The sequence below is a fragment of the Ahaetulla prasina genome, chromosome 2, assembly GCF_028640845.1.
Source record: "Ahaetulla prasina isolate Xishuangbanna chromosome 2, ASM2864084v1, whole genome shotgun sequence".
Taxonomy (NCBI): Eukaryota; Metazoa; Chordata; class Lepidosauria; order Squamata; family Colubridae; genus Ahaetulla; species Ahaetulla prasina.
In genome coordinates, this window is record NC_080540.1 from 267914784 (window position 1) to 268200457 (window position 285674).

At 38.1% G+C, this 285674-nt stretch overlaps 3 protein-coding genes and 1 long non-coding RNA gene across 6 annotated transcripts in view; 3 read left to right on the forward strand and 1 right to left on the reverse strand.

The window, feature by feature from the left end:
- The first annotated feature begins 1177 nt into the window (after positions 1 to 1177).
- On the forward strand, positions 1178 to 80482 carry BDP1 (B double prime 1, subunit of RNA polymerase III transcription initiation factor IIIB). The gene is made up of 41 exons (XM_058168917.1): positions 1178 to 1650; positions 7463 to 8021; positions 9081 to 9190; positions 9678 to 9737; positions 11112 to 11273; positions 19498 to 19631; positions 21568 to 21662; positions 22610 to 22664; positions 23249 to 23407; positions 24564 to 24845; positions 25563 to 25722; positions 26390 to 26501; positions 27060 to 27133; positions 27391 to 27615; positions 27874 to 28021; positions 28872 to 28954; positions 29099 to 29360; positions 35577 to 35773; positions 37302 to 37494; positions 38225 to 38397; positions 39886 to 40084; positions 40255 to 40370; positions 41314 to 41521; positions 43962 to 44143; positions 44415 to 44631; positions 49848 to 50062; positions 63761 to 64136; positions 65645 to 65752; positions 67466 to 67499; positions 67807 to 67890; positions 68361 to 68589; positions 69303 to 69466; positions 69868 to 70024; positions 70487 to 70658; positions 71771 to 71822; positions 72308 to 72506; positions 75607 to 75826; positions 76275 to 76317; positions 76847 to 77063; positions 77829 to 78060; positions 78432 to 80482. The coding sequence occupies exons 1-41, from the start codon at positions 1373 to 1375 to the stop codon at positions 78540 to 78542; spliced, it is 7056 nt and encodes a 2351-aa protein (XP_058024900.1). The 5' UTR covers positions 1178 to 1372; the 3' UTR covers positions 78543 to 80482.
- On the reverse strand, positions 39593 to 83169 carry LOC131191113 (uncharacterized). The gene is made up of 3 exons (XR_009153422.1): positions 82903 to 83169; positions 40464 to 40874; positions 39593 to 39745 (listed from the first exon to the last, which is right to left on the reverse strand). It is a non-coding gene; the product is annotated as an uncharacterized LOC131191113 (long non-coding RNA).
- MCCC2 (methylcrotonyl-CoA carboxylase subunit 2) lies at positions 83168 to 116916 on the forward strand. Of its 3 annotated transcripts, none has more exons than XM_058168913.1 (16): positions 83185 to 83306; positions 88325 to 88391; positions 89418 to 89502; positions 89854 to 89955; positions 91106 to 91233; positions 92603 to 92715; positions 95886 to 95999; positions 97711 to 97775; positions 98064 to 98163; positions 101161 to 101256; positions 103576 to 103648; positions 106172 to 106248; positions 110598 to 110664; positions 111369 to 111525; positions 112183 to 112297; positions 116298 to 116916. In XM_058168913.1, exons 1-16 carry the CDS (start codon positions 83214 to 83216, stop codon positions 116385 to 116387), a joined length of 1542 nt encoding a protein of 513 aa, XP_058024896.1. In that variant the 5' UTR covers positions 83185 to 83213; the 3' UTR covers positions 116388 to 116916. The 3 variants fall into 3 exon arrangements, with proteins under 3 accessions (XP_058024899.1, XP_058024896.1, XP_058024897.1); XM_058168914.1 differs by having other exon boundaries at positions 83214 to 83345; positions 116298 to 116685; XM_058168916.1 differs by lacking the exon at positions 88325 to 88391 and having other exon boundaries at positions 83168 to 83345.
- A 134991-nt stretch (positions 116917 to 251907) lies between these two features.
- The window catches only part of MAP1B (microtubule associated protein 1B), a 79993-nt gene continuing 46226 nt past the window's right edge, over positions 251908 to 285674 (forward strand). The window contains exons 1-2 of the mRNA XM_058168951.1: positions 251908 to 252289; positions 262006 to 262107. Of these exons, the coding sequence (XP_058024934.1) occupies positions 252112 to 252289; positions 262006 to 262107 (280 nt within the window). The 5' untranslated portion in view covers positions 251908 to 252111. The remainder of the gene's footprint in view (positions 252290 to 262005; positions 262108 to 285674) is intronic.

Genomic DNA, 285674 nt, shown 5'->3' on the forward strand with positions numbered 1-285674 from the left:
CTTTTGAAAATCCTTGGACTCAAGAGGCACATGTTCTTATCTCAAACAATTTCTATAATAATGGTGCTGTTGGAAGAAATATCCATCTGGGTTCAGTTCCAAGTGGGGACAAAGACACTGGAAACATGGAGGCTGCTTGGAAAGATGGTTTAATGGTGGTCAGGATCACATGGCTTGAGATCCTGAACAGAAAAGGGGCTGAGATCCTGTGTGCTCCCTGGCTTTATGCTTTTTCTGAGCTTTGACCTTTCTGGGGCACAGGAAGAGTATCCTGATTGGTTGTCAGACTCCCAGGGGGTGGGAGTCTTAGCTAACATTGTAGGTTGTCCCTCAAGCTTGCCTGAGTCTTGCTGGCTGATGTAATCTTCCCAGGTGCCATGTGGTGAAATGGGTAGAGGCTAATCCTATCATGTCCTGAGGGCCATGTCTTAATCCCATCACCCTGGAGCTGAAGGTCTTCTGTGTTGTAGATAAGATGTCTTTTGTCTTTCTGGGGCTATTAACAAAGGTGGGGGCCGCTTTCCAAGAGCATGTTTCTCCTTTTCTCATCCAGGAAGGTATAATATTCTGCTTTTTAAAATATTTCCTAGAATATTTCATTCTTCTAGGAGGGGGGTGGGTGCTAAATTCCTACAGTGCTTTACAGGTTTTTTTTCTAATCTTGTGTCTCAGTGTAAAATTCTGGAAATTACAGTCCCTCGTTCCCTAATTAAAGGCTAAAGCATTCTTTCTTACTGAAAATAAACAGAAGAGTGATACAGAATTGCGCAAATGGGGGTGGGGGGAAGAGAACAAGACGTTAAATGGGAATGAAATACAGAATTATGGCATAGGGCATAAGCTTTACTACATGGACTAGACCTGGGGTCTCCAACCTTGGAAACTTTAAGACTTGTGGACAACTCCCAGAATCCCTCAGCCAGAAAAGCTGACTGAGGAATTCTGGGAGTTGAAGTCCACAAGTCTTAAAGTTACTAAGGTTGGAGACCCCTGGATTAGACTAGAAGACCTCCAAGGTCCCTTCCGACCATGTTATTATTATGGGATTTATTTAGAAAATTTATTTGCCCCCCATCCCCTATCCAACGATGAATTAACAAACCACCCCTCCTTTCTTCGGTACAAATCCGAAACGCAAAACTCTTATTTCTGCATTGCAGGAGGTTCGCTAACGTTAATAAGAGCCAAACCTTTCGCCTTGCTTTGTCGCAGGATGATGACGCGACCAACGCCATCTAGGAGCAGCTGATTTTTAAGTCCTCTCCCAGAAAGGAAGGGCGGGGAGCCGGACAGAGCCAGGCCGATGACATGAGGCGGCCTCGCCGGCGACGCTGGACTTTAGCCGGTGCCGGACCTTCCGCCTCACGACACCATGTTCCGCCGCGCCAGGTTTAGCGTGAAGCCCAATGTCCGGCCGAATGCGGCAGGGAGAGGCGGCAATAGTGGAGGCACCACGAGCTCAGTTGTCCCGGAGGTTGTCACCGACACCGCCGCCTCCGCCACCATCACCACAGATGCCGACGGTCAACATGACTCGGCGCCGACCACCTGGTCTTCTACGGGCGAGGACAGCTCGATGCCCCATCCCGGTGACGCTGCCGCCTCTGGAGATCTTCACCTGAGCGGGGACAGTAGTAACAACAGTAGCAGGTAACCGAGGTTTGCTTTTTTTAGCCTCTCGTTGATGCTTTTGGGTTGGTCGCCTTCTCAGAAACCTTCTGCTTCCCCGCTTCCTTTTTGAGATGACATTGGACGTTAGATCTGTGACGCTCGCTTACTACGGTATTTGAGGACCCGGCTTTGACAAAAGCTGCTCTTAGTAGAGGTTCATAATCTTCTGAGTCAGCAAAACTTCCATCTCAAAGAGATGTGTGAGAGAACTTTAGGTTTGTGTTGTAATAACTAAGCTGTTTGGACTTGATTCTGTAGTGTGAACATTGCAGAGGAATAATTGGCATTAAATAGACGGTAGAAATTCTACCAACTTGCTGTTCTCCTATAAAGAAATTTTCCAGGTATAGTGATGATGATGATGATGCAGAAGCATTGCATTGGCCAAACTTTGATCCAATTATAGCGTAGTATCTAAACTGTATTATCAGGTCACCTGTACAATGAATAATGCCTGTATAGTGAATATATTCATAAACTTGAGCTGTGTTGTTTAAGTCCCTGCCAATGTTGCAAGTGTTTAATATCAGCTACTTATAGTTAATTAGATAATATAGAATAGGATAGAATAGAATTTTTATTGGCCAAGTGTGATTGGACACACAAGGAATTTGACTTGGTGCATATGCTCTCAGTGTACATAAAAGAAAAGATACGTTCATTAAGGTACAACATTTACAACAGAATTGATGGTCAATATATCAATATAAATCATAAGGATTGCCAGCAACAAAGTTACAGTCATACAGTCATAAGTGGAAAGAGATTGGTGATAGGAACTATGAGAAGATTAATAGTAGTGCAGATTTAGTAAATAGTTTGACAGTGTTGAGGGAATTATTTGTTTAGCAGAGTGATGGCCTTCGGGAAAAAACTGTTCTTGTGTCTAGTTGTTCTGTTGTGCAGTGCTCTATAGAGTCGTTTTGAGGGTAGGAGTTGAAACAGTTTATGTCCTGGATGTGAGGGATCTGTAAATATTTTCACGGCCCTCTTCTTGATTCGTGCAGTATACAGGTCCTCAATGGAAGGCAGGTTTGTAGCAATTATTTTTTCTGCAGTTCTAATTATCCTCTGAAGTCTGTCTTTCTTGTTGGGTTGCAGAACCGAACCAGACAGTTATATAACATGTAGTCCTTGACTTACAACAGTTCCTTTAGTGACTGTTTGAAGTTACAACAGCACTGAAAAAAGTGATGACATATAATTTTAATAAGTAAAATAAACAGAACAATAAAAGAAACTGCCATTACTGCAATTTAGGGGTCCTTTGGATTGTTGCAGCCTTGATGTCGATATTATACATAAATTAATAAAGTAATGTCTTTAATTTGAAACTTGATTGTTGTGTGAGCTCTCCCATTAAATGATATCATATGAATAAATTACAAATAGGTAGAATTGTTCTGTCCTCTTTCGCCTCTCTCCGAGTGATGGCTTAATTAGCTGGCACTATCAGCTCTGGCAGCAAAATAGCGAGCGTATGCCAAGTGTCTCTGTTATCTCCCTCGACACCGATGAGTCACCCAGGAACGAACAGTACTTCAGCTCTCAGTTAGCAGTTAATTTGCCTGCTACGAAGAGGCACAGCAGGTCTTGCTGCCTTTATATCCTGTGGGGTGTGGCTCCATGACTCAGCACTTCCTAGGCCTGCCCCACCCCTGGTTCTGTTGTTCCCTCCTCTCCTGCCTACGAAACCTAGGGTCCAGCCAGACCTGATTGCCATCAGCTGGGTCTGGAGGCGTGGCCTGGGTGGGGAAAGAGTCAGGGGATGGAGGCCTCGTTATCTCTTCCACCTGGCCTGCCTCTGGCTCCTGGAGCTGAGCCAGGGAAGCCGGTGCTCCCGAGGTAAGTCCTGATGGTCCTTCCCTCTCACTTTCCAAGTCACTTTCTGGCAGGAGGCCTGGTTCAGGGGGCGCAGACACAACAAGAATTGTTCTTTTGATTTGTTTAAAATGCTTGGTCTTTCTACTGTTCCTCTGAGGCTGCAGTGCCACACACACACACACACACACACACACACATCTGCTGCAGTAGTGGGTTCCACTTACCTTCGCTAGCGGTTTGGAATTGGGAGCCTGTGTGTGCGCACGCTTCCTTCGCTCACTTGTGGCGCTTCTGCATATGCACAGAACCTTCTGCGCATGCGCAGAGAGTCCACGATGACGTCCGGGTGGGTGGGCAGAGCCTCCTGCCACCGCTACTGGTTCGCCTGAACTGGGGCTAACTGGTAGAAACCTACCACTGGTCTGCTACCTTAAGAAATTTCAAAACGTTCTTAAAGATCTATGTCATCCTGGGCACCCTTTTTTTGAACTATTACCATCTGGCAGATGGTACAGGATAATAAAAACAAGGACAAATAGGCTGAAAAACAGCTTCTATCCCAGGTGAGTAACTATATTGAATTCTACTGTATAGTGCAATATTAATGCAATATCAGCAGTTTTCAATTCAATTTTATAGAATGTGGTGTTTTATTTTTATAGTTATAATGTACACTGAAGATAGCATTTAGTTTCGTTGTATGAGGTACAATGGCAATAAAGTAAACTAAACTAAATGGGGGGGAGGGAGAGAGACGTGAACACTCATATATACATCTGGAGTATATCCCAGTTAATAAGTTTTACCCTTGTCTTCAGACTCAACTTGAGACTCATTATCTAGCCCCATTTAATTTTTGATTAGTATTGGGATTCCTGTTAGTGTATCAGTTTGACTATCATTTAATTGCAATTAATTTTTTAAATTCAAAATTATTGCATTTAATATATATGTGTGTGTGTGCATTAGTTTTTTTCGGAGTTAAAACAATTTGATTTACGTCAAGGATCTTTTTGGCACAATATTCAATTAATACTTAGGTTATTTGATCCAAATACAACTGCTGCTTCTGAAGCTCCCCAGAAGTTAGAGGTGGTGGCTGTTAAGACTGTAACTCTTTTAGCAAGTTGATGAAATTGATTTTAGTTATCTATGTATTCATATATAAAATATGAAGAATGGTTGCAGGAACTCGGTATGTCTAGTTTAATGAAAAGAAGGACTAGGGAAGACATGATAGCAGTGTTTCAATATCTCAGGGGTTGCCACAAAGGAAGAGGGAGTCAACCTATTCTCCAAAGCACCTGAGGGTAGAACAAGAAGCAATGGGTGGAAACTAATCAAGGAGAGAGGCAACTTAGAACTAAGGAAAAATTTCCTGACAGTTAGAACAATTAATCAGTGGAACAACTTGCCTGCAGAAGTTGTGAATGCTCCAACACTGGAAATTTTTAAGAAAATGTTGGATAGCCATTTGTCTGAAATGGTATAGGGTTTCCTGCCTGGGCAGGGGGTTGGACTCAAAGACCTCCAAGGTCCCTTCCAACTCTGTTATTATGTTATTTTATGTAACCATTAGCATGGTGAGAATGATAATCATTGAAAGGTTGCATTAAACAATGATAATTTTGTTTCCTATGATCATAAAATGAAATTAATATGATTTAAACGTTTACTGATGCTTCAGATAATGTTAAATGAAGTTTGATTACAATCACCCTGCCATTGGAGATGTAAGTTAGGACTTGGTCCGTATGGTTGGGTCATTCCCTATGATTGTTGGGTTTGGGGCTGACATCAACAAGATTGTTAAATTCTAGATCAATTTCTGAATGTTCTTCTTGGCTATATCCCCAGTATTTGAAATTCACCAAGATACCAAGAAATGTGCTTTTTCAAGCATAGGATTGACTCAGATAATACGTCTGTAACATTAAAAGGAGAAATCAAACTAGCCACAAGATTTTTGATAATGTGTTGCTTGTAACCTAGTTTATCAGTTTTCAGTACACATTTAAAGATATGATCAAAATTATTGAAATTCTGATTATTAACATTTTTCTTTTTTATTAATCTTGTCATAATGATACCATACTTTAATGTTTTTAAAAGTACTTCTGGCTTTCAAAATCAGATCACAAAAGACAAATAAAATAGATTGATTAGTTTATTAACAGATATGTGCAGGATTGAATTATTGCATTTTATTTATTTATTTATTTTATTTATTGTTTGAATTTATATACCGCCCTATCTCCCAAAGGACTCAGGGCGGTTCACAGGCATATAAAACATCAATATACAAATTAAAATAATCATTAAAAAACTTATTCTACTGCCCAATTAACTAAAAATAAAAATATAAATATTAAAATCAATTTAAAAACCCCTCTAAATTTAAAATCTAAAAAACTAAGCCAGTCCTGCACAGATGAATAAATGTGTCTTGAGCTCGCGACGGAAGGTTCGAAGGTCCGGAAGTTGACGGAGTCCTGGGGGGAGTTCGTTCCAGAGGGCGGGAGCCCCCACAGAGAAGGCCCTTCCTGGGCGTCGCCAGACGACACTGCCTAGCTGACGGCACCTGAGAGTCCCTCTCTGTGAGAGCGCACGGGTCGGTGAGAGGTATCTGGTCGCAGTAGGCGGTCCCGTAGATAACCCGGCCCTATGCCATGGAGCGCTTTAAAGGTGGTCACCAAAACCTTGAAGCGCACCCGGAAAGCCACAGGTAGCCAGTGCAGACTGCGCAGGATAGGTGTTATACGGGAGCCACGAGGGGCTCCATCTATCACCCGCGCAGCCGCGTTCTGGACTAACTGTAGCCTCCGGATGCCCTTCAAGGGAAGCCCCATGTAGAGAGCGTTGCAGTAATCCAGGCGAGACGTCACGAGGGCGTGAGTGACCGGGCATTAGATATATTTTATATATTTACATGGAAGTTAATCTCATTGATCTCAGTAGTAGTTATATCTGAGTTGGTATGCATAAAGTTAGGTTGAAGAAACTCAAAACATTTTCAGGACAATTTATTACATAACTATCCTTCTGAATTCACGAACCTGCATTGTAACGTTGTACTATTTTGCTCTGTTTATTGTGTTACTTTTCTACTAGTCATGGCATAAATATATCAAATAAATATTTGTTGATAATACAAGTTATCTTCAATTTACGACCACAATTGAGCCCCAAATTTCTATTGCTAAGTGAGACATTAGTTGAGTGAGTTTTGCCCCATTTTAAGACCTTTCTTGCCACAGTTGTTAAGTGAATCTGGCTTCTCCATTGAATTTGCTTGTCAGAAGGTTAGAAAAGATGAGCACATGACACCGGGTTACTGCAACCGTCATAAATATGAATCAGTTGTCAAGCATCTGAATTTTGATCACGTGTCTGTGAGGATGCTCAAGTCTGAAAAATGGTCGTCACTTTTTTCAAAGTTGTTGTTGTAACTTTGAATAGTCACTAAATGAACTGTTGTGCGTTGAGAACTACCTGTAAACTTGTGTTTCTGGGGAAATTGATTTATTGATCTATATTCATTTTGCTATAGTCCTAATATATTTGTTTAGGTCTCAAGTTTAATCTAAGAGCATCAGTGTTTTCCATAAGAATTAACTATAATCTAGTATAATTATATAAATTATGGCATACCCATATTTTCCCAAAAATAAGACCAGGTCTTATATTAATTTTTGCTCCAAAAGATGCATTAGGGTTTACTTTCTGATTAGGTGTTATTTTTTTGGAGAAATATGGTAAATGCGCTTGTCTGGCTGACAATCTTAACTGGGGCTTATTTTGGAGGTAGGGCTTATATTACAAGAATCCTGAAAAATCATGCTAGGGCTTATTTTCCAGTTAGGTTTTATTTTCATGGAAACATGGTAATCACTGTATTATCTTTCAAAAAAAATTCTGTCATTATGTTATTCTATTCTATTAACTAATATTTCTCTTAATTTTCCAGAAATGAAAAGACCAGTGATAAAAGTAGAAATGGAGACTGCAGGAAAAATGCCGAAGGATTTCCACAGAGAAGAAAACGGATATCCACTATGCCTAACCTTATAAAACCAAAAATTGTACCTCCACCTCCTCCCACGGTTGATTCATCATCAAAATGTTCTCAAAAACAAGGACCTCACTCTCCTGCTCTTAGTAACTCTCTGTTTCAAAAAGAAACACCTTTACCTGAAAAGATTGATGTGGAAAGTTCTCCCAAGTCTTCCATATTGCCTGAAAAGAAAACTTCTGCTCCTCAAGTGCCACAGTTGTCTCCATTTAAAAAATTTGCTAGTAAAGAACCCAGCCTGTGTATGCCAGCTCAAAGAAGTGATGAAGCCCTTCCGAAGAACATAAGCTCGCCCCTCAAAGAAAGACCCACCCAGGAAACATTGATGGAAGAGGAAACAACACAGACAAAATCTGCTTCAGCAGATAAGAAAAAGATTTGTTCAGATCGTGTGAAAATTATCAAATCTCAGAAGCTAAGGAAGATGCTGAAAGAAGAATTGAATAAAGAGAAAGTACAGTATTTTTGTAATTTTAATCTGAAGTATCAGGGAAGGAAATAGAAAGACTTCTGGCTTGTTTTTTGGGATGAAGTATCCTATAGTGAATCAGATCATTGATTTTTCCATCCTGATATTTTTTCAGTACTGAATGGCAACATTTCTTAATTCTAGAGGGTGATTAGGCACTAAGTTGTTGTTGACTCCTAGTGACCACATGGGTAGATCTTCTCCATGATGATCTGTCTTTAACCAGGTCTTATGGAGAGAAGATTTTTTTAAAATCATTATCTGGAAATAATAGATATCATCCTGTGACCTCTTGCATGTAGATCTTGGGCCCTACTGTTGAACTAAGGTAGTCTTCACTTATGAGAAGTGAAGAATCTTTTGTTACAATATGGAAGTATTACAGAAAGTATCACTGTAAACTAGTGAGATCTTTGGCAGCTTGTACTATACCAAGCTATTCTAGGTAGGCGCTTAGTTTTGGACTTCAGTTTCTGCCATGAACTCTGGCTGACATGGTCAGTAGCAAAAACTCTGAGAGTTCTAATTCTAAAATATATTAAGGTGCCAGTTAAACTCTCCAATGCTTCTTAATTTCTATCTGATCCTTCTGGTAAATAATGGGAATGTAAGTCAATGTGTGATCAGTAGGCTGTGACCAATTGGTTGATCTCACCCATTCTAATTCTGTCGTCCATCTAAATTAGGTGAGGGAGTGCAGAAGGTGAATTGGTGTCTGAATATGATAGCGTAAATTGTATGATAAATTTTCATGTAATGGTAATTGGTTATGATTTCATTATACATTCACATACATTTTTAAAATTTAAACTTATATTGTATTTTTCTGCTTCTATCTTTCAACATTATAAAATGTATTAAAATAATTAAAATAATAATAACAGACAAAGTTGCAGCAGCAAAAAAGTAAAAATAAAATAAAACAAGCTAGCAACTGAATATGGCAAGTAGAAAACTCTTAAATATATACAAATGATAAAATTTGAAACAAGATTTAAATAAAAATCTGTGGAATGATAAAACTATATTAATTTATCTTTCTAGAAACAACGGAAATTTAAATATCCTATAATCGAAAAAAATATGCCGGAAGATCGCTCCAAAATGACTATGAGAGATTTTATTTATTATTTGCCTGAAAATAATCCTATGAAGTAAGTGCATATATTCTTTTGTCATGTTGGTACAAATTGTTTTTATTAAGTCATTGGATCTATACCTGTGATGGCGAACTTATGGCATGCATGCCACAGGTGGCACGCATAGCCATATCAGTGGGCACATGAGTTTAGCTCCGCTTTGTTGAAAATTTGGCATTCCTAAATAAGTGGATTTAAATCATCTTGTTAACTGTTGTTTTCAGGAAATTATAGTTATATTGTGAAATCTGAAGGGATAGTTGTGCTTTATTATATTGATTCACTAATTGAGAACCATGTAGATTTACCTTAGTTCAATCTTACTGAACTTTTTATGAATAAATTCAATTCCATTTTTGTGTCTAAAAATGTATACTGTAGCATGCTAGCAATTAGCACAGTTAAATACACAATTTAATTGTATTTGGACTATGCACTATGAAATTTAGAATTTTGCTGGATTAAATGAATAATTAAGTATGCACTTTTCAATATTTAATAGGTCTTCATTCATTGAAGAGAAGAAAACAGACAAGACTTCTACAATGACCCAAGCAAAAGAGTAATTTGTTTCTTTTTTGAAATAGTATTAATGAAACATACGATCAGTAATACATTTGTAAAAAATAAATGTGTTTGCTTAATATTGATGAAATTAAATTATTGGTTTAAAACATAATCTTAATAATCAGTTGCAGATTAATTATGTTGGCCTTTTGATGAAATCCTGGTTTTATTAATTATAATTAAAAATCAGAGGCATGTAGCATGAATGAATGAAGCTCAGCTTTATAATCTTTCCTTTTGCTCGCTCTTTCTTTCTTTCCTTCCTTCCTTCCTTCCTTCCTTCCTTCCTTCCTTCCTTCCTTCCTTCCTTCCTTCCTTCCTTCTATCTCTCTCTCCCCTCCCTCCCTCCATCTCTCTTTCTTTCTTTGCCTTTATTACTTTATATTAAGATGGCAAATATACATACGTAAATATACATATACACTCCCACAGAGTGGGCCTGCTCAGGGTGCCGTTGACCAAACAATGTCGGTTGGCGGCCCCAGAGGGAGAGCCTTCTCTGTGGCAGCACCGGCTCTTTGGAACGAGTTTCCTCCGGGGTTATGCCAACTCCCCGACCTCCGAACCTTCAAGTGGAAATTAAAAACTTTATTATTTAATCGTGCGGGACTAGCCTAAATGTATTTTAAATGTATTTTAATTTTAGCTTTTAAATTTTAAAGGGTTTTATGTAGGCTTTGACCGTTTTAGCAATCTGGCCAATTAATATATTTGTTTTAAATGTTTTTTAAATCTGTTATTTATATTATGTGTATTTTTGTATTTTAATATGGCTGTCCTTCGGGAGAAGGGCGGTATAGAAATTGGATTAATAAATAAATAAAATAAATAAATAAATAAAACTCCTTCCCCCTATTATTATTTTACTACTTTAAGCATGTAACCATTATTTTTATACTGTGTAATTTAAGCAAGTTTAATTTAATTCTGAGGTAGCATTCCTAACCCAACTTTTAAGTGCTGATTTTCAGTGCTGTATTAGAAGTACCTGAGGATTAATGCATAATAATTCCATAATTCCATTTAATGGAGGAAAGAAACATTTGCAATCAAGAGGAGATCAGCTAAAGAATAAAACCTATCACCCATTCTCATATCCAGTGCCTAGGCCATAATTTACAGCTGGTGGTATTAAATTTGTGTTTGTTTAAATATGCAATTATTAAGTAAGGTTCTGATGTAATCTTTTAGGTATAGGTTTGTTAGTTAGGGTAAAGAATATGAACATACACCCCGAGGAAAGTTATACTCCAGCTAAAAAAATGACATAGATGTAATGATTCTTGTAATGATACTTTTTTTTTAAAAAAAGGAAATATGAAAAGAGTTTAGTGCTATCAATTTATTACGTTACTTCTCCAAATTTCAGGCCTGAAGAAAGAATAGTTGCTGATCATGAAGATGAAAATGAAGAAGATGATGATGAAGAACAGGGAGGAGGAGGAGGAGGAGGAGGGGAAGATGATGGCTCTCTTTTAGTCCCTCGAGTAAAAGTTGCAGAAGATGGGTCAATTATTCTGGATGAAGAAAGGTTAGGTTTTGCTATCAGTCAATTTGTGTTATAAAATTGGTGTCCATTTATAGAAGTGCTTAATATTGGTCAAGATATATTGGTACTTGAGATAAGACTTCCCTCATTAGAATTGACAGTGTATAAATAAAAGCAGATATTAATTCCAGACTTCAATTTATCCCCTTTTTCTGCTTTTCTTTTTAAGATTTATATCCTGTGATTTATATTGTAAATCCCATTGGAGTTTTGGTACTTAATTTGGAAAGATGTTCAATAGGACAAATATGTATTTCCCCCCAAAAATATTTCTTATACATGTAATCATTGTCCTGTGTCTGGAGGAAAAGTTTCATAATCATCTAATTTATTCATCATGGAAAGATAATGCAAAGTGAAACTAAATATTAAAGAGCTGCTTTAGCAATACTGAGGGCAAAAATAATCTTTCATCGATTTCTCGGTCTTTCTTGGACATTTATCTACATTTGCTGTACCTACCTGAGTCCTCGACTTACAACCACAATTGAGCCCAAAATTTATGTTGTTAAGTGAAAAATGTTTTGCCCCATTTTACAACTTTTCTTGTCACATTAGTTAAGTGAATCTGGCTTCCCCATTGACTTTGCTTGTCAGGAAGTTGCAAAAGGGGATCGATTACATGACCCCAGGACACTGCAACCATCATAAATATGAAGCAGCATCCAATTGTAAATCACATGACCATGGGGATGACTGCAATGGTCATAAGTGGCTTTTTTGAAGTTGTAGTTGGGAGTACTGTTGTTATGACGATTTAAGTATGGACGTATATTGAGACGAAAATCAATCATGCAGTGGTCACTGTTGGAAAAAGGTTCTTTAATTTGTAGTCCGTAAATTGAGTTTGAATTGTTGCAGAAGATGAGATCAAGGCAGTTGTTGAGTCTTGTATTGTTAGTTACAAGTTGTTCAAGACCTAGGTTTGTAACAGCGTTGTATAGTGTAGTATGGATTGGGTCAGTTGAACATTCATTAGTTGTCCAGTTAATGAGAGGTAGATTTAGGTCACCCAGGAAGATGAGAGGATATGGGCAAGAGGTAGCCCATGTTAGCATTGAGGTTAGCATATTTGCATGGGTAATGTCATAGTCAGGGGCTCTGTAGCATAGTAAGAATCAAAGAGTAGTGTCAAGGGATAGGTCGCATACTACAGTTTCAGGAAGAGAGAGATTATGTGCTACTTGGATATTTTTTAGATTCAGTGACTTTTTGTAAAAGATAGCCACTCCACCATCTCTTCGTTTTCACGATCTGATTGATAGACTTGATATTCTTTGTTTGAGATAATGGAGTCAGGAAGGGATGAGTTCAGCCATGTTTCACAAACAAAAATGATATCAAATGTGCCACTGTTTAATAAGAGGATAAGTTCAGGTAATTTGTTGACTATGCTTCTTGCATTTATCAATTTGCATTTGAGATCTGAAGTGATTGGTGTTGAAGAGGTAAGGGGCGTGCATACCTAGTTTTGGATGTTAGTAGGTTGGGGGTTGTGTACAACAGATGGTTGCATAGATGGTTGGATGGTAGTTTGGTTGTTTGGATGGATGGTTGTTTGGGTGGCTGGTTGGGTGGCTGTTTGGATGGCTGGTTGGATGGCTGGTTGGATGGCTGGTTGGATGGCTGGTTGGATGGCTGCTTGGATGGCTGTTTGGATGGCTGTTTGGATGGCTGTTTGGATTGTTGGTTGAATGGCTGTTTGGATGGCTGGTAAGATGGTTGGTTGAATGGGTGGTAGGGTGATGGGTGCTTGATTGAACACTGGGATGGCTGGTTGATTGTTATGGGTGATGGGGGGTTTGGAGGTGACTTTATGATTGTAGGTTTTATTTTTTATGCAATCGGCACGGTAGTCGATGTATAGGTTGGATTCGCCATTGTCTTGTCTTCTTTTAAGTTCTGTGCGAAGTTCACGAGAACGTATCCATTGTAGAAAGGATAGATCAGGGCGTGATCTAAGTTTACTGTAGGTAGGGTTGGTTTTAGCAATTGAGTTCATAGTATAAATGAATTTATGTTTACAGTCCTCGTTTATGCATGTGACCCTACAAAATCTTGGTGCTGTTGACCCATCGCTGTTTTTATATTCTGGTCCATCTCTGGAGATAGCAATTATTTCATTTGGGAATATGGTTGATGCGTTATAATTTCCAATGATGTTGTGAATCTTATTGATATCTGGTTCGTTAGTGTTTTCAAGTCCAAATAATATTGCATTATTTATTTTTTGACCTCTCTCCATTGCATCTCTGATTAGTTGGTTTGTAGTTATTTGTTGCTTAGATCAGTGATTCCCAAAGTGTGAGCCGCGGCTCCCCAGGGAGCCGCGCTATCGTCATAAGGGCGCCGCGAAATATTCAATTAATATCTGCGCCCGCTGGGTCTAACGCTGATGCGCCATTTCTGAAACGTCTAGTGCGCATGCGCAGTTACAAGTCAGATTTCTATTCGTTTGTTATCACCTTCTCAGTGCTCGCATAAGTTTTTGTTTGTTGGGCTAACTTAATAGTGTGGTGGTTAAGTTACTTTTCAAAAGCTATTTTTCTGATCACCCTAAAATGGACAAATTCTTATTAAACTTGAATAATCAAGATAGTGCTAAATCTATAGACGAAGTTCCACAAACTAGTGGCAAGGGTTCCGAGAAGCGAAAACGTCGTAAATATCACGACAGTTACTTGGATTTTGGCTTTACATCAATAAACGAAAATGATAAAGAGAGACCAGTGTGTATTGTGCATGAAAGTTTTGGCACCGGAATGTATGCTTCCAAGTAAGTTAAAACGATATTTAGAAACCAACCATTCTAACTTTGTTGGTAAACCTCACAACTTTTTTAAAAGAAAGTTAATGGAATTAAAACAACAAAAAGGCAGCATTTATAAACATATGTCAATACCAAATAATGCTTTGCTAGCATCATACAAAGTTGCATATAGAGTTGCTAAGTGTAAAAAGCCCCATACTATTGCTGAGCAACTCATTCTACCGGCTGCTGTAGATTTAGTGAACATTATGATTGGTGAGTCGGAGGGGAAACTACTTTCAAATGTCCCTTTGTCTAACAATACAATCAGTCGCAGAATTCAGCACATGGGGGAGGATCTCAATGCACAATTAATTGAAAAATTAAAAGGAAGTGAATATGGACTGCAACTCGATGAGGCCACAGACAATAATAAGGACGCACACTTGATTTGTTACGTACGGTTCTTAAATGGTAATTCAATCATTGAGGACCTTCTCTTTTGTAAAAGTATTACTGGAAGTACAAAGGCTCAGGATTTGTTCGAGATCCTGAATATATTTATGGTTGAAAATAATTTAGACTGGACAAAGTGCGTTGGCGTCTGTACTGACGGTGGTCGTTCGATGTCCGGCTCTTATGGAGGATTGCAGGCGCTTATTCGAAACAAAGCTCCAGATTCAGTTTGGACCCATTGCATCATTCACAAAGAAGCACTTGCATCAAAGTATATAAGTCCTCCACTAAATATAGTTTTAGAACGTGTGGTAAATATAGTGAACTATATAAAAACACGGCCACTAAAAGCAAGATTTTTTAAAAGAATGTGTGAAGATATGGGAGGTGAATACACATCTTTGTTGTACTACTGCCACTCACGATGGCTTTCTCGGGGGTGTATTGTCTCGTCACGTTCCAATTACGGCAAGAAATATACACTTTCCTTGAAGAAGAAAAACATGAGTATGCCAAACACTTTGTAGAAACAGACTTTTTGATTAAACTCGCATACCTATGTGATATCTTTGAAAAGTTGAATGTGTTGAATCTCTCTTTACAAGGAGGCAATATGCACATTTTAAAGTTAACAGAAAAGATTTCAGCTTTCAGAAAAAAATTACAGCTATGGAAACTAAAATTAATGAAGATGATCTTAATGATTGCTTTCCTTGTTGCACCAGTTTTAACCTCCAATGAAATCAGTTTGTCTTGCAATTTAAAATCTCTTTTTGAAGATCATTTATCTCAGCTTATCAAATGGTTTCAAAAATACTTTGAAGCAGATAACATTGAAAAATTTACTTGGATTCAAGACCCATTTAGAGCCAAAGCTCCATCAGAATTTACCTCTACAGAAGAAGAATCTCTTATTGAGTTGTCTTGCGACACAACATTGAAGTTAAAATTTGTTAGCATGGAACTTTCTGATTTTTGGATATCAGTAAAAGAGGAATACCCACTGCTTAGTTGCAAAGCCCTAAGAATATTAATTCCTTTTGCAACGTCCTATTTGTGCGAAGCTGGGTTTTCGGCAGTCGCGGTAATAAAAAGTAAATATCGCTCAAAAATTAACGTCGAGCAAGAAATGAGAGTCGCTATTTCCAATTTTATTCCAAGATTTGAGAAGTTGTGCAGCGAACAACAAGCCCATCCATCCCATTAATAATTTTAAATCATTAAACGATGTTCAATAAATTGTGAATTTAAAGCTCGTATTTAATTTATTTTTCAATTAACCTAACCTTAACGATCTAAAAAGTAGATTTCCAAATCCTTAAAAAGACAAAAATTTTTAAAAAAATCGGATGTACCTATTAAGGGAGCCGCGGAAAAAATCCGAAGTGTTATGGGAGCCATAAACCGAAAAAGATTGGGAACCTCTGGCTTAGATTGTGTTGTATTAATTTGTTGTCTGGGTAGAGTTGAAGGTTGTGCATTAGGTTGTGTATTTTGTGATGATAGATGAGTTTGGAAGAGATTTAGGTCATTTGAGTTTTCATTTTTTAGTGTTGAAATTTGTTTTATCAAGTTTGTGAAGCTTTGTTCAATAACTGTTAAAAATTTTTTTTCTACGTTTTGTTCAATATTTTGTATTCTTTTTTCTAGATTTTGTTCAATAGCTTGTAATCTTTTATCTAAGTTTTGTTCAATAGTTATTAATCTTGTTTCTAAGATTTTATCAGCGTTGGATTTTCTGGCTGGCATAATGATAATATTTCTTATTCCTTTGTTTTATTTCACACTCTTTCCAATTTTAGTAATGATTAAGTATCTGTCACTTAATCAAGTATCTTTAATTTTATGTCTCTCTCTTTAACTTTAAATGGTAATCAATTTGGCAATTGCTATGGTAATGGGGAGTCACTATGGTAACAGTGAGATTTGGCGGGAAATTTAAAATGGAGAGATTGGGTGGTTGAAGAAGCTTCTTTAAGGGTGGCCGTAATGGCGGGAGTTTCAAAAAGTCAGTAGAGGCTGGGAGACTGGAGTCTCCTAGGAACTCACCAGGGTCCTGCAGCAGTCCTATGGGGGATAGGTGGTTTTTAATCCTTTTAATTCTAGTTTTTGAGTTGATGAAAATGCTGCTGGGCTTACAAAATTAGAAGCGGTGAGGGAGGGCGATGGTGGAGGGCGGCGATGGCAGCGGTGCGACTCACGGCAGTGGCAGCGGCAGTCCTGGGTCTGGCGCGGTGGCTCTGGCGGCAGCGGGCGTCCGAAGCCGCTTTCAATCGGCGGCTCGTATCAGCGGCAGTCTCGGCAGTCTCAGCAGTCGTGCCGCTCACGGCAGCGGCAGCCCCGGGTCTGGCGTGGTGGCTCTGGTGGCAGCGGGCGTCTCCAGCCGCCCTCAATCGGCAGCCCACGGCAGCGGCAGTCCCGGTGGCCCACGGCAGCGGCAATCCCGGCTCTGGCGGTTTCGGCCACCCCGATTCCTCGCCCACAGCCGTCTCAATCCCCAGCAGCCTGGAAAATTCCTCGGCAGCCTCAGTCCACGGCAGCCTGGAAAATACTCGGCTCTGGAGGATCGTTGGTAAAGAATCTTCGGGGAAACTGTTCTCCTCAAGAGCCCAAAAGAGCTCCTTTACAGAGAGCGTTTCACCGGGGCATCCTTGCTGGTCGTCATCTTCAGTGGCCTTCCTTCCTTCCTTCCTTCCTTCTATCTCTCTCTCCCCTCCCTCCCTCCATCTCTCTTTCTTTCTTTGCCTTTATTACTTTATATTAAGATGGCAAATATACATACGTAAATATACATATACACTCCCACAGAGTGGGCCTGCTCAGGGTGCCGTCGACCAAACAATGTCGGTTGGCGGCCCCCAGAGGGAGAGCCTTCTCTGTGGCAGCACCGGCTCTTTGGAACGAGTTACCTCCAGGGTTACGCCAACTCCCCTCCCTCCGAACCTTCAAGCGGGAATTAAAAACTTTATTATTTAATCGTGCGGGACTAGCCTAAATGTATTTTAAATGTATTTTAATTTTAGCTTTTAAATTTTAAAGGGTTTTATGTAGCCTTTGACCATTTTAGCAATCTGGCCAATTAATATATTTGTTTTAAATGTTTTTTAAATCTGTTATTTATATTATGTATATTTTTGTATTTTAATATGGCTGTACACCGCCCTGAGTCCTTTGGGAGAAGGGCAGTATAGAAATTGGATTAATAAATAAAATAAATAAATAAATAAATAAATAAAACTCCTTCCCCCTATTATTATTTTACTACTTTAAGCATGTAACCATTATTTTTATACTGTGTAATTTAAGCAAGTTTAATTTAATTCTGAGGTTGCATTCCTAACCCAACTTTTAAGTGCTGATTTTCAGTGCTATGTTAGAAGTACCTGAGGATTAATGCATAAGAATTCCATAATTCCATTTAATGGAGGAAAGAAACATTTGCAATCAAGAGGAGATCAGTTAAAGAATAAAACCTATCACCCATTCTCATATCCAGTGCCTAGGCCATAATTTACAGCTGGTGGTATTAAATTTGTGTTTGTTTAAATATGCAATTATTAAGTAAGGTTCTGATGTAATCTTTTAGGTATAGGTTTGTTAGTTAGGGTAAAGAATATGAACATACACCCCGAGGAAAGTTATACTCCAGCTAAAAAAATGACATCGATGTAATGATTCTTGTAATGATACTTTTTTTTTTTAAAAAAAGGAAATATGAAAAGAGTTTAGTGCTATCAATTTATTATGTTACTTCTCCAAATTTCAGGCCTGAAGAAAGAATAGTTGCTGATCATGAAGATGAAAATGAAGAAGAAGATGATGAAGAACAGGGAGGAGGAGGAGGAGGAGGAGGAGGGGAAGATGATGGCTCTCTTTTAGTCCCTCGAGTAAAAGTTGCAGAAGATGGGTCAATTATTCTGGATGAAGAAAGGTTAGGTTTTGCTATCAGTCAATTTGTGTTATAAAATTGGTGTCCATTTATAGAAGTGCTTAATATTGGTCAAGATATATTGGTACTTGAGATAAGACTTCCCTTATTAGAATTGACAGTGTATAAATAAAAGCAGATATTAATTCCAGACTTCAATTTATCCCCTTTTTCTGCTTTTCTTTTTAAGATTTATATCCTGTGATTTATATTGTAAATCCCATTGGAGTTTTGGTACTTAATTTGGAAAGATGTTCAATAGGACAAATATGTATTTCCCCCCAAAAATATTTCTTATACATGTAATCATTGTCCTGTGTCTGGAGGAAAAGTTTCATAATCATCTAATTTATTCATCATGGAAAGATAATGCAAAGTGAAACTAAATATTAAAGAGCTGCTTTAGCAATACTGAGGGCAAAAATAATCTTTCATCAATTTCTCGGTCTTTCTTGGACATTTATCTATTTTGCTGTACAGGTAGTCCTCGACTTACAACCACAATTGAGCCCAAAATTTATGTTGTTAAGTGAAAAATGTTTTGCCCCATTTTACAACTTTTCTTGTCACATTAGTTAAGTGAATCTGGCTTCCCCATTGACTTTGCTTGTCAGGAAGTTGCAAAAGGGGATCGATCACATGACCCCAGGACACTGCAACCATCATAAATATGAAGCAGCATCCAATTGTAAATCACATGACCATGGGGATGACTGCAATGGTCATAAGTGTGAAAAATGGCTGTAAGTCACTTTTTTCAGTGCTGCTGTAATTTTGAATGGTCACTAAATGATCTATTGTAAATTGAGGACAATCTTTTTTATTTTATTTTATTATTTATTTATTTGTCAAACACAACAATATATATAAGTATAAGCATGAAATAACCATACGAATTGGATACAACCAAAGGGAACATTAGGACAGGAACTGTAGGCACGCTGGTACTCTTACGCATGCCCCTTAAGAAATCTGTATTTCAACACAGGTTGCAAATTTTCTCCATTATTAGTAAGACAATTGTTCCTAAGATGACATTGCTTCTTATGGCATTTCTTTTTGTTCCTATTTAGTTTAACTGTAGAGGTTTTAAGGACAAAAGGACAATGTGTAGTGGAAGAAAATGATCCCATCTTTGAGCGTGGTTCTACAACAACATATTCAAGCTTCAGGAAAAGCTATTATACTAGACCATGGTCAGAAAAAGGTGTGTATAATTTAATGCTATAGGCACAGAAGCATATTAAGGTATATAATATGCATCTTTCAGTGTGCATCAGTGAAGGATATATGCAGTTTAATAGATAGTTATAGATTGCAAGAATATACATGAATTATATGTACTGCCAAAAAATCAGATATCAATAGAAGAATACATTCTTTCAATATTTGAGGGACTTCCACAGAGAGGAGGGGGTCAAGCTATTTTGCAAAGCATCCGAAGGCCAGCAAGGAATAATGGATGGAAACTGATCAAGGAGAGATTCAACCTAGAAATAAGGAGAAATTTTCTGACAGTGAGAACAATCAACCAATGGAACAGCTTGCTTTCGGAAGTTGTGGGAGCTTCATCACTGGAGCCTTTCAAGGGGTGATTGGACTACCATTGGTTGGGGATGGTATAGGGTCTCCTGCTTGGGCAGAGGGTTGGGCTAGATGACCTACAAGGTCCCTTCCAACTCTGTTTATCTATCTATCTATCTATCTATCTATCTATCTATCTATCTATCTATCTATCTATCTATCTATCTATCATCTATCTATCTATAACATGTAGCTAAGGTTTGAATTTTGGACTTGGTGCTCTCTGAGTTTGGTTGCTATCCTGCAGATATTTCATTACCCGAGTAAGTAACATCATCAGTGCTATTAACTATGCAATTTTCTTCCTCTTTAAATATAATAGCTTGCTCTGTCAATGTTGGTGGGTGGGTGGTTTTTCTCAGTGGTAGTTCCTTGTTTAGGGCATTTATTTTGATTGTTGTCAGTCCCTGCTTATATGGGGGTTGGCCCCTAGAGCCCCTAGAGGGGATGTCTTCTGGTTTTTTTGTTTCCTTCTTATCTTTTGTCTCTTTTGAATGGTGTGTACATATGTCTTATTGATACATGTTGATGACTGATTTGTCTGAATGCCAAGGTTCCAGGAATCGCCCAATACAACCACCTGACCTACATTGAAACACCTGGAATCATTGACCTCATCAATTGCTGCATCACTGCCTACTTTCAGTTTGATTGATGCTGTATATTGACAAATCAGAGGCACACCCATGGAATCACCACTCATAGGAGAAACTGCAATGTAGCATCCAGAAACTATACCCTAGGAACTACCAAGAAGAAAACCATACCCACATGAATATTGGCAGGCAAGCTTCTGAATATAAACATGGAGCAAACCCCACACTCACTAGCATTAATGTTGTAATGTAGCTGGACCAAAAAAATGTCTGCAAGCAAACAACCAGTTCAAAGAGCACCAAAGACTCCTCAATATCTCAGACTGGCAATTTCCTGTATTTTTAATGAGTTATACAGGCTTAGAAATAATGTTGAAATAATTCATCAGGTGATTTACACATGGTAAACAATCGGGCAATTTTTCATAGATCAATATTAGGATTAGTGTCTGACTTTCCAGCTCTAATTGGTGAATTTGGAAGTATATAGGTCATTTGCAAAGATGAACATGTGAAGTGAATAACTTTAAAAAATCCTTTGTGTTTAGGATATTTTAAAAGTTCAGTTATTCTTCAATTAGCTGAAACCTTGAGGAATGACCAAAGTAAGGGTCTCTTCAATTCTTACTAAAATGTACTAGTCATGTAACAGATATAGATAGTGGCTTAAAAATAGGAGATAATTCAACAGTACATTATTTACTTTGTATGCAAAAAAGCCTCAGATGCCTGGATATGTCACCTTTTCTGTAGTACTTGAAAGTGACAGCCCGACTCTGGATGAAGTTCTAAGTAAGGCAGATCACATAGTCTCTCAGTGTGAAATACAGAACATTTTTGATGATTATGAAAAAATGATACTTTGATGTTTAGATTAATCTATAATCTGTTTATTTAAGATTGACACTGATATGTTAAAATGACAATTGCTTTAACCATATTTTATCTTTTTTTAAATTACAGAAACAGACATGTTTTTCTTAGCCATAAGTATGGTAGGAACTGACTTTTCGATGATTAGTCAGCTTTTTCCTCACAGAGCAAGAACAGAAATCAAGGTAAACATTTTCAAGAAAAAAATTAACAGGATCAAACAAGATATTCTTTAGCTTGTGTATTTAATGTCTTAAAATTAATTTACCTCATTTCAATTTTATCTGCCTCTGGCGATATCAGAGAATATACCAGGCAGCCTTTTTTATTATTAATTACATGTCTTAGTGCTTAATATACATCGTATTGTCTGGGTATTTAGTTTGCTTAACAATACATATTACATTCTTAATCTCCACCCCTTTTTTTCAACCACTAATAAAATAGATTCCATGTTTGATAATATTCTGTATCTTCTTTCGGTTTCATTTGTAATGTCAGTCTGTCCATTTCTGCACACTCTAGTAACTTCTTAATTATTTTTTCATCTTGTGGTGTTTCTTCATTTTTCCAGCATTACGCAAATACAATCCTCGCTGCTGTCAAGTTGTGCAATATTAAATACATACTTTTCTTATCAAGTTTACCTGATTTTGTATCTAATAAAAATAGTTCAGGTTTAAAATCTACATGCTTTCCAATCATCCTTTCTAGCCATTTGTGTATTTTTTCCCAAAAAATGTTTTGCCAGGCAGTCTTTTGGTGTAGATTAATTAGTTCTTGTTCTGTTTTTAGCTTCTTATTTTTACTTATCATACTATCTTCCTTATTATTATGGCTATTATTTCTAATAGGACTTATGTCTACTTATCAGTATGTTTCATTGGATTGCAGTTTTATTCATGAAGAGAGTTTTTTTTTCCTGATATGAATTCAAAGTATTAATTTTTCTTTTGTTAAGGGTAAACTTGCTTTATGGATACTAAAAATTCTATCTCTTACCTAGAAAACATACAGGAGAATAAAAACATACAACCCTCTGCTTTCATTCTCTGAGTAGGATTAAGTATGGATTTAAACCAATATAATTTCTCAATAAAGTAATTATCATGTTACAACATTCTGTTTTCAGAATAAATTTAAACGGGAAGAAAAAGTCAATGGATGGAGAATAGATAAAGCATTTAGTAAGTATTGGTATTTTCCCCCTTTGAAAACATTTTATATGTGCGTTAGTAAAAATTCATTGGACTGCATCTTCACAATATGAATCTCAAGGTGAAGGGCTTATTTCATTTCTTGAAATTAATGAATATAGTGTGAGTAGAATTCTGATCATTGAGGGGGAATTTTTTTAATTCTTGTTGCAATTTTTCATGTTCCCTCAGAATCAGTCCCTTGACCTTGTAGTATGAGGACTTCAGGATGAAAATGAGACCATTTTTTTCTAGTCTATTAGCAGGAATGGCCTCCAACGTACCACTGGATTTTGCCCTTAACATTTCTCAGACAGATATGCATCTAAGTACTTCTGCACAATCTTCCTTAATTGTAATATTTACAAAACATTTTAATTAATTTTAAATAGTTCAAATGTTTTCTAAATCCTGACACACTAAAAGTCACACATTCACTGTTACATGTTTTTTTTAAACAAGCAAAGACTTATTTTAATAAACAGAACTAAAGTTAATGCTATAGCTACTTCACTTATTCCATTTAATAAAGTATATTTTGTGTTCAGTAACCTATCATTTTTTGGGGGGGACAGAAGAAAAAAGGCCTTTTGACTTCAGCTTTTTTACGAAACTCCTTGAGAAGGTCCTGGAAAATGAGAGGAAGAAGAAAGGTAAAGATGCTGCAAGTCAGCAACAAAAAGAAAAAAAATCCAATAAGAGAAATACACCAAGATCTCAGAAAAAGCGAAAAGGTAATTTAATAATACTTAAAATGCTTGGCAAAGTCATGAATAGCTCCTTTTTGCCATTCTGTTCTTTCTATACAAGGACAGTAGTTGTAGGACACTTGAACATAGAACATACTCTGATTTTTGTGTGTCTGTGTACCTTTGAGTCGGTCTTGATTCTTGGCAATTGCCTAGATAAGTCCTTGCATTTTTATTGATCAAAGCAGAATAGTTTAATTCTACTTCAACAATCCTGATAATTTTTGATGAAATATTTTGTATATAATACCAGACAACCTGTTATTACCAGGTTATCATTTCAAAGATATCCTTTCACCTAAACAGAAAAACAGATTGACCATGGTTGGGCAAAAATATCAGTGGGAGTGGGAATGACTTTTGATTTCCTATTGGCTTACCCATTGAGTTTCCTAGGGTGAAGCTGGCAGCCAGTGTCAAAAACCTTCCTTCCTTCCATTTCTCCTCCCTCCCTTCTTTTTCCTTTCCTTTCCCAACAGGCAGGTAATTAGCTGCTGCCAGGTGGAGAAGGGAGTGAGGAAGTAAATGAGTGGTTGGCATGGTACAAGTGCAGAGGGACTGGATGATTTCGTCATTGTCTTTCTTCCTGCAATTTTCCCACAGGCAAAACTTTTGCTAATGAGATGGCAAGGAGCGTAGTAGTGTCAGCAATCATATAAATTCCTCCATCATATGAGACAGTTTGTGGGAAACTATCAGGGAATGTTCAAAATGAGGATCACTTGACTGATACTGACAGCATGGTGGTAGTGTTAAAGTGGCCAAAAAAAATAATAATCCCCAAATTTAATTCCCTCCAGAGTGATGAGTTCTGGCATTCAGTAAGTTAGTCCATTTGGGGAATCTTTGTTGACAGAGTTTTGTTCTATGATGCAACATTTTACCCAAATAAAAATTGCAATATCAATCACACACACAAAGACTTTTAGTACTATATAAATATATAACTTTGAGAAAAATGAAGGAAATTTCTGTATAATTAAAACAATTAGCAATTCTGTGATTGACATTAGGAGAGCAGAAGATGCTGTGAGTCTATAAGGAGCAGCAAATGGAATGTCTCCATACTGTTCATGATGTTTGAACAAGTTTATTTTTCATTATTTGGAATACCTTTGCTTAATATTGTATACTTTGATAGATAAAGTTGTAAATGGACAGAACATCCATGGTCCGGATGAACATCAGGATGGTAGAAGTTCTGACATGGAAATAGAAGTAGATGCTGAAACAGCTGAAAAGGAGAATGAAGAATCTCCTAGCATTTTGGAACAGGCAAAAGAGCAAACAGTTATTGAATCAGCAGTGACCAAAAAGAAAAGGAAAAGAAAGAAAAAAGATTCTGAACAGGAGACAGACAATCTTCTTGAAGAAAGAAATATTCCAACAGAAATGATGGAAGAAAAAATGACTAGAAAGAAAAGTAAGCTTTTGAAATGCTATTGTTATACCACTGAGATATTTTGTTTTGATTTTTGCAAATTTCTGAACTTTAATTCAATTTACCTTTTATTCCACTGGTACAAATCCTTCCTGGACAGATTTTTACTTGGAATGTGCCATTAGTGGAAAGCACCTAATTTCTTCCCTCACCCCCATTTTTGTACACCATCCCGTGTGCCATTTTCCCTCGTAGTGCACAGGCCCTCTAGAAGTCTCCTAAATATTTGGGAAGAAGACATGAGAGGGAAATGTTCTGTTCTGCTATCAGCATTTACTCTTTTACTTTTATCTGGAAGATGATTCATACTGAATCCAACCCATTACTTGTGAAAAATTAAAAAAAAGGGAAAATTACAAACGGAAATGGAAATTTACTATAAACATTCTATTGAGACTTAGTTTATTTACGTGGGAAGAGCCTGGCACAAGCAGAAAGTTTTGGTTTTGTACTGGAGGGAACTAAACATCTATGGCTTGATTGGCCTACAGTACTAAACCATAATTTTATTGATTTTTGTGTGTGTAAAGTTTTATGTGAGAAAGCAGGACAATGCACAACAAAGCAGTCTTCAATTTCAGAGAAAATGATTATAGTACTGTGAATGTAACTCTGGCCTCAGCTTCTATTTAAGTATGGATAGGTTTAACAGTTATGGCCAGTTTGAAGGATTTTTAATGCATGACAATCTGTTCTTAGGGAAAAATATATCGACTAATGATGAGATAAGTGGCATTCGAGAAGTTGGTGATGAACTGGAAGTCCCAAACAGAACAATCCCTGATGAAACTCTTATCATGGATAAAGAAGAACCACCATGCTGTATCAGGTTAAATGAAGAAGTGGGAAAAGACCATAGGTATAAATTATATATACATTTTATACTGTATCAAAGCAATCTTGCAAAGCACAGCACATTTTTATAACTTTCTTTATAAGACTCTCTCCTGTGTGGCTTAATTTTAAATGTTTCTTGTGTAATTTAAGAAACAATATATTCAAATTTAGTTTAGTAAATTATGCTGTTTTCAACATGTTGATGAAGCTGTATAGGAACTTCAATCTTGCTAGAACTTAGGGATGTTGAAAACTACATTTTATTTGGGTAAGGAGAAATCTGCTGTGCCTCTAATAAATGATGAATCGACTATTGTGCACTATGAAAAAATTTTCCTCTGATAACTTTTTCTCTAATTTTGACAATCCGATTATCTTCGATAAAGGGTTTTTTCCCTGTGAGTTTTGATTTTTACCTATACTATGAAAAGTAATGACATTTTCTTTTCCCATTGTTACTATGAATATATAGAACTGGTTTGTACATTAGTAAGGACTTAAAATGGGAGTATCGCTCACTGAACAATATAGTGCCACTTTGCTTGCTTATATAATTTATAAGTTAAGTCTGTTTTGTAGCTTACACATTATATGAAGAGAAAAATGCCATTAGTTCTTCATAAGTTAGAGAAAAAAAACAAAAAATATATATTGCCTGCATATTATAATATTTTCAATATTCAAAAAAGTAAACCAGGACAAGAAGATGTTTCATCAGTAACTTCTGAAGACCATGTTGAGCAGCATTTGGTATCTCAAATGACTCCAAAAGAAGATTTTGAAAGGTCCACTGAAGCCCAGGTAAAATATTTATTAGCTTTTCTCTGTTAAAGCTTGCTAATTCTCTTTATTTGAGGAATATCTGTATTAAATCTATAGTACAAATATGTCATTTTAAAGACTTGTGCTCCATTCCAGCAAAGTCAGTGAGCCCAAATATTTGAATATTGATATTGGTTCTGACAAGGGCTCTTTGTGTTCGGAGTTAGAAAGTGGGAAAGCTCTGGACCTGCATTTACTGTATAGATACTGTATATTGCCAAATATTTGGTATTATTGGCTGCAATATGATTGGACTAGGATTAATTAAAAACGTCCCATCGCTAATTTGATAGTACATGCTCCAGTTATTATTGTCATTATTTCACTTTCTTTCAACCTTTCATTTTTCTTTTTACTCTTTTTTTCATACATGGACCTGGTTCATACATTGTATCATACTTGTTCATTTGTTATTTAGTGTATGTTAGTGAATGAGTCCTTGTGGTTGATGAATCAAAGTTGATTGTTAAATGCAAGATATAAATAAATAAATTGTGTATTTCATAATGAGATCATGCTACTTTGATTGCTTTGCAGAATGAAGTAGCTATAAGAGATAAACTGGATAAAAATCAGAACGTGGCATCACAAAAATGTAGTGAAGAAATCATGTGAGTAAAAGTTGTTCTTCCTCCCAGAATTTCCCCCCAACATGAAGTGGGATAGAATGGCTTCCCAACAAGTTTGAAGTGCTTTGTTTTCTATATGACAGTTTAAGAATTAGGGCAATTTGTGATATGGCAAAAGGGTGGGATCGGTTATTTGAAGAAAACTGTGTATGTAGGGACTTTCCTAATACCTCTTTTTTTATCCTGGTTTCAGAGACTGTGTTTTATGTGCAAAATGGATATTTCCAATTTATTTGCAGGGAAACGGATAGGGAAATTCCTGAAAAGCCCACACAGGAGGCACAGCTGCAGAACTTTGAATCAGACATAAGAGGAGCATCTGAAAAAATAGAACCTGTAGCATCTAACACATTAATTGTTAAAGTTTCTTCTGAGGCACTTGTAGAAAATAAAGCTGCTTCCAATTCTGAATCTGCTACAGAGGAAACATGCAATGCAAGCAGTGACGTCATAAGAGTAATAGAGTAAGTAATTTATTAGGATTTGTTGCAGTCAGCAATTAGCATTTAGATTAGATTTGGCATTTTTATCCACATTTTGAATCCTTACCAAGGACTTAGGATAGGCAGATGTTTGATGTAGTAACGATATTGTTGCAGGTTGTAAGCTATTCTAAGTAATGCTGCCTTTTGAAATTGATTGATGGTGATTTATCTAAATGTTCCATTTCATCTAAGTCACTCTAGGTTTCAACCCAAGTTTTTTTACTCTTTTTTCTGTAGAGAGAGTCAGAAAGCTTTTGTGGGAAAGATGGGAGTGAGAGGTCGATGGACAAGACCTAAACCTAATATTGGTAAAGTGTCTGGCAGAAAAGAAGCATCTGCTCAAGGCGAGCTCAAGAAGTCTGGATCTGATGGTGCAGGCGAGAAGGTATTCATTTGGATTTATGTGTGTTACCTGAGGAACTGAAGGCTTTCAATTATCTCTCTTGCATAAAAATATTCTATAACCGACCATATCATTTCATAGCACACTGCACAGGAATGTACCGTTAAATTTGAATCAGTGTAGAGTATGGTGATCAACAATTTTTGCTTGAATGTTTGTGAATGTTCAGTTGGGATCCTCCAGGGTGTGTTACTAAAGCAGAAATAATTATTGCAATTATTATTTTCTCTGGAATGATGTACAGTGCAATAACAGGACTAAAAAAGGACACAGCATGTTTTCTAAATTGTTTTTCAGCGGTTTTGTAAAATTCTTATTTCTTTAAAAGAGAAGAAATATATTTTACATAATCCTGCTTCTACAATCTGGCTGATTAAGAAAAACAGAATAGAAACTGTAAAAATAACTAGTCTCTAATTAAGGTCTGGAACATATTTTCAATTTCTTTTGGGAAGGGAAGATGTATAATAATCAAAATATGTTGGTTAATATTTTTACTTTTGGTACATTTTTATGTCCTTCTTCCCATTTAGTATATTTCTTTCTTTTGGCAAGAATAGTAATAAAACATGAGGAATAGGAAATTATGGAATGCTTTGAAAAGTCTCAGCTGCCAATGTCATGTTTGTTTGTTTTGTGAATGCTCAGTAGTCATTTTTCCAAAATGTATGACATGTATTTGAAATGAGTGAAAATTAATATTCTTAAGATGCCAGCTAATTAGAATATAAACTTGAAATCTGGTAAAAGAAAGTGTTTCTAAATTTTATATGATGAGAGTGATTTGTTTTGAAAAGATACAATTGTTCATTTTTTAATGATTAATTCTCAGGAGATTGAGGAGAATGATGCACCCAGCATCATCACAGCTGAGATTACTGAAACACATTGCCAGGGCTTGGATGCAGAATCTGCGTAAGTATGGGGAGAAGAACTCAGAATTTGGGCAAGGATTTTCTTCCTTATTCACTAATAATAATAGGAGTAGAAATGATTGCTATCTTTAGAAATTACTTCATTTTATTATTGCCTTTTCATGGTTCATTTTTTTTTTTTTAGGAATAAGAACCAATCCACCTCACAAGAAAGTAGCAAGCAAACTGTTCTCAAACCTGCACCATTAGCAAGGGGACGATTTCAGAGACCAAAACCAAATTTAGGAAGAGTTGCTAGAAGGCAAGAACTACCTGGAAGAAGCACTGAGGTAGAAAAAAAACCAAGCGAAGCAGCAAGTGAATTAGCAAGTGAAGCAGTAATCACTGAAAAGACTGTGATGCAGACTGAATGTAATGATTGTCAACTTCTAAATAAGAATAACACTGTAAGTATGCTGTATGTGAAACAATAACTAACTGTCAAAGACTGAATGAATTAGGTATCAACCTATACAAATTTCCTTCTGTGAAATGTGTATTGTTTAAGATACCAGTGCCTTCACTGAAGTAATTTGAATTTCTTCTTAAACCATGGTATGGTTTCTCTGTATTTAAGGCATGTGCTATACAATGATAGAGTCTACTTTAATAGATCAGTCTGTTTTACTTATGTACCAGGGTGGGTTACTACTGGTTTGCAACAGGATTGCGCTCGCACGCTTGCTTTGCTTCTGTGCAGATAGTCTATGACAACATCCAGGTGGGTGGGCGGAGCTTACCCCCAGTTTTACTATCAGTTCGCAAGAACTGGGGGCAACCCACCACTGTTATGTATCTATTACAGGTATTCCTTGACTTATGACCACAATTGAACCAAGTTTTTCCATTGTTAAGCAAGGCAGTTGTTAAATGAGTTTTGCCCCATTTTACAACCTTTTTGCCATAGTTGTTAAGTGAATCAGTGTTGATGTTAGGTGAATCATGCAGTCATTAAGCAAATCTGGGTTCCCACATTGACTTTGCTTGTTGGAAGCCGGATAGGATGGTTACAAATAGAGTGATCACAATTATCCTGGGACAGTACAACTGTCATAAATAGATGCCAGTTGCAAGTGCTCCAATTTTGGTTGTGTGACCATGGGGATGCTGCAAGGCTCTAGACAACTCGCCACAGCCAACATACCATGGCCAATTCTCCATGGCCAACTCACTGTGGGACAATCGCCGCAGGACAATTCAACACTGTATTAATCATTTTATTCAATTATTATTATTATTATTATTATTTATTCGATTTTTATACCGCCCTTCTCCCGAAGGACTCAGGGCGGTGTACAGCCAAAAGTAAAAACAGACAATACAATATACAATTAAAATACAAATTAAAAAACTTATTTTATAATTGGCCTAAAAAGCTTTAAAATATATAAAACTAAAACCCCTTAAAATTAATAATAGAAAATTTAAAATCAATAAAATTTAAGCCAGCCCCGCGCGAATGAAAAGATGTGTCTTCAGTTCGCGGCGGAAGGTCCGAAGGTCAGGTATTTGGCGTAAACCCGGGGGAAGCTCGTTCCAGAGTGTGGGAGCCCCCACAGAGAAGGACCTTCCCCTGGGGGCCGCCAGCCGACATTGCTTGGCGGACGGCACCCTGAGAAGTCCCTCTCTGAGAGCGTACAGGTCGGTGGGAGGCATGTGGTAACAGCAGGCGGTCCCGTAAGTACCCAGGCCCTAAGCCATGGGCGCTTTAAAGGTAGTGACCAAAACCTTAAAGTGCACCGAAGGCCACAGGTAGCCAGTGCAGTCTGCGCAGGAGGCGGTGTTGCGCGGGCTACGCTGACTCCATCACCCGCGCAGCTGCATTCTGGACTAACTGAAGCCTCCGAGTGCACCTCAAGGGGAGCCCCATGTAGAGAGCATTACAATAATCCAAGCGAGAGGTAACGAGCACATGAGTGACTGTGCACAAGGCATCCCGATCAAGGAAGGCGCAACTGCGAACCAGGCGAACCTGGTGGAAGGCCCTCCTGGAGACGGCCGTCAAATGATCTTCAAGCGACAGCCGTTCATCCAGGAGAACACCTAAGTTAGCACCCTATCCTTTGGGGCCAATAACTCGCCTCCAACAGTCAGCTGCGGCTGCAGCTGACTGAATCGGGGTGCCGGCATCCACAGCCACTCCGTCTTGGAGGGATTAAGCTTGAGCCTGTTTCTCCCCATCCAGACCCGTACGGCTTCCAAACACCGGGACAGCACTTCAACAGCTTCATTGGGGTGGCCCGGGGTGGAAAAGTACAGCTGGGTGTCATCAGCGTACAGCTGGTATCTCACCCCAAAGCCACTGATGATCTCACCCAACGGCTTCATATAGATGTTGAACAGAAGGGGCGAGAGGATCGACCCCTGCGGCACCCCACAAGTGAGGCACCTCGCAGTCGACCTCTACCCCCCTGTCAACACCGTCTGCGACCGGTCAGAGAGATAGGAGGAGAACCACCGATACACGATGCCTCCCACTCCCAATCCTCCCAACCGCGCACCAAGATACCATGGTCGATGGTATCAAAAGCCGCTGAGAGGTCTAATAGGACCAGGGCAGAGGAGTAACCCCTGTCCCTGGCCTTCCAGAGATCATCCACCAATGCGACCAAAGCTGTCTCCGTGCTGTATCCGGGTCGGAAGCCGGATTGGAACGGGTCTAGATATTACTTTTACTTTATTGGCAATCACATATTCATCAAAATTATTGTAACTCTTGTATTTCTGGATTGATTTCTTTATTTTATTATTATTGGCCAAGGTGCCATTGAAATTAATTTAACTTTTGTATTTGTTCAATTCTCCTGTGGCAAATTGTGGCAAGTTGGTCTCAGTGAGTTGGCTGTGGTGAATTAGCATGGTGAATTGTCCCATTACAGCAGCAGTATTCATAAGTGTGAAAAACAGTCATAGGTCACTTTTTTCAGTGCCATTGTGACTTCAAATGGTCACTAAATGAATGGTTATAAGTCAAGGACTACCTGTTTGTGAAGCATATGCTGATATACTAAAAGCAACTCCTATAGATTGACCCAACTCTTGATTTCTGCAACCTGGAATTTAGAATCCTGGAGAACAGGTTAAACTGAATAGAAAATGGCCTATATATATATGCTGACAATCCTACTCTCTACTTTTGCAGTGGATATAAAAACTTAATTCGTATATGTTGGATTTGTTTCTCTTACATCAGCATTACTATGGCTGTGCTATATGTTTTTGAACTGCATTAAATTCATAAGTTCGCCTTGCAGTCCAAGGGACTCCTGCGAGTCCCTTGGACTGCAAGGCAAACAAACAAGTCAGTCCTAGAGGAGATCAACCCTGACTGCTCTTTAGAAGGCCAGATCCTGAAGATGAAACTGAAATACTTTGGCCACCTAATGAGAAGGAAGGACTCACTGGAGAAGAGCCTAATGCTGGGAATGATTGAGGGCAAAAGAAGAATAGGACGGCAGAGAACGAGGTGGCTGGATGGAGTCACTGAAGCAGTAGGTGTGAGCTTAAATGGACTCCAGAGGATGGTAGAGGATAGGAAGGCCTGGAGGAATGTTGTCCATGGCGTTGCGATGGGTCGGACACAACTTCGCAACTAACTAAGTGGACCAGAGGAATGCTGTCGATATAATTTACTTGGACTTCAGTAAAGCATTTGATAAAGTAGACCATAACCTACTACTAGATAAAGTAGAAAAATGCGGGTTAGACAGCACCACCACCAGATGGATTCGTAACTGGCTGACCAACTGCACTCAATGTGTAGTCCTCAACGGAACTACATCCACATGGAGGGAAGTATGCAGTGGAGTACCCCAAGGCTCTGTTTTAGGCCCAGTACTCTTCAACATCTTCATCAATGACTTGGGCGAGAGGATCGACCCCTGCGGCACCCCACAAGTGAGGCACCTCGCAGTCGACCTCTGCCCCCCTGTCAACACCGTCTGCGACCGGTCAGAGAGATAGGAGGAGAACCACCGATACACGATGCCTCCCACTCCCAATCCTCCCAACTGCGCACCAAGATACCATGGTCGATGGTATCAAAAGCTGCTGAGAGGTCTAATAGGACCAGGGCAGAGGAGTAACCCCTGTCCCTGGCCTTCCAGAGATCATCCACCAATGCGACCAAAGCTGTCTCCGTGCTGTATCCGGGTCGGAAGCCGGACTGGAACGGGTCTAGATATTACTTTTACTTTATTGGCAATCACATATTCATCAAAATTATTGTAACTCTTGTATTTCTGGATTGATTTCTTTATTTTATTATTATTGGCCAAGGTGCCATTGAAATTAATTTAACTTTTGTATTTGTTCAATTCTCCTGTGGCAAGTTGTGGCAAGTTGGTCTCAGTGAGTTGGCTGTGGTGAATTAGCATGGTGAATTGTCCCATTACAGCAGCAGTATTCATAAGTGTGAAAAACAGTCATAGGTCACTTTTTTCAGTGCCATTGTGACTTCAAATGGTCACTAAATGAATGGTTATAAGTCAAGGACTACCTGTTTGTGAAGCATATGCTGATATACTAAAAGCAACTCCTATAGATTGACCCAACTCTTGATTTCTGCAACCTGGAATTTAGAATCCTGGAGAACAGGTTAAACTGAATAGAAAATGGCCTATATATATATGCTGACAATCCTACTCTCTACTTTTGCAGTGGATATAAAAACTTAATTCGTATATGTTGGATTTCTTTCTCTTACATCAGCATTACTATGGTTGTGCTATATGTTTTTGAACTGCATTAAATTCATAAGTTAGCCTTGCAGTCCAAGGGACTCCTGCGAGTCCCTTGGACTGCAAGGCAAACAAACAAGTCAGTCCTAGAGGAGATCAACCCTGACTGCTCTTTAGAAGGCCAGATCCTGAAGATGAAACTGAAATACTTTGGCCACCTAATGAGAAGGAAGGACTCACTGGAGAAGAGCCTAATGCTGGGAATGATTGAGGGCAAAAGAAGAATAGGACGGCAGAGAACGAGGTGGCTGGATGGAGTCACTGAAGCAGTAGGTGTGAGCTTAAATGGACTCCAGAGGATGGTAGAGGATAGGAAGGCCTGGAGGAATGTTGTCCATGGCGTTGCGATGGGTCGGACACAACTTCGCAACTAACTAAGTGGACCAGAGGAATGCTGTCGATATAATTTACTTGGACTTCAGTAAAGCATTTGATAAAGTAGACCATAACCTACTACTAGATAAAGTAGAAAAATGCGGGTTAGACAGCACCACCACCAGATGGATTCGTAACTGGCTGACCAACTGCACTCAATGTGTAGTCCTCAACGGAACTACATCCACATGGAGGGAAGTATACAGTGGAGTACCCCAAGGCTCTGTTTTAGGCCCAGTATTCTTCAACATCTTCATCAATGACTTGGACGAGAGGATAGATGGGGAACTCATCAAATTTGCAGATGACACCAAGCTGGCAGGAATAGCCAACACTCCTGAAGATAGCCTCAAGATACAGAAAGATCTTGACAGACTTGAACATTGGGCGCTATCTAACAAAAATGAAATTCAACAGTGAAAAAAGTAAGGTTCTACATTTAGGCAAAAAAACCAAAATCCACAGGTACTGTATATGTGGTACCTTGCTCAATAGTAGTATCTGTGAGAGGGATCTTGGAATCCTAGTGGACAACCATTTAGATATGAGCCAGCAGTATGCAGCAGCTGCCAAAAAAGCCAACACAGTTCTGGGCTGTATAAACAGAGGGATAGAATCAAGATCACGTGAAGTGTTAGCGCCATTTTATAATGCCTTGGTAAGGCCACACTTGGAATACTGCATTCAGTTTTGGTCGCCACGATGTAAAAAAGATGTTGAGGCTCTAGAAAGAGTGCAGAGAAGAGCAACAAAGATGATTAGGGGACTGAAGGCTAAAACATATGAAGAACAGTTGCAAGAACTGGGTATGCCTAGTTTAATGAAAAGAAGGACTAGGGGAGACATGATAGCAGTGTTCCAATATCTCAGGGGTTGCCACAAAGAAGAGGGAGTCAAACTATTCTCCAAAGCACCTGAGAGTAGAACAAGAAGCAATGGGTGGAAACTAATCAAGGAGAGATGCAACTTAGAACTAAGGAGAAATTTCCTGACGGTTAGAACAATTAATCAGTGGAACAACTTGCCTGCAGAAGTTGTGAATGTTCCAACACTGGAAATTTTTGAGAAAATGTTGGATAGCCATTTGTCTGAAATGGTGTAGGGTTTCCTGCCTGGGCAGGGGGCTGGACTAGAAGACCTCCAAAGTCCCTTCCAACTCTGATATTATTATTATTATTATTATTATTATTATTATTATTATTATTATTATTATTATTATTATTATTATTATTATAACAACAACAACGAACAACAAAGTTTATAATAGAAGAATTCCTTACCACCAGCAGTTCAGTACGACAATAATCTGAACACCACTGATAAAGAGTTTTTCTTTTGTTACTATTTCATTGTCCTGTTTAAAAAATAAAATACAGTACTTGTATTATCTAATATGTAAATTAATGACTTTTAAAAACTTTGCATTCTCCTCTGGGCAAACTAGCCTTATTCCAGCTGATCATTTTTCTCTGTAAACTTTTATACCTCAGAGATTTAATCTTTTTTTAGGATGCAATACCTCATGAAGCTGACATACCACAGTTTGAGGCATTAGAAAAAAGACTAGTTGTCAGCCATGAGAAAGTAGGTGGAGCACATTCAAGCCAATCTCCTGTGAAGAAGCCAATCGAATCTGAAAGTTCTCCACTACGAAATGCCTCTTTGTCACTTGATATTACAAAGGATGTGGTAAATCCTGCCAGCAGGTAGGCGTATTTTATTTTAAAAATAGAGAACAAACACATAAAACTCCTTTTTCATAGGGAAATGCATAATAACTATCTTTATGACATAGCCTATATATAGCACAGGGCTGGGAACCAGGGGCTCTCTGTATCAGCTTCACACTGAGGCTCAGACCTCTATACGCATCAATCGTTATCCTGTCTTTGGCTTAATTTTGTGGAAGACTACATGACTCAGCTAGCTACATGTTTCATTGCCTCAAGAAAATATCTTTAACCTATATTATCTATGCTAGCAGAGAGAAATCTACAGCAGGGAGGTCAAAACAGTTAATGATAGGTGCAATCATGCAATCAAAAGCCTGCCCCTTTTTAATGAGTACAATGTTGCCTACTTATAAAAGAGGCCTGGATTCTACCATGTATTTGCACTTGCCATTTTGATTTTACCACTGATTCTGCTGTAGTTTAATTTCTCAGTATTTTCTTCCTGCCCAGCTGAGTTAATGGATACATGACTGGCCTCTTAATGGCATTAGGATACAGCTGTGATACAATTACGTAATATTTCTTTCTAGAGCAGGACCTGCTGGTTCCCACTTGTGATTCTCAGTTCTTAACAAGCTCTCAATGTTGTATTTCAGCTCCCATCAACCTCACATAATGGTAAATGGGAATTGCAACCCAACAAAAAATGAGGCCTGCCCTTGTTATAGTGCATGAATTATTTATCCATGTTGGCTATATAATGTCTAATGATGAGCTTAAATAATGGAAATGCTCTACATAATCTTTCAGGTACCAAAAGATTCAGACTGGATAAAATTACTAACAATTCCCTATTCCTGCAACAAAGGAAAGTTTAGAACCTCTCTTATACCAATTCAAATCCAATTATATTTCTAAGCTAGGATAAATGTTATTCTAAGTAGCAGAAGCTTCAAGGCAGGAGTTCCTCTAGACTTACCTGAAGAGCATATTGTTTTTTGTCATCTGAAGGCTACAGTTAACTTTGAGTGGCTTATTGAGAGACACACTCTAAAAGTGTTACAGAGGATCAGTAATAAGTACTGGAATCTGTCAGAATGAAAACTACATTTGATTTATATGTAATATTAAGAAATTTGTTCATTCTCCAATTACAAATACAATTACTCATTTTTGTTGCATTCAAAAGTACAGTTTGATGTAACTTTGAATCAAAAGCTGAACCCCCATGCAATTCTAAGCTTCAAGTTGGATATTTTTTAAATCAAATATGCATTAGTAGTGTTTTGCCTCCAGAGTCTTCTCAGTATTAGTTACAAGCTGTATAGAAACATTTTGTAGATTTATTAGAATCTTAACAAATTAATTGCAACTTTTGTCTGTCTGAAAATCATCATAATTCTTTTTAATAAATTAGATATTATTATAGTGGGCATTCCTATCTAAATGTTAATTTCTATAATTTTTAAAATGCCAAAGTCTAAAATCTCCATGAACACACAAATTGTGTTTTTCTAAATTATAGTAGTCATAGGTTGATTTTTTCCCCTTTGTTAATCAGAGATTCCAGTTTTCAGGAAGAAAAAAAAGATAATACTGTTGAAATAGAGCATTCATTGGAGAGTTCGCAATCAAGATGTAAGAAGAACTCAGAAAATGCATCAGACAGAGAGGAATTGTTAAACACAGTACAACCCCAATTGGATACTGCAGAAAAGAGTGAAAATGAACGTAGTGTTACCTCTAATCTAAGTGTAAGATTAACTTTGTATTTTGTTGCTAGTAATTAATGCGACTTGTTTTATTTTCTTAAATTTATAAGCCACCCATTTGGAACAATTTAAGGATACGTAAGGGCATTTAAATTTATGGATTTGTAATTGTGTATGTGTATTTGTGTATTTGTGTACATTTCACAAAGTATTCTGGCTCAGAAGTGCCAGTTTTTTTAAAGCTTTCTTACAAGATAGCAGATTGGGATTAGGTAAACCTCGGAGAGAATGTCCCAAAGATCAGAACCAGCAGCAGAAGACACATGGTTCTGAGGACCCATAGCATACATTGCTTAGTTGATTGGACATAGAGCATGCAATCCTGCCAGTTCATATAAGAAAATCAGAAATGATCAAAGAATGGCAATTTTGTTAGTAACTAGGCCCTAACTCGTGAAGGGCTTTATAGATGACAGCCTCTTGAAGTGCAATTGGAAGCCAACTGGTAACTAGAACATTTTGTAAAATGTTGATGAGGGACAAACTTTTGCCCAACATGGATCTGTGCAAAGTCCCCCCTATCTATGACTTTGGTGTCAGCTAGGGTTTTTTTAATGTCAAATGTCACATTAGTCAGGGTCTGGAGAACTGAAAATTATTTTCTAATTGCTTTTCCTGAAATTTGTTTCTTTTGTGTTGCACTATTTTGCAATTTCAGAATTTTAAGTGTTTGCATCATGCATTAATTCTTGAATAATTTGATATATTCTAGGAAGCAGTAAAATCTCAAACCTTACCAACTTCAGAGGAATGTACTACCAATGCTCAAGAGGAGGTTGCAACAAATGAAACCCATTTGTCTCTCCAGAATCTTCCAGGATTTAAGAATGATGCATCAAATGAGATTTCACTGGAACCTGATAACCAGAAAAAGGAATTAGTTGGGTAAGGACACTGTGGTTATTAAGACTCTTTATATGAATTTCTTTTGTAAGCAATTTAGGCTTACAACTTACTTGCAGCCAGGACTATAAAGGGGATAGTTAGAACATTGTTAGAAAGGGCAAGGCATAACCCTAACCTATTTTTTTGAAGGTGACTGAAATTGATAAGATTAAAAGGGAAAATGTAAGCCATTACATAACCCCATATTTACCTTTTTGTGTGTTTCTGACTGCTTTAACAGTTGATCCAAGAGCCTTACATTTAAAAAAGTAGCTAAAATGTTTGTGTTGCCCACAGGGAATAGTGGGGAGTGGGGGGAAGGAACATGCTGGGAGCTGTCAAAAGATTGTTGATTTTTTTTCCCTGTTTTTGAATGATTGTGATGTATTATTTTTTATTGTTTTCGGGGGAAGTTAGGAATTGATGATTGTAGGGGTATAATTAAGTTGGGACGAAATTTTTTTTAGCATATGTTTGTTTTATTTTTAACTATACCTTGTCCTCGTTTGGGAAAGTCGGAAGGTTGTTAAAAAAGGGGGAAAAAAAAATTTCTGTAAAACTTTTTGAATTAAAAAAAAAAGATTGTTGATTTTTTTCTGCTATTGGAAGCTTGAAGGCAGCATAGCAATAACACAATGATGTTACTAAAAAGTATTTTCAGCACTTCGTTTGGATATGGGTAATGTTTTTACAATTTAAAATAAATGGGTGAGGCAATCATAGATAGAAAATGATCTATCCTTATTGGCCTTTTGCCACAAAAGTTTCGGAAATGTAACCATGGCTATGCCCAAGCTGCCACAAAAAAAGAGATGTAGAGACAAAGCACCACTGTTTTATAAGTTATGCCCCTTTGATATTTTTATGTGATGTCTATGATGTGCATACAAAAGGAAGATGCTACTTTCATTGTTTACTGTCCTTTCTCCCGCCTTCTGTGTAAGTAGTGAATTCATTAAAATCAATATGACTCGTAATGCATGAAGAATGGTGTTTTATGGTTAGAGACAGGTTTGGCTTCTGTGAGTGCCAGAGCCTGGTTCTCCTTAATTTCTGGTTGAAGTTGATTTTTCAGGCACCTTATTAAATCAACCTGGCTAACAAAAACTAATAGCAAGCTCTACTTCTTTGGATTTTCTTTGGAAAGTCTTGCCCTTTAGGATTTCAAAACACTGAGAAATAACAACATACCTGGGATAATGATTTTCAGATGGGTTTAAGCTTACTATCCAAACCTACAATATATGGATTCTTCTCAAATGGGCATGTGCCATCATTATATCTCTCTTGAATTCTAATTTGGAAAGTTTGTGGGCTTTCACCTTGGCCAAGATTGATGTCTACGGTTCTGTAGGGGCAATATAAAAACATCCATTTCCTTACATTTCCTTATCCTGTTTAGTGATCATATGGATATTATCTGTTAGAAATTCTGTCAGTAATACTTTTGGTTAATTGGCATGTCTGCTCATTTTGATTTTCCTTTAGCAAACAGAGGTCACAGGAAGAAAGAAAGCATAGTGATACTCGATCAACACCATTTCTTAGAGGCAGGTTCCAGAGACCCAAACCTAACATAGGTGCAATAATTGGAAGGAAAGAAAAGAGATCCCTGGAAGGAAATGGATTAACAACCGCTGGAAATCTGGAACTACAAAAATCTGAGCCTACCAAAACTCCATCAACGGTATTAAGTCAAAGAAAATTTGGATTGTTGTTTTTATTTTATGTAGAAATCTTGAATGTTTGGAATTCAATATAAATGGGGTTTCTGTATTGCCACAATTATTCCTTGATATTCAGCATATCACTGCTGAAACTATTTCTCAGTTTAAGATTGAAACTTTTAACTTTCAGACTCAGATCAACGATAAAATTTTATCTGATGAAAATTTGGAGAGTAGACTAGAAAACTCCGAGAAAGACTCTCTAGTGCCTAGTACTTGTCAGAATAGCTCCGATCTACATCTCAGGTATGTTCTTAAATGTGACTTTTATTTTATGATCTATGCTAGTAAACCTAAATAAATAATTAAAATAATTAGATGTTGCTTTTATGAACTTACACTTTTTAAAAATATGACACTCTTCCCCTTGCTTCTCTATCTTGTGGTGTTTTCATGTGCAGATTTTTTTCTTTCCTTTACTGACCTTCACAAACAATTTACAGGAGCACTGAAGTGGAATAGAAAGTGATAGAAACCCTTTAGCGATTAGAAACAAACTCATGGAGAAGGAAAAAGGGGCATATTTTAAGAGATGGGGCTGTGGAACTATACATATGAATCATATACCAGACCGATAAAGTTTTAGAATTTGTTAATTTCTTACATTCTTACACATATGCTAGTTTGAAAATTTAAAATTTGCCTTTTAGTTTTGGAAGTTGGTTGGATCAGCTATTTTCTTTCTCTTTGAGAAAGGCAAGCAGGGAATAGTTGCTGGTGGACCTTATTTAATCTTCCCCAGGATAATAGCTGAAGAGAAAACATATTTTATTATTTCAGAATAAAATACTGAAGGCAAGTGTTCATAATTAATTGTTCCTTAACAATAAAACCTCGCCTTGTTTTTAGCATCTAGTGATCATATCCTGTATTCACATAGCATGCTGTAAAGTAATGATTTATTTATCAAGCTACTATCCTGCTACAGTCATAGTACTCTTGATAACTCACACAATGAGAATATACAATAAAATATAACAAATACAGTGAATATCACTGGATCCCAAAATCCCATGGAAAAGCAGAAATACAGTTCAACTTCAGTTATTTTGAAGGAGAGTTTCTAATTAACATTTGACAAGCAGGCAAGCAGAAGAAAGAATACTTAAGAATTAATTTCATATCAACATACAAATGCTGTTTAAATTTCTGTTAACTCAATTTGGTACTTTCCATCTTTGGTTGATAGAGAGAAATCCAATTTCCAAGGAGATAAGTCACCTATAATCAAGCCTGCTCAGTTGGTAAGAGGGCGATTCCAGAGAGCCAAATTTAATATTGGAACGACCAACTGCAAAAAGGAAGTACCTGTGTCAGAAGATATTAGTGTTCCAATTGTGGAAGAAGTAAAAGAGATGGAGATTAGCAAGAAAGATGATCTATATCTAAATTCAGAGGTTAGCTACCTACTCAATTTATTGAAACTTTTTCGGCACTATTTAACAAATATTTATTTATATCATGTCCTATGCTTTCGTTTTTCCATCTTATCTGATGAAGAAGCAGGTATATTGAAAAGACAGCTGCTAGAGTTTTAATAGTATGTGTGTGTGTGTGTGTGTGTATAATGTATATATGTATGTATGTATATGTATATATATATATAAATAAAAACATGATTTTTATTTCTTTTATTTTTAATCTTTAAAATATTTTTATTTATTTTTAATAAATAAAAACATGATTTTACTTCTTTTATTTTTAATCTTTATTAAATATTTTATATATTTAAGATATTTTTATTTATTATTTATTATAAAATAAAATAAAATATAAAGCATGGATTAAAGTGGTACATTTGAAATTAACTATTGTAAAGATTTGAAAATCTTCCCTGGTTCAGCAAATAGTGCTAAATGTAGTTCATCAGAAGATGAGATGAAAGCTTTAATGCTCCTCGTAGCTATGGGATAGTGGAATTGTGAGCCTGTATGGAGGCCACAGTTGTTTAAGTCTCACTAAACCATAAAAAAAGAAATCATGCAGATGTTTGAGTTTCAATTAAAATATTCTTACATTTTAGTAAAATAAAATTAGACATCACTAAGTACATCACTGTTGTAACAACATCTTACCAATTTACATAGGATATGAACTGCAAAGCTGGAGAAATCATGTCAACTATCAAAATAGGAAACAACAATATTCTAAATTCTGAATTTTAACGTGAAAGTGTTTTAGCTGTACTCTGATAAATAATTGTCATGCACAAATTTTCTTCAACATCAAGGATGAAGTCATTGTCCAGGCATCTCCAGATAATTTAAGTAGAAAGGAAGGATCAGAATCTATTGAAAGCTCATCAAAAAGATGGACTGATCAGAAGAAATATCCTTCTGAGAAATCACTGGAATGTGGTCTTCTGAAAAACCAAGATGATGTTAAAAGAAAAAATTGGATTCTCATGGAAGGTAAAACAGTTTTCAATAAATAAATGAAAACTTTCCTGAGATCCTAGTTACATCTTTACTTCAGTGACATCATGACAAACATGTCACATTTTACATTTTATATAAGTGCCTTGATTAACATGGCGTGTGTTTCTACTCTTTCCAGGGCAGCCCAGTACATTTGATGGAATCTGCATCAACCTCTGAATCAAGGAAAGAAAAAATGTACAGAAAGCATCGAATTAGTATCCTCAACGAAGTAGGCAGTCTGGGAAACATGGTTCATCAGACCAGCCTTGAGAACGAAACTCAAATTAAAAAAGAAATCCCTAAGCTGCTTTCTGCCCAAGAGAAAGAAGTAGAAAACTTAAAAGGGTAAAAGTACACATTGAGTAGTGTTATGTCTTGTATGGGGATGAGAGGGCTCTAAAGCATTCAGGATCAGATTCTAAGGAAGGTGTCCTATAGTCAGAAAGACTGTAAGAAGAACAATAGAAAATTCAAAACAAGTCCTATAAAAGCTGAAAAAGAGCAAAAGTCGACCCAGGAAATATAGACACATACACATCAGAGAGTTTTCAAAGCACTACAGTCTGCTGTTTGTTTCAAGACAAACAGCAGACACTGCTTTCAAGTGTCAGAGTCCTCTCAGAGTTTTATACTGGGGTTATAATGCATCTGCTCTTACTCAGCTGATTCTTATCAAACCTGATCAAAGCAAGTCTATGTTTAGCAAGGGCTTAATTCAGTTATTATTCATTGTGGTTATTCATCAAATGCTTGCAAACAAACACCTAAATATATCTCCATCTTAAGAACATAAGAATAGCTCTTCTGGATCAAAAGCCCATCTTAGTCCAGGACAAGTATCTGTATTTATTTTTAATAAATAAAAACATGATTTTACTTCTTTTATTTTTAATCTTTATTAAATATTTTATATATTTAAGATATTTTATTATTATTTATTATAAAATAAAATAAAATATAAAGCATGGATTAAAGTGGTACATTTGAAATTAACTATTGTAAAGATTTGAAAATCTTCCCTGGTTCAGCAAATAGTGCTAAATGTAGTTCATCAGAAGATGAGATGAAAGCTTTAATGCTCCTCGTAGCTATGGGATAGTGGAATTGTGGGCCTGTATGGAGGCCACAGTTGTTTAAGTCTCACTAAACCATAAAAAAAGAAATCATGCAGATGTTTGAGTTTCAATTAAAATATTCTTACATTTTTAGTAAAATAAAAATTAGACATCACTAAGTACATCACTGTTGTAACAACATCTTACCAATTTACATAGGATATGAACTGCAAAGCTGGAGAAATCATGTCAACTATCAAAATAGGAAACAACAATATTCTAAATTCTGAATTTTAACGTGAAAGTGTTTTAGCTGTACTCTGATAAATAATTGTCATGCACAAATTTTCTTCAACATCAAGGATGAAGTCATTGTCCAGGCATCTCCAGATAATTTAAGTAGAAAGGAAGGATCAGAATCTATTGAAAGCTCATCAAAAAGATGGACTGATCAGAAGAAATATCCTTCTGAGAAATCACTGGAATGTGGTCTTCTGAAAAACCAAGATGATGTTAAAAGAAAAAAATTGGATTCTCATGGAAGGTAAAACAGTTTTCAATAAATAAATGAAAACTTTCCTGAGATCCTAGTGTAATCTTTATTTTCTATATAATATGGCCTAATACTTTCATTAATTTTCAATTCCAAATTTTTCTTGCTTTTTCCTCGTCTGTTTTTTTGGAATCAACTGAATTAACTTGACTGGTTTTTGGTTTTTGAAAAAAAAGTATGATTTACGCAACAAATCTTTGCAAATATGTTTTCAGCTTCAAAACTGGTATGATCTCAATAATTTTGGTTATTTTTATTTTAGTGATACTTTTGACCCTCAAGAAATAAATCATTCAGAAAACAAAAAGCCAGCCCTGCTTGTGACAGATCATCTGCAGAAGGTAAAGCCAAATGTGGCACAAGTTCCTAAAAACACAGAATCCTCCTTAGAAAGAGAAAATAGCAAAGGAGATACAGGAAGAGACGCAGAATGTGATACCTCGTATGGCAGCAAATTTGGAAAAACAGCTCAATTAATGGTAAGCATAGATTAATCATCCTAAATCATCACTTGATTAATGTTTTTATGAGTACTGCATATGCCAATACAAAATACTTGCTGAATCTTTTTTATTTCCATAGAAACTTAGAGCAGCTCATGAGCAGATTTCAAAAAAGAAATATTATAAAATGTATTTAAATACCATACATATGATTATGTGCGTGGAGTATATTTAAGTAAAATACATATTGGATTATACTGATTTTCTGGTGTTAGTGGAAAGCACTTCTATTTTTCTGATTTTCTTTTACAAATAAAAATACAGATGCAGCCTTCCTTACCGCAATTTTTTTTATTTTTTTATTATTATTTATTAGATTTCTATACCGCCCTTTTCCCGAAGGACTCAGGGCGGTTTACAGCCAAATAAAACACAGACAATATACAATTAAGAACAAAATAAAAAACATATTATACAGTCGGCCGAAATTTATAAAAAAGTTTAAAATCTAAAAACCATTAAAATTCATCTAAAAATGTAGAAATTAAAAAAATTTAACAAAAAACTTAGGCCAGCCCCGCACGAGTAAATAAATACGTTTTCAACTCGCGGCGAAAGGTCCGAAGATCATGTATTTGGCGCAAGCCAGGGGGAAGTTCGTTCCAGAGGGTAGGAGCCCCCACAGAGAAGGGGGCCACCAGCCGGCATTGTTTGGCCGACGGCACCCTGAGAAGTCCCTCTCTGTGTGAGCGTACGGGTCGGTGGGAGGCATAAGGTAGCAGTAGGCGGTCCCGTAAGTACCCAGGCCCCAAGCCAATTGATTTTAAGGGCTGTAAAGTTGTAGAGGAAGGCAGCAGGAAGAAATACGCTGTGCAATGCAGCCCACTTTAAAGGTTCCAATGATGCTCCTTAAAAATATTTGGAAAAATAAGTATATGTAGGTAGTCCTCGACTTACAACCATAATTGAACCCAAAACCTATGTTGCTGAGTGAGATGTTTGTTAAGTGAGTTTTGTCCCATTTTACAACTTTTCTTGTCACAGTTGTTAAGTGAATCACTGCAGTTATTAAATTAGTAATACAGTTGTTAAGTGAATCTGGCTTCCCCATTGACTTTGCTTGTCAGAAGCTCGCAAAAGGTGTTCGCATGATCAGGAGTCACTGCAACTATCATAAATATGAACCAGTTGCCAAGCATCCAAATCTTGGTCACGTGACCATGAGGATGGTGTAATGGTCAAAAGTGTGAAAAATGGTCATAAGTCACTTTTTCCTGTGCTGATGTAACTGAACAGTCACTAAATGAATTTCCACTGCTGATGTAACTGAACAGTCACTGTGAGTTGAGGACTACCTATGGATAGTCTGATAGTAATTTCTACCTTATTAAGATCTTTTGGTGGGAACTTTATCCATAGGTTTAACCATGGAGGCTGTCGGTCTACCTGTTTTTGGTTTTATCATCTTTATCATTTAGTTCCAGCTTTTATTCGTCCTACTTGTCAACTGGACACCCATTGGAGGTTTTATCATCTACTAACGTCCTACCACCTGGGACTGTGTCATCTTAGCATCCTTCACCGATTCATACTTTTTCTATGTGTTACGCTGCACATGAACTTTTGCGCCTGCGAGGTGCCCCCGCCTCGCAGGAATGGCCCGCTTCGTTACCGAGGGCCGGCCTCAATGACGGGTCTTGGGACCCACAGAGGTGGCATGCGAAGAGGAAGAGCCTTTGGGGTTTTTTAGATAGGGCATTTTTAAGGGGTGGGAGGGAAAGGGCGGGTGTTGGGGGAAACCTGTCGGGTGGGGGTCCAGTTCCTGCGTATGCTCGTGGTGGTAAGTTAATAGGTCCGAGGGTCATGGGGGGAGTTTGTGTTCCATCGGTAGAGGTGGTCCTATTTCCACGGTAAGGGGAGGGGCAGATATGGCGGGAGTGGGGCTCATATCGTTCTATGGGGCGCGTCCTCGATGCTTGCAGGCGATCACGCGCCCGAGCCCTCAGACTCCTCCCGTTCCCGGATGGTCAAGACCCTCAGAGCCGGGCCTTGGCTGATGCTGTGCAACGCACGGTCCGTGGCCAATAAGGCCCCTAATTTATGACCTTATTCAGGGGTGCAGCGGACTTTATGGGCGCCACGGAGACCTGGTTGGGCGCAGAAGGGGCGTGCCCTTGTTCAAATGTGCCCACCGGGTTTCCGAGCATTCCATCAGCCAAGGGCCCAGGGTAGGGGTGGAGGGTGGCGGTTGTGATTAGAGAGCCTGGAGCCGAGGGAGACCACTGTACCTCAGATTGCGGTGTGAATCCCTCTTTGTGAGGTGGGGTCATAGATGTCAGATGGGCTTGTTTGTCACGCACCTGGCTCCTTGCGGCGTGGCAGCAGCCCTGCCCGAGCTCCTGGAGGTGTTGGCTGGAGTGGCGGTGGAGACCCCAGACTTATTGTCATGGGGACTTTAACTTGCCATCGACCGGCCTGTCATCTTCAGTTGCTCGGGAGTTCATGGCTTCCATGGCCTTGGACCTGACTCAAGTAGTTGATGGCCCTACTCACAGTGGGGTGGCACTCTGGATTTGATTTTCATCTCTGGACAGTGGTTGAAGGATCTGGACTTGAGGATTTAGTCATTGAGCCTTTGTCATGGTCAGATCACTTCCTCCTTCGCCTAGACTTTCTGACCGCCACTCAACACCGCAGGGAGACGGAACCAATTGCTGGTTCCGTCCCAGGCGCCTGATGGACCCGGAGAGGTTCAGGCGGAGCTTGGGCCGTTTCCTGAGGTCTGGCTCACGGCACGACCGAGGAACTTGTCGTGGCTTGGGAGCGAGCAGCGGCGGGGCCTTGGATCGTGTCGTGCCTTTGCGGCCTCTGACCCGGCGTAGGTCTCAACCAGCTCCCTGGTATTCAGAGGAGCTGAGGAGATGAAACGCCGGAGAAGACGCCTAGAGAGTTCTTGGAGGTCCAGTCGTTCGAGGCTGATCGGACACTAGTTAGGTCCTATACTAGGACTTACCTAGTGGCAATGGGGGAAGCGAGACGTTGCTACGTCTCCTCCCTCATTGCGTCGGCAGATAACCGCCCGGCCGCCCTGTTTCGGGTAACTCGCTCCCTCCTTCAACAGGGGGGGCGGGGTGACCCGGTGCAGGGACGTGCTGAGGAGTTTAGTGGTTATCTATACGGCAAAATCGTTCAGCTCGGGACGGTCTGGACCAAAATTGGGTAGATCCGGTGGGATGTCTGAGAGCCGTCTTGTTGAGATTGTTTGGGATGAGTTTGACCCTGTGGCTCCCGAGGACATGGACAGGTTGCTGGGTAGGCTGAATGCCACCACATGTTTACTGGACCCGTGTCCCTCCTGGTTGGTGCTGGCCGCACAGGATGTGACACGAGGCTGGCTCCAGGGGCTTACAAATGCTTCTTTGTTGGAGGGGGTCTTTCCGGCCGCCTTGAAAGAGGCGGTGGTGAGGCCTCTCCTCAAGAGGCCTTCCCTGGACCCAGCTGTGTTAGGTAATTATCGTCCGGTCTCCAACCTTCCCTTCGCCGCGAAGGGTGTAGAGAGTGGGGTGGCAGGTCAGTTGTCCCGGTACCTGGAGGAAACCGTCTATCTATACCCGTTCCAGTCCGGCTTCTGGCCCGGTTACAGCACTGAGACGGCTTTGGTCGCGTTGGTGGATGATCTCTGGAGGGCCAGGGACAGGGGTTATTCCTCTGCCTTGGTCCTATTAGACCTCTCAGCGGCTTTTGATACCATCGACTATGGTATCTTGCTGCACCGGTTAGAGGGACTGGGGATGGGAGGCACCGTTTATCAGTGGTTCTCCTCCTATCTCTCTGATCGGTCGCAGACAGTGTTGACAGGGGGGCAGAAGTTGGCCCCGAGGCGCCTCACTTGTGGGATGCCGCAGGGGTCGATTCTTTCGCCCCTCCTGTTCAACATCTATATGAAGCCGCTGGGTGAGATCATCAGTGGTTTCGGTGTGAGGTACCAACTGTACGCTGACGACACTCAGCTGTACTTTTCCACACCGGACCACCCCAATGAAGCTATCGAGGTGTTGTCCCGGTGTCTGGAGGCCGTACGGGTCTGGATGGGGAGAAACAGGCTCAAGCTCAATCCCTCCAAGACGGAGTGGCTGTGGATGCCGGCATCCCGGTACAGTCAGCTGCAGCCGCGGCTGACTGTTGGGGGCGAGTCATTGGGCCCAATGGAAATCTGGGCGTTCTCCTGGATGGACGGCTGTCTTTTGAAGACCATTTGACGGCCGTCTCCAGGAGAGCCTTCCACCAGGTTCGCCTGGTGCGCCAGTTGCGCCCCTTTCTAGACCGGGATGCCTTGTGCACGGTCACTCATGCTCTCGTGACATCTCGCCTGGACTACTGCAATGCTCTCTACATGGGGCTCCCCTTGAGGAGCACCCGGAGACTCCAGGTAGTTCAGAATGCAGCTGCGCGGGTGATAGAGGGAGCCCCTCGTGGCTCCCATGTAACACCTCTCCTGCGCAGACTGCACTGGCTGCCTGTGGTTTTCCGGGTGCGCTTCAAGGTTTTGGTAATGATCTTCAAAGCGCTCCATGGCATAGGGCCGGGTTACTTACGGGACCGTCTGCTGCCACCGAATGCCTCCCACCGACCCGTGCGCTCTCACAGAGGGACTCCTCAGGGTGCCGTCGGCTAGGCAGTGCCGACTGGCGACACCCAGGGAAGGGCCTTTTCTGTGGGGCTCCCACCCTCTGGAACGAGCTTCCCCAGGACTTCGTCAACTTCCTGACCTTGGACCTTCCGCGAGCTTAAGACACATCTATTCATTTGCAGGACTGGACTAGGGTTTTAAATTTTAAATGATTAAATTTTAGCTTGGGTTTTAAATTGGGTTTTATTATTTATATCTTATTTTAAATATTTGGCCTTTATAATAAGTTTTTAGTTGAATGTTTTTATTCTGTACATTTGTGTGTTTTTATATGGCTGTACACCGCCCTGAGTCCTTAGGGAGATAGGGCGGTATAGAAATACGAATAAATAAATAAATAAATAAATAAATAAATAAATACCTGCATTGAATTTATAGGTGTTCACAAGGTAAAATAATGGTATACATGTGTGGACATCCCACATGACTTATGTGCTTATCTCCAATCTTAGGACATCATAGTTACATCTTTACTTCAGTGACATCATGACAAACATGTCACATTTTTACATTTTTATATAAGTGCCTTGATTAACATGGCGTGTGTTTCTACTCTTTCCAGGGCAGCCCAGTACATTTGATGGAATCTGCATCAACCTCTGAATCAAGGAAAGAAAAAAAATGTACAGAAAGCATCGAATTAGTATCCTCAACGAGAAGTAGGCAGTCTGGGAAACATGGTTCATCAGACCAGCCTTCGGAGAACGAAACTCAAATTAAAAAAGAAATCCCTAAGCTGCTTTCTGCCCAAGAGAAAGAAGTAGAAAACTTAAAAGGGTAAAAGTACACATTGAGTAGTGTTATGTCTTGTATGGGGATGAGAGGGCTCTAAAGCATTCAGGATCAGATTCTGAGGAAGGTGTCCTATAGTCAGAAAGACTGTAAGAAGAACAATAGAAAATTCAAAACAAGTCCTATAAAAGCTGAAAAAGAGCAAAAGTCGACCCAGGAAATATAGACACATACACATCAGAGAGTTTTCAAAGCACTACAGTCTGCTGTTTGTTTCAAGACAAACAGCAGACACTGCTTTCAAGTGTCAGAGTCCTCTCAGAGTTTTATACTGGGGTTATAATGCATCTGCTCTTACTCAGCTGATTCTTATCAAACCTGATCAAAGCAAGTCTATGTATAGCAAGGGCTTAATTCAGTTATTATTCATTGTGGTTATTCATCAACTGCTTGCAAACAAACACCTAAATATATCTCCATCTTAAGAACATAAGAATAGCTCTTCTGGATCAAAAGCCCATCTTAGTCCAGGACAAGTATCTGTATTTATTTTTAGTTATGTATTCATTGAATTTGATTTTGATGTCTACTGACTTCAGAATGACAATGGATGCTTCCATTCAGGATGACTGTGAATGCTTCTGTGGTACTTGCAAGCTGGAGATGGAGGCATACTCCTGCCATTATTTTTCTGCAACTGGTATATATAGGCATTTTCCCCTCAACCCAAACATTGCATTGAAATTTCAAGACAGATAGTACTCGATACCCCTGACCTCCATAAATGTATCAAATATCTTGCAAAATCATCCAAATTAGTGGCCACCCCCACAACCTATCATAACAAATGTTACAGGTTAATTATGTGAAGGTTGGACCATAAGAAAGGCTGAGCGCCAAAGAATTGAGGCCTTTGAACTCTGGTGCTGGAGAAGACTCCTGCGAGTCCCTTGGACTGCAAGGCGAACAAACAAGTCAGTTCTAGAGGAGATCAACCCTGACTGCTCTTTAGAAGGCCAGATCCTGAAGATGAAACTGAAATACTTTGGCCACCTAATGAGAAAGAAGGACTTACTGGAGAAGAGCCTAATGCTGGGAAAGATTGAGGGCAAAAGAAGAAAGGGACAACAGAGAACGAGGTGGCTGGATGGAGTCACTGAAGCAGTAGGCATGAGTTTAAATGGACTCCAGAGGATGGTAGAGGACAGGAATGCCTGGAGGAATGTTGTCCATGGGGTCGCGATGGGTCGGATACGACTTCACAACTAACAACAAATGGGTTTAAAAAATAGCCTGGTCTAAATACTCTCCTTATCCACTTCCTCTGTGCCAGATATTTTAATATGTTTTGATTATGTCCCGCATCTTCTAGTTACCTTTCCTTTGAGCTAAGCAGTTCCATATATTTTAACTCTCCCCCCAGAAGGTTGGCACTTGAAACCCCACCCCCAAATGTTTTGGTTGTTCTCTTCTGTACTTTTTTTCAGATCTATTGTATTGCTTTTCAAATGTGGCCAGAACTGTACCTAGTATTCCAACTGCTGGAGTAACATACAGGACATACTACATTAGCAGTTTCTTAACAATCCTTATGCCCTTGTCAGAGTTGCTACTCACGGAGAACATCTTCATCTAGTTTAACATAGGGACTGCACTGTGTTTTCCACAGTTGGATTCAGAGAGCTCAGACTATTAAATTATGTGTGAAGTTAGAAATTTTTGCTCCAGTGTGCATCACTTACACCTTCAAATATTTAACCTGTGCCTGTTCATGTCAATTGGGTGGTTGCATTTGTCAGTCCAGACCAGAGTTTTTGGTAGGCAGTCCCAGGCCAATGAATTCATAGGGCCTGGTTCAGATTGATCAGCAAGGGCATAAGACTTGGTAGAATGGTTTGAGTGTATTTTTATATGGGAGCATGGCCTACAATATTTATTTGAAATACCAGAATATAAACACATTTATACATAAGAATTCTTAAAAATCTATTTTAGTAACTCAAATGCCTAAAAGAAAACCAAGGTATCTATTATCTTGTATTTTTGATGTTTTAAAAATTATTTTAGAACTATTTGCTTTTGTTCTTTTTTGGTCAGTCCTATTAATTAAAGCATCTATTTATGATCTAGAAAGCAACCAGGAAGAACATTAAAGCAGAGGAACAAAAACTATGATTCAAAAACATCTGCCACTTCTGAATGTGAAAATGACCATGGTAGAAAAACGAAGCACCAACAAAAAGTTAAACAACATGTCATCAAAGGCAGAAATATAAAACCAGCTCCTCGTAAAAATCAAGAAAGCGGAAATTCTAAAGTTAATTTGGTAACCCTTAGAGCTTCTTCACAAGAGGAGGATGATGATGAGGAGGAGGATGAACTTGAATCAGAATATGAAGTTGAAATTTTTTCACCAGAAGAAGTAAATAAAGCTCCTGTGTTTGTTCCTAAAGGGCTTCGATCTCCAAATCCTGTTCCTATGCACATTGAAGAAACAATGGAAGAGGTATATCAGAAATACCAATCAAAAATGTTCAATTAATGCATCTCATTAGTCTTTTTGTGCCATAGATTCCTTTTAGAGTCAGGTGAAACCTGGTAAGACCTTTCTCAGCTAAATGTTTGTTAAAAGCTGGTGAAGAAAAGTTGAGCCTGTAATTTTGGTTGTAAGTTGTTATGGTTATTAAGTGAGACATCCACCCAACTGCCTCAGTCACAACAACAATCTCAAATCTGTCCATTGTGGTCATTAAGTGACCACAATGCAGGAATGCTTTTGGGGGGAGAGGTCTCCACTCACCACCAACAAACATGCAGAAACTTGCTGTAGGTTGTAAGACAGCATGTGGGCTTCCTCTATTCCCCCTTCTCTCCTCCCACCCATGCCCAGAAGGCCCAGCAGTGCGCAGGCCTCCTCCCTCTCTTCCTACTTCTAAGAGGCCTAGCCTTCTTCCTGCCTTGCCAAACCTAGCTTTCCCTTTCCCTGCACCTGCTGATAGACATGTCCAGCTAATATGAAACTCAGCTAGAAAGTTGGGAAGGCAATCTTCCTCAAGGCTAGAGAGCCAATCTTCCCTAAGGCCAGCCAGGAACTGCTGGCTGACTTCCTACCAATGATCCCTTTAAAAACAAGATTATTAGAGCTACTTAAAGTACATAAAAGTTGTAAATCTGTCTGTGAAGACCAGTGGTTTGGTCATTACCATTAGAACATTAGTAACTGCTCTATGTACTTCTTTCCCCTGTTCATTATTTGTGTCATTATGTGGGTCATACAAGAATGTTAAAACTGCCTTTTAGATAGCGTGTTCACTTTTATATGCTCAGATAGAGACACATGCTTTTTCAAACTGAGACCTAATAGAATAATATGTAGAGGCAAGGCAAGTCCCCAAATGATAATTTTGTATATTCCAGTATAAGTAAATACAATAATGGGGACAAAAAAAGATCTTAGAAACATCTTTGTATGAACTTTCTACATGCATAGTTTAATTTATTTATTTTTATTTACTAAACTTATTTGCTACCCATCTCATGGTTCAAGACAACTTTACTTTGCCTTTACAATGAACGAACAAGTCAGATACAGAATGGAGGAGAGTTAATGAATAGAACAGAGTTTTTTCCTAAGAAAAGGGAGAGATGTATGAAGGAACGTCACACTTTTGAAGAATTGCCTTTCTCTCCCAGACTATTGGTTAAACAAATTATCTCTTTTAAGAACATAAGTGAACAAAAGGAAAATAAAACTTGTGCAAGTGATTAAAGGATAATTGTTGCCCTGTAAAATTATTATAATTGCCAATGCATTGTAATGTGGAAGCAGCCTTAACATGAATAATTAACCTGGGAAATGTAATTGTCAGCGTAAGTGTATTTTGAGTAAACTTGGATTTTATATTTTATAGTTTGCACTTTTATTTCAATGTATAACATTATAGCATATACAAAGAGAATCATCTAGATTCTTTTGGACAATTAAAATAATTGTTGTGTTTTTCTCCATGACAGTTGGAGATATATGAGAACGTTGCAGATGAGCCATGTATCTCTCATGATCTAAATCTGTCTATTCAGCCTGTGATGCAAGATGATAGCAAATTGTACATCCCAGCAGTTGTAAGTATGCAAATTTTTCTTTTATGATGAAACATAAATATGTCTAAGGCAGAATGAGCATTACTGTTGTCCTTGCTTACTGACCACTTATTCAGCAACTGTTAGAAGCTGCAGTGGCACTGAATGAGTAGTCCTCAAAGTTCTGGCCATCACAATGCCCTCATGACCATGTGATTGTGATTTCAGCAGTTGGCAATACCTTGCGTTTATGATTATTTCAGTCTCCCACAGTCACATGTCATTTATCTTCCTGCTGGCTTCCCACAAGCAAAGTCAGTGGGAAAACCAACAGGAAGATTGCAAGGCACTCTGATAAATAATTGTCATGCACAAATTTTTCTTCAACATCAAGGATGAAGTCATTGTCCAGGCATCTCCAGATAATTTAAGTAGAAAGGAAGGATCAGAATCTATTGAAAGCTCATCAAAAGATGGACTGATCAGAAGAAATATTCTTCTGAGAAATCACTGGAATGTGGTCTTCTGAAAACCAAGATGATGTTAAAAGAAAAAATTGGATTCTCATGGAAGGTAAAACAGTTTTCAATAAATAAATGACAACTTTCCTGAGATCCTAGTGTAATCTTTATTAAATATTTTATTTATTTATATCATGTCCTATGCTTTCGTTTTCCATCTTATCTGATGAAGAAGCAGGTATATTGAAAAGACAGCTGCTAGAGTTTTAATAGTGTGTGTGTGTATAATGTATATATGTATGTATATATATATAAATAAAAACATGATTTTTATTTCTTTTATTTTATGATCTATGCTAGTAAACCTAAATAAAATAAATGACAACTTTCCTGAGATCCTAGTGTAATCTTTAAAATATTTTTATTTATTTTTAATAAATAAAAACATGATTTTTATTTCTTTTATTTTTAATCTTTATTAAATATTTTATATATTTAAGATATTTTTATTTATTATTTATTATAAAATAAAATAAAATATAAAGCATGGATTAAAGTGGTACATTTGAAATTAACTATTGTAAAGATTTGAAAATCTTCCCTGGTTCAGCAAATAGTGCTAAATGTAGTTCATCAGAAGATGAGATGAAAGCTTTAATGCTCCTCGTAGCTATGGGATAGTGGAATTGTGAGCCTGTATGGAGGCCACAGTTGTTTAAGTCTCACTAAACCATAAAAAAAGAAATCATGCAGATGTTTGAGTTTCAATTAAAATATTCTTACATTTTTAGTAAAATAAAAATTAGACATCACTAAGTACATCACTGTTGTAACAACATCTTACCAATTTACATAGGATATGAACTGCAAAGCTGGAGAAATCATGTCAACTATCAAAATAGGAAACAACAATATTCTAAATTCTGAATTTTGACGTGAAAGTGTTTTAGCTGTACTCTGATAAATAATTGTCATGCACAAATTTTCTTCAACATCAAGGATGAAGTCATTGTCCAGGCATCTCCAGATAATTTAAGTAGAAAGGAAGGATCAGAATCTATTGAAAGCTCATCAAAAAGATGGACTGATCAGAAGAAATATTCTTCTGAGAAATCACTGGAATGTGGTCTTCTGAAAAACCAAGATGATGTTAAAAGAAAAAAATTGGATTCTCATGGAAGGTAAAACAGTTTTCAATAAATAAATGACAACTTTCCTGAGATCCTAGTGTAATCTTTATTTTCTATATAATATGGCATAATACTTTCATTAATTTTCAATTCCAAATTTTTCTTGCTTTTTCCTCGTCTGTCTTTTTGGAATCAACTGAATTAACTTGACTGGTTTTTGGTTTTTGAAAAAAAAGTATGATTTACGCAACAAATCTTTGCAAATATGTTTTCAGCTTCAAAACTGGTATGATCTCAATAATTTTGGTTATTTTTATTTTAGTGATACTTTTGACCCTCAAGAAATAAATCATTCAGAAAACAAAAAGCCAGCCCTGCTTGTGACAGATCATCTGCAGAAGGTAAAGCCAAATGTGGCACAAGTTCCTAAAAACACAGAATCCTCCTTAGAAAGAGAAAATAGCAAAGGAGATACAGGAAGAGATGCAGAATGTGATACCTCGTATGGCAGCAAATTTGGAAAAACAGCTCAATTAATGGTAAGCATAGATTAATCATCCTAAATCATCACTTGATCAATGTTTTTATGAGTACTGCATATGCCAATACAAAATACTCGCTGAATCTTTTTTATTTCCATAGAAACTTAGAGCAGCTCATGAGCAGATTCCAAAAAAGAAATATTATAAAATATATTTAAATACCATACATATGATTATGTGCGTGGAGTATATTTAAGTAAAATACATATTGGATTATACTGATTTTCTGGTGTTAGTGGAAAGCACTTCTATTTTTCTGATTTTCTTTTACAAATAAAAATACAGATGCAGCCTTCCTTACCGCAATTTTTTTTATTTTTTTATTATTATTTATTAGATTTCTATACCGCCCTTTTCCCGAAGGACTCAGGGCGGTTTACAGCCAAATAAAACACAGACAATATACAATTAAGAACAAAATAAAAAACATATTATACAGTCGGCCGAAATTTATAAAAAAGTTTAAAATCTAAAAACCATTAAAATTCATCTAAAAATGTAGAAATTTAAAAAATTTAACAAAAAACTTAGGCCAGCCCCGTGCGAGTAAATAAATACGTTTTCAACTCGCGGCGAAAGGTCCGAAGATCAGGTATTTGGCGCAAGCCAGGGGGAAGTTCGTTCCAGAGGGTAGGAGCCCCCACAGAGAAGGGGGCCACCAGCCGGCATTGTTTGGCGGATGGCACCCTGAGAAGTCCCTCTCTGTGTGAGCGTACGGGTCGGTGGGAGGCATAAGGTAACAGTAGGCGGTCCCGTAAGTACCCAGGCCCCAAGCCAATTGATTTTAAGGGCTGTAAAGTTGTAGAGGAAGGCAGCAGGAAGAAATACGTTGTGCAATGCAGCCCACTTTAAAGGTTCCAATGATGCTCCTTAAAAATATTTGGAAAAATAAGTATATGTAGGTAGTCCTCGACTTACAACCATAATTGAACCCAAAACCTATGTTGCTGAGTGAGATGTTTGTTAAGTGAGTTTTGTCCCATTTTACAACTTTTCTTGTCACAGTTGTTAAGTGAATCACTGCAGTTATTAAATTAGTAATACAGTTGTTAAGTGAATCTGGCTTCCCCATTGACTTTGCTTGTCAGAAGCTCGCAAAAGGTGTTCGCATGATCAGGAGTCACTGCAACTATCATAAATATGAACCAGTTGCCAAGCATCCAAATCTTGGTCACGTGACCATGAGGATGGTGTAATGGTCAAAAGTGTGAAAAATGGTCATAAGTCACTTTTTCCTGTGCTGATGTAACTGAACAGTCACTAAATGAATTTCCACTGCTGATGTAACTGAACAGTCACTGTGAGTTGAGGACTACCTATGGATAGTCTGATAGTAATTTCTACCTTATTAAGATCTTTTGGTGGGAACTTTATCCATAGGTTTAACCATGGAGGCTGTCGGTCTACCTGTTTTTGGTTTTATCATCTTTATCATTTAGTTCCAGCTTTTATTCGTCCTACTTGTCAACTGGACACCCATTGGAGGTTTTATCATCTACTAACGTCCTACCACCTGGGACTGTGTCATCTTAGCATCCTTCACCGATTCATACTTTTTCTATGTGTTACGCTGCACATGAACTTTTGCGCCTGCAGTGCCCCGCCTGCAGGAATGGCCCGCTTCGTTACTGAGGGCCGGCCACAATGACGGGTCTTGGGACCCACAGAGGTGGCATGCGAAGAGGAAGAGCCTTTGGGGTTTTTTAGATAGGGCATTTTTAAGGGGTGGGAGGGAAAGGGCGGGTGTTGGGGGAAACCTGTCGGGTGGGGGTCCAGTTCCTGCGTATGCTCGTGGTGGTAAGTTAATAGGTCCGAGGGTCATGGGGGGAGTTTGTGTTCCATCGGTGAGGTGGTCCTATTTCCACGGTAAGGGGAGGGCAGATATGGCGGGAGTGGGGGCTCATATCGTTCTATGGGGCGCGTCCTCGATGCTTGCAGGCGATCATGCGCCCGAGCCTCAGACTCCTCCCGTTCCCCGGATGGTCAAGACCCTCAGAGCCCGGGCCTTTGGCTGATGCTGTGCAACGCACGGTCCATGGCCAATAAGGCCCCCCTAATTTATGACCTTATTCAGGGGGGTGCCGCAGACTTTATGGGCGTCACGGAGACCTGGTTGGGCGCAGAAGGGGGCGTGCCCCTTGTTCAAATGTGCCCACCGGGTTTCCGAGCATTCCATCAGCCAAGGGCCCAGGGTAGGGGTGGAGGGGTGGCGGTTGTGATTAGAGAGAGCCTGGAGCCGAGGGAGACCACTGTACCTCAGATTGCCGGGTGTGAATCCCTCTTTGTGAGGTGGGGTCATAGATGTCAGGTGGGCTTGTTTGTCACGTACCTGGCTCCTTGCGGCGTGGCAGCAGCCCTGCCCGAGCTCCTGGAGGTGTTGGCTGGAGTGGCGGTGGAGACCCCCAGACTTATTGTCATGGGGGACTTTAACTTGCCATCGACCGGCCTGTCATCTTCAGTTGCTCGGGAGTTCATGGCTTCCATGACGGCCTTGGACCTGACTCAAGTAGTTGATGGCCCTACTCACAGTGGGGGTGGCACTCTGGATTTGATTTTCATCTCTGGACAGTGGTTGAAGGATCTGGACTTGAGGGATTTAGTCATTGAGCCTTTGTCATGGTCAGATCACTTCCTCCTTCGCCTAGACTTTCTGACCGCCACTCAACACCGCAGGGAGACGGAACCAATTCGCTGGTTCCGTCCCAGGCGCCGGATGGACCCGGAGAGGTTCCAGACGGAGCTTGGGCCATTTCTTGAGGGTCTGGCTCACGGCACGACCGAGGAACTTGTCGTGGCTTGGGAACGAGCCGCGGCGGGGGCCTTGGATCGTGTTGTTCCTTTGCGGCCTCTGACCCGGCGTAGGTCTCAACCAGCTCCCTGGTATTCAGAGGAGCTGAGGGAGATGAAACGCCGGAGAAGACGCCTAGAGAGTTCTTGGAGGTCCAGTCGTTCGGAGGCTGATCGGACACTAGTTAGGTCCTATACTAGGACTTACCTAGTGGCAATGGGGGAAGCGAGACGTTGCTACGTCTCCTCCCTCATTGCGTCGGCAGATAACCGCCCGGCCGCCCTGTTTCGGGTAACTCGCTCCCTCCTTCAACAGGGGGAGCGGGATGACCCGTTGCAGGGACGTGCTGAGGAGTTTAGTGGTTATCTATACGACAAAATCGTTCAGCTTCGGGACGGTCTGGACCAAAATTGGGTAGATCCGGGTGGGATGTCTGAGAGCCGTCTTGTTGAGATTGTTTGGGATGAGTTTGACCCTGTGGCTCCCGAGGACATGGACAGGTTGCTGGGTAGGCTGAATGCCACCACATGTTTACTGGACCCGTGTCCCTCCTGGTTGGTGCTGGCCGCACAGGATGTGACACGAGGCTGGCTCCAGGGGCTTACAAATGCTTCTTTGTTGGAGGGGGTCTTTCCGGCCGCCTTGAAAGAGGCAGTGGTGAGGCCTCTCCTCAAGAGGCCTTCCCTGGACCCAGCTGTGTTAGGTAATTATCGTCCGGTCTCCAACCCGCCGGGCGAAGGTTGTAGAGAGTGTGGTGGCATGTCAGCTGCCCCGGTACCTGGAGGAAACCGTCTATCTAGACCCGTTCCAGTCCGGCTTCCGGCCCGGTTACAGCACTGAGACGGCTTTGGTCGCGTTGGTGGATGATCTCTGGAGGGCCAGGGACAGGGGTTATTCCTCTGCCTTGGTCCTATTAGACCTCTCAGCGGCTTTTGATACCATCGACCATGGTATCCTGCTGCACCGGTTGGAGGGATTGGGAGTGGGAGGCACCGTTTATCGGTGGTTCTCCTCCTATCTCTCCGATCGGTCGCAGACGGTGTTGACGGGGGGGCAGAGGTCGGCCCCGAGACGCCTCACTTGTGGGGTGCCTCAGGGGTCGATTCTCTCGCCCCTCTTGTTCAACATCTATATGAAGCCGCTGGGTGAGATCATCAGTGGTTTCGGTGTGAGGTACCAACTGTACGCTGACGACACTCAGCTGTACTTTTCCACACCGGACCACCCCAATGAAGCTATCGAGGTGTTGTCCCGGTGTCTGGAGGCCGTCGGGTCTGGATGGGGAGAAACAGGCTCAAGCTCAATCCCTCCAAGGCGGAGTGGCTGTGGATGCCGGCATCCCGGTACAGTCAGCTGCAGCCGCGGCTGACTGTTGGGGCAGTCATTGGCCCCAATGGAGAGTGCGCAATCTGGGCGTTCTCCTGGATGGATGGCTGTCTTTTGAAGATCATTTGACGGCCGTCTCCAGGAGCCTTCCACCAGGTTCGCCTGGTGCGCCAGTTGCGCCTTTCTGACCGGGATGCCTTGTGCACGGTCACTCATGCTCTCGTGACATCTCGCCTGGACTACTGCAATGCTCTCTACATGGGGCTCCCCTTGAGGAGCACCCGGAGACTCCAGGTAGTTCAGAATGCAGCTGCGCGGGTGATAGAGGGAGCCCCTCGTGGCTCCCATGTAACACCTCTCCTGCGCAGACTGCACTGGCTGCCTGTGGTTTTCCGGGTGCGCTTCAAGGTTTTGGTAATGATCTTCAAAGCGCTCCATGGCATAGGGCCGGGTTACTTACGGGACCGTCTGCTGCCACCGAATGCCTCCCACCGACCCGTGCGCTCTCACAGAGAGGGACTCCTCAGGGTGCCGTCGGCTAGGCAGTGCCGACTGGCGACACCCAGGGGAATTGCCTTTTCTGTGGGGGCTCCCACCCTCTGGAACGAGCTTCCCCCAGGACTTCGTCAATTTCCTGACCTTCCGCCGCGAGCTTAAGACACATCTATTCATTTGCGCAGGACTGGACTAGGGTTTTAAATTTTTAAATGATTAAATTTTAGCTTGGGTTTTAAATTGGGTTTTATTAGTTATATCTTATTTTAAATATTTGGCCTTTATAATAAGTTTTTTAGTTGAATGTTTTTATTCTGTACATTTGTGTGTTTTTATATGGCTGTACACCGCCCTGAGTCCTTAGGGAGATAGGGCGGTATAGAAATACGAATAAATAAATAAATAAATAAATAAATAAATAAATACCTGCATTGAATTTATAGGTGTTCACAAGGTAAAATAATGGTATACATGTGTGGACATCCCACATGGCTTATGTGCTTATCTCCAATCTTAGGACATCATAGTTACATCTTTACTTCAGTGACATCATGACAAACATGTCACATTTTTACATTTTATATAAGTGCCTTGATTAACATGGCGTGTGTTTCTACTCTTTCCAGGGCAGCCCAGTACATTTGATGGAATCTGCATCAACCTCTGAATCAAGGAAAGAAAAAAAATGTACAGAAAGCATCGAATTAGTATCCTCAACGAGAAGTAGGCAGTCTGGGAAACATGGTTCATCAGACCAGCCTTCGGAGAACGAAACTCAAATTAAAAAGAAATCCTAAGCTGCTTTCTGCCCAAGAGAAAGAAGTAGAAAACTTAAAAGGGTAAAAGTACACATTGAGTAGTGTTATGTCTTGTATGGGGATGAGAGGGCTCTAAAGCATTCAGGATCAGATTCTGAGGAAGGTGTCCTATAGTCAGAAAGACTGTAAGAAGAACAATAGAAAATTCAAAACAAGTCCTATAAAAGCTGAAAAAGAGCAAAAGTCGACCCAGGAAATATAGACACATACACATCAGAGAGTTTTCAAAGCACTACAGTCTGCTGTTTGTTTCAAGACAAACAGCAGACACTGCTTTCAAGTGTCAGAGTCCTCTCAGAGTTTTATACTGGGGTTATAATGCATCTGCTCTTACTCAGCTGATTCTTATCAAACCTGATCAAAGCAAGTCTATGTATAGCAAGGGCTTAATTCAGTTATTATTCATTGTGGTTATTCATCAACTGCTTGCAAACAAACACCTAAATATATCTCCATCTTAAGAACATAAGAATAGCTCTTCTGGATCAAAAGCCCATCTTAGTCCAGGACAAGTATCTGTATTTATTTTTAGTTATGTATTCATTGAATTTGATTTTGATGTCTACTGACTTCAGAATGACAATGGATGCTTCCATTCAGGATGACTGTGAATGCTTCTGTGGTACTTGCAAACTGGAGATGGAGGCATATCCTGCCATTATTTTTCTGCAACTGGTATATATAGGCATTTTCCCCTCAACCCAAACATTGCATTGAAATTTCAAGACAAATAGTACTCGATACCCCTGACCTCCATAAATGTATCAAATATCTTGCAAAATCATCCAAATTAGTGGCCACCACCACAACCTATCATAACAAATGTTACAGGTTAATTATGTGAAGGTTGGACCATAAGAAAGGCTGAGCGCCAAAGAATTGAAGCCTTTGAACTCTGGTGCTGGAGAAGACTCCTGCGAGTCCCTTGGACTGCAAGGCGAACAAACAAGTCAGTTCTAGAGGAGATCAACCCTGACTGCTCTTTAGAAGGCCAGATCCTGAAGATGAAACTGAAATACTTTGGCCACCTAATGAGAAAGAAGGACTTACTGGAGAAGAGCCTAATGCTGGGAAAGATTGAGGGCAAAAGAAGAAAGGGACAACAGAGAACGAGGTGGCTGGATGGAATCACTGAAGCAGTAGGCATGAGTTTAAATGGACTCCAGAGGATGGTAGAGGACAGGAAAGCCTGGAGGAATGTTGTCCATGGGGTCGCGATGGGTCGGATACGACTTCGCAACTAACAACAAATGGGTTTAAAAAATAGCCTGCTCTAAATACTCTCCTTATCCACTTCCTCTGTGCCAGATATTTTAATGTTTTGATTATGCCCCGCATCTTCTAGTTACCTTTCCTTTGAGCTAAGCAGTTCCATATATTTTAACTCTCCCCCCAGAAGGTTGGCACTTGAAACCCCACCCCCAAATGTTTTGGTTGTTCTCTTCTGTACTTTTTTTCAGATCTATTGTATTGCTTTTCAAATGTGACCAGAACTGTACCTAGTATTCCAACTGCTGGAGTAACATACAGGACATACTACATTAGCAGTTTCTTAACAATCCTTATGCCCTTGTCAGAGTTGCTACTCACGGAGAACATCTTCATCTAGTTTAACATAGGGACTGCACTGTGTTTTCCACAGTTGGATTCAGAGAGCTCAGACTATTAAATTATGTGTGAAGTTAGAAATTTTTGCTCCAGTGTGCATCACTTACACCTTCAAATATTTAACCTGTGCCTGTTCATGTCAATTGGGTGGTTGCATTTGTCAGTCCAGACCAGAGTTTTTGGTAGGCAGTCCCAGGCCAATGAATTCATAGGCCCTGGTTCAGATTGATCAGCAAGGGCATAAGACTTGGTAGAATGGTTTGAGTGTATTTTTATATGGGAGCATGGCCTACAATATTTATTTGAAATACCAGAATATAAACACATTTATACATAAGAATTCTTAAAAATCTATTTTAGTAACTCAAATGCCTAAAAGAAAACCAAGGTATCTATTATCTTGTATTTTTGATGTTTTAAAAATTATTTTAGAACTATTTGCTTTTGTTCTTTTTTGGTCAGTCCTATTAATTAAAGCATCTATTTATGATCTAGAAAGCAACCAGGAAGAACATTAAAGCAGAGGAACAAAAACTATGATTCAAAAACATCTGCCACTTCTGAATGTGAAAATGACCATGGTAGAAAAACGAAGCACCAACAAAAAGTTAAACAACATGTCATCAAAGGCAGAAATATAAAACCAGCTCCTCGTAAAAAATCAAGAAACGGAAATTCTAAAGTTAATTTGGTAACCCTTAGAGCTTCTTCACAAGAGGATGATGATGATGAGGAGGAGGATGAACTTGAATCAGAATATGAAGTTGAAATTTTTTCACCAGAAGAAGTAAATAAAGCTCCTGTGTTTGTTCCTAAAGGGCTTCGATCTCCAAATCCTGTTCCTATGCACATTGAAGAAACAATGGAAGAGGTATATCAGAAATACCAATCAAAAATGTTCAATTAATGCATCTCATTAGTCTTTTTGTGCCATAGATTCCTTTTAGAGTCAGGTGAAACCTGGTAAGACCTTTCTCAGCTAAATGTTTGTTAAAAGCTGGTGAAGAAAAGTTGAGCCTGTAATTTTGGTTGTAAGTTGTTATGGTTATGAAGTGAGACATCCACCCAACTGCCTCAGTCACAACAACAATCTCAAATCTGTCCATTGTGATCATTAAGTGACCACAATGCAGGAATGCTTTTGGGGGGAGAGGTCTCCACTCACCACCAACAAACATGCAGAAACTTGCTGTAGGTTGTAAGACAGCATGTGGGCTTCCTCTATTCCCCCTTCTCTCCTCCCACCCATGCCCAGAAGGCCCAGCAGTGCGCAGGCCTCCTCCCTCTCTTCCTACTTCTAAGAGGCCTAGCCTTCTTCCTGCCTTGCCAAACCTAGCTTTCCCTTTCCCTGCACCTGCTGATAGACATGTCCAGCTAATATGAAACTCAGCTAGAAAGTTGGGAAGGCAATCTTCCTCAAGGCTAGAGAGCCAGTCTTCCCTAAGGCCAGCCAGGAACTGCTGGCTGACTTCCTACCAATGATCCCTTTAAAAACAAGATTATTAGAGCTACTTAAAGTACATAAAAGTTGTAAATCTGTCTGTGAAGACCAGTGGTTTGGTCATTACCATTAGAACGTTAGTAACTGCTCTATGTACTTCTTTCCCCTGTTCATTATTTGTGTCATTATGTGGGTCATACAAGAATGTTAAAACTGCCTTTTAGATAGCGTGTTCACTTTTATATGCTCAGATAGAGACACATGCTTTTTCAAACTGAGACCTAATAGAATAATATATAGAGGCAAGGCAAGTCTTCAAATGATAATTTTGTATATTCCAGTATAAGTAAATACAATAATGGGGACAAAAAAAGATCTTAGAAACATCTTTGTATGAACTTTCTACATGCATAGTTTAATTTATTTATTTTTATTTACTAAATTTATTTGCTACCCATCTCATGGTTCAAGACAACTTTACTTTGCCTTTACAATGAACGAACAAGTCAGATACAGAATGGAGGAGAGTTAATGAATAGAACAGAGTTTTTTCCTAAGAAAAGGGAGAGATGTATGAAGGAACGTCACACTTTTGAAGAATTGCCTTTCTCTCCCAGACTATTGGTTAAACAAATTATCTCTTTTAAGAACATAAGTGAACAAAAGGAAAATAAAACTTGTGCAAGTGATTAAAGGATAATTGTTGCCCTGTAAAATTATTATAATTGCCAATGCATTGTAATGTGGAAGCAGCCTTAACATGAATAATTAACCTGGGAAATGTAATTGTCAGCGTAAGTGTATTTTGAGTAAACTTGGATTTTATATTTTATAGTTTGCACTTTTATTTCAATGTATAACATTATAGCATATACAAAGAGAATCATCTAGATTCTTTTGGACAATTAAAATAATTGTTGTGTTTTTCTCCATGACAGTTGGAGATATATGAGAACGTTGCAGATGAGCCATGTATCTCTCATGATCTAAATCTGTCTATTCAGCCTGTGATGCAAGATGATAGCAAATTGTACATCCCAGCAGTTGTAAGTATGCAAATTTTTCTTTTATGATGAAACATAAATATGTCTAAGGCAGAATGAGCATTACTGTTGTCCTTGCTTACTGACCACTCATTCAGCAACTGTTAGAAGCTGCAGTGGCACTGAATGAGTAGTCCTCAAAGTTCTGGCCATCACAATGCCCTCATGATCATGTGATTGTGATTTCAGCAGCTGGCAATACCTTGCGTTTATGATTATTTCAGTCTCCCACAGTCACATGTCATTTGCGACCTTCCCTGCTGGCTTCCCACAAGCAAAGTCAGTGGGAAAACCAACAGGGAAGATTGCAAGGCACTCTGATAAAATCCCCTGGCCTTCCTGTACTCACGCCACAGGACCCACTTCCCCAACTTCACATAGACCAGGGGTCTCTGACCTTTCCAGCTTTGTCAACTGGTGGGGTGGGAGAGGGGATGCATGCGCAGATCCATTTACAGAACCGATGAGTGTGTGCGCCTACCACTCATGCAAATGGAATTGCGTGCACTCGCACACTTGCCCACCACTTGTGTGGCCTTGTTCCAAACAGGCTGTGGCTTGTTACCAGGCTGCGGCCTGGGGATTGGAGATCTTTGACATAGACCATATTTGTACTCCCTCCCCCAGCCTCCCCATCCCCCTTAGGCACTTCCCTATTCCCCTATGGCACCCTCGAGTTCTTTACCTGAGGCTTCTGACACTTTCCACTTAACAGCCTGCACATCTTTGGGTTACAATTGCAACCAATCCCAATTGCCATTGTAAACTGAGGACCACCCACAAAAGAGTTGATCCACCGATATCTTTGTAACAATTTATTATCGTAAGCAGATTATCTACTTTCCTGTTTAACTTCTCATCTTGCAATTGCTGCTGGGATTTACTTGCTGTTATTGATTGATTGATTGACCAAGACTGATTGATTGATCGATTGAACAAGGTTCAATTACACAGAAAGCAGAACTTTCATTCTCTTTCCTAACATTAGTTATAATGTACTTAAAAGAAAAAAAGGAATTGTGGTCCGTTACTACTATTATTAAAAAGGTGCTAGGGTTGTATTGGATTCATTCAAAATATCCCATTCTAGATAAACCTTGATAGCATTATTCTTTGTAATAAAACTATTGATGGAAAAATAATGAGATTTTATTAGCTTTACTTCTTACCAATGTATTATCATAGTTTGCAATTGACCCCCAACATGTATCTCTGATTAATCCAGTTATTAATACCTGGATATTAGGCAAAGTGGTATAAAATTTACAAAACAATGTGCTTTAATTATAAAATTGTTTAATTGTTTAATATATTCTCTGGATAAAGATATCCAGAGTTAAAATTAAAACTTCTTTCTTGTCAATTATAACTGATTTTTTAAATATGTGAGATAGTAAGAGTTTTTATTGATGATGGAATTGATTGCTTATCAAGATTGTTGTTGAGTATTCTTCAGTAAATAGTCTTGAACACGGTGTGGTTAGAAATACTGGGAAGGATGTAACTGAATTTATGGTAAACTGAGTCCATTGTCACTATTATATTATTTGATAGTAATACCACAAAATAAATCTGTTAGCAACTGTTTTTAGTATAAAGATTTAGAATTATATCCATTCATGTAAGTGAAAAATCAAAGTTGGTTCATCTAATTTATTTTAAAATGTAGTCCAGAAATGTAGTAGTTGATTTCTTTTTCTCTCTCTCTTTCAAAAGGGTATTACACAAGAAGAACAAACAAAAGAAACAGGTACATTGTCCAAAATATTCATGAACAAGTTAATGGAGATTTGTTAAATTAAAAGTATAGCTTTTAGTTTACATGGTGTGTGTGTGTGTGTGTGTGTGTGTGTGTGTGTGTGTGTGTGTGTGTAGAGAGGAGGTTCCTAAATCCTCCTTCCAATGAATCAAGCATTAACCACTAAGGTTGTAATTCTATATCTACTTATCTGAGAGTAAATTCCATTGAAAATATAATTAGATTTTCAATAATATAATATAAAGAAATGTGGTAAGTTTGTTGATTTGTAAGCTTATATATTTGGAAACTTTTTTAGGAATTAATGATGGAAGTACTGAAGCAGCCATGACTTTACTTGCCATGAGAGATCCAGTGTTTCAGTTACATACTGATATCCAAGGTATAGTCAATATTATCACATACAATGAGTGGATAGCCTATAGTAGTAATAGCACTTACATTTATATACCACTTCATAGAGCTTTTACAGTCCTCTCTAAGCGGTTTACAGAGTCAGCATATTGCCCCCAACAACCTGAGTCCTCATTTTATCAACCTCTGAAGGATGGAAGGCTTTTTAAAATCTCCATAGCCCAGTCTGGTCTCATTGAATCACAGCAAAGTTTCTTGCTATTTTGACACTGGAGACAAAATAATTATACAAAGCCTAAGTTATTAGCACTTTTCAAAACCTGAAAAAAAGTTATGCTTTTTTCTGCTGTGTCTCTCATTTCTTCCTGCTGTTGTGCAAGCAGAACTATGCTTTTGAATAGTCAAGTAACATTTTAATGATTTCATTTGATTTGCTTTAAATGCAAGAATGTCTCAATAAAGATAAAGTGAATCTACCTGTTATCTTTTTATATTCAGGAAATGAAATACAAATAGCAGTCCCTTCAGCAAATGAACCTATTCATTCAAGTAATACAAATAATACAGAAGGTAACAACAGTAAACCATCATATTCTGAAGAATGTTTGGAAGAAAAGACAGTTGTGTTATTTCCAGACTCTTTAAAAACTGCCCTGGTTTCACCACACAAGACAAATAAAACTACCACAGATTTGGAAAAATCTTCACAGGAAACTAGAGTCTGCAGGTTTGTTCTGTTACATTACCCCAAACATTTTTAAAATTAGGAATTCTACCCATTTTTAAATTCATAGGTATTATTTTGATGACATGGTTAATTGTATAAAAACAATTTCCCCATCTCAAATTAATTTTTTTCTGCTATATTGTCTAACTTTTGGTGCACATGCAATGAAAATCCAGAAGTCTGCATTATGAATATTTTTATTTTAAAGATTTTATAAGTTGCTCATCTATTAAAATGTGACTGTAAGACAACAGTATGGCATTATGGGAACTTAATTATCAGCATAGTGAACTGCCAACAAACTGGGATTGCCACACAAAATGGAGGACCGTAATCTGTCTTAATTATTAATATTATCAGGATAATTAAATTCTAATGTTAATTTTCATGTTCATGTTATATTCAGTGATAAACAGCTAAGAATCCAGCTTTTGTCCAGTTAGTATTCGAAGCTATCGTATAATATGCTTACATTAACATTTCATGTGGAGCTTGAAAACAGTTCCTGAGTGTCTTTCCTAAATTCCTCCTTTAGTGATAAATCCAGATTATATCTAGATGGCAATGATGGGATATATTAAATTCTTTACTCTGGGATTCCGTAGCACAGATTTAGTAGTCCTAAAGTTGTTTGCTAACTTTTCTACCTAACAATATATTAAGAGCTGAGAACATGAGTGATCCAATTAATGACATTTTACTTTTGTCTGCAGTACTGTATCTTTGTGTAAAAGAAATAAAACACCCAGGCCAGCAAGATACAGACTCCCAAAGCCTAAACCAAATCTTAACAGTGGCTTGGTATCTACCAGGAATGTTTCTCAAAAACCTCTGAATCTAGGTTCAGATATGAAGGAATGTAAAGAAATCCAAAACGGTAGGTTTTTGAAGTTTATACCATAGAAAATTTTGAAATAAAATCTTATTGTTTGTGCAGCTTGCATATTTATAGCTATCAGCACAATTGAGAGAGGGTGTTATTTTTTTAAATCTATGGGCTAGGTGTAGTTCATTAATTTTTGTATTGTTGAAATATTTGGACATTTGTTTCTTGATTGGTACCTGTAGTAGATTAATGACGAAGTCTAAGTGGCTTATAAAATTTCAGATCAGTCTATACTTTAAGTAACAGTCATATCTCACAACTAAGCAAAATGTATTTTTGTCCATCTCATCTATGTATTTTGTTCATCACTTCTAATACAAAATGTATTTTTGTCCACCTTATCTAAATAGTAATAGCTTACAAGTTTTTCCTGTGTATTCTAATATCTAAAGTAACAGATGACAAAATGTCAGAAAAACCTAGAGAAGAGCAGAAAGTTGAAATGAATCTCGAAATGGATGAGCAGCTTGCTAAAATCAGCACTATGGGACAGTATGATGTACATTCTGTAAGTGCTGGCCCCATCATGCAGGAAAATAATATGGAAAGGTAGACATCCCACTAAAGTTGTATTTTTATTATTTCTCAAGTGTTTAGGGTGATGTTTCATAATACGTAGTAAATTGTTTTGTAAAACATAGACGTCTGCATGGTGAAGTTCTTAAAAATTACTGGGAATATAGTTATAAATGATGTTTTGCGTTTTCTAAAAAAAGCAGTCTTCAGTCTTAATATTTAAATATAAATGCTCTTAATTTATTTCAAATAAGTTTAGATACATAAGAGTAATGAAGTGTCTTCTTAAGAGAATTGGAATTCATTTCTCTTTATAAAGCACCATGTTCCTTACTATCAACATTTCTTAAATTGTGTGGTGTCATTGTTTATACATAATGATTGTAAACCACATGCCATTAATTTTAAGTTGGTATGGTATAAAAATGTTCTGGAACAATTTATTGATAAACAGCATCTAGATTAAAACTATTTTCATTTTTTTTTTTGCAAAAGTGGAAACCCAATACAAGAGATTTGTGAAATTTCATCTGAGTTAACATCTCCAAAATGCTCTCAAGAAGCAACAACTTGTTTATCTGAACCACCAGATAATCTCAACATACAGAGTAATATTCACACTTTTGGGTCCGCTGAACACCAGTTTTCTACAGCTGAAGTTTCACAAGTAAGAAGTGTTAATTAACCAAAATAGCTACATTTTGGAATGTAGTATAAAAGGAAAACTGTTGCTAAATAACTGCATATAAGTTTACAACATTCATCATATTTAACTGTATTCTAGTTAAATTCACCATAGTATATTCTGGTTAATCCTGTTGAGAGTTGTATGTGTGTTTGTATAAATTGGATAGGTTGCTAATATTAAATTGTGAATTGTACACTTTTATTGCTTTTTCTTTTTATGCTTCCTTTCCAGTAAACTATGCCTTTTTAGTAAGCATTACTTTAGCATTGATTTAAGATTGTAGTTACATTCACTTTGAAAGGACTTGTCACTGTTCTTCCAAAAAGGTTTGACTTTCCATTAATGAACAAAGTGTTAGTGGAAAAAAGACATTTGGGTTTAGATGAAGCTACTGTAATTATTAATTACTGTAATAAATGAAGGTGGCTCAGGGGCTAGGATGTTGAGCTTGTTGATCGAAAGGTCGGCAGCTCAGCGGTTCTAATCCCTAGTGCTGCCGTGTAACGGGGTGAGCTCTCATTACTTGTCCTAGCTTCTGCCAACCTAGCAGTTTTGAAAGCACGTAAAAATGCAAGTAGAAAAAATAGGGACCACCTCTGGCGTTGAGTCATGCCGGCCATGTGACCACGGAGACATCTTCGGACAGCGCTGGCTCTTCGCCTTTGAAACGGTGATGAGCACCGCCCCCTAGAGTTGGCAGACGACTAGCACGTATGTGCGAGGGGAACCTTTACCTTACTGTAATTACAATTGTTGAAGGAATATTGTTTTTAAATTATTGCATATTATTTTTCTGAGAAACTACTATGCTATAGTTGTTTCTAAATACTGTAAATGAAAGGCAAATATGCTGTATTCCATTCTTGATTAATAATATTATATGTATTTTCATTTACAAATGATTTAAATTGTGTTTGTTCATAGTTTTATTTATTAGGGGCTTTACTCTGCTTTCTTTCCTTTGAATTCCTGGCACAAGAAGAACTTTATGTGATTTCTGACAGCATATGCAATTGCTTTAGAGCTATAATTCTGGGAACTAGAATTATTTGACAAGCTGGATATATTCATTGTGATATTTTTATTCTTAGACTGAAGGAAACAAGAATGCCATCATTTCAGCAATGACAGAGATGAGTACAGGTATGATTAATATTTATTTTTTTTATCTGAACACAACCTTTATTTATAATTTAATTTTTCTTAGAGGACATTTTTGGGATTTAAAATAAAGTATTCTTGCATTTATCCTATTTGCATATTTCCTTTATACTACCATTATCTGATGGAAGGGGGAAAGAATAATTATTGAGAAGAAGGAGTAAAGTGAGACTTAAGTACAAGAAATAGAGTAATGAGAATGATCAGGGGACTTGAATGGCAAGAGAGAAAAAAGAGCAGAGGGACAGAGAATGTTTTAAGCAGGTTAATATCTCTAGGAGTGGTAAGCATATTTGCTTACCAGAATAAGTTGGGTTATCTGGCTAAGCATGCCTACTTTTCCTTACAGCAAAAGAAATGCAAACACATGGTGATATAGAAGTAAATAATAAGTATATAAGAAAAATTGAATGTTTATGTTCTCAAGGGTTTACCTTTTCTGTTGTTTTTATTGATACTCTTAATAGTAAGAGGTGACATTACAGATTTCGTAGATGCAGAGGAAGAGCCAGAGTTCATTTTAACACTGGTGGAAATCTCACCTGATTCTGTGGAATGTAATAGTATCCCTGCTACGCTTTCACATGGTTCTGGGGAATTGCTTCCTCCACCGATACTTTTCACCTCAGAAAACATGGACTCATTAGAACTGACAAGAGATGAAAGGTAAATGTTAAATATTAATGTAATATTTAGCACTCAGGTGCTAACTTTTGGAACTTCAGACTAGAGACTGGATTTTGAGCTGAAAACTTCTCTTGATATTGCCTGCCTGGCCTAAAATTCTACTTATTTCTTGGAGAGTAACAATCCTTGGTTTTCTTGTCCTGTCAAGTGACTTTTGATCATGGTATCCTTCTCAGGGAGTGGGCAGCACTGTGTTATGCTGATTTCCCTTTTCTCAGAGGCTGGTTGCAGTCGGTGTTTCTATTTATCCAATCTGGCCCAGCATGCTTTGGGTTCTGTTGGCTAAAGAATGCTAATTGTCAGGGTCTAGAAGACATGCTTTTTTGCTCCAAACACCTGTACTATGAAATATTCTCCCTCCAGTGATTAGGATGACCCTGAGTCTGCTGGCCTGCCACAAGATACTAAAGACTTGACTCTGTGCCCTGGCCTGGGGCCCTAAGGGTGGAAGGGTCCCATCTCCTGATTGTGTTAACAGCCATTAACAGTGATATAGCTGCTGTATATATATATTTATATATATATATTTATTTCTGAAGAGAATTTGTTTTTAATTTATTTTAAGATTGGTTGCCACCCAGAGTCACTTGTGGAAATGGGCAGCCATGTAAATGGAATAAATAAATAAGAAAGTCCATATTTCAAGGTCAACTCAATAAAGAGTTCTTTGTTTGCATGAGAGCACCTTAACCTTGGGAAACAAACATGAAACATTTTTTAGTTTAACATGTTGCCAAGCCCAAGGCCTGATTCCAATTTAATCTTGGTAGATACTTTTCTGGGGACAAACTAAAAATAGAAAGGAGACTGCCTCTAAGCCATAGGCACGTGTTAAATTTAATATTCTTTCTCTTGAAAAGAGATGTAACAATGTACAGATAGTTCTTGACTTACAACCACAATTGAGCCCAACATTTTCATTGCTAAGCAAGATAGTTGTTAAATGAATCACTTCAGTTGTCAAGTCAGTAACATGGTTGTTAAATGAATCTGTCTTCCCCATTAATTTTGTTTCTCAGAAGGTCTCAAAATGTGAGCATATGACCATGGGATACTGTAGCCATCATAAATACATACTAATTGCCAAGCGTCTTAATTTTGATCACATGACCACAGGGATGCTGCAAGGGTTGTATGGGAAATGGCCATAAGCTACTTTTTTTCAGCACTGTTGTAACTTCAAACAGTCACTAAATGTAGTCAAGAACTACCTGTATTTCAGTATATTCTGCATCAGCATTTTTTTTTTTAAATTTACATTTATATCCCGCCCTTCTCTGAAGACTCAGGGCTGCTTACATTGTGTAAGGCAATAGTCTCATCCTATTTGTATATTTATATACAAAGTCAACTTACTGCCCCCCCACAACAATCTAGGTCCTCATTTTACCTACCTTATAAAGGATGGAAGGCTGAGTCAACCTTGGGCCTGGTGGGACTCGAGCCTGCAGTAATTGCAGGCAGCTGTGTTTAATAAAAGGCTTCTTACAGCCTGAGCCACACCGTCTTTCAAACTTGATAACTTTTAAGATATCTGAGCTTCAACTCCCAGAATTCTCCAGGCAATATACTAGTTGGAAATTCTGGGAATTAAAAGTTCACACATCCTAAAAGTTGCCAAGTTTGAAAACCAGCATTCAGAATAAATGAGTACATACATGTTTAAAAGTGAAATTTTGGGAAAGAACTGGCTTGTGTGACTTTTGAAAATATTGGGGGATATTCTTTGTAGAAATGAGTGCAGAATTACATACTTCTATTTGTGGCCATGTAAGCTTGAGGCATGCAAGTTAGCAAAATACATTAGAACTATAAATTATTAATTAGAAAAAAAATGTTTATTTGGAAAATTTATATGGCTGCCTACTTGCTCACAGCAACTCTAACGGCTTACAAACAGCAAAAACACAGTATTGAAAATAAAATAAAAAATGACCCCACCTACTCCTTATAAATATATTAAAGATTTACTGCAAAAAATATTAAAATAACTTTCTAGGGGAATAGCACCTGTGGGAAGCAGGGCTCACGACCATCAATGTGCTTGTAGTTACTTCTCTTGATCCCTGCCTAGTTTCCTATCTTTAAGAGGTTTTTTTTTTAGATTCTTTTCAATCAATAATAACCTGCAGTACTGAAAAATGCCAGTATTTACAGTCTTTATTTCTAAGAATTCTAAGAATGCATTTCTGTGCATGTGGTATGCATAGATATTCTTGGGAAATGGATATCTGCAGTTTCATGCTTTGTTTGAGAGAGGCCCTACTAGCCTACTGTATAAAATGAAAAAGATATTGTAGAGGCCATTCTGCGAGTGTAAGAGTGTAGCAGGAAGCAGCCTTGCTAGTTTAGTTCTGCATAACTAAATGGTCATTTTATTATCATACCTGCTATAGCAGCAATTTTGTGAAAGCATCCGTAAGACGGTAACAACATTTGACCTCCAAAGATTGTTTATTGCTATAAGCTCATAAGCTCATAACAAAGCAATTTCTTTGTTCATATGTTCTTCTAAAACATATGAAGAACGGTTGCAGGAACTGGGTATGTCTAGTTTAATGAAAAGAAGGACTAGGGGAGACATGATGACAGTGTTCCAATATCTCAGGGGCTGCCACAAAGAAGAGGGAGTCAAGCTATTCTCCAAAGCACTTGAAGGCAGGACAAGAAGCAATGGCTGGAAACTAATCAAGGAGAGAAGCAACTTAGAACTAAGGAGAAAATTTCCTGACAGTTAGAACAATCAATAAGTGGAACAACTTGCCTGCAGAAGTTGTGAATGCTCCAACACTGGAAATTTTTAAGAAAATGTTGGATAGCCATTTGTCTGAAATGGTGTAGGGTTTCCTGCCTGGGCAGAGGGGTTGGATTAGAAGACCTCCAAGGTCCCTTCCAACTCTGTTATTATTATGTTATTATTATTATGTTAATTCAAACACAGCCATAACTTACAATAAAATTACATTGGTTCAGTGAAATTACTTCTGAGGTTAATATTTTATTAAGGCTTTGAATGTAAAGGAAGCTTTAAATCCCAATAATATCTGAGATTCACACACACATGTATATATCCATACAGTGTTGGATCCATTCAAGCTTCAGTTGAAGAAAGTGCTGCTTCTGTCACGGACCCTACAGAGAGAGAATTGCATCCATCTTCATCAGAACAATTAGTAGATTTGGGTTTGAACTCTTGGAAGAATTGGAAAAGGTCTTCAGTATCTATAGAAGGAAGTAGTGTTTCTGAGAAGATAAGCCATACTGTTCCTATAGAAGACCACCTGGAAAGCTCTGATAAGGTTAGATTCAAGGATTCACAAAATATTTATTTCAGAATCCATTATCTGATAGTTACCACTGGATCCAGAAAATTGTGGATACCACGAGAAAAGTATAGCAAGATCCTGTTCTAGTCTTTCATTCTATTGATAACTACAGATACTCTATGGAGATTCTCAGTCACCCAGGTCACTGCTGTCCCAAAGGTGCTTTTTCAAGAGACAACTGGACTTTCTTTGTTTTTCCTTGAATACTTTTCGCTTCTCATCCAAGAAGCTTCTTGGAACTGGTGGATTCTGCTGAAGGGGTGGGCCAGCTCTTGTCCCCACTTTGATTTCATTAGGCAGCTTAAACTCCAAACCATCATTTCACAAACTGAAGCATATTAAAATACCTTATTGTATTGTGCTTTTTAATCATGTGCTTAAAAGAAATTATTTACCAAAATTCAAATTTTTTTTAATGCAGGGGACCTCTCTTAAATTACAGTATTTATCAAGAAAAGACGCTGGTAGGTGAAGTTCCTTTTGTTTTCGCATGCAGGATCATGACACATATGCACGTTTATATAAGCAATTGCTTATATCAATCATATTATATATAGATGTGATGGAGCTCATTCAAAGAACAGGACCTTTTGAAACACACCCTTTTATTCCATCCCTTTCAGAGCAGTTTTAACTTAGCACAGATTTGTGGGGATGGTGTTTGGAAAATGTATGAAAAGCCACCTTTGGAATCACAGAACTAGTGGGACTTGGGGCATTGATGAATGCTAATGATTACATTGTTTGAAAAATATCTATATATGAACAAAAGAGACATAGCTTGCTTGCAAATAGTAAAATGAAGTTAATTTGCAAGAGTTCCAAATTAGTCTCCATTTCTTTGTGTGTGTGTATATGTGTGTGTAAAAATAAGAAAATGGAGACTACTTAGGGATCTCTTGCAAATTAATTTTACTTTACTATTTGCAAGTAAGCCATTTCTCTTTTATATTACATCAGAAAAATGTAATTTTTCAATAATGTCACTTACAGAGCTACAAGTGGAAGAAAAAGAGCATCCTCAGTCTTCTCTGAATGTGGGGACTGCATTGCTTGGTGAAACAGATAGTGAGGTTGAACTCATGTCAAGAATGCCTGGTGCAGGAAAAACAGAAACAAACAAAGAACAAAGACTCTGTGTAGCTTACAGTTCTGAACAATCAGACCAAGTTAGAAATACAGAAGCCCTTCCAAAAACTTCATTACCCAGGTATGATTCAAGCATCATTTTTACTTTGTTATATTTATTTCCTGATCCTATAAACTTTTATTTAATATTTGTAATGAAGGAAGAAATCTAGAACCATTAAATTACAACTGCTCAGCCTAAATTAACCACTGTTTTATTTAAAGGAACAATCTTGTATCAATTATAAAATGTCCTATTTTGGCAACCAAATTTATTAATTAAAACTTTCACTAAGATGTTTGCTTCCTTACTGTTGCTCCATCAAAGCAATAATACTGCATACATTCATTTACTTATACATAAGTAAATGAATGTTTTAATGTTTTAACATTTAACATTTAATGTTTTAACAATGTTTTAATGTTTTAATGTTTTAACATTCTATAATTCAGGGTTTTATTTTAAATGTTTTAATTCGGCCATTTGTATAATAAGTTTTTTAATTATGGTTTTATGTGTATATTGCTGTTGTTTTTTATTATGGCTGTAAACCGTCCTGAGTCCTTCGGGAGAAGGGCGGTATAAAAATTTAATAAATAAATAAATAAATAAATTTATCTATGTTGCTAAAGAACCTCTAAATTTGCTATATCTCTACTAATGAGCATAAATAGCACAATAATTCCAGACCTTTGGAAAATAAAATTATTTATTAAACAATCTATTTCAGGGAATTTCAAATCAATAATCAAATTCAGGGGATTTCTGGGACTACTTTTATAATTTTATTAATTCACTACGTTTTGTTACATTAATTTTAATTGTTTTTAATACATCATATCAAAGATCGCTGGGATTTCTACCTTTAATCTGTAAAATTAATACTGATGAAGAGGTAGCTGCTAAAGAAAACAACAAACCTCCCCAGAAAACCTGTACGTTGATTTCTGAAAATATCGCCGAATGTCCAGCTTCAACTTCCAAAGACGACAACACAGAGATTCAGGAATACAGTTCACTACCAACAACCATGCTGTCACCTTCAAAATATGAGAGTGGAGGCTGTTCTTCTGTTCAGGTATAGATGAATATCTTTATAACAAACATGATCTGTTAATGGTACCAGAAAGTTGGGAACCAGTTCTTGCCAATTTTCTCATTCTACTGTATCGTAATTATCTGCATCAGATTCTTCAGAAGACTTTAGAGAGAATGGTTTCAGCCCTCAGGGAAATATTTCACTGGTGACCAGAAAGATACTTCTGGATTCAGATCTTTGATTAATTTTATAAGATAGATATTGCAGGATGATTTGTATAGAAAATCATATTGTAAAACTTAAACAAAATTCCCTGTACCTCTGCATGACTAATTCAAACACCCTGCATATGGTGCTTTTACATAATTATTAAACAGGCATCAGATTGTAAAATGTTTATTCTTTTTTAGGTTTTACCTGAGGAAGAGGGTTCTGTTAAGGAGCAAGAAAAAGAAGAGCCGATAAGGATTTCAGAATATTTCTTTAGTGATATTTTTATGGAGGTGGATGATTCAGAATAACCATGAAGATTATGGGATGCTTGGTTTCTAATAATCCTAGAAGCAATGTAATATCTTAATTAAACAAATGATTTAAGTTTAATATATTAATATTAATATATTAAGAGGAAACTTGCTGAATGAGAAAAATATTTTCTTTTATTCTGAGCAGTCTGATATTTTTGAAACATTGATGAAAATGTATGTTAAATGTTAAGATGTACATGATCAGAAAAGCTGTGTTTTTGTTTGAATTATGTTACATTTTTCTAAACATGCATATTTAGATAGGTTTAGAAATGCAATGAGGAATAGCAGAATGATCATATGCCACTTCAATACAATATTTATGTAAATAATATTTGCTTCTTTTTATGAAGTAAATCTTTATGGAAAGGAGAATATTATCTCTAATATAAACAAATTCTGGACATTTCAACGTAATAAGTACGTTGTAGGTTACGAAAACTGAAGTCAACTTATTTTTATGTATTTTTATAATGAATATATGTGAATTGTTTCAAAAATAATGTTTAATGACTTTAAATGTACAGACATAAATGTGAAAAAATATTTAAGTTGAATGTACAGAAAGATAATTATTCTGTGTTAATTCTGTTCATCCTGAAATTTTATTTAGTGCTAAAGTGCTAAATTTATGAAGCGATGAGCTGTCATTTTAAAACTCAATTATACCTCTGAAGAGAATTAAAATCAAATGTATTAGAGAGTAAGAGTTGCCCCAACATCAGAAATACAATTCTTTTCTGCTTTATATAATTTATTTTTTTGTTTTGTTTTTCTTATTGCTCTGAGTTTAATAACTCAAGCTATAAACATATTCCATTTCTCATTGGGTTTTTTTCTTTTTGATCTGTAGTATGATTCGGACTGAAAAAAGGAACCCTATAAAACAATTTTTAAATTAGCTATTGGATCTTAAATTCTAGTTGTCTTTTTCACTGCAATTAGTGATTGGAGAAAATTTTTTCTCTATATATTTCTTAATCTATGCAATATCTATGAAAATAATTGTCTGCATTTACCATTGTTCATGTATACCATTTTGAATAATTAAGAAGCTATTTCTATTTCCTAGATTTATATTGTGCAAATATTACTGTAGGCAGACATTACATTATTACTGGATTTCATATGAAAGGTATTAGCATTTTTAAAAATTCAGACAGACAATTGGTTGGATCCAGACTTTTAAAAAAATTACAGTAGATTCATTTGTCATGACTAAAGATCAATTTATTTCAGTGCCTCTTCTCTAAAGATATCCAAGTCAGTATTCTAGTTATTAGTAACAAACTCAGTACTCTACGAGACGTAACAATTCTATATTGACTGATCTGAATTTTGGTTTCCTATTTTAATTTTACAGTGTTGCAAGGAAATTATATAAAACAAGAATCTTACTTATTTATATCAAATTTATATATATATCAAATATTCAGTGGTAACAATTAACCCAAATAGTTCCACCATAGAGCAGCGTGGGTTCATATTAATACATGGAAGAATATATCCTCAAAAATCCACCATAATCTGCTGTAATAATTTTAAATTTCAATGAAAAAAGTGTAGCACAAAAATCTTATTAAAGAAACCAAGCTATAAGGTGCCTTACGTTTCCTTGCTAAGAGGAAAGGACAAGAAGATCCTGTTAATTTTTATTAATAGTATAGTATGTTTTCTTGACAATGTTTGCAAAATTATTTAAAATATACAGGTTCCTTTATAGCAAAATCAATATATTTACTGATGACAAAGACAAATAACTTTGGTTAATTGGCAGAATATCTCCTTTTAAATTAATCTGCAAAAAGGGTTCCTTTTGTGAAAAGTTTGATACATATTTTCAGTGGTATGTAATGTTCATGTGAAAGCTTTCTGTTTCAAAGAAAGCAGGCATATTATATATGTAAATTATGTGAATAAATTTTTATATGAATTATATGTCAAAGTTTTTCTTTAATAGTTGATGGAAGTAGAAAATTCAACAAAACTAATTATATATATTTCATTGTTAAACTATTCCATTTTTAAACATTTAATTTACTTATCAGTGAGAAACAGATTGAAAATTAAATATTTAAACTATTACATACTGTATAGTTTAATTTACAGGTTCATTATTGTATTTGAAACTAGTTCATCAATCAACTTTACCTCTTACATTATTTTGTAGAACTGGAATTGGCAATCTTATAAATATGTACTAATTTAAAATAATGACTCCTTAGCTTATGAAACTATAAATTAACGTGAATATTTTAAAAAAAGTAAGCCTGATCTATTCATTCACATTAAGTGGTGGTTTGGTACGACTCTCAGCAAAATTGAGTCACAGGATCTTTTGAATTCAGAAGCAGTGACCACATAATCTCAGTATTTAGGGCTTTATTCTAAAGTAGTAAACATAAGACAATAGTTAACAAATATTCATGAATACTGAAGAATATAACTAAGGTAGCAATCAAATTGTAGGCAGAAATGAAAGAATATTCCAGAATATTGAAGAATACGACAAAGAAAAAAAGACCTTCCGTCCCTTGTGTCAGTGAGAGAACCCCAAAGAGATGATGGTGGGCAGACCACTTCAAAGCCAGCAAACATACATGCATCACCATCCCATGGGTCTGCCTTTCATGTTTTTTTGACTAGCCTATACTGAAGTTGCATTCCATGCTTTAATAGCCTATACAAACTATGAATCACCATAATTTCCACCCATTTTAGATGGTCTCATTTCACTGGAGTTTGCAGAATACAAATTAATCAACTCTTGCACTTAGAATGCTTTATCTACTTCTGCAAAACTGAGACCATCAAGGTTAAAAAGGATTTGTTTATATCACGTGATGAGACCATCTGAAAGTTAAGAAGTATGTTTCTCAAAATTTTTGGATTGATGAGAAATCATTGTTAATCATCCCAATTTACACAGATGACCCACTAAGGACAGGACAAAACAAAATTATTTGTGGTAGCTATGTTCTACAAAAATGTGAATGCTAAATTAGTGAATACCAAACCACTGCTCTTAGGGGAAATGCAGGACACTTATTAGTAGAATAGAAACGAAGGAAAAGCATTGCCTTGTTTGACCTTAACTGGGAAATTGCACATGGGGCAATTCAAATTTTTGCTGCTTGTCACGTGTCTGCAAATATCTGCAAAAATGGTTTTGGAGCTACAAATAAATGTTAGAAAATTCACACATATTGAATCTGTGAATAATGAGTCTTAATTGTATCATCCAAATATAACACTTCAGTGACTAAAATGAATGCTTATTTCTGTAATATATATTCAACCATTACACTGAATAGGTTTTGTGTAGCATGCACTAAGGGACAGTGGTACATATCACTATTCAATTCCTCCTGGCCAATCTTCCACTAAGATCACTAGCATTACATTTTATCAAGTAAAAACAGTGTTTATTGTTTATTGAAACTACTAGGTGATCAGAAGCTAAGAATTTCATTAACTCTGTTACATTCTGCAGAGATTTGTTCAAATATCTCTATGGTAGAATCTTTCGTGTTTCTTGGGAAAAGTTTTTAAAGACAGCAGTAATTCCATAGCATTGCCAAAAAACTATATATAGAGCAAGACTTAAAGGCATTTTCTCTATACAGCTTGGGACTAAATAAAGTTTATATTGTTATTGAAACCCCAGGCTTTATTGTGCCTATACATTTTATTAATAATTTATTTATCAGGTACTACAAGTTTTGTAATAGAACAGCACAATTCAGCTGAAACAGTAATCTTATGTAGGATTACCAAAGCTTTCTTGTGAAGAATAATCATAGATTACCTGACTCTGTGGTCTCTTCCCATAATCCTAAAAGTTTTATCCAAAAACTTTCTATTATTGATCTCACCCCATTCCTAAAAGGACCATAAGGGGCGTACATAAGCGCACAAACGTGCCTACCGTTCCTGTCCTATTGTTTTTTCGTTTTTTCTTCCTATATATATATGCTTATACCTCCTTATATTTACCCATATATGTTTATATATTATATAATCTTTTGTATGATTCCTACATATATTGTTGTGACAAATAAATAAATAAATAGATTGAGGATTTCTAGTAGTTTGATTAAATCGTGGTAAGAGGTGATGATGGTTAACTTAGATTAATGCTATTTGAAATGAGGATCACGTTGACTAAATATAGAAAATTCTGCCATTTGCTGGTCACCCTAATTTTACAGCCCAGGTACAACAGTCCTAGTTTAGATAGCAGGTATCAACCACACTGTAATTTACTTTCCCATTCCTTTTCATCACAACTCCTAGGCCTATGTGACAGTTTACGTTTTCTTAAAACCAAATGCGGTGGCCAAAAGAGCTCAACCTCTCTCCATTCTGCCAGCCAGCGTTTCTCGAACCGGAGACCGGGAGACTAATCCGGCAGCAGCCCATAGTTCCCTCTTCACGTTAACTCGGGATGCCTCGGCCCGCCGTCTCAAGAGGAAAGGAGCCACTGCCCGCTTCCAGGGTTCCCTCGGCTGGCCCTTTAAAAAGGCTGAGATGGAAAAAGGAAACAGGCGGCGCTGCCCGGCTCGTCCGCTTTTCGCCGCCTCCTTCCATTGGCTCCGGCGTGGGAGGGGCCGCGTGCTTACTTCCAGGCCCGGGAAGTCGTGCCTTTGGCGCCCCCGAGCAGCGATGTTACCGGGCCTAAGATGCCGTCTCTTTGGCTGTCCGCGGGCGGCTGCAGCGGCTCTCGGCCGTGCTTATCACGGCGACAAAGTGGCCACGGTGGGTTCTCAGCCCGACGCCGCCTCCCCACTCTATCAGGTAGGCCAAGGAAGAGGAGTGCGGTGAAGACTTCCAGCGCGCTTTGGAGATCACCCGCTGCTGGCTGTGGGTGGGCTTCCAGCCTTTTATTTATTTATTTATTTATTTATTTAGTTCTTTTGTAAGACCTCTGTTTTTATGTGGGGGCCGATGGATAATAGTCATAAGTCCACAGAAGAACGGGTTTCTCGATGAAAGGAAAATCTGAACCAAAGTTGGGCAGCTCTTCTTTGGCCAACCAAAGTGTACCCTGTAGAAAGGCAGTGGCAATTGTAGAGATCGCCGACTTGTTGATCTAATCTTAAAGCAGGGGTCTCCAACCTTGGCAACTTTAAGACTTGTGGACTTCAACTTCCAGAATTCCTCAGCCAGCTTTGCTGGAATTTGAGAAATTCTGGGAGTTGAAGTCCACAAATCTTAAAGTTGCCAAGGTTAGAGACCCCTGTCTTAAAGCACTGGTCCCCTGCCTGCCCCATTGCTTTGTCAACTCTCTCCTCCTTGCACTGGAATGAAGGTCAGCAGGTAATGACTTATGCAGGAGGCTGGACCTGATTTCCTTTGAATTCATTTCCTTTCTATGATTTATGTTGACACCAAAATACACTTGTAAAAAGTTCCTTGAAAGATTAAAGGTTCCCCTTGCACATATGTGCTCATCATTCCAGATCAGATCAGATTAGATTAGATTAGAGCAATTGTATTTCTCAGTAGTTTGTTCTTCTCATTTAAGGCTCCCTTGGCTCCAGAAATATTCCCAGTCCTCAACCTAGATTACGTTCCCCTCAGCCGCCAGCCTCTTTTTCTCCTTGAGTGTTGTCATAGGCAGGTAATTGACAATATAGTAAATGAAGTCAAAAAGGAAACTGTAGGCTACTGTTGCTAGATGATGGTGATACTGCTTTTGCTTTTGAAAAAAAAAAGGACAGGTTCATAATTCAATTTTGACTTCAGTAAGCAATCTACTTTATTGAGAGCAGAATAGATTTTTTTTTGCCTTCAAAAGTGCTTACTTTGCTGTGACCCTCAACTACTCAACAAATTGTTCTATGTTGCCTAAATTGACCCAGTTCCAACCCAAATTCTGCTATATAATACAAGGATCTTATACCTTATAAGTGGGCTTAAAACTCAGGTTTTAACTCAGGATTTTTGTGTGAGTGGGTGTGTCTTCAAGTCTGTTTTTTCCACTCCTAGTGACTACCTGGATAAGTCCCTGCAGGGTTTTTTTGGCAAGGTTTTTCAGAAATGATTTACCATTGCCTGCTTCCTAGAGCTGATAGAAAGGGGATGACTCAAATTCACCCAGCTGGCTTTGTGCCCGAGAAAAGCCTAGAACTCTTAGTCTTCTGATTTCTAGCTGGATATCTTAATTGCCATAGCAAACTAACTTTCCAGGTGCTCCTTTCTCCTTCTATTTTCCCCACAGCAACAACTTTGTGAGGTGAGTTAGGCTGAGAGAAAGGTCACCCAGTTGTCTTAATGCCTAAGGTGGGACTAGAACTCACGGTCTTCTGGTTTGCTTATAGTTAGTCTGCCTGTCTTGGAATCAATCCAAAATTTATTTAGTTTTAGAATTTATTCAAGTGGTCCTACTTGCGAGCATGTATGCTTAAATTCGTGTGCCTTGTTCCTTGTTCATGTGCCTTGACAGAACCTGCAGGCTAATGACTGAAGATCATATCTAGTCTTCTGAGCAGCACATGGTTGTCAAATTAAAGATAGGAGTGATGTGGCTGTCGCAATTAAATTGTCTGGAAGGCTGTGTTAGAGAATGGGAAGGCTAATAATTTTCACTTGATTTCTGTAGGATCTAATGATAGGTGCTGTCTGGGTATATAGTCTTTAAAATGGTTAGGAAGAAGATTTGGGGAAGAGATCAAATGGAACAAATTCCTTGTGTGTCCAATCACACTTGGCCAATAAAAAATTCTATTCTATTCTACTCTATTCTATTTAAGTATCAATCTACATGACTTCATTTGTACATCATTCAGGAAAAAAGACGATCTTGTTTCTCAACTGTTGCTCATTTACAGCAGCTCAGAAGAATGGGCCAACATGAAAATTCTCTGGTCAGAGCAACTGTATGGTGCAAACTTGGAGAAAGTGCAGGGGGGAAAAAGATGATGTTTGCCTTATTTGCCCTTTGTTGTTTGTCTTCCTCTGCAAATTTAAGAGATGGTGAAAGATAAACCTCTGAGATAGAATAGATATAAATGTACTTTGGTGGAATAGTAAGTGTGTATTTAATTTCTGAAATCCTAAGACGTATTGAATACACAGAACTTGCATCAGACTTCTAGCATATGTTCTTTGTGTGATCAGTAATTAAATTGTTAACACTCTGTTTCTATTGTCAAACTGAAATAGAAGCAGTTATGTTTGCTGTGACCATGTGACATTAAGAAACATTTAAGAATCCAATTTCTTCATATGATTCATCTAAATTTAAAGATCTAGTTTATATAGACTGCCCATTCATGTTTGGCCTTTGCACAGATAAGCTTGAATTTAGTTATTCAAATTTTCTTAATTTTTGGTTTTGGGTTGATCATTATTTAGTGTTGCATCCAAAATGGCATGCCAGTTTCAGACTATGATTTCAGTTCTGATTTGTAATTTGCCAAGTTGAACAGTAGCCTATTGTACTTTGCTGATTCAGATGTAAATTAGAGAGCTGAATACATGAAGGAAGGGCCAGAAATTGTGTAACTGAAGCTTATTTATACAATCTTGTATCAAAGAAGCCTTGTATCTCTACACCTGTGTATCTTCCAAGCAGACATCTTTAACTTTGCTGTAAATAGAAATCTACGTTTGAGATTGTTGGGGATTTTTTAATGCTAAAAAACCCTCAAATGTTTTTGCTTGTTCAAGGATTTTAAAACAAATATTCCCTTGAATCCTGATTATAATGCATAAGCCTTTTTTTATTTGCCTGGATAAAGTTATAATTTGTATTTGATTATACAAAATATAGTCTTAAGTTCATTATGCCTTATGTTATTTTATACAGTATTTAGTTCCTCATCCTGTCCTTGGTTTAATCATGAACAAAAGTTTTGCTTATATAGCTATAATAACTGGTAATAAGTTACAAGTTTCAAGTGGTACAGAATGCAGCGGTATAGGTAGTATGTGTGCTCCCAGAACAGCGCATGCCTCTATTCTGGTTTGTTTCCAGGTCAAATTCAAGGTACTGTTTTTTTATATCAATACCATCAATCTCAAGAGATTAGAAGCTCTTCCTCTATGTCGGGGGTGTCAAAGTGGCGGCCCATGGGCCAGATGCGTCACATGCAAACCACACCCACCCCAGCTCTGTGAAGGGAAAAAATGTCACGAAAAGTCATGTGATGGCAACGTGTTGTTGAGAGTTTGACACCCGTGCTCCAGTGGTGAAATCTAAAAATTTCCCTACTGGTTCTGTGGGCATGGCTTAATTGGTGGGTGTGGCTTGGTGGTCAGGTGACTGAATGGGCATGGTCAATAATAATAAATAATAAAAATAATAAAGTATACAAAACTTGGGAAGCACCAGTCTATCTTCTTTAAAATGGAGGCCCCAGTCTATCAATTGCGTTTTACTGAGAGGCACCGGTCTACCTTCTTTAAAAATAGAGGCCTCGGTCTACCAATTGCCTTTTATTGAGAGGCACCGGTCTACCTTCTTTAAAAATAAAGGCCTCAGTCTACCAATTGCCTTTTATTGAGAGGCACCGGTCTACCTTCTTTAAAAATAGAGACCCCGATCTACCAATTGCCTTTTACTGAGAGGCCCTGGTCTACCAAGTGCCTTTTTTTGGCAGGCCCCGGTCTACCTTATTTAAAAATAGAGGCACCAGTCTACTAGCTGCCTACAGCGCTGATCAGCTATAGTGCAGCCCTTTGAAGTGGCGCAGCAGTCATTTAAGGCCGTTTGCAGCTATATCACCACCGAGCGCTTCAGAGACAGAAAAGAGGAACAGCGAGGCGTGGGCAGGGGTGGGGTGGGGGGCCGCAGGGATTTTTGCTACCGGTTCTCCGAACTACTTGCCCCCATTGCTACCGATCACGCGATCCAGTCCAAACCGGGAGCATTTCACCCCTGCCGTGCTCTATTTCATATTTGCCATATATGCTGTAATACCCCTTTGGATTTTAAGTGGGAAAAACAGACCAAATTTTGTGCAGAAAAATTAATGGACATAAGTTTGACATCACCAGGACTCAAAACAAGCAACTTCTGAGCATTTTATCTTTCCAAGATACTCTGTTATAGAACTCAAAGTAGCCATCCTGGAATAAATACATTTAAGCTGCATAATTGAGTGAGCAATTGCTGAACTCACATACATCAAAAAATTTCAGGCTACTTCTGAAGATCTTGACAAACACAATATATATTTAAAACATTACAGTTGTTAAAAGGCTTGAATCTTCATTTGTGGCCATTAAGTTTTCCTGGAGGCAAACTTAATTTACTTGGAAGTAAATTAGGATTCTCAGCCTAGGAAAATGTATAAAATGAAAAAGAGTGGATCTATTATTTTATATCCAGTTGTAATTATTTAGTAATTATGTTTAAATTATATGTTTTGAAATTGTAGTTTATATATTGTAGTTTATAAGCTTAAATACATATAGGACAGGAGAACAAAAATATTTGTTGTTGTTAGTTGTGAAGTCGTGTCCGACCCATTGCAACCCCATGGACAATGTTCCTTCAGGCCTTCCTGTCCTCTACCATATTCCGGAGTCCATTTAAGCTCACACCTATTACTTCAGTGACTCCATCCAGCCACCTTGTTCTCTGTTGTCCCATTCTTCTTTTGCCCTCAGTCTTTCCCAGCATTAGGCTCTTCTCCAGTGAGTCCTTCCTTCTCATTAGGTGGCCAAAGTATTTGAGAAAAAAAGTATACCTTCAATTAAATATTTTTCTAACTAACTCATCTTGGATAGTGTGTACATTTCCTTAACATATGATTATTTCTCAACAGGAAAATTATGAGCGAATGAAAGCTTTAGTAACAGACTTGAAAAGACAATCTGAAAAAATTAGATTAGGTATGTATGAATGAATTTTTTTCTTGTTACAGTATCTTGTATTAGAGTCTGATTGGTTGATTCCCAAAACTAACAGTGTTTCTTCTCTCTGGGCCATTAGACCTGAATAAACATCTAGGAGAGATAGAGAGTTAAAGTGAGGGGCAAGGTTGATTTGAGAAAACTCTAATGATAATACTAGTATGGATAAGTTAGCAGAGTTCAGGAAGATCTTACTAAAAGAAAAGAGAAATGAGAAGTATATATAAAAAGATTAGCACAAAAAAATAAAGAGTTCAGGAGCTGCAACAATTATCTTACCAATAGTTATATTCTGTAGCCACTGAGTATTCTTGGTAGTGGTCCCACTGTAGAATTTCATCGTCTTCCATTTTTGGTCTTTCTTTCAATTTTGTGTTTTCTGGGTATAGATACATATTTAATATTCCAATCTATGATGTCTTCATTGATTGCGATCATATATTTCAATTTCTGTTACAGAGACATCTAAAATTAATTTCGAACAAGAAGGTGATCTGTCAATAAATATGCTGGCTATTTCTATAGGATTTTTTTCTAAATTGCCCCCAAACAATAGGAATAACTCAAATATAAGAATAAAGAAAACTAATTTTTTTACTCAAAATCTTCCATGTCAAAGGCACACTGTAATGCCAATAGGGCAGAAGCTGTACATACCTGTGGGACAGCATCTTCACCTATACTGGGGCTGCTATAGAAGATGTCATTATATATCTACATATGTTTAGATACTTGATTCTTTTTCTCTCCAACTTCTTTGCTAGAGTTTCTTTCTACCGTTCAAATCTCACACCTGAGATATTTGGTGTTCTTTTTGTGTTTTGCCAAAAATCTTCTTGTGTGAGAGGAGTGGTATTGATTGCATTTGCACAATAACAGGAAAGATTGGATTGGTATTACAAGAAGTGAAATTAAGCATTCATGAAATAATCAGAGAATAATATAAGATGCATATTGTTTACATACATGGCAAACATTGAAATGATCAAAGACCTTTCCTGATAGGTGGTGGAGAGAAATCACGGAACCTGCACACATCAAGAGGCAAATTGTTACCTAGAGAGAGAGTTGACAGACTTATAGATCCTGGGTAGGTATTTGCTGATTCATTGTAACTGTTTTAACGTAAGATGCATACGTTTCCAGTTTTTCTGTTTTACTATTAGATGCTTTCAAATTAGCCGAGATGCTTATAATTTTGGAATCAGTTAAAATTATCATTTACATATACTGTGCATTTTTAGTAATAATGTGTGTAGTGGTCACTGTGACTATTCCCTGGTCAGAATTAGAAAGGTGGGCTAAAATTCCAAAATAAGTCAATGTTCTTTTAGAGTTAGGTTATTGTACTACAAACTTAAACAGTAGATACCTGCCAATAATAATCAGGTAAGAATGCTTCATGTGACTAACTTACAAAATGTTCTTCTTTTTCTTCTAGATCGCCATTCCTGGAGTTCTCCCAGTTTGCAGGTTATCAGCTCTACGGTAATGAAGAAGTGCCAGCAGGAGGTATCATTACAGGCATTGGGAGAGTATCAGGGTGAGAACAGCTACTGCTATATTGTTGGTTCCATTTCTGCTTTTTACTGTGGTATTTTAATTTCCTTTCCTTTCTAGTATGAGTCATTGATATTCAGAAGTATTGTATCACCATTATATATTGGCAGTTCTACTGAGCAGTTTATATTGTTGAGAAATTATCAAGCCTTTATGGCGCTTCATGGTTGGATAGTCCAGTCCCACCTTGTCCTTTCTGCCAATGGCTGTTAAAAAGATGTAGTTGAACAAGATACCTAGAAAGCCAGAAAACTTCATCTCTACATTAAGCCATCACTCCATATCAGACAAGAAGAAATGATTCAAACAAGGCTGGTTTTATTAATCACATCTGAAGAAGTTATAATTTAATATGTAGATGATTGTGGCCCATCTGACTTGGTAAACTACAAGTTTTAGTAGCCCAGCCAGGGTTCTACCAGGCAACCAGGATGACTAAAGGTGAAGGATGCTAGGAGTAGTACTCCAGTAACAGCAAGAATGCCACACAATATCTGTCATGGCTGTATAGTAATATGTCTGCATAGTAATATGTCTGCATAAAACACTGACAGATAATTTTGTTGCTGTTAGAACAAGCAAGGTGTTAAAATAATGATTTGTTTTATTGTACATCCGCCCAGAGTCCCTCTCTGTGGGACATGGGTAGTTCAAAAATGTGAAAAGTAATTAATATATAAATAACATTGGTAGGATTATAGTGTTTAGAAGGGTAGTGATAGTTGTCATTCAACGTTTTAGCTTTACTAAACCTTTCTTTCTTAACCTTTTTCTGTGTCTGGAATTGTCAGTTGCTCTGCTGGCTGGAAATGCTTCTCACTTATTTCATATGAGTTATAACAGAGCCTTTTCAGCAATGTCTGATATCTTTTATATTTAAATGTTACAGAATGTATAAAATGGATGATTCATAAAGATTCTTCTAAGGAAAAGAAGAATCCTCTGTTTGTTACAGTAGATGTAGTAAGCAGCTTGGTAAGAACCTGTTTAAGAGTTGTAATATATAATAAGAGAATCTTTTCATACATTTGGAACTAACAATATACGCTCACATTTTAAAGAAAGTTTCATTAATTTTAATCACACAATTAATATTCAATGTTCTCAATTAATTAATAAAAACTGAATTTCAGAGTGGAGTGTTTGATTATTGCCAATGATGCTACTGTCAAAGGTGGAACCTATTATCCAATTACTGTAAAGAAGCATCTCCGTGCTCAAGAAATTGCAATGCAAAATCATCTTCCTTGTGTATACTTAGGTAAGCATTAAGTTTTGAGGCAGGTTTTATTTTGTAAGAGGCTATCGTTATGACACACAGTGTTTGCTGTACCCATAATAATGGCTGTAAAGCCATAATATTTTCTAATTCAGGGGCAGAATATATAATAAAGTAATTAACACCCGTATCTTTGAGTTGACAAAAACATGATTTATAATTGAGTGGAAGCCAATATAGGAAATTGGGTTGAACTGATTTTGAAAATCTGGAGTTGCAAGGATAATGGTTTGTTATAATGTCTGACTGGTTTGTTAATTTACTTATGATGGAAAACTATACTCAGCCTGATGTGCTAAGGGTGGTGGGAATGATTTTTAAAGCCAAGTGCTCAGTATTTTTAAAAAAAAAACAGAATAATGAATAATAATATAATAATAGCTATAAATTATAGACTCGTACATAGAACATACTGTAGATCAATATTTCTCAACCTTGGCAACTTTAAGATATGTAGACTTCATATGCTGGCTTGGAAATTCCAGGAATTTAAATTCACTTGTCTTAGATTTGTCAAGGTTGAGAAACTCTGACCTAGGTTGTTGGATAAGCACCCCTAAACATTGACCATATTTCCTGGAGCTGTGTTAGAATCAACACTTCTGGTTTGAAAGTTTAAACAATGTTGTTGGACAATAAACAAGGTTTACTTCATTCATTATTTAGTATAACTTCAAAAAAATAACGGGTAGAATAAAGATGCAGAAGTTGAATTTAGTATATATTGTCTTGTAGTTTGTTAAACAGTACAGTATTACATCTCCATTGTAATAGTATCTTCTAACTGTGTTTCAATATTTTGTTTCACTGTTCAATAAAAAAATGGCAGCCACATCTAATGACCAGCTGAAAGGAATGAAAAGGAATGGCCCTAAGAAATCCATGATTGCACTAAAACTGGCTAGCTGTTCCACCTTCCACCTGGGGTTTTTCTCTTTTTGTCTTTGTAGGATTCGGAGGTGGTTTAGATCAGGGGTCTCCAACCTTGGCAACTTTAAGACTTGTGGACTTGAACTCCCAGAATTCCTCAACCAGCTTTGCTGGCTGAGGGAGTCTGGGAGTTGAAGTCCACAAGTTTTAAAGTTGCCAAGGTTGGAGACCCCTGGTTTAGATAAAGGATTATGGATTGGTGGTGAGGGGATTCTTTCATCCAAGTAACGGCCTCCCAACAGTACCTGTTTGCATTGTAGCAATGACAATGGCAGATTATAACTGTTGGGCAGAGAAACAAATCTGCTTTTTAATTTCCTTCTCCAGATCTGTCTATGGTATTGCTTCCTCTAAGGAATAATTTTAAATAAGATTTAACTGAAATGCCAATTATTAATGCTCAATTTTTATTTGATCTTAGTTGATTCAGGAGGCGCCAACTTGCCTCGTCAGGCAGAAGTGTTTCCTGACCGTGATCACTTTGGTAGGATTTTCTATAATCAAGCAGTCATGTCCTCCCAAAGAATTCCACAGGTAATTTTATTTAAGAACAAAAGCAGAAAAGTATTGGGGTCAAATATGAAGTTTATGAATACTAGTGGAGGGCATGTGGATCATTTGGAACTGAGAACTGTGTAAATGGGTTCCAATAGTCATCTGTGCGGTAAGACTGCAAAGTTAAGGCTCCTGATATCTTCAAAGCAAATATTTGTTAAGAATTCTTGATTCTTTTGAACTATTAAAACCAATACAGATGGTCTTTGTTTAGCAACCACAATTGAGACCAGCAATTGCTCATTAAGCATAGTAGTCACTAACTGAAATTTTAACTGTGCTTATTATCTTATTTCAGCTGTCCTTTGCAAAGGTCATAAATGTAAATTAAATAAATCAGTTGCTAAACAAAGACTTTCTGTAATTTATATCACTTTGGCATTACCAATCCCATTTGGAAATCTAAGTGCCAATGTTTCTCAGAAACAGTGATGGGGTGATATCTAGGAATGCACTTTGGCAATGGATAGGTAGAAAGACTGAGACTCAATATAGTCTATTATCAGAATTGAATTTCCAATATAAGTGGCCAAATTACAGCAAAAAAAGAAAAATCAATTGGGATATTTAATTTTGGAAAAAATACTCAAATATGGATTATATGGCTATGTGAATAGTGCTGAATATGTGGTAGATATAATAGAAAAAGATACAATTATAGTTCTAAATAAGACATGAAATAGCAGGTTTCTCTGTGTGAAAAGTAAACATATTTATTGACTTTTTAAAAGATGAATGAATGAAGAAGGGACAACAGATAGGATAAAAAAATCAAGATGGGGGTCTGCAATTGCATAATTGAAGTCTGTCCCTTTTTTCACCTGCATAATAGTATATAAAAAGGAGGATTGAGCAATTGTCATCTTGCTTTTTTTTATCCCTCTATCCCCCGACAGAATAATGCATTGATCATAAATTATTTCCCAGATTTATTTGGGAAGAATCGTTAGGAAAAATTAAACTAATGGGAAAAAAACCGCCACAGCTAATGAAGGAACACAGATCTAAGTGTAAATAATTAATTTAAATTCTACTAGGAACATCCAAATATTGCAGGAAGAGATAATCTGTATCTCTTGAATCTCTATTTTGCCAGTTTAATAGAAATTAAACTGGCAAAATAGAGCAGGCTTAGATCATAGTAGAAAGAAAGACCTGACCAGTCACTTTGATGTTAGAACACAATTGAAGGGGGAAAAAAAATTCCATCTATTATAAAGGTCAGAAGAATAGACATGCTCTTTCCACTTACGTAGGAGAGAAAAAATAGAGAAATTTCAGGTAGAAAAATGTGTCACCGGGTATTTTAATTAGGCATTGTTTTGAAATAATGACTAATTTAGAGACAGTAGCAAACAAAAGACTAAGTTGATTACTGAGGTCAAGAAGAATGGCATTTTAAAAAGAGAGATCAGGAGCAAGCAATCTCAATTCCCTTGCTAAAACTGTCCCTCTGGTAGGCTAGAGATGGATTTTGTTTGTTTGTTTGTTTGTTAATTTATATCCCACCTTTATTATTTTTACAAATAAAGCTAAAAACATATCCAACACATCCTCCTCCTATTTTCCCCACAACAACAACCTTGTGAAGTGAGTTGGGCTGAGAGAAAGTGACTGGCTCAGTGTCACCAAACTGGCTTTCATGGCTAAGGTGGAGCTTGAACTCGCAGTCTGTTGCTTTCTAACCTTGGATTAGTTTAAACAGAGGTGTCCTTATTGTGGCAACCCATGGTGTACTTGTGAAAGGTTGTGCAGTTGGAACTGTACCTGGCAGGAAGTTTGTGGTCTGTGCTCTGAAAATCATTGTTGTTCAACCTGGCAGCTTTAAGATGTGTGGCCTTCAAATCCCAGAATTCCCTTCCACTAACTGGAGAATTCTGGGAATTGAAATCTACACATCTTAAAGTTGCCAGGTTAAAAATACTGGCCCAAATGATCCCTTTCAGCTCTATGATTTTGTGCACAAAGCAATGAAACATAACCCACTAATGTCTTGAACTAAATACGAAATCATTCAATCAGAGCTTGAAGATGCGTTTTTGTTACATACTTTGCCATTTGTTTTTCCCCTTCACTGATGTGTTAAATTTCGTTATCTAGCAGATACACAATAAGAATGGAAAGCTCATTAACAAGAAAAGTGATTAGGATCAGCACATCTAAAAGAATGAAGGTTGATTAAGTAATTCAAGTGTGTACGTAGATGGTATTGATGACATGATTAAAGGTACATGAAAAGAACAAAAACATCTGATCAAAAAAGAAATAACCAAAGTAAAAGAATTCACAAGAGAGGTAGAATAATTCATAGAATAAGAAATATAAAGGAAACAATAATAATTTAGATTTTAACCATGAAGTAGCTTAAAGGTAAAAGTAAAAGTTTCCCCTTCTCCAGTTGTGTCTGACTCTTGGGGGGTTGCTGATCATCTAAGAATCTCCATTTCTTAGCTGAGGGAGCCAGAGTTGTCCAAAGATGTTGGTGAGCAAGACATCTGCCGCAGTGCAGAGCATGTGGCGAAACATGGAATACTGTTACCTTCATGCTGCTGGTAGGCAGAAGCTGGCGCAAAAATGGGACCTCGCCCTGACGTGGCACTTGTGTCTCAAATCCAGACTGTCAGCCTTCTAGTCACAACTACTTCTTAACTACTGAGCCATCGCGCCCCCTTTGAAGTAGCTTAGAAGAAGTCAAATTCATTGCAACAATATGATCTAAGATGAGTGGCTGTGATGTAGAGACCAAAAGAAACATAGTTCATACTCCACTGTGCTGCTTTCCTGGAGTTAAAGATGACTTTCCAAAGAAATTTGGTGCCTAAAGGAATGTTGAAAAGTTAATTGTGAACTTTTTAAAATGATCTTGGAATGGGAATCTGAGACACTCGCAGGCATTTTAGCTGCTGAGAGTTGCTGATTCTTGGTTCTGAAGCAGAGATTCCACAGTCTTGTTCTAGCTGAAGGTTGACGCTACCCCACTTGTACAATGGAGTTACCACAGGATAAATGTTGCTTTCCAGAGTAGTCAATAATTTTGGTTTGTATACACAAGGGAAGAATTAGGTTTGTTATGCGCTAGATTCTTAGACTGAAAACACAAGGTGATACATGGATTTGATTTCTTATAAATCATCTTTTCTTTTTTCCAGATTGCAGTAGTTATGGGCTCATGCACAGCTGGAGGGGCTTACGTCCCAGCAATGGCCGATGAAAGTATAATCGTTGGAAAGCAGGGAACAATATTTTTGGGTGGACCTCCATTGGTGAGTGAAGTATTTTTCAAAGGATTAGCAAAGGCTTCCTTGTTAAAAACAGATAAATATCAAATAACTGTATTGTAGGTTTCAATATAACAACTAGGTGTTGCAAAAATGAATATTTTGTTAAATACCAAAATATTTTATATATTGTGGTTGTTTAGCATCCGGCTGATTCAGTAAAACACACCAAGTAAAACTCAACAAGGCCAGACCAAGTTACTACTTAGAGTCTTAGATTACAAGAAATGCCAGGACTGAAAAGTAGGCTGAGAAATTAAAAAAAAAAAAATCAGTCTTAGAAGGAGACAGTGACAAACCACTTCCCAATTGCTTTGTGAAAAATTTATGGAGGTGTCCATAAAGTCACTAGGATTTAAACATAATTTTATTATGTTTAAAATATTATTATTATTATTACTTCTATTTTCTTGCTACTTCAACAGCAGAGCTGGGCTGATTTAAAAAAAACAACAACCACATTTTTTGTCAGCTATTATGGATTTGGATGTCTTCTGCATTTCTTGTAAATAGGGAAAAATCCTGGTAGTTTTTATTAGGAAAAAACATCTTGTAGTATCCAAGGAATCATAGATAAGCTGCATTTTAACTGAACATAAACTTGTCATTTAAGTGGTCTGCATGAAATACTGCTTTAATTTTATGTATAGAATGTCATTTTTACTTAAAGACATACAAAATAACAAATAGGGGAAAAATCTCAGCGTGTGGCCCCTCAGAGCTGACACACTAGCCCATATAAATCACAGATAAGTAATTATTTTTGTCCTTATTTGTTTGATCAATTAATATTTTTTGCCATTTTGCAATGATTTGCTTTTTTTGGTCAGAAATACAGTTAAGTACTTTGTAATAATTAGTTATTTTAATTATAAATATTATTTCTAGATTTTGGGGAGGGGAAATTCTATTGAAATATACTGTATTTGAATGTCATTTTTGCCCAAAATATATTGGCAGTGGAGGTAAAACATGTATTTTGCATTGGTTGCCTTGCAAAAATAGTTGCTTGATGTGGAAAGGGATAGTTTTCCTGTGCAAAGTAATCAGCAAAAGCAGACTTAGAAAATCAATAACAGTTCTTGGATAATTAAGCTCTATAATTTAGCACTTAATTAATCTGTTATTTAATTTCCTGTTGAATTTTTAAGCACTAATTATGTCAGTTTAGAAAAATGGGAAAGAACCAGAGTTACTGATTAAATCTCAACATTTTTTTCAGAATCAGGGCTTTTCATGTGGGGATATTATCAATGAACAATAATGAAAAAAAAGGGCAAACAGCTAACAATAATTGCATTTATATCTCCTTACAGATAGATAGCAATAGAAGAAAATAGGTGTAGCTCAAGGTTGAAGTATTGAGTCCTTGGTGCTTTCTAAGCTTGGTTATTTGCTTACAGACATTTCGTTACCTGATTAGGTAATATCATCAGTGCTAGAAGGGAGTTTGGTTTATTCCCTATTTATATACAGTAATTTGCTCTGCCGGTGTTGAGTGAAGGTGTGGTTGATAGTTCCTTAATTTGGATATTGTTTTCTGCTTGATTGTTTGTCTGGTGTTATCGGGGTGTTGGCTTCTGGAGATGATTTGTTCTGGTCTTTTTCTTTCCTTCTTAGCTTTAAAACAGAGTGCGTGTCCAACACAACAGCACAAGTACATTTGGGAGTGCTCAGCTTTAGTTTTCATTTTTAGGTAAAAGCAGCAACTGGGGAACAGGTATCAGCAGAGGATCTTGGAGGTGCTGATCTTCACTGCAGGTAAAATAAGCACTTCTTTCCACCAACAGTTTGGATTGTAATAGCTTTTGGTCATGCTAGCTCGTATCCTGTTTTAAATGGTAGTGGAATCGTCTGCTACCACTCTCCTGGTGAGATACTGGTTGTCCTTGGGTTATGAACACTTGTTCGTTGAAGTTCAAAGTTATGACAGTATGGAATAAGAGGGACTTACAACCTTAGTCTTCAGAGTTCTGGCTATTGCAGTTTTCCTGAGATCGTGTACACACAATTTCTGATGTACTATAGTTTTATATTTTAAATCTGCAGGAAATCCGGTGTAACCGATCACTATGCTTTGGATGATAATCATGCACTCCACTTGGCGAGAAAAATAGTGAGAAGTTTGAATTACAAAAAGAAAGTTGACGTGAGTGTATATTTTTCTTTTATTAGGAATGTATCAGAACTTATATAAAGATGCTACGCTGCATTATGTGTTTACTGGGGTAGTTCAGAGAAAAGTATGAATTTAAAGTCGTTTCACTTCCAGCATGATTCAGCTGATTTCTTAAAGGTAGTTAAAAGTGCATTGCAGACTCCTGTGCACTTTCTTCTGTCTTTTTTTTTCCTTCCACCCCTTGAGTGATCCATTTCTGTTTTCAACTCTGCCAATAACACAGTCCCATTATATTAGGGATCTGCTGCACTTTGAGAGATATATAATAGATAATAACGGAGTTGGAAGGGACCTTGGAGGTCTTCTAGTCCAACCCCCTGCTTAGGCAGGAAACCCTATAATATTTCAGACAAATGGTTATTCAACATCATCTTTAAAAGTTTCAGTGTTGGAACATTCACAACTTCTGGAGGCAAGTTTTTCCACTGATTAATTGTTCTAACTGTCAGGAAATTTCTCCTTAGTTCTAAGTTGCTTCTCTCCCTGATTAGTTTGCACCCATTGCTTCTTGCCCTACCCTCAGGAGCTTTGGAGGATAGTTTGGCTCCCTCTTTTTGGCAGCCCCTGAGATATTGGAACACTGCTATCATGTCTCCCCTAGTCTTTCTTTTCATTAAACTAGACATACCCAGTTCCTGCAACCGTTCTTCATACGTTTTAGCCTCCAGCCCCCTAATCATCCCTGTTGCTCTTCTCTGCACTCTTTCTAGAGTCTCCACATCTTTTTTACATCGTGGAGATCAAAACTGAATGTAGCAATATCTGAATGCAGATATTATAAGTATTTGCTACAAGATGGGTGGCATATAAATTTAATAATAAGGGCCGCGGTGTGGCTCAGGCTGTAAGAAGCCTGTTATTAAAACACAGCTGCCTGCAATTACTGCAGGTTCTAGTCCCACCAGGTCCAAGGTTGACTCAGCCTTCCATCCTTTATAAGGTAGGTAAAATGAGGACCCAGATTGTTGGGGGGGCAATAAGTTGACTTTGTAAATATACAAATAGAATGAGACTATTGCCTTACACACTGTAAGCCGCCTTGAGTCTTCGGAGAAGGGCGGGATATAAATGTAAATAAATAAATAAATAAATAATAAATAAATAATAATACATTAATACATAAATCCTCCTAAAAGGTATTTTTCCAGGGCTTGAATGATATCCATGTGATCCTGAGAATATATGAGTTTGCGTTAACAAGATACTCATACCCAGCCCCCCCAAATCATATTGCATGCTGGCAGAGACTGCTTAACTCACAAGATGTATTTTTTTAATTATGTAATTGCGGGCTAAACCACAGGAAACATGACCAAACTAATAAATTTATCTGACTGTTCCCTTGGCTACACTTCTTTGCCTTGTCTCCCAAGGTCATTCCCACATACCATTACAGCTGCTGTGCAAGCCAGAAAAAGCTGTCAACCTAACCAAAGGATTTTTTTGAGTTGGGATATGAAGAGCAACTTGCCTTTATATTATGCAAGGGAATAGAAGAGAAAACGTGCACTGGTAGATAGGAAGCAAGTAGAAAAAGGTAGTGGTAGAAACAGAAGTGGAAGTAGCAAATGGAAATATGGAAAGTGAAGGAAAGTACAGTACAGCTAGTTCTTGTTTATTTACTGCTCCTTCAGGAACCATTTGAGATTACTATTGTGCTGAAAAAGGAGATTTATGACTGATTCTCAAACTTGTAGCTATCACATTATCTTGTGATTACCATTTGTGATCTTCACCCCTGGTTTCTGACAGACAAAGTCAGTGGGGAAGTTGGCAGGAAGTCACCAATTATGGCTGGGAGGTGTCATGCTTAATGACCACAGGTGATTCGCTGTAGAATAGAATAGAATAGAATAGAATAGAATAGAATAGAATAGAATAGAATAGAATAGAATAGAATAGAATTCTTTATTGGCCAAGTGTGATTGGACACACAAGGAATTTGTCTTGGTGCATACACTCTCAGTGTACATAAAAGACAAGATACATTTGTCAAGAATCATAAGGTACAACACTTAATGATAGTCCTAGGGAACAAATAAGCAATCTCAGCTGGAACTGACATGTTAAGTCAGATAAAACCACATGATGTTTCATTATACAGCTGCCTTGCTTAGTGATGGAGTTGCCATCCCAATTGGTTACCTATAGGTGTGGGAAGGGGCATTGTAGGTCACCCGCCACCTTCCTGAAGGATGCAAGTGGCCTAAAAACTGCACATTTTGCTCTTAGTGTAATGGTTACACCAAGTAGCTCTGACTGAATGTTAGATTATTTCAAATTCAAATCAATAATGAAGCTTGGTTTATAAACCAGATAATGGTCAACATGAATCAGTTCAAAAATTGAAGCTTTGGTGCTTGTAGATACTAGATTTTGGCTTCTTGGCTTTTTAAAAAATAAATAAAAGTAACCACAGATTGAGATCCTGAGATAATGTACATAAAACCTGGTTACATTTTGGGTCATTTTAAAATATTTTAATTATGAAGTTTTAAAAAGAATATTTTCATTTTTTGGAATGATTGTGAATTGTGTGATGAAAATATGTGCCTGCTAATCGCTACTATAGCCTCTTACCTCCATATCCCACTTGTTTCAAACATTATCCCACCTTCCACTCTTATTTGCTGAGGATGTAATTCTTGTGAAGTCATGTATTCCTTGAATTGTGGGTGGTGATAAAACCTGTGAGATAAAATACATATATAATCAAGAACCCCATTTTTACTCCTCTAATTTGGGTCTGATTGAATCAATAAACTTGATTCAATACTGTATTGGAGGTATCTGGAGGAGAACGGCAATCTAAAATTTAGAGTATCTTTAAATTTCGTACTGAATATTGTCATTTTTTTAAACTGGGCTTGTAGAAAAAGAGAACTTGTAGTCAGTGTGCAAAACTGATATATGCCTGAGTTCTCTTGTAATTCTTGTCTTATTTTTTGGTACTTTCAATTATCTCAGATAACAGTAGAACCCTCAGAAGAACCTTTGTTTCCTCCAGATGAATTGTATGGCATAGTTGGAGAACAGCTTAAAAGAAATTTTGATGTCAAAGAGGTAAACATCTCTAAAAATGATTTTAAAAGATTGTGCCTAGCCAGATCCTCACACACACGTATGGCTGCATGCAGGATATCCATGGGAATGCTTAATGTTGTCGATATGGGAGGCTAATCTCAAGAAAATCATATGAATTATGGAAGTTTGCTTTATCCTTTTTTGATCACTTTGAGAATGTGAGAGCCCAAGGTAACACAACATGGTATAAAACTGTTTGTTTTAAGTGTGGTTTATGAAACAAAGCCAGATTCACACTTGTGGATGAACAAATTAATCATGCCTTTTGGCAGTTCTTATATTTTACTTCTTTTTAAGTGGTTCTTTTGCCTTAAACATTCATGTCTTGATCTGAAAAGACTTGGATGAAGTATAAAACCAAACAAGCAATTAGCCAGGAAACAAACATCCATCCTGGTTTATATATCACTTAAACTATCACCAGTAAGCCAAGAAACCTTAGCTTCAAATTATGTTTACTGAACCAAAAACAATCCATCAAAATTATGGAATTTAGATAGTGTAAAATGGAATTCTACTTACGATTGTGTCAGTAACTAAGTGCTACATCTGACTTTTGTCATTATTGTATTTCTAGCTCAGTTTTTTCATTTAGGAATAATGATAAATAGGATTGAGAACAGAAGTACTGCCATATGTGTTCATCTATCTTTAACAGGCCTCTGCTGCTCCTGTTCTTTTTCAAGAGGCCAAGTTCACAACTCTTTACTACCAATTCTTGTCAAATCTGTTGACACAATTAATCAAGTCTTGAAGTGGCAGGTAATACGATTAGATACACATTTCAGCTTCAATTTTCCAAAGGCCAAATTAAACAAACCGCTGCTCATGGTCACAGAGCAATCTTGACAGAGTGGTCCAAGGTCTTTAGGTGCGCAAGCCTAATACTTAGTCATTGATTGTAACTGTAGGCTAGGAATATTGCTATATCTGGGGATAGTAGCAGCTCCAGAATATTAATGTAGTCTTTGCTTGCTTCCAAGGACATATGTTTTGAGTAATGCTTTTAGGTTACAATGAGTTTTAATTTAATGGATATATACTGTAGTTTATTAGAATAATCAAGAATATTTTTCTTAAAATGAGAAGTGAGGAAATTGGCAGATCAACAGCAATGTTTGTTATACTGCAGTCATACTTTTTTAAGAAAATAATTTAGCAGACTCTTTAGCATTGTAGTTCTTTGAAAGCAATTAAAATTTTAATGGAAAATAAAATGTTCTCATTTTTAAAAAGCATTGCTAAGAAGGGCAAGACTAGGCTACTATTATTGTTTCTGTAATACTTGAATTTCCTACTACAACAGTTTTTTCAGTTGTACAAGAGACAAATCACCTGAATTTTTATAACCATGTTTAATTACAAACATCTATGAATTTAATTTATATAATTTCTGTATAGTTTTGTTAAATCTTTGCAGTTGAAATTGAAATGTGAAAACTATTCTAAGCCAGCAATATTAAGCATAGGACAGATAAAAAGACAAGGGCACTACATGTACAATAATATAGTAGTTGTATCAAAATCTTGCAGCCAGTTTCACTAATTGTATAAGTAAAATAACCCAAGATTGAGTCCTTAGTTATCTCATATTAGGCTTTACATACAATGCACAATGCGCAGGTGGTATATTTCACCTTTTTTTATCAGTACAAGTAAGTTATACTGAACTCATTCATTCCTTAATCCTAAATAAGGAGCCATTTCAGACTACAGATTAAGACTACATATGGCTTGGTAGCAAATGAGCACCACATACAAAGACTTGCTGTCCTTGACCTGCCCTACCAATATTAGAATTACAACTGATTCCACCTTGATTTGTTAGCCTGACACGGGAATCACATGATTCAGAGCAGGATCACTTATTTGCACAGTATATTGTGAGTGGAGCCATATGCATATTATGTAATCTGAGCCATATGCAATAATGTACTCTTGCTAACACAATTGTTTTATAATTGAGCAGGTCAACTGAACATAAAAAAATTGACATTTCTTACAAACTGTTTTAAGATAATTGCATTTTTCCCTTAATTTTATAATGACACAGAAATGAAATGTGTGATATGAGTAATTATGAGCAAATATGTACTTTGCAAAAGAGCTTCTTATTAATGTCATTGTCCAGTCCATTTTACTGAGCTAGTTGGACTTGGACATGAACTATACTGTTTGGAACATGGATACAGTTTAAAATGTTATGAAAAACATCTCACTTTACATATTAGGTTGATATTTATTACAATAAAATGAGCTGCTAATGATAAATGTAACTCTCTTTTCTTTTTATTTAAGGTCATTGCTAGAATTGTTGATGGAAGCAAATTTGATGAATTTAAGGCCTTATATGGGGATACATTAGTCACAGGTAGTATTTTTAAATTAAAAAATGAATCTATTCTACAATATCATGCTTTGAATGAATTTATCTTTTCAATTTAAAAAAATGTGATTCTATAGAAAATGTATTAATTTATTAATTAATGTAGTAATGGATTTACCACTTCAATGCAAGAACTCTAGGCAATGTTTTATCTCTTAAGTAATAAAAAGGTGAGGGACAGGGTGGCTCAGTGACTAAGATGCTGAGCTTGTCGATCGAAAGGTCAGCAGTTCAGCAGTTTGAATCCCTAGTAATGGGGTGAGCTCCCAGCTTCTGCCAACCTTGCAGTTCAAAAGCACGTAAAAATGCAAGTAGAAAAATAGGGACCACCTTTGGTAGGAAGGTAACAGCGTTCCATGTGCCTTTGGCGTTTAGTCATGCCGGCCACATGACCAGGGAGACGTCTTCAGACAGTGCTGGCTCTTCGACTTTGATAGGGGGGGAAATAGGGGAGAGTGGGGGAGAGGAAAGGGAACTAGGAAAGAGGAAGGAGAGGAGGAGGAAGAAAGAGGAGAGGAGGCAGGGAGGGGAAAGAGGAGAATTTTTGTTGTGAAAGGAGGGGAAAGAAAGGGTAGAAGAGCAACCCCAAATGTAATTAAAATGTCTTATTTTTATGCTTTCTTCAGAAAAAATATGTATGTATGATTAATTGTGGACAAGAGAATGTACATTTACAACAAAGAATATAAGAAATAAAAATAAAAAACTTAAAATAAAAATAAAAAGGTATGGCAGATTACATATTTAACCAACGTTTAATGTTATTTAAACATTAGTTAAATATGTAATTTGCTGTAGTACATTTTAACAATAAATGGTTTGGTGCCAGGAATTTCATATTGATCAATCCTCAAAGGCTGGATTGTTCTGGAACAATCAAATTTTTACAAGTTTTCTGAGGGCCACTTTTTCCAAAGAGGAAAGCCCCCATCATAACTGCTTACTTTGAATCTTGGGATATGACCTTTAGCAGACTCCAGAATTATCCAGTTTGGATGGAAAGATTGAGGCCCCAAGCTTGATAAGTAGCAAGCAAAGGCGTGAATTGCTTTTGGAAACACACTGGTAACCAGTGTAACTCTCAAAGAGATATAATGTACTGATGTTGGCTGGCAAAGACACAGGTTTCTGGTAAACCAGTTTCTGGTTTATCATCAAGGGAAACTGTAAAGCACTCCAGTAATCCATTTGCAAGATGACCAGGCATGAGTAACTGACCTCAGGCATCCTGCTCGAAATAATGACACAACTGAAGCTGAGCAGGGCCCTTCTGGCCACAGCTGTCACCTGGTTTTCTAGGAAATGCTATGATTTCAGAAGGCCCCCTGAGCAGTGGTGAAATCTGAACCAGTTTACTACTGGTTTGCTGGCTGTGCCGTGCACGCGCATGCACATTGTGCACCACACACCAAATGCGAGGTGCGCATGCAGTGCACACCAAAAGGAGGCATTGGGTAAGTGGAACAGCCTGTGGGGTGGGGGTGATCAGCTATGGCACGCGATCTTTTTTTTTTTACTTTCAAAAGCATTTTTTTACAACTTATTCAGCCAAATGAGTTGTAAAAAAATGCTTTTAAAAGTAAAAAAAGGGTCTGACAATCGCACAGCTCAGCTGTGTTTGTCAGAGCCTTTTTTTACCCTTTAAAAGCATTTTTTTACAATCTATTCAGCTGAATAGGTTGTAAAAATGCTTTTAAAAGTAAAAAAAGGGTCTGACAATCGCACAGCTCAGCTGTGTTTGTCAGAGCCTTTTTTTACCCTTTAAAAGCATTTTTTTACAATCTATTCAGCTGAATAGGTTGTAAAAATGCTTTTAAAAGTAAAAAAAAAAGGCTCTGACGATCATGCGCCTCAGCTGTGATCACCAGAGCCCTTTTTTTTTACTTTTGAAAGCATTGTTCACAACCTATTCCTACCATTCGGGTGGGAAAAGCGAGCGAGCCGGAAAGCAGCGGCAAGCGGGCAACTGGGCGATTGGGTGGGCATGGGCAGGGGTGGCAGGGATTTTTGCTACCGGTTGTCCAACCACCTGCCGCCATTGCTACCGGATCAGCCGATCTGGTCTGAGCCGGGAGCATTTCACCCCTGCCCCTGAGGCTCCAGGTCTCCTCTCTCCAGAGGGAGCACAACTCAGTTGAAGGTAAAATCAACAGGCTTCTGAATTAACATCAGTATCAGGACAGCGCTGGCTCTTCGGCTTTGAAATGGAGATGAGCACCGCCCCCCAGAGTCGGCAACGACTAGCACATATGTGCGAGGGGAATCTTTACCTTTACCTTTATCCTCTTATAGTAAATTTCCTAGTTCTTAAATTGTCACGTTTTAGTTTGTTGCAGCAAAAGTAATTGCCATGGCTATTGCTATGATCAATATTATTATAGCTGCAAAAAAATTTATTTTACTTTTGTGTTCCTTTTTTTTTTCATGGGAACTCTTAAGTTTAAAGCTTTTCATAGACAGTTGATAAGAGTATGATGTTCTCATGATTTTTTTTCTCTTTTCTTTCAGGATTTGCTCGGTTATTTGGTTACCCAGTTGGAATAATTGGAAACAATGGTGTTCTTTTTTCAGAATCAGCAAAGAAGGCAAGTGTGAGCAACTGTTATTGAAGCTTCTCCCTATTTTTGTAGCTGAGAATCAAAATGCATACCAGAAACTACAATCCATAGTGGCCGATTTATATTAAATAAGAACATGTCTTTAGGCTTTTCTCCAGGAATCTGCACCAATTTAAATGTGACTGAGTTTATTGCTGGGAGTGGGACCTTCTGAGATCTTGCAGTTAGCTCTAGAAACAACTGTACTGAAAACATGTGCAAAGATGTGCAAAGTATATCTCCACACTTTTAACATTTAATTGATCCAAAAGTTGTGAATATTATAATGCTGCTATTTTGCCTACGGATTATGCTGCTGCCAATTTATTATTGTGTTGTAATTTAGCTTGTGATTCATTAGGCTAAGAACTAGTCCACACTTAATAACCACTTGTTCAGCATTAGTTAAAATTACCCTGGTGCTGAAAAATAACCTTACAGCCAATTTACAACCATTTGTGATTTTTGCAGTTTTCCTCAGTCAGGTGATAGCTATTACAGTCAGTACGCATTGTTCTATGCCTGACCCATGTTTTTTTCTTCCCCTCCCCCTGTAGAGCAGAAAGATTGAAGAGAAAGAAATTTCAAGACAGTAAGCTGTTTGCTCTTCCTTGCGTTCAAAACAATGCAATCATGCTGGGACCCCAGGGGTGGTAACCACAGTCATGCTACGCAAATAGTTTACAGTACTCTTTTGAAATCTCTTTCTCTCCAATCTCTCTGTTCTGCAAGGAGAAATGAAGGAAGAAAAAAAAAGCAGTTCTCTAAGGCAATTTCTCTTTTGTCTTACCCTTTTCCGCTACTGGTGTGATCATATTGCTTTTATATATAGAAGAACAAACAGTTTTCTCTCTTGAAATCTTTTTCTCCATACTTCAGGGGGGAGTGGGGAGACAAAAGCAAACAATTTTTTGTAGACAAGCTTTCCTTTTCCTGACTATTATTGGTTACCGTGGTTTTCTGGAGTGCATTAGCCCAGAGCAGAGATGTTTGGGATTTGACTTGAAGAGGACTTTGGGTGGATGGTACTACAAAGCTGGGATGTACTTTTGGAACCTGACCTATGTTGTTCACTAGGACCCCTTTGGTGCTGTTCTCTGCATCTTGACCCCCTCTTTCAGACTCAGAGATTGACACTTTGATTACCCAATCATTTACTATATCCCCAGGGGTAAAATCCAGCAGGTTCTGACAGGTCCTGGAGAACCGGTAGCGGAAATTTTGAGTAGTTTGGAGAACCGGCAAATACCACCTCTGGCTGGCCCCAGAGTGTGGTGGGAATGGAGATTTTGCAATATCCTTCCCCCAGGAGTGGGGAGGAATTTTGCAGTATCCTTCCCCTGCCATGCCCACCAAGCCACACCCACCAAGCCACACCACGCCTACCAAGCCACGCCCACAGAACCAGTAGTAAAACATTTGGATTTTATCATTGTCTATCCTTCTGTTCAGTGGAAGGAGGGCAGAGGTTTGACAGTGCATGCTAGAGGACTTTTACAGCTTCTCTCTCTTTCTGTCTATCTCTCTGTCTCTCTCTGTCTCTCTCTCTCTCATACACACACACACACACACACACACACACACACTGTTGCTGAATGCCAGGGACAGGTGTGATCTGCAGGAAATATACTTCTGGAAGAGCTGTGTTTGTGATGTTTAGGGAAGTGATTGTGGTATATCTGTTAAGTGGACGATTGGGGGTATCTAGAATTTGTGAGTGGGTAAATGGATGCCTTGGCCTAAGAGAAAGGAGTGAGAGGTGAGAGGGCTTGAGGGGAGTGGAGATTGATGGGAGAAATGCAGGAACTATGATAGACAAAGGAGATATTGGCAGATCCTGGGAGCAGACTGGGATCTGTCCTCAAGGCCAGGTTATCAGATGTTGGTGTTGAATGACATGGTGTTCTGCATTAAATCTTGCTTGTATTACCATCTGGTTTGCTCTACGGGGTTAGGTTCCCCTCTTGCAAATGGGCCCACTGGATTTCATGCTTAGCACCATCTCAGACAGGAAGGGATGGGAGGGGTGGGGTGGGGTGGGGTGGTAACTGTCACCTGCAAATCAATGAGGGCTTTCATAGACATTGATCTGAAGATAAATGGGTGTGAATCTGTCTGGTTGAAGTCAGATTTGCTGCTGCTGTACCCTCCTCCCAGTCTGAGCTGCTGGATTCTATCACTTGCACTAGAGACTCTCTTTATTTTTCAGGAATTTCAATTTGTCACTTGGTGACATCATCTCTGGGAGTCATGGTGGACCTAACATTATTAGAGCTCTTTCTCAAGATCTGGTTTGGAGGGCGTTGTCATCAATCTGTCAGCATAGTTGATCACTCTCTGATTGATTTTTGACTTCCTGGCATCACTCCACTTTACAGCGGTTGTTAGATTAGCCTGTTAGATTGCCCATCTGAAAGATCTGGAGGGAAATCTCACTGACAGCTCCTTATTTGTGGATGTCACGGGATTTGACTCTCTTCCTTTTTGCTTAACTTCTATATTAACTGAGTGAAGTCATCTGTTGGTTTTGAGTCAATTTTTTAAAATTTGAATTTATATCCTGCCCTTCTCCGAAGACTCAGGGCGGCTTACACTGTGTTAAGCAATAGTCTTCATCCCTTTGTATATTATATACAAAGTCAACTTTTATTGCCCCCAACAATCTGGGTCCTCATTTTACCTACCTTATAAAGGATGGAAGGCTGAGTCAACCTTGGGCCTGGTGGGACTTGAACTTGCAGTAATTGCAAGCAGCTGTGTTAATAACAGACTGCTTAGTCTGTTGAGCCACCAGAGGCTCAATATCATATCATCAATATGTTAAAGGTGCATTAATAATATACATCTTGACTAGACCAACGGTGTCAAATTCAAGGCCCGGGGCCTGGATCAGTCCCATGGGGTACTTAGATCTGGTCCACAGGGCCGCCCTGGAAACAGCAAAGGACCAGCCTGTTGTACTTCTGCCAGTGAAAACGGGGTCCAGAACACCATTTTTGGCTGCCATGGGCTCCTGTAACCCTCTGTCACTGAAAACAGAGCTCGGGAGGGCCGTGAGCTCCATTTTCACTGGCAGAGGGTTGCAAAGGGCTGGGGCAGTCGAAAATGGAGCTCGGGAGCCTGTTTTCGTTGGCAGAGTGCTCAGGCCACCTCAGGTCCTCCTGACAGTGATGTTGAGCTGGCCACACCCACCCTGGCCACACCTACCCCAGCCCCCTGAGGTCAGACACAACCCTGATATGGCCCTCAATGAAATCGAGTTTGATACACCTGTCCTAGACCAACCAAGTGATGCCATTGAAGTCTTAGTCATGTGTCTGGAGACTGTGCAGGGCTGGATTGAACATAACAGACTTGATCCTGCTCAAATTCTAGTGGTTATATTTGTTGGCCTTTTTAGTTGGGTGATATTTCATATTTAGTCTTTGAGAGGGTTGCACTTTCCCATGGAATTCTGATGATGAACATTTGTTTAGATTTATATCTGCTGTTAACATATAGTAAAGTTCAAAAAGATGAAGATGTTTTCATTTTTTTTAGAGATAGGATATAGCCTAATGATTGAATAATTAAGATCTCTCTGTTTGTCATGTTGTCTTTTTATCCAATCCAATTTGCAATATATGGGATTCATTGTGGGGCTCAATTTTGAGAACTCTAATGTAGATGATGTAAATTGTGTGCTTTGAACTTCTACAGATGCTGAGGAGTTATAGGTTGTTACTAAGTTTTTCTCAAGATACCTGCTGCAGTATTTTTTGGTACTTTTTATAGCAATGTTACTATTTCTAGGATTAAGTACAGTAGCAAACTGTTACCTCAGTTACTATCACCTGCTATTTTATCACATCATCATGTGTTAAAACCTGCTACAATCTACTTTAGCAGTTATTAGGGAATGAGTAATTGCTTCATGGATCAGCTTTACAAGAAAGTAAGTCAATGTTACATAGAAAAAGTTTTGTTTTAAATATGATTTCATAGTTTGAGAGATAAAGCCATTTACAGAATTATTTCACTTTTTTTTTTTTAATTTACATTTATATCCCGCCCTTCTCCGAAGACTCAGGGCGGCTTACAGTGTGTAAGGCAACAACAGATTCAAATTTAAGATCTTTGCACATTTCAAAAATGCAATTTCTGTTCACTTCAGCAGCACATATACTAAAATTGGAACGAAACAAAAATGCAATTTCATTTTCCCATTTTTAAAAAAATAAGCTTTATGATTTTAGAAATACTGCTTTAGGATCATACAATGGTTTTAGCAGCAGTATCATAGTATTTAGCGATTATTTTTCAGTAGGTCAACTCTCAATTTTTTCTTATCTTTACAGGGCACACATTTTATTCAGCTTTGTTGTCAGAGAAATATTCCCATTATATTTTTACAAAACATCACAGGTAATAAGTGATTATCATAGTCTATGGAACTGAACTGCAAGACAATAAATATTTGAGCAAATAATTATACCTTTCCTTGTATAATAGTAATAAATTAATTCCTGCTCATCGTTTCTAACAACCTTTTTTATGAGTTTGGGGGATATTGTCAGATTGAATTACTGTTGTTTTATTTAGTTATTATTCATTTATAAAGTAGTTTTCAAACTAAGTTTACACTTTTATTGAGTTTCTGTCCAGTGGTCTACAAATTGCTTGGACAGTTATCATTTAGAAATAATAAAATAATTCCCTAAACTAATAATTAAATAATTATGAAACAGATTGTTGTAGTTAAGGTGCAAGTCTAGAAATCAGGAGATTGAGTTCTAGTGCCACTTTAGGCATAAAGCCAGCTGTTGATTTTAGGCCAGCCATTCTTTCTCAACCCAAGCCAGCTCACAGGGCTGTTATTGTGGGGAAAATAAAGGGAGGAAGGAATGTTATGTGTGTTTAATTTCTAAAGTTACTTATAAAATAATAAAGGCAGGATAAAAGTTTAGCAAATAAATAATATCAGCTAAAAGCCTACAAAGCATAAAAAATGTTAGTTGAATCAATTAAAGCAATAAACCAAGTTTTGCAGTCTTGCTTTGTTTTTCTAATGGCAAAGCAAGCTGTTTGCAAATATACTTGATAATGGTCTTAACTCTTTCTCCAATTAGGATTCATGGTTGGTAAGGATTATGAAGCTGGTGGTATAGCAAAAGATGGAGCCAAAATGGTAACTGCTGTAGCATGTGCCAGTGTGCCTAAAATAACGGTTATTATTGGAGGGTCCTATGGTGCTGGAAATTATGGGATGTGTGGAAGAGCATATAGGTAAGTATGCACTTCAGCCATAGTATTATAGATGTTAGGAATGTGTCTATAACATGTGAAAATATTGTTTTTATTCTAGAAGAGAGTATTGTTCTATTGCATGGTTTAAAATACCTATGTGAATGAATTATTTAATTCAAGGATGCCACTGGACTGCATATGGCTGCATATGCATATAATTTGTCTGAAGTGGTGTAGGGTTTCCTGCCTAAGCAGGAGGTTGGACTAGACCAGGGGTCTCCAACCTTGGCAACTTTAAGACTTGTGGACTTCAACTCCCAGAATACTTCAGCCAGCAAAGACCCCTGGACTAGACGACTTCCAAGGTCCTGTCCAACTCTATTATTCTATTCTAAATGCTGTAGATTTTACTAAATAAATCCCTTAGTAGTTCCCGTTTAATGAGATACATAGAGTAGTGTTCCATATTAAGGAACAAAAGGCAAAATATGTTTTGTTTGCTATATGGGCTGAAAAGACCATTGATAGTTTTGAAGGACAGTGAAGGATCTAGAACGGTTTTAATAGTGTTCACATTATGCAGATAACATTCCTTCCTTCTCTGCCCCCTCCCACCCGCCCCCCAGTCATGAAAAGTGAAGGAACAAATTTGTAAACAGCTGAAGAGATTTTTATTCTATCATTTGTATTTTTCAGTCCAAGGTTTCTTTTTATGTGGCCGAATGCTCGGATCTCTGTGATGGGAGGAGAACAAGCTGCAACTGTTTTAGCTACAGTAGCCAAGGACCAAAAAGCAAGGGAAGGGAAGCAGGTAATGTCCACTACTTTTGATATTTTGAAGTACTTTAGGAGGGAATGGTCATAATGCTGTATTTGGTGCCATCACCACCCTCTATTTTCTTGCAATATAGTTACTTTTTCTGATTGTATTCATTCAGTATGGTCTCAGATGAAGTTGTATGAAATGGGGTTCATACTATAGCTTTCAATAGTACTTCAGCTATCACTTGTACTACAGAACTTACATATTAGTGCATACAATAGTAAAATTACCTAAGATGTAAATTTTACAATAGTAAAATTACCTAAGATATTACCTAAGATGGCGCCGACGAAGGCTGCCTCGGTGAAATGCTCTCTAATTGTTTCTTTATTTCTAATTGTTCTCTGTGACTCACTACGGATTTCCTACTCACGAGACCATCTGCTAAAAATTAAGGAACATTTCTTTAAGGAGCAGCTTTCTTTAATCTCACCCCCGCCTGTCTTTACAAACACGGAGGAGATTCTAACACAGGAGGAGGCAATTCCCACGGAGCCATGGATTACTAAAAACCAAGCAGCGGAAGCGAAGGAAGCGAGGTAAAAGATCTGGGATCTTAATCAAGCTAAGAACTACTAAAACTCCTCTGCCTTCAATTTTCCTAACAAATATACGCTCACTTGCAAATAAGATGATGAAATACTCCTCTTAAACAAATACTATTCTGATTTTCGCAATTCAGCAGTCCTATGCTTCTCTGAAACCTGGTTAAATGAATCAATTGAAAATAGCAGCCTGAACATTCCAGGATTTCAAATTGAACGATCAGACAGGATTCCAGAAACATCTGGTAAAAGAAAGGAGGAGGCTTATGCCTATATATTAATTCAACCTGGTGTCAAGATTTTAACATAATTTACAAATTCTGTGACAACAATTTAGAGACTCTAATTATCAACTGCAAACCTTACTATTCGCCTCGTGAATTTTCCTCATTTCTTCTAATTGCTGTTTATGTCCCACCACAAGCCTGTGTAAACGAGGCATTACGAACTCTAGCTGACCAAATCATGGAGGCTGAAGCCAAACACCCTGATTCACTGGCCATTGTTTTGGGAGATCTAAACAAGGCAAACTTAAGGAAAGAACTACCAAAATACTTTCAGCATGTCAATTGTCCCACCAGAGGCAAGAATACTCTAGACCACTGCTACACAACACTAAAAGATGCCTATCGGTCTTTACCACGTGCAGCTGTAGGACACTCTGATCATTGCATGATTCACCTTGTACCTGCTTACAGGCAAAGACTTAAAGCCATAAAACCAATAATTAAATCAGTGAAAACCTGGACGGAGGAATCAGAATTAAAGCTACAGGCATGTTTTGACTGCACTGATTGGAATATTTTTAAAGATACCTCTGCAGACCTGGATGAACTCACAGATACTGTAACATCATATGTCAGCTTCTGTGAAGACCTATGTGTACCTACAAGGAACTTGCGAATACACAGTAATAACAAACCTTGGTTTACACCTAAACTTAAGCAGCTACGACATTCCAAAGAGGAAGCCTACAGAAAAGGTGATAAAATGCTGTACAATCAGGCCAGAAATGCACTAACAAGGAGGATAAGAGCAGCAAAAAGAAGCTACTCTGAAAAGCTAAAGAATCAATTTTCAGCAAATGAACCAGCAAACATGTGGAAAACTCTTAAAAATATCACCGGCTATGGCAAACCTCCTTCCCAGGCTGAAGGTAATCAACAACTGGCAGATGACCTGAATGAGTTTTACTGCAGGTTTGAAAGGAAACTACAGCCACCTATCTCCACAACCCTCATCTCAGACACACCAACAACAGCCAAGCCTCCTACAACTGACCCCATTTCATTGGGTTCACAACCCCTAGTGATCACAGAAAAGGAAGTGCAGGACCTATTTCACAGACAAAAGCCAGGAAAAGCTCCAGGCCCAGACAAGATAACTCCTTCTTGCTTAAAAGTCTGTGCTGACCAATTGGCCCCATCTTCACCCATATTTTCAATAAATCACTAGAGATGTGCTATGTTCCTTCTTGCTTCAAACGCTCTACCATCATCCCAGTGCCGAAGAAGCCCACCATCAAGGAACTGAATGACTACAGACCAGTTGCTCTAACATCTGTAGTCATGAAAACCTTTGAAAGGCTAGTGCTTTCCTACCTGAAAACCATCACGAATCCGCTCTTAGACCCCTTGCAATTTGCATACCGAGCAAATAGATCAACAGATGATGCTGTTAATATGGCTCTGCACTACATCCTACAACATCTTGAGTCTCCAAAGACCTATGCAAGGGTTCTTTTTGTAGACTTCAGTTCAGCATTCAATACCATCATTCCAGACATTCTTCTAACTAAGCTAAACCAGCTACAGGTACCGGAACAGACTTGTAAGTGGATCACAAGCTTCCTAACAAACAGGAAGCAGCAGGTGAAGCTAAGCAAGATCACATCAAATACCTGTACAATTAGCACAGGGGCCCCCAAGGCTGTGTGCTCTCCCCACTTCTCTTCTCTCTGTATACCAATGACTGCATCTCCAATGATCCATTTGTTAAGCTACTGAAGTTCGCAGATGACACAACAGTGATTGGTCTCATTCGAGACAATGACGAATCCGCATATAGACGAGAGGTCGAACGACTAGCCTTGTGGTGCAACCAAAACAATCTGGAACTGAACACACTCAAAACCGTAGAAATGGTGGTAGACTTTAGGAAAAACCCTTCCATACTTCCACCTCTCACAATACTTGACAACACAGTATCAACAGTAGAAACCTTCAAATTTCTGGGTTCTATCATATCGCAAGATCTCAAATGGACAGCTAACATCAAAAACATCATTAAAAAAGGACAACAAAGAATGTTCTTTCTGCGCCAACTCAGTAAGCTCAAACTGCCCAAGGAGCTGCTGATCCAATTCTACAGAGGAATTATTGAGTCTGTCATTTGCACCTCTATAACTGTCTGGTTCGGTTCTGCAACCCAACAAGAAAAACACAGACTTCAGAGGATAATTAGAACTGCAGAAAAAATAATTGCTACCAACTTGCCTTCCATTGAGGACCTGTATACTGCATGAATCAAGAAGAGGGCTGTGAAAATATTTGCAGATCCCTCGCATCCTGGACATAAACTGTTTCAACTCCTACCCTCAAAACGACGCTATAGAGCACTGCACACCAGAACAACTAGACACAAGAACAGTTTTTTCCCGAAGGCCATCACTCTGCTAAACAAATAATTCCCTCAACACTGTCAGACTATTTACTGAATCTGCACTACTATTAATCGTTTCATAGTTCCCATCACCAATCTCTTTCCACTTATGACTGTATGACTATAACTTGTTGCTGGCAATCCTTATGATTTATATTGATATATTGATCATCAATTGTGTTGTAAATGTTGTACCTTGATGAACGTATCTTTTCTTTTATGTAACACTGAGAGCATATGCACCAAGACAAATTCCTTGTGTGTCCAATCACACTTGGCCAATAAAATTCTATTCTATTCTATTCTATTCTATTCTATTCTATTCTATTCTATTAGGAATACAAAGGAGTCTAAGCTATTCAATTAGCGACCTGCTATCAAATTGTTCTATTTGTGTTTTATAAACCTAGCACTATAAGCAAACTGTTGAAATTAATGTTACTCTCATGGGGAATCTAACCAAAGAGAATTTTTTATAACCAAGAGTAGCAAGAAAAATAATTTTTCAGAACGTTGCATTTCTAAAAATCGTTATCATTTACATAGTTTAAGAAACTATTTTTTTAAACTCTGATACTGATTCCTGTAAGAGAAATGCCACTAACATTACTGCAGTTTGGAGTGCATTTAATAGGAAACCCCACTGAACTAAACAGAAGTCCAAATGTACCCAGCATTATTGATTAGACATTTAATGCATATTATCTCTTAGAACAGAATGTCCAGTGCTCTTGCTGATGAAAATTGCCAGAGTTTCTATTCCTGTTAATTATCTTTTGTAGTTTTCTGAAGAGGAAGAAAAAGCTCTGAAAGAGCCAATAATTCAGAGGTTTGAAGAAGAAGGAAACCCTTATTATTCTAGTGCACGGTAAGTACAGATGAGGGTGACAGCTTGACTTTATATGTGTAACAGCTTAAAAATATTTTTAAAGAGTGGCTGGAAAAGGAAGCTAGACAGCCAGCTGGCTGGCCTAAGCCTTCTGAATGTTGGAAAAGCTGAAGAGATAATATTTCTCCTGTCCATTAGTGAAACTTTGGTTAAGATTGATCTTGTAACTAAATGTAATGGAATGTGAGGAAAACCTTGTGGGACAGGGCAAAAAGGTGCTGCCAAGGGAACAGTCAGATAAGAGATAGCATGACAGGGCAAGAAGCTCAGAAGAATAGAATAGAATAGAATAGAATAGAATAGAATAGAATAGAATAGAATAGAATAGAATAGAATAGAATAGAATAGAATAGAATAGAATAGAATAGAATAGAATAGAATAGAATAGAATAACCGAGTTGGAAGGGACCTTGGAGGTCTTCTAGTCCAAGCCCCTGCTTAGGCAGAAAACCCTACACCACTTCAGTCAAACGGTTATCCAACATCTTCTTAAAAACTTCCATTGTTGGAGCATTCGCAACTTCTGGAGGCAAGCTGTTCTTAACTATTGTGCATATTCAACAGAGGTTAACTGATGCTTTTAATTGGATTCCTGCAGTGTCCAAAGGATAGGACTCAGTGGCCTAAATGATCCTTTCTGATCCTATAATGCAGTGACCAGAACACATGCAGCATATTCATCCTGTATAATTATAGGAACAGATTTATTATGCGCCTGTTGCAGATATTTGGCAGACGCCATGGGTAAAGGTCCCCATCACATGAGTAATGGTGTCAATTTGCTCTTTTGTGACAATTGATTAACTTTTCAATGACTGCACTTCTTCCATTTTCCATTTCCTGGTCCACAAGGCATTAAATGGAGAACAAAGGATTATCAAGTGTCCAAAGATTCTTAGTTTTAGAAGTAAAGTTCTTTAGGTACACATTAAACAATGCATTGAAATCCTACACATATTTATTAGCTGGCTGAAAATGGTAGGGCTCATTGTCAGATAAGTTATCAGTTGTATTACAGCACAAACAAGTTGAATGTTCAAAAAATGTTTTGCTATATACTATAATAATCTAAACTCAAAGGAAATAAGACATAAAAATATAATTTTCATTGTGTTCTCAGTTTCACACTTCAGAGCATTAGACTGTCATTTTCTTTTGCCAGATAGAAACACTTCTTTCTATTTTAAGATATTATTCACTCCTCTCCTGGTGGATTGAAAATAGTTTATATTTTTCTCTTCAGCATACCTGAGAAGTGACAGTTGTTTGTCTATCTGGAGCTTTCAAAAGTAATGTCTCAAATATTTTAATAGGCTTAGAGATAACCAAAGGAATCATCTGCACCATCAAACTTTTCATACTTCTATACTGACTGTGATCATTTTTTTTAACAAATAACATCTCTAAATAGTTGTATTTACTAATGGTGCAATCATATTTACTCAGATGCCATTATTATTAAGTTTAGTGGGATTTATTTCCAAGAACAGTAAGTATAGACAGTTGTAGTTGTTGTTGTTAGTTGTGAAGTCATGCCCAACCCATTGTGACCCCATGGACAATATTCCTCCAGGCCTTCCTGTCCTCTACCATCCTCTGGAGTCCATTTAAGCTCACACCTACTGCTTCAGTGATTCCATCCAGCCACCTCATTCTCTGTCGTCCCATTCTTCTTTTGCCCTCAATCTTTCCCAGCATTAGGCTCTTCTCCAGTGAGTCCTTGTTTCTCATTAGGTGGCCAAAGTATTTGAGTTTCATCTTCAGGATCTGGCCTTCTAAAGAGCAGTCGGGGTTGATCTCCTCTAGAACTAACCAGTTTGATCGGCTTGCAGTCCAAGGGACTTGCAGAAGTCTTCTCCAGCACCATAGTTCAAAGGCCTCAATTCTTTGGCGCTCAGCCTTTCTTATGGTCCAACTTTCACAGCCATACATTGCAACTGGGAAAACCATAGCCTTGACTATACGCACTTTTGTTGGCAGGGTGATGTCTCTGCTTTTTAGTATGCTGTCTAGATTTTCCATAGCTTTCCTCCCCAGGAGCAAGTGTTTTTTAATTTCTTGGCTTCAGTCCTCATCTGTGGTGAAGTATAGACAGAGCTTGTGATAAATAATCATGTGGGGCATGAGGAATGGGCCACCGGAGTCCTTGTTCTAATTTAATGGCTCCTTGCAGGAGATAAGTTCAGGCTGCTACTAAGAATTATTTGTCCTCTTTTCATAGTCAGTGCTTGGAAGAGAGAGGGAATGGGGGAGGACGATTTTATGTATTTATTTATATTTCAACTTTATTGTTTTTACAAACAACCGAAGGCAGAAAACATATCCAACACATCTTCCTCCTCCTATTTTCCCCACAATAACAACCATGTGAAGTGAGTGGAGCTGAGAGACAGTGGAAAGTCTCCAGGTGACATTCCCTCTAAGATGAAACTTGAACTCACAGTCTCCTGCTTTCTAGCCTGGTGCCTTAATCACCAGGCCAAACTGGCTCTCTTGTTTTGATTTTTGTCCCATGCATTCTTGCTTCTACTCCCTGACTAGCTAATATGAGTTGTAGTAAGTGAAGGTTTGCTCTCTGTTTATATATATTAGCTTGCCCCTCCAGTGTCGGGGTAGAAGTGAGGTTTTCTCCTTGGTAGTTCCTTGATTAGGGTATTGCTTGGTAGTTCAAATCAAGTTAGTTTGCAAAGCATACATGTGCAATTTTGACTTAACTAGAAACATCCTGCAGAATATTAAAAAGAAATCAGTCACAATAAAGATACCTAAAATGTACCTTGAACACTATTGAGGGGAAGGTTTTTAAACTTACTTTGAATGTTGGTTTCCTGAGGCTCTTTGACACTCATCCTTTCTCTGCACATGTTGAGGAGCATGCAAACAACGCTGCCTGTGCAGGGGGTTGGAGTAGAAGACCTCTGAAGTCCCTTCCAACTCTGTTATTCTGAGTTAGAAAGAGTTAACAAGATGCAGCTTTATAAAAAAAAAAGAAAATGATTATCAGGAACTTCTTCAGAAAACAAAAAGGCATTTAGGTGGAAATAAGAGGAGAATATATATATTGCTTTTCTTGCATTCTGTATAGACATTCTCTCTTTTCTTGCATTTTGTGTAGACATTCTCTCTTTATCTGCTGATATGGACCAGTTCCAGCCAGCTTAGGACTAAGGTAGTCATGCCAACTCTTAAAGTTAATAGAATTTATTTCCAGAGATTTCTTCAAGGATACTTACTATTGTCTGCCTAAACTGCTTATTTAATATTTTTCCCTTTATTAACCTAGCTTTCTCCACAATGGTTATGGTTACAAATTTGTGTTAGTACTTGTGTTCTAGCTACTTAACTTGTGTAACATTGAATTTGATTGCTAGCTCCTTGTTCTACACGTTATCACGCTGTCTTGATTGAGATGGTGCTGCTTGTGCCACCTGAATATAGGGCTGAATATAGGTATTCTTCTCATTAAGAAATAAGTTTTGATCTCCTTCAAGTTGTAGATCTCCATAAGTGAAAAGGATCCCTCAATAAATTTCAACACCTATGATGAACAGTATTGTTTCAGATAAATGGATTAAAACTGATGCTGGCATCTCTCTTCAAACATGGTCTAAAATTTGATGCTTCGTCTTCTGAGTGCAGAGAAAAAATAAACTCCAATGGAATTCTTCAACCTGAGGATATTTCCATCATTTCTTCAGGGAGGACAGCAATCTGAAATAAAAAATAATGGGCAACTTCTCCAACTCTGCATCCTAATTTGCCAAGGGGTAAAAAGACAGTGGGTTATACAGTGGTCCTTTTATGTCCATTGGAAAAACCTCTGAAAAAACAGCCTGACCATTTTTTGCAAGACAGCTAAACAAGCTCAATCTTTGCAGTTCAGAACCACTTCCTACTCTGAAAGATTAATTTCTGGAAAATGAGAACTGCTATATGAACATGTTTCTGGAATGTTCAAGAATATTTTATCCCCAGACTATTGAATTTTGCATACAACTAGTTTTTAGTCTATTCCTAAATTGTAATATTACAGGGCTTGTTTCCGATGCAATATGTTTTTCAATAGGTGCCGTGCCAGTGGTGAAATCCATTTTTTTTTACTACCGGTTCTGTGGGCGTGGCTTGGTGGGCATGGTGTGGTTTGGTGGGCGTGGCTTGGTGGGCATGGCAGGGGACGGATACTGCAAAATCCCCATTCCCTCCCCACTCCAGGGGAAGGATACTGTAAAATCCCCATTGCCTCCCCAGTCCTGGGGGAAGGATATTGCAAAATCTCCATTCCCACCCCACTCTGGAGCCAGCCAGAGGTGGCATTTGCCAATTCTCTGAACTACTCAAAATTTCCACTATCAGTTCTCCAGGACCTGTCAGAACCTGCTGGATTTCACCATTGTGCCGTGCCATTAAAAAAGCAGACTTAGCAATGGAAGTTAAGCACATCTATTTAGGATCCACAGAAAGTGCCCACAATTAAGAGCGGTCTATATGAGAGTATGTATGTGGGAGTAAATAGTCACGTGAGTAGCTTGGCTTAAAACCTTGTAAGGCTTTCTATGCCTTTGTGAGCACCTAACTATGTAAGATAATCAACAACCAGTTGTGTAGCTGTACGCGGAGCCATCTGCAATGTCTAGACTGCTTCACCTGGAACACATAAATTAGAATAATCTAATCTTGAGGATATCAGTACATTAATCACTGAAGCTAAATCTCACTCCTCCAAGTAGGGAGGCACATGATTTATTAGTTGAAGCAGATAAAAGGCTTTTCATGCCACCAGTTTTGTGTGGCTACTGCACATCGTAGAGAAGCCCCTAGACTGTAAATCTGTTCCTAACAGGGTAGGCAATCCCATTCAAATAAGTCTTTGTCCCAAATCCTTGCCTGCATTTAGTTTCATATCATTTTATAACATCCAATCTTCTTGGAACCTGGAGACCCTGGAGACATCAGTAAACCTAAGAATGATTTGTAACAGCATGTAGCTGTTAAATAATATGGGACACAAGATAGGAAATGATGGGAAACCTAATGTAGTTTTCAGGGTATTAAGCAAAAGTCTCACAGTATATTTTCTAGTTAGTGGCAGAAGAGCAAAATGGTGCTTTCAATTCATACTACTTTAATATGATTTCAAAGTATTAAAAACTATTAGGAGATAAAAGCTGTATGAACAAAATATCTGGGACTTTTAGATACTGTATTTTTCAGACTATAAGACGCACCTTAGCTTTTGGGGAGGAAAAAAAAGAAAAAAGCTGATTGGCAGGTGGATCAGCCTCCCAGAATACCCCCAATCAGCTGTTCCCAGAGGTGAACTTTAGGAACACGTTTGTTGGCTGTGAGCTCTGCACCTTGCTTTTTTTCAGCCTCTCAAATGGAAGTTTCAAAGGCTTTTTTCAGCCTCTCAAACAGAGGTTTCAGAGGCTGGAAAAAAGCCTCTGCAACCTCCATTTTAGAGGCTGGGCAGGGCTACATTTGGACTATAAGATGCACCCAGATTGTCACCCTCTTTTGGGGGGTAAAATGGTGTGTCATACTCTGAAAAATACAGTATAACTTTTAGAACAGCTTCCCCCAATTAAGTGCCTTCCAGATGTACCATAGGTGGCTTATGGTGATGCTAATGGTGCCAGAAATAAAAAAGCTTTTGGGATGAGAAGTAAAATGTTTTCAAGGAAAAAAAGAAAAAAGCTGATTGGCAGGTGGATCAGCCTCCCAGAATACCCCCAATCAGCTGTTCCCAGAGGTGAACTTTAGGAACACGTTTGTTGCCTGTGAGCTCTGCACCTTGCTTTTTTTCAGCCTCTCAAATGGAAGTTTCAAAGGCTTTTTTCAGTCTCTCAAACAGAGGTTTCAGAGGCTGAAAAAAAGCCTCTGCAACCTCCATTTTAGAGGCTGGGCAGGGCTACATTTGGACTATAAGATGCACCCAGATTGTCACCCTCTTTTGGGGGGTAAAATGGTGTGTCATACTCCAAAAAATACAGTTTAACTTTTAGAACAGCTTCCCCCAATTAAGTGCCTTCCAGATGTACAATAGGTGGCTTATGGTGATGCTAATGGTGCCAGAACTAAAGAAGCTTTTTGGATGAGAAGTAAAATGTTTTCAAGGAAAAAAAACTAAGAAACTCCAGTTGCCTTTTGAAAAGCACCTTTGGGACAACCATGACCTGGATGATTGAGAATCTCTATAGACACTAATGGTTATAATATCGTATAAAAAAGTATGGAAGCTGAAATCCAGTATTCTACATCTGGAAGGTAACTGATTTAGATCAAGGATCTTGTCCAATATGAATATCATCCAAGCACTAGATTATTTCAGCTGATACAAGAAGTTGAAGAAAGAAGAAACAAAGAGTGTCTTCAGACTTCTGAGCTGGGAGTAAAGAGACACAACTGATAACATTTGATCAGCAATATCCTTTACGACTATCTAACCATTAATAAAAAAAGACTATTAAGACTGTTGCCACTATTCACTTATATAGTCACCCATCTTATAACAAAGTTTGTATCTCTCCCAATCAGAAATTAAAACAACACAAAAACCATATTAAAATTATAAAAACTGAACACATAAAAACAAACACCTGGCACCAAGCCACGCTTCCAATGGGCTTATCCCAGCATTTGAAAGTCAAGTCCTCAAAGCTTTGCAGAAGGCTGGGAGGGTAGATATTTGTAGTATATGCTCTCTTCTATTGACAACCATGCACTAAACACTGGACAAACTGGTCAATTTCTAATCAAAGGAATAAATAGTCACAAATCTAATATCAGAAACCACACTGTCCAAAATCTAGTAGGAAAATATTTTAATTCCTCAGGACTCTCACTTTGTAGTAATCTCAACCATTGAGAGCAAGACCATTGAAAGACCAATTTTATAATGAAATAGCTGAGCTAGGAGATTTACAGTGATGCAATTTATCACTGATCCAAATCTTCTAATCACACTATGTATGCTAATCAGCTCTGCAGTACATAAGTGTCTGCATCACACTTATCTATAGGTAATTTGGTCTCTCACCTCTCTTTTTTTTCCTTTTTACAGCTGTTAAATCTGTTAGACTTTAAGATGCCTCAAGATTCTTTGTTGTTCTTGAATGTGAAATAATATTTACAGAAAGCAAATTTACCCCGTATTTCCAGAGACATGGAAATGATGTTGGAAGGAAATATAACAATGATGGAACTGACTGAAGCACTGAAAAAACAAAAAAATGGGAAAGCACCGGGCCCAGATGGGTTACCAGCAGAATACTATAAAACATTTCAGGACTCATTGAGTCTCCCACTATTGGAAGTCATGAATGAAGTAATGGCAAATAGGCAACTACCAGAGACGTGGACAGAGGCATACATTACATTTATCTCAAAAGAGGACACTGACTTACAACAAATTAAGAATTACAGATCTATATCTTTATTAAAGGCGGATTACAAAATTTTTGCTTCAATATTGGCAGAACAACTTAAGAGGTATTTAAATGATTTTATACACTCGGACCAGAATGGCTTTTTGCCAAGAAGACATATTAAAGATAGCATGAGAATAATTTTGGACACTTTAGAATATTATGATGCCCATCCTGAAAAACAAATGGCTTTGATTTTTCTTGATGCACAGAAAGCCTTCGACAATGTGAATTAGCATTTTATGATATTACAGTTGGGATTCGGTAAAAAGTTTATTAAGACTATAGAAGCTATTTACCATAAACAAACAGCCAAAGTAATGATGAATAGTGAGTTGATGGAAAGGCTACAAATAAAAAAGGATACAAGTCAGGATTGCCCGCTATCACCTCTGCTGTTTGCATTAACACTGGAAGTACTAAATAGAAAAATTAGAGAGGAAGAAGGAATAAAGGGTATGGAAATCCAAAAGGAAGAATATAAATTACAAGCATTTGCAGATGATTTCGTCTTTATTATTGAAGACCCTTTAGAATCCATAAATATATTGATTGATAAGATAGGAGAATATGGGAAAGTAGCAGGTTTGAAAATAAATAAAGATAAAACAAAGATTCCAACAAAAATATGTTAACTAACCTTAAAGTTGAATTGATGGAAAGATCAGAAATGCAGATTGCTTATAAGATTAAGTATTTGGGGATCTATCTGATGGCAAGATGTAGTATGCTGAAAGAAAACAATTATCTTAAACTTAAGCAGCAGATTGTGTTAGATTTGGCAAAATGGGAGAATCTACAATTATCATTGATTGGAAGAATATCAACTATTAAGATGAATATATTGCCTAGAATTTTATATTTGTTCCAAACAATCCCAATTAAATTAGGGAAAAGATACTTTGAAGACTTGAATAAAATAATGTTGAGATATATATGGCAAGGTAAAAAAGCAAAACTTAAATTGCTCCAAGATGTGAGAGTAGGAAGAGGATTTGGATTGCCTAACTGGGAATTATATTACCAAGCAGCTAGTTTAATGTGGATCAAGGAATGGATAATTTAAAGAAATAATAGAATATTGACTTTGGAGGGACATGATTTGCTGTTGGGATGGCATGCTTTTTTATGGTATGGGGAAGCTAAAACATAGGGCTACTTTGGAAGACACTTTATAAGAGAGGCATTATTGTCAAACTGGAAAAAGATTTTAAAAAACCAATATTTAAAAATCCCAGTTTGGGTATCAACCATTGAGGCTTTTTCATATTCAATAATATTTAGGAAAGAACAAATTGTAATATATGGTGAACTGCTGAATGAAAAGGTTGAATTAAAAACAATTAGAATTAGAATTAGAAATGCAAGGTATATAAAAATTAATTGGTTTTCCTATTTGAAAATACGCTCTGGATATGATAAAGATTCAAAAACAGAGGGATTTTATAATAATATGACTAATTTAGATAAAATATTGACAGGTACTGATGACAACTTAATTAGGAAATTATATCAATATTTATTAGAATTCAAATTAGAAGAAGAACAAGTTAAAGAGATGATGATTGCCTAGGGGAAAAATTTTGGACATGGGATTGATTTAGAGGTATGGCAAAAACTTTGGACTCAAAATTACAAAATGACAATGTCTACTGCATATAAAGAGAATCTATATAAGATGTTTTATAGATGGCATTTATCCCCGACAAGAATAGCTAGAATGTTCAAGAATAAATCTGAAAAACGTTGGAAGTGTCATCAGACTCGTGGTTCATATTACCATATGTGGTGGACATGTGTAGATGCGAAAAGATATTGGTCTAAAATCCACACATGGTTGGAAAAGATGATAAAGAAACATATTGATTTTAAACCAGAGGTTTTTTTATTGGGAATCATAGCTGAAACATATAGTAAAGAACTGAGATATTTGATTGTAAATATTTTGACAGCAGCAAGGATCGTGTTTGCCAAAAATTGGAAAAATGAAAAATTACCATTGCAAGATGAAATTATTAGGAAAATGGTGGAGTGCGCAGAAATGAGTAAATGACTTTAAAAATTAGAGAACAAGAGGATAAACAATTCTATAAGATATGGGATCTCTTTTATCAATGGTTAGAAGGGGAATTATATTAAAGTGAATTAAGAAAGATTAGAATATAAGGAAATGTTTAAATTATATAATTGTTTTTAGGGAATGGATTTGAAGATGTATAATATTAATTTGGAAAAATGATTCTAAGGGAGAAATTGAAATGTTATAATTAATAAGAAATTATTTGATTATAGTTGAGATACATATCAGATTGATAAAATGTAAGTATAGATAAATTAACTGGAATGTATATGGGCACACAGGATTGGGGATCAACCCACTGACACAATGTATTTGGATTGATGATGATTTTATGTATGTTTGTTTATTAAAAATAATTTTTTTTTACAAAAAAAAGATTCTATGTTGTTGATAGGTGAATGCATATCATACATCTGAGCATTGGTTTTTCTTTCTTTTCTTTTAATGTAATGATTGCCAGGGAGATGAAAGAACTAGTAATTGTTCAATACCTAATACTACATATCTTAATGACAGCAAGGATCACCGTTGCATATGGATGGAAACAAAATAACATACCAGTAGAGGAAACAGTAATTAGAAAAATTTTACAATTTGCAAAAGTGGATAAAATGACATTGGAAATTAAGGAAAGGGAAGAGCGATTATTATAGAGTGTGGAACAAACTACATGAATGGTTACAAAAATGGAATCAAAACAATAATTTGGAATGTTAAATTAATTGGGTTAAAATTAGGAAGTGTAAATTATAGAACATTGTCAACCTGACAGTGATGGTTGTGTGAATAGATACAATGTAAATATAAGTACTTAGATGAATAATTGAATAAAAATAGAGAACATATATCAATGTTGATATAGAAAGCTGTAAAATAACATATAATGTAATATAATGTTCGTTAAGTTTTTAAATGTGTTTTTTCTTTGTCGTATTTTTCTTTATTCTGTTTTTAAAAATCAAAAATAAATAATAAAAACTACTTTTTTTTTAAAAAAGAAAGAACTAGTAATTGTTTCTAGATTCTTTTCCTTGCTTTTCATTGTTCTGAAACTGGACTTTCTGCTTTTGTGAGCTTTGCTGTACCCCAGGAAAGGTAACATTTGTGAATCAGAAAACTTGGTTGCTTTATTATTGCAAATCATCCATGCATTTGCTACTATCCCCTGGTTCAGCGAGAGATTACCAGCAGTGATTGCAATGGACCTGCCGCTAAAATCTCACACAAGCTCCATGGATATGAAATGGGTCAATGTGGCAACTATGCACACTTTGTTGTTTACAGAACGTTTTCATATGGCAGGATAGTCCTTTTAGCATCTTTCACCAGCAGACTGAGTTTTAGGTGTCTCTTAGACATGAAAGCTGGCTGGATGACTTTGGGTTCTCTCCTGGCTCAATGCACCCAACAGGGTTGTTTTTGTTGTTGTGGGGAAAATACAATGCAAGAGAATTAGGTATGCTTTCTGCATTGATCAACCATAAATGTGGGATAAAAACATCACCATCACCACAAACGTCCCTGAGGAACAATAGTGTACTTTTGGAGGATGGTTCCCTTTCCAATACTATGCACTGTTCCTTATATAAATAAGAATAAAAGTAGTCGTACTATTAGTACAAAACAAGAAGGGATTGAAGTGACAATTTGAGCTTTTGACTTATATTGTTATGGCCTCAGAGAACCTGTAGTCCATCCCAAGCTAATCAAACAGCATTTATTATTGTGTTGCATTACTTATAATAAATGCCTGCTATTTAAAGTTGGAAGCATATTGGCTGGGGAATTCTGGGAATGGAAGTCCATACTTCTTAATGTTGCCAGTATAATGTTGAAAAATATTGTTTCAGTTTTTCAGCTTTCAGTTGTGATTTTAAAAGGTGGAACACCAATGTAGGAAAAGCATTGCATAACATATCTGAATGCATTCTTGATGTAATAGTTCTCAAGAAAATCATGGGGAGACGGAACCTCTTCCTAGAAGCAGTTTCAAATAGATGTTAACCATGAATTAAATAGAGTAGAAGCATTAGCTTAAGATAGTTTGATAATTGCTTTCTGAATGGGTATTGTCCAATTCAAATGTCTCCTTACATGGATGGTGGATGTAATTGGAAACTGGGTAATGTTCCATGTATCTAGAAGCACCTCATTCTACTCACTGATCCTAGAACCACATTTCTCAACATTTTTTGGGTGGAGTAGGGAATGGAGTTAAGAGTATAATTTTTAATTATTTATTTCAATTTTAATTGATTAGGATCTAACACAGGAAAATACGAACCTCATCTTTCCCTATAAACACATTTCATGCCTTAGTGTAAGGTCTGCTCAGTATTCAAAGCCGAGTGTAAAGTACACTAATCCCTCTTGTACAACATGTCCAGAATAGCTACTGGCATAAATGAATTGAATTTTCCTTTCAACACAGGAGTCAGCTTGCTGGGGGGATTTTCTTAGTGTTGCTACAAGATTTTTCTGGGAAGCTGTGGCAGGGTTGCTATTTCCTACCACTATTCATTCCAAATGTTTGCCACAGTGTAATTGCTGCTGTTGCCAACAAGGAGTTTTTGATGCAGCCATTGTTCCTCTGTCTTTCCTGGCATACTGAGGTTTGGCTTTTTTTAAAAAAAACACAGATCTTTCTCTCCATTTGAAACTCTTTTCCTTTCATTTTTTGCAAGAGAACAATGGCAAATGAAATCTGTCATTTCATGTAAGCATGTATGCCATTAAACTGAGCAACAACAGATGAGATTCTGATATTTTAAGTATGAACAGACCACATATATTTATTGAAGTCACACTTTGGCTTTCCTCCAGAGAATTCTGGGTGGCATTTCAGCTTTATTACATTCTTGTGTCCTGTGGGTTTATAAATGTGCTAATGAGCAGCAATCCTGTTATGTGGATAGGAGCTCATTCAACCCACTCCAGAAGAGACCACCTCTCTCCTGGGGTGCAATTCATAGTTTAAGTAGTGATTGTAGTTAGGTGGTAGTTAGACTGCCAATGTCACCAAACTGGCAATGGTTTTGGGCGGTCAAGTAACCAGAGTAGAAATAGGATCAGATTATAGACACTTGTGTAAACTGCATAACCAGCTGTGGTTGTGATATGTTGTGATATGATTATCAGAATTTACTATAGCCTACTAACTTGGCACATGATATAAAAGACGCTTTTCTTGAATAAACTCATCCAGTTTTTAAGATGACTTGATATTGTGGTAAAGGGACAGTTCAGCGATTTCAATATCTGTTGTAAAATGTACTCCTCTAGGAGCAGATTGTCAAAACTATTTTCATAAGGTTGAAAAATAGAAACCTCACTATCAAGTTGAAAAACAAGAACAGGTATATAGGAAATGAAACTAAGGTAAATAGCAGTTGGGACTTACAGCTTGAAATGAAGAGGAACATAAGGGGACACATGACTGGGGTGTATAAAACTATTCATGTATAGAAAGAACTCAAAGTCCTCCACAAAAATTGATTTTAGAGAGATTGAAGACTAATAGAAGGAAATTGTTGTTGCTGTTTCAGTACAGCACATGGTTTAATTGTAGTATTCACTGTGACAATAATCCCAGTCAATTTTAATGGCTTTAAAACAGGACCACAGAAGGTAAGCTACTATGAAAATCAATGCTGATGAATGTTAATTACCTCCTGAATCGTAGGCAGGATGCCTTCAAGTAGTGGATGCTAGGACAGTTGAATGGAAGTATCGATGGCTCATGGTGGTGTAGTGGTTAGAGTGTAGTACTGCAGGCTACTTTTGCTGACTGCCATCTACCTGCAATTTGGCAGTTCAAATCTTACCAGGCTCAAGGTTGACTCAGCCTTTCATCCTTTACCCACCAAGGTGGGTAAAATGAGGACCCAAACTGTTGAGGGCAATATGCTGACTCTGTAAAACCGCTTAGAGAGGGCTGTAAAGCACTGTTAAGTGGTATATAAGTCTAAGTGCTATTGCTATTGCTAGCACTTTCCAGTCCAGGCCTGGGAGCTTATCAGAAAAAACAGAAAAACAGAGTTGGAAGGGACCTTGGAGGTCTTCTAGTCCAACCCCCTGCTTAAGCAGAAAACCCTACACCACTTCAGACAAATGGTTATCCAATATCTCCTTTAAAACTTCCAGTGTTGGAGCATTCACAATTTCTGAAGCCAAGTTGTTCCACTGATTAACTGTCAGGAAATTTCTCCTTAGTTCTAGGTTGCCTCTCTCCTTGATTAGTTTTCACCCATTGCTTCTTGTCCTGTTCTCAGGTGCTTTGGAGAATAGCTTGACTCCCTCTTCTTTGTGGCAGCCCCTGAGATATTGGAACACTGCTACCATGTCTCCCCTAGTCCTTCTTTTCATTAAACTAGACATACTAAGTTCCTGCAGCCATTCTTCGTATGTTTTAGCCTCGAGTCCCCTAATCAGATGCATATAGTTCGCCATTGTGTGAACTTTGGACTAGATGGATCTATGGTTTCATATGTAGTATTTTTATGTTCTTGCAGAATAATTAAGAACCTCACATTAGTAGCTAATGAGATGAATCCTGTAGGGAATTCAAAATATAAGGAATTGTTTTGGACATATGTGTGATTTTAAAAAAAGGACCTGGTGATGCAATGCATGGGAAAGTGGTTGGAGAAGTCATAATAAAAGAAAGGGAACAAGGACAAGACAGTACTGCTTAACACTTTTTAATGTTTTTCTTCTCTCAAGAGACTGAGAACTACCTAATGTGACTGAGGAAATGGGAGGGTGGGGATGAGGGAAGCAGCTCAGGATATAATAAGAAGCCATCTTACTACCTTAAATGAATTCAGTCTCCAAGGTCAGGTGTTGAAGTTGCTCACCAAAGTAATTTCAGAACTGCTGACTGTAATCTTTCAAAAATCCTGATGAGATAGTGGGAGGCTAGAGGATGGCACATATAGTCCCAAATGAGGAAAATGAAGAACAAGGACCTGGAGGCTATCTGAGCCAGATTGCTTGAAAGTACAGTAATGTAATGATGTCAGCATAGCTTTCTTTCCTGTCACAGTTAATACATTTTCTTGCATGCTTATTGATTGACTGGACTATTGTATTTATTGTGAATTACTTGGAGCTGTTCTTAAGGCCACCTGGGAATAGAATCAGGTGGCATAGGGAGAGGTCAGCATCTGTTGGTATGGCCCATGTTACTACTGCTCCACAAGCTGCTGTTTGCCAAGTGGCTTCCTGGGGCAAATAAGGGTGCTGATTATCAATTAGAAAGCTTATGTGGCACAAAGCAGGGGTGAAATCTAGCAGGTTCTGATGGTTCTGGAGAACCGGTAGCGGAAATTTTGAGTAGTTCAGAGGATCGGCAAATACTACCTCTGGCTGGCCCCAGAGTGGAGAGGGAATGGAAATTTTGCAATATCCTTCCCCTGCCACACCCACCAAGCCACGCCCACAGAACCAGTAGTATAAAAAATGGATTTCACCACTGGGACAGAGTCTGGCTGTTTAAGGAACTTCCTGTCTCTAATAGTTCCTCGCAGTCAGTGAGATAAGGCAGAGTAGATGTATTCTAGCGCCCTTTGATTAAACATTGCTATCTGCTGAGAATTAGGAAGCATTTTTCTCTGTCATAACATCTGCTCTCTGTATCATCCTTCCCCATGAAGCTCCATCCTTGATATCATTCTGAAAGTCTTTGAAGACTTGGCTCTTCTCTCTGGTTTGGGAATAAAATGAGTAATGGTGCCATTGGTTGTTTTTGATATATTGAACATTTTATGGTCATACATGCTTCTTTTTTTGCTCAGTTTTATAGTTCTTTCTCATTTTTAACGGTAAGCTACATAAGGTTTTATGTTTCTGAATAGCTTACAAAGTTTAATTATGAAATAAAACATGAACAACCAGCAGCACAAAATCTCTTGGATTAAAAAAAAATATTTAACACCTTGTCCTAGTCTTTGACAAGAAGGGGAGAAACTTGTATAGTCCAGGCCCTGCTGTGGGAAAAAAAAGGTTGTTGTAGGGCAGAGCATAGCTGGCTGGAGAATTCTGGGAGCTGAAGTCCACAAGTCTTAAAGCTGCCAAGTTTGAAGATCTCTGTTGTAGGGAAACAGTAAGGAAGAAAGTTGTATATATACCTCCATGTGTTCCTAAATGGAGGGTGGGTTATAAAGCAATCATGTTCCTTCATTTCAATATTGATAGCTTGTGGCATAATGTAAGCAGTGCAGTAAGAGATCACAATTCAGGTTACATTTCATTTTTGGAAAATAAGTCTAAAGACCAGTTGCAAAAAACAAACAAACAAACCAGTGCAGGGTGGAGCCCCTGGAATACAGTGGCTTTCAGATCTGCTTGGGAGCTCCCCAAGAATGATTTTTGTGATGTGAAAAATACTGGACTAATGTCCCACCAGTTAGGTCACATAAAAATCAGCTCTATAGGAAGGCTAAAGCTATCTTTATGAGATTGGCTATATTAACAGAATCTTGCAAATCTGATTGTGCCCTCTCCACTTTATAATCCCATGAATTGGGAAATTGCCTGCCTAAGCTGACTATTATCTTGTTTTCCAGGACTTAAAAATGTTTCACCCCAGTTTTGCCTAATACCAATTTGGTATTAGGCAAAGTGATGATAACTTGGTAAAACAAATAAAAGACCAAGGCCAACAGCATATTATGAGATTATATAATGTATTGGTAGAAATTGATTCAGAAAACAGAGTTGGTTAAAGATTGTATGGTAAGATGGGCACAAAATTTTCAACAACCTATAATGTTAGAAACATGGGAAAAAATTTGGGTGAGGGATGTTAAATTTACACAAGCACAAAACCTAAGAGAAAATTTTTATAAAATGTTTTATAGGTGGCATTTAGAGCCGAAAAAACTGTCGTGTATGTATCCAAATGTGAAAGCAAAATGTTGGAGATGTGAATGTGAGGATGCTACTTGTTATCATATATGGTGGACCTGTAAAAAAGTTAAAGCCTTTTGGATTAAAATATGGTGGATTATGCAGAATATTTTGAAAAAAAGTTTACTCCACAGTTAGGAATAATTTCAGACTGTACAGTTATAGAGACTAAATTGATCTTGAACTTAATAACTGCTGCGAGACTATTGATTGCACAATATTGGAAGAAAGAAGATTTACCTACAATTGGAGAGTGGACAAATAAAGTATCAAATCTAGCAGAAATGGCAAAAATTTCTGCATACACAAGAAAAATATATTTTGGAATGGAGAAAGTGGATTGATTATATTCAAAATAAGTATCAGATTAAAAAATATCAGTTAGTCTTTGAGTGAAGTTAGGATTTGTTTTGTATTAGTATGTTTAAGAAAGAAGGGAATTGATAGGGTGAAGGTGTGAAGTGATTGAGGATTACGTTTTATGTTTTATTTTAGATTATGTTTGTTAGACATTATACCCTGTATTCTGTTCTGGGAAGTCTGGGGGGGGGGCGGGGAGGGGAAGGGGGGGGAAAGGGGAAGACTACAAACTGATTGATTGCCAATGTACAGGAATAATTGAAGAACTAAATAAGTTGAAATGGTGTAAAGTCGGGCCTGCCCAGCAACCATTCCAGAAGGGCAAGGGTAGGGAGAGAGGAGTAGAGAGAAGGAAGAAAGTAGGTAGGTAGGTAGGTAGGAAAGAAGGGAGGGGAGAAAAGGGATAGGAGGAGAAAAAGGAGGAGAAGTGAGAGGGTTAGAAAGGGTGGAAATGAGAAGTGGGAAGGAGGAGAGGAAGTAGGAAAGTGAGGGGGAGGAAGAATGGGGAAAGTAGAAGAAGGTAGAGAAGGGTAGAAAGGATTAAGGAAGGGAGGGGCGGCTGGGCAGGCCCGACTGAGTACAATTTAAGGGAATGATTATAATTGATTGTATTGTACACTGGCCAAATTGCTGGAATTATCATGGAAAATAAAAAACTTTTCTTTGAATAAAAAATAAAATGTTTCACCCCTTTTGCCCAGGTAATGGTTCTTGTAGTTTCCTCAAGCTAATCATCAAACTCTATGGTTATAAAGGCCTTTTCAAGGAATATTTTTTAAAAAAAACTACTCTGCAGATATGTTGCATATCTCCTCCCCCATTCATAGTAATCATATATGTTGGTTATTGTAGGAGTTTCATTTAACTGTTCTGGAAGGCAAAACAACATGAGGAATTAAAAAATTCTGTTCATGAATTGCTTCTTGTCATGTAATACTGATATTAACCACTGAGGGGAAGTAGTCATCTACTATACTAAAGCAGTCATAAACTTCACACCATTGAACTAAGGTCTCTATAAATATGAATAACAAAATCATTTAAAATAAATAAACACATAAATTATTATCTTCAGGGATCAAGAGTTTTTATATTTTTTGACATAGAAGGCTAGGAATATCTTAGGATCATTCAAAATACCTATGAATAACTCAGAAAATGCAATGATTTATTGCATGTGTATATAAGTCTCATTTTGCTTTCAGTTGAAAACGGAAAGATTTTTGTAGTACTTTTTATGACTATCAAATTGTATTAAATGATATAAACCTTTGTGTGTTGCAGCTAACTTCATCAGATGTAGTATGGCTAAATATGCAGAATTTAAACTGGTTAAGGCAGAGGGAAAGGAAAGGAAGATAATTATGCAGATATAGGTTTCCTCAAATTAAAGTACCTTCGACTGCAATAGCAATGGGTTAAAAACCCATCATTTTGTTGAGACCTTCTGATTGCCTGAAGCCTTTTTATGTATGTAAATTCAACCATTTCTCAACCATTTTTTCTATTAAAATCCTGCTTTTAATCACACTTTTTCAGAATTTTAATCACTTTGAGAATGAATGAGCTATAGACTGTTCTGGGAGGTTAACATTCTCTGATATTAGTATGGTCTTGTTTTGATTCTGATTTAAAACCTAAGCCAAGAAATGAAGTGTTACTTGATAAGATAAATGTCGGGATAGAAATGGCTGTAGCAGAGACTGGTTAGTGGCAAAAAACGAACTAGAAAAGGGAAGGGTTGTATTTACATCTGAAATCTCATCTATCAGCTTCACTGAACTTGTTGTCGTGTCCCACTCCTCCGCTGACAACCGGGTCAGGGAAATCCGAATCAGGCGTGCCTCTGCAGCTCTGCCAAAGTCCTAGCAAAGTCCTCAAGGCAGGCAGGAGACCAGAAAGTGACTTCAGCAAGATATGTTCAACTTTGCCTGACTCAGAGAATGCCAGAAAGCAGATCCTTTATATAGGCCATGGGGTGTGGCTCCATGACTCAGCACTTATCCAGGCTTGCCCCTCCCTTCCTTCTGACGCCTCTGCCTATCAATTCTTCTGAAGCGAGGGTCACTCCAGTCGGCAGCTGTTGGTAATTGACCTCCCTCAGGCTCACATGCTGTGGGGGAGGGGGAGGGGTCTAGTTGCTCCGTTTGCCTGGGCATGGAGCCAGGGCTGGGGCCGGGAGGTGCTTCCTCCTCCTCAGCCTGTCTGGGCATGGAGCCAGGGCTGGGGCCGGGAGGTGCTTCCTCCTCCTCAGCCTGTCTGCGCATGGAGCCAGGGCTGGGGCCGGGAGGTGCTTCCTCCTCCTCAGCCTGTCTGGGCATGGAGCCAGGGCTGGGGCCGGGAGGCATACTAGGACATTCCTCAGCGTTCGGAAGCAGATAAGAAGGCCCCGGCTGCGGTGAGAGCGGGCAAGACACAACACTTGTCTCCATGTAACAATGTATAATAAATGTTACATAGCTTAAAATTGCAATGAAATGAAATGGCTTAATAGGAAATATTACTTTAAACACACTAATGTTCAAATTCACTTTGTCAAAGAGAAGAAAATACCTTTCGGTGACCCATTAAAGCAGCCGTGTCTTTTTCAAGATCTGCACCCGACCCTCCTTATAGGAGAAACTTCTGCTGCAGATCTGCGAACCCAAAAACGAAAGTGGCAGTTTTAATGAGGTGCCAAAACATGCGGATACTCCTTGATTTGTGACTACATTTGGGATCAGAAAATAAGTGGCACATTTATTAAGTGACCATCATGTGACGATACCTGATTTTATGATCTTTTTTTTGCCATGGTCATTAAATGCGATATCATGTGATCACAATTTTCAACCTTCCCTGCTGACTTCTCCATTGACTTTCCTAATTGGAAGCCAGCTAGGAAGGTTGCAAATTGTGATCACGTGATTGCAGGACGCTGCAAATATCATAAATTCAGTGCTGGAATTGTGTTTATGTGGTTGTGGAGGTATCACAATGGTTGTTACTTTAAGGATGAGGGCTGGGAAGTGGCTCACCAGGCTAATGCAGCCTGTTATTAACACACACAGCTGCCTGCAATTACAATTACTGCAGGCTCGAGTCCCACCAGGCCCAAGGTTGACTCAGCCTTCCATCCTTTATAAGGTAGGTAAAATGAGGACCCAGATTGTTGGGGGGGCAATAAGTTGACTTTGTATATAAATATACAAATAGGATGAGACTATTGCCTTACACAATGTAAGCCGCCCTGAGTCTTCGGAGAAGGGCGGGATATAAATTCAAATTTTTTTAAAAAAGCCACTTTTTTCAGCACTATCATAACTTTGAACCATAGTTAAACGAATATCTACTGCATTCTTGCCCCTGAACTTTCCAAATAATCTCTTTTCTAATAAAATCTGAAGCTTTGTACAGCCCTGCTAATGGTGACTTGAGGTTATTTCACCTGTGGATGAAATTGGGCAACATTGACAGTCCACAGGTATTCTCAGTGCCATATTAAAGAGCAAGTAAGGACACCACAATAATGAAACTCCCCCCAAGTATTAAACTAAAACTTTCTTCAAATGTTTGTATTGTTTAAAAATATGGGTAATAATGAGACTGTTAAAGTTCAGTAATGCTGACTCTGTAAACTGCTTAGAGAGGGCTGTAAAGCTCCGAGAAGCCATATATAAAACTAAGTGCTATGGCTAAAGATCAATAAGCCAGGAGCCCAAAATAATAAATATTACAAAGATTTGTGTTATGCATTTAAATACAATCCAAAGGTAGCAAAAGAACATTGGGAAGTGACAAGCAGATCCAGCCATTTCTGGACTGAAGGAAGATATATCAACAACGAACTCTTATTTCTTTACAATACTGCCATCTGGAGTAGGAAGAAAATATGTTTATGCTTGTTCCGCTTCATACCACACAGCTGTAATTTAAGGCTTAAGGAAATGCAGATCCCATTAGGACCACTAATAGTTCTTGGTTGCCTTAGTAATAGGTGTGCCTTCCACTAGCACATTTACCACCTGCGCTTCCACCCACTCTCCATCCGCCCAGAAATGATTAGGCAAATGGGTTGTGTGCAATGCCTCTTGCTTCCGTGTGAAGTACTGTAGTGCTTAGAAAGCCATCTTAACATTAAGGATAAAAACAGAGCTCTTGTTCCTTGCACTAAAGAAAAGGAATTAAAGAATAAATAAGCCTGCCGGTTTACACAAACAGACGCACACAACACATGGACACTGCGCAACTATTTCATGAATTGCCTAACTGCATGCGTGTGTGAAAGCTCTCTAGCTTAACATTCTTAACATTTTTCTGTCTAGTATAATTTTCTGCTAAGGGTTTTCCTATTCTTCATTCCAACTGTAAATTAGTTAACCGTATTTCAGAGCTGCATGGTGTCTTTGTCCAATCACCGTGTAAATACTTTCTCTATGCATTTTTAGAAAAATCAAGGTAAAATAGGTGTTATTTTTGCCTGTGGATGGGGTATACCTGATTCTCTATCAAAATCAGTATGTGTTTTGGCAATGCTAGAATGAAGCAAGGCTGATAGATATCCATTTATATTCAAAGCAAGCTCATTGTAGAACTGCTGTATGTATGGAAAAATTCTTCAGCTTGGCAGAAAATCAAACAACTCCATTGTCAATTAATGTAGAAACTGTGTTAAACCACAACTTCCATTTTCCTAATTTTTCTTCTTCATCACCAAAAGAGGCTTCTGTTTTTCAACTTTGTTTTCAGAGTGTTTTGAATGTATTTCAGTATCGTTATACTGGTGTTTTAAAGGTTAGTTTATTATTGTTAGGGCACAGAGGTTGATTTGTTCTTGAGTCTCCCCACCCCATTTCTTGTTATATCACTCTAGCACACTGCTGCAGCTCTCCCATTGTCCAAGCTTCCTGCTGTGAAAGAGCCCCCATAGGAGTTCTCTCATTATAGCTCCTCAAGGGATTTAACTAATGCATAGTTAGTCAAAGAGACTTCAGATCACTGAAGAGATGATGGGATAAAAGAAAACAGGATATTCGTATGTTTTCCCCTTAGTTCATAGTTATTAAGGTGCAAGACTCCAATACTCTATTATTAGAGTTTCATTTAGTGTTTCTTCTTTGGAAAAAAAAGATAAAACATTCTTTTTTAAAATCAGATTCATGAAAATGAATTTTTAAAATATAGAAGTAATTTGATCACCACTATAGAAATCTATACTGAGATAGAGGAACTATTCATCTCATTTTGTATAAACCAACTAATTTTTTGGGGAGTCAATCATATTTTTAAAAAACCTTTCATTTTTTTTAAATACGTGAAAACTTCAGAACACAATATGAGATACTGAAATATAGCATTTTACAGCAACCTATAGATTTCATATAGATATAAAATCAAGAGAACATGCCATTAATGGAGAGTTGGAAATTACACAATCTGAAAACTAAATCTTAAATTACCTGAGAAATTAGATCAGAGATCCATTTCATTCACAAATGGGAAAGAAAAATTGAGGTTTCATGAAACCGAAACAGCAAAATTGAAAGACTTTGATTGAATGCTTAATTAAAAAAAAAATCCTGAAATTTTTACTTCTGAGTAATCAATCCTGTTTGTGGAGCTGAATTGAATTTCTCCCCTGCTCCTCACCCCACAAGGGTTTTCTTTGTAGACAGAAAAGAGTAGCTTAGTCCAGCCCTTCTTCTCAAGAACCATAGACAAATTATATTTTAGCTCATTGTTTAGTAGTGTTGGTGAACCTATGGCATGCATGCCGGAAGCGGCATGCAAAATCATCCCCTGCCGAATGCGCGGCCTCGCTGGCTCCTCATTGCATTCCTGCACTCAAACATGTGCCAGTCAGCTGGCTGTCGTGCACGCAGTGCCAGTGGACCCCAGAAGTATGGTGGTCCATCGCACATGTGCGAGCCGGCGAGCTTTTGGCCTTCTGGGTTGGTGTTGTGCACATGCACAATGGACTGCTGCACTTCCAGGGTCGCCAGCACTGCGTGCACGACAGCCGGTGACCGGCACGCATTTGAGTGCAGGAATGCGACAGGAGCTGGCAAGGCTGCACATTCAGCACGGGATGGTTTTGCGAGCCACTTCCGGCACGCGGGTCGGCATGTGAGAACACCAGAGGTTTGCCAATACTGGTTTAAGGTAAAGGTAAAGGTTCCCCTTGCACATACGTGCTAGTCGTTGCCGACTCTAGGGGGTGGTGCTCATCTCCGTTTCAAAGCCGAAGAGCCAGCGCTGTCCGAAGACGTCTCCATGGTCATGTGGCCGGCATGACTCAACGCCAAAGGCGCATGGAATGCTGTTACCTTCCCACCAAAGGGAAGGGACACGGTGGCTCAAGGGCTAAGACAGCTGAGCTTGTTGATTGAAAGGTCGGCAGTTCGGCGGTTCGAATCCCTAGTGCTGCCGTATAATGGGGTGAGCTCCCGTTACTAGTCCCAGCTTCTGCCAATACTGGTTTAGTATTTACCAAAATTCTTATATTTCATAAAATGGCAGGTATTTTAATTAATTAATTTGTGTTTGTTTAAACACAAATGTTTATTTGTTAGTTCATTAATTGTCATTTTTATTATTTTGTACTGCACTTTATTTTGAACAGCCCTGTGTATCTGTATGGGCAGAAGAGCAGATCATTAATTTAATAATAAATTATAAACTAAATAAAATATTTTTCTTAAAAAAGAGCACCCCTTTGTTTTAGCGAGTGAAAGTGACATATTAGACCATCTCTAGAACTACCTGGATTGAGAACTAAATCTGGAATATTATTTGCACAATGTCAATTCCAAAAATGGCTACCCATCCCTGCAATTAAAAATTGTGGATTTTGTAGTGAGGGTGGAGAGGAAGAGAATGTAATCTTTTTGTAAGATACTGTCCAGATTATCAGAAATAAATAAATGTGTAGGAATAAGGGTGACTTCAGGAGAGAGAAATAACAACAATAACAGCAACAACAACAACAACAACAATAATAGTAAACTGTTGAAACTGTTCCAACACCTGAACAAACACTGGAAGAAACCAACATACAGGATGAAAATTCTCCTGTGCAACAACTCGAAAGTGTAGAGCTAAGTGATCTAGCAAAAATGCTGAAAGAAAAGATTGAAAACCACATCAAAGAAAATACTAGAAAAAAAAGACTACCTATCATTCGCAAAGTGCATAGCAAACGAGTGAAAGATCTCCTAACTGCCATGAACAGCATTTTAACGTCTATCCCATCCAGCACACCATATGAAACCTACCAACTAATGTATAGCATAGCCACCATTATAACTGCAGAACTGGGTTATAAAATGCCAAAAAAGAAACCCATTGGAACACCAAAGTGGAAAATTCGACTTGAAAATAAAATAAAAAATACTACAATAACTTCAGATTGCTGAAATAACAGAAATCATGGAAGAACTAAAACAATGTGTAATAGCAACAGCAAAAAAATTTGAAAGATAGGAAGGATGGATTAAACAATATCTTGAAAATGTCCAGTTCAGAAGAAACCAACACCTCTTCTACTGGTCCCTTGATGAAAATTGAGTCCAAACTAATGTTCACCCATGTAAAGAAAAAACTTTGAACTTTTGGAAAGAACTGTGGGAAAACCCAGTGGAACACAACAAAACTGCCTCATGGATCAAAGATATTCAACAACAAACTACACGAAACCAAATGGAAAATATTATAATAACAACTGACATGGTTGCAAAACAAGCAAAGAAGGTCAAGATCTGGAGTGCACCTGGCCTGGATGAACTGCATGGATACTGGCTAAAACACTTGACCAGCCTCCATCATTGCATGGCCACTCAATTTGATCAAATGCTTCAAAATGCAACACATGAAGAATGGTTAACAGCTGGTCGAACATACTTGATAATGAAAGATCCAAAAAAGGGCACAGAGCCAAGGAACTATCACCCAATTACTTGTCTGTCAACAACTTTCAACTTTCAACTTTCAACTTTTTACAAGAATACTGGCAAATTCAGTATTTAATCATCTGATGGAAAACAGTTTGTATCCAGTAGAACAGAAAGGAAATTATAAAAAATCAAGAGGAACAAAAGATCAGCTGCTCATTGACAAAATGGTACTAAAAAATGCAAAATGAAGAAAAACAAATTTAAATATGGCATGGATTGATTACAAGAAAGCATTTGACTCATTACCCCACAGCTGGATTAACACCTGTCTGTAAAACTTTGGAATCAGTAAAAATATTTGTAGATTTTTTAAAGCAAATATGCAAAAATGGAAAACAGTTCTAACAGCAAATGGGGAGAACATTGGTGAAGTCAATATCAGATGAGGAATCTTCCAGGGGGACTCACTTTCACCACTAGTGTTCAACATCGCATTAATTCCACTGACAACAATCCTAAGAAACACAAAACTGGGATACCAAATCTCAAGCTAACATGGCAAGATAAACCATCTTCTATAAATGGATGATTTAAAAATGTATGCAAAAAGCCCCACTGAACTTAAATCAATACTCAACCCAGTTCAACTGTTCAGCAGTGATATCAAAATGAACTTTGGACTTGAAAAATGTGCTATATTGTCCCTGCAGCAAGGAAAAATGGAAAAAATAGAAGGAATAGAATTGGGAAATGGAAACATGGTAAAAGCATTAGCAAAGGATGATGGTTACAAATCCCTAGGCATATTGGAAGCAGGTAACATCTTGAATGGAAAAGTCAAAGAGTCAACGCAAAAGGAATACATCAGGAGGATCCGCAAAATGTTAAAATCAAAGCTGAATGCTGGAAACATAATTAAAGCCATTAATAAACATTACTCAGCTGGAATCATCAACTGGACTTTGGCTGAACTGGAAAACTTGAACCAGAAAACGCGCAAACTTTTGAATATGTACCATGCTTTACATCCACAAAGTGACATCAACAGGTTGTACCTGCCATGAAAAATAAGGGGCAGAGGACTATTGCAAATCCATCAAACTGTAGAAGAAGAAAAATGAAGTTTGAATGATTATGCGAACCAAAGTACAGAAAAATTGCTGCAGGCTGTGAAAACGGAGAACATTATAAAAACAACAGAAATAAAGGCAGAATATAAGGAAAAATAGCTGGATGACAGATTAAATAGAAGGAAAACCAAAGCTTTGCATGGACAGCACTTGAAAAACATTGAAGGAAAATGTGATGACAACTTTACATGGGCATGGCTTAAGATGGGAACCATCAAGAAAGAAACGGACGGTTTAATATTCACTGCTCAAGAACAAGCACTACAAACTAATGCCCTGAAAGCAAAGATACAAAAATCCACCAACAATCCAAACTGCCGACTTTGCAACAACAAAGTCAAAACTGTTTCACATTTAATATGTAATGCAGCAAAATCGTACAAACTGATTACAAAGCTAGAAGGAATAGACTGAGTTGCTAAATTAATCCACTGGTCATTATGTAAAAATACGACTTACCTGTAACCAAGAAGTCATGGGAACAAGTTATAGAAAAAGTTATAGAAAATGAAAAGGTGAAGATCTTGTGGGACTTTCGAATATAGATGTCGTGTCCCCCTCCCCCTCCGACGACCGGGTCTGGGAAGTCTGTATCAAGCGTGACCACAAAGCCTCTGCAGCTTTGCCAAATTCCTTTCAGATTTCTCAGGCAGGCAGGAATCCAAGGTGTGACTTCAGCAAACCAGATGAGACTTTGCTTGACTCAAGGAATGCCAAAAAGCAGATCCTTTATATAGGCCATGGGGTGTGGCTCCATGACTCAGCACTTATCCAGGCCTGCCCCTCTCTTCCTTCTGCTGATGTCGCCTCTCAATTCTCCGGAAGCGGGGATCCGTCCACTGTAAATTCCCTTCCTCCGGATCTGCTGCCGGCAATTCTAACACGTGGCTGGCTTCGTGCTCACACGCTGTAGGAGTGAGGTTTGTTTGTTCATTCGTGACATTCTGTCTGGGCATGGTGCCAGGGCTGGGGGCTGGAGGCATGCCAGGCCGTTCCTCTTCATTATCAGACTCTGAATCTGATAGCAGGCCCGGCAGGAGGAGGGAGGGGCCCGGCTGAGGACAGGAGGGCGGGCGAGGCACAACAATAGACGGATCGTCGTTTGAAACACAACATGCCAGATATCACAGTTATTGAAAACCGAAACGTACAATTTATTGACATCGCAGTACCAGGAGATGCCAGAGTCAAAGAAAAAGAATTGGAAAAAATCATGAAATATCGCAACCTGGCCATTGAAACTACACAGCTATGGATGAAACATGTAACAGTGATACCCATAGCCATCGGGGCATTTGGTATCATGTCCAAGAATTTTATAAAATACATCAACAAATTGCAGCTTCCTGCAATTTGTTATTCCTGGTGTTATTACCAGTGGAATTGCAAAGAACTGCACTACTTGGAACATCACACATCTTAAGATGGTACCTGGGACGCTGGCAGCAACCCGTATCAACCATTAGCACCAGTCAATGGTATTTGTGATGCATTTTTGAATGTTCAGTTGACTGAGTTTCATGTTTAATGAATAAAGTAAATAATAATAAGGGAGTGGCTGCTAACTGCACAGCCAAAGTCATCCTCTTGATCTTTTTGCTTCCTTCTGCAAACACCATCAAGACATATAAACATTGGGAAGAAAACTAGTGTGGCATCTCCTGGTGACAATAGAAGTGTTGGAATTATTTTCTAAATGGAAGCAGCCAAGAAGTGAAGATGTTTTTGGTGTACTCTGTCACTCAAGGAATAAAACAACACTTTTCTTAGTTCTTTGACAATAACTTTACAAAAGAGAACAACTGTGTCTGATTCCATTACCCTAAAATTTAATGAGCTGTGAGTAAATTTGAGTCACCAATAAACTACCTGATAGTTTGGTGAATACAAATGGCTGTGAAAGGGAACCTATTTCAGAACTCTTTACCCCCTTTCATTGGAATGACATACTATAATTGATGGTGTATGTACAAACTCTAATTAACTGTTTCTAAGCATCCTTTCAGTCACAAATAGAATTGCAGAATGCAGGCAAAGAGCCCAAGACAGATTTTAAGCTGTGTGGAGGGTTTGTTTTCTGCCAAATTCCAAATGATTGTAAGAAATGGTTAAGAGAATCATAGGAAAAGAGATTTCTGTAACTAGTCAAAGATATTTTACTTTAATAAAGGAGACTTCCACATCCAAGTGGCACAATTACAAAGGGCACCTAGAATTTAAACAAATCTTAAATGACAACCTCTCAGACTCCCAATTCCAAGCAGAGGAATGCTTTAAAAATGCAGCAGCAGAGGGCTGAGCTATGCAGGTCAAAAAGAGGCCGGCAGGACAGTAGACGCTAAGGAACCTCAGCTTTGAATTTGGGTGGAGGCTCAGCTTATTTATTAACCTCCTTTCCAAACAGAAAATACCAAAATAAAACGTTCAAGCCTCAGTTCCGTAATGTTGATCTTGCTATGCCATGCTTAGAATTCTGGGTTCCACCTCACCCACTGGTTGTCTTTTCTCTTGGGTTCATTGCTTGTTTATTGGATTGCTGGTCTCAACCAGTGCCAAGCCTTTGACTACACTGCAGTTGCTGTCTTTACATATAAGTAAAAAGGACTCTTTACTTCTCAAAGTTTTGCCTGAACTGTGACAGGCATCCAGATTCCTATATTGCTGGTTGCCAGCAGTACTGGCACAGAAAACCTGTAACCTCTGACTGGTTTTCAAGGGTAGCCCAATGTGCAGCATATTAGAAAGCCCATATGCAAGGTAGCATGGCATGAATGATTGATTTGAAGGCCTTGTAGTCCAGGCACAGGTATAACTAACATACAAAATATATCTGCTCAAAGGCCTTCCTGGCCAAACTGCCACCTGCTTTTTCAACAAAATGTGCAGAAATCCCCCCTCCCTCCTATGCATTGGTCCTGAATGGGGGAAGTAGAACCCTATTCTCTAGGATTCCCAGAATAGGCACAGTTGACTCAGTCTTGCTAGGGTTGAACTTGAGTCTCGTCCACTCTATTCAGATCCTCCTAACCTCCTGATACTGGGACAGGACTTTGACATTTTGTGGATAACTCAGGGCCAATAGTTACAAACCTGACCCCAAACTGATAGATGACCTTAACAGCCTCATGTAGATATTAAATAAAAGGGATGAGAAACCTGAGGCACCCCATAGGTTAGGGGTTATGGCTTGATCTCTATCTTGTTACCAATGCCAACTGGAACCTCTCATACAGAAAGGAAGGGAGCCACCACAGCACAATGGTTCTCATTCTCAGTCTCTGTAGGCAGTACAGAAGAAGACTATCATGACAAATATTATCAAAAGCTATCCTCAGTCTCTGAGGATAACTGTTCTGACCTAGGCTTCCTGATACAGTAAAAAGCACACAACTAGTCCCCAAAACCCTCTTTTTATTTCAACGGCTGTGAATTCTGTTCATTCTCATTCTGTTCATTCACAGATGAGTCCCAAATAGTTATAAAGAGTCCAACAGAAGTCTGCCACAGTCCTTCAGGATAAGGCTGATAAGTACCCATCTTTATCTCCCTTGACACGCTGCCAAAGACCTAATTGGCAATTAGCTTTGCAAGGCCATACAGAACACAGAGTCAAAACGGAGCTTCAGAATTTAAACTGACCAGCACGAACAAACTTGCTTCTTGCAAAGGCTCATGTGCCTTTGCTCCTCCTTTATGTCTTATGGGAAGGGCCAAACATCTCTAATCCCTACTTCCAAATCGTCCCTTTTGTTTTAACTGTTCTTGCCTTCTGGCAGCTCTGCACATGTGCGCACTGGGAACAGGCTCCTCCTGTTCCTCTACCTCACTGATGTCTGACTCTGGAGGCTACGGAGTCTGCACATAACTCCCAGATGGCCCTGGCACCATCTCTGCCTCTGATGCAGAGCCCTAGTCCAAACCTTGCCCAGACTCCAGGACTGGCCCATGTTCCTCCCCAGCCTCCTCATTATCTGACTCTGCTGCCAGCTCCGCAGGCCGCCAGCGGACCACAACAATAACCAGGACAGGTGAGGATAACCTGTCCTTGCTTTGCCAGAGGTCAATGGCAAATCCCATCAATTTGTCTCATTTTAGTGTAAAACCCAAATAAAAAAGATCCAGATAATCCATTTCATTCAGGATCCTCTTGAACCACAGTCCTGTAGCCTTTCCTTGAAAGGAAAAATTAGAGACTGAATAAAAATTGTCCATGACTGTTGGGACCACCTATGACTTCTTGAGGACTGATCCCATCACTACCTCTTTCTAGGTAAGTAGATCCACCATCACTATCAAGGAGGCCACCTCTGCCTCATGTACCAGGATTGACACACAATAAGAAGCCACAAAGGTACAATCTTATCCCTCATCACATGCTTACGTCAGGTTGCAACTAAAGTTTTAACTGGACAGTTTAGTAGATCCTCAGGGAAAACCCCAAACTCCTTCTTGAACCACCTAGGGTCCATTAGTTGCCTGAACTAATCTAACAGCTCTGCCCTCTCTCAGGTGATATCGAAAAGCAGTCAGAGAGTGATTTAACTATTGAAAAGGACCAATGGTAATGCCCAGTTACAAGTAGTCCAAGACAAAACCCAAATCTAATATGCAATCCGTGGAATGTGTTGGGTGCTTGAGGTCTTGGGTCGGTTGTCATGGTGGCCCTGAAATCCTGAACTGTCACAGATTTATGTCAGCATGGGGCAACTCAACTGCTAACCCAGCAACAGATTCTAACAATAAACGTTACTTTCATTTGAACTCTCTCTCTCTCTCTCTCTCTCTTTCTCTCTCTCTCTCTCTCTCTCTCTGTGTGTGTGTGTGTGTGAAAAATTACTGTCCATTCATCTGTCTACTCCCCTGTCCAACAGTGGAACTGCTGAGAAATAAAGTATTGAGATGGAACCACTCACTGCTTTTATTTTCTAAAACTGCCCATGGGCTAATTATATGTCTTGGAAATAAAAAATAATATTAGAGATGGCATTTTGCTTTCTCATTTAATTATTTTTAATTCAAAGAATATATAATCAAAACATAAGGTGGGATATAAAGCCTACCCTCTGACCGCCTGGTAACTAAGAAATATCCTCTCTGTGTCTTCTACTTCTCCTTTGAAAGAGTTTTCAAGAAAATTCATTGCATTGAAAGGAGAACGGGCTAAAAACAAATTGCAGGAGAAAATGCTCTGCCAGCACTTTATGAACAGGGTTGGAAAGACATTCATCCCTCATGACTGATCACTGCTGTATTGCCATATGTTGGTCAGAATGGTATTAGGGAGGAAGTGCATAAAAGGGAGGATCTAAGGCAGCTAACTCTCCATTTTTCAGGAAAAGACTTTTTCAAAAGAGTAAAAGAATTCTAAGAGACAAAATAAGTTATGGCTGCTTATCACATTGTCATGGCTGACTCACAGGCAATAAATGAATGGGAGCTGGAATTCAGCTAGACTCATTACACATCATGGCCCAAGGCCAAGAAAAATGCTCATTGTCCAGATAAAACCCCTCCCTGGATGGATAGCCTGGCCACCACTTCCCGCTTCCAATGCTGTAGACTAGGGAGAGGCTCCAAAGCTACTATGGTCATGTATTGAAATAGAAGCTATTCATTCTAGCTATTTAATTTAATTTTATTTATATAAAATAGAATAGAATAGAATAGAATTTTTTATTGGCCAAGTGTGATTGGATACACAAAAGGAATTTGTCTTTTGCAGGCTCCAATGCAAAGCCTGAAAAAAACAGGGCACTATTGCTTTAAGAATTTCTATTCAGGGAGATGGATTTACTCCCAGGTACACAAATAGGAAAAACTGCTTTGCTCCAGTATGGAATTCAGGCATTTGTTTCGATATCTTTCAGGACTGATAATACAGAATATCATAAATGAACTTCTAATGACCTTAAACTCTGATTTGTTTTGATGGTAGCATAAATGTCGTTTTATGAAAATGCAGCCTTGATGAGCCCTTGTCTGTAACACAGTTTTGTTGAGTCATCTTGGACTCTGCATTGATATTTAGAGTGACTGCAGCTGAGTCATTCTCTCTGCTGCCTAAACCCTGGTACAAAATAGACCCGGTCAAAAGAGTTTGTGCATTTATAAAAGAAGCTGGATGCTAATACTGAACTGGGTTTGTGTTCGTTACTCTATCAAGCGACAAAAGGAAAAAATGAAGTATTTTGACTGTACTTTTTCATTGGTTAGAAAAAAAAAATAACTGAAAGAAGAAACTTGTTTTGGAAAAATTATAACAGTTTTTAATTTAATTTCAATATAGTTATGTCTCATAAGAACTCTTAAACTAAATAGTTCTGTGCTATGATTGTAGCCAGTTAGTTATGTAGTAAATAGCTGATAGTAACTGTGGCATCTTGGATGCTTTATTCCTTATTTAATTCCTCCTGGAGGAAGAGAGGTATTAATAAATTTCAGGAATGAAGCAGAAGGGATGAAGGTTTAACACCATCTCAACGTTCTATAGGTAATAGTCTCAGCCTAAATTCTACGATAAACTTTACAACTCTGTTATCATTGGACAATAACTTGAGGGCCTTCTACTCAGAATTCATAAGTCATTATGTTTTGCTTGGATGCTAATGTTCTATCCTATTCCTAACTCTTGTTCTCCTGCTAGCTAACCAAATGTATTGTTCTAAATATATTCTGAAGAGAATATTTTGAGGATGTTTGACGTCAGGTATTTCATGCTCTCTCTTCTATAACAACCTCTGATGAAAGATGAATTGGCCACATTAATACACTTCCCCAGAGGAGGTGGTAGGGAAGTACTGTAAAATTTATGCTGTCTGGCTGTGAGTGGCTTTTTCAGGGTATAACAGGTCATATTATTATACAAATTGTGAAGAATTTATAAGACTTAATAAAATAATGGGTGGGGAACAAGAAAATGTATTGTGCTTTAATCAAGGTGTTTTCAAACAATTATAGTAACCGGCTTTTATATAATTTTGAGACATAAAGATATTTGGAAATCACAACAATTAGATTTACACAAGATGCCAAGCCGAAAATAAACAAAATCACATGATATATGAATCTGGCCACAGACTTAATCTTTCAAAATTAAGACCCTCACCAGGGATTTTCTCCCCTTTGGGTTCCTTTCTTGGCATTACTTCTTCATTAAAAATAAATATTTACCTATCCTTTGGGATGTAAGTTTCCAGCGACCTGACAGATCAGTGAACAATTGATAATAAAGTAAGACAACTAAGGGAGACTGGGGGCAGGGAATAGAAAAAAGTCCACAGTAGTTGCTACTGCACAATTAAATTCTGACTCCCTTTTTAAATGTGTGGTGCATGTAAGAAAGATGCAGAGCTTCTATTGTGGTTATGGCTGCCATTTGATTTGAGCCCCAAGTCCACCCCTGAAAGATAAAATCAGCCCTATTATTAGATGATACTTGAAAGAAAGTCTCGTGGCAAAGCTCTTTTCCATTTATGAAAGATAAAACCGAGTAACTATAGTAAATACACATGTGGTTTTAAAATAATTGATTCAAATATCTCAAGTAAAAACAGATTTACAGATTTAGAAGATCCAAGACTACAAGGAGGCATAGAAAAATGAGTATGGAACTCTCTGGTCATGCCTGCATTGCCAAGATACTTAATTTTTTTCCCCTAGGCTTAGCTTTCTCATGGTTAATTCCAGGCAGTGATTCAAGGACACAGTTTAGAAGAAATCCAATAACAGTTATGTAGAATGCAAACCATATTTGTAACAAAACAATATTAAAACTTTGTGTCAGCTTTGGAAGCCATACTAGGCCGAAGGAAAAAGGACCTTTTTCCTTGGCCTCTGTGATCTTGTTTATGTCTTGAGAGCCTCATGCTTTGGGGAAATAATAGCATTTAAAACCTGTGTTATAACAAATCAATCTGATTTCAGGTTGTTTGCTCTTTGCTAGATGTAAGAACCACTGTTCTGACTTAGGTTTCCTTAAAAAGCAGGAAGCAGAATTGGTCCCAGCAAAACCTCTTTTAGTTACACTACTGTGAATTACTTTCATTCACAGTCAGCAAGGTTTGTCCAAACAGTTTTTCAAAGGAATATTTATCAATACACCTTATCTCGCTTGGCAAGCTGCCACATAACTTGTTTCCAAACACAGAGTAAGGCAAAACTTGGCACAGAGTCTCTTAGCGTCACAAACAGAACTTTCCACTCTTGAAACTACCAAACAAACAAATTGTTTACCCCTCCCTGTTCACTCCTCTTTTGTTTCCTATGGGAGGAGCCAGTCACCTCCAAGGTGTGGATTTACTCCCAAGTCGACTCTGCTTTCTGTTGTTCTTGTCTTCTGGCAGCTCTGCGCATGCACACACTGGGAATGGGCTCCAGCTGTTCCTCTGTCTCATTCCCTGCCTCAGAGAGGTCTATCTCCTTCTCTGCCTCCAATGCAGAGCCCTCGTCCGAGCTTTCCCCAGCCCCCAGACTGGGCCATGTTCCTCCCCAACCTCCTCACTGTCTGACTCTGCTGCCAGCTCCACTGGCCACCATCGGGCCACAACAACCACATAGTAGACAGATATAATGGAATATGTAAATGGCATTAAGGAAAGAGAGGAGGAGATGCTGCCTATGAATCAGACAAGAAGGCAAAAGCTCAAAGTTCCTTAGGGGTCAGAGAAAGAAACAGAGGAAAGACATCCCCAATGGACCAAGCGATTAAAAGTAGAGGCAGAAAGTTTGCGTCTTCAGATTTGCAAGATTCTGTTAATGAAGCTTTACAATAAAATATAATTATTTCATCTTCTCGGTGTAGTTATCTGATAAGACTTATAACAGCACTTAACTTCCCAAGTGAAGAAGATTGTTGGCATATGTGATCTGCCAGCAGTCTGCAGACCTGGCAGTGGAGTCAGACAGTGAGGAGGCTGGGGAGGCTGGGTAAAACAATGGGCCAGTCCTGGAGTTAGGAGAAGGCCCAGATGAGGACTCTGCATCGGAGGCAGAGATGGAGCCAGGGCCATCTGGGAGTGATGTGCGGATTCCAGAGCCTCTAGAGGCGGACAGCAGAGATGCAGAGGAACAGGAGGAGCCTGTTCCTAGTGCACGCATGCGAAGAGCTGCCAGAAGGCAAGAGCAGCTGAAAAAAAAAGGACAATTTGGGAGTAAGGCCAGAAGATGATTGACCACTCCCATAAAGCTTAAAAGAGCAGCAATGAGCCGTTGGGTTTTTTGTAGGAAAGCAATGTTGATTTCCGTGTTTCTTGTCAGCGTCTCTTGAACTTTGTGGGGGGTTTGCCAAGAAAAGCCTTTGGCAGGTTGCCAAAGACATCAAAGGTTGGTGATAAGGCCAACAGACTGGTTATTAAGAATTTTGTTTTGGATAAAGCTGAGAATGAATTAATTCTCAGCTGTTTTAATAAAATAAGTTTGTTGAGGACTGAATTGTGTTTAGTAATCACTACTTGGGCCTTGGTCACAACATATATTTAGTTGCTCTTTTCTTATTTTATATCGCATCCTTGACTCTGTTTCATTTTAACTGCTCTCTCAATATATTGTTTGCAATAACACAGCTCCTTGGATTCATTGAGGGTATTCTAGTGATGTATCTATTATGATTGCTGTGTACTTCACATTCTGTTTAGATAGAGGGGTTTCCACAAAAACCTAAGGCTGGAAGATCTCAGAAACAGTATTGTACTTTTGTCTTCCAGGCCCTTGAAAATCAATCCTCTTTGCATTATGCTCAAAATATAATTTAACTACAGCGTTAAAATGCTTCAGTCACACATTTTCAGTGTAGAAGAGTTGGATGAGAAATAATGCCCCTTAGCTGAGGGTAAAATTATCTGTCTGGATGTGTAAGATATCTGCATATCAGACCATTAAGAGAGGTTGCACTTTTTGCTTGAAAATTTGTCTTCATCTGTCAGGTTTTCCAATTAGAAAAGGAAAGGAAAGAACAGGACTCTGAAAATGCCAATGGATGGTGACTCTTGGCATTGTAGTTGATGCTACAGTAACTTCAAGATTTGTATTTTTTACATGGAGGGCCCTTTAGGAGTTGCTTGAAGACATTTTTCAGTTGTTTTCCATTATTAATCTTTTGGGAAACTGTTGAGTCATAATAGTCTTGGATTACTCTCCCTGCCTCCTTCTCCTATTGGTTTTCTTTTTCTCATATGTTTATAAAAAAATGCTTTTTTCATAAACAGAAGCAGGTATTTGGTTGGAGATAGTTTTCTGCACTCTTTGGAAAAGAGAAGAGCAACAACAGGAACAGGGGGTGAGGGTTAAAAAAATAAGCCAGGATGGGGGTTGCAACTGAAGCAATTAAAGCTCTGATCATTTTTTTATTTGCCTTGCGTGTTTGGATGCCCTCCCTGGAGGTCCCCAGGCAGTGGGAAGTGGCAAAAGTGGTCCTATCAGTGAGACACAGATAACCTTATTTGAGTTATTTTTGCATTTCAGTGACCCAGTTACACTTGTTCTGTAACAGCCTACAGCTTTCTAAGCTGTTTTTTCAAGCCTTTATAACTGATGAACTTTATAACTGTGAAAGTGTGTGATGGAATGGGGCAGAGATCCATTTAACAGTGAAGTAGAAAATGTAGTGGGGTATGTAGGTTGTGGTTAAAAACATCACACATAAAAGTAGGTGATATTTTGATCACATCGTTATGGCTGTTACCTTGACATTTTTTGTGCATACCCTGTGGGCACCCCTGAGAAACTAGAACTGAAAGGTGACACAGGATCTGAAACAAGAAAAGCATTAAATAGACCCAATAATTAGGCAAAGTTTGGTGAATATATAAAATACAGAATAGGCTCGTAATATTGTTTATTGGTAGTAAGATGATATCATATTATAGCAGTGGTGAAATTGCACTGGTTCTATCTGGCTCTAGTGAACCGGTAGCGCTGGTGGCGGGAGGCTCTGCCCACCTGCCCGGACATCATCACGTCCCATTTTTTACCTTCTGCGCATGTGCAGAAGGCTCTGCGCATGCGTGGAGGAGGCACGCATGCTCATATTTGTGAACCGGTAACAAAGGTAAGTAAATTTCACCCCTGTATTATAGGTTATATTAAAGTTGATATTGCCAGAAGCAATAATAATATCCACTTATTTTTAGTTCTGTCTGGATGATTTATTTGATAATTGATTTATTATCATTTATTAAAGCCTTGTAAAGCACTGGATGTTTGTATGTTCATAGCTATCTAGAATGAATACTGCTGTGTCCTCTCTGATTCAGCAGAGCTGGAATTTTTAAATGTTTGCTAATCAGCCCTTCTTGTTTATTTGCAGATTTTTTCCCCATTCCATCTGGAAATCTGCATTTTCTGGAACTGATTTCTCCAAAGCTTTTACCCCAAGGGCAAGACAGTGAATTTGTTAGGGGCTTTTTAGAAGCTTACTAATGAGGTGAAGCTATTGACTGGCAGAAATGCAATGGCAAGAACATATGTGATTATGGAGAAACCTGAAATGCAATGTTTGGTAAAACAATATTGTTTTCTTAAAAAAAACAAACCTAAAAGAGTTACAGAAAGATTGTCCCAGTAAGAATTGAAAACCTTCTAACATTTGAAAGAGGTTCCAGAGTTTTTCAGATGAGTCAAATTAGGTTTTATGTCTCTGCCACATCAATCCATTGCAATTCCAATTGCCAATTGCCAATTGCACATCTATATGCATTTCTAGTTGAATCTGCCACTATGTAGTGTGGAGGGATGATCCACTCTGGCCAACATAATGTCTGGGACATTATGTGGCATTTCTTTCTGAAACTGGTTAGTTGCACTGAATCATTCCAAGCCTGGGCAAGTAATCAAAACTTGGAGACCTCTTTTGTCATTAGGAGCTGCTGATCCAATTCTACAGAGGAATTATTGAGTCTGTCATTTGCACCTCTATAACTGTCTGGTTCGGTTCTGCAACCCAACAAGAAAAACACAGACTTCAGAGGATAATTAGAACTGCAGAAAAAATAATTGCTACCAACTTGCCTTCCATTGAGGACCTGTATACTGCACGAATCAAGAAGAGGGCCGTGAAAATATTTGCAGATCCCTCGCATCCTGGACATAAACTGTTTCAACTCCTACCCTCAAAACGACGCTATAGAGCACTGCACACCAGAACAACTAGACACAAGAACAGTTTTTTCCCGAAGGCCATCACTCTGCTAAACAAATAATTCCCTCAACACTGTCAGACTATTTACTGAATCTGCACTACTATTAATCGTTTCATAGTTCCCATCACCAATCTCTTTCCACTTATGACTGTATGACTATAACTTGTTGCTGGCAATCCTTATGATTTATATTGATATATTGATCATCAATTGTGTTGTAAATGTTGTACCTTGATGAACGTATCTTTTCTTTTATGTACACTGAGAGCATATGCACCAAGACAAATTCCTTGTGTGTCCAATCACACTTGGCCAATAAAAAATTCTATTCTATTCTATTCTATTCTATTCTATTCTAATGCCCCCCTCCCCCTGGCATAGCTAGTATATTCATCTATTTGCAATTTTGACTTTGATAAGGTCTTCAATGGAATTTTCCCATTGTTTGATTGTGGGAGGCAGTGAAGAGACAGGACAACAGACAGTAACTTCAGCTCTTTATTTAAGTAAGTGACTTCTACAAAGGCTTAGCTGGCAGCGCTCCCTTTTAAAGGGGGCTGTCCCACCGATTCAGCCACTGACAATGCTTTACTTTTCCCTCCATATGAATCCACCAATCAGCAGCGGGCTCCTTTTGAATCCACCAATCAGCAGTGGGCATGCAAATGTTCAGCTAAAGCCGGACCTGAGTGAAGCCTACATCCTTGGCTAACACCCACAAAGTATAGTATCCTCAGCTTTGTAATGTGGAGCTTTAAGCCAAAAGATATAAGATTGTCAATTTGGTAATAGGAGATGTCAGGGTTTGTAGTTTGTTATCTTAACATTTTGTCATCTTAATAGCATTTAAGAGAAGACAGTTTGATCCCAAGTTTGTGCTAAGAATCTCAAAGGTACTTTTTCAAGAGGCAACTCGACTTTCTGGTTTTTCTTTGAAGATGTTTTGTTTTTCACTCAAGAAGCTTCCTCAGCTCTGGATATTATTATTGTGCTAAGAAGGTACTAAACAGACCAGAGTACCTATTAAATTTCTCAGGTGACATGAGAGACATTCTGGGTGATATAATGTCAAATCTTTGTGCTCTGCTAATTATGTCGGCGTGTTTGCTACTGCAATTCCAATCTGTATCATCCAGTCATGTAGATTTCTTTTGATTTAAACTTCCCAGTTAGTGTTTGTGGAAAACAAGGTTGGAGGAGAGTTTTCATAGTCTGACTAAAGAACCCAAGTAGGCACTGAAGCATTTAGCAAGATAGGTACAAGTTCAGTGTGTCTGTGTTTGAGGTTCACATAGGAACTACAGTCTAGCATGCACATGGGTGTGTGCTTGTGTTCAGGGTGACTGGCAAGGAGAATGATGGACATAAGTGTCACGAAGGCTACATTTCAGTACCTTCTCTACTGGTTTGCAAATGTGAGCGCGCACAGGCGCTTGCTTCATTCACATGCAATACCTCTGCGCATGTGCAGGACCTTCTGCAGATTGAATTACATGAGGGTAACTAATAACAATAAGTTGATGCGCAGAGCATCAAAATCAGGATGTGATGATGTCTGGGCAGAGCCTCCTGCAGCTGCCACTACCAGTTTGCCTGAACTGGATAGAACCGGCTGAATACCACCACTGCTATATTTGTATATGGAATAACAGGCACAAAGAGCATAGGTATAAGCCCAGCCAATTGTACCTAATGATTAAATCCATGATTAAAGAAATCGTGGCTAAGATTGTTAGGTGAATCTATATTTATATTAACTCACAGGGTTACTAGATTTTGATTTCCCCCCTCCTCTAGAATGCTCCGTTATGCAGTTTATCCTGTGGGTTAGAAATAATTGATCTGTGATGCCTCAAGTCATCCAGGAAGTTGCTTTGTGGAAGGTGATCCAAACCTTTCTTCTGGTCTAAATCTGGTACTTTAACCATGACGTTATTAAGATTATTGTTAGGGTAATAAAAATCATGTTCCCTTTTGTAGAACCTTTTTGTTCCTCACTCTGTTTAGTGGGCTTCCTGTCCCATCTGCCCTGCTTTACATAGGAGTATCTTGTTCCCGATGGACTCATAACAACAACAACAACAACAACAACAGAGTTGGAAGGGACCTTGGAGGTCTTCTAGTCCAACCCCCTGCCCAGGCAGAAAACCCTACACCATTTCAGACAAATGGTTATCCAACATTTTTTTAAAAATTTCCAGTGTTGGAGCATTTACAACTTCTGCAGGCAAGTTGTCCAAGGCTGCTTGAAAGCTGCAATTTTGATATTTCATTTAATACAAAAGGCCTTGTTTTTGAAGAGATACAGGCAATTTGGAGCAACCCCTTAGACATCAGTGACACCAAGTCAAATGCGTATTGGCTATGTGATGAAGTATAAGTCAAGAAGTCTGAAGAAAGAACTTCTAGATACGATCTGGGCTGTATATTTTGATCCTCCCCCCCCCCGCTTCCATTTGATTAGGAAGTGCTAATCTTGTAAAAAGACCTTCTTAAAAACATGGCTGACACCATGTCACTGTCTAGTCTGGTATCAATAAATGAACTGCTAAGTTTGTTTCTAAATAAGCTGTGACAGGAGAAGCCCTTGAGGGGGGGGCAGATATTATAATGTTTATTTTAGAGATAGCATGACTGACTGTGGCTGAAATTGCTCTGGCAGTGAGTGTCACTGCAGGCCCTTTGGAAGCAATCTTGTGTGATAAAAAGAAGTCTGCTTGATTTGGAAAAAAAATTCATAAGAAATTGCTCTGTAATCTGCAGAAATGCCCTACAGACGACGTTCACTGCCAATACCAGGTACTGCCAAAAGATTTTGAAAGCATCTAGAAAAATGAATATAGTGGAATGATAAGCTTTACCTGTTTCAGTCACAATAAAGGCTTTCCTCAGAGTCACAAGATAAAAATACAAAGCTGCTTGCTGAGCTTTCTCTAGGGAGTGCCTGCATTATTATTGCCCTGCCATAAGCAAAGTTGTCAAGTCACTCTTTTAGTGAGCTCTGTAAGCAATTTTGTATTTTTACCTCTTTCCCAAAGGACGGGCCTCATTAAGGCCGAAATGCTTAGGCCTTTATTTCATTTGTTATGCATCTTGTGACATTATCTCCCTTCCCTGCTTATTTCTGAGGGATGTGATCTGATTTCTTGTGTTAATGACATACAGAACATTTCTGAAGGTCAGCATAATATAATGGGCCTCTTTATGATGGCTAAATTTCCTTAGAGAAAGGAAGGCAAGGGAACTGGATACGTTTAATTTGAAATAAAGATATTGGAAGGCAGAGATAATAATGGACCCTAGGAAAAGATTGAAATCAGTTGTCTCATGTCCTGGGTGCAAGTCATGAGTGCATACCCTGTGGGCATGTTAATATTCAATTTTGTTAACTAGTTTGCTGAATAAGCCACACTTGGCTGGTTTGTCCATTGGCCAAAATCATAAATTCTACCTTTTTAAAAAAACAAATCACGGTAGTTTGTTTATAAATCATATTAACAGGTAAATATGCCAACTACATTGCATATTAGAAAAAATATTACGGTACTCCCTGCCTAAAAAGAAACATCAGCCTGGGTCTGTTTAGCAAAAGAATAGGCCTCCAGTTACATAGTTAAATAGAAAAAAGCATTTGGATTTTCTGACCCCTTAATTATTCTGGCCTTCTACAATAGCTTTATCATACTATTATTTTCATCTGTTCAAATGAAATATCTTTCTAGATTGATGACCATGAATCTTAACTGTGATTCGTGGTTAATTGTGGATGGAAAAATATGGTGAAGTCCTGATCTATTCTGTATTCTGTGCTGCTGACTCATTCTGGTTAATTCATTCATTCATTTTATTCATTTATTTATTTTTATTTTTGTCAAGCATGTATTTTAGGACAGATACAAGTGTAAACATAATTATAAATACATGAAAAGGATACGAATAAAAGAAAACATTAGGAAAGAGACGGTAGGCATGCTGTTGCGCTTATGGATGCCCCTTACAGACCTCTTGGGAATTGGGTGAGGTCTACAGTAGTCTAAGGTTAAAGTTTTGGGGATTTGGGGAAGAAACCACATTTCTTATTTGCCAATAAGGGTGTTCTCTCACCCCCAGACAAAAAGTATCCTAGAGGCTCATCTCCCCATATTGAGCACTTGTTTGTTTGTTTGTTTTTTGCTTCTTCTGCCAAGTTGTCACTTAGGAAGGTGCCAGAGAGCACAGCAGGGCCTTGAACTTCATTTTCCTTCTGCTTCTATTTTAACCCGTATAATTAAGCCATAGTTAGTTAATGAACATACTGAAATAAATCAGAGTCAGCGATGTGACCAAACAAAATAATTCTTTGGTTTATTCTTAGTTTGTTTTCCTGAGTCCTGTCAAGAAAAAGTGGGATAGCTAGAGGTTCAGCAACAGTTAAACCTGGAAACTGCAAATAGAGCATGCTTACTGTTTACACAAGATCACAATTACAGCCAAGAAGCAAAAGCTTTAAACGGATTAGACTCATTCAAGAAAATCATATTACTATATGACTTAATTAGCTTTACTGTACACCAATACTTGCTTTACTGTACACTCTTATTTCAGATTTGGCTCATTTTAGCCATACCAATTTTCCATGTATTTTTTTGTTAGAAACAGACTGCTTAGTGCAACATGGTATTTGGTAATAAACAAGGAAGAAAGGGAGACTAAAACATATGAAGAACGGTTGCAGGAACTGGGTATGTCTAGTTTAATGAAAAGAAGGACTAGGGGAGACATGATAGCAGTGTTCCATTATCTCAGGGGCTGCCACAAAGAAGAGGGAGTCAAGCTATTCTCCAAAGCACCTGAAGGCAGGACAAGAAGCAATGGGTGGAAACTAATCAAAGAAAGAAGCAACTTAGAACTAAGGAGAAATTTCCTGCAGTTAGAACAATCAATAAGTGGAACAACTTGGCTGCAGAAGTTGTGAATGCTCCAACACTGGAAATTTTTAAGAAAATGTTGGATAGCCATTTGTCTGAAATGGTGTAGGGTTTCCTGCCAGTCTGCAGGATGGCTGGGGAATTCTGGAATTTGAAGTCCACACATCTTAAAGTTGCCACGTTTGAAAAGCTCTGCTTTAAGCATATGCAAAATATCTAAAACAGTAGTTAAGATACAGACCCTTTTCAGACCTTAAGATGAATATTTGCGGTTAGGAACTCTAAAAAAAGGATATTGTATTTTAAAATGCAGAAAGATAATAGAGTTTTTTTCCAAAAATTTTTTGCTTAATAGTTCTGGTCCATGTAGAATAGGATCAATCCAAATTTATGTACCAACTCTTTCTGAAACAGAAGAAAGATCCTTTTGCTCATTATTCAAGAGCAAAAGGATCTTTTTAATATCCGCCCCCTTAAATTTTTTTAAAAAAATAAAAAAATTATCATAGAAACATATAGAATAATCTGTTCAGAATAATCTGAACAGGAATCTCATACAGTTAATTGACAGAGCGAAAAAAATGAATATTGCATGGTACTGAAAGCAATATACTGTAACAGAGTGCAAGCAGCCGCTGATTTCCTACTTAATCGATTTGTAATTACATATTCAAACTGCTGTCAAAAGATGGGGCCATTATTCGGTTGATAGATCCAAGCTGCAGCTAATGGTGGAAACCTGTGATTATACCAACATATTGATTTACTTGCATGTTTATTTACTGAGGGGAACAACATGACCATTTTGGGCCTATTGGCTAGCTTTGGAAATTGAAAATATCAGGAGAAGTGAGAACCCACTGTTGTAACACTGCCAAGAAAACTGCAGGGGTTTCCATCTGTTCACTATCATAGATGTACCTTTTTATGCATATTTTTCTGCAAAATGCTGTGAACAACAAAAACCTAATGGACAGGGAAGATTACATCAGAAGCAGAATAACCCACTTTTACAAAACAAAACAAAAAAAGCTTCAGCATCTTCCTCAAATTTAGCACATTTGTCCAACTCTGCAACCTTTTTAACCAGTTGAAGAAAGAACCCTCCCATGTCAATCTGCTTGTATAAATCCATTGTTTCATTTCAATCAACTAATTCTTAGCATGAACTTTTGCTTCTCATAGACGGGAAAAATTTCCCCTCACTTTTATTGAGTTATTTCCTCAAATAATTCAGAATTGGCTGCTTTTAAATGTATTTTTAGTATTGCAAACTGGGGATGCCTAAACATTTTAAACGATAAATTAATATAAACAATGTCTTAACATATTTAATATAAATTATTGATACACAAATTATAAAATAATTAACATAAGCAAGATATCTTTAATAACAGAAGCAAGGCCTACAGACAGAGACCAAGCCCCAAACCACTATGTTCCCAGGGGAACTGAAAGGCTGTTTCCTTTTATTATTGAACGGCCTTTGATAAGAAGCTTACAACTCTTAATTATATCTTTATTTTATAACAATTAAATTCTATCCAATTATTCTATCATTTCTTTCAAGAAGAAAAATCTTCTTAAATCCAATTATTTATAAGATATTGAAGGATTTTTTTTTTACTCTTGAACCTCAATTTTTTTTACATAATCAAATTAGAACAAAGACCAGTTTAAGCTACTGGGAAAAATAGCTATTAGAACCTTGTTGCTAATTAAACTACTATCTCATGATTTTCTCATCCAAATGCCCCCTATGCTATAACGCTGCCTTAATCTATAGATTCTAGCGGCTTCTTATTCATTTCATTCTAAGTGAATGTGTCAAGGGATGTCCTATGCAGGAAATTACTACATTATTAACTTTCTTCTTGAAAAAAAATAATTCCTCTGAGGCATTGCAGTCCTGAGACAAATTTCAACAGCAGCTTATGGAAAGGCTGCCATATTCATTTAAAATTCTGGTTTACAAACCAGATGTAAACTCTCTCTAATTCTGAGCTTATTTTATGTAAACATAGGAAAGATATATCAATATTATTTTCTCTGGCCAAGATTTATGTTGTTTAAAAATTGAATGGCTATTTAAAAATGTACAGTATGTGTGTATGTATATAAAAGTAATGCCTTGATAATTGTTTATCTTTTCAATGAAAAAAAGACCAGCTCTGAATGTTATCATTTAGCATATGTGTACAAAATATGAAATCAAATACTTCAGATTTGAATCATGTAGGTTAGGTAAAGTTAGAGTGGACAGCAGGATTTTCCTGTGTTACTGAATTGGGATGTACATGACAATGGAAATGTGATACACATTTAGCCAGAATTTTTAGACATTCTAGTTGGAGATATTAGGATATGTTTCAATGGAAAGGTTAATGACAAAGAAGAGTTTATACACACCGTGAAACATATCTTCTTAAATATCTTCTAGTTTAGGGCTGTCAAACTCGCAGCCCATGGGTCGGATGGGTCACATGCTGGCCACACCCATGCCCAGTTTAGCAAAGAGGAAAAAAGTCATGATATATCACATGACGCTGTCTTGATGCCATGAGTTTGACACCCCTGTCCTAGTTGATTCTTTTAGCTTCTGGAAATTGACTTGTTTTCAGGTTTGTAAGGAATGATAACTTTTCAGGTCCTTAAAAGTATTTGATATCAAAGACTTATTTACATTTAATTTCTAGTTTCCAATTGACCTCATACGGGCTGGACAGGGACAGCCAAAGGACTGAATTGGAGGCTGCAAAATGCCCAGGTCTGCTCTATCTTTTAAAAACTCAGAGCATGGAAAGTTTTGTATCAGCAGATAAATTAGAAGCAGGACCCCAATCACTGGATTGATGGGAACACCTGTTTATGCTATACAGGTACTACAATTAAAACAGCCCTGCTAAAAGGAAGATAAGCAGAAAAAAAAATCCTCATCTATCTTCATAACATTTCTACATCAAGGCCATTTTAAGGGTAAATAATTTAGAACAGGGGTTTCCAGCCTTGGCAACTTTAAGACTTGTGGATTTCAACTCCCAGAATTCCTCAGACTGCAAAGCCAGCAAATTCTGGGAACTCTGGTGGCTCAACAGATTAATGCAGTCTGTTATTAACAGCAGCTTGCTTGCAATTACTGCAGGTTCAAGTCCCACCAGGCCCAAGGTTGACTCAGCCTTCCATCCTTTATAAGGTAGGTAAAATGAGGACCCAGATTGTTGGGGGCAATAAGTTGACTTTGTATATAATATACAAATGGATGAAGACTATTGCTTGACATAGTGTAAGCCGCCCTGAATCTTCGGAGAAGGGCGGGATATAAATGCAAAAACAACAAACAAAAAAAAACCTGAAGTCCATAAAATTTAAAGTTGCCAAGGCTGGAGACCTCTGATTTAGAAGAAACAACTAGCTTCATTTTCAAAAGATGCGATTAAAAAAAAGAAAAGACGCATAGTCAAAAAAGAACAGAAGGGGAAAAAGACAAGGAACTGAAAGTACTTGGAAAAAATGAATAAATTAAAGAATGTTCTTTTTGAATTCTATGAATATCTAAATGCAAAGAGAATAGAATTAAAGACAATACAGAGGTTAGGAAAGAAAAGAGAGAGGATTGTGGATAGAGTTGGAAAGGCAAAAAAGTCATCAAGTGGTTATGGTGTTTCCAGTCAGCAAAGGAAGCAGAAACTACATTATTCAATTTCCCCTAACAGAGAGTAGCTAAACTAAACTAAACTAAATTAAGCAAAAGTCTTCTTGGACAAGGGAGATCATGAGCAAGAAAGAAATTACAAATGTGAACATTTCTTTATAAGCTTTGATACTTCACAAGGATATATACAGATTGTCTTTGAAAGGTACGGGGTATTATCAAATATAGGTGTAGCAACAGAACAGCTATAAAAAGGTAAAGGTAAAAGTTCCCCCCGTACATATGAGCTAGTTGTTCCTGACTCTAGGGGGCAGTGCTCATCTCAGTTTCCAAACCGAAGAGACAGCACTGTTCCAAGATGTCTCCATGGTCATGTGGCTGGCATGATTAAATGCCAAAGGCGCATGGAATTCTGTTACCTTCCCACCAAAGGTGGTCCCTATTTCTCTACTTGCATTTTTTATGTGCTTTCGAACTGCTAGGTTGGCAGAAGCTGGGACAAATAACAGGAGCTTACCCCGTTACATGGCCCTAGGGATTCGAATCACTGAACTGCCAACCTTTTGATCGACAAGCTCAGTGTCTTAGCCACTGAGCCACTGAGTCCCACATCAAACAGGTATAATCTGAGCCAAATGCAGTGTTGGAAGGTTAGCCAATTATTAGCTATTCAATTTACTGTAACTTAATTTTTATTCCACAGGAAAGCAACTTGAAAAGTAATATTTCACCTGTCAAAATAATTTTTGACAAAATAATTAGATATAGTACAATATAAGACAATGGCAAAATAATCCAAAATAATACACTTTGAGTGGGTTGAAATCTGCTTGGGTATTTACTGTTTTGCCAATGGCAGTGAAAAAGATGTGGGCCAGTCCTATTATGGGGTTCTGCAAAATGACTATCCTTTTTGTCCTTAGTTTTCTCTGTGCCAAATATAAACTCTAATCAAAACCTTGTATTCACATTTTTTTACTGTTGCAGAAATCAGCTCTCTAGGCTGATGTATGAAATATACTTTGGTTTCTAGCTGTAAATAGAGTCACTCTGTAGGAAACCTTTTACTTCCTTCGGTCGCTTCACATTTTTGGTTGTAATCTCTCTCTTCATTCTATATGTTTGTCCTAAATGTAGATTTTAAGTCTCATTTAAGATCTAGCAGGAATATTTCCTGATTTTAGATAGATGTAGGTATTCTTACATTCATTCAATGAAAGACAGCAAGGTAACCTAATCTCTGAATATAAGCAGAGAAATTAGCTTTGTTTCTGCCTATTAAGTTACAATAGGAAGGTAAAGCAGGGGTGAAATCCAGCAGGTTCTGACAGGTTCCCAAGAACCGGTAGCGGAAATTTTAAATAGTTCGGAGAACCGGCAAATATCACCTCTGACTGACCTCAGAGTGGGGTGGCAATGGAGATTTTGCAGTATCCTTTCCCTGCAACGTCCACCAAGCCACACCACGCCCACCAAACCACACCCACAGAACCAGTAGTAAAAAAATTTGAATTTCACCACTGGGGTAAAGAATTCAGTTTTGAAAAGACTGATTTTCCATATTTTTCTCTATGGTTATTACAGTAGAAGTATGCAATCTGTGGCCTATGGGTTTTCCCCAGCCCCAGCCCCAATTTATACTGAATAACAATGAATTTAGTTGCTCAGACAATTTTAGCAGCATCATTGGTGGGGGGAAAAAAAAGAATGCTGATAGAACTAAAGCATAAACCATCTCTGAGACAAAATAAACCCATTGCCACCTTAAGCCCCAATCTTGAGGCACTATTCAAAACAGATCAAACGTTTCTAGCCCATCCCCTTATGGTATTAATATATCACCAGTCAGCTCCCCATCAGCTCCTGCAGCTGGGGAAAAAAACCCTTAGACCAGAGAACCAGGCTACAAAAAGGTTACCCAGCCTGCTTTATGTTAGATGCATGCATAATTTTATTGTTACTGTTCATAAAACTGGAGTGATCAGGAGTGTCTGCGACATGATTTTAAAAGCACTGAAGTGGATGTTCTGTGCATATCTGAAAATGAAAAGAAACTTGACCACATAAATAAAATGTGCTCAAATTCCCAATTAAAGGCACGGTGATCTTGCCTTCTATTTTATATATTCAGCAACTTGCAGATATAATGAGAATCTGTGTCAGACTAATTCATTTACAGATGGTAGGAGATAAGCAGTCAACATTCTGTTCCCATCAACTTTCTGTGTTCTGCAAAATTTTACTACCATATTGTATATGAGGATTTTTGTCAGTACAAACTCTCCAAAGTAGGGAGTAATAAATCTGGCAATTTTTTTTGCATCCCGTAGAAAAAATATAATTAAACTTTTAAAAGTTTATCTTTGTACCTTTACAAGCATGATCACTTTTCTTGTTTTCTATTCGATTCCTCCACTCCTTATCTTCCCTTAGCTCCATATGCTAGTTGCTAACAGAACCATGGACAGCAGATTCTTGTTTTCTAGTTCACAATTATAAACTCTAAAGATGTTCCTTTGAAAATTACATATGTGGTTCAGTGGTGAGTTGCCCCCAGTTCAGACCGGTTTGCAAGAACCAGGTGTAAAACCAGTGTAAGGGTCCGCCCACTGACCCAGATGTCATCAGAAGTGATCTGCGCATGCGCAGAAGAGTGCGCGCGTGCGCGCAAGCAAAACAATTGCACGCATGATGCGAGCTGGTAATAAAGGTAAGTAGAACCCACCCCTGTTGTGATTGTTTCAAGGTTTAAGATAATAATGCACACATGTTTAAAGCTGTTGAAGTTTTATCATTAAGTGTATATCAAAATTGTTATGATATCTAGTGTTTTCAAGTTGGAAGAGATCACGCTGTTTCAAATAAAACATGGATTTCAGAACTGAACTGAAGAGATGGTTTGTAAAATGTAACAAACCATTAGAGCAGGGGTCTCCAATCTTGGCAACTTTAAGACTCGTGGACGTCTTTGCTGGCTGAGGAACTCTGGGAATTGACATCTACAAGTCTTAAAGTTGCCAAGGTTGGAAACCCCTGCATTAGAGGAACTAAAAGTTTGTAGTTCAAGGCATGAATACTTTGCTCTCATTCTCACCTTTCTTTATTCTCCCTTCTTTTTCACACATTAATACTTGAGTAAATGTCATACTATCCAACAAAGCTCTGCTTCTCTAAACTAAGAAGTTTAGAGAAGAACTTTAAGCTAGGTTAAATGTTGTAGTTATCTATGGATCCTAGAAAAGAAGCTCAGTGTAATGATTAGAGTGTTAGAATATGTTCAGGAAGATGCAGTTGAAACTCTACTTAAATTATACAGCTCACTCAGTAATTCATCTTTGCTGTCCAGTGGAACCAAAGAACTTTTAACATTCTCAAAGCTAATAAAACCCCTTTCTAATAATTTCTCACATAAAAACTTCATTTTTGTCATCTGTGAATTCTACAGTATCTGCAGGGAATTGTTGAGTCATATTTTGCATGATTTTAATTTTATTTTTACAGTGGGAGAAGGGCTTAGTTTGCTTCTTAATAATCTCTTGTCATTAGCTCTGTAATTTTCTTTGCAGCCTGTTGTAACTAAATAAACTGCAATGCAATGCATTGACATTGAATTTTCTGAGGTACCAAAGTTGGAACTTTAACAAGTTGCAAGTTACTCAGCCATAGTTTTATGTATTCATATCTTATTTAACTTTCAGGTTTCATATTTTCTCCTAATCCCTTTCCTGCAGTCTTTAAATGTGCAATTTTCATGTGTTCTTTAAAATCGCAGCTCTTAGTGAATGGGGCTTAGATATGGCTAGAAAAGGGATGACTAGATCACTGCAAATCCTCAGAATTTACATAAGACTCCACACGATTCCAAGAACTTTTAAGCTTCTCTGCCTGAATATTAATTAAAACATTTAAATGAGTGACATTTAAAGGTGAATGAAAACTACTCTTCTCATTTTGCTAAGAATCATTTACCAGTATTAAAACATGGCTACAAGTAGCACATAAACCTCCAACTAAAACCTTCTGCTATCTGTATCAAAGCAGCAGAATTTTAGCAACAGGCAGCATAGTTTCTTGTAATTTTGTGGAGGGAACCAATGAAAATTGTGTAAAAAGCCTAAAGTAGGGCATAGTTTGTTCCTTTCTAAATGTTATTGAATATGAGAATGTTTCGATAATTGATAATCAGACTGGAATTTTTAAATAATGTTGTCTCTTAATCTTCTCCCAATTTAATAACAAGGCCTCTCTTATAAAATGTCTTCTGAAATACTCCTGTGTTTTTGCTTCCTTATATCATAAAAATGCATGCCATCCCAATAACAAATCATGTCCTTCTAAAGACAATATTCTAGTATTTCTTAATGTTATCCATTCCTTGATCCACATCAAGTTTGTTGCTTGATAGTATAATTCCCAATTAGCAGTTGCGCCCCTTTCTTGATCGAGATGCCTTGTGCACAGTCATTCATGCGCTCGTTACCTCTCGCTTGGATTATTGTAATGCTCTCTACATAGGGCTCCCCTTGAAGTGCACTCGGAGGCTTCAGCTAGTCCAGAATGCAGCTGCGCGGATGATAGAGGGAGCTACGCGTAGCTCCCACGTAACACCTCTCCTGCGCAGACTGCACTGGCTACCTGTGGCCTTTCGAGTGCACTTTAAAGTGTTGGTTATGACCTTTAAAGCGCTCCATGGCTTAGGGCCTGGGTACTTACGGGACCGCTTGCTGTTACCACATGCCTCCCACCGACCCGTACGCTCTCACAGAGAGGGACTTCTCAGGGTGCCGTCCGCCAAACAATGTCGGCTGGCGGTCCCCAGGGGAAGGGCCTTCTCTGTGGGGGCCCCCACACTCTGGAACGAGCTTCCCCCGGGTTTACGCCAAATACCTGACCTTCGGACTTTCCGTCACGAACTGAAGACACATCTTTTCATTCGCGCGGGGCTGGCTTGAATTGAATTTTATTAATTTTAAATTTTAAATTTTTATTAATTAATTTTAAATGGGGTTTTTTAGTCTAGTATATTTTAACCTATCAGGCTAATTTTAAAATAAGTTTTTTAATCTGCTTTTTAAATTGTATATTGTATTATCTGTTTTATTTTTGCCTGTACACCGCCCTGAGTCCTTCGGGAGAAGGGCGGTATAAAAATCAAATAAATAATAAAATAATAAAAAATAATAATTAGGCAATCCAAACCCTGCTCATATTCTAGCGTCTTGCAACAATTTTAATTTTATCCTTGCTTTTTTAGGCATAGTTTGTTAAAAAGCCTTCAAATACGCTGAAAAATCTTCCTGGCTTCCATCTTTGATGTGGCCTCACTTATTTTGCAACCATCAAGCCTTCATACTGATGGTTCTGCCCAAATGTGAAGTTTGTCTCCCAAACATTTCCTTCCCTCCCAGTGAGGTCCAATAAGAAGGAGATTTTATCATTGACACAAAATTATCATCTTGACATAAACAATTCCACTTAGTTGAACCTTCTTCTGGGTATATATATAGACTAGAAAAGAATAGAATAGAATTTTTTATTGGCCAAGTGTGATTGGAAACACAAGGAATTTGTCTTGGTGCATATGCTCTCAGTGTACATAAAAAAAAGGTTCCTTCATCAAGGTACAACACTTACAACACTTAAAGATAGTCATAGGGTAGGTACAAATTTAACACTTAATGATATGACACAATGATAGTCATAGGCTACAAATAAGCAATCAGGAAACAATATCAGTATAAATTGTAAGGATACAAGCAACAAAGTTACAGTCATAAGTGGAAGGAGATGAGCGATGGGAACGATGAGAAGATTAATAGTAGTGCAGATTTAGTAAATAGTTTAACAGTGTTGAGGAAATTATTTGTTTAGCAGAGTGATGGCGTTCAGGAAAAAACTGTTCTTGTGTCTAGTTGTTCTGGTGTGAAGTGCTCTATAGTGTCGTTTTGAGGGTAGGAGTTGAAACAGTTTATGTCCAGGATGTGAGGGATCTGTAAATATTTTCACAGCCCTCCTTTTTCTGATATGTATCAGATTGTCATATTAAAGTATAAGAGTGAGTTTCTACAACAACTTTTTTCAATGTAAAATGTTTTTACTCAGAATGCCAGTTGGACATGACCCTTTCCAGGACTATATTTTTCCTCTCCTCTTCATTTCTGCATATTTAGGTTCATCCTTCAAATATCATTTAGAATTTGGTGCTGATTCAGCATAATCAATTCTTACTGAACTGTCATTGTTTCCTTTCCCATTTTGATTATTTTTCCTTAAAAGCTGTTACTACTTTGTGATAAGTAGCCTTTTATGGAGCAGAGAAGACAAAGCTCTTCTGCCAGGTGTTGGACCAAGATGTTAGATGAGTCCCTTCTGTTGAATGAGTGAGGGCTTGCTAAATCCAATGGGAATTACGTATTTCTGTGGCTAGTTGTTATGTGTTATATTGTTTCATTTTATATCTATTTTTTTTATTTTGTTACTTTTTATTTTATTTTATGCGGATGTATATGTATATCACCCGCAGTTCCAATTTACGATCTACAAATTCGTAAAATAAAATGACAATAGCAGTCTCATGAATTTGTTCCTACTTCCCTTTTATATACGGATAACATTGTTTGGGCTATGCAAGGATGAGCATTTTGGAAATTTGAATGGACTCTTAGAATTTATTTATGTATTCATTTATTTATATTGATCAAATTAATACATAAGAGTTGTGGTGGCGCAATGGTTAGAGTACAGTACTGCAGGCTATGTCTGCTGACTGCTTACTGGCTGCCTGCAATTTGCCAGTTCGAATCTCACCAGGCTCAAGGTCGACTCAGCCTTCCATCCTTCTGAGGTCGGTAAAATGAGGACCCAGATTGTTGGGGGCTATATGCTGACTCTGTAAACCACTTAGAGAGGGCTGTAAAGCACTGTGAAATGGTATATAAGTCTAAGGGCTATTGCTATCAAATTAATACATTGCCCATATCACTATCTGAGTGACTCTAAGTGGTTTACAAGTGAAAAGACAATAATAGCAAAGGAAAAATGTAAAAGGATGGAGGCAGCATTCTCAAGCCACCAACCATCCTCAAGGTTGCATACCACTATTGCTTCCCCATGCTTGTTGATTTAACTTAGTCTTAATGTTCTTCTGGAAAGCTGAAAGAGGGGCCAATCTCAAGCCAATCCACTGCTGGTCTTCTGATCCTTGTCTACTACCACAATGTCTGGTTGATTGGTGAGTTGACTGGCCTGTCTGGATCTGGAAATCCTACAGGATTTTAGTTGTGTTAGTCTCCATGACTTTCTGTGGAATCTCCACCTGGACTTGGAAGAGTCTAACCCATACATTGTGCAAATATTCCTGTACACAGTGCCAGCTACTTTTGCAGTGTATTCTGTTGCTGCTTGCATTTTTCATCATGCCACTATGTGTTGGACTGTCTCTGAGGCCTCTCTGTGTAGTCCCCACCCATCCTCTTTCTGATTGGTATAAACTCAGGGTTGAAACATCCATATATTATGATGAGCTTAATGCTGATGGGGTAGAAATGCCAGCAGAGTACATAGCAATCTCTCTCTCTCCCTCCCTCCCTCCCCCTTCTCCTTCCACTGATATGTAAATTGATGATTACTCATAGCTGCAATACATAATGTCTGAGGCTTTTTTTTTTGGAAGTGGAGCAAAGTGCTCTTAGCCAAAAATACCTCCACTTTCCTGGGCTGTGTGCCTGAGAAGCAAAGAGAAAATTGTTGAATCATGCCTCTTCAGCTCATAGCACTGACAACTGAGCCACAAAATACTGGGTTACTGGGGAAAGTGAACAGTTTCATATGCAGGCAGGAAGGACCAGAAATGTCACTATTTTTTGATATTATTATGCCCTGTTATTATTATACCCTATTTTTAAATGTATGGAAACATTTGAGGAAGACATTGGAGATGCATATTCAGCAGTATTGAAAAAAGCATGTTAAATACCATTTTTACTATTATATATCATTAATATTTTTGGGTGACTTGACTGTTATGGACTGGATTTAGACTGCAGTTCTAAATCAAGAATAAAGCCTTATCAGAATCAGTGTAACAAAGGCATACCTAAGTTAAGTTCATAACAAGTCAACAACAGGACTGTATGCTCATTTATTTAGAACAGGGGTGTCAAACTTGCATTGTCATAGCGGTGTCACGTGATTTATTGTGACTTCGCCCCCCTTTCACTAAACCGAGCATGGGGGGGCCAGTGCATAACGCATCCGGGCTGCGGGCCGTGAGTTTGACAGCCCTGATTTAGAAGTACTTACTTGTTCAGTGATCATGCATCTAAATAAAATAATTTTTTAAATAATCTATGATTAATTGAACAAGTCCACATAGGAAATACTATCTACGAATAATTTTTATGCTTCCTAACTCCCATATGATTTTAGCATTTAGGAACAAAGAATTACATTATACTTTTATTCTTTTCTTTTCTTTTTTACAGAGGCATTTTTATCAGTGAGCAATACCATTATATATCATGTCATCTCCCATATTAAAGTGATCATTCTCTTTTTTTGATACAGATACAGATTTATCTGTATATTATCTGTATTTTTGATCTATAATACAGATTATCTATCACAGTTATAATTCAGATGATAGTTCACCATATTGTGAAACATATATCCCACATTATGGTGCAATATTTATATATTGACTCAGAAATAAGTTTCTGGAACATAAATGTTGGTTTAGGATTCCAGCCACAGAGTAGTAAAAAAAAGAAGCTTTTACAATAAATGACATTCCTTGATTTTCTTCTTATGCCAAATTTCTTTTGTTTGAAAGATAAGTCTGAAATAAATAAGCAGTGATAAGTCTATTTTTATTTTACCACTTTGAAAGGGTTCCAAGTAACACCCCCAACCAATGAAGACTCCAAGACCAGCAATTCCTCAAAGTTCCATTTTATTAAAGTTGTCATATTGGTGCATCTGGGAAGACCCGAATCTGAAAGCTCCTGGGTTTTTCCCATCCAAAGGAAAGTGGATGTCCCTTCCCCTGCACCCACATGACCATCACATGGTCCAATCAATCTACCATCCCAACTGGAGATGCCTCCCAGGCACACCACTCCAGGTGCAGGCTGAACAGCCTTGACTCTCAGAGAAAAGAATGTTGTTATGGGTAAATACTTCTACGAACTCCACACAACCTACAGTTTCCCACAGACTAAGTGTGGCAGCCCTGAAGATTCAAAAGAAAAGATGGCCTCCAGGGCTGACAATTATCCCAACTGTCATATTGTAAATTCAAGTGCTGTCCTCTAACATAATTTATAATGAAAGTATTCCTGGACTTCTTAAAACTTATAGGTAATCTTAGCCATTCTGATCTAGAGGTTAAGACACCAGGCTAGAAACTGCCAGATGGTGAGTTATAGTCCCACCTTTGGCATGAAAGCCAGTAACTCTTCCTTAGCCCAACCCACCTCACAGGGTTGTTGTTGTGGGAAAATAGGAGTTGGAAGGAGTATTAGGTATGTTTTCCACTTTGAGTTATTTATAAAAATAATGGTAAAAATAAATAAATAAATAAAAATAATGGTAAAATAAATAAATAAATAAATAAATAAATAAAAATAATGGTAAAATAAATAAATAAAAATAATTTTATGCTTCCTAACTCCCATATGATTTTAGCATTTAGGAACAAAGAATTACATTATACTTTTATTCTTTTCTTTTCTTTTTTACAGAGGCATTTTTATCAGTGAGCAATACCATTATATATCATGTCATCTCCCATATTAAAGTGATCATTCTCTTTTTTTGATCATAGCTATAATACAGATTATCTATCACAGTTATAATTCAGATGATAGTTCATCATATTGTGAAACATATATCCCACATTATGGTGAAATATTTATATATTGACTCAGAAATAAGTTTCTGGAACATAAATGTTGGTTTAGGATTCCAGCCACAGAGTAGTAAAAAAAGAAGCTTTTACAGTAAATAACATTCCTTGATTTTCTTCTTATGCCAAATTTCTTTTGCTTGAAAGATAAGTCTGAAATAAATAAGCAGTGATAAGTCTATTTTTATTTTACCACTTTGAAAGGGTTCCAAGTAACACCCCCAACCAATGAAGACTCCAAGACCAGCAATTCCTCAGAGTTCCATTTTATTAAAGTTGTCATATTGGTGCATCTGGGAAGACCCGAATCTGAAAGCTCCCGGGTTTTTCCCACCCAAAGAAAGTCGAGGTCCCTTCCCCTGCACCCACATGATCATTACATGGTCCAATCAATCTACCATCCCAACTGGAGATGCCTCCCAGGCACACCACTCCAGGTGCAGGCTGAACAGCCTTGACTCTCAGAGAAAAGAATGTTGTTATGGGTAAATACTTCTACGAACTCCACACAACCTACAGTTTCCCACAGACTAAGTGTGGCAGCCCTGAAGATTCAAAAGAAAAGATGGCCTCCAGGGCTGACAATTATCCCAACTGTCATATTGTAAATTCAAGTGCTGTCCTCTAACATAATTTATAATGAAAGTATTCCTGGACTTCTTAAAACTTATAGGTAATCTTAGCCATTCTGGTCTAGAGGTTAAGACACCAGGCTAGAAACTGCCAGATGGTGAGTTATAGTCCCACCTTTGGCATGAAAGCCAGTCACTCTCCCTTAGCCCAACCCACCTCACAGGGTTGTTGCTGTGGGAAAATAGGAGTTGGAAGAAGTATTAGGTATGTTTTCTACTTTGAGTTATTTATAAAAATAATAATGGTAAAAATAAATAAATAAATAAAAATAATGGATGACTATCCCAATGCAATAAAAATACACAAATCAGCCCAGAAAAAAGCACAGACGAAATGGAATGATAAAAGGAACTGGCAAAGTGTAATTTTAGCAGCTTGTTTTCTGAGAAACTGTGCTTTTGTATCTGGCCACATTTTTTAAGGCAGCCATTTTGTCAGCACATTTAACATTATCCAATAGAGGGTGCTTCAATGCCCAAGGAAGGTGTCTACTCCTGCTATGAACAGTTTAGCTACCAATATAATTGTTAGCAATTATATACTCTAGACCTAATAAAACTGACCCTGAAGGATAATATAGCTGACTATTCACAAATAAATGTTAAAAATCAACAGAGAAATGCCCAGTGTTTTCATATAACAGACAACAAAATGCAAAGACAGAATGACTCACATTTTTCATATATTTACAAAGATCTAGAATTCTTTTGTTTAGTTCTAACATAAATTTCTCTTAGCAAAAATATTCCCAACTTCTTAAATGGTATGCATGGTATCCTGCTGCACCGGTTGGAGGGGTTGGGGGGTGGGAGGCACCGTTTATCGGTGGTTCTCTTCCTACCTCTCTGACCGGACGCAGACGGTGTTGACGGGGGGCAGAGATTGACTCCGAGGTGCCTCATGTGTGGGGTGCCGCAGGGGTCGATTCTCTCACCCCTCCTGTTCAACATCTATATGAAGCCGCTGGGTGAGATCATCAGTGGCTTTGGGGTGAGATACCAACTGTACGCTGATGACACTCATCTGTACTTTTCCACCTCGGGCCACCCCAGCGAAGCTGTCGAAGTGCTGTCCCGGTGTCTGGAAGCCGTACGGGTCTGGATGGGGAGGAACAGGCTCAAACTTAATCCCTCCAAGACGGAGTGGCTGTGGATGCCAGCACCTCGGTACAGTCAGCTGCAGATGCGGCTGTCTGTCGGGGGTGAGTCATTGGCCCCGATGGAGAAGGTACGCAACTTGGGCGTGCTCCTGGATGGTCGGTTGTCCTTTGAAGATCATTTGGCGACCGTCTCCAGGAGAGCTTTTTATCAGGTTCACCTGATCTGCCAGTTGCATCCCTTCCTGGATCGGGATGCCCTATGCACGGTCACTCATGCTCTCGTTACCTCTCGCCTGGACTACTGCAATGCTCTCTACATGGGGCTCCCCTTGAAGAACACCCGGAGACTTCAGCTAGTCCAGAATGCGGCTGCGCAGGTTATTGAGGGAGCGGTTAGGAGCTCCCACGTAATACCTATCCTGCGCAGACTGCACTGGCTGCCTGTTGTTTTCCGGGTGCGCTTCAAGATATTGGTTACCACCTTTAAAGCGCTCCATGGCTTAGGACCGGGCTACCTACAGGACCGTCTACTGCTGGCCTCTATCTCCCAGCGTCCGGTGCGTTCCCACAGAGAGGAACTTCTCAGGGTGCCGTCAGCCAAACAGTGTCGACTGGTGGCCCCCAGGGGGAGGGCCTTCTCTTTGGAGGCTCCTACCCTGTGGAACGAACTTCCCCTCAGGCTTCAACTACTACCTGACCTTAGGACCTTTCGCTGCGAACTTAAAACCTATTTATTTCATATGGCTGGACTGGCCTGATTTTAATTTTAAATTTTAATTGAATTGTTGATGGGTTTTAAATTTTGTAATTTTATGGGGTGTAATGTCATTTTAAATTTTCTGGCGTATTTGAATTAGTTTTTTAAGGGTCGTTTTAATTATTGAGTATGTTTGTTTGTTTGTATTTTATTTGCCTGTTCACCACCCTGAGTCCTTCGGGAGAAGGGCGGTATACAAATTAAAACATTATTATTATTATTATTATTATTATTATTATTATTATTATTATTATTATTATTATTATTATTATTATTATTATTATTATTATTATTATTACTACTATTATTATTATTATTATTATTAAATGTAAATAACTTGCTGATATATAAAATACGTTCAGCAAGCTCTTTATTAAAAGTTAGAGCTTTGAAGGATGCTTCAGTTTTGATGTTTCCTATTATATCCTATGGATAAATCTTTGTCATATAAATCCTGAAGATTTTCAACTGAATTAGTTTGCATTTTCAACTGCAAACTTGGTATCATAATCTCTCCTGATCTCAAGTCTCCAATGTGAATCAAGTTAGACCTGATTTACACAGGGCTATTAAAATGTAACACTTCCACTGTGTTTTCCATGAGCAATGTCCTGGAGACCTACGCTTTGTCATCTAGACCAGAGATATTATACTTTTGTTCTATTCCACAAAACATCTCATATTCAGAATTCCACATATGTTTATTTCAGCATGAAATAGTATGAATGAAGAACAATTGTAAAGTTTTAAAGATATATAAATGTGCTGAATGTAGTGAATATTTATTTACTGAGAATATTTTCTTTCTGTAGTAATATTGTTGGCGTATTCTTTTTAAAGAAGAGGGAAAAGGGATCTTATTGATAAATTAGGAGAGAAAGAAATATTTCACTGTCCTTTAGCTGACAGTGAAATATTATTCTGCAAAATACATCTGGATACGGTTTGGCAAGACATACCAAAAGTAGGTCATGTGAAGTGCACATGATTATAAAATTGATGGAATGACATGCCATAATAATAGATCTCATATCAGCAGGGAGATACAACACCTCCGAGCTGTGAAAATAGCAGGCAAGACTTTTAAAATAAGTTAACCCTTATCACATTCTGCCTACATTTGCTCAATACACTTAAACTGAGTTTTGGGATTTTGGGAAAATGGTTAAATGTGATTTATGCAAATTAATTTATAGCCATAAAACCTTTGCAAATTTCTCTAACTCCTTAATATAGCTAGGTGAATAACGAGCATTTGAGAGTGTCAAGACCGTATCCTAGATTTAAAAGATATATTTTAGCTCCCATTTTTATCCTGCTAATCTGATTAAGTGCTATTGCCAGCATTTCTATAGCTAGGTTGAATAGTAAAGATGATAAAGGACAACCATTACTCCCTAAACCCACGCGTGCCAGAGGTGACATGCAGCGCCCTCTCTGATGGTGCTGCATGTCACCCAGTTCTGCCCTGCTGCACATGTGCATGCACGTCCCACCAGCCAGCTGGTCTTTGGGTCTCTGCCATGTATGCGCAGGGGGCGGGGTGCATGCGGAGGTGCATGTGCATGTGCAAGTTGCATGCAGGTGTATGTGTGCATGCATGAGGGTGGAGCACGTGCAAGGGCATGCGCGCTTTGGGCACATGGTCATGAAAAGGTTAGCCATCGCTGCCCTAAACTATCTTCTGGATTTGCACGGTACATTGCATTGTAAACTGTTCCATTTGGGTTAATTTACTAATCAATATTTTATGTTTTTGTAGTTTTTGGTCAGGTGGGCGAGAAAGTGACCAGTGAATTTTGGATCTAGAATTTTGTTTGCAACTATTAAAGACAAATCTAAGTTATGCATAAGATTTGCATCAGACAGAGCAAACTCCAGACTTTACAAAACGTATAATTTAGAGCCTTGCTGGTGGTCTGGAACAGGAAGGTAAAAGCCTTATTCTTAATCATCAAAATTCTTGATCAAAATTCTTGATGTGAATTCTAGTTAAGTAATTTGTCAGAGTCCCATTCATATTTCAGTTAAACCATGGATGTCTGATTTTAATTCAATACATTATGGCATGGATGACTGATCACCCAAATCACTTGCCATTCTTTCTGCCTTCCTTAAGAATGACCACTTTTAAAATCTAGGAAACCCTGAAAAAAGGGAGTAACATATATAATTTATTTATTTATTTATTTATTTATTCGTATTTTTATACCGCCCTATCTCCCTAAGGACTCAGGGCGGTGTACAGCCATGTAAAAACACATAAATATACAAAGTAAAACATTCATCTAAAAAACTTATTATAAAGACCAAATATTAAAATAAACATATAAATAATAAAATCCAATTTAAAACCAAAATCTAAAATTTAGTCATTTAAAAATTTAAAACCCTAGTCCAGTCCTGCGCAAATGAATAGATGTGTCTTAAGCTCGCGGTGGAAGGTCCGAAGGTCAGGAAGTTGACGAAGTCCTGGGGGAAGCTCGTTCCAGAGCTTCCCAAATATGCATATTTAATGCTTTTAAATATGCATATTAATCAAAAGCCATTTCAACCTGAATTTATGACAATTCAACAATACATAATAGTTACAATATATTCTCTGTATAGTAGTGTGAATAAAATTAATATGAAAAATGTTCAGATAATGTGAAACAGATCTGCCTATTTTTCTCTAAAACTGGATTTATTATTAGAAGTTATTTTTATCAAGATAACGATGATATTCTCCTCCCCGTTTTCCACAATACTGGAGCAAAATACCATAAGCCACTAAATAAAATCTTCTGGGAAATTAAAGTAAAGCCTTAACCAGAGAATAGCTAGTTTAATGTTACTGTTGAGGTCAATTCCCTTCTGAAATATCAAATTCTATTTTTCTCTTTCCTGCCGCATAGTCCATGAATGTGTGATAGAAGGAAGGGGTTATATTCATAGGTCATGTTCCAAACTCACTCATATTTAAGTGGTTGTAAAATAAGACCTGGCTTGGGTTTACTAATGCACATATTCACAAACTATGTGAATGTGAGATGAAAAAAAAGTAGGATTTCATATTTTATGTGAGACTGTCATTAAGGGACATTTTTCCACTCTCATTGTAGTCCCAAGTAACATCCTGAGCCCAATATATAAAATACTTAATGATATTTGAAATCAGAAGGAGGCTCATAGGACAGAAGAATGCTGATCAAGGGCAGCTCAATATATTTTATTTGCTGGGTTGAAGGATTGCATAACATCCCCTCTTATTTACAGATTGCCATCCTCCAATTATCTTTGGCCTGCTATAAGATCACATAAGGTGTACAAGCTCCATGTCCCATCAATTAAGCAGAGTCATCCAGTGGAATCACAGAACCATCCCTTCTCTGTTGCCAACCCCATCTCCCTGCAGAGGTTCATCTGCACCTGACCTTGCTGGTTTTTTTTAATGGCCTACTTCTACCAGATGGGTCCCACTTGTTCTTCAAAGAATTAAGCGCTTGCTTGGGTGGTTATTGATCCATTTCCTGTAACAGTCCCTTGTAGCACTGGTAGCATCTTATACAAGGAAATAGGACTCATGCTTTAACATTCCCCTGAACATACTGCTGTCCATATGAATTAATGACATGAAATTCATTTACCATATGGCTAAACCATATAAATATTGGCCTTCTCAAGTTGTTTGCTGAGACTCAGTGTGGTTTGCTTGGTATTGGTTTTGTATTATGTGTGAACACGGCCATTAAGTATTATAAATTATCATTTATAATGTAATACTACACAGTATGTAAACACAAACATGATGGCTTATTCAACAAATAGTACTTTAGCAGAATATGTGATCCCAGCCAACAAAATTGCTGGGGTGATTTCCATTCTACAGTGCCTGTGCTGCAGATAATCAAAGAGTATTTTGCAGCTTTCCATCTCAACAGGAACAAATGATCTGAAAAACTATGAGAATTGTATCTGGCCTCAAACCACAGTTAGTGCCTTTGAGCCAATTGCTGAGGAATACAGGATGAATAGTTATAGACTACTTAAGATACTTTCATCATCCTTCTATCCCCCACTCTTGTTAGATCCGACAAGTATTACTGCCTATTACAAGGTCTTCCAACCTAACAATTTATCTACCCATCACCCTAGCAATATCAAACCAGCCAGCATCAGTGATTTTTTGCCACAGCAATGGATAGTTGATGCTATAAATCACTGGTCTAAACAATCTCTACATCCCAAGCATGGAACAAAAGTATACCGAATTGTTGAAGGAAAGTGCCAACATACCTCATTTTGGATTCTAACCACGTTAATGACAAGATTCTAAGATCAAAATATATATCTTAGTAATTGGGAAAACCCAAATCTTTTTCATTGGTAGATTAACATGCTACATGAAACCATAGCACAATTTGCTTGGTTTTGGCATAGTTTGTTTCTCTGAACAGACCCATTGTGGTACGTAAACAGAAATTATAGCTTAATAGTAATTTGAAATCAATTCAGATCTTTTAGTTGAGAATGACTAACCAGCTCAAATTACCATATTGTGGACATATTATGTAATGATAGTGATCTTGAGAGAGTGTTTGGAAAGATGGGAGATGGAAGGAAAGATAAGTAGAGAAGAACCAATAGCAATATCAATGGTCTCAATTACAGTGGTAATGAGAATACAATGGAAAGATCTGAAGACTGGGAAGAGATCGGCTGGATCTATCTATGTAGTTGACAAAAACAGACTTGAGAGTACATAATCAATTCAAAAAAATCATTAATTTGAAATGTTTCTCATTAACTGACATGTTTAATAAACCTTTGTTAGTTCTATGTTAGCAATAGAAAAATAATAGCTGATTAATGTGGTATAACTGATCTAATAATGGAAAAAAACTAAACTCAAGTTTTAATACTTATCTTTATCAATTGAACCACAATGAAAAAGAAGCAGTTTTTCTTTTTGTTTTTGGGAAAAGTTAGAGCTGCAAAAATTCATTTTTTTATTTCTTATAGTGATTTATATAGCTGTCATTGTGACTCTGAGCAGTGAACATAAGAAATAGGAACCTCCTGTAGTTCTCTGGAATTTTATAATCTTAGATAATAACTAATATCTTTTATTATCTATGACTGGCCACCAAATTTCACAGGTTCTGAATTGTGGCATCTACTTTGCATTGTATTAAAATAGCCCTCTAGTTTCTTTAATTTAATTAAAAAAACACAGTTTGATAATTTACCTTAATTTAAGCCCTTATGAGATTCAGAAAAAATATGATTGTCCTTTGCTCTTATTGTTAGAAACACAAAGCTGCCATATTCCATACCATATGGCTCAGCACTCTGAGTAATTGCTCCTATTTTTCCTCAATGACTAGTTGACAAATGACTAGCATTATGAAATAGGCGAGAGACTGACAGAGATGGTTGTTGTCTTACATGTATTGCCAATCAATGTCATTCTTTGTAACTCTTCCCAATCAACAATTCCTGCAATTCCTAAAAAAAATATGTTGCAGTTTCCTACAGTATATTCTTAAACATGCCCTGCTTTATTTGATTTCGTATCTATAATAGTTATAGGATCTTGTAAACTTTTTCTGTAAAAAAAACCTTTAAAAATATTTATGTTTATCATAGATCATTATTGCAGATCATTTATTTCTATAAAAATCTGAAACCTTGTGTGATTTTTCTTTATAATTTTTCTATATGAGTAATTCCATATTCCTTGTAACTTGACCAATATTCATAATGCCTTCTAATATACATATGCTCATTTGAATAAGATCTTTCTATTATATTCTGGAAGTACACAAAAGAGTAAATGTAGGAAGGAGTATAGGAGTACAGGAAGTCTAAAAAGTAATGAAGATAGGAATAAAATGACCTATTAAGTGGGATATAAGCAATAAGGTTAATGGAACAATGTCAGTATCAGTGATGCATCTTGTACCAGATTTCACTGAACCTCAAAATTCAAACATAGAAAAGCAGAAAATATTGTGCTGAGGCAATACAACCCAATGGATGTTGGAAGCAGTTGTAACCTGGCTTCTGTATTAAATAGAATAGAATAGAATAGAATAGAATAGAATAGAATAGAATAGAATAGAATAGAAGGGGCGTGCATAAGAGCACAAAAGTGCCTACCATTTCTGTCCTATTGTTCTCTTCATTATAGTATTATATGCATACTTTTACTTATACTTTTACTTATATATACTTTTTCTCTCATGATGAATTATTATGTTGATGATTGTATATACTGTTGTGACAAAAAAAATTATTGGCCAAGTTTGATTGTACATACAAGGAATTTGTCTTGGTGCATATGCTCTCACTGTACACAAAAGAAAAGATACCTTTTTCAATGATATTGAAAAAGTCTTCCTCAAATGTCGGACTTGAAAGTAAGCTTGAGAGAGATAAAAGAAAGCTGGGTATAAAGGAAGGAAGGAAGGAAGGAAGGAAGGAAGGAAGGAAGGGAAAGAAAGAAAGAAAGAAAGAAAGAAAGAAAGAAAGAAAGAAAGAAAGAAAGAAAGAAAGAAAGGGCTATTTGAATATTCAGCATAGATATTTGAGTTGAAGGAAATTTGCTCAAAAGATGAAATTGAATCTACTGCCTGAATCTGAAATTTCCAATCTAACTCAAACCAGTGCATCTGCCTCAGTTAAAATTGAATGGGCTTGATTTAGACAATTTAACTGAATGGATGCACTTCCTTAAACCAGATCAATTTTGCTTTCCAAATAAATGCAACAATTTATATTTAATCAAATGGAAATCTTTGAATCAGTTCACATACTACGAAAAGTACATTCTCTTATGTTATGGTATTACTGCTAATTTGTTTACTGCTTCTTCTGCCGCTGTATCTCCTTTTAGTGCATATTAACCTATTTCCTAATGTGCTGGCTATTTTAATTTCTCTGTTTATGAGATTTATATGCCAGCTTTCATTCAGGAGCTCAAGGTAATCTACAAATATTCCTTCCTGGTGTTTTTCCCCACAACCATAAACGTCTGAGATAGGGAGAGAATGACTAGCGCAAAATCAGCCAATAAATTGTGATTCATGGTTAATTAGAATCTCAGTCTACCTTTCCTTTTCCAACATTTCATATTTATCCTGCTTGTAGAACTTATGCTGTAATTGCTATAAGAGATTTCATATATGAATAGTTTAACACAGGGGTCTCCAACCTTGGTTCCTTTAAGACTTGTGGACTTCAACTCCCAGAGTCCCTCAGCCAGCAAAGCTGGCTGAGGAACTCTGGGAGTTGAAGTCCACAAGTCTTAAAGGGACCAAGGTTGGAGACCCCTGGTTTAACAGAAGCAACTTCTTTTAGAGCCTTACCTAAACTATTTTTCTTTATTTCAGCCCCTATGTCTCAACAATGAGCCACAAATAATAAATAAATAAATAAATACTATCAAAGCAAATACTATCAAAGCAAACTACTCAAATCTAGAAATAACAGTGGACAGTCTTCACACCCATTCCAACTCTCAGCAACCCAAAATTAGATCCACAAAGTTTGATTGGCTTACAGCTGCAATAAGAACCTATCAATGATATGGATGAATGGTGTTTTGCTACTGCTGTAGTCCTTATTCTCCAAAATACTAAAAGGCATTTGCATATTGAGAGTGCAAATGATTTTTTCTGAATATAGACATACTTAAATTCCTATGAATAGACTTTGTTTGAACATGAAAAGAATAGAATAGCCACATGTTCTATATAAAATTTCTCTTTATCCTTTTAAAAATAAAGAACCACTAAGGAGAATCGAATTTTCATTGACCATGAGCTTTTGTATCCCAGAATGATCAGACAGGTAGATCCTTCATCATAGTATCCATCCCTATTTTAAAATAAATTTAATGTGGAAATTGAGTAGAATTATTTCTAAATTTGTTTTCCTTGTATAACTTTTTTTCTGAGCGATGCATGGCTCTATTGTGATCACTCAGTTTCTCAGACCCGTTCTAAAAAGGAAGAAGAAATCATCTTAATTCTACTATGAAAAATATATATAGTTTAAACCACCCTATGTGATCAAAGAGAAGTTCACCTGCAATGCAGATGTGGCCTAAGATCAACATAAAGATGCATTCTTTATGTTGGATTATTCCCAATACTCTTTTCACAGCATATACCTATCGTTAATAGAAGAGATGGCTTTATGCCACTTTGTAGAAAGCCTTAAGTCACACTTGGCTTATATTTTTATAAATATAGAACAAAACTCAGCAAGCTTGTGGCTTCACCTAATTCACAGGTTTTAATTACAGGAACTCATGCATTACTGTATATTTGTACAGGGCAGATTATTTTAAGTTGGTGAGGCAGCTTTCAGATTTTTGCTCAGTTATTTTCGCCAGACAATTAAACAATTGTTATTTGTTCATAACAATTAAAATATAGTTTGGAAATATTTTGACTTTCCCTCATTAATAGATTTATTCTCTGGCAAAGATATAAGAAGTAATGGAAAAACTCAAGAGAAATAAATGGAAGATCTTATTGAATGCTTCACTTCTCTAGATTCTACAAATGATATTTAGACAGTATAGAGGGAAAAAAATAGAGAATTAGAAGATCAAAACCTAAATAATCATGATAAAGAACTGTTAGAAGGAATTCTTCATCTGTGGCTTCTCACACATGCCTCTTAGATGTAAGTTAAGTATGACGGTTCCACACATACTGGATATATGGAATATTGTGGATCATTGTATTAGTTAATTGAAGGTTAAATTATGTTTGAGAAATGAATTGTGAGGAGAAATCCAACATTTTTCATGGACAAGTCCATTTTTATAGTGTTTGTAATCTTTTCTACTTTATTCTTTCCTTACTCTGCAATAAATTATATTTTAGTACTCTGACATCTCAGGGCAGATTTTGCAGTTTGGCAGCACTTGTATTCATCAACCAGCATCAACTAAACCAGGGGTCCCCAACCTTTCAGACCTCAGGGACCACTAAATTCATAATTTTAAATCCCGTGGACCATTAATATGATCTGCCTAATGACTGGCTGGGTGGTCATGGCTAGGTGGTCATGTGACTGGGTGGGCATGGCCAACTTGATGTTACTCATGTCAAGGGGTGACATCAAGGGGTGCCTCGCTGGACTCTACTCACCCCCCCACCATCCCAGCCACTCCTCACCTGCCCGCCCAGGCTCCTTAGGGCCCCAATAGGAAGCAGTTGTTGGAGCTAAGCCGCCACCACGAGAAAGAGTTGGCAAAATAGCTGGCTTAGTTCAAATTGGATCTGACCGAGAAGGAGGCCCAGCAGAAGCACCTCACTGATGACCAGGAGCGTAGGCTTTCCAAGCAGAGAAAAGATCTGCGGGAATGCAAGGCTAGGTACTGGTGCCTGGAGGCTCAGCGGGCTGAGATGGTCAGACAGTTCCAGGCCATGATGCAGTCCCACTGGAACAAGGCCCTCTGGCTCCTTGCTACCAGTGGCGCTTCCCTCCAGCCTTTGTCCAAAGCCCCACACCAGGAGGCTGAAGCAGACCCAAGTTGGAATTTCTTCCCCTCTCTGACCCACAGAAAAAGACCCCAAAGGGGGAGACTCTATGCAGCAACACAAGCATTCATTGCAGTTATCCAGCCCAGGGGCCATAGTTGGAGGACCCCTGATTTAGTGCAATATAAAAAATGCAAATAATTTTTCTGTGGACCACCAAAATTTTCTCATGGACCACCAGTGGTCCATGGACCATCAGTTGAACTAAACTAAACTAAACAACTTGTTTGAATTCCTGAATTATTTTTGCTAGTATATTAATTAATTAAATCTCACCACAGATCATAATTCAGCCCTGCTGTGAAAAAAAAGGTGGAACATAAATGTATATATCTATATATATATATCTGTATCTTTCTCTCTCTCTCTCCATCCAGCCATCGACCTATCTATCTATCTATCTATCTATCTATCTATCTATCTATCTATCTATCTATCTATCTATCTATCTATCTATCTTTTTCCTGACATAGATGCTGCATTTGAGAAATGAATACTATGCAACTATGAGTCATGTATATAAAAAAACCTGATGAAATTGTTATGGACTTATTGCTTTTTTAAAAAAATTGGGCAACATATAAAATAGGAGTTGTTTCAAAAATAGGAGCTGTATAATTGAAATGGTCTTTGGAATCTCTTAATGGAAGAGAAATAGAAAAGAACTGTATGTTTTTTTCCCCATTCTGTGGGTGATAACAAAGGAAAATAGAGGCTTTACAATATTTTGCATTTTATTACCTGATCAGTGAATTCTCATTTAAACAATATTGGGTTAGCAATGAGATGAAGAGGTTTCTAGTTATTCCAAAGAGAGAGTTCATGAGCAAGATTATTTTATTTTAGTCATTTATTGAACTAAAGTGAGCTATATAAGTCTGCTTAAAGTAGACTCCCTCACAAAAAAAACAAGTAGTAAAATAAGGGCTTCCAAAAGTACATTCGTACATTATTTATTGACCTTGGATGTGACCATCAAGCAAATACAGCAGATCTTTGGTGATGATTCAAATAATTCATATTTTGTAAACTTTGCTAGAAACCCATAAAATAAGGTTACAATTCTGTTGTTACTTAGAGTACAGTCCAGTGCCATAGATTTGATCAGTTCTTTCTTTTTGAGGAAAAAGAGTGACAGCCTAAGGTAATAGAGGTGTGATGCCTCTCTTAGCTCCAACATAACTATTCTGAAAAGTTGGTTTATTAAATACAGTGGAAACAGAAATAGGATGGACAAGATGATGTCATAGATCAATTAAGGGATTCTAAATATTGCTAACATACATTTGTAATTCCCCTTTGGTTCCGGTGAATATGAGAGAAATAGGAACAAATAAGACAAGAAAAGTAAGAATATCTGCTCCCTAATATTGTAAAGGGGAACTAGATAAGGTTCTAGATTTTTTTCTGCTCTATTCTGCTCTTTGCTCTAGTATTGCTCTGGAAAAAATGATTTTATAATTCTCTTAATTTACAAATCAAAGCTCCTCACACTTAATATAGTAGAAATATATTTAGAATTACACATTATTTTTATTAAGAGAGTGCTGCACATATTGGAAATCTTATAATTTTTATAAAACTCTGCTATTTATTCAAAGACTTTATAGACTTTCACGGGGAGAGAATGGAGAAGTACATTAGAATTATTATTCAATAGAAGAAATCATACATAAACATGAATGGAAATTTTATACCAGGAGTAGGCAACCTGGTATCATCCAGGTGTTTTAAACAATGGTTTACATCAGGAGTGTCAAATTGACATCATCACAGCATCATCATGTGACATATCATGACTTCCCCACCCTTTGCTAAATCGAGTGTGGGCGTGGCCAGTGCATGAAGCATCCAGCCGGCGGGACGCAGGTTTGACAGCACTGGTTTACATAATATCTGACTATTGGCCATGATAATCAGAACCTGGAGAAACTGAGTCAAATACAACCAGAGGATACTAGATTCTCTACCTCTGCTTTGCAGTATATACCTTGATGTTCTGTGAGACCCATTAGAAGTTTATTTTTATTAAGTTTTCTCTATAAAATAGGTGACGGATCTTTGTTTTTTAAAATCTCCAAATTACTCAGCCTTATTCTAGCATTGTAAATATACAAGTGCTGATAAAGAGTAAAAATGCTTGATGCATATCATCAGTTTTCCCGGAGGTTCCTGAACAGTTGATAAGAGTGGTTGGATCAGGAATAGACAGACAGAATTTGATTTAGGCTTGTCGCGATCCCTAACTCACTTTCTGTCTCAGATTGATGGCTGTTCTCTTCATTCCTTCCTGTTTATCCCATAATCCTGTTTTCTGCAACCTTTTTGGTTAACATTCATGTGTTCTAAATCAGGGCTCTCCAACCTTGGCAACTTTAAGACTTGTGGACTTGTAGCAAAGCTGGCTGAGGAATTCTGGGAGTTGAAGTCCACAAGTCTTAAAGTTGCCAAGGTTGGAGACCCCTGTTCTAAATCATCTTTTAGTAAGGAAAAAAAAACAGTCTACCAAGGTTTGCTTGGTTTAAAAAAGTCTTTGAGCGCAGTATATTAAGTCCCTTTATATCAATGGGTTACAATTTCATAGTTTGATCTAAAACATTGTAGTTACAATGTTTTCTCCATTGGTTGCTGTGATTTTTAAGGGTAGAAAATGACATTGTGTGAATATTTTTAAGACTTTAAAATTTAACTGTGCTGCCTACTCTTGAAACAAAAGAAATTGCTTGAAAAAGAGGGTGTTTTCCTCTCACCATAATTTCTTCTCCCTGGTCTTTCAAAAACAACGTGACTTGCAATATTCTTCTGCTGCGTCAGAAATGCTGAGAACAGAGAGTGAAAATCATTGCTTGAACTGCCAAAAATAAAACACTTCTCTTTGCCCTGTTCCATGAAAAATCAAATAAATTAATGAACAAACCAAGCCACTTTGCATATGGCTTCTGTAATGTATTTGAATTTCAGGAGGGAAATTTGGGCGGGAAAATGCACGTTGCTGATTGGCTGATACCTCAGCCAAAATCCTATTTAAAGAGGGGTTTTTGCCTGTTGGCTTTTGCTGGGATCACAATAAACTACAGAGCTGTTGTCACTTGTATTGTCTCCTGCCTCTTCATTGCCCAAACTTAATAGCTTCTCTCCCATAGAAGAGACAAGGGAACACTAACAGAATTTCACCCCTCTCCTTTGTCTGGGTTACTAAGAAGGGACTCTGCAGCCTTTGAGGCAGCATTCCCTTTAAAAGCTCTGACAGGACAACTGGAGTTCAGGAGAGGGATTAAGGCAAGAAGCACGAAGCTGAAGCCTGAAGATGACGAATGAGACTTCGTCGAAACGTCGCTGTTAAGTTTGGGTATTGACGAGGCAGGAGACCAGGTTAGTGACAACAGCTCTTTAATATAGTGTGACCCAGCAAAACTCTGGAGAAAAACCTCTCCTTATATACACTTCAGCCTGAGGCTGCATCCAATCAGAACCGAGATATTTCCCGCCTAAAACTCCCGCCAAAACTTACAGTAATACATTACACTCCTTCCCTCCCAGAAGGCACTTTGCCAATATTTGCATATTACTTCTCTACGTAGTCCTGCAGGTACGTGGGGCGTCTCCTGACTCTCCCGGACCTGCGCAGTTCACTTTCTGGAGTTGAGTCGAGCTTGCCGGAGGGACTTTTCGTTCCTCTGAGCTCCTCCTCCCGGCCATCCGGCCCTGGATTATTCGCCGGCTCGGACCTGCTGTCCTCTAGAGGGACCGGAGGGTGTCGCTGGACCTCGCCTGGCTCAGATAAGTCTCTGTTTGGTTCTTTGCTTTCTGTTTGTTCTCGGCTCCAGTCAGCTGTGGGGTTAATTAAATCATAGTCAGGGCTGTTCTCGCCTAATTCTGCCTTATCGCTCAATCTGTTTCTTAATTGATCTATGTGGCGCCTCCAGATTCTGCCATCGTCTAGTTCCACTAGATAAGATTTGGGGCCCGTTTTGTCTATGACTATCCCCCTCTTCCAGTTAGGGCCGTCGCTGTAATTATGTGCCCACACCGAGTCTCCTATGTTTAACTCTCGGATTCTATCTGGTTTTGTTTTGAACCCGTCCTGGACGTAGTTCGGGTGTAGCCGGTCTAGCGGGCACCGTAGCCTCCGCCCCCTTAATAGCTCGGCTGGGCTGCGGCGGTGGCCACACAGGGGTCCTGTGTTGACGGTTAGGAATCGTCGATTTGTGCCTGCCATTCGCCGGGGCCGCTTCGTGATAGCGCTTCTTTCGCACTCCGGACAAAACGTTCAGCAAGGCCGTTCGACGCAGGGTGGAACGGCGCTGAGAGGGCATGTCGGATGCCCTCTTCAGCCAGGTACCCTTCAAATAATGCTGCAGTGAACTGTGGGCCGTTATCGGACACGAGGGTGTCCGGTAGCCCGTGCGTGGCGAAAAGGTGTTTTAGTGCTGAGATGACAGCTCCCGCGGTTGTGGATTTCATTAGGATGATCTCCAGCCATTTGGAGAATGCATCCACCACAATTAGAAATGTTTGGCCGTGGAAGGGGCCGGCAAAATCAATGTGTATGCGGGACCAAGGGCCTTGGGGTTTCTCCCACTCCAAAACTGGGGCCGTAGGTGGTAGTGGTCTGGATTCCTGACATACTTGGCATCGGCCAACCCTGTCACTGATTTCCCTGTCCATTAGGGGCCACCAGACATAGCTCCTAGCCAAACCCTTCATCCTCACAATTCCTGGGTGACCCTCATGCAGGAGTTCCAGAACTTTTTTTCTCAGCTTCTCTGGAACTACCACCCTATCCCCCCAGAGCAGGCACCCCCCTTGCACAGACAATTCCCCTTTTTTCTTTACAAATTCCTTGAAACGTTCGCCCGCGCAGCGGGCCATCCCTTGAACCCAACTGATTACAGTTCTTAAAACAACGTCCCGGTAGGAGGCCGAGCCACTTCCTGCGATGTGACTGGCCCAGAGTCCAAAGAGTCAATTAGTAGAACGGGTGTGCCCGGGTGGGGTCCTCGATTTCCCTGGCAATGGGCATCTGCTCAATGCGTCCGCATGCCCCAGCTCCTTTCCAGGCCGATGCTGCAGCTTGTAGAGTATGCGGTCAAAAAATAGTCCATCTGGTCAGTCTAGGTGAGAGTGCTACTGGCGTTGGGCGGTCGCCAGCCAGTAACCCCAATAGCGGTCTGTGATCAGTAACAATTTCAAATCTCGCCCAAAACGTATTCGTGAAATTTTTCACCCTGACACTATTGCAGAGCCTCCTATCTAGCTGGCTGTAATTCCTCTCAGCCGGGACATCGTTCGTGAATAGAACGCTATAGGGGCTTCAGTGCCGTTTGGGAGTCTGTGGCTAAGTACAGCTCCTACTCCATAGGGGACGATCACAAACCAATACTAACGGCAGTCTGTTGTTGTATTGTATTAACAGGCTATCGCTTGATAGCAAACTTTTACTGCCTCAAATGCCCTATTCTCTGACTTCCCCACGACCAAACAGTGTTTTTCCAAGCAATTTATGCAGCGGTTCAGCAACGGTTGCCTTGTCTTTTAAAAACACGGCGTAAAGTTTACCAGACCCAGGAAAGCCTGGAGTTCTGTCTTGTTTTTGGGTGCTGGGGCTCTCTTTATCGCCTTGACTTTGCTCTCAGTGGGTGAATCCTTTTTGTCTATTCTATAGCCCAAAATTCAACAGATTCGACCCCTATCTGACACTTGCTTGCTTTGACTTTTAATCCTGCCGACCTAAAATGGCCAAAACTTTCCTTAATCGCTTCCCCAGTTCTCTTAAATCTTCCCTGATACCAACACATCATCGAAATAGGGTACGACTCGGTAACCCTTGTAGGAGCCGCTCCATCAAATTTTGGAATAGCCCGGGCCACACTCACCCGAACTGTAACGGGTGCACTTAAAGGCACCCGGTGCGTTACAATGGTCTGGGCCTCAGCTGTGCTAGCATCTACGGGTAGCTGTTGGTACGCTTGTGCCAAGTCTAATTTGGCGAAAACTTGTCCGTGCCTAGTGAGTGCAATAAGTGTTGCACTACTGGAACTGGGTAGGCGCTTTTGCAATGCTTTGTTCAAGGTAGCCTTGTAATCAGCGCAAATTCTTATGGACCCGTCTGGTTTTATAGGGTGACGATTGGCGCCTCCCATTTGGCATGGTCAACTGGCACTAGTATCCCTGGCTGACTAATTTATCTAACTCTTTGTCGATTTTAGGTTTGAGTGCAAAGGAACCCTCCTTGCCTTTAACCTAATGGGAGCTATTTGGGGTCTAAATTGAAGGAGATAGGGGTCCCTTGTACTTGCCTAAACGGTCCTCGAATACGCCTGCGAATTCCTCCATTAGGGCGTTTTGCAGGTTGCATCCGCTCCGTGGACGCCAGTCACCCCATTCCCAACGCCTGAACCAGTCTAGCCCCAGCAAGCTTGGCAAGGTTCCCTCGACTAACGTGATGGGCAGGGTCTTTTCGTATGTCCCGTACTTGACCTCGACGGTCGTTGTCCTCGAACAGGGATGCGGTTGCCCTGGTAATCCTGCACCGGAGCCGTTGTTTCTGTAGCTTGCGCTTTGCGATGTGCGGCAAGGCTTTCACAAAAGTGTCCCAGGACATGATTGTGATAGCTGATCCTGTGTCTACTTCCAGTCGGCACGGTACGCCTTCAATTGTCGGGTTTGTGAAGATCTTTTCTTCGATGCGGGTAGCTGCGTGGTCTATGGTAACAGTCATTCGGTTTGACTTCGCTCTTTCTTTCCTGGCCAATCGCTGGTCGCCTCGCCGATCTCGCGCCTGATTGGCTGGTTTGAAATTTCGGAATGTGGGGTTTGCATCTCTGACTCAGAGCCGCTCTGATTGGCCGATTTGAATTTTCGGGAAGGTTGGGGTGCTCGGCAGACTTGAGCCAGGTGCCCTTCCTTTCACACCGCCGCAAATGGCGCCCCTGAACTTACATCTTTGGCGCTGATGTCGCCCGCAACTTCCGCATTCCTCCGGGTCTTCCTTGTCGATTTTCGGTGTAGTGGACTTCTTCCTCCTCTTCGCTGGTTGACTCACGATAGGTTTCTTCGTGGTGGACTGTGCTCGGCTTTGCGCCCGCCATCGGCGTGAGTCGCTTTTGTAAGGTGTCTGCTGCATGGTTGGACATCTCATGGGCTCTGGCTTCGTCCAGAGCGTTTGCCAATGTCAGGTTGCTCTTGGCTAGCAACCGTCTCCTCAAACGGATGTCTCTGACCCCCCGTATAAGTTGTTCCAGCAGCTCTTCGTCCAGATCGCGGTACTCGCAATGCTTGGAGGCTTGTCTCAGGGCTGCCATGTAGTCGCTGATAGACTCGCCTTGTTGTTGGCTGCGCCCCCAAACTCGCACTGCCGAACGTATTTGGACGGGGCTGGTGCGTAGTGATTCTTCAGGAGGGTCTGAAGGGTCTGCCACGATACGGAGTGTAGCGGTGTTGGCTCCGCTAGGGCTTCTGCGACGGCGATGACTGCTGACCCACAGTGGCTTATGAAGTAAGCCCGTTTGCGGTTGTCGGAGACTCCCTGTAGCTCGCTTGCCTCCAGGAAACTTTCAAACGGGTCATATATTCCCCATGTCTCCTGGGCAGGGTCAAACGGAGTGGGTGGCGTGTAGCCGGTCATCGCTGCAATGGCCGTCACCTTGCTGGGTTTGATTCTCGTAGTGAGTTCAGCTCTGTTCTGGTGCTCTGCCTCAACATCCCACCCTCGTCGCCAATGTTAAGTTTGGGTATTGACGAGGCAGGAGACCAGGTTAGTGACAACAGCTCTTTAATATAGTGTGACCCAGCAAAACTCTGGAGAAAAACCTCTCCTTATATACACTTCAGCCTGAGGCTGCATCCAATCAGAACCGAGATATTTCCCGCCTAAAACTCCCGCCAAAACTTACAGTAATACATTACAGTCGCCATATACTTCCTTCTCAGAATTTGTGATAAGCAGAACATAGGGAGTAGAAACACAATCACTCCACTTTCAATTTTCTAGAGTTGACTTACTCCAACCCCCTGTTTTGTGCAGAAGCTGCTAAAACCCTTTGGACAAAGACTTCATGATGAAGAATGTTCACTTAATGAAGCAAACTATTCCACTAACAGTGTTAAGAAATTCCTCCTAATATCTTATCTGTATCTACTTTCCTATTCAAGGGAACTTCAATATGGTTTCTAATCCTCCTCTCCAGGGTAAGAGAAAATAAACGTACTCCCTCCTGTAATATGTTAGCCTTTTAAAAATACAAAACCTTCCTTCCTTTTCATCTGCACACTTTCATAACACTTGGTTTCTTCTATCCTCACATCTTGATATGTGATATTGTACAAGATTCCATTGTCCAACCTGCCATTTAATAGGCTTACAACATTACCTCTTTCTTTCTTTGGCTCAATTTCCACAACATTCTTTACCTGCTTACTGTAACAGTAACAGAGTTGGACATTGGAGGTCATCTAGTCCAACCCCATGCTCATGCAGGAGACCTGTACTAGGGATTCAAACAGCCGAACTGCCGACCTTTCTGATCGACAAGCTCAGTGGTTTAGCCACTTGACCCACCTAGTCAGGCCAATGATACTTGAATATCCCATGAGAGAGAGATAGGGAAAGGGAGGGAGGGGAGAGCGGGAAATAAGGTTAAAATTAGCCAAACTCATCATGTAGAATCAATGTACCTGGTTAAACCTTTAACTGATCCAGTTTTGCATGATATTGTGTGAACCTTATTACTGAATCATAATACTCAACTATAGCGCAACAAATGTTCAAATTATGGAAATAACAATGTAAAGGGACTTTTATTGTCACCTCCCCTCCAATTACAATAATTGTGCTTCCCTTCAAAATTCCCTAGAATAGATATAATGAAATCAGAGGACAGGCAGTGCACCAGAATATGGAAAGTGGGAAAATTCAGTGGGATTATGTTGCACAAATGGAAATCCTTTCTGCCAGTTCAAAACATCCCTGGATCCGAGCCACAGTTATTAGTTGTTGAGTTTTATTAATGTTACATTATCTTGACAGCTGAATCCATTATATATTGCCAGTGAGATGCTCTTTCTATATCCTTTGTACTTTATTCTGCATAAAGTGATACACTGTTGTGCCAGAACTACCATTAGACCAATTAAAGTAAAGAGAGTTGCAAAGATTCTGAATTTCACGAAAGGTGGAATATTCATTCGTTTACTTGTTTTATTGCATCTTGCTACTGGGATTAGGGAAAATGTATTTCCCTATGGATAAGAAAACTGGAATTCAGCTGAAGAAAATACAGACTTCAATAGAAGAAGCTATTAAGATTTCACCCCCTCACCCCTCATTCTCATTAAATATATTTGATGCAAAGCAGACAACCTACCTATATCTACATTGTGGAAGTATCTGTAATTGAGGCTCAATCAGGAATTAATATTTCTGTCAATTTCATTTTGCCAGGTCTCGTATCTTAACAACATCATGTTCTCTTCTGTTCTTTTATTTGAAAAATTCCTTGTCTGCATTTTAGCCACATATCTCCTAAGTCACAAGAAGCCATTGCTAATTCATGGCTTCAAAACTGCCTGCAGTCCTCCAAGGATATAATCATATGTTTACACTAATGTGCATTTCTCTCATACTTGAGTCAGCAAAAACTACGTACTGCTTCCTCCACCTAATTTATTTTGCATCAACCAGGAGACCAGACTGTGCTGCTTTCCTTACAGATTTAATATATATCCTCTCCTACATCCCATTTTTTTACTGGCAGGAAAAGCAACCAAAATTCACTTTCTGCAAAGTGCAGCAGCTCTCAAGCTTCCTAGCTTACTCTTCTTTTGTCCCACTGGTACTTACTTAGATTTTGTTGTTTGTTTGTTTCACTATAGGATTACTGCCCTCCCAGAAGATCACGCTTGTGGGTCAAAAAACAAACACAATGAAGGAACAAAAAATGGATACCTCAGTGATAACGGAACTTTTGCACAAGTCAGCAGCTCACTCCTATTTCATATTGTTTCTTTCACATGCCTCACAAAAATGCTAAATCCAATCTAAACATCTGGCTCACTGTGCGCAGCCTCTCTGTCCTACTCTACTCTACCCCTAATTTCATTTTATATCATATATTGTATTATAATGTACTACATTATAATGTATGATATTATCATTAATATTATATTAATATATCATTATATTTTATATATAATTGAGTGACCAGCAAAGAAGATGACAGAAACCAAACAGAAAACAGGGCTAAAGATTGTAATTTCAAGCCATGATCACATGGGCAACCAGCTAACCACTGTAGTCATTCCTCACTGCCACCGCCACCACTACCCACAAGGCAGGCTGTTTCCCAGTTCGGAAGACGCAATTCCCAAGAGGACTCTTATTCCTGATATTAAATACTGATTCTTAAGTACCTAACCCCCCCCCCCAAAAGCCACCTTATGGGGGAAATTAAACACTATGTGATTGATGCTGCTTCTAGCAGGCCACACTACGGATTCTGTGCCACCAACATACACACTTGGGATAAGAGGAAGAAGGAAGAGGCACAGGGATCACAGCTGGACCAACAAGCATATTGTGTCCTGGGAACAACCCTTCTCTCTTTTCATTTATTTCATTCATTTATTTCCACATAGAAAACTTTTACCACCGCCAGCTGTCTATGTATTTGATCTTTTTATAATCCCCTACCTATTTGGAATGTTAACCTCTTTAGAGAATGATGTTTCCTGTACTACTTGTGGAACATTTTTTCTTTAAAGAAAAATATGTCTCAAAAATGTGTGTGTTTATATATACAATACAGTATATGTATTATATGCAGTAGTTAAACCACAAATATGCTACCTCAGATTGGTCCATATAATGAAGAAAACTCATTCACACAATATAAGACAAAAGAGAAATTGGTAAATAATAGAAAGACAATTGGATTATTTTTGAATGGCAAAATGACAGAGAGAGATGAAAGAATAAAATATATAGAAATTAATAACACTTTTGTAGAGGTCATGTAAGCAAAGAAAGATAAAATCTGTCCACTCAAAGGATTAGAAAATAGAGTGTGTCTTACTTTGATAAGATAGCAAGGCCTGCTACTAATAAAAAAATAAACAAAAATCAGGATCTGAGGCCAAAACCACAAGCTGTCTCAGTTTCAGAAGGGGGACTTAGGATCCCCCTGCAAGCAGGAATTCATTTATGGGCAAGAGGAAAGGAGCCAGAGATTGGGGGTGGAGGGGCAGAAGATCCCAAAACTGCCTGCTCAGTAGTGAATAGAATTAACAAGGATTTATCACTGGGCATCTGATGTGCTGACCAAGGTGTTGTCCTGAAATTGTTTCTAGTTTCTTTGAAAGAAGTTGGAGGATATGAATTTGTGCCTAAAAGGATGAGAAGCGGTGTTGAATGTTACATACATGTTGATCACTGGGGCAAATGGCAGGAGATAGGTAAGAGGAGGGATCTTACATGCTATTCTTGAGTTTATTTCTCAGCTGGTCTATTACTAGATTATGAATCTCTTTAATTAAGATATAACCTGTTTTTTGGCGTATAAGACGCACCTTTCCCCCCCCAAAAAGAGGGTGAAAATCTGGGTGCGTCCTATACTCCCAGCTTCTCAAACAGAGGTTTCAGAGGCTGAAAAAAGCATCAGAAATGAAGCTTCAGAAAAGAAGCCCCCAAACAGAGCTTCAGAAAAAAAGCCTCCAGAGTTTCAGAAAAGAAAGCCCCAAAAAAGCCTTCAGAGGCTTTTTTTCTGAAGCTCTGTTTCAGAGGCTTTCAGAGACAGAAAAAAAGTTTTTTCTGAAAAAGAGTTTCAGAAGTTTTAGAGGCAGAAAAAAAAGCCAATAAAAGCAAGGCACAGAGTGCACAATCAAGGAACCTGTTGCTAAAATTCACCTCTGGGAACAGCTGATTGAGGGTATTCCGGGAGGCCAATCCACCTGCCAATCAGCTTTTTTCTTTTTTTCCTCCCCCAAAACTAAGATGCGTCTTATACTCCGGTGTGTCTTATACTCCGAAAAATATGGTAACTCCCTCTCTCATTCTTGTCCATCCTTCTCTTCAAAATGTAGCTTAGGTAGCAATCTCAAAGGGTGCTTTTTCAAAAGGCAACTACACTGGCAGTACCTATCTTTCCTTTGGCTGCCACAACTAATGAAGCTTTTTGAATGAGAAGTGAAAGATTTTCTTTTCTTTCCTCAAGGAAAAAAAACAGTCCCGTTACCTTTTGAAAAAGCACCTTTAAGACAACTATGACCTGGATAACTGAGAATCTCCACAGACATTTACATAGCAATGAAACCTTTTTAAACATTATGCATTTTTAAAATACATATAGCTTTTACTTCAGATACAAAGAATGTTTGTTATATAGATGGGCAAAGCCCATATTCTGTATCCAAGACAACCACATTGTGAACATGTTTTTTTAATGAGATGTTCTGCAAATTCATTATTCAATATTTTTTCAACACTCTACTTATATTTAGAAGCATGTCCTTTAATAAGTTCTGCTGAATTCAAATAATCAAAACCAGTAGTGCAACTTTAATGCAACTCTTATTTGAACTTTGTACTTCTGCAGTTCAAGTGTGCATTTGGCATGATTGCTGACACAAAGACAAATGGCTAAAAAAGTTCATTTCATTGGCATATGAAACCTCAGGGTATTTTTACAGGCCCTTTGATGGAGTTTTTTCATAAGTGATCATGAAACTATTTGTTAGCTTTTTTAATGAACCCCTTCTAAATTTATACTGGCTGGAATAGAAATTCAGTTTAAATATCACTTCAGGTATTCCAGTTAGTATTCTGGATTAATATTTATAATAAATTACATAAAATTTTAAAAGCATGTTTACTTAGCCCATGACTTAAGCAGCTTTGCTAGATTACAATTAGGTTCTTTGGACAATTTTGTGAAGCTAATTTGACTAGAATATTTATTAGAATATAAATGTATTTTATATGGTTTTAAACATAAAAAATGCATTTGCCTTTAAAGAAGGAAGATTTCCAACAGTAAGGAATTACCTTAAATGAGAGAAACATAGATGGGATAGAGCAGGGGTGTCAAACTCAATTTCATTGAGGGCCACATCAGGGTTGTGTTTGACCTTGGGGGCTGGGGTGGGCGTGGCCAGCTTGACATTACTGGTGTTGGAGGCGTCTGTGGTAGCCCGAGTGCTCTGCCAGTGAAAATGGGCTCCCGAGCTCTGTTTTCAGTCACAATGACCTCCTGCCACCCTCTGCCAGTGAAAACGAAGCTCAGGGAGGCCATCATAGTCAAAAATTAAGCCTGGGAGGGCCATCCCCTCCCCTCCCCTCCTCTCCTTCCCTCCCAGTCTCTGTTTTTGCTGGCAGAGGTACCTGCAGGCCAGATCTAAGCACAATGAATGCTGGATCCGGCCCCGGGCCTTGGGTTTGACACCCTGCTATATTAGTCAAATTTTCTTTCATGTTCTCCTTCATCAAAGAAGGTGCTGGTTGGATGTTGTGGATCTGTAATCTAAATCTTCAGGAGAGCACCAGGTTGAAAGGCTAATATAGGCTAGATTAACACAATACACTAAATCAGGAGTGTCAAACTTGCATCGTCATGGCATCGTCACATGACGTAGTGCAAATGTTTTCCCCTTCGCTAAACTGGGAGTGGGCATGGTCAGAATGTGATGCATCCAGCCTGCAGGTCACAAGTTTGACAGCCCTGCACTAAATCATGGTTTATTTTTATTTATTACTTTATTGATTTATACCTTATGCACAGTCACTCATGCTCTTGTTACCTCTCGCCTGGACTACTGCAATGCTCTCTACATGGGGCTCTCCTTGAAGAGCACTCGGAGGCTCCAGTTGGTCCAGAATGCAGCTGCGCGGGTGATAGAGGGAGCTGCTCGTGGCTTCCATATAACACCAATCTTGCGCAAGCTACACTGGCTGCCTGTGGTCTTCCGGGTGCACTTCAAGGTCTTGGTCACCACCTTTAAAGCGCTCCATGGCTTAGGACTGGGTTATTTACGGTCCTTAGGCGGTTATTTACCTCCCACCGACCCGTGCGCTCTCACAGGGAGGGACTTCTCAGGGTGCCATCAGCCAAACAATGTCAGCTGGCGGCCCCCAGGGGAAGGGCCTTCTCTGTGGCGGCTCCTACCCTCTGGAACGAACTTCCCCCAGGACTTCGACAACTTCCTGACCTTCGGACCTTCGGCCGCGAGCTGAAGACATATTTATTCTTCCGCGCAGGACTGGCATAGGATGTTTTAGAATTTTACTATTGGGTTTTAAATTTTAATGGCTTTATGATTTTAATTATAGTTTTAAATTAGGACCAAATTGAATTAGTTTTTTAATTATTAATTTTATTTGTATTGTATTTATGTACTGGTTGTTTTACTTGGCTGTGAACCGCCCTGAGTCTTTCGGGAGAAGGGTGGTATAAAAATTAAATAATAATAATAATAATAATAATAATAATAATAATAATAATAATAATTGATGCACATCCCACTTTTATTATTTTTAAAAAATGACTCAAGGTGGCATGCATATACAATACTCCTTTCCCCTCCTCCTTTCCCTACAACAATAGTCCTGTGAGGTGTGTTGAGCTGAGAGAGAGAGTGACTGGCCCAAGGTCACCCACCTGGATTTCATACCTAGAGTTTAGAATTCATGCCTGAAGATTAAAATTACAAACTCTTTGCTAGAATTACAATCTCTTACTACTTTCAACCATAGTAGTAAGCCTTAAACATTGCTTTACAAATTCCAACATATTAAGTCAAAAGTAACCAAAGTGTGATGTTTGTGGTGTTTTTTTAGCTGGTTGACAGCTCTTCTATTGGTTGAAGATCTGATAAACTTATGTTGCTTTTGCTTGCCTGGTGCCTTATTTTTTTCCCCCCTGTATAATTAATCTTAGACATTTAATTCAGTTTTACAGAAGGAACTGAAATACTGCCTCTTTGAAATTACTTTAGGTTTCCCTGTCTCAGAACAAACCTAAATGTCATCTTTCCAAATCACTTTCACATTACAGAAATATGTGCTAAATAAATAAACTGTTCTGACAGATCTATATACCGGAGGTGAGTTATTGCTTTACATAAATTAGTTACACCAATAAACTTTCCACCATGGTAATATCTCCTACACAGATGAGGCTGGAATCCTGTGGCAATTAGATGGTTGGTCTTGGGTGAAATGGTTATTTAAAACTATCTGCTAGCTATTTTCTATCCATTAATATCATGTTGCTGAATTCTATGAGGCATAAAACAAAATGTTGGCAGAACTTGGATTATCCAAATTGCAGCCCATAGCTGTGGCCTCAGAACGTAGCTGTGTATTTCACATTTCAGTAAGGAGTAAAACAGTTCAGGGAAAGATTGGATTGTTTTTCACCATTATCCTTGTAGCATTCAGCATTTTCTTTTGCTCTGGGAAAATTCCATTCACTAGTATGTCCTGACATTCCTTTCTTGCTTACAAACGCAGCATAAAATCACCGGGAATGTCAGAGCATGAATGTGAACAACATACACATTGAGACAAAAGAGATGATCAGGAAAATCAAACTGCCAGAGGCAGATCTGTTTTAAAATTATTTTAGGGTGTAAAATGCTTAGAGGCGTTGTAAAGAGAGAGAGTGCAGACTTTATTGACATTTTCTTCAGATGGAACTATTCAATTCCATTGTCAGAAATATGGTAAAATAAAATAAATAAATGAAAGCTATGTCATCCATTTAAATAATAATATTCTTCATCACCTGGACTCAATTCCCAAGATTTTTCTCTTTATGTATTATCAGTGTAATGCATAAAGCCACTTCCTTTGCATGCCCATTATCTTTAGCAGAAATAAAAGCCCCTTTGTAAGCTGCACCTCTAACTTTCAATATTTTCTCTTTTTTATATTATGAAAGAACCAGGCCTCTGAAATATCCTACATATTCAGGACTGTATGATTAAAGCTCAAGAGATTTAGGCCAGATCACATATTAATGTTAGATATTTTACTTTAAAAAACATGCAGCTATTAACAGCATCATTATTTGGGTTTCTTTGTATGCTTGTTTTAAATATATGGGTATATTTTCTTGTGCTTTTTTTGCTATATGAAATTTCTAATTCCAGATTTCACTATCAAACATTTTGGATGTCAATCAAAAACCCTACATTACAATGGCCTGTTTTCAAAATATTATATAGAAACTACAGTAGTATTGTATGGGTCATAGCACTATAATTCCAAAATTTTGTTGTTTTGACTGCATGTAAACAATGAAATCCATTCCAGCAGGTGATTCCAATAACATGACTTTCAGAACAGTTTAGGAAAGTCCCCCTTTTTTGTGTGGGTTGGATATTAAAGGCTTACACAATTTTATTCATCCTTCCGTATTTATGGAGAGTCAAAGGACTCAATATCATTGCTTCTCTGCAGCGCAAATAAATTAATGTGATTAGATACGTATCATTTCACAACTCCAAAGGGAAATTTTAAAAGGCAGCAATGGTATTTTTCTGTCTGGCTAGATAAGCTTTGGTTCTGTTTGAACAAGCTTGATAAATAACATGTAAAGTCGGGGAGATAGCTAAAGATGGATTTTTAGCAAGAAAGGCTTGGGGATAGAAAAGGGAAAACTAGCAGGAAGAAAGTCTCATTAGAAAGGTAATTCACATCTAAGAGGCAGACTGAATGCCATGTGATGTGTCAGTTTCTATAGTGACTGCTCCCTTTCATTCGAAAGCTCAGCAAGCACTTACAAAAAAGCTAAAGCAACCGGCAGGGTGGTGGGATTCCCCTGCCCCTTCCCCCCCCCATTACATAGACAGATTTTCTGCTCTTGAATTGAAAGCATAAAAGAGCTTTTGTTACATATTAAAAAGGAAGGCTAATTTCAGCAGCAGCACAATAGAGAATAAACATTAGAGACTAGAAAATGTCTGCGCCAGGCTCCCTTTCCTTCTTTTCATCTATGTACCAGAGTCCACAGTAATGGCACTCAGACATACCGTGTAAGGAGAATAGGCGCTGTAGTTAGTAAGGCACAAGGTTAGTAGCGCATTCTCATTCAACTGTTGTCTTCCATTAAAGCTCCGCATTGCAAGTAACATGTAGGACTGCTAAGGCAATGTTTTAATGGCTCACATGAAGAATCGCTGTGGTTTGGCTTTTCGGCTCAAGGAAGGCATGGCACAAGGAAGGCACGCCATATTGTACCAAGGAACATAGAAAAGCCTTAGCCATCGTAAAACAATATATTAGTTCAAAATGTAAGCTGAGTTGTTAATAAAGCTATAGTATATCTGTGTTTGTTCTTGAATACATGTGTTCTGGAAAACAAATGCCAGCATATCACTTGGATTTTAGCAAAAAGTGAGATTCACTGCTGGAATGGTCTGGCCTTGGTATCCAAGTATAGTAATGCATCCTCTAACCCAAGGTTGTCAAACTCGCGGCCCACAGGCTGAAGGCATCATCCACTGTCCACACCCACGCTTGGTTTAGCAAAGGGGAAAAAAGTTTTGATATGTCACGTTATGCCGCCATGAGGCCACAAGTTTGACACCCCTGCTCTAATCCATTATTTATGTTTTTCTGCATGCACAACATTTGTCCCTTGTTTTGCTATAAAATCTTAGAGACAGTTTGAAACAAATACTACTTCTAAAAACCCTTAAAATCTCCCTTTTACTATGATAGCAAACCACCATTGCCTTCCATATTCCTATCATGGGTATACCAGCGGTTCTGAATTTAGGCTCCTTTCCTAATCTTGCCAACATACTGCTGTGATAAGATCTCATCCCAATTTGGCCTTTATTTGGAGCTTGGGTCATTAGGGGATAGAGGCAAAAAAGTCAAGATGGTTGCTGTAACCACATGGTCAAAGCCTTGCTCTTTTCCAAATATGCATTGCATTGCATTGCTTTGTGCATAGGATTGTAGCCCCCATCTTGGTTTCTTTGAACTGTGGATCACGTCTTCAAAGACATATGTTGTAAATTCTGAAGCATCAGTCATTGTCTTGAAAGTGAATTTCACTGATCAGCATGAAGCCTAGAATAAAGCATTGAGGCACTCTACTTAATACTGCACTCCATTCCTATGTAGAGTCATTTATGGATTAATGCATCTAACTATGACTCCACTTGTTCTATCCAGCTCATATTTTATAATTTCATTAATTACACTACCATGAAATGCTTTGTGAAATGCTTTGTTAAGATACATTATACCCACAGCATTTCCCCAATCTATTAAATTAGTAAATATACATACATACATACACACATACATACATACATACATACATACATACATACATACATATAAAAGATATGATTAGTCTGACATAACTCTTTTGTGAGAAACATGTTCTGGTGCTTGTTGATTACTGTATTCTATCTAAGTGCTTACAAATACTATGTTTAATAATTTTCTTAAGCATTTTGCTTAGTATAGATATCAAATTGGCAAATCTGTCATTTTTCAAGTCTAAGTTATTTCCTTTTTTTTTTTTTTTTTGAAAACAGAAGTCTGGGATTTTGTCATCATTGAGAGTTCTCCATGATTGCAGTTATCAGTTATGTGATTACCTCCACTACCCTGTCAGTAATCTAGGATGTAATTTATCTGGCTGTGATTTCAAATGCAAATTCATTTAGATTAGGAAGGGGTTTTTTTAGCCCCTCCTTTTCCATCCTGAGCTGCAGTTTTCTCTTTATACTAGTGGCACTAATGATAGCCAGCGAGGATGGAGAGAAGAGACATAAACTATGAGTCAAAACATTCTGTCTTCTTGCCAAAGTCCATTACTAATTCACTCCTCATTATATAGATACACTTGCCTCTGCCTTTGTCTTCCCTTATAAAAATGTCCATCTTTCTATTTACAAATCTTGGGATATTCTACTGACCTTTTTTGTTGTGTTTTTCTAATCAAACATACGTTGTTTTTTTAAATAAGGCTGCTGCATTGTAAATTTTTGCATTACAAGAATCTAAACTGGTTTAAAATGAGACGGTTTGGACATATACCACCAGACTTGAAATCCTGGGATTAGAAAACTTAGAACTCCGCCGACTCCGACAAGACCTGTGTTTAACACACAGAATCATCTATTGTAATGTCCTTCCTGTTAAAGACTACTTCAGCTTCAATCGCAATAATACAAGAGCAAACAACAGATTTAATCTTAATGTTAACCGCTTCAATCTTGACTGCAGAAAATATGACTTTTGTAACAGAATTGTTAACGCTTGGAACACACTACCTGACTCTGTGGTCTCTTCTCAAAATCCCAAAAACTTCAACCAAAAACTGCCTACTATTGACCTTACCCCATTCCTAAGAGGGCTATAAGGGGCGTGCATAAGAGCACAAAAGTGCCTACCGTTCCTGTCCTATTGTTTCCTTTCATTATATCAAATTAATATAGTTATTGCACACTTTTGCTTATATATATGCTTATATGATGTGTTGTTGTTTTATGTTGATGCTTGTGTATACTGTTGTTACAAAATTAAAAAAAAATCACTCTAAGACACAGATCAAATTTTCCCTAATCATTTCTTTTTCATTTGCTGTAACCTTCATAACTCTTGTAGCATCATAAAAAACATCAGCTGGTTGTATTATATTTTTTATTGATTAAAGTTACATGCTGCCCGTCTCACTTAGAGGAGACTCTAGGTGGCTCACAATCAATAAAAACAACAAGAAAAAAAGGTTGAAACTATATGGAACAAAGAATAGAATAGAATAGAATTTTATTGGCCAAGTGTGATTGGACACACAAGGAATTTGTCTTGGTGCATATGCTCTCAGTGTACATAAAAGAAAAGATACGTTCATCAAGGTACAACATTTACAACACAATTGATGATCAATATATCAATATAAATCATAAGGATTGCCAGCAACAAGTTATAGTCATACAGTCATAAGTGGAAAGAGATTGGTGATGGGAACTATGAAACGATTAATAGTAGTGCAGATTCAGTAATTAGCTGTGACTGAATCTAGATGTTCTGATTCTAGATGTTCTGATTAGCTGTGACTGAATCTAGATGTTCTGATTCCAATACCATGAAGCCTCCTCCCATCAGGTAACAAGAAAACAGATCAGGAAGAGGATCTGTAGCGTCCCAGACAATACAGTGGATGGGAAGGAAGTGAGCAAGATGACATTAAGATGATACTCATTTATAAAGCAAAGTTAATAAACTGAATACTGAATTTACAACATTTTTTTCAAACAGCACTCTTGATGTGTTTGTAAAATTTGCATTAGCGGCAAGAAAGGGAAAAATCTTGCAAGAAATGTTCATTTAAAGCATTTAAAAGTTGCGGGGTTAGAGGCAATAATTTGTTTTGTAAATGTATTAGGTGTGAAAGAAAATAATCGATTACCTTGTTAATAAAGCCCACATGATGACTTTGTAGTGCAGTATGTTTGTAGTCCTTAAGAATAATGATGCTGCCTAAGCATTTTTCCGGCAGCTGTCATGAGTCAAATTTCCTAGCTTGTTCACTGCAATAATTCAGCTAGTGGCCTCTTTCTAATGGTTTATAATGGACAACATCCCATTAAATGTATAGCAGAATATTGCCAAGGATTCATTTTTTATCTTCAAAGAAAAGAGCTCAAAGAATGTTTCTAGAATACAAGCTGTTAAATGTCTCTTTTTCAAGGCAGAATTTACAAGTTACAATAAATGTTGATAAATGCAGATCACTTATTGAGAGACATAAAAAATGAATATTCGTTAACAGCAGGCATTTTAAAAACCATAAATTTTTCATCTGCAAATATGGTGCTTTGAATCACTGTAGGCTCAGAGGAAATGTGCATACCATCATGGTGTGTGGGATACCTCAGGAATATACAGCATGTTCAAGGTTCAAGCCATCATTAAACACAAACCTAATAGCTAATATTTGTAAACACATCTACACTTTTTCATACATGTTGAGAGGGAAACGTGTGAGAGAAGGAATATTAAAACTCACTGATCACCATACTGTCAGGTGAGCTGCTCTAGATAATTAAGTGTATCTTTCGGGGCATCCATAGTGTGAGGTCAAAAAGGGCCAAGATGGTGGTCACAACTGCACAAAGCCCCTCCCCTTTTGTAGTTCTGCTGCTTTTGGTTGATCGAATCTTCTAAGCCTATCTAGGAGCAAGAATCAGCATGTGAACTTCTAAGCAAACATATTCTGGATGGCTGGCATGTGCACTTCCTTGTACATTCACTGAAAAAGGAGGTAGCATCAAGGGAAGCAGACATAGCATTAGTTCTAGCCCACGGGTGTCAAACTCGCAGCGGCACATTGCCGTGCCGTGCCGTTTCATAACATTTTCCTCCTTTGTGGAACTGGAGTGGGTGTGGCTTGCGTTTGATGCATCCGGTCTACAGGCTGCCAGCTTGACAGCCCTGTTAAATTAGCCTGACAAAAGATTTTTGAATGGTGTAGAGTAGACAATCAGCTGCAGCCCTGATGAGATGGAACTTTCCTGGTTCTCCTGCCTTAAGCCCTCCAAGAAGGATGATTTCCCTTCTGGACATTTTGATCTGAAGTAAGTCTCCAGAATTTGCTGATAATATTTATTGCTGGGATATGATACTGAGAGACTTTGAAAGTCACAAAGTTTGTGATTTTAAATACTTTGATAATCAGACAGGGGAAGAAAATCCTGAAATCAACACATCTTATATCTCTAAGCTCAGAAGGGCCTTCTTTTTTCATGAATGAGAAAATTCAGTGGGTGTGGGAGGCTCATATGACATAGCATACTTGCTTTGCAGGATCCGCATATTATGATAATTATCACTGGAACCAGTTATTGCCTAACTTAGATAAACACAGACACACTATACTTGAAGTGTCAAAAGATAAATAATACCCAGGCTTCAATCATTTGTCTCAGGACAATATCCATTCAAATTGTCATTCTTCTGAATCTTACAGTGCAGTTGTCATCACAAAACAAAAGCATATTCATTCCAAACTGCTATTTTGTTTATTTTGATATAAATTTGTTTAGAAATGCATATTGTTTTAATGTGTGTGTATCTATGTTGAGACAAAATTCTTCAGATATTTAATTTTTTACTGTGTGTTTAAAAAAAAGGAATTGCAACTTTAGACAGAATTTTTTTCAGGTACAATGGGTTCAAAATATAAATGGCTGCATTATCTGTAATAAATAGCTATTTGACAGATTATCAAAGGAGCCTATGCTTTGGAAGTAACACTTGCTATTTAAAATAAATTCTTCTCCCCCCCGAACTTATATTTAATGTTAAACTGGATAAAAAGAAGATGAAAAATCCTGAATAAGAAAAACACAGATGCTTTTTCCATACAAAATATTCCATGTTACAGTAAAATATTGGAATATAAAATTGGCTAAGCTTGGCCAGGGGGGACAACAATAATAACTTACACGGATTGTTTGTTAAAAGAAGAAAAGACTGAAATGATGATTTATGGATTTGGAGAATAAAAAGGATTAAAAGGGAAGGGACAGAAATTGCAGAGTAAAGAGGAAAAAAAAGGTAGATGCAACTACTTAATAGAAAGAAGGATGGAAGTCATAACTGTATATTTTATTTTTTCCCCATTTTATTCTTTTTGTTCTTGCCTTTATTGTATTTAAAAATGTAATAAATAAATGAATACAATACTATTCAAGAGCAGGCTAAGAATCTAAGGTTAGTGAAGTTTATTTTTTTAAAAAAGAAAAGAATTCAATTAGGCTGTGGGTCTGCCCTGCTGTATCCCCGGGGAAGTGGCCATTTTTCAAATTAAGGCACATGCATTATTAGTAGAAGTTCAAGTACACGATGCAAGTCCTTAGCAACACAATTTAAAAGTGAAAGTAAAAGATTTAACAGGGCTTAAAGCTATAAAAGTGAAAGTCAAATGAAACAAATCTATCAAAATGGATTCAATTGCACTCTGAACAGAAAGCAGTAAAAGAAATCTGACTTAATCTGTCATTTCTAGTAACTAAATTAACTAATTTGCAAACAACCGTACATTTGGAAATGTTGCATACCAAAAATAGTATCTTTAAAATATGATAATATACTATTTAACATATAACTATAATATAATATTGTAAGTAAATATTACAATGTACATCTCATTCAACAAGATGCTTCAGTGTAAAGATTTGCCTCTCCTGAGCTTGGCATATTTACAATCACACATTCTGTCTCCCAATTCTTCTCAATCTGTTTAAAAATGCATCTGAAATTATTTTGATTCCTTTCTGATCAAGATATGAGCACAACTCTGTGAATAAAGGATACTGCGAAGGAAAGAAAATATAATGGAGAGGAATGATGGAGAAAAGCAGTTCAAATAATTGTGAATCTCTTGTCAACACAGAGTACTCCAGCAACTTCTCTAGATGCATTCTTAGACTCATTTCCAGCTTCAGCTAGCTGGAAGTTTGGGTTTTAGCCTGTGTGAGGCAGCTATGATTTGCCTTGACAGGCACTTCTTGCTGATTCACCTTGTCAAGTTGAAAAGGTTATCCATTAACATTTCCTCCAGTTATTGCAAACTGGTGGAGGCTTGGCTGACTATGGTGAGAGACCATGTCACTTCAATCTTAGAGGAGGTTGCTTTGCTTCATGAAGGAGTTACAAAAAAACACTTCCCCAATCTTTGTTTCTCGAAGTACTCTGTCATAAATCTGCATAAGCCTGTGGGCCATCTTCCAGAAATCACACAAAATTCCATGAAAATGACAAATGTCATCACAAAAATTGCATAACATTTACTCTGCAATGAAAGATTCTGCAATGTTAAGGGATGTAGTATTATATTGTCTTCATCACCTATGATGAAGTGAAGGGGAGGAGGAGGAAATACATGGAATCAACCGCTATTATCAAAACATTTTGCAGCAAGTTTTACAGCATCAAAATGAGATCTTTCCAGGAACAGATCTCTACAAAGGAAGCCTTATTGCAGGTGAGCCCTCAACAATTATATGGGTCCAAATGGTTGGAGGCTGTTCTTGATCAGCAATTCCTTTTATTCCCGAACTGGAAAACATTGAAATGCACCATTAATTTTTAATGCTGGGTTCCAACAGAAGGAAACTGAACAAATGATTGAGGTAGATCTGGCTCTCTTCAGTTCTGTTAACCTAGTGAAACATTATCTAGGTTTGTACACCCACCGTAGTTTGGTCACTTGATTGTAGCACCAAGAAGTAACTGTGCTTGGGTTGCTTCCTAATTACAAGTTTTGCTTTAAGCCAAGGCTGTCAGACTCGTGGCCCACAGCCCATGGCCCGGATGCGTCACACACTGGCCACACCCATGCCCAGTTTAGCAAAGAGGAAAAAAGTCGCGAAAGTTCACATGATGATGCCATGATGATGCAGGTTTGACACCCCTGCTCTAAGCAGGGGTTATAGGTGGTGTAAATAAAAGCCTAGCGGAAGTATAAATCTTAGTATCTCATTAACACTGATCGACTGAACTGTTCTGGGTTAGAAGGAATTAATGGTAGCCCATGGCCCGGATGCGTCACACACTGGTCACACGCATGCCCAGTTTAGCAAAGAGGAAAAAAGTCACGAAAGTTCACATGATGATGCCATGATGATGCAGGTTTGACACCCCTGCTCTAAGCAGGGGTTATAGGTGGTGTAAATAAAAGCCTAGCGGAAGTACAAATCTTAGTATCTCATTAACACTGATCGACTGAACTATTCTGGGTTAGAAGGGATTAACCTGAGGTAAACCCGGCAAAAAAAAAAAAAAAAGTAACAGAAACAAGTCATGGCAAGATAATTCAATCTCTTTGGTTAACGCAGTAACTCTGACCTTACATGAGGACTGATCCTACTGGCAGAGACCTGATAGTGTGGTCAGCATCAAAAGTAATCCAGATAAGCTGATATGGACACATAGACAGTGACTTTTCCTCTCCATTGCAAGAACTCTTTTTCTCCTCTGTATCCCCTTTGGTTTGGAATCCCAAAATACTGATTTCCATTGTTCTTGTTGACAGCACCAGGTATGCTGCAGAGGTATGACTTTTATAGTGAATGCAATTCTAGTCTGAATTTGAGAACTGTATGGTGTTTCTTTTATATCACCATAATCTTTCAGATAAATATGTGATGCGGAGCATAGAATTAAGGGACAGAATACAGTCTTTCATTTTTGATAAATATAAATCTGTTTTAGCCTCAGATATAGAACATTGTAATACGTTCAGCTTTTCATTTGGCTTTGAAAATGAGTTAGCTAAAGTAATTTTATTTATATTGAAAGTTTAGAAAAGGTTTGCACTTTTGAAAAACACTTTCTTTTGGTGGTTGCAGAGACAAAGTAATGATGTGATGATCTCTGTAACAACACAGAACTGAATCTTCAGTTGTTTGGTGGCTTATTTTCTGCATGAATGGGATTGTTCCTGTTTGGGTGGGGGGTTGGACTAGATGACCTACAAGGTCCCTTTCAACTCTGTTAATCTAATCTTAATCTAATCTAAGCATGTCCAAAGCTTAGTATATCTATTTCTTACAGTTTTCCACTCAAAATTGGTGGGCAATTCTAACTCTATAATTTGATGGGCAGCCCCAAATCTCCAGAAGCTGTAGAAGTTTAAAGGAATAAAAAGGATTGTTTGAGTGACATAAATAATATAAAATCCTCAATAAATTAAGTGACTCATTATAACATAATAGAATACAATGCCTAAAGGATTTATATTTTGTGTCCATGATACAAAATAATCAGCAAAACAATGCATGTTTCAGTGTGTATTTCCTTTAATATGTTACAATAATAATAAATTGACTGAATGTTTTTACTTATGTGATTTGGCTTAACAGACCTACTTTCCTTCCCTGTCAATTAATAACAAAATACAAGTTTCATAATATAATTTTTTTAAATTAAAAGCTAATACTTTTTGCAATTTTAATAATAGAATAGAATAGAATAGAATAGAATTTTTTATTGGCCAAGTGTGATTGGACACACAAGGAATTTGTCTTGGTGCATATGGTCTCAGTGTACATAAAAGAAAAGATACCTTCATCAAGGTACAACATTTACAACACAAATGGTGGTCAATATATCAATATAAATCATAAGGATCATACAGTCAATCATAAGTCATACAGTCATAAGTGGAAAGAGATAAATAAAACAAATGTTTTATTTCTTTGGATATAGAAAAGTTGTGTTAGTTTTTAATTGCCTATCATTTTTTTGCAATGCATCAGGCACTAAGTTAGAAACATCTGGTATGGATTATGCATTCTCAAGCATTTTTGCAAAACTTATAGAAAAAGACAATGAAAACCTGTAAGACTGATTATAACTTCGTGAGCTAAAAACATATTTATTTATTCAAGCGGGACTGGCATAATGGTTTTTATAGTTATAATCTTAAATTGGGGTTTTTATTGGGTTTTTTAAATTTTTTATAATTTTAAATTTAAACTTTTAATTATCAGCCTTATGAAATTTGCTAGGTTTTACTTGTTGGTTTTAATTGTATATGTATTGTGTTTTATCTTTGGCTGTACACCACCCTGAGTCCTTCGGGAGAAGGGCGGTATAAAAATTTAATTATTATTATTATTATTATTATTATTATTATTAATAATAATAATAATAATAATAATAATAATAATAATAAGGGCAACTGATATATTTAAAGGAAACCCACACGAGCTGCCACTCACAGGCATGTTTTCTACCCAATTTAAGTGTAGCCCATATTGTGGTCATTAATTGGATCTCTTCCAAACTTTGAGATTACAAGAAGAAGCAAATCATTAGCATCTTGATGTGCTTCAGATATTGTGTCACCTTCTATTAGCCTCTTAGCAGAAAACTCCATCAGAAAGAACGTCTTATTTTGGGGTTGTTGTTTTTTAGCTCTTGTTTTTACTCTACTGTAACTTTGCTTTATTCTGGTATAATTTAATAGAGACTCCTTGAATATTTACTACTCAGCAAAAATTTATAGAAATAATTTCAATCAACAGCTTTAAATTTGGTTTTGACGTTGCCTCCTACTATAGAGGATATATTGCCTCACTTGCTTTGATTTCCAGACAGCAATTAGCCAGACGAATGTTTTTTTCCTTCTCATTTTTTGAACTTGTATAATGCCTTAGAGTTTGCTTGCCAAGTGTGTTTTAAGCATTGCAGTGCTTGCCCTTCATATTATCAGTATCTGGAAAAGGATGAAAGCCAAGATGGATGCAGTTGCTGCTAAGTAATGAATGCTACATGCAAAATTCCTTACAGAAAGTAAGAAAAGGAATGAAAGAAAAAATGAAACGAAACAAGCTGGCGTGCTGTTTTCTTTCTACCTTACCTGTGGGGTTTTTTTTGGAGGCAATTCATTGGTTCTTGGATGTTGGATGAGATCCAAAATGCATTGCTATCACTCAAGGACCACACCAGAGTTTGCGTGACATGCTGCCTTAAGACGCTGTTCCAGCCAATGGTAGCTTAAGGAGTAGTTGAACCTCAGGGTCATCCACTGTAGGTGCACCACAAGGTCAATGCTCTTTCTCTTTTTATTTTATAGCTACATTTATTTATTTATTTATTTATTTATTTAATCAAATTTTTATACCGCCCTATCTCCCGAAGGACTCAGGGCGGTTTACAGCCTGATAAAAATACAAATATAATACAAGATAAAATACTAATTAAAAAACTTATTTAAATAGGCCAAAATTTAAAATTACAATTAAAATGATAAAACCCCATTAAAATTAAATTTAAAATTAAAATTCTAGTCCAGTCCTGCACAAATAAATAGATGTGTTTTAAGCTCGCGGCGGAAGGTTCGAAGGTCAGGAAGTTGATGAAGTCCTGGGGGAAGTTCATTCCAGAGGGTGGGAGCCCCCACAGAGAAGGCCCTTCCCCTGGGTGTCGCCAGTCGGCACTGCCTGGCAGACGGCACCCTAAGGAGACCCTCCCTGTTAGAGCGCACAGGTCGGTGGGAGGCAATCGGTGGCAGCAGACGGTCCCGTAAGTAGCCCGGCCCTAAGCCATGGAGCGCTTTGAAGATAGTTACCAAAACCTTGAAGCGCACCCGGAAGGCCACAGGCAGCCAGTGCAGTCTGCGCAGGAGTGGTGTCACATGAGAGCCACAAGAGGCTCCCTCTATCACCTGTGCAGCCGCATTCTGGACTAACTGGAGCCTCCGGGTGCTTCTCAAGGGAAGCCCCATGTAGAGAGCATTGCAGTAATCCAGGCGAGATGTCACGAGAGCATGAGTGACCGTGCATAAGGCATCCCGGTCCAGGAAGGGGCGCAACTGGCGAACCAGGCAAACCTGGTAAAAAGCTCTCCTGGAGACGGCCATCAAATGGTCTTCAAAGGACCATCCAGGAGCCATCCATCCAGGAGAACACCCAAGTTGCGCACCCTTTCCATTGGGGCCAATGACTCGCCCCCAACAGTCAGCCGCAATTGCAGCTGGCTGTACCGGGGTGCCGGCATCCACAGCCACTCTGTCTTGGAGGGATTGAGCCTGAGCCTGTTTCTCCCCATCCAGACCCGTACGGCCTCCAGGCACCGGGACAGCACTTCGACAGCTTTGTTGGGGTGGCCTGGTGTGGAAAAATACAGCTGAGTGTCATCAGCGTAGAGTTGGTAACTCACACCGAAACCACTGATGATCTCACCCAGCGGCTTCATATAGATGTTGAACAGGAGGGGCGAGAAAATCGACCCCTGCGGCACCCCACAAGTGAGGTGCTTCGGGGTCAACCTCTGCCCTCCCGTCAACACCGTCTGCGACCGATCAGAGAGATAGGAGGAGAACCATCGATAAATGGTGCCTCCCACTCCCAATCCTTCCAACCGGTGCAGCAGGATACCATGGTCGATGGTATCAAAAGCTGCTGAGAGGTCTAATAGGACCAAGGCAGAGGAATAACCCCTATCCCTGGCCCTCCAGAGATCATCAACCAACGCGACCAAAGCCGTCTCCGTGCTGTATCCAGGCCAAAAGCCGGACTGGAACGGGTCTAGATAGACAGTTTCATCCAGGTACTGGGGTAATTGAAGTGCCACCACACTCTCTACAACCTTCGCCACAAAGCGAAGGTTGGAGACCGGACAATAATTACCTAAAACAGCTGGGTCCAGGGAAGGCTTCTTGAGGAGAGGTCTCACCACCGCCTCTTTCAAGGCGGCAGGGAAAACCCCCTCCAACAAAGAAGCATTTTTAATCCCCTGGAGCCAGCCTCGTGTCACCTCCTGTGTGGCCAGCACCAAACAGGAGGGGCACGGGTCCAGTAAACATGTGGTGGCATTCAACCTCCCCAATAACCTGTCCATGTCCTCGGGAGCCACAGGGTCAAACCCATCCCAAACAGTCTCAACAAGACAGTTCTCCAACCTCTCATCTGGATCCACCCAATGAACCTAGAAGCAGGGTATCAGATATCATTATCAATCCAGACAAATCAGATATGGTTAATATTCTTTCCTGGTACATGGAAGCTATTAGGGACTGGGCAGGGACAAACAGGGACTAGACTTTATTCCAGAAAATTGGCATTCAGAAGATTTCTGATTCCAATGATATTCCATTTTTCTTCCTCAATGGGGGTTGCATTTACCCAAGCAAAGTTGAACATAATCTACAGTAGGTGTGTTCAGTGCATCTGGAATTTTCCCTAATTGGTGCTGGTAAAGAAATGGAAAAAAAACCTAGGCCCTGGTGGGGTATAATACAATGTTGTTAGGTTTGGCCAGTGATAGAACACTGTACAGGTCACTCTGTGTTGCAAACTTTTCTTGTAGAAATATTCCACTAAATGAAAAATCAGAATGGTCCCTGCAAAATACCTTCAAGCGATAAGTTTTGGAACAGCAATAAACTAGATAATCTCCCTCCCTCCCTCTCTCCCTCCCTCTCCCTCTCCCTCTCTCTCTCTCTCTCTCTCCCTCTCTCTCTGTGTGTGTGTATGTATGTGTGTGTGTGTGTGTGTGTGTAATGTATATGTATATGTATATTCAGACAACTGGATGAGAGCTGCAAATCTCTTATCTCTTAACAGGAAAAAAATGATCTAAATTCTCATTTTACAGTCTAAAAAACATGGCATAAAAGGAGAAATGAATGTGTAGGGAATAAAAAAGCTACATTATAGGCACAGTTTGGCCAACAATCGATCTCTCTTTTGTTATGATTCTACTCCTGGAAGAGGTCAATGACTAAGAGGCCCTAGATTGCTTGCCCGATATGAGAGACAAATCATATTATCCTTCAGTTCTGAAGACTCAAAGCAAGGGCAATACTCTATGCTGGGCAATAACTGTGACTTTCTTAGCTTCTTTCATTTGCCTTTTAAAAGAATTGTAAAATAACAAAAAGCAGGATAGCTAATCTGCACCTTTTCCCAATGTGCAGAATCTTAAGATAAATTTCTACTAATGCAACATCAAGGCCACAACAGAACAAGCTCAGCAGGCAAAACTGGAGCTGTACGCTTTCAGCACATGCTAAACAATTATAAAAGGAAGACGACTGCTGTCACAAACAGAATAGGAAACCATTCATGTGCTTTTCAGGGAAAATGTTGAGACTTTTCTCCCTTTCCACTGGGTGGTAAATAATAAAACAAAAGCAGAACATAGTAACATACTGTATAAAAAAGAAGGAAGGATGATGTTAACCCTATCTTTAACAGTGTGAAGTGCCTGAAAGTCATTTGGTAGGCTTTTACACCAAAATTGTGTTCATTTCTATTTTTATTCACTGTAAAAGAAAATTAACTGAACAGCATTTCAGCTGCATTCAGTAGGATTATTCAAAGGTTCAGACTATTTTTGAAAATATGTCCAGAGTGTGTTTTGAATTATATACACAGAACCACATATATTTTTATGTTCTTTACATTCACTTTTAGTTGGGCAATACAGGAATGTTTATTGAAATTTACCTATTATTTTGGTCCTGGTATTTAAAAGATAATATATATTTTCTAAAATATATTATTGGTTTTTTTTTAATGAATGCAATTCAGAATGAATGTCCAATATGAGAGAAACACTGAAGAAGTAAGGTTATATAAAGATAATGAATGAGGATTAAATTGCAAAACAAATATGTGAAGTAAAAGTGAATGAGTCAAGAGAAAAAGGAAGAGGAAGACTGAGAAAATTGTGGTTGGATGGAACTGATGGAATCCCACAAAAGGTGTAATTTATGCAAGCAAATGGATTGCATACAATGGATGGATGCGATAAAAACAAAAGTGGTTTGCAAAGATGGAAATGCATAGGGAATGGTTATACTCAGGAATAATATTTACCATATTTTTCTTATCACAATTTTTTTTTTTGCTTACTTACTTTTTCATTCCTTTTCTGTGCTTTGCATAACATTTCTTTTCCTAAAAGAAAATAGTGTGTTATGTATATATCTAAGCATGAATGAATAGTTACAGATCTCTTGATTATATTTACATGGATGGCACATGGAACTGAAAATTTGTCAGCAACAACCTTTGCAGTTTCTTTATGATTCAGTGTATGATGCAAATTAAGAATTTGCATTGAGTAGACATGATTAATGTAATCATGGGTAAGCATGCTGTGAGATCACACTTTGATTATTCTTGCAAGAACTCTGAGCACAAAGTGTTGGAGGCCATCTACGTCTCTACAGAGTAATCTATTTTTCTGGCTAATTTTTAAAGGCTATTGAAGAAAATGGAAAAGCAAAAGCACAATTTTAATTTTGAAAATGTTGAAATATAAAAAAAGCCGAAAAAGGAATGTAGGAATTTAGCACCCAGCCCCCTCCTAGAAGAATGAAATATTTTAGAAAATATTTAAAAAGGCAGAATATATTTCCCTGGATGAGAAATGGAGAAACATGTTTTAAAGACAAAGCAACTCCCCCCCCCACCTTTGTCAATGGGCCATTAAGGCCTGAGCCAGTCCATTGTCTACATGACAAAGATAGGATTAGCCCCTACCCATCTAGCAACAGAATCTTACCACATGGCAAGGGTCAAGCAAGCTTGAGAGACAACCTACAAGGCTAGCTAAGACTCCCACCCTCTGGGAGTCTGACAACCAATCAGGATACTCTTCCTGTGCCCCAGAAAGTTCAAAGCTCAGAAAAAGCATAAAACCAGGGAGCACACAGGATCTCAGCCCTTTTTCTGTTCAGGATCTCAAGCCATGTGATCCTGACCACCATTAAACCATCTTTCCAAGCAGCCTCCATGTTTCCAGTGTCTTTGTCCCCACTTGGAACTGAACCCAGATGGATATTTCTTCCAACAGGAAATTGTATTGCAAGACTTATAAAATGAATTCTACTGAAATGGCTGCATTGAACAAAGGAACACTTAAGAAAGGAATGATTGGCGAACTTGCTCAAAGCCATGTACAGGACTCAGCTATGAAGGTTATACTCATGTATCTTTCTCCCCAGAGGGAAAAAAAGTCACTGAGAGCAATTTTAGTGCAATATAATACTTGGGAAAGGTTAAAAGCCTCCCCTCTTATTTCAATCTGCAAATATTCCCCAAAAAAAATTGCAGTCCTTATGCTTACATTCTTATTAATTGTGGCTGAAATTGTGACTTTAAAAAAAATTGGGAATAGACTGTTGACGGAGACAGACTCGCTTCATCTGCACCTGTCGAGACTCAAATCCCTGCAGGGATCCATTACTAATTCTTGGAATCTGTTCTCCTTACAACTTTTCCTCTTTCCTGTTTCTGTCTCTTCTATCTGCCTGCTGTGACCAAAGTTAGCAGATGAAGCATGTTCTGCCCCTCCCTTCGAGGCTGCCATGCAGATTAATTGGGGGGAGGCTGGGAATGCAAGAAGATGAAAACGGGTGATAATCACAGGATGATTGCATAGATTTTTATCTGGGATTTAGATGCAGGTTGAAGCGCTGAAACAAGATTTTAAATCACACGGTGAAGTTTATGAAAATAGATTTATCTATATCTTTGGAAAACTGGCCATACTAATCAGAAGTAATGCAGAACAACTGCATAGTGTCTACCTAAAAGATGGTTAATTGCAATCCAGCTTCCAACTATTTCTCTTCTGGCACAGCTATGCAAGCGTGGTAAATGTTTCTGGACAGACTAAGTGGATAGGAGCACTCCATTTTATAAAGCGGTATAAATATCCACTTCATTCTTTGCTGAAAAAAGGATAAAGAAAACTGGAGACAAGGAACGATATACAGACAATTTTAGAAGTAAATAAAATCTTGCATCAGAGAGTTGGTTGAGCTGTATCTGTGAACCATGGTAGGTTACATTACTCTAGGTCCAATAAATTAAAACTATTAAAGTATACCAAATAAAGAACATCTCATGGATGGATTCTATTTACTCCAGCAAATTAGCCACAGAATCCCAGAAATAATCAAGAATGGGCACAAAGAACAATTGGCTAAGTTTAAAGAAGTTTAAATTTCATTTTGATGGATAATTTTTCTGGAAAAAATTTTAACGGTACATATAGGCAGAAAGGCCACCTTCAGCGGGAACAATTATTGTCGGGTTTAATTAGGAAGGTGAGAATGAGCACACAAGCAGCAACCTCTCTGTCAGGCAGCCTTACACATTTGCAAATAGATATTTGAGACAGTGTAACTAGAGGGAAAGAGAAAATAGAGCAGGCAGAGAAGATTTTAAATGTGGCAAGCTAGTCAGAGGTTAGCTGGGGTCTGTCACAGACAGATTTGCATTTTCCTGTATAACATTGTGCCTCCTTATGTGACTACCTGTCTCAGAGGCCTTTATAAATAGACAGAAGAGAGGGACATTCAAGGGTGTTAAGGATTTACTGTTGTAATAACTAGGAACATTTGCTGCACAAGCAGTTGAAAACACTGGTGTTCTGGTAGAATCTGCAGGTTTGAAATACCTAGTAAATGTCTAATATATACACACACTTTTAGGAAAGATAATTTTACCAAAAAAAAAAAAAGATTTAAATCACTGGATCACATTTTTATAAACTCCTATCAAATGTTTGCTTTATGAATATTTATTGTCTTATCTGATTATACAATACTGACATAATTTTGAGTGCAATAAAGCAAGCCACATACAAATAAATTTCCCGCAAAAAACAACAACCCAGCAACCCTTCAATAGCCAATAAGCATTTGGCACACAACAGTTTGTGAAGTTTGAAACTTCTGTATTTTATTGTATCCAACTGACTTTATAAAAAATTTAATATATTTTTAAAAGACTTTATCACACATTTCTACTGATAACTCTGATACTGATACAATCCTCTGATACTATACAAGACTGTATTCTGGTGATAATTTTGATATATGACATTACTGTATTATTTTTAATAAAGTTATTGTTGAGGCTTCGTAGAGAACGTATATAATTGCTACAGTTTTATTAGGAAAATGCATTGAAAATATTAATGTAATAGATGTTGTAAACCGCTCAGTTAACTTTTTGAAAAGTTATATACAAAATATGTAATCATTAATCCTTCAACTACTTTAGGAGCTTTGCCCATCATATGTACGTGCAACATACCTAGAGGCACCAGGTTGAGGAAATCAGGCACATACACTTAGATTAGAATAAGCCTCATTGAGCTGAGATGGATTTATTTCTAACTGGATTACATAGCTTGAGGTAAGTCATTAGTTAACAAATGGCTGCCATACATAGCAATGTATGATAAGTGTTTGTGGGTGACACATCTGTCCAGCTGAATAGTCCCTGCCTGTCCTGGAGGCAGGTTTGTAGTTTGGGGGGGTGCTCGTAGATCCATCACTGTCATCACAGCCTAGGTGACCTTGGTGGCATGGAGTGCTTTTCATCAGCTTTGGCAGATTTACCAGCTGCAACCTTATCTGGACAGAGACAGCCTTGCAACAGTTATTCATGCTCTGGTAATTTCCTGTTTGGGTCATTATAATGTAATGTATGTGGGGCTGTGTTTGAAAGCAGTCCAGAAACTTCAGTTAGCACAAAATAGAACAGCTAGACTGCTCACTAGGCCTGGCTGAATGAACATATCTACCATCTATATGGTTGCCAGTCTGTTTCCAGATCCATTCAATGTGCTGGTTTTGACCTTTAAAGACCTCCATGGCTGAAAGCCACCTTATCTAGAAGAGCACCTTCTCCCTTTAGACTTTACCCAGACTTTAAAATATTCTAATGAGGCCTTCCTTCAGACACCTCACCAAAGGAGGTGAGGGGGCCTTTCGAAGGGGGAGAGCGTTGTCTGTGATGGCACCCAGTTTATGGAATTTCTTCCCAGAGAGGCTTGATTACTCCATATCAGTATCATTTTGGTGCCAGGTGAAGACCTTATTATTTCCCCAGGCTTTTAAGATGTCTTTTAAGTCAGGGGCCTCTGGTTGCTCAGACTGCTAAGACAGTCTGTTATTAACACAGTTGCTTGCAATTACTGCAGGTTCAAGTCCCACCAGGCCCAAGCTTGACTCAGCCTTCCATCCTTTATAAGGTAGGTAAAATGAGGACCCAGATTGTTGGGGGCAATAAGTTGACTTTGTATATAATATACAAATGGATGAAGACTATTGCTTAACATAGTGTAAGCCCCCTGAGTCTTCGGAGAAGGGCGGGATATAAATGCAAATAAAAAATTAAATTAAATTAAATTAAAAAAAACCTTGGTCCCTTTAAGACTTGTGGACTTGAACTCCCAGAGTCCCTCAGCCAGCTTTGCTGGCTGAGGAACTCTGGGAGTTCAAGTCCACAAGTCTTAAAGGGACCAAGTTTGGAGACCCCTGTTTTAAGTGGCTTTTAATTTGTACTGTTTGGAGGTTTAATTAGCTGTCTTGCTGCTGCCTATTCTGTATGCTTGCAGATTAATTTTATTTTGCATATTCTTTGATTTGATTGCAGATGTTTTTATTCAAATCCTATCTTTAATGTGTTTTATTGTAAACCAGCCAGCTCACTTTGGTTATTGAGCAGTTAAATAAATAAACAAACAAACAATTATTTTATTTTGCAAAGTAGTGGTAATTCACTTTTCCAGTAGCCTGGGTTTTTTTTTCCCCACTTGTGTTCAGCAGGTGACATTCTTCATTATAATGAAAGGACATTGTAAAAAATGTTGTCAAGTGGTTGCCTACAACCATGGGAAGTTACTATTTGGTAAATGGAATATATGAGTTCCTCAAAAAAAGCCAATTCTTCATTCCTTTGTCACACTGGACTAATTGTAGTAAGGTGCTGCTTGATAAGTCAGATTTAAAATGTTAATGCAGTCATAAAGTTATTTTATACTATGAAACTGTAACTGCATTTAAAACAATGTTTATAAAACCAGGTTCTTAAGATATTTTTTGTCAGCTCCCATTGGGAGGAAGAAACAGTGCAAACAACATCTGCTCCAGGGCTTTGTGCAACTAAGTTCCTAAATAGCTCCAGGTAGAGTTATGCTAAATGGAGACAACACAATTTAGTGTTGTGCTATCATCCAGCTGTCTGGGATTTTACCCAGATGTTTTGTTCACACAGATTGTTTACTAGCTGGTGGGTGCTGCAGATATTTTTTTAGATATCCTAGAGTGAATCATTCTGCTTATGGCTTGTCCTTATGAAGAATATGGGGAGAAGTATGGAGTTTATTGATGAATCTGCTTCTTTACTGGTTTTCTTCATTTGTTGCATGGCAGTACTGGATATGTATCAGAGATGTAATTGGAATCTGGCAGCTTTCAGGACCACTGGCCATGATATCCTTTGGATGAGACTGGCCTTGGGGTACTGTTTTGTAATGATTATGGTTCGTCCTGTAGACTCAAGCTTAAAGATGGTGTTGGGGAGCTACAACTCGGCACCTTGGTTGCTGAGGTGATGCTCCCTGCAGAAAAAGCAGGTTCACAACAGGAACACCAACCACAATGCTCCCTAAATTGGCTGGATTATTCCCCAGGCCTTATGATAATGACAAGAGACCTTTCTGAAATTATACTTTCTCTCCACCCAGAAGTTTGTCAATATGGCACATGGGAAAGGGCTTCCAACAGGATAACTAAGGTATGGGATGAACTCTCTAAAGAGAAGTGTTTGCCCACCTGACACCCATTCCCCAATATTTAGGAAATCAGTGCAGGATTTCAATTGTGAATTTATTTTATGTTAACTTATTTAGATTTCAATTGTCTTAATGTTTTTTTTAAATAATCCTTTATAGTTACAAGCCATCTTGATTGCCAAATAGAGAAATAAATCCAATAATAAAAAGGAAAGTGATACATTGACACTAGAATTACAATTACAGGGTTTAGCTAGCATTATTGTGTATTGTAAAAATTATTTCAATATAATTTGCAAATTAAGGAAGATGTAGCGGTGTATATATTGCAACTCAGAAATTGTGCAGTTTTTCTCTATTTGTGCTTTCTAGCATTGAAAGATAGGAAACAAAATAATCCAAAGCTGCAAACCTAAGAAAGCCTAATGGCTTTGGCCAATGTCAAGCAATAGGGGACACACATCTCCCTTGTTTAACCTCCCCCTCCTCATCTTTGTAAATTGTTCTATAATGAACAGATGCATGGTATTCATTATGACTCCTTCTAAAGAAATCTTCTTCTCAAAGTTATGAACTATTTTTGCCAAACATAATACATTTAAATTATACCAAGCTCTCTTTGTTTAAATGTATTGCTGCATTTATCAATTATTCAGGTTTTCAGCTTGAACTCATTACTGTTATTTGCCCATTTCTGTGGAACAGCATCTAACTTATTTTTCTTCAGAAACCGAGAGACAAAAACTAATCTTCCCGTGTTTCCTGTAAGAGAAGTAGATTAATTTTCCGTGATACTATAGAAATCATTAAACCCATGGCTGGGGGAATATTGTTTGTAGGCAGCTAACATTTTTAAACATGTTTACATAAATAAACATATTGCAGGTTAATAGGAACAAAATGTTTATATTTAATATGAATCAAGTGCCTTTCTGAAGTCATTCTCAAGTGAATATCCAGCACTTAAAACAACAAAGGTAGAAGAAAAGGAAGCCGAAATGTCAATATCCACAGAACCAACTTTGCTTTAGAATATTTTTTTAACTTCCTAACCACCATTAACCAGTGAATAGATGCCTCCCTGATGTGTCCTTTACTACTTATGGTCTCTTTTATCTTTTATGTCTGCTGACGGATTCTTTCACAGCAAAGAAGGCATACATTTCTAATGTAAAGAAAATCGATCAGGAACAGGAGGCTACCAGGAATTAAAGATACCTGGAACAAATCTATGACAAACGATTCATTCCAAAGAGAAAAAAAAAATTTCCAGGACAATTTTTAATGTTTTAGCATGTATCCATTTTTTAAAAATTCATACAAGCAATCTTAGCTAAAGGTGGATAATAAGATATTTAAAAAGAAGTGAAAAATAGGTCTTGAAGAATGTGTCTCTTGTATTCGACAGCTGTTCAGAAAGACTATAGGCAAGCATTATTTTTCCTTCCAGGGCTGAATCCAACAGAGACTGTGCTGGTACTATACATGCTGGAAAGATTTCCTAGAATGGAACTACATAGTAGGTAATGGCATCAGCATTACATTAAATGCCAGACACCTGAGTGACACCTTTTAATTTTTCACAATGCCCAAATGTAGCACCGGTTAATGATGCTATGAGAAATTTAAATTAGCACCTCCTTTGGTATTCCTATTCTTATTATCCTATATATTCCTCCAAGATCTAAAGGCATCAAGATGACATTCCCACCTCATTTTTTTTCTTACAACAACCAAATCAAAGCTTTCATAACTGAAATTGGACTTGAACCAGGGTTTCCTCAGTCTTTGTCCATCACTTTAATCACTACACTACACTGGATATCAATACAATGGTGGACCCTACTAGCAAAATAGGTTCTCAACAACAAATTCAGTATCCTTAACACTGAAAGTAGAACTAGAGATCTGGTTATCTTCCTTTCACATGATCTGCATTGAGGAATTCTTTTTGTCCCTTGTCTCTAGGTGTGCTGACTTAATTATTTGCAGCTGAGTATGTTCTGTCCATGCAGTTATTGAACAAAAAAACCTCTATGAAAAAAAGCACTTCTGTATATTGCAGTATACAGTATGCAAGAAAGCGTATGATTAACCAATGCCTAAAATCACATTGGACAGAAATATTTGGTGCATTTATTAATATTTCTCATCTTTATCTTACGCCTTTATACTGAATGAGAAAAATGGGGTGGAAAGCTTATTAATCTGAAAGTAACTAGTGCAGCTTTCTAAAATGGAAATGATGAAGATGTCATAGACTTAGACTTATTCCCTGTAAATAGATATAATGAGAAAGATTAGGGAAGGAATTATACCTGGAGAAAACTCCAGAAATATTTGCTTTATCAAACATTTCCATATGAGGGATTTGTACAAATTCTATTTCTGGCTTCCTGGATAACTCTTTGAATCTGTCTGTGGTACAAGATGACCTCTTCTCTTCAAATATGTAGTTTCAACCATAGCAAGGAGTAGAAAACTCTGTGCCTGCTAAGATATATGTCCGAAGAACAAGGCATGGCTCTTTAATTTACAATGATTGCCCTTAGAAGGAATCTATAGATGATTATGGGCTCTTAACATCTGCAAGAGAATTAAAGGCCTAAAATTAAAGATTCAGGCAGCTGCTTAATATGCTGATTGGATTTATCTTTACATGCAGCCAGCCTCTCTTGGCTTCTCTATGCTGAGCTGACCGGGGTCCTGAATTTAGCTGCTTTCTCTGCTCATCCAGAATGGGATTTCTGTTAATTTTTAAAAACCAGTTAATCTTTTCCATTAAATTATTCCCATGTAATTTAAATAAATATATGGCATTTCTAACTCATGCCCATATAGTTGCTGGTATCTTTCTAATGGCATATTATTAAAGAGTGCAAATAGTGACAGCAACCATATAAGCGCATTAGAATCAAACCTTTAAAATCTTCTAATGCAAATTCAGTTTCATTCTGAACGTTTTTTAATTAGCTGTTTTTCTTTTTAAAAAGCTTGCCTTTCCCAGGGTACCTGCAGCATCTGAGTTTTTGTATTAGTTCAGAGTGCTCCTGTTTACTGAAAAAGCCAGGAGCACCATTGGGTTTTGGTGGGGTTTTTTTTTTAGTGATGGCACATGTTAGTCAGGGATCACCAAAGTGGCTGGCTGCCTCTGTAAAAGGAATTTTTTGGGTGCCTACTTGAGGTTCTATATGATCTTATCTGTGGGATGCCTGAAGCCAGTAGGCAATCGCGGGGGGCTCCTTTCCTGTCCCTATGTGGTTTATTCTCTCCCGGGATTCGAGCCGCTGACCTGCTGACTTCACCTTACCACATGAGCCACTGTGGCCCCCAGCACCATTGGTGGTCCTTGGTTATACACAGCCTGTTTTTGCTACCATAAAGTGAGCATCTCATTTCTTATTTAATTGCAACTGCAGTTTAAAGTGAAATGCAGTTATTCATTTTCTGAAAGCAGAGCAATAATGAAATGGTGACATTCAGTCTGGAACTATTTACTTCCTGTTGTATATTCACTTCCAAGATCTTTTGACTACATGTAAAGTGAGGAGATTTTTTTTTTTTTGCAGCTAATATCTTTGAAAAGTTTGTGGATAATAAAACCTTTCCTAACTGATGCCATATTCTGTTTGTAATACCTTTCTGAGAAGGTAGAGTGATGGTATTACTGACAATTGTATCACTACAGATATGATACCTAATTTTTATAAAGTATTTTTGTCCACCCAATGGAAGGATTGCATGAGTCAAAACTGAAAGAGTCATTACTGGTATAAAAAAGTAATAAAGGGACTGCACAAAATAAAAGCAAGTGCAAAGATGACAAATAAAGAAACTAATATGCCAGCATGTATAAGCAATACATCAACATTGCATACTATATAAATATTTCCACTAATGTTTTAAACTGACACGTTTAAAAGTGTTGCAAATTACAGCCAACAGTATATATGCATAGAATCTCTCTGCAAATCTATCACAGAGAAAAATGATTCATGTTTGTTTCATTTAAAAAAAAATACACAAAATTGCACAAAATTAAGCCCTATTTATTCATTGAAACGCATTGTACGCATTTGGGGATTGTATTCCATCAGTTCATTTTTTCTTGGCATATACTTTGAGAAGAATAACAAATTTAATAATAAGAACAGTAAAAATCCTATCTCCAAGCATGTCATTTAAAAAGCTCAAAGTATAGAAAAATTAAGGTTCTCTTTAAAAAAACACACACCACTTGATTAAAATAGTCAAACATAGCTATTCAAACCTGCTGGTAAACATACAGTATTCCTTTATACTGTGTTCTTGGCTGAATATGAGCTAATAATCTTATGCATTTGGTGTATTTCTCTTTCTCATTATATGCAGATTTAATAATTTCAAATATATCTAATTATAGCTGTCAGTAGTCATGGAATAATGGTATTTGAGCTAATTATTCCTGCCTCTTGGCAATTTTTTTAAATCAATAACCAACAGTAATAAATCGTTAATTCTAGAGTGGATTTTCTCTTCTGGGAAAGAATTGTTATGACATTTAACCTTTCAGATGCTGCTAGTGTCTTTATATCATTGGTGAACATTTAAATCCTTATGGGCACTTTGGGTTTAGTCATCCATCATATAAATTCACCAGTAAAGATTTTTTATGCAATATTTTGTAGTTTATCAAAGTAGAAAACACCTAATGCTGTATTTCACAGGTGAAGTGCCTACTTGAGGTTCTATATGACTGCTGATTCAATGGATCTTACTCATACCGCTCTTCTTTTTATTGAAACTTGCTTTATCAATTTAGCTGCTAATTTACATGTCAAATTTAATTTAGGATTTGCAGGACAGATGCCAAAGAATGAGGACACCAAGGGGAGATGCCAGGACATAATGAAGTTCAAAGAAAGTTTATTAAATAATTGTCTCGGAATTGTCACAGCACCAAGCAATTCTTCCTTAATCTGTCAGGTGACCCCAATGGCAAGGAGGGTCTCCAGAATTTAATCCACAAAGAGTTGCTTTCATTGGCAAATTTTAAAGCTTTGTAATCTCTTTTACTGCCCCCCCCCAGTTGCTTAGTTTAGACATGAACAAAGGAAGGTTAGATATTAATGAGGATTAAGCATCTAGGTGTCATTGGGTGCCTGCTGTGATAAAAGAGGCAAATAATTATCCGATTAGAGTCAGAGCAAAAAATTTGCTATCTCACAACTTGCAAAAGTATAGACACACAAAAAATCCAATAATGGCTATGTTCCAGCTAAAAGTAGTCATTTTGTGATCCACAATATTTTTCTGCCAGTTCATCTTATCTAATTCTCTCTTTGGTCCTCTGTTGTTTTAGAGAGTAGCTAAGGTTATGGGAACTACTGTAGGGAGGAGAATCTGCCAAATTCAAATGTTCAGTTTGTGTGAGTGAAAGTGCTTTACGTATTTCTGTGTATTTTTCTAAAAATATGAACTATGAGTGCAACAAATGTTGTATAATGCATGTCTTTCATGCAAAAGATCTTGGCTCAATGACAAAACACATACTTTAAATGCAAGAGGTTTTATGTTTATCCCCCAGCAGGAAAAACTCTTGTTTGAAAATCATGCAATAAAGAGTTGTACCAATAAAATAGGCAAGACTATCAGAGCCTTCTCAAACAGGTCTTCGTTCTAAGAAGCCAAATCTTATGAACCTCAAAGCTCCTGACTCTGAACTTAAGGTTCTAGTACTGTTTATATAGTCTTGACTGCTCCGTCTGCCCATGTGGAGATCCAAAGGGCATAAGAGATGAATGAGTATAAGGTGGTTTGAAAAAGACATGTGGACTAGTTGGGGAAAAGCTACTGTTCCTGGAGAACCCATTTTTGCAGTTATGATCTATGACAATTATGCTTACACTGCAAGTGCATAGGATAGCAATTTCCAGGATGAACAAATTTATCTGAAAAAAATCAAAGTGCTGGAAAAATCATAATTGCCCAATTTTTGGGGTTAATTCCAAACTACGGCTGTCTAGAATCTATGAACTTTGCTTTGGCTCAATAATATCTTATTACTGTAGAACTTTATGTACCGGTATCTTAAACTATGCAGACTGGACTATGACTCAGCCCTACTTGGCAAAATCAAGAAAGCAAGAATGACAAAGACTTCAGCAAGGTACCTTTAATGATAGTCTTGGAAAAAAACTTTCCCAGCTTCATTTATGGTGAGTTCATTTATCTGGAGTCTTTTCGGATAATCAGAAAATGCTTCTCCCAAGATTTCCTGTCACCTGATCTGAGTTGTCATTTATAAAATCCCAATAAATTCTACTTCTGTGTCTTGATTGTTAATGCCTAATTTCCCTTAGATTTCTATTTCTGCCTTCCCAAAATCTGTCACAATATTTTTGCTTAACAAATCTACCATAAGTGACATTGGACTGTTTCAGCATAGATGATTATTTAAATTATTTAAATGACTTAGTATAAGCTGTTTCTTGCATTCCTCTTGTATCAATGAAACATATCTGCTGCTAATGTAAATAACTTGAGACAATTATTGAAAGTGATACTGTATATTGTGATATACTGAACCTTTCCTCCTTGAGAATTTATTCATTTTTTCCCTAATTACATTACTGTATTCTCTGATACAGATATTAATAGATACAGTGGTGAATATAATACAATAATAAATCCAGCATGTAGCTTTTACAAAGCAAGCTGAATAAATTTCTCTCTTAAATAAGTTGTAGCTTTTTACACTTTGTTTAATGTAACAATCATCTGATTCAATATTTCCTTAACCTTCCACATTATATCTGAAGGGTATTGATTTCCTCTATCTGAATAAGACTGGCACTTAAATTATTTTTGCCTTTAGGCTATATTTGTTGTTATTGGACTAACGGTATAAAATGCTGACAATGTCACAGGTTTATTATTGAACCTAAGAAGAAGAAACGGATTTGATACATAGAAACTATCCTGTTTGACCAATTTTCCAAAGCTTGCTTAGGCTTTTTCCACATTGCCCACCATTTGGGATCATTGATTCCATATTCCATCATCTTTCTTGATGAAAGTCATACTGATCTGAAAGACCTAATGTTCTGAATGGGAAAGACAGAAAAACAAACACCTGCAACCATCTATCAAGCAAGTCTTTTAAATTCTAACTTAACACCGAAATATATCGCTCAGTATTTCTTTTCTTTAATGGCAGAAGCAAGACTGGATTTACTTTGCAAATATTACAATGCCACTGACCGGCTTTGTGGCAGAAACTGTAGCTACCGGATCTGGGTTGCAAAAAATCTGGACAACTACTATATGATAAAGTTCTCCATATTCAAAACTTATTTCATTGATTCTAGATAGTCTCTAGATAAGTCTGGAAACTATCAATAGAAAGTCTTTGCTTTAGCAACTTCCATTCATATATTGCCCTTTTGAACAGAGTAATTAAGTGTTGAATCCCATGGCTTTAGATTATTGAATGTCTTCTGATATCTTTGCATCTTAAAATGGAAAATAAAATGCTTATCATGCTAAGGAAGTGCATTAAGATTTTGCTGCATCCTGAGTCCCAGAATGAACTGAGTCAATCTTGAAAGCTTTTGTGGCTAAACCATAACATGGAGGGTTTTTTGTTTTTTTTTGATTGCCCAGTTCTGAATCTATACTTCACCAAAGCATTATGAGTGCTCTGGCGTATAGAAATACTGATAAGGAGAAAAGGATCACTGTACATTGTTTTCACTCTTCCTTGAAATCTGTCAGGTGGACATATGAAAAGGAAAACAGAAGGTGAGCAGTTGATACATCTGTTTTCTAAACATGGATCGTTTGATCATGGATTTTTCATCACAGTGCTTTTTGAGAGGAATATGGAGATTTAATTTATGATTTGTTCAGGTCTAGACTCCGCTTTTGTTATTACAACTTCTGATGGTAAACCTTTATTTTCCATTCCAACCTTTTTGCAACCTGCTCTTTTCTCTCAAAGCAAAGTTTCCTCTCTGGGTATCCTCTTGCACCTTTTTACAACTTAATTCAAGAGATACTTCCCTTTTTTATCCCTATGTATAATATTATTTTTATTTTTCATGGAGCCCTGTTTTCTTTTTAATTTCAGTTGGTGTCTTATTTTAATTAAAACAAACACCGAAATGGAGAATTAGATCTGCATGTGGCCCAGCCAGGAACTGGGTCTCAACAGGAGGCAAAAAGCTGTATTTGACGTAGTAGGCTTCCATAAGTACCTGATAAAAAACAGGAAGAGACACTGTTATAAACCATGATGGTGACCTGCTGATACATTAATATCAATGGACAGAAAAAACATAAATTTGAAGTACCTTTTTATAAAGACACTAAGCATGGGGTAAGTGCTGAATCCCTGAAATTTCTTAAGTGGAAATTGTGTAACAATAACAAAAGAATATTTCTTTTTGCAATCACATACATACATTGAATGGAGACTGAGTATGACACTATCTAAAATGAGTTACAGCCCATTCTAACAAAAACAATACAACAGCAATATGGACACTACATACCGTATATAGCAATAGCACTTAGACTTATATACTGCTTCACAGTGCTTTACAGCCCCCTCTAAGCGGTTTACAGAATCAGCATATTGCCCCCAATAATCTGGGACCTCATTTTATTGACCTTGGAAGGCTGAGTCAACCTTGAGGCTGGTGAGACTTGAACTGCCAAACTGTTGGTAATTGGCAGTCAGCAGAAGTAGCCTGCAGTACTGCATTCTAATCATTGCACCACCACAGCTCTATAAAATGCATATCAGGTTATACCAGGGGTGCCAAACTCGCGTCATCACAATGTCATCACATGACATATCGTGACTTTCCCCCCCTTCGCTAAACCAGGCATGGGTATGGCCAGCGTGTGAAGCATGTAACCTGTGGGCCACGAGTTACCCCTGGGTTATATACTGATTTTGATTCATTATATAAGGGATACAGTGTTGCTCTACATAAAGGTTCTATCATAAATGCCATTATTTTAAAGCAGTCAGTTTGGTAGCAATTATTCTAATCCTTTAGTCCTTTGTAGAGAAAGTTCACTTTTTCTTGATCGCATGCATCAACAATATTTAATGAGCTGGAATGAAATTTGATCAATGCAAAGTATAAGTGCCTAATTGAAGGAAACTAAGGCTAAATCACATGCTATATAGGGGTACATTTACTAAAAGTTAACCATGACCTCCCTTTTACCCATTATGAGTTATAAATTCATCTTCTAAAAATACATGAATTTATTAAGAAATATTTGCTGATATATAGGAATGGGAGACTTTGCAAAAATCTTAAATTCTGTTAGTACTGTGGAAGATTAAGATATTTGATTGAAGAAAGAAATATGAAGGTGCTGGTGATTACGATGATGGTATTATGTATTAAAAGTGAGTTGTATGCCATCAAGTCAAGCTCATGTCACCAAGCTAGCTTGTATAGAATAGAATAGAATAGAATAGAATAGAATTTTTTATTGGCCAAGTGTGATTGGACACACAAGGAATTTGTTTTGATGCATATGCTCTCAGTGTACATAAAAGAAAAGATACGTTCATCAAGGTACAACATTTACAACAGAAATGATGGTCAATATATCAATATAAATCATAAGGATTACCAGCAACAAAGTTACAGTCATACAGTCATAAGTGGAAAGAGATTGGTGATGGGAACGATGAGAAGATTAATAGTAGTGCAGATTTAGTAAATAGTTTGACAGTGTTGAGGGAATTATTTGTTTAGCAGAGTGAAGGCTTTCGGGGGAAAACTGTTTTGTGTCTAGTTGTTCTGGTGTGCAGTGCTCTATAGCGTCGTTTTGAGGGTAGGAGTTGAAACAGTTTATGTCCAGGATGTGAGGGATCTGTAAATATTTTCACAGCCCTCTTCTTGATTCGTGCAGTATACAGGTCCTCAATGGAAGGCAGGTTGGTAGCAATTGTTTTTTCTGCAGTTCTAATTATCCTCTGAAGTCTGTGTCTTTCTTGTTGGGTTGCAGAACCAAACCAGACAGTTATAGAGGTGCAAATGACAGATTCAATAATTCCTCTGTAGAACTGAATCAGCAGCTCCTTGGGCAGTTTGAGCTTACTGAGTTAGCACAGAAAGAACATTCTTTGTTGTCCTTTTTTGATGATGTTTTTGATGTTAGCTGTCCATTTTAGATCTTGCGATATGAACCTAGAAATTTAAAGATTTCTACTGTTGATACTGTGTTGTCTAGTATTGTGAGAGGTGGAAGTATGGAAGGGTTTCTCCTAAAGTCTACCACCATTTCTACGGTTTTGAGTGTGTTCAGTTCCAGCACCACAAGGTTAGTCATTCGACCTCACGTCTATATGCGGATTTGTCATTGTCTCGAATGAGACCAATCACTGTTTTGTCATCTGCGAACTTCAGTAGTTTAACAGATGGATCGTTGGAGATGCAGTCATTGGTATACAGAGAGAAGAGAAGTGGGGAGAGCACACAACCTTGGGGGGTCCCTGTGCTAATTGTACAGGTATTTGATGTGATCTTGCTTAGCTTCACCTGCTGCTTCCTGTTTGTTAGAAAGCTTGTGATCCACTTACAAGTCTGTTCCGGTACCTGTAGCTGGTTTCGCTTAGTTAGAAGAGTGTCTGGAATGATGGTATTGAATGCTGAACTAAAGTCTACAAAGAGGACCCTTGCATAGGTCTTTGGAGACTCAAGATGTTGTAGGATGTGGTGCAGAGCCATATTAAAAGCATCATCTGTTGATCTATTTGCTCGGTATGCAAATTGCAAGGGGTCTAACAGCGGATCCGTGATGGTTTTCAAGCAGGAAAGCACTAGCCTTTCAAAGGTTTTCATGACTACAGATGTTAAAGCAACTGGTCTTTAGTATTCACATAATTCTTCCAACAACATTTAAATAATTTTCATTTCCTATCTTCAGTTTCATAATGAGCACTTCTAAGCCTTTTTAAATTTCAGCTTAAAAACTGAGTTGAGTTGTCTGAATATCACAAATGGTTACTATTCTGACCACAGATTTTTATTCCTGTTGTCAGAATTTGCCTTCTGCCCATTGATCCCTATGTAGTGACAACATAACATTTGTGCAGAGGTTAGAGCTATCAGCAGGTAGAAGTTTGCTAAGGTTTGCTAGAACAAACACAAACACACATACACATATTTAGGATTTCCAAGATTATAGTTTTATGGTCTTTGTAGTAAGATCAGGAAGATGTCATGAATGGAATAAAGAAGACACAAGTCCTCTTAGTCCTAGAAAAAAAATAAAACTAGTTCTTTCCATTACTCACAACAGGGAATAAATTTATGAGAAAAGTCAACATGTAATGCAGTGTCTACATAAAATGCAGCGAATAAATTTGCCTCTGAATCTGCCCTGCCTAAATGAAATCAGCATATAACTGTTGCAGGTATTAGTATTTGCATAAAAAGAATAGCTAATTTATTTAAAAATGGAGGAAGGAATGGGAACAATTAGACAAACACATTTGGTAAGGCAAAACAATAATGTTAACAGAAAAATAGTTACATTTTTATATTTAGAATTAACATTCCAGTGACTGAAATAACAAATATGCGCAGGACTGGCATAGGAATTTTAAATAGTTTTTAATATTTTTAATATTTTTAATATTTGATACTAATTTTATGGGGTTTTTAAGGTTTTAAATGTTTTAATTTGGCCATATATCTAATAAGTTTTTTAATTATTGTTTTATCTGTATATTATTGTTGTTTTTATCTTGGCTGTGAACCGCCCTGAATCCTTCGGGAGAAGGGTGGTATAAAAATTCAATAAATACTAAATACTAATACTAAAAAAGACAGTTGTGAACTGCCTAGGATCACTATGCAAGTTTGGTGGTCATAACATTTTAAAAATAAATAAACAGTGTATATAAAAGCAATGCACAAACAAACACACAAGAAAACACTGCTATACAAAGTGAAACGGAGGCTTTAAAACAGATCTGTTAGTCAGTCAGATTTTTTAACCTTGCTGGATTGCTTTAATAATGCTGTGAATGAAATCCACTTTGGTTAAAATATGCAACATACTTTCTCTGACTGTCATGTTCTGCTCTTCTCCCCCTTCATAAACTGTTCAGTCGTAGCTCGTGTGTAGTCTTCAAATCCCTCTCCGCCCCCTTGTAAAAGCAATATCTAGATCAGAATAGGATACAGTAATGCTTGGGGATTTCTGGACGGATGAGGTTAATTGCCTTTGACTCTGCTTATGGCCATCAACTTGTCTCAGTCCATCACTAATCTATAACTTTACTTTTGATCATTGCTTTTTAAATCAGTACCTTTTCTATAATTAAGCAGATGAAATACCAAAGTGGCTAGAAAATGGCAACTGCAAAATACTTAAGAAAATGAGGTTGATCTCCATTAATATGAGATAATCCCTCTAGGTTTTTTTTTTGTAAAAATTAATTTTAACTTAGACTTTATAAAAAGTCATCTACTAAATGAATTGTTAGCGACTTTCATAACAAGGAAAATTTATTTTATTTATTTAAGAAAATTTATATGGCCATCCAACTCATCTTCAGTGAGTCTGGGTGGCTTATATGGATAAAATCTCAATACAAAAATAACACAAAAAACAAATTTAGTATCTGGTTTAACTATGTATCAAAGGAGTATATATCATAAAGAAAAAAATAATAGTTTTATTTCAAGTATGGAATAAGGCAAATACTTCCTTATACATCAAATGAAATAATGGAAAATACAGCTAAGCTGATGTACAATGGAAAATGATTGAGCTATACAAACTGACCTTACATCGTGCAGGTATGATTAGGTATTTCAATTGATCTGACCATTTAGCATTGACAAATTATTGAAAATGTTGATAAAATATTAGGAATCACTTTTCTCATGAAGATGATATGTTCCATGAAAAAGAAATAAATATTAATGGTTTTTAAGCTATAATAATAATAGCAACATAGAGAATGTAAGGAACCATATATGACATTTTATTAAAAAGTGTGATTTTTTAAAAAAATCAAAAATATCTAAATGAGAGCTGTGGGTAAAAATATCTAAATGAAAGCTTAAACACTGGATATTTCAGTTATTAGGTAGCCTCAGAGGTTTTGTTCATTACAGCCATTGCAGTTAATCATTTAATATAAATATATAGTAATTTTCAGTCCTAGTATTTCAGTTCATGGCACACATGAATGTGGTATGTATAATAGAGTCTCCATTTCCCCAAACTTCAGAAAAACACAAAAATAAATTGTGCCTCTATAGCAATTTCTATGTCTGCCATAACTTAAGTATAACATATTTGTAAAGTAAGAAGAATCTGTTTTGTTTTGATGTTGGCTTTTTGCCCTTCTGGTTTACCGCTTTCTAAGGAGTCATTGGCCCATCTTGGAGTGTGGTCTTGAGACTCAATCCTAACTGTCATTAGGCAGAACAGACCTTAACATCTGAAGCATTTGGAGCAGCTTCTAGTTTCCCAATGCTAGTATAGGATTTTTATTTTATTATTATTTATTAATTAGATTTCTAGACCACCCTTCTCCCGAAGGACTCAGGGCGGTGTACAGCCTTATTAAAACACATAGGTACACAATAAATTTAAAATACATTTAAAATGAAATATTTAACCGGCCAATTTAAAACTAAAAACGGTCAAACGACCGATATAAAACCCTAAACTATAAAATCACCATTAAAAACCCATAACTTAAAAAACTAACCCAGTCCAGCGCAGATAAATAAGTAAGTTTTGAGCTCGCGGCGAAAGGTTCGGAGGTCCGGAAGTTGACGAAGTCCTGGGGGGAGCTCGTTCCAGAGGGCGGGAGCCCCCACAGAGAAGCCCTTCCCCTGGGTGTCGCCAGACGACACTGTCGCGCCGACGGCACCCTGAGGAGTCCCTCTCTGTGAGAGCGCACGGGTCGGTGAGAGGTATTCGGTAGCAGCAGGCGGTCCCGTAAGTAACCCGGCCCTATGCCATGGAGCGCTTTAAAGACGTTCACCAACACCTTGAAGCGCACCCGGAAGGCCACAGGTAGCCAGTGCAGCCTGCGCAGGATAGGTGTCACTCGGGAGCCACGAGGGGCTCCCTCTATCACCCGCGCAGCTGCATTCTGGACCAACTGCAGCCTCCGGATGCCCTTCAAGGGGAGCCCCATGTAGAGAGCATTGCAGTAGTCCAGACGAGACGTCACAAGGGCGTGAGTGACTGTGCACAAGGCATCCCGGTCTAGAAAGGGGCGCAACTGGCGCACCAGGCGAACCTGGTGGAAAGCTCTCCTGGAGACGGCCGTCAAATGATCTTCAAAAGACAGCCGTGCATCCAGGAGAACGCCCAAATTACGCACCCTTTCCATCGGGGCCAATGACTCGCTCCCGACAGTCAGCCGCGGACTCAGCTGACTGTACCGGGATGCCGGCATCCACAGCCACTCCGTCTTGGAGGGATTGAGCTTGAGCCTGTTTCTCCCCATCCAGACCCGTACGGCTTCCAGACACCGGGACAGCACTTCGATAGCTTCATTGGGGTGGCCCGGTGTGGAAAAGTACAGCTGGGTGTCATCAGCGACAGCTGGTACCTCACACGAAGCCACTGATGATCTCACCCAGCGGCTTCATATAGATGTTGAACAGAAGGCGAGAGAATCGACCCTGCGGCACCACAAGTGAGGCGCGCGGTGACCTCTGCCCCCGTCAACACCGTCTGCGACCGGTCGGAGAGATAGGAGGAGAACCACCGATAAACGGTGCCTCCCACTCCCAACCCCTCCAACCGGCGCAGCAGGATACCATGGTCGATGGTATCAAAAGCCGCTGAGAGGTCTAATAGGACCAGGGCAGAGGAATAACCCCTATCCATGGCCCTCCAGAGATCATCCACCAACGCGACCAAAGCCGTCTCAGTGCTGTAACCGGTCGGAAGCCGGACTGGAACGGGTCCAGATAGACAGTTTCCTCCAGGTGCAGGGGAAACTGATATGCCACCATACTCTCTACAACCTTCGCCGCGGCGGGTTGGAGACCGGACGATAATTACCTAAAACAGCGGGTCCAGGAAGGCTTCTTGAGGAGGGCCTCACCACCGCCTCTTTCAAGGCGGCCGGAAAGACTCCTCCAACAAGGAAGCACTCGTAATCCCCTGGAGCCAGCCTCGTGTCACCTCCTGAGTGGCCAGCACCAGCCAGGAGGGCACGGGTCCAGTAAACACGTGGTGGCATTCAATCTACCCAGCAACCTGTCCATGTCCTCGGAGTCACAGGGTCAAACTCATCCCACACAACATCACCAAGACCGCCTCAGATACCCCGTCTGAATCGCCACAATTTTGGTCCAGACCGTCCCTAAGCTGAGCGATTTTATCGTATAGATAACCGTTAAACTCCTCAGCACGTCCCATAGCGGGTCATCCCGCTCCCCCTGGTGAAGGAGGGAGCGGGTCACCCGAAACAGGGCAGCTGGGCGGTTATTTGCCGACGCAATGAGGGAGGAGGCGTAGGAACGCCTCGCTTCCCTCAGTGCCACTAGGTAGGTCCTGGTATAGGATCTAACTAGTGTCCGATCAGCCTCTGAACGGCTGGACCTCCAGGAACTCTCTAGGCGTCTTCTTCGGCGGTTTCTTCCCCTCAGCTCCTCGGAGAACCAAGGAGCCGGTTGGGATCTGCGCCGGGTCAGAGGCCGCAAAGGCACGACACGGTCTAAAGCCCCAGCCGCAGCCCGTTCCCAGGCTGCAGCTAGTTCCTCTGCCGTGCCGTGAGCCAGACCCTCAGGAAGTGGCCCAAGCTCCGTCCGAAACCTCTCTGGGTCCATCAGGCGCCTGGGACGGTACCACCGTAATGGTTCCGTCTCCCTGCGGTGTTGGGTAGCGGTCAGAAAGTCCAGGCGAAGAAGAGAGTGATCTGACCATGACAAAGGTTCAGTGACTATTTCCTTTAAGTCCAGATCTCTCAACCACTGACCAGAGACAAAATCAGGTCCAGTGTGCCTCCCCGATATGAGTGGGGCCATCCACTACTTGAGTCAGGTCCAAGGCCGTCATGGAGGCCAGGAACTCCCGAGCTACCGTCGACGACGAGCCGGCAGATGGCAGTTAAAGTCCCCATGACTAAAAGTCTGGGGTCTCCACTGCCACCCCGGCAAGCACCTCCAGGAGCTCGGGCAGGGCAGCTGTCACGCAGCAAGGAGCCAGGTACGCGACCAGCAAGCCCATCTGACATCTATGACCCCACCTCACAAAGAGGGATTCACACCCGGCAATCTGAGGTACAGTGGTCTCCCTCGGCTCTAGACTCTCTTTAATAGCAACCGCCACCCCTCCACCCCTACCCTGGGCCCTCGGCTGATGGAATGCACGGAAACCCGGTGGGCACATCTCGACCAGGGGCACACCCCCTTCAGTGCCCAGCCAGGTCTCCGTAACGCCTATAATATCCGTGGCACCCCCCTGTATCAGATCATGTATTAGGGGGGCCTTATTGGCCACGGACCGGATTTAAATCCAATGCAAACACAAAGACTACAGTTTTTGTCAGTTACAGGCCACACATTAACTGGACACATTCTGTTTCTTTGCCATGAAGATGGGAAGAGTTGTTCTGAATTAATAACATTCTCTCATCTCTTCACAAGAAACCTGACAGAATAGAAGTGCTATGAACTTGAACCAAGCTGCAGCAGCGTTTCTCTAGTAATCTAACCTACGTCCCACAGAACTTAATTTAGTTAGCACCCTTAATTATGGTTTTTGATAAATGCATTAGAGATGCCATTGAGGGGCTGGACAAAGAGCTGAAGGCAGAGATGGCTTGCAAAACCTGTTATTCATGTTATCAGACAGACAAGTAATCACAACCAATATTCATGGTTATTTTTTTCACAATTCAATCATTTCTAAGTATTTCAATCCTCAAAAGGTTGGAATTCGGTTTTGATCCTACCATATCTGAACCTGAAAACCTTCCTAGATGGCTCTGATTTCAGTGATTTTCACAAACAAACTCAGAGTAATGTATTTGGCCACTTGAATCAGATGTTCTGGAGCCTCTGGAGCAGTATATTTACATAGCTCTTTGTGGTACAATTCAGCTGAGATCTTGCTCTCACATAAAGAATTCCATTCAATACTATAATTAGGGCTGGTTGGTTAACCTTTATTGCTGGATTGGCTAATTTATGGGAATAAAAACACTGAATGTTTAAGACAAGAGCTGAAGTTTGTTATGATAGCAAAATCTAAGAGAATAACCCTGGTCATGTATACAAAAAGGAAGCAGTGAGGAAGTAAAAATTTAAAGCTTGAGACCAAATTTCATTCCACCTTTATAAATACATTGCTCTGTTTCAAAAACAGATTGCTTGTTAATGTATGTACATATGTATGTATCAGTGGTATGTTTCAATTTTTTTTACTTCTGTGGGTGTGGCTTGGTGGGTGTGGCTTGGTAGGTATGGCAGGGGAAGGATACTGTAAAATATCCATTCCCATCCCACTCCAGGGGAAGATTATGGCAAAATCCCCATTTCCTCCCGATCAGCTGGGACTGGGGAGACAGAGAATAGATGGGGGTGGGGCCAGTCAGAATTTTTTTTTTTTTGAATTTATATCTCGCCCTTCTCCGAAGACTCAGGGCGGCTTACATTGTGTAAGGCAATAGTCTCATCCATTTGTATATTATATACAGAATCAACTTGTATTGCCCCCACAACAATCTGGATCCTCACTTTTACTCCTTTTACTCCTCCTTTTACTACTAGTTCTCTGAACTGCTCAAAATTTCCGCTACCGGTTCTCCAGAACTGGTCTGAACCTGCTGAATACCACCTCTGGTATGTATGTATGTACTATATGTAGCAAGTGATGGTATCTTGATATTCTCTGAGCTTGGTTTTGTTTTTGCAAATATTTCATTACTAACCTTGGTAACATTGCCAGTGCTTTGACACATGGGAATGGAGTTTGCTGGCTCTCTATGTATGGCAACTTGTCTTATCTGTCTTGATTAGGGTTGTAGCAGGTAGTTTGTGTACCTGCTTCTGATTGATTTAGCTGACTTAATTGGCTGTAATATTTCATCACAGATTGTTTCTGCCTATTGTGTTGGTTGCCTCTTATTCATAGGGTGATTGCTGAATGTGTGATAAGGGTGGATGTTCCCAGGCTGTTTGCTTCCTCCTTGAGTCTTTGATTCTTTTGCAATGTTTGTAGATCAGGTTTTATTCTATATATCTGTTTATGACTGATCCATCAGAATGTCAGGCTTCTAGGAATTTTTGTACATGCTTGGAATAAGCTTGATCAAAAATGGCAATTTCCCAGTTGTGTTCCTGATTTTATTTATGTATGTGTTGGGAAATTAAAGAATGTTCATCATATCTTCAGATTGTTGCCAACTGGTGTCCATGTGTGTGTGCTGCTAAATCAAGACGGGGGGGGGGAGCTTTCACCCATAAAAAGCCAGCACCTCCCAGTCCCTTTTGTCAAAGCACTGATGATGGCACTTAGTCTGTTAAAAAAAACATTTGCAAGAAGAAAACCAAACACAGCTAAATAGAACAACATATTTAGGTCATGTGAGCTAAAATATTATAAAATAAGAAAATCAATATTTTGGAAGGCTCTACATTAGTAAAGTCTGGTTAAAAAGGAGTAACTTTTACTTACTTGCAATAGGAAATATTTATTTTCAACCAATGCAGATGAATCTCAAGAATTCAAGTTAAAATACTAAATGAGGCAGGTACACATGAACAGAATTTGCTTATTGGTTAGTAAAAAGAAACAATATTTCAATACTCAGATATGCAATTAGTTTTCAGATAAAGAAGTGGAAAACACTTTGTATGGATTTGGCATTTGGAAAACCAAACACAGTCTGCTAGTAGTATTTTCATAGGACCAGATTAAATTTCAAAAGGAAACTCTTAAAGCAAAGCCAAGGGCATAATGAACAGTTATTTATACCACGTAGGAAGAATAGGACTGAAAAATCTAGATTACAAATGTTTCAGATCCTAAATCTCAAAGATTATTCCAATTTACAACACAGCTACCCCCATCATCGTTGTCTCAGCCTTTTGAGATAGTCCATATGCAGATCCAGATGAACAAATTCTATTTTATTGTAAGGTTACATTAACAGAATCTTGCAGGTCTGAAAATACATTTCTCATCGGTCTTTACAGCTGAAGAAACTAGGGAGGGTACCTTCTGAAACATTTGCCATGCCCACATTCCTAATGTGGACTAAGCTGCCTTTTATCCAACTGTTACTCTGGCTGTGGTTCTTCCCTCTGTTTCCCAAGGTCATTTCCTTATACCACTACATTCCTACATGACATTATACCATTTTTCACATTCCATGTTTTAAATATGGGCACAAAAATATACCGCATGGAAATGGAAGACATAGTAAAGGGACAAAGATTCTAGGAATGTCATAAACTCTAAAAAAATATTTATTTGAAACTTCAGCAAAATAGATTTAGATAAGGTTGATTTCCTTGTATTGGAACTACATTTTTTTGTAATATCATGGCAGTGCTGCATTTGAAAACTTAAGCAGGCATCTGGTGACTCCAAAGCAGTATGTAGCTCCATAAAAATGGAAGTGTGATTCCTAAGAAACAAACAAAAAAACCAAGTAAAAAAAAGCATAATGTAGCTTTTGTAAATATCACAGTGATACTGCTTTACCCATTTAGCATCATCATTCCATCCATTCACTGGCAAAAAGTTGCCTCCTGCAATTTAGAAAATGGGACTTCAGAAAGATTTTTACTTTCCTGAGTAAAGTTCAGAGGGGCCTTATGGTTAGCCCTCTTTTAATGCCACCATTTCAAATGTTCTGATTGAAATATACCCTCTCATATACTGGCATGATCTTTATTGTGGAAGAGAGAGGGAGTTTCTGGGGAAAGATGAATGAAGAACACCCAGAGTGTATACCAAAAGTATATAATCTTAGCAAGGCAATCCAGCTAAAGCAAGCAGACATCTATATTGGACAATAGCTGGAAGCAGATGATAACCTTAGTAGCAACACCAAAAGCATCATTTCATGTTGCATAGAGAAAGCAAGGTAGAGAATATAGTTCTGGATGGTAGGCTCTCCCAGCTCATATGGCACTCCAAATGCTACTGGGGGGGGGCGAGGCTCTTTCAGGGTAGTAATGTATTTATAATGCAACTAGATTAAAGCCTCTGGGACATCTAGTCACTGGGGTTGCCATGTAGGAAAAGAAAATATGAAGCTATCAGGATAGAATTACAGTAGAAATTTGGAATATAAGAAGCACTAACATGACAAAGCTCAAAATTGGTGAAAATTGTTAATGTATAGTCAATTTGCGCCATCTTAGGCATCAGTGAATTGAGATGTATGAAACTGGACACTTTCAGACAGAAGTTCATATTATTTGCTATTCATGACTTTAAACATAAAGAAGGATGGCCTGCCTTTCATGGCTGAGAAGGATATAACAAAAACACTTCTTGGATATAAAATAATCAATGACCAAAAGGCACCAATTAGATTTCACAGATAACTCTTTGATAGAATAATTGCTCATGTCTTTGTTCCAAATAATAGAGGAAGGAAGGAAGGAAGAAGGAAGGAAAAAGGAAGGAAGGAAGGAAGAAAGAAAGAAAGAAAGAAAGAAAGAAAGAAAGAAAGAAAGAAAGAAAGAGTGTGATGAGTTTTATGGTCAAGTTCAATCTCAATTGATAGAATATACAAGTGAGATGTACTGTTTGTAAGACACTGGAAAGCCAAAGCTGGAAATAGTAAGAAGGAAAATACAGTTGGACTCCATGGTTATTATGGTGTGGAAATGATCTTGGGAGATGTCTATGGAGGTTCTCAGTCATCCAGGTCATAATTGTCCCAAAGGTGCTTTTTCAAGAAGCAACTGGACTTTCTTGTTTTTCTTCGAAGATGTTTCACTTCTCAACCAAGTAGCTTCATTGTGTCCAGCTGCCTCTTGAAAAAGCACCTTTGGGACAACCATGACCTGGATGAATGAAGAAGCTTCTTGGATGAGAAGTGAAACATCTTGAAAGAAAAACAAGAAAGTCCATTTGCCTCTTGAAAAATCATCTTTGGGATGACCTTGGGAGATGGGAGGAAGAAATGTTGTCAAGGGAATGGCAATGGAAGAGAGGGCATAGCCTGCAGCTACGTTATAGGTTAAAAAAAGAAAGGAACCTCCCTAGCTTATCTGGCTAAAATGGCATAAGATTTATATTACCAGACTTGAAAGATTGATATCAGCCTTCCAGGTAGGAAACATGACCAGATGAGCTAATTCTATTTGTTGTAAGGCTCACTGACAGAATCTTTTCAATTAAATACGTAAACATTTTACACAATGACTGTTCAATACCATACATTTTGTACTTGCTTTTAGACAGTATGTATTTCCTTTCAACGTGCAAATGTTAACTGCTCCTTTTTCATAAATGCAACTCCAACAACCATACACACACACACACAAATATACAAGTACATGTATAAATGCAAAGCTTGTATATCCAAATAAGTACTCCACAATATTAGCTTGGGAGTCATCACTTATAAAATCTGATTTTTATTAGTATCCTTACATATTAATAAAAATTGGATCACCTTATATTGCCCTTCATTAAGGGATTGTAATCCAGTATACTGTACATCATTTGCAGAGGTACTGCAAATGTATTATTCTCAAATTTCAATGTAAAACTCTTCATGTTGTCAAGATTTATAAATACTTTAAATTTTAACTTTCCAATTACATACTTTGTGGGGGCAAAACAACAGGATCCCAGGTAGATACTTTCAGAATGCATTTTTACAAGTGGCATTAAAAATGTGTCCTAGCTTCTTTCGTGGTATTTGTATTCAGTGACAATTGTTTGCAATGCCTGGTGTTGCAATACATTCTCATGGTAGAAACTCATTGAAAACTGATGGAGGGCTAGTTTCAAAGGGCACTTACTTTGCTTGATGTGATTGGTTACTAATAATGACAAGAGATTTGCTTATTTGCTTATTTGGGAGATGCCTGTCAACTACAACACATTATTATAAAGGAATGTATAGTCATGATCTAGTAATATAATTTGCACACTTCATGGATTACTGTTGGCATTTCTAGATGAATCACAAATTGGAATTAAGATTGCCAGGAGAAATATCAACAACCTCAGATATGCAGATGATACCACTCTAATGGCAGAAAGTGAAGAGAAACTTAAGAGCCTCTTGATGTGGGTGAAGGAGAATGCAAAAGGTGACTTGAAACTCAACATTAAGAAAACTAAGATCATGGCATCTGGCCCTCTCAATTCCTGGCAGATAGATGGGGAAGAAATGGAGGTAGTGACAGATTTTATTTTCCTGGGCTCCAAGATCACCATAGATGGGGACTGCAGCCAAGAAATTAAAAGACGCTTGCTCCTGGGGAGGAAAGCTATGGCAAATCTAGACAGCGCACTAAAAAGCAGAGACATCAACCTGCCAACAAAAGTACGTATAGTCAAGGTTATGGTTTTCCCAGTTGCAATGTATGGCTGTGAAAGTTGGACCAAAGAAAGGCTGAGTGCCAAAGAATTGAGGCCTTTGAACTCTGGTGCTAGAGAAGACTCCTGCGAGTCCCTTGGACTGCAAGGCGATCAAACTGGTCAGTCCTAGAGATGAACTCTGACTGCTCTTTAGAAGGCCAGATCCTGAAGATGAAAATCAAATACTTTGGCCACCTAATGAGAAAGAAGGACTCATTGGAGAAGATCCTAATGCTAGGAACGATTGAGGGCAAAAGAAGAAGGGGACGAAAGAGAATGAGGTGGCTGGATGGAGTCATCGAAGCAGTCAGCATGAGATTAAATGGACTCCAGGGGATGGTAGAGGACAGGAAGGCCATGGGATCATGATGGGTTGGACATGACTTCGCAACTAACAACAACAAAAAATCCTAATATTTGTAAATAATTAGGGTGGTGTTTGCAACAAAATTGATAAATCTTATAAAAATATGTAATGATAATAATAATGGAAATCACCAAACAAAAGAGAAAATTGGTAAATTTGTATGTATTTCTGTGATTATTAAAATATATTTTCTTGTAATATTGCATTCCACTAACATTTGTTCAGCAATGTTGGGAGCATTAGTCATTCAAATTTCCTAGTAATCTATTTTCAAGTTTGAAAGTTCTGAGCTCAAAATAGTCTTTGGTGATAACAATTTCTTCTATTATTATCACTCAGCTGCTTGGATAACAGTGTCATTGGAACTAAATATATGATTGTATCTTATTATAAAGCTTTCAAAGGTTACTGAAATTTTGTCAAATAAAACCACAAGAAAACCCACTTTCTTTTGCCATGCCACCTATTGCTAATTTAAAGGGATTTAGTTTAAGATGCTGAAATCTTGTGATTGGCTATATAAACATAACTTTTACCCAAATTTATGTTTCTTTCAGTTATGGATCAGTATTTCATTATACTTGGAATAAAATAATTGTCATTCTGAGATACATTTTGCTTAAAATGTGTTAAAAATTAGAGATTAAATTCAGGAACACAATAAAGATAATGCATTAATATTGCAATACTAGAACAATATAATCTCGACAGTTTATAAAATTAATAGTTTTATTAATTTAGAATGGGAATGAGTAATGCATGGTCTTTCAGATGCTTCAGGCTACAACTCTAGAGAGTTGTAGAAAAATGTGGCCTTACAGATATTGCTGAACTATAATTTCCATCAATCTTTAGAATTGATGGAAATTATAGTTCAGCAATATCTTTAAGGCCACATTTTTCTGATTTAAAGCATATCAAAAGTTCAAATAAATGAATAAATAAATAACAGTAAGTCATTTAATAATATAAAAACCCAATAAATATCAATATATTAATATTATGTCATTCATTCAGTTACTATTAAGAGGCAGGAGGATTACAGTAGTTGGCTCAAATCAAACCAGTAACAAAGAGGAAAATGCATAAATAATTTCCCCTAGAGTATGCCCTTTCATAATTCTAAAACATAAAGGTGTTAATTAAGAAATAACTGTAGTTATAAAATTGTATTCATTTATCAATAAATGTAAATTTGATTTATGTTGAGAGTGAAATAACTGTCAGGCAAGAAAGGTCAGGTCCACACATGAAAGTCCAATTAAACTGGTTGTTGTTGTTGTTGTTTTTGCTAAACTACTTACCCACAGGAATCTTCTGAACCAAGGATTAGAACCTGCTTGGAATTAGATAAAGGGGGTTGGATTTAGTTCATTTGTTGCTACATAGGAATTCTAGGCTGATTCCTCTTTTAACCGCCTCCAGGTTTTTCCACTCCTTCTCCTATAATATCTTTAGTTAATAGGAAAACAAGTCATCTTTACCTTGATTTTTGGTAATTTTAACAGAATGTAAGTGTAGTTATTTAACAAGAATTCAGAAATAGTCCTGGTGTTTACTGACAGCCTTCCAAATAACAGTACAAATAAAGCATAATTTAGCTTTGTGAGATCAGCCTAATCCTTTATTTTTTTTTAATGAGTTGACAAAACATATAATTTATTGTTATCAGTAGCATATATTTTCATTTCATTTGGTAACTTGTACAACCTTTGAAAAACATTTTAGCAGCAGATTCACATTTTAAACCCAATTGAATTTATCTGCCCTTGATACCATTATGGTAGTGCTATAAAATTATGACTTGTAATGTGGTACCTCAGTGTCTGTTCCTCATCATGTTGATGTCTGAATGACAAGACTTGCATCATGACATCACAACACAATCTCTGCTCTTTTGCACTGTAATTGCAGTATCATGCACAAGTATTTAAAGTGGTAGAATATGCACTGCAAAGTCATGGATGCATAATGTTTAAATTTAAAATCAACCAAATTATGTCAATATTTTTCCTGGAAACCAAGGATTCATATATCACTCTGTTAAGACAATACTATCTAATTAGAATCTAACTTTAAATCCTTTTGAACGTAGCAGCAGAATATTTAAAATACGTAAATGTATGTCCAGGGTATGCTACTTATGATTGGTGCAGATAGCTTTTTGTGGAGAATGATTAACTTCCAAACTAAAGTCAAGAGGGTAATATTGGCTTCTAAAATTCTGGGGCCAGGATAATTTAAATTACTGATGCTTTATTTGGTTTAAATACAGGTTTGAGTACCTACTAGGCAGAGGTATAATTTAAATATTTTTGAAAATAGCATCTCTAATCTAGGCTGCTGGTGGCTGCACATTTTCTTCTATAGCAGGTGATTTTTTAAAATTGCACCTTTATTTTTATAAATAAGGTAGCAAACATATCTAATACTTCTTCCTCCTATTTTCTGCACAACAACCCACCCTGTGAGGTGAGTTTGGCTGAGAAAGAATGACTGGGCCAAAGTCACCCAACTACCTTTCATGCCTAAAAAGGGACTAGAATCCATAGTCTCCTGGTTTCTAGCCTGGAGTCTTAACCACTAGATCAAACCAGCTGTCATTGATAAATGTTAGAACCAGGGGTGAAATCCAGCAGGTTCTGACAGGTTCTGGAGAACCGGTAGTGGAAATTTTGAGCAGTTCAGAGAATCGGCAAGTACCACTTCTGGCTGGGGTGGGAATGGAGATTTTGCAATATCCTTCCCCCAGGAATGGGAAAGGAATGGAGATTTTGCAGTATCCTTCCCCTAGAGTGGGGTGGGAATGGAGATTTTGCAGTATCCTTCCCATGCCATGCCCACCAAGCCATACCCACCAAGCCACACCACACCACGCCCGCCAAAGCACGCCCACAGAACTAGTAGTAAAAAATTTGGATTTCACCAATGGTTAGAATCCAGGGTTTGTGTGTGTATGGAGGGGGTATACTCTCATCATATTAGTAGTACTTCCTCTTTGTTTCTGCTTTTTGGGAACCCCCAGAGCAATTATTACAGCATGATATATTAATAATATATCAATACCGGTGCAGCAAGAACTCGATGGCCCCACACCTTGGAAAGAAGGACCATATGATCAGAGAAAAACAGCATGAATGAAACCACAGCATATCTTTTCTCAAAATACTGTAGAGCCAGCAACTGGCTAACTGGGCATGTATATGATTATAGATGCTCAATTTATTTACTTTTGTCTTTGAAAATATATCAACTTCCTGTATTAAAATACTGCTTGCACCATAGTTTGATGAGTGCAGATTTGGAATGCTTGACCAATGAGGACATTTGGAATTTTGAAAGCATAATTGTCAGTATTTTTACCAAATAATTATAATCAATTCATTGCCTTTGTTATTACTGGGCACTAAGGAAATGCTCATTAGTAAAACAGTGCATGTATCAAGGTGGCAACACATAAAGAAACAATATTTCAAGTATTGAAACTAGAAAACCTCTGCTAAAAGACACGCATTTTCCAACACAAAATTTAACAAAAATATTTCTGGTAGAATAAAAAAACATTTTATTCATCTTATTGTGCAATAAAATACCCATTACTTGCATTTTCTCAGTATTGTCATGTGTTATTTGTTTTCTAGAAGGGTGAGTTTACTAGACTATGTTGGTTCATTACAATAGCTCACTAAAAAAAAGTTATGGGATGTCACAGAAAATGCTGGGAACTATTCTCAGGTCATGCAGATATATATATTATAAAAAATAATCAGAAATTTTTTGAAACATCACATTTTCACTTGACTTATCAATGGCATAAATGATAGAATCAAAAGTCCTACCTGATCCCAAATCTACAAACAAAACAAAAAAATCCCAATCCATCCTACAGAAAATGAAAGAGAATATACTACTGAAATTTACATACCCATAGCAACAATTACGTGTTTTCAAGGAAGTTAGTTTGGGAAGCTTTTTCTTAAAATATGCATCAGAAAAAGTGCTTGTCATAAAAATAAAATAATGGATTTGGGTTTGTTTTTTTTGATAAACACATCTTGACGGTAGGCCTGGTTATTAATATGAATGGAAGTCCACCTTTATGGATCAGTACATGGGACCATGAAATATGGTTTATAATCAGGAAAACCTAATAGATTTGTTCCTAAAAGTAATCAGGAGTTGATACTTCCCTGAGCTTTGAGCTTGGTTGTTTGCTTGCAGACATAGCGTTTTTATTCAGTTCACTTCATTAACACAAAATCTTATTACCTGCATTTTAGGATTTGCTATTACTTCCCAATAATATTTCAGATTAAATGAGCTGTTAGAAAATGTTTGGCATAACTATCTAGGAAGCAAATTATCTTGGTCATACTTTTCTTCCTATCTTAAGCAGTTATCAGATTGATAGAAATGGAAATTTCTATCATTTTCTTGTTATTTTGGAGAAAACAAGATGGATTTGGCAATTTACTTTACATAACAGTATCGATACTGCCTTTCCCTTGTATAAGTTCTGTAAAAAAACATTGGTCCTGAAAATTAATAAAGACATCTTTATATCTTTTATATAAAGGTTTATATAAAGGTAGCCCCTCAATAAATATAGACTAAAACTTAAAAAGCAGGAAAACAATATGTGTGGTAAAACAAGAACGTAACATTTGAAATTGAGTGGTCTTAGCTAAAAACAACCAAACAGAAACCACAAAGAGTTTTTCCATATCTTCATCTAATGTCAAACATTTAACAAAGAGGGTTTGATAAAAGCATCTTTAGGAAAGCTATGTCACCATCAACATGGCCTTCTTCATACTGATCAATATCCTCCCCACATCTGAACTTACTAGAGAGTAACTTACTTCCGCGGCCAATCAAATACAAATTCTAAAGAAATGTTATTCAGTGGCATTTGGTATTACCTGGAGAATAACACAGCACATATCACAGAGCAGCGTTTCTTAAAATATAGTCCTAGGATCCTTTCAGGGATTCTCAAAATCATTATTTTTTAATAAATTATTTACCAGCCTATATTGAAAAATAATACAATAATAAAATCCCATCAAACAATTGTAAGAAGTTGTAGTTGCAACAAATGCGTCAATTTCAAATATTGATAAATGTAACCCATACAAACAAAAGGTGCTCTTCCATAATTTTTTTAATTGAGAATTTGTCCTGAGAGAAAAAAGTTTAAGAAACACACTGGCATACAGTAATCTATGTTGTTCATCCAGGATACATTTTTTATGCTTTTTAAAAACTTATTTTACCTGTAGGAAATCCCAGAGTAAAATATGTAAGACTCTAAAACAAATTTCAGAAAGAGGCCATAACATAAGAAAACCAATCAGCAATCTATGAACAATGACTTTTCAAAGTTAGTATTTTAAAATGTTTGGGAAGGAGCATTTGATTTGATACTGAAAGTAAAGTTGGGGACAATCTTATCATGTTTGGAAATGTACCATAATAAAGATGATGTTTAAGTTATAAATATGTAATATGTTAAAAGTATCTTATCTAAACAATACTATAAACTCCTGCCATGTTCTCTTATCTCTTTATCACTTACCATTTATGTATTCTTAAGAGTTCATGGATATAATGTAATATTGTTGTTCTTGTGTCAGTTGTGTAAATGTGATTTTGTTTGGTATGCTACTGAACTTTCAGATAACTAAAATGCATTACATTACTAAAATGTTGCTGTGCTTGCTCATTGAACTTTGTAAGCAGATTGCAAAAAGTATTCACTGGCACACATTTACATTAAAAATTGCATGAATCCAATAGCAGAGAGGGTTGTTTTGCACTAGTGTTATTCATAAGCTATTTGATTTTAGTGGCTTTACTGTTTCTTCTTTGCTCAGCTCAGTTTTATGACTGACTGGGCAGGTACTGGCTACAGTATAAAATCTGTTTGTTGCTTTTGTTGTCTGCTGTGGAAATTTTCTACCCATCTTATTTCCATCCTATAGCCCAGAGGTTCCCAATCTTTTTCGCCCGCGGCTCCCCCGGAAATCCGACCTGCAACTGCGCATGCGCACCAGACGCGCCCGCGGCTCCCCCGGAAATCCGACCTGCAACTGCGCATGCGCACCAGACGCCCCAGAAATGGCGCATCAGCGCCGGACCCAGCGGGCGCAGATATTCCGCGGCGCCCCCATGACGATAGCGCGGCTCCCTGGGGAGCCGCGGCTCACAGTTTGGGAATCACTGCTATAGCCTACAACTGCCCTTAAAAAGTGGCTTTGTCAACTTGTTTGGAGGTACTGTGTGCTAGATAGATATATGAAAGTTAATACAGTTCTGTTAATACAGTTATTTTTCTGTCACTTTGCTATAAATAATGTTATTATTTTAATGTTTTCTGCACATTCTTGATTATTACTATGTACACTGCTCAAAGTCACTAAGCAGGATAGGCAGCTATACAAATGTGATTAAATAAATAAATACACTTCTCTAATTTATCTAATCTCATATATAATACTTTTGAAAACCAATGGCCAACCCATTGGCTGATCTTTCATGGTTTGTAAATGTGAAAATAATGCCTTTGCCTTGACTTTGGCAATGGCCACGGCCAGATATTACTCTTTGCTTGAACTTTTCTTCGCCGGGTATGGCCTGCGCGTCCTCAGTGTGACTGCGCCTCCTCGGCGGGACACACTAATCCTTATTTTCTGGATTAAGATGGTTGAAGATGAAGAATCCACCGGGGGGGAGGGAGAGTTCGGATGGGGCTCGGGGAGTCCGAGCAGGCCCCATCCTCATTCCTGGCGGTGCTTTTTCTGGGGCATCGCTGCCTCACCTCATCCTTCCTCCTTCCGGAGGCAGCGATGGGAATGATTTGCTGCAAATGACATCAGCTGCCTGTGGTGGCTGTTGGCAAAGCTGCGGCGGCGGCAGCAGCAGCAGCGCGTGGCTGTGCCGGGTCTCCCTCCACCCCCCCCGCATCCCCGCCTGTTCCTCCTCAGCCGCCGCCGCCGCCGCCTCCCTCCGCCTTCTCGCCAGGTCCCAGCCCCGCACTGTCTCGGTATAAAAACCCGCCGCCTCCCCGCCCTCCCTCACTCTCTCCCAGCTGCCTGGAGCGCGGCGGTGCCTCTCGGCGCGCTTCTTTTTTCCCTCCCTCCCTCCCTCTCTCTCTGTCTCTCTCCCCCTGCAGAGGGAGGCGCCTTTGGAATTAAACCCTTTCATCGCCTCCCCTCTTTTCTCCGCCGTCGCCTTGAGAGGAGAGCCTAGAGAAGGCGCTGCAAAGGAGGGAGGAAGAGGAGGCGGCGGCGGCGGGCTTGCCAGGATGGCGACGGTGGTGCTGGAACCCGAGTCGGAGCCGTCTTGTAGCCTTCCCAGCGCGGTCCCCCCTTCGCCGAGCCTGTCGCACCGTTTTCTCGACAGCAAATTTTATCTGCTGGTGGTGGTGGGCGAGCTAGTCACAGAGGAGCATCTGAGAAGAGCCATAAGCAATATAGAGCGAGGTAAGGCGGAGGCGGTGTGCCCTAATCCCGCCCGCCCAGTTTCTCCTCTCTTCCCTTCTTCTCCTGCAGGGTTTTCGGGAAGAGGGACTTCGTTTTTTCCCTTCCCGCCCCCCCCCCCGCCCCACACACCCCGAGTTCTGGCTTGGCCGAGGGGAAAGGGAAGAGCTCAGAGACGCCCTACAGGTTGCACAAAAAGTCCTTGCTGCCTGCCACCGTCTCTTGTGGTGGAGAGACAGTGGGTGGGGGGGAGTTCGATGCAGTTACCCGAGCTGTGATTCTGCCTACGACCTTGGGTATCCGCCGCCCCCACCGTCCCCATCGGAACTTCTGTTCCTTGCCTGTTTATGGTGCAATTCTCGGGGACTAGTTGGGCTGATCTCTTCTAGTTCAGCCCAGTGGAGATCCCAAAAAGGAAGATCTGATGCAACCACTCCCTTCTCTCTCTCTCTCCCCCCCCCTTCCCCCCTTTTCTCTTATGTGGATGCTTGTGTTAGGAGGGGTAAGGAGTCTCTCTGTAGAACTGCAGTGGCCAGCCCTGTCAATATTTAAAAAAACCCACCCACCCCCCCCGTCCCATTTTTCAGAGATTCACACTTTCTAGGCGTGCCTTGTGCACAGAAGAAAGAAAGAAAGAAGCTGCAGGGGAGGCACTGAAGGGTGTGGAGGCAGCAGTTCTTGCCTGATGAGTAGGGGAAGAAATGGCACTCTTGTAATTGATGGCTTTGTGGTTGTTGTTTTTTAAACCATAGTTGACTTGGAACAACAACAAGGTTAAGAGTTGATCCCCTCCTCATTCTTAGGAAAACCTTGTTCTCTGGGCGTATTTCAATTCATCCATATTTCGAGACATGTAGGACAGGAAGCAGAAGGAGATCAGATCTGGGAGGGGTAATATGTCCAGGGAAATACTGTATGATTTTTACCACATAAAGTCCATTTCCTGGAGATGTATAAGGATGCCTCTGCTTCGGAAAAATACGTTGGGTGTTGGGAGTATTTTGCCTTTCCACAGAAAGATCTGCAGTTGACTTTGGCATTTTTGCTGCACCAAGAGGCACAAGGAAGGTGCAGTTGATCTTGAGTTTTACTTTTCTCTTCTGTGAGTCATTCCTCCCCTCCCTATTGTCATCATTCAGACACATCCCTCTACCCCCCCCCAGCTCAGATCAGAGGTCGTTCCAGTCTTTGCTTGCCAGCAACAGTGTCTCCTTTTTCTTTTTTCTTTTTTTTCCCCTCCCACCTCTCTATGCTGCTGCTAGAGAGTCTGCCCAGAGATACCGGCGGCGTGGTGGGCGTGGTGCAGTCCGCAGTGCGGTCCCTATGGCAGCCCATAGCTGACAAAGGGCGTTTATACAGTCAAGGAGAAAAAGAGAATTATATTTAGGATCCATTTGCATACTGTCTGCTTTTGCTCCCTGAAAATTGAGGAGAAAAAGGGCTTTAGAGAGCTCTGGGGCTGCAAAATATGCCACTTCTGAACAGAAATACAGCAGCTTCTTTTGTTTCTAACTTTTGGCCATAAGTGATATGGAATTTTTTCCCTCTCAAGCTTTTTGAGCACATTGCAGATTTTGGAGAGATATTTTTTCAAGACAAATAACATAGAGAAATTATAATTATAGAATAAGGAACACTTTATTTGTTATATCTTACTATTGCTTGGCTATAGATTATTACAGCTTCTTTCAAAAGTCGCAGAACTGTAAATTGAGGAAAGCAATTTTGCAGTACAAGTAGAATAAAATGATACCTATTTTGACTATCAAAGCTGGTTATAGCCATAAACTTTAGGCAAATTCTCGCTTTGATTATTCTTTCCTTAGAAAAGGAAAGCAAGGCTTTTCAGCCATTGTCAGAAACCCTTGGCTAATGTAGGTGTGGTTCATAATTACTTTGGGATTTGTTCTTGATTTTGTATTCTAGTGAATTTGCACTATACATTGATTTCTGTAATCATACCAAAAGTTGCTGGAAATGATCTTTGGTCATGTTCTTTCTGGCTACACCTAAAAGTTTTAGATTAGGTCTGAATTTGCTGCATTTTGATTAATAATTTAATAATATTAAGGCATTTGATGACAGTTTTTGCTTCAAGAAAAAGAAACAAAATTCCTACATTGATTTTTTTTTTTACTGCATAGTTCAATTGTAGCATTCTTGATACTGGATTCTGAACACAAAATGATGATATTTATAAAGATTCAGGGGATTTACCCATGTCAGTGGTTTAAACCTTGATCAGAAAAGTCTAGAGATTTCTTTGTTAAAATATACAACAGCTTTGATTAAATGTCTAGTTGAACAAGGCTTTTACAGCAAGGCCTTCATGATTTCATGATTCTGCACTCTTAGTTTTGGCCCTTGGACACCACCCTGGAAGATGCTCAATTAATATGAATCACTGCAGAGAAATCTGAGATCCCGTCATCTATGGATGACGTAGTAAAATATCATCTTGAATGAATTGAAAAATGTTTTTTTTAATATTACCGAATGAGATTTAGAGGTGACAGCTATTTAATAATGATAGAAAATCAACTACAATATTTATTTCCATATAGCCATTCTTCCCCCTACCCCCCCGTACTTTAAAACCTATGGAAAATCTAACAATTGTGAGTCTGCCCAGATTGCTGATAAAGACTTGAACTGACAAAAATGATTGACAGACCTGATTTTTTTTTGAAGGAAATAAAAATTCCTTTCAGTATATTTTTTATTAATCACTCATGTTCATATACAAGACCAATCTTTCTACTTTTTAGTGTAGAATTCTGTGTGATAATTGTGAAATGCTGACTCACAGAGCTCTATTGTGTAGGCTGATTTAACAGTGGATCTTTAATAGGCTTCCATATTTACTTTTAAACAAGGCTGGCTTTTTGAGAACTTACGATGTATATGGTTTTTTTTTTTAATTCTTGCAAAAGCCAGTATTCTAAAAATAACTGAATTTGATTACCAAATGTTCAGTAACATCTTCCTAACTTGGTGCCCTCAAACATGGTAGCTAAGGATTATAAGATTTGATACAAAGCAATCTTCCAGAAATGTCCAGCTAAATCTTTCATTTACCAGAATGAATGTACATATAACAAACAAACTGAAAATATTCCAGTTCTGTCGTATTTGTGTGAATACATGAATACATTACTGAATACATTATCCATATGTTTCTCATTCTGAAACATTTTTGTTAACTAGATCCCATAAAATATGAACACTTACATACTCTTTGTATACCTGGAAATAATATGAAATGTATTAAGAAATAAAAATAAGCTACAAAACAGATAGCAAACCTGAATATCCTAAAATAATAACTGAAGTATGGTCCAACTAATTTTCTATATATCATATGGAAAACTATTAATGAGATGTCCTCTAAATCGTTTTCAAACTCTATGCACAATTTAGATCAGCCGGGCTTTATACTAGAGGATTTGAAGTCAAACAAGAGAAAAAAGTTTAAAGATATGATACATACATCGGGTATAAGAAATTCTGGGTTAATTTTCCAGACAAACTTATGCGTCCTAGAGAGGCATTCTGTAGCTGTGTGATTAACCTTTGGAATTTAGATAAGAATTATCCTCTCCAGTAAAAAAGCCATTAGTTGTCCATTAGTGGATGGGAGGATCTTTCAACAAAAAGTATTGCATATCACAATAGACTATAAATTCTGACATTATATAGAGCTACCTCCTAGATTCCTAATCAAGGCAGAAGTTGTTTTCTGTCAAGTCAGACCTTTTGTGGAAATTTGGCAGAGATTTACTAATGATGTCATAGTTGAAGTGGAGAAAACTGAAGAAGGAATCACTCTTCTTTGGACTTTTTTTGTGGGGCCATTATTGAATTTCAAGAGTTCCATTAAAAGCAGGATAAAAGCAAAATCTGATTGATTTAACACAATAATATGGATTTCCTTTTGAAAGTTTTCAAAAAGGCAAACTTCCAAAATTGTGTACTCAGTAGACTAAAATACAATTTAATTTGACTGATTTAAAACAATTTTTTTAAAAAGTATGCCAGCCTGATGTATTTTTAAAAGTTCTGGAAGCAATTGGAATGAAATAATTTGGAGGAAGCATGAATATGATTTAATTATTTTATTGAACATTTATTTATAAAATATTTTCATTTTTGTTGAAATACAACAAAAACAAGATTAGCAATTTAGCAGATATGCTACTGAGGCACTGAAGACTGTTGATGTTTCAATTCTAGCACATCCTTATGGCTTTGCTAGGTTGGGAATTTGAATGCTCTGTAATTCATACAGTAATCTCACTTTAAACAGTCTAGCTCAACAGGTGTTATCTCCATCCAGTGTCATGGAATTGGTCTTTTGCTCATATGACAGGACTTTGTATTCTCACCTCTGAACTCTTCCAGCCTCCAAATTGCTTCTAAGGGTTGATGATCCCCAGTGATTGGAGCAGATATAACAGGGCAGACTAAACATTGTTCCACCAGTAGACAAGCTTATATTTGGATTTATTTATATCCATTCATTACATTGCTCACTTTATTTGGAAATAGTCTTACAGGATCATTGTTGAAATAGAGTCTGACAATAAATCTGTCAATAAATCTGTTTGTCACAATTTTTCCAAACTTCACTTAACTATTACATTTAATTCAGATAATGAAATCTACAACCCAGTTAAGGAGTTACATGTATATATATTATTTGGTGAATCTCATGTATTTAATGCTTGCGTCCAGAAGTTATGGGTGCTCCAACACTGGAGGCTTTTAAGAAGAGACTGGACAACCATTTGTCTAAATGGTATAAGGTTTCTGGTTTAAGCAGAGGTCTAGAAGACCTTCCAGGTCCCTTCCAATTCTTTTATCCTATTAATACATTCTATTGCAATAAGAAACCATATTATATAAAACCTGTCTAAAAGGCAGAAGGAACATGTAGGAGCGTTACTATTATTACCAATACCCAAACCCTTTTGGAGCTGTTCTATTGCACTTCAGCTGAAAATAGTGTTTCAAACATTAAATTACTGAGAGGAAATTAAACTTTTTGAATTTAAAATTCTCTTTACCCAGAATTTCTAATAGGTTTGCCTAATTTTCTAGGCCCATTTGTATAACTGTTTCTAATTCTATAACAGATAAATTTGTTTATATCTATCTCAACCCTAAAATATGGAGTATGATTTGCTAAGGATGCTGTCAGTCTTCCAAGGTAGACCAGACTAGGAACTAAAATCACATCAACTAATACTACTTTTATTGTTAGGTTATATTAATAGAATCTTACAAGTCTGAATGCATTTCCTCTTCCCTTCCTCCCTTTATTTTCAGGAAAAAGACATTTACTTGGATTACAGATTGGGTTGGACTCAAATTTCTTTTATCTAACCATTGTCTTGGTTACAGGTCTTCCGCCTGTACGTCAAGGTTATTTTTTTGCCCATTACAGATCCTGAAAAGCAGTGGTTATTTTCTGACCTCATTGAAACTCTTCTTGCAGGGGTCTCCTGAGGCTCCCAAAATCCTTACTTTTGGCCCTCAGAGCCTTTCCAAAGTTAACATCAAAATTGATTGTAAACGTAACATAAGGGAAAAAATTTGGAGAGCAATCTTATACATTGTAATTTAAGTTATTTAGTCAATTTGAATCCAATGAGGTCAAACACAATTTCTGTCCAATCTTATCCACATTGGGAGGGTGGTTCCCACCTCCCACCCCGGTCCACTGGCCAAATATAGTCCCACCAGAAAAATATTATACAGCCCTATCCTTCTGGTATTTCTGCACTGTTGTGGTTGCTGCTTTCCTGTTAATTAGCTGACACCTGCTGTTCAGGTACAGTGTACAGAGCTATAAATGTTACATGCATACAGGTTTGTAGAAGAATTCACATTGTCTTATTGACTGAACCAATAAAACAGGTGGGGAAGGGAGGAAGTAGGTGACCTTCTTTAAAATTGATGCCATAATTAGGATTTGCTTCCAAACATTTGCATTTATTCTGTTTGTAATCTTCCTTTTTAAAAAACAAACATTTAAAAAATTATCTAGGATGATTGCATGCATTTAATACTTAGAACCTGTGTCACATAAACAAATAATAGTCTTTTAATTTATAATACCTTGCTGTAAATGTTTCAGTGTAACACACTGAATTAAGTTTACTGCTATTTATGTAAAAATGTAAACTCAAAATTCTCAAGACTTTAAAAGGAAGCATCAATATATCATCTTGGCTGGCCTCCCATATTTAGTTTCTCTTATGTCAGGCCTTGCTGACAGTAAGCTAGGACCCCGTAGTATTGCTAGATGTATTAGTATATAGAAAATCTGCTCAGTAATGTGTGCTAGATACAAGTGTAGTTGACACAGGCTAAAGGGTGTGAGCAGAATAACTGTACCTTTGGGCTGAATGAAACAGGCTACAAGGTTTATGTGGCTCATGTAAATGGCTGTTTAATTGGTTATATTATGGTTACTGGCAGATATGAAGAAAGAACCTGTGGCCTTTTCTATTTTATGTGCCTAAATAACATGGCTGGCCTTGGGTACTCTGTATCTTAACCACTTGCAGAAAGCAAAATAATATCTATATTCTACCACACTTTTAATTCAGCCTACCTCAAAAGATAGTTGTTGTGGGGGAAACAATGGAGGAAAAAAATCTATGTATATTGTTCTGAGCTCCTGAAGAGAGAAAGCGGGTTGGTGGAATCCAAGAATTAACACATTCCCAAACTAGGCATTATGGCTAGATAGATCAGAAGTTGATGGTTTGTCAAAGGCTGCCATAAAGTTAACACTCATTGTATAGATGTGATCGAGAAAAATCAGGTGATTCAAGACAAATGTGAGGTTAAATGAGAAGAAAGCAGTATTCCCTGATGGGACAGTTTGTTCAGATCAGACAAAAGAGTTTTATAGAGCTGGCTTTTTCTTTTGGTGAAAGTAGATGGAATCCTTTTAGAAAGCTGTCAGAAAGCTTTCTTGCTCCGCAGACTAGCAGTGGCGGTGGCAGGTGGTGTGGGGAGAAGATGTTTTGCGCACGCAACCTTATCCTGCGCATGCGCAAATGGAACTCTGCACACATGCCCACTGTTTGCACGGCCCAGTTGGTTTGGTTATCTCTGGTTTAAGACAATGGTGAGAGATGAAAAGGATTAGTGTCAGACAATACCTAGGCAATACTACACTGCCTATCTCCATCAAACAGAGATTAATACAGTTATTGGTGGAAAGCCCTAAGTGATAGCAGTACTGATATATGGAAGGCTAGCTGCCAGAACCCTATGTGTTTCTTGTCTTTATATGTTATGAAACAAAAAAGATGGGTATTTCATTCAGAACTGTGCCTACTTAGCATAAAAAGTTAACCAGGTAGGAGCATTTGGTGGAAAAGGTGGCAGGTAGCATTCTGATCAGTGGTGCTTTGCAACAGGCTATGTCTCCCGGGGTAGCTGTTTGGTAATTGGGCAGGATCACAACATGTTTTTGAAATTCCAAGTAAACACATCTGCACAAAAAGTGTTTGTGTACACTGTATGTATAATCTGGATACATAAATCTGAGCAGCACACTAATGAGGGCCTTTTCTGGGATACAGGTCACTACTAGCAAAGTGTTTGTCCTAAGCTTAAACAATTCCAATATTTATCTTACCACCACCGCCCCTCCTCCAAAATTTAGGTCAGCAAAGTCTTTCTTCACTCAGTTGTTCTTTCACTCATTTTTATTTCTGGAGAGATTTGTTTCATTTTTATTTCTTTGTGCTACTTGTAGTTGTTGCGGTGATGGATATTCTATGATTGTAATGAGAGATTATTTTCATTTTGTTACTTTTTGTAATGTGGTTGAGTGCTTCTGTAGGGAGAAGGAATCCTGGTTTACAAATACATACATGAATTCATAAATATTTAAAGCATAATGATTTAGAGAAAGTGTTTTTACAAGTAGCATAAAACAATTAGTTCAATGTTTTTATAGCATGTTGCAAATTGGCTAGCTACATCATCCTTTTGTAAATGCCACATTACCATCCTATAAACTTGCTCCCTAATAAAACAAGTAAAAAAGGCTAGCCTTGCTGGGAATAGAGTTCTAAATAAAGTCAGTAACTAAAGAACTAAAGATATATTAGAGACTCTGGGAGATAAAGGACTAAGCCTGGTAAGGGGATTAAGAAAACTGATTTTAGAAACATGATGTGTTTAGAGGATTGACAGGTGTATTTTAAAAAATAAAATCTAAATATATTCATATATCCATATGTAAAGAGAATCTGAGAGTGAGTAAAATGTTGGACCAGGATCGGGGGACTCACATTCAAACCCATATTTAAGCCATTGAATTGGTTTACTGTATTTACTTATTAAAAAGACTCGTATAGTTGCCCATCTTATGCACTATAATGCTAGGTTGCTTACAAACCACAACAAAAACAGTACAAAGCATAAAAACCAACACAAAAACCTTAGGTGCTGCCACCAAAGTACACTCAACACAGACACAGAGAGAAAGAGAGAGTGGGGTGTGTGTCTATGACAATTCACCATGGCCAACTTGCTATAGTCAACTCGCTGAAGGACAAGAGCTACACTAATGAGAAAGAAATAATGGAACAGAATCATTGAAGAAAGTATACAAAAGGAGGGACAGAATGAAATGTGAATCTGAAATAATTGTTATTTATTTTAAATAATGAAATAGAGTTGTCCCATGATAAGTTGGCTGTGGCAAGTTGTCCCTTTCAGAAAGAGAGAGAGAGAGAGAGACCGGGATGCCTTATGCACAGTCACTCACACTCTTGTCACTTCTCGTCTGGATTATTGCAATGCTCTCTACATGGGGCTACCTCTGAAGTGCGTGGGTGATTGAGGGAGCCACACGTTGCTCCCGGTAACACCGCTCCTGCGCAGTCTGCACTGGCTACCTGTGGTCTTTTGGGTGCGCTTCAAGGTATTGGTTACCACCTTTAAAGCGCTCCATGGCTTAGGGCCCGGGTACTTACGGGACCGCCTGCTGTTACCTTATGCCTCCCACCGACCCGTATGCTCACACAGAGAGGGTCTTCTCAGGGTGCCATCCGCCAAGCAATGTCGGCTGGCGGCCCCCAGGGAAAGGGCCTTCTCTGTTGGAGCACCTAACCTCTGGAACGAACTTCCCCCTGGTTTGCGTCAATTACCTGACCTTCGGACCTTTCGCCATGAATTGAAAATGCACTTGTTTATTCAAGCGGGACTGGCTTAACTTTTTTAACTTTTTAAATTTTTTGAATTTTAATAATTTTAACTGGGATATTTTATTTTTGGGTCAAATTTGACGGTTTTAATTTTCGGCCAATTATATAATATGTTATTTTAACTGTTGTTTTAATTTGTATATTGCACTGTTTTAATCTGGCTGTACCCTGAGTCCTTCGGGAGAAGGGCGGTATAAAAATCTAAATAATAATAAAATAATAAATAAATAATAAAGAGAGAGAGAGTCAACATAAAGATTTACTGGGACTCCAGCCTTACTCCATTTCAGTGCTTGTGGGAAAAGCCAACTAACTTTGGGCCATTCTATCAGCCTAACCTACCTTTAGAGGAAATTGGAAGAAGGAGTGCTAAGATTTCCACCTTGAGCTCCTGGAGGTAAAAGGAAAAAGAAAGCTAACAATAGTAAATTAATATTTCTGTACTTATCCCTGACTACATGTTTATTTTGTTTTAACATCTAGGTATCCGATCATGGGACACAAACCTCATTGAATGCAACTTGGATCAAGAACTTAAACTTTTTGTGTCTCGCCATTCAGCTCGATTCTCTCCTGATGTTAGAGGTAAGGTTTATTTTTCTGTTATTGCCTGTATTTGGTAGAGATTAATTTAAAACACCTGTTGCACAATAAGTCTTGGTCTCCATTAAGACAATACAATTGTAATCCTATATTCACATTCCAGAAAGCAAGTCAATTGAGGTTTTCTTTTGGATTAATATATCTAAGGTCACAATGTAAAATTGGTTGCCTCTCTTTTAAAGAAAGCCTTATAGAGGCCAACAGAAAAAGCCAATATGTAAGTTTGATGTCACAGCCAGTGGCTATAATTCCAGACTTACTTACCGAAAGTAAATTTTGATGAGATCAGTGGAAATCAATTCACAGGGAATTTATGTAGTTGGGCTATAAGCATATAACCAATCATGTGGTATATTGTTCTGAGCAAAAAGGACTCAGTTCTTAGGATAACTCAATTATACACTATTGTTTTCCAATAAAAGAATAATCTGATGTGAATTGCTGCCTTTTGACAATGTACTTCCAAAGGTGCTTTTTTCAAACCTGGATGACTGAGAATCTCCATAGACATTTTGACAATGCAATTCTCTGCATTAATAAAAGCTGAAGCAATAGAGCACAATTTCATTGCAGATTAATGTTTTCTTAGTTTTATTACAAATATTTCTGTGGGATCAGAATACATTGTAATTCCTTTTAAATTACAAAAGCTGTTTAATCTTGGCTTTAAAAAATTGTAGGTATTGGTGTGAATAAAGACTATGATGATTATGCCACTCTCCTTTCCCCAGGCTGCATTTTAAGCAAAGTTTGTATGTTTGTTATATAGAGGGTTACATATTTACCCAAATTAGATGCTCAAATTCTATAAAATGCTTCCAACTCCTTGCACATATGCAACATGTCCGAAGTTTAATGTGCAGATTATCTATTATAAAATCCTATCAAAACATATAGGAATCACTTTCTTTTAGGAAGGATTAAGATAGGATTTTATTCAAATAAAGTTTTCTTAGCTAATCACAGCAGAATGAGTAATGGGTCTTTCTATTTTAGAACTGAGTGGGCAAATTTTAAGTAGCTGGAAGTCTTATTAAAATTATGAATGGTGAAGACAGCAGTGAATGGGAGGTAATATAAAATAAGTGAAATTAGAATTATCTCTTTTTCATGAATTTAAGGAGAGACTTTGCTAATTAATGGGAATTTATAGGTTTACAACTATAATTTCCATGGTTTTATGCCTGTGTCTTCAGAAAATAAGACAGAGACTTTAGGTTTTCATCCCATTCATTGGTAAGAATGTTCCAGTTTTCATTGTAGTTAAAAATAAATCTTGGGAACAACTTTCTCTCCTATTTATTAAAGAGGGATTGAAGTTCACAGTGATTCAGTTCACCCTACCATCTTGTTCTACTTCCTGCATAGACTCAGCTTTACATTCCTAGGTCTTTATTCAGGTATAGGATCAACTCAATTCAGTGGTGGGATAAGTTTCTTCTCTGTTGGCTGGTGATGCTGGCTCTTACAGTGCAACCTCTCTAGAGGATTAGATTAAGGAAAGCTTGCATAGTTGTTTGCCTCTCAAGAAAGAATATATGCAGTGCCACAGTTACTTTTAGGATAAGATCATTAGGAACATAGCCTTGATCCAAAATATTTAACCTCTGCTTAATGGGATTTGAGCTAAGCAGATGTAAATAGGATACATCTGTTCTAGATCCCACATTGGTTATATTAAACTTTTCCTAATGCAAAAGAAATCACAGAAACCTTCTGCAATACAACTTTCTGGGAATATATCTAAGATTTGCACAAGATACAGGTTTTCAGTTATACTGTATATTAAATAATTCTTTACTAAATAACATTCTCACTTTAATTAAAATCTTAAAACCTACTCTTCAGATCATTGTATCAAGGTAAACTAATGCAAGTCTCTACTTCTGTTCAAATGCATTAAGTTAAATTAAATGTACAATAGTAAGAAATATAGGCGGGTATTTAGACAGTACCTGGATGACCTGAAGTTAGTCTAGATTGTTCCAAGATTAGATATTAAAATTATTCAATCCTGTGCTAGTTAAACAAAAAGTTATAGGAAACAGTATTTTAAACACATATGGCTTCCCCTTGCTGTCTTTAACCAAAGTCCACCCAGTGGTTAGGCGAGGACCACCCCAATCCAAACCATTCCCAGCTTGGTCGCTCCCAGCCCCAAGCCTCGGTAAGATGGAAGACTTCCTCTAGTTTCCCCCCCCCCATCTCTGCCCTTTTTGGCTATCCTGTACCTTGTCTTTTTTTTTTTGTTTGTTTGTTTACATTTATACCCCGCCCTTCTCCGAAGACTCAGGGCGGCTTACAGTGTATAAGGCAATAGTCTCATTCTATTTGTATATTTTTACAAAGTCAACTTATTGCCCCCCCAACAATCTGGGTCCTCATTTTACCTACCTTATAAAGGATGGAAGGCTGAGTCAACCTTGGGCCGGGCTCGAACCTGCAATAATTGCAGGCTTCGGTGTTCTTAATAACAGGCTATTACCAGCCTGAGCTATCCGGCCCTTTATGGGCCATTAAGTAGTGCTAAATCTGCATAGGTCTTAAGATGTTTACTATTTTATGGTTCAGGCAAGCTGTGGCACTGGGGCTGTAAGAAGACATGAGATGCAGTACAGCACAAAGCCATAGCTAACATAGCACAGCACAGCACAGCAGCACAGCACAGAGGCTTCTTGGAGCACTGGGATTTGGGGGTTGCAAGAAATCCCTGGGCCCAGCCCAGCCCTTTTCAGCAGTGTGGGGAAGGTTACTTCTTGGTAGTCTACAGCTCAGAATGCAAGGAGCACCTGAGCTGCATTGCAGCATTAAGCCTAGCCCCAATCTATCTCAATAGTGCAGCGCAAAGGGTTTTCTTGGTGCACTGCAGCTCTGGGACTGCAGGTAGTTTGTAAGATGCAGCGCAACACAGAGCCAATTGTAGTGTGAAGCTTGACCTAGCAGCATGATGCAAAGGGGCTTCTTGGGGCACTACAACTCTGACAATTCTAGTAGTCAGTAGTCAGTCCAACTTGGTACTGGTAGATTGTTATGTTTGTTTAAAGCTTTACAATATTTCATATATCTTGTTTTCAAATATTTTCTGTGTTCACTATAAACTTTATAGTAGGAGAGTCTATGGCCGCCACAAATCAGAAGTCTGGTAGCACCTCTTCAAACTAACAAATTATTAATCTTTTGTCTAAGTATTAATACTTCTTACTAACTTTATAGGAATTTCATTACAGAAAAGTATACAAATGCCACAAAACAATATTTTGAAGTGAAAGTATTTTTCATGTTCCAACGTAGATTGTGTAAGTATGTAAATTCACACAAATACAGATAGGAGGGAGGGAAAAGTCACTAGCCAAATGACAGGTTTCACATCTAATCAGTACAGAAAGCACACTACTCAATGGCACGGCAGTTTTATAAACTTTGGAAGTTGCTCAGTTTGGAAAAGAAATGCAATATTACAAAAAATACTTTGGAGAGAAAAGATTAAACTTTTGAAAGCCTATTAATTACAGAATCTTACAAGAACTCTGGATGTCTGTCCTGTTAACGTGGCTGAAGTTTCAGCATTAGTTGTTATACTCCTTATTCTTAGCAAGAAAGAAAATGGAGACAAAGAGGCAGGAGGTTAGTTTAATTTGGCTGACTCATGCAAATGGATCAATGCTTAGTTTCCCCATGGAGGAGTTGCTATTAGCAACTGTGCCATAGCATCACTCCCTTGATGCACAGTAACAATGAGGCTCAGAATGTAGCTATCTTAAAAGCCTTCTAGATTGTATTTACTTCTATAAGAAGAACAATCCAAACACAATTAATCCAACCAGTAAAATTTTGAATGGTTATCTTCTGAATGAGAGGGGGGGCGGGGGCGGGGAGGAGGTTCTAAGTTTTTAATTCTGATCCTTAACTTTAAATTCTCAAATAGAAATATTTGTTTACTGAAAATATAAATATGCCTCATTTTCATTATGAAATGCTGTTCCTTCTCAGTTTGTTTTTCCCAGCTTGATTGCTTCCAAAATTCTATACTTTGGCTACCAAATATCCCACCAAGGGTGAACTGTTTATGTTTAACTGATGTAAAAAATTCTAATCAATAAATGATTCATGAATTGCACATATTTTTAATCTAATTATATTTGAAAGTTTAATTATTCATAGTAGTTAAAGAGCATTCTTTAATCAGGATGCATATCCTTAGTTTCTGGTGCTTGTGATGCAGCTATAGGGAGAGGAAGATAAACATGAGGAGCAGGAAAGGGAAAGGCACATTCTGCTAAACTTCCTTTTGCAATGCTACATCCTTAGCATTATTGCATTGTCTGAAGTTAATTAAATACTGAATTACAAGATGTTACTGAAGTATCTTATATGGTATGAACTGTCTTCATTGGCTATAGCTCAACATCTGGAGATCAACTAGCTGGTACTTGTATTAATTTTATTTTGGAAGGAATCCATTTGTACATTCTGGCACTGGAGACTTTTACAACTTCTCTTTAATGTTTTATAACAGAAGAATAAAAAATGACCCCCAGGACAATAATAGAAATCACCCCCCCTTAATCTTTTTGGTTCTGTTTTGGTTTTTTTGAGAGGCTGGCTTTCAAGTGTCTGTTGACTCAAGTAATTTGCCATTGTCTCCTTCCTAAGGGCTGAGAGAAAATGACTGGCTCAAGGTCAACCAGCTTTGTGACAAAGTCAGGACTAGAATTCATGGTCTCTTGAGTTTCTAGCCTTATGCATTAATCCGTACAGCAAACTTTGCTTTGTTTTTTGATAATTTTCTGATAGATAACAAGGATAATGTATCTGACACTTTGAACAAGTTTACCACATTTCAAGTTGTAGTTGCAGAGTTTGGTGCTGTAAATGATAATTGTGTCCTATTGAAAAACAAAGTTGAAAGGAGTTTTTAGTTCACTTTCAAAAGGCCTTGTTCAGAGTAATATAAGGATATAGAGAGAAAGTTAAGCTTGGACATCTCTCTTACTTGAAACTGAAAGGGAATAATATATGTGCAATATACAAATACTTTAAAAAGAGAGCGAGAGAAAGCAGTGCAGTAAATACATTATTTTAATTCATCCCATACGGAAGAACTATGCCTAATTTTTTGCAATGTTATCTATTGCTTTTGTTTGTAGAATTAAGGAAGTTTCTAATAGTTTTATTTTCCTGCTGAATTTAAAAGATACAAAGTTTTGAAAGTAAACACGTTTTATTTACAATTTTTGAAGTCTTCCTGTTAAATGCATTTTAAAAATGCTACCTGCCTGAAAGATATAGAAAGAGCTTACAATAAAAGCTCTTTGGGTACATTTCCTTCAGACATGTTTGCATGAGGAAGGCAAGATTTAGCAATGTGTTAATTTAATATTACTCATAGTAATTTATCCATGTCTGTTGAATTATTAATAAGGTTGTCATTATCAATTGCAAACTACGGACCCTAGATTAAATTTTAAAAGATTTAAATAATCCCTAATGAGGATTCCACAAATAAAAAATATAAAAAGTTCAGAATATTGTCTTCCGCACTTATTAGAAATATAGAAGATTGGCAAGGAATTTTGTTTTCCTTTGAAAATCAAAGCAGTCACCAATAATAACGCAACTCCAAAATTTAAGCTTTGGTATTCATATATAATGCATCATTATGAATTGTCTCTTTGGGGCTATATCGCAGTATAGATTTTGGTTGTTCTATTTGTATTCATAGAAAGACCTGCTGGGAAGGGTTACTTTGCCCGTAACAATTCCCCCTCCCATTAAACCTGTAATTACATCAAGAATTATAATTTGGCTTTGCCTTCTGCGGGATAATGTCATTGCATGTCAAGTTGGGGATTATAAAGCAGAGGAACACCCTGCTGATGCTGTCATTTTATGTTAAACAGGAGAATCCGATTTCCTTCATCTCATAATGATTCAGAGGGGTATACCGTTTACCGAAATTAATGGAAATATGTAGATTTCCCACCAATTATAAGCTGTAGAAAAGAGAGAAAATATTTCTAAAAAAATAATTAGAAGTACCAATATGTTATTCTCTACAGTTCAAAGCATAGGCAACTAATGCTGCTAAATCAGTCACCAAATTTAGCTCTGGTCTGAATGAGTAGAATCTGAATAAAGCCTGAAAAATCTCACGCTAACCAAGGAAATAGTGTATCCCATTGTACAAGTTGTTTATTTCCACATATGAGCTCAAATTTAAAATAGTAACAAACTGCTGCTTGTTCTTTCCAAGGACAGGCTTCTATTTTGCAAATGGATAGCTTCTTCCGTCTCAGGCAAAAGTCACAAGCTGTTTTCCAGTATTGCCCACATATTTTTCAATAGGACTAAAAATTCTTTAATCTCAGGAGATCAAATAAAAGCATGTTATTTTCCTCTCTCCAGCACATGTGCACCATGGACCTTTCTGTTAATGAATTCATTGTGTTGAATTGTTCAAAAGCTGTACCGGCTTAAGATAATTAGTCTCAATTTGGCTATCTTTGACAGGAAGCAATCGGCAGGTGCTACTGCTCAGTGCTGGGTGGGACTTCAATGTATTGCTTATTATCCTACTTCGTTTGGTAGAATATATATGTATGGCTTGACTTCCTGAACCTTGAGTTCATTGCCTGCATCTAACATATCTCACACAATTGTATCTTTCCTCATAAGTTTAATTTCTTAATTGACAACTAAAACTAAACAAAATAAAGAATGAAATGAACCACATTTTTTTTCTACCTTGCATTTTAATTGGCAGTGGTAAATTCCTTTATAAAGTGAAGGCGGGGAAAAACCTTCACTTTGGTTTGTGTACTTATACATACATACCTAGCATTCTATTGCCTTTTGAAATAAGCAAGGTTTTGTAAGCACATGAAAAGGAGTAAAAATAGTAACCCAAGGAAATAGATAAAAGGAGGGAATGGAGCAGGGGTGAAATCCAGCAGGTTCTGACAGGTTCTGGAGAATCAGTGGCAGAAATTTTGAGTAGTTCAGAGAACCGGTAGCAGAAATTTTGAGTAGTTTGGAGAACTGGCAAATACCACCTCTGGCTGGTCCCAGAGTGGGGTGGGAGTGGAGATTTTGCAATATCCTTCCACCAGGAGTGGGATGGGAATGGGGATTTTGCTATCCCTGCCACACCCACAGAACCGGTAGTAAAAAAAATTGAATTTCACCACTGGAGTGGAGTTAAAGTAGCTAAAACTACTAACCCTAACTATTTTACCCAATCACCATTCATTATACCTTTCCATACTTAAGCAAACATATGGTACCATATCATTTTCAAGGATCCCCTCAATCTCATCCAACTATAGTTTTCTTGTAGTTCTCCTTCAACAATGAACTTTCCACCCCTATATTTGTTTTCCATTTCAATCTATATTCCTTCTTCCTGTCTAATCAAACAACCTGATCAATTACTTTGCATCCATATTCGTTAAACACACATTAATTTTTGACCCAATAAGTTTTAGGGGAATCTTCAAACAAAAGCTAGAGAGCCATCATCCCAAATATATTAGAACCTGCATATCAGACAGGGGATTGCCCTCTTGAAGTCTGTTCCAGTTTCCACGATTCTGTGATAAGTCCAGCTATTCACTTTATTCATACACTTTCTTTAAAACAATTGGGTTAAGGGCCGGGATAGCTCAGGCTGGTAAAGAAGCCTGTTATTAGAACACAGAGCCTGCAATTACTGCAGGTTCAAGCCCGGCCCAAGGTTGACTCAGCCTTCCATCCTTTATAAGGTAGGTAAAATGAGGACCCAGATTGTTGGGGGGGCAATAAGTTGACTTTGTAAAAAATATACAAATAGAATGAGACTATTGCCTTATACACTGTAAGCCGCCCTGAGTCTTCGGAGAAGGGCGGGATATAAATGTAAACAAAAAAACAAAACAAAACAAAAAAACAAAAACAAAAACAATTGTGCAGTAACTTTCTCATGCAAATGCATTCATCAGTTAACTGTTTTTTTATTTTTTAAAAATAAAAAAGTATGTTTTTTAAAAAACATACAAACATAAAAGCATCATCCATTCAAATTCCAAATACAATGTGTCGGTGTGTGTATATTACATTTTTGTGCAAACAATAATTACTTATCATTAATTTATTTATTCCTCCATTTGCTTTTAACTTTTGAAAAGCAAAAATCTAGTCTGCACAACTGCTACCCAGCATAAGTTTCAAGACATTTTTCCAAATTTTTGGTCACTGTCATCTTGGTTTTCTTTCAATTAGAATTCCACCAAATACTTTTCTGGGCGTGCTTAACAAACTAATCTAATACCCTGTAGTTTTTGCTTCACTATTGCTGCTTTTGCTTTTATATAAAAGAAGAGTAAGAACATTCTTTTATTTTTTTTCCCCACTTCCTTTTTCCATATCTGCCTTGAACTGTGATCCATTCCAGACTATTCAAAAAATGATGGTTTTAGATTTATAATAATTCCTTTGCCATGTGTAAGCACAATAGACATATGTTTAAAATCAGGGTATTGGAAACAAGATCATTTCCTAAGCAGACGCTCACCAAGAGTCATCAGTCTGTCATTGTTGGCTCATGCTACTCTGTTATGATCTCTAATCCAGAGACTACTTCGCAAGCAAACCTATTATTGCCACATCTCATCAATTAGAAAATAGATTTTGACCACATCCTACCAAATAGAAGAGCACTGACATACTCTTGGGATGTGATGTTTGGACATTGAAAACGAATTGTTTTTCAGTTTTTAATTTCCTTTCTCATAACATTTTGTCACTGAGAATATGAATGCACTGTAGCAGTTAAATACATAATTACTGTGAACTGGGCCTTTCTGCTACTGTAATTTTATTATATGAGAAGAACACTATTGATTTCTGGTTTACTCCCAGCGTGCTTCATTGGGATTCTCTGAGAAAGCCCATAAGTAGGGCTTGAATTTAGAAGTCCTTCTGTTGGCATTTCACAGGCACATTATTTTTATTTGATCATCTTTCTTTAACTTGATCTTCCTACATGATAACTTTTCTTTAACTTGACGTGGTCCAGATGTATCAGGATTTCTGGTCTTAGGAGTTATAGTTCAATGGATCTGTGTGTTTTTAGACTGAAGAAGCTCACTTTATCCCTAATAAAGCTATTCAAAACTGCAATCAACAGGCAGTTCGGTTCCAGGTTTATTAAGGAATGGATTCCTCTGAGTTCTGATGTTAATGGCAGGAGAAAAATAGCAATTGTTCACTCCCCCCCCTCACCATTTGTCAGTGTATTCAATTGCAATTTCAAACACAGAGTAATCGGTTTATGTTTGATTAAAACTCAAATCAGACCATTATTGAAGAGAAAACTTTGGCCTGCTGAAAATTCAATTTCCTTTTCTATATTTTCTGCAGCCTTACATTTTTGAGATGGAATTTTTGTTGCTTCCAGTGCAGCCCCTCTGTAGGATTAATATGATCATTCTATCCCCATTTCCTGTGGCATGTGTCAGTTGCTTTTTCTTTTTAATCAATAGATGGCATTAGAAAAAATGTTTACAAATATTCACTAATGAAAGAAGAGTTATATAGGTGCATATACCATGTAGGCATATATGCACCCAACCATCTATCTATCTGTGTGTGTGTGTGTATCTATATCTATATCTATATCTATATCTATATCTATATCTATATCTATATCTATTCTGAGGTTTTCGCAGGTGTGTATATGTAGGTCTTTGGTTATTCTGGTTTTCTCCCGCGTAAAATTAGAAATGTCTTGGTGATGTTTCGACAAAGTCTCATTCATCATCTTCAGGCTTCAGCTTCTTGCTCCTAGAAGTATGAAGCTGAAGCCTGAAGATGACGAATGAGACTTCGTCGAAACGTTGCCAAGACACTTCTAATTTTACGTGGGAGAAAACCCGAATAACCAAAGACCTACCTACCTACATACATACATATATACACATTCATTCAAATAGCGGAGAAAGTTCCTGAACATCTTAAATTTAAATTTAAGATGCCTTACCCATGTATTGTATTCTATATGCAATGAATTTAATATTGTCTTTATTTTGGTTCTTAAAAATAATGTGAACTCATTGCTTTGGTAAAATAAGTTAATCTTAGACTTGAACTGCTAGGCGGGCAGTTATTATCCTTACTTAATAATTAAGGTCACTGTGTGACATAAGAGTTTAGTAAAGGGTGGTAGTTATGATAATCAAGTCATTCAGATTATGTTAGTTTGAAGTAATGCAGAGAATAATAGAGGGTGTCTTAGATGAACTCATCCTAAAATATACAGGATTTAAAATATTCACAAACCTCTAAATAACAAGTGAAGTACCAGAAGTACCATGGAAGATCATCTCCTATCAAAGTGAATATCTTCTATGTCTGGAAGAAGGTAAATTATTGTAATCATTACACTTCTCTGTGGTGGCAGTTTACTTCTGCGGATAAGGAGTTGATGACTGTAAATTGTGATAAGTTTTGTGATTGGTGAGGAAGTTTTTATTTATTTGTTTGCTTCAGCTTTAGAGCTGCCCAACTCCAGGCTGATTCTGGGCAACTAAAATAGATAGCAACAAAAGTACACCAAAATGAACAGAAATAAACAGAAAAGGAATATTTAAAAAAACACCAAATTGAGACAAGTATATCAGAATATATATGAATGTACATATCTAAGAGAAAGATTCCATCCACCTTACCCTTAGAAGACAGATACAGTAGGCCTCCGCAAATGCCTAGAGGATGAAAGTTATCTGGATGTCATTTCAAAGGACAGTCACCAGAATAGAGAAACTACCTTCCTAGGCCCTTGCACCCTAAAATACAACACTATTTGATTGAGAACATCCAGAATATAGCCATTTTATTGGCTCTTTCCAGCTGGACAAAAACTATGGAAAACAGGAGGTCTCTGAAATAACTGGCCTTATGCCATATGGTATATATAAGTGATTGTTGTGACCTAAGCCCAAATAGTTATTACCAGACACAATCAGTCCTAAACAAACATATTTTATTAGAACAGCTGAGAATTACTTCATTATCAGCTTAGTCCAAATTAAGTCCAAAATAAAGTCCTTCATAAAAAGTCCTTTGGTCTTATCACAAACCTTTGTCTTTTTTGGCACCCTGCCAAAGGCTTTTCTTGGCAAGAACCCCACAAAGTTCAGAAACAGGAGACAAGAAACACAGGGCCTCTGTGGCTCAGACTGGTAAAACAGTCTGTTATTAACACAGCTGCCTGCAATTACTGCAGGTTCTAGTCCCACCAGGCCCAAGGTTGACTCAGCCTTCCATCCTTTATAAGGTAGGTAAAATGAGGACCAGATTGTTGGGGGCAATAAGTTGACTTTGTATATAAATATACAAATAGGATGAAGACTATTGCTAACATAGTGTAAGCCGCCTTGAGTCTTCGGAGAAGGACGGGATATAAATGCAAATTTAAAAAAAAGAAACAATTATAGCAACATTGCTTTCCTACAAAGAACCCAAGAGCCCTTGCTGCTCTTTTAAGCCTTATGGGAGGGGCCAATCATCTCCTGGTCTTACTCCCAAGTTGTCCTTTTTGCTTTAGCTGCTCTTGCCTTCTGGCAGCTCTTTGCATGCATGCACTAGGAACAAGCTCCTCCTGTTCCTCTGCCTCTCTTCTGTCTGCCTCTGGAGGCTCCGGAGTCCACGTGTCTCCCCCAGATGGTCCTGGCTCCATCTCTGCCTCCAATGCAGAGCCCTCGTTCGGGCCTTCCCCTGACTCCAGGACTGACCCATTGTTCTCCCCAGCGTCCTCACTGTCTGACTCCGCTGGCAGCTCCACAGGCTGCTGGCGGACCACAACAGTGATAACCAGCACCTTGAATGACATACAGAAGCATTCTGGAAACCTATTTAGCTTGCAAAGCAGATGTTTCATGTGGCCATGTCAAGGCAGGTCCACCACTGCTATGTTCTGGACCAGTTGAAGCTGCTCATTCAGGCTTGGACAGCCTCAAGGCACTGGGGCAGAATATCAGCAGCCTTGCATGGCTGGTCTAAGATAAAACAGCAATAATTATCATCATCAACAAAATACTTTTATGTATATAGACACATATAGGCCGAGACCCTTGTTGGTAAGAGTTGAACCTCTAAATTATGTATGGGATGCAGGTTTTAATCTCACTGCAACATTTTCTAGGCATGTGGTACTCCACATCTAGCCTTGACATTAATGAATGACAGTCATTTAAGTTAGTGTGAGACCAAGTAAAAAATTACATTTACAAATATTATTGGAGTGTGAACCATATTATTATTTGCCAAATTATGCTTACTCTTACCTGGTTTAAAAATCATGCCTGCTTCTGTCTAGATCAGGGGTGTCCAAACTTGGTCCCTTTAAGACTTGTGGACTTCAACTCCCAGAGTTCCTCAGCCAGCTTTGCTGGCTGAGGGACTCTGGGAGTTGAAGTCCACAAGTCTTAAAGGGACCAAGTTTGGACACCCCTGGTCTAGATATATATTTTTTAAAGTTACATTCTTGTGGTGAAGCACCAGAAACTGATATTTACTTACCTCTTCGAATCTTAAAGTTGTTCCCAAATACTTTATGTTCTAGGCTTCCGTTCAGATTCACTGGATTGAAATGGAATCAGGAGGTTGGAGGGGGAGTAGCTCCCAAATTTTGAAAAATTCTTCCTTGGGGATAAAAAACTACAAGTATACTACCTATAACTGGTTTCACCTCTATTTGTTGAAGTTTGAAATGCAGAACTTTTCTTTATTGCTACTACTTTTTTTCCTGGTATTTTTTCTGGTCATAAACTGTACTAAATGAACAAAATCATCATTTAGATATAGTAATTATATATTTCAATAAGTTTATGATGTATTAAGAATGTTACAAATATTACAAATTGTTAAAGACATTAAATACTATTAGCAACAACTGCTGTCTTGAATTGTGCTTGGAGGCAGCTGGGCTGTCTGTGCTGACATTTCAGAATTGGTGATGTCGGCTCCCATTTGCTCCCTGCTAGTCAGAGGACTTTTCGTTTTATTCATAATAGTCTGAGATCAGAGCAGAGCCTGTGTTTTGCAGAACTGCAATGTATTAATTCCATATATGGATAATTCTGAACCTTTGTTTCAGTTCTGGATTTCTTTTTATAACTGTTACTATCTGTGTAGCCAAAATGCATGAAGTGTGTTCTGCAACAATAACAATGTTACAACAAAGCTTCTGTGTCCAAAAACAAAAAAGCATGACATTGCAGTTACCCTTTGCTCCCCCATCTCCCCTCCCCCCTCCTTTTTTGGCTTTCGTACTCTTGGCAGTCAAGCCGAGCAGTTTTCCAATTCATAGCTTCTTTCTAAAGTATCTGAAATGTTTGTGCAAAGCAAAACTCACAGTGTAATAGGGGCTGCTGTCTGTTCGGATTTCAATTCGAAAAAGAATTGGACGCTATTAAGCACAGCCATGCTTCTCTGGAAGTATGCGGCTTTTGTTGCTTTTGCGATCCTAAGATGAAAAGCAACAAAGTGTCTATATCATAACAGTTAAAGTTACGCATCAACAAAACAGCAGAGATTCTGACCAAACTTTAAACTTCAGTTTAATGCCAAAGTTGCATTTAGCTCTTGGGACAGACCAGCAATATTTGACTACAGTCATCTCCCACAAACATTACTATGTATCTTGGTTGCAGTTAATTAGAAATTTTCAGTTTTAAAATTTTAGAACTTGATTTAAATATAAATTGTAAATTGGATTATGATTAGAGGCTTACATCTATTTTTAGTCAAAATCCCCATACAGATCTTTCAAATGACATGTGATTTGAACAATATCAGTTTTTGGCTCGTCTTTAGAAGGCTAAGATAATAGTACTAAGTGATTAGGCGATGTAGAATATAATATTTATCAGAGTCAATAGAAGACATTCAATCAGTATTTATTGCAAAGACTGCTTAATAAAATGTATCACCTTCTAGAGAGGAATTTTTGTTCCTCAATAAGTCTGCTTGTCCTTAACAATTAAATGTACTTGGTCAATCAAATATTTACTTTGATGTGTTAGATTGTTCATTTTCTTTTAACTTTCCCCTTGCACCCCTGTTCAATTGCGTTTTCCTTCACCCAGAACTGAAATTCTAGACTTCTGCATGAATTGACTCTCTCCCTTTTAGTAAATAGCAATAATTCTTTGAACCCAAAATAATACACAAAGGGCTCTAAATCAGGATAAAGTATTTATAAAGTATAACATATAAAGTATGGATCTCTAGTTTTCCCAAAATGTTTTTGTTATAGCACTTATATAGAAGGAAGTTTTAATTTGTATGATATGCATGATCGGTGGAGTATACTGGTAATTTTCTTACTGAGGGTCTGATTTGTCCTTGGGATAAACCCAGATTACTTGATCTTCATATTTCTTTTAACTTTGGGGAATATTCAGAAATGCTTCTCATTACTAAAAACTTTTGATATTTATATTGAACATAGCCATATGGTTTTGTTAGTTTTTTTCATGCTGTTTTTCTTTGTCACCTTCAACTTAATTCAGCATTCAGTGTAATATAGTTGATTATGCTGCATTTCATAATTAGGGAATGATGCCAGGTTGTTTTGACAGGATGATGTCTATATCCACAAAATAATTTGTGTTGCCACTGCCAATTTGATCATATGCATCCACCTTTTTTTTTTTTTTGCAAGTCTCACCTTTAATTCTGCCAAAGTGGTTCCAACATGATTTATATTATTAGTTTTACAACAAATGAATGGCTCCAGATTTAATGGGAATATTTTATTAATCTGTTGTATGGAATGCAAGATTGGAGGAAAATCAATAAATTACAATGGAATCCTGACAAGACAGAGAATCTGTTAGAGCAGCGGCCCTCAATCTTTTGGGCACCAGGGATTGGTTCTGTGAAGAGAGATTTTTCCCACCGACTGGAGAGAAGGTGGTTTCATGTGCTGCCTGCATCCCATGGATGGGGTTTTGCTAGTTTGTGTGGCCCAGTTTCTGGCATGCTGCGGCCCAGTGCTGGTCCACGGACCAGGGGTTGGGGACCCCTGTGTTAGAGAGTAGCTTCCTGGTTTAGAAACTGGGGAGTTAACCTGGTGTAAATGGGATGGTACTCTCTCAAATAGAATAGTAGTTTTGGAGGTTCTCCTATAGTCACAATTGAAACTAGAGATCTCCATGGCTAGGAGTGTGTATTGCTAGCTTCTTTTGGGCGTAATATCTGGCTGAGGAATGCTATCCTCCTTTAAATCTGGAGGCAGCTGCTATAGCATGCTGAAAATTTACTTTAACTGTTAGGAATGTTGACAAAATATTTTTTCTTTGCTTTTCTTTGCCTCTTCCTTAATTTTTAAAATATATTTTATTGTATATTGTGTGTTCTAAAGTACTATTTTAGTATGAATTTTATTGTTTTATCTTAAGTTCTTGACAGTTCATTCTGTAAATCAGTATATAAATGTTAAAAAAATAAATAAAACAAAAGGCCTTCTTGTGAGCTATTTGTAGCCTTCCCTAACAATGTACTCTTAAGAATTCTTAAAATTGGAACTCTCAATTAGTCTAACCTATTAACTAATGGCAACATGACCTGAAATACAGTTTTATATTCTTTTAACGAACATAAACATTTATCAGCAAAATTAGCATTCTGTTATCATTCATCTCCTATTTCTGACAGATGATGATCTTAAAAGCTTTCTTTTCCTTAAGTCATTGAAAGTCTCTCCAACACTGACACCTTGTCATTCTCATGGGATGAAATTTATGAAACTAATTACACAGTGCATGTATAAATCGGCATATGGAAGGCTACATCTCTAAAATAGCACTTTAGCCATGCAATAATCTAATCAAACTTGACATTTCCTAGGAAGATGAAAAGCCTTTTATTTTTTTCAAAAAGCAGCTGTGTTTTTTTCTGCTGTGCTCTTTGGGCTGAAAGTCTGGAAATGCTTCTGTAATAAATCTATATCCAATCATGGTAATGGAATATTTATAAAAATAATTCAGGCTGCAATTGTATGCACGTTTCTTTTGAAGTAAGAGCCACAAACATAATGTGGTAGATGGAGTTCCAAATGACCATGTGATCCTCTAAATCAGGGGTGTCAAAGTCAATTTCATTGAGGGCCACATCAAGGTTGTGTTTGACCTTGGGGGGCTGGGATGGGTGTGGCCAGGGTGGGCATGCCCAGATTGATGTCACTTGTGTTGGGGGCGCCTGTGATGGCCTGAGCGTTCTGCCAGCGAAAACAGGCTTCCAAGCTCCATTTCAGCTGCGATGGCCTCCTGCATCCCTCTGCCAGCAAAAATGGAGCTTGGGTGGGCCACACACGGCCCTCCAAAGCTCTGTTTTTGCTGGCAGAGGCACTATAGGGCGGTCTTTTGCTGTCTGCAGAATGGCCCTGTGGGCCAGATCTAAGCAGCCCAGAGGCTGGATCTGGGCCCGGGGCCTTGAGTTTGACATCCCTGCTCTAAATAATATTGAGTTGTACAGTAAAATATAGCTTGACCCAGACTAAACTTTTATCAAACTGCACTGCTGTTGCTTTTATACCTTAAAAATAAGAAACAAAGACAGAAATTACCGCCGGTTTTAAATTAAAATGTAATTGTGTTTATCGTCTACTGATTCCCAAGAAATAGTGCTTTTCCACAAATATACGTGGATAAAAAGGACAGAAAATAATTTAATGCATACTGTAGATTTTATTAATTCTGAATAACTGAATTGATAGACATTTATGGTGAATTCTACTGTCTCCCCTTTCTTGTTCCTCTTGTTGGAAAATAACTGCTTTTTTGGACACGGAAAAAATGAAGAGTTGGTTTGGGCCAATGGGGAAACATCATTTCAGGCTTTTGCCTCTGGAGATGTTTCCATTATATGTCTTTCCTTTTGTTGGCAGAAAGGATGTCTAGATTAGTATAGCTGGTATATATTATAGCAAACTCTAGGCAGAGATGTTTATGTATTACAAAAAAGGGAGGAAGGATAGTACTGAAGAGTTTTGTTAAAATAAAGAGGATTGTCAAAGGCAATCTCAACTACTGATGTTATAAGGTAAAATGTGTGATCTTTGAAGACAAAGTCTGTTCAGGGACTAATTTTGCAAACACTAGAATTATATTCCTATTGTACATTTGAATATATTTACTAAAAACCTTAGCAGAACTCTTCAGCCTGTAAATGTTAATAATGTCCAGGCGCTAAATTTCAAAGGAACACAATATTCTATTTTTAAGATATTTTTTCTATATTAAAATGAATTAAGAATTATAATTTGATTGCTCAGCAATTATTTCTGTGCCATATTTAGAACTTCTGAGATACTGGCATTTAATATTCTATTTTTAAGATATTTTTTCTATATTAAAATGAATTAAGAATTATAATTTGATTGCTCAGCAATTATTTCTGTGCCATATTTAGAACTTCTGAGATACTGGCATTTAAGTATAATCTTTTATTTTTAAAAAGAATGTTGCCATTTTATCTATTTCTCCCCCTTCAATATGTGATTTGTCCTATTCAGATCCATGTAAGAAAGAACATTACTCAAACTGATTGATGGATGGATTGATTAAAAAATTTGTATGTCAATCCATCTTAAACAAGTCTGGGCAGCACATATCAGAAATAAAACGGAGTAACTATAAAATATAACCCAAACCATTAAACTATCAAATAAAAACATTATTCAGATGATGATAAAATTTCAGAAGTTGTATATTTGTATCTTCTGTCATCACCTTTCACCAGTGTATATAAAATTTTAAATAATATACTGTAGTAATACATTGTAGTTATAGATCTAGAGAACATAAATTAGGTTGTCTCTTAAACATGCTTTTCTGACCTCATATATTTCAATCTACTGCCATTCTTGGTATCTGCTCAAAACTATTTATATCAGTTTGCTTTATTGAGTAGATATGTTTTCAAATCCTTATTAAATGCATGTAAGAATGTATGGGGCTGGGAAATTCTGTAATCAAAAAACCCAGATCCTAAAAACCATGCAAATGAGATGGAGCAACATTGAAAAGGGAATGGAAAAACCTCTGCATGGTGTGTAAACAGAATCATAGCAAGACAAGAGCGGGACCAGATACTTGGGAATGGCTGACCACTGGACCTTTAAATAACAGCACCAAGCATTCAAAGGGAGTCAGTGTAAAGCCCCTTGGATAGAAAAAAACATAAGAAAACTAAGGGGGATCCAGAACAATGTGCGTTACAAAGCTGTGAACCAAGTTCAATAGTCAGAAGAAAAAGCAAGCTTCACCCATAAAATATTACAGTAGTCCTGGCAAAAAACCATTGGGGCCTAGACCTGTAAATGTCATCTGTCTACACATCCTCAGTCTTTCTAAGCGATGGATGGATAGATGACAATGCTCTTTACTTTTTTATAATTGCTCTAATTGGAACTGAAACGGAAGCGAGAGAGAATAACAGAAGCAGGAATGAAGGCATTAGATGTGACTTACTGTTCAGCTTTTCTTATCTTCCTGTTCTCCTTTTCCAGTTTAACAGGCATACTTCAAAATGTTATCAGGCAAAGAAAGCTGGTTATAGTTTACAGCATTGTCTTTGTTGGGGAATAAACTTTTCATTTCATTATCAAACTATTTATTTATTTGATATATATTAATCCTTCTTTTGTGACAGCTAACAAAACTTAAAACCAAAGTCAGGATATAATTTTTTTAAAACTACAATTTAAAATTAGCAATAAAATGCTAAAATAATCTTAATGGTAAAATCCTTCTGAACAAGATACATCTCACTGTGATCATCACAATTTTGATAAAGGGAATACAGCTCATGCCAAACAGGGTGAATTTCAGGCTGAATCCACTTTCCTGTTTATCACCCTTGCCTTGTTTGTATTTAATATCACAGAGCCCATTATTAAATATAGACGGCATTACTTCCTTAGAATCGGATGTAAAGGAACATGAGAGCTGAGTGTCAAGGACATTCCAATAATACCCATTTCCAAAATTGCATATAACTTATCTCAGTGTTTCATTGGAGGCAAGGTAGGAATCCTGTAGATCAGCATTCAAGATATCAGAGTCTTCAGCACATTCTTCTGGAGAGAATGCAGCCATTTTAAAATAATGCCCCCCAACATAATCCCACCATGGAAGTCTGCTCTAATTTAGTTAGAATGGAAGGAATTAATTATTAGCGCTATACTTAATTCGATGGTGTAATTTAATTAATTCCTCAGCCAGCATGCTCTAGAATCAATTTAAAGTAGCTGAGGTTGAGAAACACCGTTCTAAAGAAAGCTTTCTGAATCTAAAATCCTCTGATTACTTGGTATAGCGTATAGAATGCTAATTCATCAAGCTGGGGAATTCTGGGAGTTGAAGTCCATACATCTTACAATTGATGTGTTTGAAAAAATAACTGATTTAGAGCAATTATCCATATGTGTCGGGACTAAAATTAGCTATACTGAATGTAAATAGTTGTATCCCCAAAATATATGGAAGACGCTACGTTGAAAATGTTTGTCTGGAGAATAAATAATTCTTTCTTTAGTATTGTGACATTGCCTTGGATAACAGTGGCCGTTTATTCTACTGAATTGGTTCTGTTATTGGCTGGTATTGCTTCAAAAATCTTTTAACACAGAGATTCTATTATGACTGAACCAAATGCTATGTACTTTTGATACTATTCCCATTATTTCTTGCTGTTCCAAGCTAGGAAACCACTACATTTCTACCAACAGTATTTCCTATTATTCAGGACAGTGACTAAGGCTGAGACTTCCTTTGAATTCCTGGTATTTGTTTGTGAGCTGTTTCTGACAATTTCTTCTACCATCTTAAATATTCAGGGCCAACCACCATGTTGTCATTAATTAAAATGTAGCTGTTAGCCCTATTACATCTTTTTCAAGGACAATCTTTTTCAAACAAGTTTAATATGCAGACTTCATATTCTAAAATATAAAGCATGGTAGGAGTTAACTTAGGGTTGTTTCAAGCATTACACATCAATTAGATAGTGAAATAAGTTTAAAACATATTAACATTATGGAAGATCAATGATGCCAGGAAATATTAGTTGCCTTTAAATAAATTCAGATGGAGAATTGAAAGAATTAGGATTTCCTAAATGATTTAAATGTTATGAAAAATATGTTTAGCTTTTTTAGAATATGCAAAATATGGCACAGAAAAATGTAATTTAACCAGAATGGCTTGAAAATAATGTTTAAAAGATGTCTTATACTATCACAATATTTAGCTACCAGTAGGAATAGCTAAAATAGACAAAGGAGTCAGGATTAATTTATAACCTTATTTTAATATGTTAAATTGCTTCTTAAGACAGTTTGTTTGAAAACAAATATCACAACATGCAAAAAATTACTCCTCAGTGTCCCTAAACATCTCAGAAAATTACTGTATTAGAGTCTATAAAACTGTCAGAGGAAACCTTTCCAAAGTTATTAAAATGCCAGAGAATCTTTTGGACCTTACGATATATTATTTATATTGCATAAAGCTAGTGTTTTAATATGAGATAGCCAAGTAGGAAACTTACAGTAAAAACAGGATGTGAATAACAAAATTTTGCATTAGAAAATATAGTGTAGGTTAGTTTTCATTTTTCAGAGAAATACCAGTTTAGCCACTTTTATTGAATAGTTGATGAAGATCAATTACATTCTGCCTTTACTCAAAAGTTCTTAAGGCACACATAGTACTCCTTTTCTTGGCAAAGTTTCTTCAAAAGTGGTTTGCCTTTCTTTCCTCCATAAGGTTGAGAGAAAGTGACTGGCCCAAGGTCACTCATGGCTTCATGGCCAAGGTGGGATTGAACTCTTAGTCTCCTGGTTTCTAGCCTGATGTCACAACCACTATTTTAAACTGACTGTCACATAACTTAGTGGAGCCCAAATCAGGTGCTGGTTCTCTTTCTCTCCATCCCTCCCTTCCTCTATCCATTTATCTGTGAATAGTAGCTTAATCAACATTTTAAAAAGGAGCTTTGTTGTTAGACTATGGTAGATCATCTGAAAAAGAAAAGGTTGATTATGTTTCCTCGGTACAGCTGTTATGTAGCAGAAGTAAAATATTTCCATTTACCTTAATATCCACTAAGAGACAAAACTATATAAGAAACAATCCACAAACTAGAATAGAATAGAATTTTTGTTGGCCAAATGTGATTGGACACACAAGGTGTGTCTTGGTGCATATGCCTCAGTGTACATAAAAGAAAAGATACCTTCATCAAGGTACAGCACTTATGTGAGTTGAGGACTGCCTCCATAAACAAAATTTCATTGATCAACAATGAACATCCTGGCCCTTTTCCACCAGTGAACTCACATCTTCAGCAGATGTGAGGGGGAGGGTTCTGTTCCAGTCTGTCAGGGTTGTTCTATCAATAAGGTAAGTGGGAGAGGCAGATATGGCGGAAGGGGGGGTCATATCAGGTTTCGGGGGTACGCCCTCGCTATTTGAGAGCGATTGCATGCTCCGGCCCCCCAGATTTTTCCCGTTCCCCGAGTGGCCAGAGTACTCAGGACTTGGGCCTCCGGCTGATGTTATGCAATGCAAGGTCCGTGGTTAACAAAGCCCCCCTGATTTCAGATCTAATTCAGGAGGGGACCACGGACGTTATGGGCATTACGGAGACCTGGTTGGGCACGGAAGGGGGGGTCCCCCTAGTGGAGATGTGCCCACCAGGTTTCCGAGCATTCCATCAGCCAAGGGCCCAAGGTAGGGGTGGGGGGGTGGCGGTTATTATCAAGGAAAGCCTGGAACCGAGGGAGACCACTGTGCCTCAGATAGCTGGTTGTGAATCCCTCTATGTTAAGTGGGGTCGTAGGACTCAGGTGGGCTTGTTGATCACGTACCTGGCTCCTTGCTGCATGACAACAGCCCTGCCCAAGCTGTTGAAGTTGCTGGCCGGGTTGGCAGTTGAAACCCCTAGACTGTTGGTCATGGGGGATTTCAACCTGCCATCAACTGGCGCAGCATCCTCGACGGCTCGGGAGTTCATGGCTTCCATGACGGCCATGGACCTGACTCAATTAGTGGACAGCCCTACCCACATCGGGGGAGGCACTCTAGATCTGATTTTTGTCTCTGGCCAGTGGGCGAATGATCTGATTTCAAAAGATTTAGTTATCGAGCCTTTGTCATGGTCAGATCATTCTCTTCTTCGTCTGGACTTTCAAACTGCTACTCACCACCGCAGGGAGACGGAACCAATGCGTTGGTTCCGTCCCAGGCACCTGATGGACCCAGAGAGGTTCCTGATGGAGCTTGGGCCGTTTCCCGAGAACCTGGCCCGCGGCACGACTGAAGAACTAGTCGTGGCCTGGGAACAGGCCGTGGCTGGAGCTTTGGACTGTGTCGTGCCTTTGCGTCCTCTGACCCGGCGCAGGTCTCAACCAGCTCCTTGGTTCTCCGAGGAGCTGAGGGAGATGAAACGCCGGAGAAGACGCCTAGAGAGTGTCTGGAGATCCAGCTGTTCTAAGGCTGACCGGACACTAGTTAGGTCCTATAGTAGGACCTACCTAGTGGCATTGAGGGATGCGAAGCGTTCTTACGTTTCCTCCCTCATTGCGTCAGCAGATAACTGCCCGGCCGCCCTGTTTCGGGTTACCCGCTCTCTTTTTCAACAGGAGGGACGGGAGGACCCATTACAAGGGCATGCCGAGGAGTTTAACGGTTATCTATAGGATAAAATCGTTCAGCTTCGGGATGGATTGGATCAAAATTGGGTAGATCCAGGCGAGAGTTTCGAGACCTGTCTTGTTGAGACTGTTTGGGATGGTTTTGACCCTGTGACTCCCAAGGATGTGGACAGATTGCTGGGAAGGTTGAATGCCACCACATGTTTACTGGACCCGTGCCCCTCCTGGTTGGTGCTGGCCACGCAGGAGGTGACACAAGGCTGGCTCCGGGGGATTACAAATGCTTCTTTGTGGGAGGGGGTCTTTCCCGCTGCCTTGAAAGAGGCGGTGGTGAGACCTCTCCTCAAGAAGCCTTCCCTGGACCCAGCTGTTTTAGGAAATTACCGTCCAGTCTCAAACCTTCATTTTACGGTGAAGGTTGTAGAGAGTGCGGTGGCATGCCAAGTACCCCAGTACCTGGATGAAACCGTCTATCTAGACCTGTTCCAGTCCGGCTTCCGGCCCGGATACAGTACGGAGACAGCTTTGGTGTCGCGTTGGTGGATGATCTCTGGAGGGCCAGGGATAAGGGTTACTCCTCTGCCCTGGTCCTATTAGACCTCTCAGCGGCTTTCGATACCATCGACCATGGTATCCTGCTGCACCGGTTGGAGGGGTTGGGAATGGGAGGCACCGTTTATCGGTGGTTCTCCTCTTACCTCTCTGACCGGACACAGACGGTGTTGACAGGGAGGCAGAGATCGACCCCGGGGCGCCTCGTGTGGGGTGCCGCAGAGATTGATTCTCTCGCCTCTCCTGTTCAACATCTATATGAAGCCGCTGGGCGAGATCATCAGTGGTTTTGGGGAGA

What these genes read in the sequence shown, in the direction of transcription:
- BDP1 (XM_058168917.1), top strand. Translation starts at nt 1,373, where the DNA reads ATGTTCCGCCGCGCCAGGTTTAGCGTGAAGCCCAATGTCCGGCCGAAT. An exon ending in GAGAATAGATAAAGCATTTA is followed by an intron (nt 22,665 to 23,248) that starts GTAAGTATTGGT and finishes TGGGGGGGACAG; the next exon opens with AAGAAAAAAGGCCTTTTGAC. An exon ending in GAAAAACAGCTCAATTAATG is followed by an intron (nt 44,632 to 49,847) that starts GTAAGCATAGAT and finishes TACTCTTTCCAG; the next exon opens with GGCAGCCCAGTACATTTGAT.
- MCCC2 (XM_058168914.1), top strand. Translation starts at nt 83,214, where the DNA reads ATGTTACCGGGCCTAAGATGCCGTCTCTTTGGCTGTCCGCGGGCGGCT. An exon ending in GACAGACTTATAGATCCTGG is followed by an intron (nt 89,503 to 89,853) that starts GTAGGTATTTGC and finishes TTTTTCTTCTAG; the next exon opens with ATCGCCATTCCTGGAGTTCT. An exon ending in GAAATTTTGATGTCAAAGAG is followed by an intron (nt 101,257 to 103,575) that starts GTAAACATCTCT and finishes TTTTTATTTAAG; the next exon opens with GTCATTGCTAGAATTGTTGA.